The sequence below is a fragment of the Chelonia mydas genome, chromosome 9, assembly GCF_015237465.2.
Source record: "Chelonia mydas isolate rCheMyd1 chromosome 9, rCheMyd1.pri.v2, whole genome shotgun sequence".
NCBI lineage: Eukaryota > Metazoa > Chordata > Testudines > Cheloniidae > Chelonia > Chelonia mydas.
Genome location: NC_057855.1, coordinates 63,252,453 through 63,539,853, shown reverse-complemented (window position 1 = coordinate 63,539,853; position 287,401 = coordinate 63,252,453). Strand labels below are relative to the sequence as shown.

General features: G+C 49.3%; 4 protein-coding genes and 2 long non-coding RNA genes across 9 annotated transcripts; 1 reads left to right on the top strand and 5 right to left on the bottom strand.

Annotated features, from left to right (window-relative positions):
• Window positions 1-17,216: 17,216 nt before the first annotated feature.
• On the bottom strand, window positions 17,217-23,110 carry LOC122461629. Its single transcript, XR_006283645.1, has 3 exons — window positions 23,065-23,110; window positions 18,583-18,709; window positions 17,217-17,567 (listed from the first exon to the last, which is right to left on the bottom strand). It is a non-coding gene; the product is annotated as an uncharacterized LOC122461629 (long non-coding RNA).
• Window positions 23,111-32,553: 9,443 nt separating this feature from the next.
• Window positions 32,554-38,531, bottom strand: TMSB15B (thymosin beta 15B). 2 transcript variants are annotated; one of them, XM_037908606.2, is made up of 3 exons: window positions 38,380-38,531; window positions 34,478-34,582; window positions 32,554-33,067 (listed from the first exon to the last, which is right to left on the bottom strand). In XM_037908606.2, the coding sequence occupies exons 1-3, from the start codon at window positions 38,525-38,527 to the stop codon at window positions 33,030-33,032; spliced, it is 291 nt and encodes a 96-aa protein (XP_037764534.1). In that variant the 5' UTR covers window positions 38,528-38,531; the 3' UTR covers window positions 32,554-33,029. The 2 variants fall into 2 exon arrangements, with proteins under 2 accessions (XP_037764534.1, XP_037764535.2); XM_037908607.2 differs by lacking the exon at window positions 38,380-38,531 and adding an exon at window positions 38,267-38,303.
• A 6,458-nt stretch (window positions 38,532-44,989) lies between these two features.
• Window positions 44,990-51,521, bottom strand: SLC25A53 (solute carrier family 25 member 53). 3 transcript variants are annotated; one of them, XM_043522204.1, is made up of 2 exons: window positions 51,336-51,521; window positions 44,990-47,315 (listed from the first exon to the last, which is right to left on the bottom strand). In XM_043522204.1, the coding sequence occupies exon 2, from the start codon at window positions 47,293-47,295 to the stop codon at window positions 46,384-46,386; it is 912 nt and encodes a 303-aa protein (XP_043378139.1). In that variant the 5' UTR covers window positions 47,296-47,315; window positions 51,336-51,521; the 3' UTR covers window positions 44,990-46,383. The 3 variants fall into 3 exon arrangements, with proteins under 3 accessions (XP_043378139.1, XP_007063991.2, XP_043378140.1); XM_007063929.3 differs by lacking the exon at window positions 51,336-51,521 and adding an exon at window positions 49,573-49,927; XM_043522205.1 differs by lacking the exon at window positions 51,336-51,521 and adding an exon at window positions 48,529-48,651.
• Window positions 51,522-59,166: 7,645 nt separating this feature from the next.
• PRPS1 (phosphoribosyl pyrophosphate synthetase 1) lies at window positions 59,167-76,956 on the bottom strand. Its single transcript, XM_007063930.4, has 8 exons — window positions 76,770-76,956; window positions 76,310-76,515; window positions 70,698-70,881; window positions 70,165-70,263; window positions 68,371-68,495; window positions 63,916-64,089; window positions 62,988-63,147; window positions 59,167-61,107 (listed from the first exon to the last, which is right to left on the bottom strand). The coding sequence occupies exons 2-8, from the start codon at window positions 76,429-76,431 to the stop codon at window positions 61,015-61,017; spliced, it is 957 nt and encodes a 318-aa protein (XP_007063992.1). The 5' UTR covers window positions 76,432-76,515; window positions 76,770-76,956; the 3' UTR covers window positions 59,167-61,014.
• Window positions 76,957-97,159: 20,203 nt separating this feature from the next.
• Window positions 97,160-243,247, bottom strand: FRMPD3 (FERM and PDZ domain containing 3). Its single transcript, XM_037909522.2, has 16 exons — window positions 242,921-243,247; window positions 176,285-176,374; window positions 145,250-145,404; window positions 143,763-143,865; window positions 142,509-142,554; window positions 138,085-138,189; window positions 135,618-135,725; window positions 134,530-134,661; window positions 132,736-132,855; window positions 132,059-132,195; window positions 129,934-130,060; window positions 128,997-129,086; window positions 126,790-126,969; window positions 109,146-109,293; window positions 104,513-105,334; window positions 97,160-102,007 (listed from the first exon to the last, which is right to left on the bottom strand). The coding sequence occupies exons 3-16, from the start codon at window positions 145,395-145,397 to the stop codon at window positions 99,171-99,173; spliced, it is 5,103 nt and encodes a 1,700-aa protein (XP_037765450.1). The 5' UTR covers window positions 145,398-145,404; window positions 176,285-176,374; window positions 242,921-243,247; the 3' UTR covers window positions 97,160-99,170.
• A 337-nt stretch (window positions 243,248-243,584) lies between these two features.
• LOC122461628 lies at window positions 243,585-248,475 on the top strand. The gene is made up of 3 exons (XR_006283644.1): window positions 243,585-243,899; window positions 245,198-245,306; window positions 247,103-248,475. It is a non-coding gene; the product is annotated as an uncharacterized LOC122461628 (long non-coding RNA).
• The last annotated feature ends 38,926 nt before the right edge of the window (window positions 248,476-287,401 follow it).

Below are 287,401 nucleotides of genomic sequence, written 5' to 3'. Positions count from 1 at the left end.
TAGGCCATCCAACAGCCATCAGATGCAAATGGCCACAGCATTATCCTGCGTGGTAGTGCTGATTGAAGTCAAGGGACATTTGGTGTAAAAATCTCTGATGGGATACGGCCCACGGGCGGCTTTGAAGCACTGACCTAGGGATGAACTGATCAATATCTCCTCACCAGTCCCCTGAGCCAGCTCGTGCCAATCCCCTTTGGCACTTTACCAGCTCTCACACATTTTGGTGCTAGTGAAAGTATAGCTCAGGAGCCAGAGCTCCCATCCAAAAACAGGGCTGGTTTTCAGAGCAAACATTAGCCAGGGCTCCCGCTGGCTGGGAGTCGCTATGTTCAAGGGTGCCATAATCCAACCCCTGTGTGTTTCACAGAGCTGGCTACGGGATTTCCAGGTGCCTCTGAGCCACTTCTGTGGAATCCGGCTAACGATCAACTGCAGAAGACCAGCCACGGCTGCCCTGGTGAGCTCTTCAGGGCGCAGAGACTGAGTTACTCATGATCCTGCTGGAAGTAGACAGTGAGTCAACACTGCCGCAAATGGCTTGAAACACACCCCGCTCTAAAGCAAACGCTGGCTGTCCGGACTGGCATAGTAACGGTGCAGCATGAGCAGGGGCAGCAGGGGCAGCTTGATCTGAGTGAAGCGGTGTGCTAAGCATTTCCTCCCATGGCTGCAGCTCTGTTTGCTAACAATAGTGGGAGCCCTCGCGTAGTTCAGCTGCCACAGCTGTACCCACAGGGCTGTTCTCAGTGTTCTTGGCAAGTGCTGAACATGGAGGGAGCTTTCAGAGAGACATAAACCTGTGACCGTGTGCCTGGCGAATGACGGCTGGCTTTGCAGGTGCTCTAGACTCAAGGAGGGGCAGCCATCATCTGGCTACAGGGTGCTGGGAAGCACATGGGAGGGATGTTGGCTAGCATGCCTGGCAGCATGGGAAGCTTCAGAGAGGGTGTTTCTGGGCAGGATGATTGTGGGGCTGTGACTCTAACACTCCCCCTCCCCACATGCCACCACTGCACCTCTGAAGTAATGGGCTTCCAATATTACGTTAAGACACCTGTGCATTCCCCATATTCTGAGGCTGTTCAGTGGCCTGCCTGGGCCCCAGAGTAAATCAGAGCAGCCACAGGGCAGCTCTAACTTATGCTCTGCCTCCGGTGGCCCCAGAGCTGCATAAGGGGGCCTCTGCATAACTGGGAATCAAGCCCTTTGTGTCTTACACAGGCATTGTGCCTTTAAGCTTTTCTGCTCAGGCACTGCACCTCCTCTCCCCTTCCCCTCCCCCCCTCCCCTGCTGCTTCTTTCTGTGAGGAAGCATAATTCAGCCCTGCATTCGTAGATAAAGGCTTGGAGACAGGGAAGTCATTTACAGGCACGAGTTTCCTTGTGCAAAAGTCTCCGCCTCTAATAGGAATTACTGTACAGGATCCAACCATTGGTCCATCTAGTCCAGTATCTTGCTCCCTACAGCAGCCAATAGGGAATGCTTTAGGGTTTTACCCACACCCAACTGTACCTGGGCTAAAAATTTCCTCCTGACCCCTGTAGGCTGCCCATGCCCTAAAGCCTGAGATCAGAGCGTCCTTATCATTTCTCCCCACTCCCTTGCCTCTTGTGTTTATGAACTGCCTGTGGATAGACAGGCACAGGATGTTCTAGCTAATCAGCTCTTTGAACGCTTCTTGCTCTGCTGCCCTTAGCTGCTAAAGTTCCTTTATGGGCCTTTTCTCCACATCCTCCTAGAGCTGGGCTCAGCATGCAAGTTCCCGTTTCATACTTCAGCACATCTTTATTTAAAGTACAAAGGACTGCAAGATCAGCCACTCAGGTGGGGATGCTGGAATCGGACAAGGCTCTGGCCACCCCCACCCCTTTATCCTAACACTTTTCCCCTCGCTTCCCTAGCACACACAAAGGGCCTTGTGGTTGGAGGCACAATGAGCCGAGAGGCAGGGACTGTTATTAGCATGACACATGACCAGCTGGGCACCATCCTGGGGCTCTAACATGTCATGAGCGTTGTTCCGTGCTCGGCACAGAGTACTGGAGAGACCTGGGGGAGGGGGCTGGGGGGAAAGGACAGTGAATCCAGCAGATGGCAGCCTCTCCCTCCCTACCTCCAGAGAGAAGGTCTGAGCAGATTTTCTGAAAACCGAAGCAGCGCAGGCAGGTCTATGCAGGACACAGGAAACGCCTTACCGCAGAGGAAAGAGGGGGGAGGTAAGTGAACAGGTGACAGTGAACCCAGCGAGCAGCCTTTCAGAGACGTAGTATAAACAAGCAGCTGGCTGTTCCCTCTCCTGTCCTTCACACACCCATTCCTGCAACAAGTTTGTTCTCTTGGGGACTCTTCTAGGGCCTGATCCTCAGCGGTGCTGCTGAGCACCCATCACTCTCACTGACTTCACAGATTCCCTGGGCCTGGTTCTCTTTGCCAGGCAGCCCCGCTGCAGCTACACCCACCTTCCCATCCCTTACCCTGGCAGAGCTGAGCAAAGGGGCCTGTGTGTAACTGAGAAGCAGGCCCAGCGTGTCTGGAGGGAGTACGTGGAGTTAGAGCAATGTCAAACCAATGCACGGGAGATCCCATTTGGGCCCCCTGAGGTCCCTGGAAGTCACAGGCTCAGCACCTCTCAGGATCACAGCCCTAGACAGGGACTGGCCCCCCACTTCCTGACCGCAGGGCGCAGCGTACGCTAGCTCTGCACCAAGAAATGGCTGGGGTCTAGGATTTGTATCAGGCAGTTTCAGTGTGTTGGGGCATTCACAGAATAACAGAAGAGCTGGGTCCTGCGTCTCCTCACGACAGTTTTACCCCACTGACCAGCTTATTAAAGCAAGGTCGGGTCAGGGGGGCTGCTGAATTTGTTTTACAAAACACTCTCACTTACACTGTAGCTACGTGGAACCTAACCAACCCTAATCCTAATCTGAATAACACTGACCCTAATTCATAGTAGCCATGGGCGGCGGGTATCATAGGCCAGGGAAGGCTAAACGTCTCTTAACCCAGGCTGTGGCCACACCCTAGCTCCCCCTCTCCCTCTAAACTGGCAGGGGCTCAGCTCGGGCCGGCAGCCTGGAGCTGGGGCTTGGCAGGGTGGCTCAGGGCTGGCCGGGGGTCAGGGCCAGAAGGCGGCCCGGGGGTCGGGGCTCCTCCGGCTGCAGTGGGCAGGGTGGGGGCTCAGGGCTCTGGCGGGTAAGGGGAGTAGAAGGGGCAGGGTAGGGGCGGGGCCAAGGAGCAGGGCCAGGGGGCTAGCCTTCCCGATGGGAGAGTTCACGCAATGCCCGTGATAGCAGCCATTCACTGCCATGGAGTTACTCTAGATTTACATGGGTGTAGCCGAGTGCAGGATTTGGCCCAACTCCACACTCTGCCACCCTGAGCTCCCTGGCCAATGCCCAGCCAGAGCCATCCCTGCATTCTCTATTGTGTGCAGCAGGTTTGGGGTTGTGTGTCTGCTTCTGCTTTTTATTGTGATGTGAACGAGGAACGGCGAGTATCTGCACAAATGGGGCGTGTGGAGGGCAGTGTAGATTCCAGGGGGTGCCCACCCCATTCTGAAGGAGAGTTTTTCTTTTGGTATGAAGTAGCATAGCCATTCCCAGGCCTCAGATCTGCGTCTGTCATACGTGCATCTGTCAGTCCCTCAAGGACACCTGTTTCCGGCTAGTTGTAGCCCAGTCCAGGGCTTTTTTGACCAGCAAGCCCCTCTCAGCACCATATGTGGCTACTTCATGTCTTTCTATGTCAGGCTGGTTCCTCGGTGTAAACTGAATTGTGACCAAATTTGTGAATGACTCCAAAACTGGAGGGGTAGTGGCCACAACCTGGACATAGAATCAAAGTGTAGAGTGACCTAGGGAAGGGCTGGGGCTGCAGACAGTAAGGCAGGGGTGGCCAGCCTGTGGCTCCGGAGCCACATGCGGCTCTTCAGAAGTTAATATGCGGCTCCTTGTAGAGGCACCGACTCCAGGGCTGGAGCTACAGGTGCCAACTTTCCAATGGGCCAGGGGGTGCTCACTGCTCAACCCCTGGCTCTGCCACAGGCCCTGCCCCCACTCCACCCCTGAGCCTGCCATGCCCTCGCTCCTCTTCCCTCCCCCCTGGAGCCTGCTGTATGCCACAAAACAGCTGATCAGGAGGTGCGGGGAGGGAGAGGGAGGTGCTGATCGGCGGGGCTGCCGGTGGGTGGGAGGTGCTAAGAGCTGCAGTGGGTGGTGCTGACATGTTACTGTGGCTCTTTGGCAATGTACATTGGTAAATTCTGGCTCCTTCTCAGGCTCAGGTTGGCCACCCCTACGGTAAGGGGAGGTTCAGTATTGTGATGACAGAAGTCAGCAGGTGGCACAGTTACACATAGCCTTCAAAGTGTCTTTTCTTAGCTTGTGAGCAAATGTTTAGTCTCAGGAAGACACGGCACCAAGCAGCTGCACTAGTTACAACATGCTGCTCTTTGTCAGTTTTTTTCTGCACCAATCCATGGCGAGAAGCTGTGGTGGGATGTAGAGAATTCACTCGCTGCTTTGTTCTCCATAGATGGAGATAATTCCTGGGACAGGGCTGCTCCCTGGGAACCAGGCATGGTGCATGGGCTGAGATGTCTGAGACAGTTTGCTTGCATGCTGTTAGTGCTGTCTCCGTTCCAGGACTGGTGTATGGAGTATAGATAAAGCAATTACACTGAGTACACACCTACATGCCACCTCACTGATTTCTCCTCCATGGGAAACTGACCTGCAAGGCCCAGGAATTCTGCTACTACTTGGCAGAGGGTCAACAATGGTGCCAAGATGGGGACCCTGGGCTCAGAAGAAGGGTCAACAACAGTATTAATGAATGTGAAGTTCTAGGCTGCACCCAGGGAGAGGAAATAAACAGCAGATTCTGTGCAGCTCAGGATCAGGGGCAGCATGTAACTTTTGTGCCCCAGGATTTTGGGGCTGGCTGGGTACCAGTCTAGTCCCAGGTAAAATCTGCAGTTGGCCTCTGGCCCCAACAGGTCATTCCAGCAGCTGGGAATAGCCAGAGTGCAGAAGCGCCCCAGCACTGACAACCAAGCAGGAGGTGGCATAAAAGCCACTACACCTGCTCTGTGCTAGATCAAGGTGAAACAGCTCAAACCCCTCTTGCCTAATGTTAACAATGGAGCCTGCCTGGATTCAGCCTCATCCCTAGAAGTTCTTAGGAAACACAAGTTGTTTCCCCCACTACAATAACTGCACTGTGTGTAAAGCACTTCAGTCTGGTGAGTTTCACATCCTTGCTCCCCACAGCCAGGGTCTTCCTATAACCCCCCCAGCCCTGATAACTATAGAGCTCACAGGTATCTTTGCTAATGCCTTAAAATAACCTTCAATCAAATAACCTTCTCCATGAAGTGCAGTTTGTATTGAACATTGGGAGCTCTAGGTGTTGGACAGATCCATACTTAGGGGTAACCAGCATTCTGATGATATCAGCAGTGCTGTGTGCCTCAGAGTTACTGCTTTTTTTTTTGCTTTTTTTTTTTTTTTTGGATTGGCCCACTGAGAATGGAGCACCAAATGCCTGCCTTCTCCAAGGGCTACACCAACTGGCCCCTGGCATTTCTCTGCTTGAGAATTTATTTTTATTCTTGCAACAGTCTTCATAAGAGGTTCTTAGAATTCACTCAACTCTGCTATGGGACCATCCCCTACTATGGGAGCGTCATGATAACTCCGCCTCTGAACTCTCAGAATCAGTGATACCCAAGGACTCATTTTAGGAGCGATGCATAATATGGTGCTGGTTAGTACTTGTATGTCACCACTGCTCGCCTTTGCATAGAAACAGAATTCTCTACTATGTGTCATATTCCTAATACTTCTACAGTAAAAGGAGATTCTCCTGGTGCTCACATGATAGGGGCCTGTGTTGTCAGAGCTCTAACCCTGTTGCTGCCATGGAACTCTGTGTGATTATAGCATGACTGTGAATTCCTACATGATCATAGAAGTTCTACAGCATTGTGACACCCCAAAAACCCATTTAGTCCAGGGGTGGGCAAACTTTTTGGCCCGAGGGCAACATCGGGGTGCAAAACTGTATGGAGGGCTGGGTAGGGAAGGCTGTGCCCCCAAACAGCCTGGCCCCCACCCCTGCCCCCTATTTACTCCCTTCCACTTCCAGTCCCGTAACTGCCCCCTCATGGAACCCCCTGTCCAACCTCCCCGCTCCCTGTACCCTGACTGCCCCGACCTATCCACACCCCCGCCCCCCCGACAGGCCCCCCGGGACTCCCACCCCCTATCCAACCCCTCCTGTTCCCCGACCTCTGACCGCCCCAGAACCTCCGCCCCATCCAACCACGCCCTGCTCCCTGTCCCCTGATGGCCCCCTGGGACCCCCTACTCAATCTCCCCACTGCCACGCGCACACCGTCGCCACCCCCTTACCATGCCACTCAGAGCGGCAGGAGCTTGCAGCCCCACTGCCCATGCAGCGGCGTGGCTGTGTGGGAGGGGGAGTAGTGGGGGAGGGGCTGGGGGCTAGCCTCCCCAGGCCAGGAGCGGCCGTAGTTTGCCCACCTCTGATTTAATCTGCTGGTTTTCTCCACCAATGACCGATGCCAGATGCTTTAGAAGAAGGCATAATACCCTGGGGAGAATTCCTGCCTGACCCCAGCTGCTGCTAAGTGTGACTGTTTGGATCACAGAAACCCTCTGGATGTTGCCAACTGATGTGCCAAGACTACTTCTGCTCCTGCTTTCCTGCCCTGTCAGCTTAGGATTTCAATGCCCTGCCTGGTTTGAGCCAGACCCGCTAGCCTGTTGCAAACCCAGGCCCAGGTCTGAACCACATCCCCTAACAGATGTAGGCTTAACTGAAAGCAATTTAAGAAGTGTTCCTGCCTTTAATACTCAGATGCCCAACTCCCAATGGGGTCCAAACCCTAAATAAATCCGTTTTACCCTGTATAAAGCTTATACAGGGTAAACTCATAAATTGTTTGCCCTCTATAACACTGATAGAGAGGTATGCACAGCTGCTGACCCCCCCCCCCCCAGGTATTAATATATACTCCGGGTTAATTAATAAGTAAAAAGTGATTTTATTAAATACAGAAAGTAGGATTTAAGTGGTTCCAAGTAGTAACAGACAGAACAAAAAGAAAAGGAGTACTTGTGGCACCTTAGAGACTAACAAATTTATTTGAGCATAAGCTTTCGTGAGCTACAGCTCACTTCATCGGATGCATGTGAGCTGTAGCTCATGAAAGCTTATGCTCAAATAAACTTGTTAGTCTCTAAGGTGCCACAAGTACTCCTTTTCTTTTTGCGAATACAGACTAACACGGCTGCTACTCTGAAACCAGACAGAACAAAGTGAATTAGCAAGCAAAATAAAATAGAACAAGCAAGTCTATGTCTAAGAAACTGAATACAGATAAAAACCTCACCAGTTCCAGTAAGCTTTCTTTTACAGACTAGTCTCCTTCTAGTCTGGGTCCAGCAATCACTCACACCCTCTGTAATTACTGTCTTTTGTTCCAGTTTCTTTCAGGTATCTTTCAGGGTGGAGAGGCTCTCTCTTTAGCCTTCTGAAGACAAAATGGAGGGGTCTCCCAAGGGTTTAAATACACTTTCTCTTTTGGATGGAGACCCCCTCCTCTCTCCTATGCAAAGTCCAGCTACAAAATGGAGTTTTGGCAGCACCTGGGCAAGTCACATGTCCATGCATAACTGAGTTCCTTACCAGCCAAGCCACATTCCTGGGAAAGCTCAGATGTGGATTGCCATCTCCAAGTTCATTGTTGGCTTAAGGGCTTCTTGATGGGGCACTTACTGAGGATATAGTCCTTTCTCAGGAAGCTGACCAAGTGCTTCTCTAAAACCTACTCAGAATCAAACAAGTATGCAGCCAATATTCATAACTTCTAATACAAAAATGATACATGCATACAAATAGGATTAATAGATTCAGTAGATCGTAACCTTTACAGAGATATGTTACATGGCATATGTAGCATAAAACACATTCTAGTTATGTCATATATACATTCATAAGTATATTTCCATAAAGCCTTATGCGGGGCACCGTCACACCCTCCTCCTAAACTTACTGCCTGAGACTTGGACGCTGTCCATGGCAGAGGCAGTACATGTAAAATCCCTGTTTGTCTTTGGTCACACTCCTTTTCAGTACCTTTAAACCATATGATGTCATTCATAAGTGTTCTAGCCAGTTTTGGGGTTCCTGGCCCCCGGATGCCTGAAAACAGGTTGGGGTGTAGTATTGCTTACAGAATGCAGACAGCAATATCTGTTAAAGTGTAGGTGTCTTGGCATTTAGCCACCAATGCCATGAGGCGGTGTGCCTCAGTTTCCCCTTCTACATAGCATCATGGGCCTGTTATGCTTTTGCTGCTGTGCCAAGCTTCCAGTCCATTTACAAGTATAGGCTGAAAAGTAACATGCTTGTGGGGCTGTCTTGTCACCATCCCTAGCATGTTCAACAATTTCTCAGGGCACCGTCACAATGAGTTTATGCCCTGAGATAGGATGATCGAGAGCCCTTCTACTCTTATCAGCCAGCATAAATACCTTCTACACTTTCCACAGTATGCATCCGATGAAGTGAGCTGTAGCTCACGAAAGCTTATGCTCAAATAAATTGGTTAGTCTCTAAGGTGCCACAAGTACTCCTTTTCTTTTTGTGAATACAGACTAACACGGCTGTTACTCTGAAATGTGTCATAAATACCATTGTTGTCCCTATTTCATATAAGCATCTGAGCTTTTTAACAAGTGTTATTAGGGTCTTTGCCTTGATAGTGTCCTGCAGCGGTGAGTTCTGTAGGTTTATGGTGCCCGTCTTGTCTTATTGCTTATAACTCTCACCTGCCTTTATCAAATCCTGGGTGTGCCACATCACAGCTGGTGGCTGTTGAGCAGCACAAGGCTACAGGTCAGGAGCAAAGAAACAAAAACTCTTTTCATACAAAATTCTCTTGTAATAAAGAAACGGGAAAGAAAGAGGATAAACACTGCTTGCACACAGGCCAGCTGCTTCTTAAAATAATTTGCTCCAAAGCATATCATGAGCCATCAGCTGCTCCTTTCCAAACACAAATCCCACCCTGCTCCTGGATATGAGAAATAAGGGGAGGGAGGGGAGAAGTAAAACTCTTGAGTAGCCCTGGGTGAGGAATGTGCTCCAGCATTTTATTGCAGGTTCACATTTGTCCAGGGTGCCCTCTGGAATCTTCAGAATGCAACTCTCCATTGCAGAAAAGAGCAGTTATTACTCAGTTTAGGTACACCAGCAGCTGCTGAATGGGCACAGTCTCTGCCACAGAATGGCAAACATTCTAGCATTCCCCAGAGGAATGAAACGGACATGCCCCCGACATTCTGGGCGGGGTATGAAACAGGCTGGAGGAAGCCTAGGCCTAAATAAGCATGAAGGTTGAATTCTCCTCTCACTGCAAGAAACCGTGATCCTTCTAGGACACTTAGGGCCCACAGCTAGAGGAATTTACCATGCTGGAGGGGAAAAGGCACCTAAAGGTCCAATTCAGCCTTGCACAAGTAGAAGCAACTCTTCTGAAGTTACTGGAATTGCACCTAGTACTTAACATCTTTCTTATCTATATCTGTCCATCTAGGCTTTTATATTGCATTCGTTACTGGGTTACGTTTTGCCCAGAGTTTCTATTAATATCTTAAGGATCTTCTTACCATCCATGGACATTCAGTAACACACATTTAAGGGCAGGATACCTTTTAATCTCTGCCCACCCCTGAAATCTAGGGGAGCCTTCTGCATTCAGGAGTAGAAAATAGAGACCAGCACCCCATTGCAATCCAGAGGAACCTCCTGCTTCCAAGAATGGAGATTCCCCTCCAGGTTCTGGCATCCCTCTGATTCTGGGAGGAGATATCTCACAATGAAGGGGATAGCAGAGACTGGAGGGGGAGGTGAGCTCCCACTGCAGTTTCTGCAGCTGGAGAAGGGGGAAAATTCAAGAGCCATTACTGCCTGTGTCAGCCTTAAAGAGACAGAACCAAGGCAGAGGCTGCATGTTTCCTGCAGCCAAGCATCTTGTTGTCGTTCATACCCTGAGGTTGCTTTAACACTCCTGCTGCCTCCGCTCCATGTTAGAATCCATATTCCCTAGAACGGCCTCCTTCTCTGGGACCATATACACAGGGGCTTGAGCTCAGGAAAGGAAGAGATTTCATTTTCTAAATGGATCAAATAAATCTCCCCATCTTGTGTGGCTTCCTCAGTGAGATCTATTCAGTAGCAGCATAAAGGGATGGGAGTGGTGAGGTCTGAAAGGGACAAAGCATACACGGCTGTCTCCACTCTCCATGACGCTTTCCCAAGAGCTAGGGAACAAACCCAAACAACAATGGAAACTAAAAGAAGTCACAGAAAATAACAGCCTGGAAGATTTGGGCAATTTTTCTGCAGAAGCAATACCAGCCCGCTATGGGAGCGGCAGCCACAGTATCCATGCTCTTGCATGATTCATACCTTGTTTAAAGATCCTTCAGATCCAAAGATCTTCCTTGTTTGAGGATCTAAAGATCCTTCGGTGTGTGTGGGGGGAGAAGAGATGAAATTTTACACTCGTGCAATTCATTTTGATTCCATTACAAGAACAGCGCCATGGGAAAAGTCCTATTGTATTCATCCTAACCACCTCTAAAGGACAGCGAGGTCACCAGCTCCCTTGGCAGCTTATTGTTATTAACTAACCTCCCTGGACAATGATCACCTTTTACCTGATATTCAGTTTACTATTTGCTCCCTCTCTTCCAGAGCCTCGCTTATTCCCCAGGAATCCACTGTTTTAGCCAGCTCCTTAAGAACTGCAGTGTGAATTGCATCAGGCCAATCTGTCTGAATTGATCTAAATCCTCTTTTAATCCCGCCAGCCCCTTATTGATTATCCCTCATGCTGCCATCGACCAAGCCACAGTCAGATCCGTTGTGCTCAGCTTCCCAGCCCTGCTTCTGTTATCCTTTAGGCTGAGCACTGAAGCAAGGTAGTGGGCAATGGTCAGTATTTCCACCTGTTTCATTCCCCTCTGTTATTTCCTTGATAAGTCCTCTCGAGTCCCTCTTACAACACAGCCGCAACACCTTTTCTCTTTGCAGTTACAGCTTTTGCTAACTTGGCTTTGTTTTGCTTTCTTGACCTCACCTCGCTGCGGCTTCATATCTGTGTCATATGATTTTTTCCTTTGGTCTTTATCAGATCTCTTAAAGCACCTGCTGTAAATAAAGAAAAACCTCACACACGCAAACACCCACTGTTCTTTTTAACTGTTTGCCTGAAACAACCCTCCCTGTTAGCAGGGATGGATCCTGCTGGGAAAGGGAAAAGAGGGGTCTGCTGACTCAGTGAAGCACGTACCACATTACCCCACCTGGAAATGAGGGAGGGCAGAGGGGCTGCCAGGAGAGAGAGGACCTAGGGGGCAGGTTGAGCAGTCTGGAGGGAGGAACTGTAGAAGCATGTTTGAACTTGACAAACCATGTGGACTATGCCTGGAGAGCAGGTTGGGAAGACACTTGCACACAGGCTTTTATTCGCCTCATTTTTCCAGACCAGGATGTGGAGATGTTTTGGGCTCTACCTCAGTTCTCAGTTCTTCCAGAAACTCCCCGCTCTCCTGTAATTCCTCATTTCGTCTCAGCCCATGAGAGCGTGACCTTTCTTTGGGCTGGCCATGGAAGGTAACCCCAGTGCAAGTGAGCACAGGCGGAGTGAGGTCTCCGTTTTTAGAAAGGAGAAGGTGGACAGAAGCAGCCTGGGGGAGTTGTTACGGACCAATCCTGTGAGGTGCTGAGTGTCTCCTGCAAGGTGCTAACTGCTCTCGATGCGCTGTGACTTCCCAGGAAGCTGCAGGCACCAATTGCTCAGCACCTTGCAGGATCAAGCTCTACAGACTCCCCCATTCTGCCACTGCTCTCCTTCTGCTTTCTAAAAACCGAGAGCTCTATCAGCTTGTGGTCCCTTGCACTGAGGTTATCCGCAGCTTCCAGGCTCTCCCTCATTTCCTGCCTGCTGTTCGGTTTCCAGACAAAGACACATTTGTTCAACTAGAGCGATGGTTGAGAATAAATATCCATTAACTCAAATATTCCTTTGCTGGAGTAAAACAATTGGACAGCGGGAATTTCTAGTTACGATTCTACAAATGACCTTAACTCTGCCCCATATCCTCTGTGACCAACCCCTCCCTAGAAATACACCTCAACTGCAGCTGTTACAACTCGAGATGTATTTTAGACTGACTGCAACGAAAAGGAGAATGCATTCTCCAGGCAGATGAACGCTCTTATCTCCACTATGAGGAATTAGTTGTCCCCCAGGCTGGTGTGATGAAAGGGGGACTGAGAGTTCTGCAACCCGTGTGTGTTGAGGGGATCAAGCAGAGATGGGCTTATGGTCTGCACATGCAGGATGGTGGTCTCTGACCTTCCTCAGGGGCATGAATTTGGAAGTTATAGCATGATTCTAGCCCCTGTGGGGAGCCTGGATGGGTTCTCTGGCTTGCATAGAACACATATGGAAAACCAGATACAACGCACCATACTAAGAAGCTCTCACAACACCCCCTGAGAGATGTCCACCACCATTTCACAGGTGAAACTCCCGTACCACCTAACTGAGCCACAAGAGAGCTGCCAAGGGTGTAGGGTGGCAGAGAACCGCCTAAAAACTGGATCAGACCCATTGCAAAGCCAGTCTGCAAGTTGGTGAGAGCACGCCCACAGCACAAGTCCTGGGAAACAGCTTCATACATCACCAAGGATGTGCATGGTGGGAGAGAGAGAGGCAGTGAAGCCCTGGTAAAGTAGGATCCTAGGTTTGCTGAGAGCAACCTGGCTACAGAGAACGTGTGCGGGCCAGGGAGGAAGGTGGTGCAGATTTTGTGGCCTCAGGGACACATCAGCTGCACAGGAGGTTTATCTGCAGGAGATGTTACAATCTGCAATTTATACAAACCCTACAAGTCCCCCCTCCGTGTGCACAAACCCTGGGGAACCACATTCCTCCTCCCGCTCTCCCTCTTGTTTCACCACAGCAGCTTCAGTCCCAACATGCCTTGAGGAATTTGAAGGAGTGCTATTCTGGTCATGTTGCTTTTCAGTCCACTCCAAAGTGCCTGCTTTCCACTAATGGGAGCTGGATTATGCACACCAGGACTGGTAACTGACCGTAACCGCTTAGTAGCATGACTGGTTTGTGTCCACACACAACATGGCTAATGTTGAGTTAATAGCTGTACAGTTAGTTGTGTGTCAGCCTGCCATCAGCCTACGCTGGCATTTGATTGGCATTTTGCAGCCAAGTCAGTACACTGATTTTTCCCCCCTACTCCATGTATCACTAGGTGAGCCAATCCATCTAGTCCCAGCTCTCAGTGGGGCAGGGCATCCTAGACTGCACTACACCACATTCTGCTAGCACCTCTGTGTACACACATCTTATCTCCCACTATGGGATAGCCACCCAGCTTTTCCCAGCATGCACTGAGAGACAGCATGGTAGGTACCGGTTCGCAAACAGGAATCAGCCACAGCTGTGAGGCAGAGAACTATGCTTTTTGTAACCAGTGTCACAAACTGGTAATTAAAGAACAATGGTATTTGTGTTGTGGACAACACCCATGCCTCTTAGGGGCGTGTGCAATGGCCATGGGCAGAGTGGGTGGAAGCACAGCTCAGCCTGCTCGAGTGGGACAATGAGGGGCAGTATTCCAAATATTCCTGCCCAGCACAGCAGAAAGCTGGAGCTGGATGTGTCTGCTGCAATCACAGATGGGAAAGTCTGCAAGTCTTAGACAGCGAGGGGAATCACGGGACCTTTTTCATATCCCGGAATAATGTGGAGGGCTTCCCTCAGTCAGCAGCGCCAGGGAGAAGACCATGATCTGATCTCTGTGCCCACCTGTACAGGGTCCAAGAAGGGGGAGACCAATCCGAAGCTAACAGACATGTCCCTTCTACAAAGGGCCTCCAAGCCAGCCCCACCCAGTAGAACCCCTAGCTCACTTACTGCTCTAGGGGAGGCAGGCCGATATCAGGTCAAAGAAGGAGCCACTTAACACAGCGCATAAGGTGCTTGAGCCAGACCTTACAATCAGAAAAACAGGCTCTGAGGCCCAAGTCAGGCTAGTGTCTTGGGGCCTGTATCAGCCAGCATAGCTCCCAACCAGCAGGGCTAAGTCCCTACTGAACTTCCTGTTCCTAGTTATATAGCCCAGTCCCAGGGCAGGGCAAGATTCCTTGATAGGCCCCAGGCTGGTTTGCCTGTAAGCACCAGACTGTCCCTTAAAGGGGTAGTACAGACCTTCACACCACCCATCCTGGGCTTTCGGACACAGCCTTTCTTTGCTTCTCTCCACACACGCCCAGACACACTCTGAGGCCAGGAGGCCTGCCAGGAATCAGGGGTGAGGTCAAGCTGGGGTCCAAAGTCAAGCTGTAGTAGGATGAGAGTTGAAGCCTAGGGAAGAGTGCTGCGGACTGTTGACTGGTGGGAATGTAGCTGCTCACCTGCAACACATACAGCCCTTGGGAGGCTGCAGCCCAGAACTGAAGTTCTGAGCCCAGCCTGGGTGGACTCTAGGCTCAGTCCCTGAGGAAAAATTACCAAAGTGCCTGGGCTTGCAGATACGAACAGCTCCTCTCTCCAGGATGACAATATCAGTTTCCACCCCACTTAGCCTCCTACCCCGCCTATTGCACACAGGCTGGGCCTTGCCTGTCTTCCGACAAAGGGAGTGCCCTGAAGACTTACGCCATACAGGGAATCAGGCGCGCAGCTCCCATTATCCTTCCCCGCAGCCCTTGAGCCTCCCCCCAGACTGTATCATCCCCCCACTGCCAGAGAACAACACTGGGAAATATAGACATAAGCTTGTCCCTTTGACAATGCCTTATGCCACAGAGACCCATTGGTGCCAATGGGCAAAGGGTTCGCTGTTCTTTACAAGCAACACCTGTCTCAGCCCTGACACACTCACTGTACCTAACACACCACTTTCATTTAGCCATGAAGGGTAGCATGTGAGGGTTGTGCTGAAAGCTTGTAACTTATCAATACTCAATCACTGCGAGATGTGTGTACGGCTGATATTTAAGGAATAATGTAACTATATGGAAAACTATATGGGATTGAAGTTAAAGTAAGTCACCAGGGAATTGTATGTCTCAGTGACGGCCAATTCAAGTGGGAGGGAGTTGTCACCCCTTCCTGGTCGGCGGATGATGTAAGGTTAGTTGTTGTTCAGTTGTCCAGCCTTTCCCAAGCCCAGAACAGTCAATGCAAACCATCAAAGACAACAGCAAACAATTGAAGCCACTTGGCTGTAAAAAGGACCAATCCAGCAGATCGCCCTGTCTATGAATAAAGACAAAAGACTGATTCAGTGTAGCACAGGGTGGAGAAGGCCTCTTGCATCCATTCACTGAGGAGACATCTGGCTGAGCGGAGGTGTTCCATGAAAGTTTGGATTCTTGTTCCTGGGAGGTCAGCCAGCTCTGCAACGGACTGAACTTTGGCAGGGTGTGGGGGAACCAACTTTATTAGGCAGGAAAGGGAACTGTTAATAGTGTGGGCCCTAGTTCGCGTTTTATGATTTTATTTTGTATTGTGACTGTTTCTTTTCCATTATTCTCTCTCTTGTTTACAAAGGAACCGCTGTTCCTTCTTAAATAAACCTTCCTTAGCTCTATTATGAGTGCTCCTCAGCGCTTTGCATTATACAGGAGGGTGATTTAAGGCAAAACTGGTAAACTGGGGTACACTGCTCCCTTACAGGTAGAGGAGCTGGATTTCTGTGAGTAGCCAGTGTCGGGGCTGGTTATCACAGGGGAAATGCTTCTAAATGACTGGAGGACTGGAGTGCACCTGTTGTTAACCTGCAAGGGAAGATGGGGCTGGCATAGCCTGGAGGAGGCTGGCTAACAGGCTGGTGGTGTTGGAGAACTGACACCCAGACTTCCTCTTGCTGGAGGCCAGGGGTAACAAGAAGATTCAGCCCTGGGTACCCCAAGAACCATCAGCCCCATTGTAACAAGCTGGGACAGGCCTTCAGACTCCACTTACACTTGCCTGTTGGCCTCCCAGCCATCTGTGCCTCTGTCCTTATTTAGAAAAGAAAAGAAGCCAAGGGCCTTCTCTTCATCTGAATAGCAACAGGCAGAGACCCTGGGCTGGAGGGAGTCAAATCCGGGTTCAGTCAGTGTCAGGATTCCCCACATGCTGCTCCCGGCTCTTCAAGGTGAATCTCCCATCCTGCTGGGAGAAGAGAATCCTTCCCTTCCCCAAAGACCCGCCCTCATGCGCTGCGGGAACCACCTACTAGAGCAGAGTCAGGGCTGGCAGTTCCCATGGCGGCTGGGTTGATGCACTGAGCAGGATAGACAAGAGCTGGTTGGAAGTTCTGAATGAAGAGTCTTTGTTCAAAGCAGGAAAGGCTGGTTTCCCCAGGGATGCTTCAGGAGGATTTTCATTTTGAATACACATTTTGACTTAAGAACATTTTGTGGCATTCGAAGTCGCATTAAAATGTCCCATGGGAAAACTGACCTTTTTTGTCACACTTGGCATTTTCCAGCTCCAAAATGTTGGTTTAGCTGGAACTGCCTTTTTCCTTGGGGGACTTTCCAGCTGGAAAACCTCGACCAGCTCTAGCCTTGAGCAGGCCTGAGGATGCTATTTGAATGCAGACCCAGTGCCTAAACTAGAGTGGGCGGGATTCAACCTTGCTGACAAATTGCACTTCCCTGGTCTACTGTACTGATTGGGAGAGAGGAATTTTCCCACTGGGCAACCCAAGGTTCTTTCTACTGCCTGCCTTTGGTGGCTTTCTGTTCAACCACGGGCTCCGTGCTAGCTCCACTGACACAGGCTGTTCTGGAGATGTACAGAAGAATAAGCAGCACCTCCCCCAGCTGCCCAAGCCATATGCTGTCCCCAGCCACCACTGCCCACTCCTGTGGCTGCCATGGTTGCTGCAGGTGTGTTCCTTCCACCCCACTCCACCCAAGTAAAAGATGCAGCTGCTTTCAACAGCTGCAACCTCCTCCACCCTAGCTGTCCCATGGTCACTAGGAGCCCGCCCCCAGAGTCTGCACCAGCAAAAGCTAGTGGCAGCTGTCTGCTGCTGGCTGCTTTCACTGTGACTGCAGGGGAGTTTTGCAGTGAGATCAGTGGGTCTGGACTCAAATAGCAGTTTCCTCGTAAACATGGGGCAGGTTTTCAAACTGCACTTCTCCATTCAGTTTGGCTTATGACTTTGCGGTGATTGTGCTTCCTCCTGAGTGCACAGAAGCAGCTCCCAGCATGTCTGGCCTGTAGGTATGTTCCTTCCATGGGCAGCTTCCACCCTGTCTGCACCTCAGAGATTTCAGGCAATGGAATGCTCGTGCTTGCACCTGCTTCCCCTTCCTTTCCTCCTGTTTTTATTCTGTCTTGGTTTCTCCATCCTTCCCACTCAGCGCAGGACAAATACGCGTCTTCTTCCCTTATTCAGCTCTGGTGCTGCCAAATCGCCTTTCCTCGAAACATGCCCTGAGAAGAAGAAGTGTGCACATTGGCTAGAGCCTAGGACTGGAGGTCAGGGCTCCTCCTGGGTTCTGCTTCTGGCACCAGCTTGCTGTGTCATGGTGAAAAGGTCATTACCCCCTCTGTGCCTCAGTTTCCCCATCTGTAAAATGGGTCTACCCACTTCTGGGGGGATGAGTTTCCCTAAAACATCCACAGTGAAGGGTGCTAATTAAGATTATTATTATCCTCCATTCTATACAGAAATATAGTGGACAATGGTCACTGCCGGTGTGATTCCCCTAAAGTCAAGGTCATTACACTGGAAGGGACAAGCTGCATTTGAACAGTTGCACACTTTCTGAATTCCCTTCCCCGTTGCTGTTCATCCCAGATATTTGCACATATATAGATGCTCTCTTTCTGCCTATGACTCAGCCTCCTCCTTCCCTCTGTCCTTCAGACACCTTATAGTCCAGCCAGAGTTCACCGCATTGGAGCTTCACTGGATGAATCGGCCAGAAAGTAACCTCTGGCAATTTCGGGGGGCTTTGGTCTCCTATATAACCAGTTGCTGTCTCATGGAGAAGGGAGCAATATAAACAAGCCACCATTCCAGGTCGAATGTGTAGTGTGTAAGAATCCTCTCTATATACACCTACCTGTGTGACATGGGCTAGGTCCAGTTCTATTGGTCAGGGATCACCATCCCAAAACCTCCTGTCCCAGTGCCTCATGCTGCCATTCTCAGCGGAGGAGCCAAAGCTTGAAAACCGAAGCACACGCTCAGGCAAGAGGAGGCCCCATGGGTCAGGGTGAAGCACACCGACAGGGTGGAGTGGGAGCATTGTACCCAGTCTCCACTGGGCTATCAATCCAGCACCTGGCACTGGCACTGAATTCACTCCAGAAATATTGTAAAATAAAATGAGTAGGACGGCTGCACAGGGAGCCCTGCTAAGGTGGCCTCCCCCTTCTCATCCTTTTCCCCCATCTCTGGCTCAGCCCAGCTCCCCTGTTTGCAGGAGATGCGCATCCTCACCATGACACAGTCTTGAAGCAGCTTCCTGTGAGACCGTCTTTACTGCTCCTTCTCCACCATGTCCCCTCTGGAGATCTAGCAGCTTCTCCTTCCTTTGGGGCCAGGCGTCACTCCCTCCTGAGAAGCACTGGAAGGAGATAAACTTCCTGCAGCAATGCTGATGATCCTGGCTGAACCTGTGCCCTGGGATAATTACCCCGGGACGGGCTTAGGCTGAGCCCCCCAGTTCAGCATGCCGAGCCCCCCCCAAAGCAGGCAGCCTCCTTTGGGAAAGGCAGGTGCTTCTCCAAAATGGAGGCAGTTGGCTGGAGGGTTAATGTGAGGAAAGTGGGGCTCTGTGAAAATCAGGTTTCTGGAAACACGTATGCTTCCCCAGGCTTTCATTCACTACAATCCAAGGACCTGCAAGTGGCTGGGGATGCTAGTGGAGAGCCTCCGTCTGGTCTAGGCGTCTGGGCTGCGCTCCGGCCTACTGTACAGCACAGACACAGCTTCCCATTCTGTGCTGCGGGGTCCAGGTGCCATTCTCTGCACTCCCCATCGGCTTATGACCACGGGAGAGTCATCCGCCTTCGCCCTCTTGCCAGAGTGAAAAGGGGAAGAAGGGCCAAGGCAGGTAGAATGCGTTGAAATAAACGGCTTTTTTGTAATGACTTTCCCGCATTTGGCCAATAAACCCTCTTCCAGAGCTAGGGACATTTCAGGGGCTGCATTGCAACATTGGTCTTTCTCTTTGTGCTCTGTTTCTCCGACACTCCTTTCTCTGCTTTTCTCACGCCTACTGCTTGCAGTCACTCTCCCTCTGCTCAGTAAAAGTCACAGCCAGTGCCTCAAGGAAGGGATTAGAATGCCATTCACTCCCTAAACAGGCTTAATAAACCTCTCGGGCAGACCTCTCTCCACAATCAGCCATACGATGCAAAGACCATGTGGCCCTACTCCCAAAAGTGCCTAAACCCATCCAGGGGGGTTGGATCAATAGTTGGGTCCAGGTGAAGGAGGGGAGCAGGGATCCAGGGTGAAGGAGGGGAGCAGATGGGTTTATCACTAACCCTGGGTGTTTCTATGACACGCAGGCCCTTTGGTGGCTCTCTCCTCTGTGTCAGCAGCTCTTGTCAGGCCTGACACACTCACTACACCTAACACACTGTTGGCATAATCAGTATCTAAAAGGTGTCATGTAAGGTATCATACACAAACTGGTAACACATTGGTCCCCAAAATCAGTGTGTGGTGTACATCCAGGGTGTGTGCTAAGAGTTATAAATGTGAGCTAGAATTATCTTCTGAACGTGACTTGGCAAGAGGTGCCCAAGCCTTGGCTGTCACAGATAAAGAACAGGGTTCCACTTGCTTGAATGTGTCTTCGATGTAATGAGGCAAGGGGGATGACCAAAGACAAAGCAAAACACATTTACATGCAAGGTAAACAAAGCCACCAGGAGAGCCAGACTTAACATGCTTGACGGAGGGAATGGAGATAGCACCCCCAGGGACACTTCCTGTCTCTTGGGGTAGGGTCAATGAACTTGGGAAGACAGCCTGGCGCCTACCTCTCTCCCCCAGCAGCTTGGGTCTGTACTTACTCTTCAAAAAATACATTGCAAAGGTTCACTGTGCCTGCACCTCAAATGATAAGCTATTGAATCAACTGATCGTATACCACATCACTGTATTATAAAAGAGCATGCATACAGTACAGTGTTTTATAAAAGTTGGTGACACCCTGGTGATTAATGTCCCTGTGAAATGGCTGCATTAACACTATGTGAGGAACTATGGATACTGCCTGATATTATGCTGTAAAGCCTGTGATCAAACACAGGGAGAAAGAGGGGAGGGAAAGTTGTTATCTACCTGTCTCCAATGTAAATTAAGCACTATGGAATCGAAACAATGGAAGCCCTATTTACATAGGAATCAGCAGGGGGATGGGAAGTCAACAGAAAGGGAAGAAGAGAGGGAAACCTTCCTGCCGCTTGTAACAGGGTCAATGAATGTTGGGAGATATAAGCAGAAACAGAAAACCATTTTGGTCTCCAACAGTGGGCAGATACGAGAGGCCAGAGCTCTTGCATATCTGAGAAAAGCAGATCCTTCAGCCCAGAGGGTTGAAGTCTCTGGGAACTGAATATTGGTGAGCAACCTGCCTCGGCAAGGAACGTGCTGAAGTTACGTTTTAGCTGCAGAAGCGTATTTTTACTTGTGTGTGTTTGTCCCCCGTCTCCCTTTACTCCTTGCACTTGGTATCACTTAAACCTCTGACGTTTTGTTTAATAAACTTGTTTTACATTCAATATAAACCACCGTGCTGTGATTACGTTAGTGTATTTGGTCACCCCAGTTAGCTTAATAAACGGCTGTTACTGGGTCTTTAAAGGAGCAGCAAATTTAGTAACGTCCGTGAGCGTTCCAGGAGAGAGCTGGATGCTGCAGGGAGGCACCTCTGGGGAAATTTGGGACTGGGAGGGTGTTGGTGGAAGGGCTGTGAGCCACGGCAGCCCAGCATTTAAGGCACCTCGAACTGCAGGGTAGGCAGAGACACACTCCCTTACTTGGGTGACCAGATGTCCTGATTTTATAGGGACAGTCCTGGTATTTGGTGCTTTGTCTTATATAGGTGCCAATTACCCCCCATCCCCTGTCCCAATTTTTCACCCTTGCTATCTGATCACACTAGCCCTTACTGCTCTGGATTGAACCCCAGAGTGTCACTGTTCCCCAACCCATGAATTAGCTATGGGGATTTGAGTGACAGGGCCCAAAGTCATAATGTATTGTGGGAAGAGCGCTCCTCAAACTATCTCTTAAGTGAGGGCTCCTACTTTTCTTAAATTCCCAGCTGCAGACGGGGCAGTGGGGGTGGCTGCTCTTCTTCAGATCTCCCAAGATCCATATCCTGACCCAGAGCTCTCTTCTCAGATCTCTGAGCAATAGGCAAGACTGGAATAGCAGGGCTGCACTCAGGACTTGATTAAATTTCCCCTCCCTGGTGCAGCTCCATCAGTGCTAGTGCTGATGGGACAGGCTGAGAAAGTCGAGCATAGGAGAGTCTCTAGGAATACATACCTCTTCCATGTAAGCCACGGAGACCACCCCCGCTACCCAGAGCTCAGACCTGAGTTTTGGGAGAACTGGGGCTGCTCTTCACTGCTCCCAGGAACTGCATCCAATGGACACCGAAGCCCAGATTTGCAGACATGTGTGAGGCCCTCCTCTGGAATGTGCAATGCCTATGCATACCTTGGCATCTAATGACCCATGGTCAGAGGTTAGGCAGCCTGAGGAAAACATGCCCCTTTGTCTGTGTAATTCTGCCTGCTGCCGGTAACTAGCTGGGCTCTCAAGAGAGCGAGGACAGCTCTAAGTTCGGGGAGATCGGGCTAGAAGCAGAGTGCTGTGCTCTACGTTCGATTCTGAGAATTGTCTTTTTCTGGCCAGTTGGCTTCACCCGGTCGTGACCTTCGTCTCTAAGGACTGGGCCAGGCCAGGCAATGCTGCTGCCGCGTGTTTCCATACGCAGTCCCTGCTGCTGGAGAGATCTTCTAAAAAAAAAATGCTTTGAAGAGGAGAATAATTGTAGCAGTCTGCTTCTATTTTGGGTTCCTGGTGGGGAGGGCTCATTCATGGGCCCCAGCCGGGGGCATCAGTGCGGGTCACTAGCGGATGAGGCAAAATACTCTGGGCAGTCAGAGGCGAGGATGTGCCCAGCTGGGCTGAGAGGGGCACATCTCCACTGTAGAGAGAACCCAGCTTCCCCAGGACTGGCCAAGGCACACATGGAATTATGACTCCCTGGTTACTGGCCAGAGGGGTCTGCAAACTGGCAGCTGAACCCAGGTTCCTTGGATACTGTCCAGGGAGCTGGTTCACTCAAGGTCCCCTATGTTTGCTGTCTGTGCTCTTTAGCAGGTAGGCATCTGTCAAAGTTCCTTCCCCACTCTGAACTCTAGGGTACAGATGTGCGGACCTGCATGAAAACCTCCTCAGCTTATTTTTACCAGCTTAGGTTAAAACTTCCCCAAGGTACAAACTATTTTACCTTTTGCCCTTGGACTTATCGCTGCCACCACCAAACGTCTAACTGGTATTATTAAGAAAGAGTCCATTTGGAAACATCTTTCCCCTCAAAATCCTCCCAAACGTTACACCCCCCCTTTCCTGGGAAAGGCTTGATAAAAATCCTCACCAATTTGCATAGGTGACCACAGACCCAAACCCTGGGATCTTAATGAAAAAGCATTCAGTTTCTTAAAAGAAGAATTTTAATGGAAGAAAAAGTAAAAAGAATCACCCCTGTAAAATCAGGATGGTAAATACCTTACAGGGTAATTAGATTCAAAACATAGAGAATCCCTCTAGGCAAAACCGTAAGTTACAAAAAGACACAAAAACAGGAATACCCATTCCATTCAGCACAGCTTATTTCCTCAGCCATTTAAAGAAATCAGAATCTAACGCATATCTAGCTAGATTACTTACTAAATTCTAAGACTCCATTCCTGTTCTGTCCCCGGCAAAAGCATCACACAAACAGAGAGAGAGGCTTTGTTTCTCCCTCCCCCCAGCTTTTGAAAGTATCTTGTCTCCTCATTGGTCATTGTGGTCAGGTGCCAGCGAGGTTATCCTAGCTTCTTAACCCTTTACAGGTGAAAGGGTTTTTCCTCTGGCCAGGAGGGATTTTAAAGGTGTTTACCCTTCCCTTTATATTTATGACAGCATCCAGCCAAAACACCCTTTTTGCGATGGTCTGGGGCTCTGGCCAGTGACCCAAGGGCCCTGAGTTGTTGTGGGGAGTGTTCTGTCACATGGGGATTGATCTGAGGCCTAGTTGGGACAGATTAAACCTTGGATATTGTCAAGGGAGCTCTACCGCCTGGGCCTGGAACGTGGGTCCCCTGGCTACTGTCTGGGGGCTTTAGCAACCCCTGTCTTGATGAAGGCAGAAGGACTCTGGATAACAGCTGTAGGTGTCTGCGTTCTTTGTGCTTTTCTTCTCCCACCTTCCGGTGCAATTCTGTTTACTGTCAATGTAGCTCCATGGTGCTGGGCAGTGCAGCCCGACTCTACGGTCTGTATGAAAGCTTGCACAGTCACGCCCAGCACAGCAGCCACGTTCCCGCCCAGGTTACATGAGGGGTCCGAAAAAGAGCCTACAAACACCTTTATAGCTGCAGGGGATGGAGTGACTAATTATTATGTGTTAAAGAGACCAACAGGGGGGGTTGTCCAAAAAGGGCTGGGCTTGGCGGAGGGGCAGGGTTGCTTTGTTTTTCCACTGGAAATTCATGTCTTCTCTACCTCGGAAGACAGTAGGGTAGCTAGAGAATTAGTGAATGATGGTCTCAAGAGAGTGAAAGCTGAGCAGCTCAGAGGGAAAGAAATGTGGATTTGATAGCTTCTGTTTAACTCCCACACTCAGCGACCGCTTGGTCAGACGGGCCTCTCGTTTCAAAAGTAGCGCCCCCTGCAGCCAAGTGTGTGAAAGCTGACGGTGTACAGCTGAGAACAAGACTGCCAAGAAAAGCAGAGGAGTCCAGAAATGACACTCCTGATACTTCCACAGTAAAAAGCACGCAGCAGAAAAAAACAGCTTAAAAGAAAAAACAAATCAGGCCTTGTTCATGCATCACAGAGAAGGAGGAGATGCCCTAGCCTCCATTTTAAAGAACCCTCCTTTTCTTGTCACCTCGAACGTGGCCGAGATGTGTGGGAAGGAATTGGATTGAAGTGGGAAGCATTTGGTGGCAGGCAGGACTCAGCTTTATATGTATTAAATGGACAGCAAGAAAAGGGGAGGGGACTAGTGAGGACTGTGAAACATTACGTCCCCCTACAGCCATTCCAAAAGCACATCCCAGGAAGGAAAGCAAAAGCGCTCTCCTTCCTGCTAGAAGCCAGTGTCTAAGCCCCTCAAGAGGGTTAGGAAACTCTCTGTAGAGACTGGCAGTGTGAGGCTGCACTAGTACACTGGAGTGTGTGGATCTCACTGGATGCAGTGGCTGGCAGTGTGGATCCTGGCACTAGCGTAATGATGGAGCACGTGGATCTCACTGGATGCAGTGGCTGGCAGTGTGGAGCCTGGCACTAGTGTAATATTGGAGTGTGTGGGTTTCACTGGAAGCAGAGGCTGGCAATGTGAATCCTGGCACCAGCATAATGATGGAGGATGTGGATCTCATTGGATGCAGTGGTTGGCAGTGTGGATTCTAGCACTAGTGCAATGATGGAGCGTGTAGGGCACACTGGACACAGTGTGGAGCTTCGCAGTAACGTGAGGGTTCTCCTGCATTCAGAAGAGGAATTACCAAAGAGGAAATTTTCCCACGTGGAGCTGTCACAGGAACTTGCTGGTGGTGGATGCAACTGTGCCTGCCTGCCCCCTGCCCTTCCTCCTTGGGGCTGTTGACAGGGTGAATGAAGCACTTGCCCAGCCGATTACGGAATGACATCACCTTGCTTTATTGTTGCAGACAGATGGGGCCCTCCCCCTTGGCGGGGTTGGGAGCTGCCTCTCAGCCCTAGAAATATGGCTGTGGCCAGGAATCGAGAAGGCCCGGCTGCCTGTGATCTCCACCTGGCCTGCTCCCTGGAGAAGCTGCCAACAGTGCCCACGCTGGTGGGCAGCACTCCACCACCTGCCTCTCTGTTCAGGCATGTCTCCCAGCTGCATTTACCTCCCCAGCACTAGCTCTGCAATCCCTCCTGCCTCAGCACCACCTGGAGCTGCCCCACACCCCTGGCCCTGTCTGAGCCCACCAGGATGGCTGCTCAGCCCTCTGACCCTGTGGTGCAGCCGGCATGTCCCAGTCACCCTGAGCAGCAATGAGACACAAGGAGCTCTGGGGGAGCAGACTCTCCAAGGCCCTTCTATTCCCATCCCCCACTCTGTGCGCCCACACCTGTGCTGGGAGGGGCATCGCCCCGGTTCCCAGCACTGCTTGGCAGTGGCATACGGTGCTGCAGGTATGCACTGCAGGCAGGGCTGTGAGGCCGATTCTGCCATGTCACAGGGCTGGCTGTGGGGGAGGGGCTGCACGAAATTCATCACTCTCGGCCTGTGCCACAGCACAGGGGCTGCAATCCCTGGCTGCGAGGGTCGGGAAAGGTTCTGTCCCTGTATCAGAGCCAGGAGGCTAGCTCTGCAGGCAGGGTCTTCACGCCTGGGCGGTCAAGTTCATCGTTCTTCCTCTGTGCTTCAGGGCTGGTTTCTCTCCCTGTGACCCAGCTCTGGAGCTGGCTCTGGGTGTGATCAAGCTCTGCAGAGCCTGGCTGGAAGGCTGATTATTCTCTGTGCTGCAGGGCTCTGTGCGGGAGCCTAACCTAGGTCATGCAAGTAGAGATGGGTTTAGACATGCCTGCATTCACTCAGCCTTCTGGGAGGTTGCACAGTGAGCTTTGGAAAAGAGAGGCCAGAGGGGAGAGACGAAAGGCAGGGCCAGGTGTGGTGTGTAAGAAGTCAGCCCCATCAGCTGTTGCTCTGGAGTCAGATCCTATTCTTGCTTATAAGGATCTCAGATCGGCCTGGAACGCAGCATGGAGCAGGCTTCGGTAGCATTTCAAAGTGATGGGATCACGCATCTATTGTATTGGCTGTGCAGTCGGTGAGCAGGGGATGCTGATGCTGGGAAGTGAGCTGGCTCTCAGCACCCAGCTGCTCCCACACAGAACCGCACGCTCTCCTGAGAACCTGGGAACTCAGCTCTGTAGAAAAGCTAGCCCCAATGGGGATGCCGAGTCCCTGAAATCTGGACTGTCCTCTGTGTCTAACGGCCCAGTGCAGATAGAGCATTCTTTCCCCACACTGCAGGTGTAGCACGGGCAGTGCAAGACCCCTCCTAACACACCTCAACATGGCTTATACGTCATCTATAGGGGTGGGGGGCACCCAGTCACCAGCCAGCCAGGGGCGTCTCTGCTTAGCCTGTGAGATCCATTAGTGCCTGTTGTGGGGGTGGGGTTTGCCGACACCCGCTTCGGAGGTGTGGGACTGAGACCACCTGCTCATTTCACCACAGAGCTCCAGGCAGGAAGGAGTCACTGAGTGACTGTCAGCCACTAACGGCCTGGCCAGAGCTGAACATGTGACCTCAAAGGCAAAGGCTTCCTGTCCCATCACGCACCCTCTGCCTCAGCCTATCACCCGGTGAACGAGTTTATCATTAACGAGTGTAGGCTGAATGGAGCTCGCGCCATAACCAGAGACACATGGCTGTTTCAGGCCCCATCGGCACTGCAGTTCTAACTGAGGCAGGGGACTTGCTTACCACACAGTTGTCCCCCGACCCAGCTGGAGCACAGCTACAGATGTTGTTAGTTGAATCCCAGTGATCAGGACAACCCAAGGTTATGGAGATGCAGTTAGTAATCCGTGTTATCACTGGGTCCTCTGACTTGGTGACAAAAGCAGCATAGATGGGGCCTTCGTCATAAATGCAGCCCCCTCGTCCTATGGCTGAGGCTGTCTCTGATGCAAGATAAGTGCAGATGTGTGATGTGCAGTAAGATATGGTGCCTCCAGCCCGATCCCAATTCCCCTAACAGAGCTCCATCACCAGGACTGGAGGCCCTGGGATAACCCCTGTGCTTAGGAACTAGTGACCATGGCCTGACTTTGATATGGAATGGACAACCTGCTTCGTTGCTCTGCCTTCAAGAGGATGTGGGTCTCTATGTAAGAGCGGAGAATCAACCTGGAAAATATGCCCCTTGCCCAGCCACGTGGGTGTCCTCCCCTTCTCCCAAGTTGCATTTCACTTTGAGTTGATAGAAAAGAACCAGCAATCTGGCCTCCCCAGAAAGGTAAAGCACAACTCTGACTCACTTGTGCAATGAAGGGTGAGGGGGAAGTTTTATTAAGAGCAGCGGTTACTGGGTCTCATGCTTCCTTTGCTCACTTTGCTCACTTCCTCTTTTGCGAGGTCTTCCAAGCATGTGCAAAACCTTCGGTGTCTCCAGAGCCCTGGTCAGCAGAGGAGGTTCGCACGCTAGCAACAGCAAATCCAGAGAGGGTGCAGGTTCCCCTCCTGCATTATATTGGAGCCATTCCACATAGGGGAATTGCTGCGGGAGGAAAGATGGCCTCGTGGTTAGGAAGGTCAGGAGCTCTGCCAGCCTCCCTGTGACCTTGAGCAAGCTCCTTGAAGTTCTCTGCCCAGCCTTAGAATGGGGATGACACTATTTACAGATCTCACAAAGGTCAGGCTAAAGTCATGGGCCCAGACCTTTGTCTGATATAAACTGGAATAGCTCCATTGACTTCAACAGGGCTATGCTGATTGAATGCAGCTGAGGATCTGACTCTAGCATGTAAAGGGCTTTGTAATCCTGGGCAGTAAAAAAACACAGTATCATTGCTCTGTTGAGGCATCCACAGGAAGAAGGGTTATGTGCACTCCCCTGTGCACTCAGAGATCTGCCTCCCCCTGCCTGGGGGCAGTACCAGGGGTCACAGTGAAACAATATGGAAGCTCCTGGTGACTCACAGAGACTTAGGGTCAAATTCAGACCATGGTCAAACAGGTGCAGCTTTACTGGAGGCTGCGATCTCTTAACTCAGGTCTGAATTTGGTCCTTACCATTCGAGTACCCCAGTGTGGCACGACTAACAGCATCTACTCAGGAGTGGTTCAGGCCTGGAATAGCCAGTCAGGCTTAAGGGGCATCTCCAGAGCTGTATGTGGAGGCCAGAGCACAAATAACAAGGGGGGCTGCAGGTCAGGATTGAGGGGCACTGGCGAGCGGTCTGGAAACTGGTAACAAAGTCTTGCTTTCTCTTTAGAATTAGGGAACGTGTTTTTGATAAATATGTATTAACGAGTCAGACAGATGGGGTAGGGGTGCTTTCTGCAAAGCCTCCCTTTGTAGATTTAAGTTCTGAACCAGTAACAATGTTTCTGACCTTTAAGACATAAGAACGGCCAAACTGGGTCAGACCAATGGTCTATCTAGCCCAGTATCCTGTCTCCAACAATGGCCAGTACTAGAGTTTAGTGGAGTTAAAGCTGGGTCTATGATTCTCTTTTCTGATCAGGCTGCACAGCATAGTTCTGTCTGCTTAATGCTTCCTATTTTTGCGAAATCACAGAGCATCTAAATGTGCAGGAGAAAAGCTACACAGTAGAAATGAAGTGAATTGATGCTAATATGGTAGCCGACAACAATGGAGGTTTACTCTATTTTAAAGCTATGTCTGCAAAAAGGCGAGGGAGTCTGATTTTAAAGCAAGTGTATCTCTTCCTACAGGATCTGGTAACACAGATATATGACATCCACACCTGGTTAGTAGCGATCAAAGTCACAGAGAGATCCAGCATCACCAAAAGGAACCCAAACTAATGCCAACGGGAGAGTATTCATGACCCCAGCCAGAATGGTCACAGCTACAAAGGAAGATTCCAGCCCAGGTTCAGGCCTTTCTTTGGTGGTCTTCTACTGCAGACGCACCTGGACATCAATGAGGAGCAGAAAAGCCACCACCTTCCTGCTCACCTTCCTAGAAAGGGAAGGTTAAAGTGAATGGTGATTGGCATGCACTTTGGCGTCAAAAGGGGACGACTGGCTTTAAGCAGCCAGGCCACATAGGTACAGAAACCTAGGACCCTCCCTACTGCCCCAAAAGCACACAGAATTAATACAAGAGAGGCAGTCTGTGGCATCAACAGCAGCTCATAGCTCTCTGCAGTCTCCATGGCCAGGACTGTGTAAAGCTGAGCCTCAATGTACCTGATTTCTACATGGCTGCAATGTGGAGTCGCCACACACTGCACTGTCCGTGGCTTTGCAAACTGTGCAGGAGTAGACTCAACTCCCAGCCGGCACTGGGCTTCTCTTTGCCCATGGTATCCAAGTGAAATCAAAATGAAGATCATGACCAGCCAAACCTTGCCTGATTGGTGTCTCAGTGTTCAAAAGCAGCCAATCACAGTACTTGATATCACCTACTCTGACTAAAATAACGAGGAGTCCTTGTGGCACCTTAGAGACTAACAAATTTATTTGGGCATAAGCTTTCGTGGGTTAGAACCCACTTCATCAGATGCATGGAGTGAAAATACAGGAGCAGGTATAAATACATGAAAGGATGGGGGATTGCTTTACTAAGTGTGACTACACGCTGTCCTTGATGATACATAGGCAACACCTCCCCCCACTAAGCACATCCTGTCAATGAAATAGCAAATCAAACCTGCAATGGCTATGCATCTCACCCCTAATTGTGACTAATGGCCCAGGAGATGCACATTCACTGCATCCGTGACATTGCAATCTTTAACCCTCACTTATTTTAATTCTCTGAAACATGAAAGTAAATAGATTCCAGCAGGGGAGCAAGAACAGATGCAAACATGCAGTTTTTGTGTATATAAGGATCCCCCCCTTCTAAATAAAGTTGCTAAGGAACTACATTGTAGAGGCCTAAGGAAGGGATGGGAAACCCCATTGAATATTTACCTATTTGTGTTTACATTGTTGTGTTTCCAGAGATGTTTTTTCAACCCTATCCCCCTGAAATGCTGGCTAACAGAGTTTTTGAGATTTGTGCATCCTGGCTGGAGCATTTGGAGCATTGCCATTAGGCACATCCCAAGACCTGTTTTACACGTCCATCTTGGCAGTGTTTCCAGGACTCGATTTTGTGGTTATTTCTGGTTGGAGTGACTCTAGGGTCACCAAGATCTTTCTGCTGTGGAAGCTCCAGTGTCTGTTCGCTGTGCCTGGGATATACACCTGCACTTTTCAGAGGTACAAGCACTTGTGTGAAATGGACGTAAGTGGTCTGATTAGCAAGACTAAGTTTCCTGCTAATTAACACCCTTTTGTTGACTTAGAAGCTCGCAGCACCACCAGTTTCTGAACCAGGGCTTATTTCCTGAGCTTGAAAGTTATTTGCCTCTGAGGCCATAGTGGATCATGGACTGTGGGAGTTACTGAGACTGGGGGTAGATCGGGCAAATGATACACTGAAAGGTGCTTGAAGAAGAACCACGCCAGCTCAAGAATCTCTGTGAACCCCTTCCACTCACTCACCTTCAGGTCTTTCAACACTGCTTCTACAGGGTAAGTTTAAAAGCAGCTATGCTGCATCTTTCCTATTTAGGAACGTGCTTCATTAGAGTGGGAGTCAGCAACAGGCCAGCGTAGGTAGCAAGTTACTGAACTAGATGGACAAATTGTCCAAGGGCAGCATGGTAACTGCATTCCCATACAGCTGACTAGGCTTTCTTACAGCCTTAGCCATGATCTGTGGTTGGCAATTAAAAGCGTCCTAGAATCTTCTGGTCAGAAGATTCCTACGTGGTGAATGGAGGTGCCTCTTTTCACCCACCCCTTGTGTGCACTAGCTTTTCTTTTTCTCCTTAAGTTCACCTATGGGTGGTAGCAACCAGCGGCACAGCTGGTAGCATGGACAGGAACACCAGCATACACTTGTAGGGTGACCAATAGTGACTGAGTTGTCTTTAAGCACCATAAGAAACCTCAGAATATGGTAGACCTGCTCTGTACTCTCCACCAGGCGACAGTGGCAAAACACCAACCTCCACTCTATGTTATAGCCACAATTGCTGCTGCTGGTTGAGCTGCACCCATGGGAGGTTTGTAAATGCCAGCAGATGCACAGCAATTAAACAGTCCTACACATGGTCTGGGAAGAGTCAAACCACCAGCTGACAGGTGATACCAGAGCCCTGCTAGTGCTTGAGCTTGAGCTTCCCCACCATCTGGGGACTTAAAACAAATGTTTTATAAGGGCCTCAGAGTAGCTGCTGAAAGTCTCAGCAAGTGGCACCCCCTTTCCCCCAGGCAAGCATTAGGGAAGACATTCTAAGACTAAAAGGAGGACTTGTGGCACCTTAGAGACTAACCAATTTATTTGAACATAAGCTTTTGTGAGCTATAGCTCACATCACTGGAGCTTATGCTCAAATAAATTGGTTAGTCTCTAAGGTGCCACAAGTCCTCCTTTTCTTTTTGCAAATACAGACTAACACAGCTGTTACTCTGAAACCATTCTAAGACTATTGAATCAGACAGCAAAAGCAGATCAGAAGTTGTCCAGTGCTTATGTCTTACATTTATGCTGGATGGAAGTGTTCTCTTTTGAGGGAGGCAGTACATTGTTTCTTAGACCCTTATTCCATCAGTTTATAGGTATTAAGATGGGCAGAGAAAGCTCTTACTGAAAGAGTTCCCTACAGCCCTTTCTCTTCTCCCAGCTCACAGGAAAAGGAGAAGGGCAATTTGCTACACATTCACCCACACCCCCACCAATGGGCAGCTACTGTCTATTCTAGTGTTCTAGTCCAGTGTCAGCATGAATGAGGGATATTTTACTAGTGTTTTAACCCTGCATCTGCACTAGGACACCTGGAGTTGGTAGAGCCAGTACTGCTGTGTAAAGGCTCACATGTGCAGGCCACTGGAGATGGGCCCAAATCTTCCTATTGATTAGTGGTTTCATGCAGAAAACACCTGTAAGGTCCCATGCTAGGGAACAATTCTAAATGGGATCCACTGCACTGGTGCAGCTCTGAAGAGCCAGCTGTTATGAAAGTCTTTAGAGTACAGATGTCAGATACCCAGTCTGTGAGCACCAACCAACTCACTTCATCAGCTTGGCCTACTCTAGCTTTGTTAAACACCTATGCTAACATCAGCATCATATCCTGTGATCAGAAGTATTATGTAGCCTTATGTTCATCTCAGCCCATGAAAAGGGAGCTCAGCCCTACCCAGAAGGTGACCAATAGTGACAGTTGTCTTAAGCACCATAAGAAACCCTCAGAATTTGGCTGTAGGCTAGCTTTACAAGTCAAGATCAAGACCAGGGATGGGAACACCAGCATGGAAGGAGAGAGCAGACTTCTTTACTACATCTCCTGTCCAAGCTAGGTTGCAGCACCAACACCTCCTGACAGGTCAACAGCAAAACAAGCTGAAGGGCCAGGAAAGAAGCCTGGAGTTCTTAAGTAGGTCATTATATTTTTTTATTTTTATAATAAACTTTTCACTTTATTTCAAGGAAGACAAAAAATTGTGAGTGAGGCTGCAGAAACACCATTTGTGAACAAATATGCCAGACAGACCCAGGTCAGTAGGCCAAATCAGAAGAATTTCCACACACCATACCCTACCCATAGCAGAAGGGGGTCTCTGTACCCAGGAGCTCCCATAGCCCTCTGCTCCTCCCTCATTGCATTAGAGCAAGATCAGTGCTGTAAACAGGAGCTGGCCAAGCAGAAAAGGTGGGGTTGGGTCAGGCTACTGATGGATTCTGGAAGGACCACGTTTCATCCCTCCACCTGCCAAAGCAGCTGGCTCAATGGGACAGAGTTAGAAGTTGCAGCATTTCTCTATACAGGTACATGTAATTAAAAAAAAAAACAGATGATTTAATTCAAAGCAAAAAAATTAAGTGGTGGCTCTTCCTGCCAGGCCATCTCCCTCTATGAAGACTTCACGGATTCCTTCTCCTGCTCGATGACTGAAAGAGAAGAGAGTTCCATTAGCCTCTCTGCCTTAATGTATCCCCTTCCTCAAGGGTTGGGGTAATACAGCATAGCTGCTCTACCTGCAGAGACAGCCCATATTTGGATACCATCTCTACAGTTGCCAAGCCTGGACAGTGGGGTCACTACACTAGCACCTTACAGGTCAGGCTGAGGAGCATCCAAATCCTGGGCAAGCTTTGAGAGGTGTTGCGTCAGTTGGTATGTACTAGGTTTTATGTTTTGCCTAGTTTTAGAGATTTGAGTGGTCTTTCCCCCCCCCCCCCCCCCCCCCCGATACCTCTTTCCCTTCTCTCACCTCACCCCCCCCCCAAAGTCAGTGCTACAACAGACCATGTTTGCAAGAGAACATGAAGGGGACTATTCCTACTGAGAAAACTTTAAGACCCAGTTTTCATGGAGCGTCCACGACAAAGGACTGTTGCTGCTGCCCAGGTCAAGTTGGAAAGGAGTCAGTCCTGAGAACTCACTGCTTTTCAGCTAATTCTCAACACCTAGTGAGATGGACTAGTGCCATTCCATTCTGCAGACAGGAAGGGGAAGGTGAAGTGGACTTGTCTAGACCATTCAGCCACTTCGACTTAGAGCACCAGCTCTTTGCACATAGTAGTTAGGCAGCTGCCTACCTCACTATTGTATTTGTCATTTCAAAAGACCCCCGTACAGCACAGTAGAGTTACCTCAGCAAACATGCCTGAAAGACCTGAACAGGTAAGCTTAAACAGCAGAGGGCACTAAGAGCTAAAAACCCTCTTACTACTTAGTACTAAAAATGCATTTTAAAGGTACTGACAACTTCCCCCAGCCAGATGCCTTTGTATCATTCTAGCTCTTGCTGAGGCTCAGATCCTATCTGCAGTTTAAAACAAAAAACAGTATTTTCGACTGGAAGAAAAACCAGACCAAAATGCCTCAGTCTGCCAGATTCCTCAGTGATAAGATCAGCACAAGCACATCCGCTCCCACTTGACACTCCTACACAGCCAGAATTGGAAGTCTGTGTCACAACAAAATGCTATTAGGAGAACCATGTTTTGGAGTGCCAGAGCAGGCTTTGGGCAGTTCTGCCAGTCCCCTTGCTTCAGAATGATTTCTTCTTCCCTTCTATCTGGATACCAGACCATTTAGACAGAGGCTCAGTCACAAAAACTGAACTTCAATTCAGCTTCTTCTGCAAGCCAGAAGTATGGCCTGGCAAGTACAAGACCTTCATGAAGCACTGCCCTAGGCCCCAACTTACACCTAAGACTTAAAGCCTTCAGGAGAAGACCGGGAATTCATCACATGTTGCTGTAAGGAGTGGCATGGTCATCCATGCATACAAAGATTTAGGAACCACTTAACTGCTCAGCTAGCCCTACAGAAAGCAGGAACTGGATACTTACTCTCCTTTGAAGGGAGTGTGTTCTTCTCCTCCGTGGCGGTCTTTTTCAGCTTCTTCTTGTCAAATTTCTCAACTTCAGAGAGGTCTGGTCTGTCACACATTTTAGCTAAGTGAGTAAGATAAGCAAGTTACAACCCACCCCTGCAAGGGAAATCCCAGGCAGCATGTGCAAGTAACATGGCCAGAACCCTTTGGGGAGAGTGATCAGATATAAGAGGATGACCTGCCTGGCTGATCGCTAACATACAAGAAACAACAGGTTTCAGAGTAGCAGCCGTGTTAGTCTGTATTTGCAAAAAGGAAAAAAAAGTTTACTTGTGGCACCTTTGAGACTAACAAATTTGAGCATAGGCTTTTGTGAGCTACAGCAAGGATGCATCCAATGACACAGGGAAGAAAGAGCAGCAGAATACAGACCCTGAACTTCAGAAAAGCAGACTGACTCCCTCAGGGAGCTGATGGGCAGGATCCCCTGGGAGAAAAACATGAGGGGGAAAGGAGTCCAGGAGAGCTGGCTGTATTTTAAAGAATCCTTATTGAAGTTACAGGGACAAACCATCCGGACATGTAGAAAGAATAGTAAACATGACAGGTGACCAGCTTGGCTTAACACAAAAAAGCTTACAAGAAGTGGGAGACTGGACAAAATGACCAGGGAAGAGTATAAAGATATTGCTCGGGAATGCGGGAGTGAAATCAGGAAGGCCAAATCACACCTGGAGTTGCAGCTAGCAAGAAATGTTAAGAGTAACAAGAAGAAGAGTTTCTTCAGGTATGTTAGCAACAAGAAGAAAGTCAAGGAAAGTGTGGGCCCCTTACTGAATGAGGGAGGCAACCTAGTGACAGAGGATGTGGAAAAAGCTAATGTACTCAATGCTTTTTTTGCCTGTCTTCACGAAGAAGGTCAGCTCCCAGACTGCTGCACTGGGCAGCACAGCATGGGGAGAAGGTGACCAGCCCTCTGTGGAGAAAGAAGTGGTTCAGGACTATTTAGAAAAGCTGGATGAGCACGAGTCCATGGGGCCGGATGCGCTGTATCTGAGAATGCTAAAGGAGTTGGCGGATGTGATTGCAGAGCCATTGGCCATTATCTTTGAAAACTCAGGGCGATCAGGGGAAGTCCCGGACAACTGGAAAAAGGCTAATGTAGTGCCCATCTTTAAAAAAGGGAAGGAGGATCCTGGGAACTACAGGCCAGTCAGCCTCACCTCAGTCCCTGGAAAAATCATGGAGTCAATTCTGAAGCACTTAGAGGAGAGGAAAGTGATCAGGAACAGTCAGCATGGATTCACCAGGGGCAAGTCATGCCTGACTAATCTAATTGCCTTCTATGAAGAGATAACTGGCTCTGTGGATGAAGGGAAAGCAGTGGATGTATTGTTTCTTGACTTTAGCAAAGCTTTTGACACAGTCTCTCACAGTATTCTTGCCAGCAAGTTAAAGTAGTATGGGCTGGATGAATGGACTATAAGGTGGATAGAAAGTTGGCTAGATTGTTGGGCTCAACGGGTAGTGATCAATGGCTCCATGTCTAGTTGGCAGCCAGTATCAAGTGGAGTGCCCCAAGGGTCGGTCCTCGGGCCGGTTTTGTTCAATATCTTCATAAATGATCTGGAGGATGGTGTGGATTGCACCCTCAGCAAGTTTGCAGATGACACTAAACTGGGAGGAGAGGTAGATACGCTGGAGGGTAGGGATAGGATACAGAGGGACCTAGACAAATTGGAGGATTGGGCCAAAAGAAATCTGATGAGGTTCAACAAGGACAAGTGCAGAGTCCTGCACTTAGGATGGAAGAATCCCATGCACCGCTACAGACTAGGGACCGAATGGCTAGGCAGCAGTTCTGCAGAAAAGGACCTAGGGGTGACAGTGGACGAGAAGCTGGATATGAGTCAGTGTGCCCTTGTTGCCAAGGCCAATGGCATTTTGTGATGTATAAGTAGGGGCATTGTCAGCAGATCGAGGGATGTGATCATTCCCCTCTATTCGACATTGGTGAGGCCTCATCTGGAGTACTGTGTCCAGTTTTGGGCCCCACACTACAAAGATGTGGAAAAATTGGAAAGCATCCAGCAGAGGGCAACAAAAATGATTAGGGGACTGGAACACATGACTTATGAGGAGAGGCTGAGGGAACTGGGATTGTTTAGTCTGTGGAAGAGAAGAATGAGGGGGGATTTGATAGCTGCTTTCAACTACCTGAAAGGGGGTTCCAAAGAGGATGGATCTAGACTATTCTCGGTGGTAGCAGATGACAGAACAAGGAGTAATGGTCTCAAGTTGCAGTGGGGGATGTTTATGTTGGATATTAGGAAACACTTTTTCACTAGGAGGATGGTGAAACAGTGGAATGCATTACCTAGGGAGGTGGTGGAATCTCCTTCCTTTGATGTTTAAGGTCAGGCTTGACAAAGCCCTGGCTGGGATGATTTAGTTGGGGACTGGTCCTGCTTTGAGCAGGGGGTTGGACTAGATGACCTCCTGAGGTCCCTTCCAACCCTGATATTCTATGATTCTAAGTGAGCTGTAGCTCACCAAAGCTTATGCTCAAATAAACTGGTTCATCTCTAAGGTGCCACAAGTACTCTTTTTCTTTATAGGAGAAATAAAGCACTCAGAATTCAGCTCAGACGTCAAGCAGTGATAAGGGATGGGCCTTTGAGGCAGCACAGCTAGCAAGGCCATGTGCGTTAGAACAGGGGTGGAGGAAAAGCCCACTAGGAAGTTTTATTTTAAAAAGCCTGATCAGTACTAGACACACCCCAATTGATTTGGGTTGGGCACCAGAGCCCTGTCTCCTAGGCTTGAAGTGATAGGAGATCTCCTTTGTATTGAAGAACAATGTAGTTCTTCACTATTAGGCTGAGAAAGGAGCAGAGCCAGACCAGCATTATCCTTCCTTTCATCAACACCTGCCTCTTCCCCAGCCCACATGGTAAAGAAGCAGATCCTTCCATCACCCACCACTCCCTCCAGTTGCACAGGGAGAGAAAGCCAGCCAGGTGTCCCATGCTCTCCATGTGCCTGAGCAATGCCGGCTCGCTCCCCCAGCCCAGTTTAGCGTCCCTCTCTGCCGAGCCCAGACCGGCCAACACCCAACATGCACACCCATTGTAAGGAGTAAGTGTCTCCATCAACGAACAAAAACCCCACTGCCCAGCTTCCCTCCCATTAGCCACGGCTGCAGCCGCCCAGCGAGGGACCCCAGAGACTCCGCGGTGCTCCACCGGGGCGGAGCGCACCGCCCCCAGCGCAGGGAGCAGTGCTGTGGGGAGAGGGGCTTTAAACCCCCCCGCCCCGCCGGACACCCCCCCGATCCCCGACGCAGGGCGTGCGGTAAAGCCCCTCCCCAGACTGCAGAGCCGGAGGACAATGGGGAGACCAGGGCAGCGCGCTGGGAGGAGCCGAGACCCGCACAGGACGGAGGCTAGAGCCTCACCCCGTCCCGAGGCCCTCCACCCGGCACCCCCGGGCGGGCGACTCCCCACCCCGTTCACGGGAGAGACGGTCCCGCAGCCCGCGCACCTGGGCGGCGGCTCCCGGCCCCTCCCAGCCCTGGGCGCTTTGCCCACGGCAGGGTTGGGCGGTTCCCCGCCCAGTCATATGGAGACAGCTCCGCTGGGCTTCCCGCAGGCAACAGCTCCCCGCTTCCCCCCACCCCCAAGAGCCGGCTACACCCAGCAGCGCAACTGCCCCCATCTCCCAAAAACGGGGCGGCTCCACCAGAACCCCAGTCCATGCAACGGGAGCAGCCCCAGCAGCGGAGCATCTCCGCCAGCGCACGCACCAGGCAGAAACAGCAGCTGCCGCCAACGCCCCCCGGCCCGTGCAAGGGGGCACCTCCAGCAGCAGCCCGGGTGCATACAATGGGGGCTGCGCGCGGGCTGGCACGCCCCGTACCTGCTGTGCTGGCTGTAGTGCTCCCCAGGAATCTGCTGCAATCGCCCAGGTATCTGCAGCTCTCCCGCGTGGGGTGGCTCCTTATATACCCCGGCTGCCGCCCGCCCCTGCCCCCCATTGGCTGGCCGCCCTTCCCGCCGCTCGGCATGCTGGAAAGTGTAGTTGGGTCTCAAGGCCCTCCGTTAGCCGCGCCGCGCCAGAGAACTACACCTCGCACGGTGCACCGGGGCGGGGGTAAAGCGCCCCTTCCCCCACTGTAGCTGAAGGCGTGGGGTGGCGGGCGCTGCGGAGGGAGAGCGGGGGTGGGTGCCAGGGGTGGCGCTGCAGCATGCATCTGAGGGTCTCCCTCCATCGGCTACACAATGGCTGGCTCTCCCCACGTGTGAGCGGGCCAGGGGGAGCCCCTAAAAGCAGCTCCATAGGGATGTCTGCTCTCGCTGCAGGGAGAGAATCGGAGGCAGAGAGGCGGGCACACCACTAGAGACAGGTGGACATTCGGACAGACACGCGGAGAGGCTCACAGGCAGGGAGACAGACACGGAGGCACGCAGATACACATCGCCCCCGAGAGACAGATTCGGGCAAACGCAGACTGCAGCTCCCCTAGGATATTTTTGCTCCCATCGGCAGAGCTGAAATAGGGAGAAACAATAGCAAAAATATGCTGGTGGGGCCATATGTCCATGCAGACAGGCGCTCAGATGCGCAAAGGCATGCAGACAGGCAGGGCTACAGACGACACATGGGCAGACAGACGGTCCTATGCACGTACACAGACACACACACAAAGCAGCACTTCTGTATATAGGGCCTCTTTCCCAACCCTCCGAAAAGCGAGTCCTTTCTCGGCCTGAGACAAAGCATGAGAAAATCCAGCCCTAAAGAAAATGCATGGAAGAGACTGAGGCTAGTGATCTTGAATGGAATTGGCTGTGGGAGCCCTGCAGCGCCGCCCTCTCCAACAGAACAAATATACTGTACCTATCTTAGCTCAGACATGGTCCACTTTAGACTCTGCACCAGCCTGTTTGTGGCCTGGATTTGAAGCCCTCCCGTGTGAGGACGCTAGGCCACAGCTAAGTGTAGGATGAGCTCATGGCCTTTTGCAGTGCCATGAAAGAGGCTCTCCAACCAGAGCTAAATTACAGCATCTCCATCTCCTCACCAGTAAACCTTGGAAGCGCAGCCCCTGCAGCAAAGGGGTTAGATAAGCAGGCAGGAGAGCTGGGCTTTTCTGGTGAAACGTGCCCAATTTGGGAGAAAAAGAGCTCTGTGTTACATTAGGATTCAGTCATTCACTATGCTGGAGTGTGGGTAACAAGCACGTTTTTGCAAGACAGAGGGAGTTTTGAGCATGGGAGCAAGAACGCCTCTGAGGAGGACCAAGAAAAGGGCGTGTCTCGCTGCAAGACGACAAAGACTGTTCTTATTCTTTTCCCAGCAGCACCATCTAGTGACTGAAGCTCAAGTGTAATGACACAAAGAAATGGGGCTAAATTCAGTATAAATGGACACAAATCAGATATCAAGAATTATAACATTCATAAACCACTCGGAGAACACTTCAATCTCTCTGGTCACGCGATTACAGACATGAAAGTTGCGATATTACAACAGAAAAACTTCAAAACCAGACTCCAGCGAGAGACTGTTGAATTGGAATTCATTTGCAAATTGGATACAATTAATTTAGGCTTGAATAGAGACTGGGAGTGGCTAAGTCATTATGCAAGGTAACCTATTTCCCCTTGTTTTTTCCTACCCCCCCCCCCCCCCCGGCCTTCTTGTTAAACCCTGGATTTGTGCTGGAAATGGCCCACCTTTTTGATTATCATACACATTGTAAGGAGAGTGATCACTTTAGATAAGCTATTACCAGCAGGAGAGTGGGGTGGGGGGAGAGAAAACCTTTTGTAGTGGTAAACACACATTTTTTCATGGTTTGTATGTATAAGAATATCTTCTGTATTTTCCACAGTATGCATCCGATGAAGTGAGCTGTAGCTCACGAAAGCTTATGCTCAGATAAATTGGTTAGTCTCTAAGGTGCCACAAGTACTCCTTTTCTTTTTGCGAATACAGACTAACACGGCTGTTACTCTGAAACCTGTCATTCAGCCGTAGGGTAACCCAAATGAAATCAGTTGAGTTGCACCAGGGAGGAATTTGGTCCATGCTTGGAAGGGGAACTGCAAAAGACATCTCTGTTTTTTAAGGGATTATCAACAACCATTATCCAAGAAGGTTGTTTGCACAGAATGTCTGTCTAGGTCTGATTTCATCTCTGCCATTTGTTTTTGGTGAAAAAGAGGATGGCCGATATATTTTAGAGGCTGTGCTTGATCTAGAGGTAGATCTTGCTGCTTTTTCACCACGCTATAGTTCTGAGGTGCCTCAACTCCCTGAGTGGATATGAATCACTTCCTTTGTGGGTGTCTGTTTCACTGCCTTGTTATTCCTATAGCCAAGCCTAGCCATTTCCTTCCTTAGCTTCAGGCTCTTACTCCTCGTCAACTGTCTTCTGACAACATGAATGATCCACTCCTATTGTGTATACAGTAGTTACAGAGAAGGTATTTATAGACTGCGCTCATCCCTCTCCTGAGAATTCCCTTTTCTAGACTCTATAAACATTCCTCCTTTCTCAGCCTTCAGTCCATGTACTGTAATTATTGTCCTTCCTTTTATATTTTGATAGGTACTGTATAAACTGGGGGGGTCCACACTTCCATGCTATAAATTAAGGCAATTAAGGATGGGACCACTGCCTCCCTAACTCTGTCCAGCATGGGCAGCTTAATCATTGCATTGGCTCTTCTGAGATGCTGCTTAGCAGCATCATTTGGAAGGTTAGGCTTTTGAGCTGTAGATGTGGCCTGGGCAGTCAGCCAAGTCCCTTATGCACACTCTTCTGAATTCTGGGAAGAGATCTGAATAATTAAGAAACCATTTTGCATGGAATCGTCATGCTTCTTAGACATACAGCAACTATAATTTTCACACACTGACCTAAAGACCCTTTAAATCTGGGTGGACAGACTACGGCCCCTGGGCCAGATCCAGCCCGTGAGCCGTTTTAAGCTGGCCCGCGAGCTCTTGCTGGGAAGTGGGGTCCAGGGCTGCACCACATGGCTCGGCCCCACTCCGGCACTCTGGCTGGGACGCTGGGTTGCGGGCTGCACCACGCAGCTCCCACAAGCTGCAACTCTGACTCCTATGTGCTCCAAAGGCCTGCTCCGGTGCTCCAATGGGAGCTGCAAGGGGGTGCCTGCGGATGGGGCAACCTGCAGAGCCGCCTGGCCACACCTCCGCGTAGGAGCTGGAGAAGGGACATGCCACTGCTTCCGGGAGCTGCTTGATGTAAGCGCTGCTCGGAGCCTGCACCCCTGAGCCTCTCCCCACACCCCAACCCCCTGCCCCAGCTCTGATCCTCCTCTCACGCTCCAAACCCCTCAATCCCAGCCTGGAGCACCCCAAACCTCTCATCCCCAGACCCACCCCAAAGCCCGCAACCCCGCTGGAACCTGCCCCCCTTCCCCAGCCCTGATCCCCCTCCTGCTCCCCGAGCCCTTCGGTCCCAGCACCCTGCTACACCACAGACTAATCCCCAGCCCCACTCCAGAGCCCGCCCCCCAACCCGAGCTCTGACCCCCTCTGCCTCCCGCCCCCAACCCCAATTTTGTGAGCATTCATGGCCTGCCATACAATTTCAATTCATCGGTGTTGCCCTCGGGCCAAAAAGTTTGCCCACCCCTGCTTTAAATAGTGTGTGTAACAATGGCAGACAATTGCCCAGCATCTTGCCACAGGGATGTTCAGGGTAACAACAAATCAGACCACTGAAGTCCTTGTGTGCTTAACTCAGCCCTTCATTCTTCCAAGGTAAATTAAATTCCATGCTCTTTACCTGATCTTCAGGATGAGGGGATCTTCAGGATGAGATTTTAAGAAGAGAGAGAGTCTGCCGTGGATTGGCACTAAAGAACAGGACTGCCCGGGACCAAAATTTCCCTCCTCCCAGCTGCTGTGTCATATGTGGTATGCTGACTGTCATGCTCCACCTCAGAAGGGGCTGCATTTAAGTAGTGCTGTATGCACAGTTTGTGAACCATGTTGGGATCCTCAGGGAGGGAAGGCCCTTTAAAAATGACAGTATTCTTCTTCTTCTAATTGAATAGCTCATCTCTTTATTCTGCAACCCATTAAATCTTGATCTGGAAGCATCAAAAAGGCACTTCCCCAACTGACACCAAAAAGAAATCCCTCCCAGCATTTTATTATGCTATCACAAAGAAATGGCAGAGGAGAGAAGCTGGGCAGTGAGTGACACCAACACCTGATGCTTCTCGGAGACTCTGCTGTTACCTAGATTTGTTTCCTGGCGCATTACCAATTTAAAGGGAGGCTGTTTGAGAAAAAAAGGCCTATGTGAAAAACTAGTACCAGATTTGTGCATCAGTGGGAGGGTATCGGGTGTTGTGAGGGATGCTTCATCCTCCTGCCTGGCTGTGGATAGATTTGATTTTACAGGAGTGTTACTGCCACTGCTTTTCTGGGATTGATTTGGTCCTAAAAAGAAACACTCCCTCTGAAAGAGCAGGTAAATAGAGAGGGCTGATTACAACTCTCTGGCTTAAGCTGAAGAGAGAGAAGGACACAAGATTTTCAAGTGGACAGTATAACAAAACTGTGAAAAGGACATATTGTCCTGAGCACATGGGCCATATAAGAACCGTTAGGGGAAAGCATGCAAGGCAGGTTGTCAAATGTCTGAATGCAAGGCAGGTTGTCAAATTCATATGGAAGTGAACTCTGGATTCCACATTTAAATGGGGCCATGGTATAAATTCAGGACATCATGTTGCCCTCAATCTACAGGGGATTGTCCCCTGATGTCACCAGGAGATCTGCACAGAGATCAAGAGGAGGGTCTGGCCTGTATGTAGTCATTAAACGGTTCGATATTGTTTATCCAGTTCCTTGCTGCATTCAGTATCACTTAGTGAGAGATTCTGTGCTCTGGTAGGCCACTATTACTTCTTCCCTTTGTTTCTCTTCCCCTTTCCCTCTCTTGTCTGTTCTTCCCTCTGCATTCCCTTCCTTGCAGAAGCTGCCACTCCCTACATGTGGAGGGTGCCACTCCCACCCCTTTTTCCAATGCCATCCCCTAAAACAACCAGCAATGGAAAGTTATGGTTAATGCTGAAGTGGTGACGACAGGCTGGAGAGCTGACTCCTCAACAAGGATGAGAGGGGGCAGAGAGGTGCATCCCTCTGAGGCATTGTTTTAGGATGTCTTCAGACTCAGGCAGATAACCGGCCACTGCTTTACCCTAAGGTCACATTTGGAAAGTTCTCTCTGTAGCCAGGAGAACTATTAACTTACTTTATTTTTTGCAATGAACCCTTAGAATCTCCACAACCTGAGTATGCCATGCAGGCCACATAAATATAACATGGGGAACATCAGATCCAGCTCACAAAGGGCTGGCTGCAGGACTAAACTCCCTAGTTCATTAGATTATAAACCCTCTCGTCCCAAACAATAGGCAACCATAGCTATAAATCAGTAGTCCTCCGCTGTGGGGTACTAGCACTTGTCTGGAGACAAGAATCACAACCCCGCTTTTCATTTGGTATTCCTTTGCCAAAGTCAGTTTGTTCAGTCACTTGTGATGGCTCCTCCTGCAATAACCCAGAATGCTCCAGAAAGGAGGGCACTAGGAATTTCGTTAGAAGTCTTGTTTAGAAGAACCAAGTGCAATAATACAGAAGCAGTGTTATGTCATTTCAGGTGAGGAATGAAACATCCACTAAACCCATGAAGCACAGGGACTAGGGAACAGTGTCATCTTGTGGACTATGCAGGAATCTAAACAGGAAATCGGATAGAGATAGACAGAGGTTACAGCCTGAGTCAGTTACTGAATTGTGTCTCATCATCAGAGTGTTGATGTAATTGCTGAGTAAAAGTATCTCACCAACACCTGAGACTCTGGTGCAGATGTAAGTAGGTACCTACATCTCACTGGGAATTGGGTGCTTAAATACCTTTGAGGATCTGGGCCACCCTGCTTTCTGGAGAACAAAGATCATAATGATAGGCCAATTATATACATTTGCCACTGACTTCATTAGAGTTGCAGCTGCTTGCATCTGAGCAGAATCTGATCTAAAGGGTCTTGTTTTTAATCAGGCAAATAAAAAAAAAAATTTGACATTGAATTACATTGCTGAGCAGAACAAGTTCTCATGCATCATCTGTCACATCTTCAGGGCATGCTCTGCCCTCCTGCGGGGTCATCTCCCCATTCCAGTGCTGCAGCAGGGCACAGCCTCATGCCATCTCCCAGCCGACATGCACACAAGTTAAACAGGAGTTATGTCAGGATGGACACTGGCATGTAAGAAGTCTCAGAGAGGCAGAAAAAAGAACAAGGAGTCCTTGGGGCACCTTAGAGACTAACACATTTATTTAGGCATAAGCTTTCTTGGGCGAAAACCCACTTCATTAGATGCATGGAGTGGAAAATACACTCCATGCATTTGATGATTTTCCACTCCATGCATCTAATGAAGTGGGTTTTCGCCCACGAAAGCTTATGCCCAAATAAAATGTGTTAGTCTCTAAGGTGCCACAAGTACTTCTTGTTCTTTTTGCTCATACAGACTAACACGGCTACCACTCTGAAAAGAGGCGGAGAAATAACTCAGTGACACCCATCTGGAATCTCTGAGAGAGGAAGGAGTGGAACTGCGACAGGCCCACCACACCCACTCAGCAAGGGAGTCACCAATGTTGTCTGATCAGTACTAGCAAAGGCTGTGACAGATCTAACAGCACCTTGAGCACACTTTGGCAGTTAGCAGAGGCAGATCACCCTCCACATATAGCAGTAGTGGTTCTGTCCCAAACCCAGTTTTGAACTCTGGAAGGATGCTTGCAGGATCATGAAAGCTTGCAGAACCCAGCTGTGACCATAACCTTCACCCCAACCTTCTCTGTAACTACATGAACTGAGAATGAAAACACACATGGCCTGAAATCCTGACCCCCAAATTCTCAATCTCATGGACTACAGTGGAACCAGGAATTCACTCAGGAGTCTAAATTGCCACTTCACAGAGATAAGCCAGAGAGTCCCAATTTTCTGCTTTGTGCTTCAGGTCAATCCAGTTGAAGTAGCCTGCCTTCTAGCAGCTCCACCAGCTTCTTCCTTTTATGAATAGCCAAACCTAAACTGCATGGCCTAGCTTCACCACCTCAGCCCACATTCCCCTGTTCTCTGTATCCTCAGTGTTGAACTAACCCGAGGCACAAGTGCAAATGCAAGGACAGAATTTGGCTTCTAGGATTTAGCTCAGTTGGGTGCTTAATGAGTCATGAACATGCAGTAGTAGAGGGAAATTCTCTTATAGGAGGGACAGTGCACGTTTAATCTACAGATTGCAATAATATGGGAACACATTGCAATTCTGTAGCACTTTCCACCCACGCTCTCAAAGCACTTTTAACAGGAAAATACTATGATCCCCATTTTTCAAGATGAGGCACAAGATATTAGATGTCTTTACGAGGTCACAGTGGCACAGCTCGGAACAGAACCCTGCTCACCTGACTCTCCATCCTGTGCTTAGACTACGAGAGCACAGGCACCACCATAAATGTATCAGATCAGCCTTTTGCAGGCAGGGTTTGGCTCACTCCATGTAGCCACAGAAGCTGACACTCCAGATTCTTACAAGGCTGTTTAAGAAACCAACCAAGCAACTTTCTGATTGGTTAAGTCGCCTCCCTCCCAAAGTTGCTTCTTTGTCTTGAAAGTATGGCCTCCGAGCATGACTTTTGACCTGTAGGTTGGAGGTTTAGCTTGCGTGTTAAAGTTTTATTGACTGTGAGCTTCAGGGCCTCTTTGTAAACAAGCGAAATCCCACTCAAAGTCCTCAGGGCTTTAAGACATGACACTAGAAATGTCAGGGCCAGTGGTTCTCTGGCCTCTCCCCTCACTCCACCCGGGACTTCTGCCCTGTGTTCTCTTTTAGGAAGTCATGGATGGCAGTGGTGAGACCCCATGTCAGGCAGGACCTGAGGACAAGGAGGGAGCCGCCCCGGTAAAGAAGAGTCAGCTTCCTCCCATGCGACTCCCAGACAGACCAAACAGACTGCCGGAGGCCGAGGAGATCCCTCCCCACAACCTGTGACTGCATGTTGGCAATGAGGACACTCAGAGGGTACAACGCCAGGCAAGTCACCGTTCCATTAACACTGCCAGACACCAGGGCAGGGAGCCAGCTAGGCAAGCCCCTTGCGGCCAGGCTGTCACGGAGGGGATCCTTAAAAGAGAAGTACAGTGCGCTGCCCAGGCTGTTCCGCAGCAGGACGGGGCTGAGGCCACGGTAGTAGCCTACAACCAGCCTTTCCTTCAGACCATACGAGTTGAATTCCTGCAGGATGCTGCGGGTGTTTGGGAACCTGACATCTTTCCGTCCATCTTGCAGGACATTCTGGACCCGCTCAAAGGGGTTCAGGACTAAGGCCTCCACTGAGCCAGACAGGAATCCTGCTGTCCACCGCTCCCACAGTGTGCAAGGCTTAGAAGGGTTGCTGGTAAGGAGAAGGAGCAAGCTGTCATGGGTGCCAAACAACAGGGTTCCCTGGAGCGTCTTGGACAAGAGTGGTGGGAAGAGGCCCCGGTAGAAGCGGCGCATGCCCTCCTGGTGCAGTTGCTGTATGGCCTCCTGTATGGAAAAGGCATGGATCTGTTGGCGGAAGATGGTCTTGTAGATGGGGAAGGTCACAAGGGTGGAGAGGAAGCTGGAGACGGCCCCTACATTGTAACTCCTGGAGCTCCACCTTCTCTCTTCCTCCTCCCTCCTCTCAGAGTCTCCATGCTGCATCCTGGCCTTGTCCCCCATTCTGAGACCTCCTTTAGCCACTAGGATCAGGTAGAAAAAACCCATAAGAGTTTGTAAGAAGGTTATGGGGCAAGTGAGTCGGAGTCATTCGTCAGCTGGAAAGGTGCATTATTGTCTGGCCGACTAGTTTGCTCCTACCTATAACTAACTCACAAGAAATGACCCTGCCTTCAAACACTGACCCCAGGCCGCTTTGGAAGACTGACTGCCCTGTCCCTTGGTCAGTGGGAGGATTGATTTTTCTGTCTTTCCTCCACCATCCACCCTGTCTTACCCCAGCTCTCTGCTAACATGAGAGCTGCATTTTATCCCTCCTCTCCTATGGGATGAGCCCTAACATTTCCTTATATACTTGTTTCCTCATGTTGGGGGCAAAGCTTTTGTATGTTTTTCCAGCAGAGCTGCCTCATGGCAGCAGCCTGCAGTCCCATAATGTACCTTTTGTTGCTTTCCCTTGTGTTTTTATGAGCAGCTGGAGCCTATCATCCCCAAGAGGGACACATCAATCCAATGGTCCTTTCTGTGGAGGTCTGGTATCTTATGTAGCTTGATAAGATTTTGCAGTGTGTCTATCCCAGATTACCACTGCTCCTGTACCAACTACGTGTGGCTGCCTAGAATCACCTCCATCAAAACAGAGAGATTGAGCCTGGCAGTTTGTCCTGACAGAGCACCTGGTCTGGCTGAAGTCTGTGCCAGTGCAGGAAACGAGAGACCTGGGTCTCCATGGAGCTGGGTACTGTACAGTCACTTCCCAGGGCACAATCTCTGTGCCGGGGAAGCTAAACATTCCTTCCCACTGAAGCTAATCCAGGCATCTAGGGCCTCATCCAAAGCCCACCGAAGCCTAGGTGAACTTTTCCTTGGACTTCAATAGGATTTGGATCAGGCCTATAATTCCCAGCCTTTAGGATAGTGTTGCTCACTAGTTTGTGGGGAACATATGAGCAAATCCAGCAGAGTGGCAGTGGAGGGCCACATGGCAGAACCACTGTGGTTCCATGGTGCAGGGTAGGGGAACAGGCATTGGGTGTGGGGGCTCCTTCCACAGCAGCACTGGGCGACCTCCTCCTGAGCAGTCCAGTGGCAGGGCACAGGCATTGGCAGGGCAAACACCAGCCCATCCCTTCAGCACGGGGGCAACGCTGCATTGCTGCCTCTCACATGGTAAGTGGAATGGGGTTTTACCCCATGCTGCCCACTGCAGTCCCACTGTTTCCTTGTACTCCCTACCTGTCTTTCTCCACCCAATGTCTCGTCTTATACTTGGATTGGAAGCTCTTTGGGGCAGGGACTGTTTGTCCAGTGCCTAGCACAATGAGGGCCTGGTTCATGCCTTAGGGTTCCAGGCGCTACTGCAATACAAATAATGATATGAAGAAAGTGGGATCTTATTTAAAGGCATTAAAAAAAACCAAAACCACATCATGCAGCAACAGCCACAGATTTCCGATCTAAGATGACATGTAAATACAATGAGCTCAGCATCATGGGCCCAACTCATCCCTGCTGCAGCTCTATAGACGTCAATGGAGGTTACTCCAGGATGGAATGTGGCTCAATGCAAACTTTCCTTCTGGCTGTGATGAAGCCCTGAGCAGCCTAAGAAAAAGGTTTTGGTGGTAATCGCTTCCTCTAATCTTCTGAGAGCTGACCTAGAAGCTTCCTGCAGTGATGGGGAGAGTCTTATTCCACAGGGTACCTGTGTGCACTGAGCTGGGAAGCTGTTCCCAGCAGCCTTTTAGATCAATCGTGCTGAAACAGAGCTCCCCTGCTGCACAAATAACTCTTCAAACCATGACTCCCCCAACCCCATCTCTTTCTATTTCCTTTCCACCTTGCCCAAGTTTTCAGAGATGACAACCCATCTCCAAGGTATCTCTGCTTTGAAGAGTCCCTGCCAAAATGTCAACTTCTGACTCAACAGCTCTGCTTCGTAGGAGTGGTCTGAGCCCCCTCTGCTCCCATTAGTGATAAAAACAAAACCTGACTGGTTGCCACTCTAGCAGTATGTAACTACATGAGTTCAACACCATGGGTCAAACTCTGCTGAAGTCAATGTAGGTCACCCCAGGGAGGAAGTTGGCTGAGTGCAAGCTCTCCAGCAAGGGCAGGGGGGAGATGCATTCCACACCTCTCCAGGATTATTCACCCATCCTGTTTTGGGGACCCAATTGTGCCATGACCCGTGTGGTACTCAGATACCACAGTGACACACTTAGGCCCTGTTCCTGCAAAGACAGCTACACAACTTCACACACATGCAAACAGACTCACTGAAGTTGGGTGAAGTCTTTGCAGGATGGGAGCCCTCGGCAGAATCCCAGGGTGACAATGGGAGCAAACAGCTGTCACAGAGGGTACGCTTCCAATTGTACATTCAGGGCAGGGACTGTTGCTCTTCCCATCCACTCTCACTTGTCAGCCTGCATCTCAGCTATCTCCTGGGTGGAAACATAGCACAACCAAAGCCAAACTCCTGATCCTCCCTCTCAATCCATCTCCAATGCCTCTCCTCTGTTACTGATATCACTGCCACCATCCTCCCTGCGCCTGGATCCTCCTCCATTTCCCTACACTAGTTGGTCAAACCCAAATCCTGCTGCTTTCTCCTCCTCAGCATCTGTCTCACCTACCATATTACTTTTACACACAGACATGTGTGCACGCGCCTCCCTTCAGTTCATACAAAATGCAGCTGAACTCCTTTGATTATCTCTCCTCCAAATCCCTCCACTGGACCGTCCCCCATCTGCTTTTGCATCAAAGTTATACAAGCTGGAGGAGCTGACAAGAAGTTTAACTCTGCTCCCCCCTACTTATACGACTATGTCGGACTTCATGTTGCCCCCACGCCTTGCTCACCTGTTTGTCAGTTTCTTGCACATGAAGCCAATGTCATTGCACGCTGGGGAGCGGCTGTACTTTCTTTTCTCTAGGAATTTTAGTGGGTATTCTAGCCCTACTGCTTCTTTAGGCTCCTAAATCCCTTTGAGTCTGGGCTTCTGGGTCTTCTCCCTCAAGGGCACCTAGGCATGGGGCAACCAAGTTTCTTGTCCATAAGGCCCATACCCTGTCCTTATCGAAGTCCCTCTTCAAAATCCCACTTGTGCAGTACAGCCTATGGGGAATCTTGGTAACCTATATATGAAGTCCATCTTTTTGTTCTCCCTCCTCTGTTGGTCTCACTCTGTCTTTAGACCATGAGTTCCTTAGGCCAGGGATAGTCCCTTCTTCAGCGTCTAGAAAACACTAGCACATCACAGGCTGTATCACAAACAAATAGCAAATAAAAATGTGTGTTGACACTGCCCCAAATAATATCAGCTGAGGCTGCAGTCTTATCACCTGTGATGATGCAAAGAGCAAGTAGATTTTGTGACTGGGGTAGTAAGTTGACGCAGATCCCAGACTCAGTTGGTTGGACTGCCAAATTGGGGGAAAAGAACCACACTATTTATAAACTGAGCAAATTTGATCCAGACTCAATGCCACACAATGAATACAGACCCCACACAATGCCATCCTAATCCCAGCCTTTTCAGAGGGTCACAGAACCAGTGTGGGGAGAAATTGGGGGAAGAGAAGGGGAAGTCAGATCCAGCAATCTTGGTGATCCCTTACAGTCTGATACCACTTTCAGAAGTGCCTTGATAAGAAAGTTAATCTACATTGGACAAAAAAAAAATATTCACATGAAGTAAATATCAAAGGCTGGGGAGGGGCTGTGCCTTCCTTTTCTCTGGGAATTTCAGATTGGGTATTCTAGTCCGACAGCTCTGCAAAAGGTTTGATTTGGGGGCAGGAAAGCATAAACACCCTTATAATTGTATGCACTAAATCGCTAAGAGAAGAATGCGTTGATCAAAAAACCAAGGACTGATGAGGTTCACATAGAACCATCCCTAGGAGGTTTGTTTAAAAAGGGTCAGAGGGGACTTCAGTTCCTTAAGCAATTAAAAAGGAAAACAATAGTACATCACTAAGCCAAGGGGAGGAGGCAGAAACCCCCTTTTAGAAATACTGTACCGATATTTTACCTTGTGTTTATCCTCCAGCTGCTCCTGCTTTCCACACACACCCACACATTCTCTCCCCCTCCTGGCTTGCTCTCAATTCATTCTCCTTTGCAGATGGTGAATAAGCTTTATTTTACATTATGTCATTTGCAGCCCCTGAGAAATAGAGGACTAGGTTACCATATCCTCTTTCCACACAGAGACACCGCCCTGCCACAATCTCATTGGCTGCCCTCACTGCTATCTTCAGCATTAGCCAGGGACAGGCACGTTACAGCTCATCTACTTGGGTGCTTTAGGGACTGAGGCATCAGCAAGAATAGCCGCAAGATGTCAGTGAGTTAAGGATACTGGAGCACAAATGGCCAATGGCTGCTCAGCGGTGCGATCAGGGAGCAGTATGGAAACCATTATCTTACCTTGATTGTAGTGCATTAGTTCAGTCTCAGGGTCGCACAGATCTAGCACCACACTCTTCTTGTGTCAATTGTAGGCTGTGTTAGAGCTTGTGAGCCCCCCTTTCCAGCAAAGCAAGAGTTTTGACAGTAATAAATGTGATTGCAACTTGTTGGTTCTGTGGAGCGTTAGCTGCTGAGGTCTGACCATCCAAAATCAGCCACTAATATAGAAAACTTTAAAACTAGCCCTTGAATTTGTTTTACTGTCCAAGCTTTTCCTGGGGGTGGGGTTTTATCAATTTCACAAGCCACTATTTTTGTGTCTGGACAAATACAGGGTAATTTTGCTTTAAATGACAGCATTTCTGATTTCTTTAGCAGGAAGAACCACCTATGCTCTCAGCTTCATGGTTCATTTCTGATGTTAATTTATAGCAATGGAAGCAAGATACCAACAGACAAGAAAAAATGGAAGCAATCTACATCTGAAATGAGAGCAAAGAACGACTGCGAATCATGTCAATAAATTAGATTCAAGTCTCAACGGTTTGTCAGGGCTCAGACACATCCCACTAATGGGCAATTTCCAGGAACATCCAGTGAACAGGATTTCTTACCATGTGATCAGACATGGGATTGTGCTTTCTCCAGCCCTCTGCGCATAGACCAGCAAACTTTTTTAAATGAAAGGAGGGATTAACTATGGGGAGCACAAACCAACCACTTCAAATATTTCACTTTCTCCACATGCTGGGCACTGGAGAACTTATGTCAAACTTGCAACTTGATGTAACAGTAGAGCACAAAAGTATGGAGGGAAAATCTTCCATCAGTAGGGACTGAACTCATTACCCCTGAGAGGCGGCTTTTACAGCAGGTCAAACTTTCACATGTATTACAGTTTGGCATGAGCTCAATTCTCATTTAATTTGTTTGACTTGCTCCATGTGCTAGCTGAAAACGGTTAGGCTTTTGTTGATCCTGCACAATATTTTCCCTTTGCTGTAGGCTGAAGTCATCCTGTTAAATTTCAATAAACCACACTGGAGTCCGGAAAAATCAGCTGGTGTTCAAACAGATCTGCTCTCCTACCAAAACGGAAGTAAGTAAGTAGCAAATTACATTGCTCTTGTGTAGACAGCTTTAGGTTTGCCTCATTCTGCAAAAATCAAACAGCAGGGATGCAAGAGTTCAGCCATTAGTGAGGTCACATTCTGGTTCAGACAGGGTTGTGAAAATAGGTATGTTTTCAGAGATGTGTTTTGTGTTGACTGTGCCTTTCACTCAGTTGTGCAGTTCATCTTTAGCACTTCCTAATTATAAAAATCTCTTAACTGCAGCTGAGTGCATCATTACTCCTGGGTACAGGTAGTAATAGGCAGTGAAGAATTACAAGTTTCTGGCATTGCATGCTTAGCCCTGGTCTACACTAGGAGCTGAGGTCGAATTTAGCAGCGTTAAATCGATTTAACCCTGCACCCGTCCACATGACGAAGCCCTTTTTTTAGACTTAAAGGCCTCTTAAAAATCGATTTCCTTACTCCACCCCCGACAAGCACTTAAATCGGCCTTGCCGGGTCGAATTTGAGGTACTGTGGACGCAATTAGACGGTATTGGCCTCCAGGAGCTATCCCAGAGTGCTCTATTGTGACCGCTCTGGACAGCGCTCTCAACTCAGATGCACTGGCCAGGTAGACAGAAAAAGGCCCGCAAACTTTTGAATTTCAATTTCCTGTTTTCATGGTCACGTGCAGCTTGCCACGCTGGCCAGAGGTCATCAGCAGAGGTGACCATGATGGAGTCCCAGAATTGCAAAAGAGCTCCAGCATGGACCGAATGGGAGGTACGGGATCTGATCACTGTATGGGGAGAGGAATCCGTGCTATCAGAACTCCGTTCCAGTTTTCAAAATGCCAAAACATTTGTCAAACTCTCCCAGGGGATGAAGGACAGAGGCCATAACAGGGACCCGAAGCAGTGCCGCGTGAAACTTAAGGAGCTGAGGCAAGCCTACCAGAAAACCAGAGAGGCAAACAGTGGCTCTGGGTCAGAGCCCCAAACATGCCGCTTCTATGATGAGCTGCATGCCATTTTAGGGGGTTCAGCCACCACTACCCCAGCCGTGTTGTTTGACTCCTTCAATGGAGATGGAGGCAACACGGAAGCAGGTTTTGGGGACGAGGAAGAGGATGATGATGAGGCGGAGGTTGTAGATAGCTCACAGCAAGCAAGCAGAGAAACCGGTTTTCCCAACAGCCAGGAACTGTTTCTCACCCTGGACCAGTAGCCAATACCCCCCAAACCCACCCAAGTCTGCCTCCTGGACCCACCAGGCGGAGAAGGGACCTCTGGTGAGTGTACCTTTTAAAATACTATACATGGTTTAAAAGCAAGCATGTTTAATGATTAATTTGCCCTGGCATTCGCAGCTCTCCTGGATGCACTCCCAAAGCCTTTGCAAAAGGTTTCTGGGGAGAGCAGCCTTATTCCGTCCACCATGGTAGGACACTTTACCACTCCAGGCCAGTAGCACGTACTAAGGAATCATTGTAGAACAAAGCATTGCAGTGTATGTTTGCTGGCATTCAAACAACATCCATTCTTTATCTCTCTGTGTTATCCTCAGGAGAGTGATATCATTCATGGTCACCTGGTTGAAATAGGGTGCTTTTCTTAAGGGGACATTCAGAGGTGCCAGTTCCTGCTGGGCTGTTTGCCTATGGCTGAACAGAAACGTTCCCCGCTGTTAGCCACGGGGAAGGGTGAGGGGCTAGCCACGTGGTGGGGGGAGGCAAAATGCGACCTTGGAACAAAAGCACATGTGCTGTGTATGTAATGTTAACACAGTGAAAGAGTGTAGCCACTGTTCTAGAAAAACTTTTTAAATACCGTCTTTTTTTTTTTTTTCTCTCCACCAGCTGCATGTGTTTCAAGGATCACAGGATCTTCTCCTTCCCAGAGGCTAGTGAAGATTAGAAGGCGAAAAAAAACGCACTCGCGATGAAATGTTCTGAGCTCATGCTGTCCTCCCACACTGACAGAGCACAGACGAATGCATGGAGGCAGACAATGTCAGAGTGCAGGAAAGCACAAAATGACCGGGAGGAGAGGTGGCAGGCTGAAGAGAGGGCTGAAGCTGAAAGGTGGCTGCAGTGTGATAAGAGGAGGCAGGATTCAATGCTGAGGCTGCTGGAGGATCAAACCAATATGCTCCAGCGTATGGTTGAGCTGCAGGAAAGGCAGCAGGAGCACAGACCGCCCCTACAGCCCCTGTGTAATCAACCGCCCTCCTCCAAGTTCCATAGCCGCCTCACCCATAGCCGCCACCCAGCCACTCCACCCCAGAGGATTGCCCAAGCAACAGAAGGCTGGCATTCAATAAGTTTTAAAGTGCTGTGTGGCCTTGTCCTTCCCTCCTCCACCACCCCTCCCGGTGCTTCTCTCCTCCACCACCCCTCCTGGGCTACCTTGGTAATTATCCCCCTATTTGTGTGATGAATTAATAAAGAATGCATGAATGTGAAGCAACAATGACTTTATTGCCTCTGCAAGTGGTGATTGAAGGGACGAGGGGAGGGTGGTTAGCTTACAGGGAAGTAGAGTGAAGCAAGGGTTTCATCAAGGAGAAACAAACAGAACTTTCACACCGTAGCCTGGCCAGTCATGAAACTGGTCTTCAAAGCTTCTCTGATGCGCACCGCGCCCTCCTGTGCTCTTCTAATCGCCCTGGTGTCGGGCTGTGCGTAACCAGCGGCCAGGCGATTTGCCTCAACCTCCCACCCCGCCATAAACATCTCCCCCTTACTCTCACAGATATTGTGGAGCACACAGCAAGCAGTAATAACAGTGGGAATACTGGTTTCGCTGAGGTCTAACCGAGTCAGTAGGACAACTATAGGCATTTCAACATCCCCAACGGTTATTTTCTGGTCTGGGAATAAAGTCCCTTCCTGCAGCTTTTGAAGCAGACCAGAATTCCTGAAGATGCGAGCGTCATGTACCTTTCCTGGCCATCCCATGTTGATGTTGGTGAAACGTCCCTTGTGATCCACCAGTGCTTGCAGCACTATTGAAAAGTACCCCTTGGGGTTTGTGTACTCGCCGGCTTGGTGCTCCGGTGCCAAGATAGGGATATGGGTTCCGTCTATGGCCCCACCACAGTTAGGGAATCCCATTGCAGCAAAGCCATCCACTAGGACCCGCACATTTCCCAGGGTCACTACCCTTGATATCAGCAAATCTTTGATTGCGTGGCTACTTGCATCACAGCAGCCCCCACAGTAGATTTGCCTACTCCAAATTGATTCCCAACTGACCAGTAGCTGTCTGGCGTTGCAAGCTTCCACAGAGCTATTGTCACTCGCTTCTCAACTGTGAGGGCTGCTCTCATCTTGGTATTCTTGCACCTCAGGGCAGGGGAAAGCAAGTCACAAAGTTCCATGAAAGTGCCCTTACGCATGCGAAAGTTTCGCAACCACTGGGAATCGTCCCAGACCTGCAACGCTATGCGGTCCCACCAGTCTGTGCTTGTTTCCTGAGCCCAGAATCGGCGTTCCACCGCATGAATCTGCCCTATTAGCACCATGATGCCCACATTGCCAGGGCCCCTGCTTTGAGAGAAGTCTGTGTCCACGTCCTCATCACTCACATCACCACGCTGACGTCGCCTACTCGCCCGGTATCGCTTTGCCAGGTTCTGGTGCTGAATATACTGCTGGATAATGCGTGTGGTGTTTAATGTGCTCCTAACTGCCAAAGTGATCTGAGTGGGCTCCATGCTTGATGTGGTATGGCGTCTGCACAGAAAAAAGGCGCGGAACGATTGTCTGCCGTTGCCCTGATGGAGGGAGGGGCGACTGACGACATGGCTTCAGGGAATTAAAATCAACAAAGGGGGTGGCTTTGCAAGAAACTGAATGGCCCCCTCAAGGATAGAACTCAAAACCTCAAGGATAGAACTCAAAACTGTGTTTAGCAGGCCGTTGATTTCACAGAGGGAGGGAGGAGAAAAAGAATACAAAACAAATCTGGTCTATTTCTTGTTTTGAGCCACTTCATTTACCTTTATAGATCTTGCTGGCAGCAGACTGTGCAGTACGACCGCTAGCCATAGTCAACACCTGGGTGCTCGGCAGAAGACGGTGCAGTATGACTGCTAGCCATCATCTTCTGCTAGCTGCAGGTTAAAAGACAATGCACTGCCGGTAGGACTCAATTGCCATGAGACGAAACAAGGGAAATGACCTGGCTGAGTCACTCCCATGTTTGCCCAGGCGCCCGGTTAAAAGAGCACCCAGGACTACGTTGATAACGGCTACCAGTCATACTGCACTGTCTGCTGCCAAAAGGCAATAAACTGCTGCTGTGTAGCAATGCAGTACCATGTCTGCCAGCACCCAGGAGACGGACAGTGACGGTTAGCTGAGCGGGCTCCATGCTTGCCATGGTATGGCGTCTGCACAGGTAACTCAAGAAAAAAGGCGCAAAACAATTGTGTGCCCGTGCGTTCACAGAGGGAGGGAGGGAATGGGGGCCTGATGATATGTACCCAGAACCACCCGCAACAATGTTTTAGCCCCATCAGGCACTGGGATTTCTACCCAGAATTCAAATGGGCGGCAGAGACTGCGGGAACTGTGGGATAGCTACCCACAGTGCAACACTCGGGAAGTCAACGGTTGCCTCGGTACTGTGGACACACTCTGCCGACTACATGCACTTAGAGCATCTGTGTGGGGACGGACACACACACAATCAACTGTATAAAAATGCTTTCTACAAAACCGACTTCTATAAATTCAACCTAATTTCGTAGTGTAGACATACCCTTATACTACAGGCTCCCCTTCTGTATAATATCACCTTCCAAAAGGCATCATTCTGCAACAAGATGTTCCCAGGAACCGTGTGGTAAAGACACGGAAGGCTGATGATGTTCAGTAAAGAACAGCATGTATGCACGTGGCACGTAGCTCACTTAGAGAACTGTCTGCTAAATCTGAAATATGCACCTTTCACATTCATTTAAGGGCTCAGACCACTACAGAGCCAATTAGGAACCAAGTGCAGGAAAAAGGGATTTAGTTTAGGCACAGAGCTCAATGTGCATTGAGCAGCGCTACTGCACTCAAACTAATGCAAGAGGGATTGGGAGAAGAGGTATTTAATTTCACTATAAGAATCATGGACATGCAAATCTATATCGAGACATCTACACCTCTTAAATGCATCATCTGAATTTAGTCACCCAGAAGCAGCTGTTTCCCTTAAAGGTGTGATAACAAGAATGTCCTTCTAGAATAGGAATATATTATCTTTTGCTTTTGAACAAGGAAACCCCAGGAAGCAATTGGGAATCTTGTCAATTACATCTAATTGCTCTCACTATAGGTCTCTGATGTATGGGAATCTTTTATCCAGTGGAGGCACACACCCATCCAAGCAATATCACCCACTATAGTTTTAACTAGGGCTGTCAATTAATCAGTTAACACCTGTGATTAACTGAAAACAAAATCAATTTTTTAACATAGCATACCCCTGGGCGGGGAGGGAGGCAGGAGCCCCATGTCCAGAGAGGGGCTGAAGCCCAGAGCCTCCAGCCTTTATTTGAAAATACAGAAAACATCCAAAAGTATTTAAATAAATGGTATTCTATTATTGCTTAACAGTGAAACACTTTAAAACTGATTAATTGCAATTAATATTTTTAATCGCTTGACAGCCCTATTTTTAATCAATATCTCCCTGTCAAATGGTGCTCTTCAGTGCTGCTAAATCACTAAGTTCTACTATGCACAAAGCATTCTACTATGTCCAAAGCAGAATTGGTGTGCCTGTTAGCAATGGAGGGGGCAGGCAGTACATTTCAAGTAGCTTTTGGATTCTCCCAACTCCCCCCATAACATTTTTCATGTGAATCAGTGCCTTGTGCACTAAAGAAAGGTTCTTAATGTAACTACTATGACAGTCATGCAACTTACCTGTACCCTCATCTCTTTCCAAAGAAACCTGTGAAGCACACCATCTTAAAAAGGGGCTAGTGAACCATTTCAAATTCACTGTTATTTTAATCCAATTAATATCATCACATATCTGAGCGGTATTTAGACAGAACAAGTACTCAAGATACCATGATGGTATCATACTGCATGAATAGAACAGAAACTGCATTTAGCACCCAGAACTCAACTAGCTGAGCTACCATGTTTACTGAATTGCCTAAGATCAGATGTATCTGATATGAAACTAATGCATCCTCTAGCAAAGGTACCTGGGCTCTAAAGTTTCTTCCACACGAGTGGTATATTGCTAGTACAAAGGAACTGAAAGTTCTTCTGTCCTCCACCAACCTATGGATGCTCAAGCTCTCAGTAACAGCACATACAGAGGCTCAATAGATCCATACTTGCTTTAAAAGCATTTACAAATTACAAAAAAAAAGTCTATGTAATTTTTTTTTTTTTTAAACAAAAGTTTAATTCCTTCATTGAGGTTTTAGTTTAACACAAATGCTGCTGAAAATCCTCACACTGCTTTGATGTCCTTGCTCTTGACTTTTGATCACAATGTATTGGCAGTGAACCAGCAGGAGCTTCGAAGTAGGAGGCAGAAGTCCTGGACAGACCCTCAGTCGAGCTCAATGCAGGATGCAAAGCAAAGAAGCAAACATACACACTTTCCAGACAAACACCAACTTCTTATACAAAAAACAAAACAAAACAACCACTTCTTACACTGTAGGGTTTTAAGTTGCTGCAAGACAAAAATTCTAGGGCAGAGAGGGGGAAGTCTTACTTAAAAAAGGCACAATACCTAACTACTAAAAGAACCACTCCAAATCTAGACAGCCAGCTTTTTCCAGGTAGCTACACTTATCCCCCATCCATTAAATCCCTCACCTGACACTGGCTGTAGATACAAGTGACTCCAAATAACTTCCTTCCCTATCTCCAAAGTTAGACAAGACTGTTTATAAAAGCAAATGCATACAAGAACCAGCTTGGTCTGCTACCCCGTAAGAGTCCAGGAAAGACCGGTTTAACCGCTTGTTGTGGGATGGTGCAACTACCATGCATTCAAGTTTTGGATGATGCCTATTCTACAGGCAGGAGCACTGGAGACAGCTCTAGGCTTGATTGTTTCTTCTCTTCCTACTTTAGGAAAGTTACTGCCTGGGGTTAAGTGTGACATTGAGAAAATGTCAATAAAACCTGCAGAGGGAACAAGTCTCACCTGACCTACTATCATTGAGCACCTTATATGAAGAACAGCTGGCTGACTCAGCCATTCATAGCACTTCCTAAGGCCTCCAAAGTCCTGCAGCCTACCTCTTCCTCCATTAACATTCCCAAGATTCCTTGAGTGGGGGGGAAGAGGATTTTGCAGAGATGGCCGATTCTGGTATCGGCCATGGCAAAGAGTAAAGGTGGGGTGCAAATGCTGCAACCAGAACAAAATACATCAGAAACTTCATGAGAAAAGGGGCTAAAATGTATGGAAATAAAACGTCTAATAGGAAGTAACATATCAGCCCATGTTAATCTACTCCGCAGATATATGTTCAAGGAACATCCAGGCCAGTAAAAGGTCAGGAAGGCTAGACTCACTAATGAACTGACAAAGGAGGGGAAAATTAGAGGGCAACAAGTTTCTTCAGTAGAACAATCTGAATTCAGGGTTTTAACACGCTGCACTCCAGGCTACAGGTCACAGATCCCTGATCTCCTTCCGGGAGAGGAAACTGCTGTCCCACCCCGTAGCGCCTCACTTCTTGTCAGAAACCTGGTCAACATACAAGATTTCCTTATACCATCTCATTAAGGGCTTCTGTCAGGTACAGAATAAGTGATGTGGGTCAGCAATCCCTTGAACTCTTGCTGTAGTTCCAGGCCAGCATGTCCTTGGGAGTTCTACTTCCCATACAAAAAAATCCAGGTGTGCATGCAAAGTAGTCTAGCCTCCTCATAGACAAAATTTCCCCTCCAAAAATAGGTTGTGGTAATTGGCCATGTCAGTTCTGCTTTCCAGAGATCTGCAGTGCTGACTCAATACTACTGGAAGCTTAAACTATTGAGGAGACCAGAGTGGGATGCTACTGGCAGGAGCCTGAGCATTACAGATATGTGCCCCCTGCCCCACCCCCTCCCAGAACTGGGTTCAGACTCAGTGAGCCTGATGTGTGCAGAGGAGGAGCTATGGGGAGCTGCACTGGAACAAGCAGAGTCTTCTAATAAACTTTATAATTAGCTGAACAACTTTTGGTTTTAAAAAAAGCCACACAAGCAGCAGCCAGCATCTGTTATAAAGGGACATGGCTGAATAGGTAGGAGACAGATTCCCCATTATGAGTCCTCCTGATGGCCTCTGCAAGGATCATTGAGATGTCAATCACCTGTAGGGGGGAAAAAGTATCAGTCACCTGGTGGAAGACTATGCAAGGACTTAGAGTGGCTGGGAAGCCATAAGGAATCTTCAAGGCACAAGCCCCACCATTACAAAGATAACCATAAGCAGATCTGTAGCAGACTGTCAGATACAGGGAAAACAACAAAATCGCTAAACAAGCAGGCCTGACAGGACACCACATTTCATATCACTCTGAAAGTCCTGGTGCAAACTGCTCCATTCTGCCTTTTCTAAGAGTGGGACAGGAATTGCTAGATAGAATCAGACTTGAGGTCCATTTAGACTAGCATACTATCTGACAGTGGCAGTGCCAGATGCTTCAGAGTAAGCTCTAAGAACCCTGCCGTAGGAAGATGTGGGGTAATCTGCCCTCTCACTAGGTCTCATCCTACTGTCCAACGGTTAAAGAGATGGTCTTAAACCCTGAAGCATGAGGCTTAAAAATATGTTAGAATTTATTATGACAACTCTGGATACTCTTGAATTTTATATTCTTGACCTCAACTTCATGTGGCAATGAATTCCACAGTTTAGGGCTAGTTCACACTTGGAAATTTATCAAAATAGTTACTCCAGAATAACTGTGCATGTGGATGCTCTTATTCCAGATTAAGTGTCTACATGGGGGTTTATACTGAAACAACTATCCTGGCATAACTATTCTGGACAGCTATTTTGGTAAATGTTCAACCGTAGGCACACCTAGAAGATGTTGAGTTAAGCAACTGAAAGTTCAGACTGTCCCACTGACAGGGATTTGCAAATGAGACAGGAGCTAAATAGATTTTAAAAATTCTAAGGAGCTTTTGAAAATGCCTTAAACTTTCTTGTCAATATAATCACAGTGCAATGGTGTTTACTAGTGTTCACAGCAGGACAAAGAGTTAGAAGTACTGACCTCTGCCACCAACTTGTCACATAAGCTTGGGGCAAACAAACAATGCCTCAATTCCTCGTCAAAGAAAAGGGGTTAATACCAATCACACAGGGGCATTGGATTAATTGGTTGGTGTCTGTAAATTGCTTTGAGATCATCACATGGAAATGATAAAGATGGGCAAACTATTGTAAACACCTGCATTCTCCAGAACCTTTTACTATTTGTGTAATACACAAAGCACTTCAGCTTTGCTTCATGGGCCTGTTGTGGGTCACCATGACTAATCCTAGTGGCTAACAGTAAGACATGCTGCAGGGTACACAATACAATACATTTGCCAGCATTCTATTCCATCTGTTTTAATTAATGTTTGTAAAATGCTTTGAACATTAAATTCTGTAAATGCTAGGAAACAATAAAAGGGACCCTAGAGGAGAAAAAAAATGGGTGTGCACCCTTCTCCATCTGAAAGGCTTTTCAAGACTTTTTCCCTTTTCAAGTATCAGGAACAGAAAGTCCCAACCTCCCTGTTTTGCCAGGGGTCTCCTTTGGAGGATGCACGTGAGTGGATCAGGCATTCTGAGCTTAAAGGAAGGGTCAAAGCAGGGTGTTAGAATTTTAAGATCCTCTCTTCCAACTGGTTGATGGCCTACCAAAAAATTAGATTCCCCTCAATCCGGTTTCACTTGCTTTGTATCTCATGCCACAAACCTAGTAACTTCTCTGTTTTCAGGAGAAACAGGTTAGGCAAGACCTGTTTCTAAAACAGAATGCAGAAAAGCTTTTAAAATGACTTTTCAGGCTTTTTCATGTTCTAGAGAAGGGAAAAAATGAGTTTGGCCCTTCGACATTGCAGGTCACTTTTAAGAGGACTGAAGATATGCACCAACCCCAATACCCCTTCCCAAAAAGGAAAGCAAGCGGAAAACCTAAGCTACCATCCACTCCCCAACCCCCTCAAGCTCAAAAGCTAAGTAGCTCTTCACCTGGATTTTGGAGCAGTGCTTCATCTTGTCCTCCTGCGGTATTGTGTTTGTGACTACAACTGCCTCGAAGCAGGCATTGTTGATCCGGGAAATGGCTGGCCCGGAAAAGATCCCATGAGTTAGGATGGCATAAACTTTGGTGGCTCCAGCTGATACAAGCCTATAAGGGAACAAATATGACAGGGTCAAAAGGCAAGTTTTGCAAGATGAGGGGTGGAAGAAGAGGGGGGGTTGGGTCCCCACAATACATGGGAAGGGCCTACACTTGATGTTTCCCATTATGTTAACGGCTTGGTTGGAAGGTGCAGTATCAGATCAAGGGAGATGCCAAGCCGTAGCATTAGGTGACCCACGTAGGTTGAAGCAGTTTTACGAATCTAGTATATCCCAGGGTGCTCCTATCTGAAGAACTTGGTCTTCAGCCTTGGGCTTTAAGACCAGATCTCCAGCCTTGGTAAGAAGTACTCCTACATGCAGTATTTAGACTGCCAGTGGCAAACACAAAGCTATCCGTGCAAAATATGAGGCTCTTGTACAGATCTGCTTCCTTTACAACCTATAAAATTAATTTGGAAGGTTTAAGATTTTTGCCAGGTCTTTTACATCAGAAATTCAGGGTCTAGAGTGACTGCAGAACTAGTGAAATGACAGAAGACAGAAGCCTTTTTTTTTTTTTTTAAACACACATTTGTGCCATTAAAGGTGCATTTTTAAAACCAGTACAAATCTGTATGTGGCCCTGAAAAATGGGCTACTGAGGAGAGAGTTGTACTCACTGTTTACTAACACTTATTTGACTCACAGTCCAAGACCCCGAACACATCATCGTCAGACATAACTCCATTACAAGTTAGTTATTTGCAATGTAGCAATTTAGGCTAGAACAAGTTTATATCATGCGCAGTTTACACCCAACCTCCTCACTCACTTGTCTGCTGCATGGCAGATGGTGCCACATGTGTCTGCCATGTCATCTACCAGAATGGCCACTCTGTCCTTCACGTCACCCACCAGCACCATCCGATCCACCTCATTAGCCTTCTTTCGCTCCTTGTGAATGAGGGCAAAGTCCACATTCAGCCGATCTGCAATGGATGTCACTCTGTGGAGAGAGCACGTGAGGTTTCCAGATTGTGCTTACACTCCTCATGGAGGAAACTTTGGCAGAAGGGAAAAACTGCTCCAAGACTACATAAATTGAGACTGAATGGACAGCAAATCGTCACAGCTTCCATTATATTGCTGTCCTTGACGAATTCAGAGAAGATGTGCTCTCTGCCTATTTTGAATATACCCTTGCCTTCAAAGCTGTGTGAAGGTGGGGCTACTTTCAAGATCAATTACCCTGAGGCCTCTGATCTGCTGTCCCCCAACTGCAGGAGCTATATTAAGGTGATGGAGCCTTCATGAATGCATTTTTTTGGGTCTGTCAAGAGCTTTAAATAGTGTGTTTTGCTGATAAGCCTCTAAAGTTTCAGCACCCAAGGGGAAATCACTTTAAATAACTGAAAGAAAGTGAACCTATTTGATGACCATACTGGCCCTGTCCCAGTCTGTTTTTTTTTTTTCTAATTTTTTTTTCTAAAAATTTCCAGTTGCTAACAGGCATAATTTCACTAGTCATAGCAAAAGTGGGAAATTAAAAGGAAAAAGATAGCATAGAGATACCCAGAATGTAGCTAATTTGCTGCCCTGCAGAGAATAAACAAAACCAAGACCAACTGAGGATGGTATAACAGAGAAGACATGCAATCTCTCCTCAATACTTGGTACTTATTAACAAGGATTTCAATGTCATCTCACTGCAATTCCCCCTCCGACTGTTTGCATATCACACATTCGTGAAGTGGTTAATTCTGCATGGCATAAGGTTACCTGGAGTTCTGCACAGGTACATGACCAAGCACATAGTTACTAGGACATATATTCTTGAAGTCACAGACCTGAAATGTCACTATTTCTCTCCGAATACCAAGAGCTACCACTTCAGGTTATGAATCCACAAATAAAAAGCAGGCCAAAGTCTAATTAACGAGAAAGCATGCTAGCAGCTACAACATCCCTCCACACACTAAACTCATAATTGCTCCAGTCTATTGGGGGAGGAGCTTAAAAAAAAGACAACTGGAAAGACAGAAGAGAAGAATGAAAGGAGAACACCAGGTAACTTTAGGTCAGAAAGTTACAGCTGATTGTTTGATAGCCTGAATTACATTTAGAAATGTAGAACTGTCTTGGAAAGGCATTTTCTTCACTGTAAAAGGATTTACAACAAAACACAATATTTATCTTGCTGTAGAATCCTATGGGAAAACAAGGCAATTATAGTGATTAACATGAGACAGCCAACCAAGATCAGCACTACACACTACTCCCCCACCATGCCTGTGACTGACCTCGCTTGGTTTACCTGGCAGTAAAACTGAACTGCCTTGTTTCCACTATGTTTTTATAACCAGATAGCTGACCTCTATCCCACTGTAAAAACACCCCTTGCCGGTGAAGACAGTCTGAGTGTTAGTTTTATGTTAAATATAGGCAGTTCTCTGGACACTGCCATTGGACGCCAGCCATTACTCAGTGTTATGTAACACTAGTGCACTTAAGGCAGATTAATGAAATTAACTCTGATTAGGCCCAAGATAACTCAATTATGTAATTTAGTTCTAGCCATCAAGGCATTTCTAATGTGCCTATCACTATGCTATCTAGGCATCTCAATGTAAAAGCTTTACACTTTAAGTAAACCAATTTCTAACTCAAGCAAATGTTTACAGAAGGAGCTATGGGACACCTGGAGCCCAGGACTTCTACATCTGCCCAATTAATCAGTTTCACTCCCCTTTCCTCCAGAAGGTCAAGTTGCAGACCCCCTAGTCCCCCAAGCGTAGGTTCCCTGCTGAGAACTTTAGTTACCCAAACTATCCTCTGGTTACTACTGATCCTGCAGCATGAAACATTGTGACTAGGTTCTAACAGGGACTTAATGCTCAGATAAATGTGCCTGGGATACATAAGGATTGGTGCTAAGTGTTTCTGCACTTGAAAAATTCCTAGAGAACTGGAGGCCGCTCATTATATGGGGAGTTATGACCACCCTCCCTTTATGGCTAGATGGGAGGGGGACCAAAAGCTTTGTAACATGGGATCATAGTATGGAAAAGATTGAGACCCACTGATTTATATTCTAGAAGAATGACCGATGCCACAGCTAGTGTGTAACTAAACAGAATTATATTTATCTTGTACATAGATTAGGTGTCTGAAATCTGTTATGGCCAATTGGCCTTTAGTGTCAATTAGTCAGATCAAACTGGTATGTCACACCCCTCATGGACACAGCAGGGTTTTAAACAGTTTAAATTAATTTTCTAATTTAAGTTTAGGGCTTCCGTCTTCTTCAAACTGGAGTCTGGTTTGCAACCATTTCTGTATCTGCTGAAGATCAACCCCTCACATCGATATACTAAGCAGACCTTGCCTGCATGTGGAATTGCACTAGTTTAACTAAAGGCATGATCTTAAACTGATTTAGTTAAATCTGTGCAACCCCGACTCTTAGGTCATGTCTACACTAGCAAGCTTACAGTGGCACAGCTGCACTGATCTAAGATAGCTTGCATGTCTGCTCTATGCTGATGGGAGACAGCTCTCCGGTCAACATAATAAAACCACCTAAAAGAGTGGTGGTAGCTATGTTGGTGAGAGCATCTCCCACTGACATAACGCTGTGCACATGAGCACTTATGCCAGCAAAATGTATGTTGCTGGGGGTTGGAGGTGTCCTTTTCACACCCCTGAGCAACCTAAGTTTTGCTGACAATAGTGGAAGCATATACATGACCTTAGTTTAAGAGGCTTGTATGTCAGTTACACTAAATAGAATCCTAATGGACTTCGATCAGTGTTTGTCAATCAGGAGATCACAGCATGTGTTTGGGGAGGGGGGAAGGTGGCAAGTGCAGGGCTGCCATTAAGATGTGGCAAGCAGAACAATTGCATGGGGCCCCGTGAAGCTAAATTACATGCATTGGCATACTTGCTGAAGCATGTAACTTAGGAATTGCCCTGTTTGCCAGCCCGTAATGCCCAGCACCGAGTATTATTTATAATTTATTTAATGGTATTTAAGGTAGGGGGAGTGTTGCATTTTTTAAGTTCAAAGGGGGTTGCCAGCACAAAAAGGTTGAGAAACACTGACTTAGATAAAATCAAAGTAAGCCTAGTTTAAACTGAGTCTGTGCCCACACAGTGGTTCTCATGGGTTTAACTAAATCTGTTAGCTAGACTTGTGCAATTTTTTATGTTTATATAAGGCGTCCAAGAGAAATTACCTTAGTCTATTCAGTTGGGGTATGGTGCTGATAGCTCATAACCTCCAGATTGTCTGACTCCGTGCAACCTCTGGCAAGCCACTTTACCTTTAGCCTGTGGGCGCATGCCACCCCATCTGCCAAATGGGGATACTTTCTTGCCTACTTCAAAGACATTGAAGAATGATCAGGGAAGAGGAAAACCTTGGCCACAAGACTTCAGAATGCAATGTGATTTATCTGGAAATCTTGTGCAAAGATTACAGCTAGTTGGTTTGGCATTCCAGATGCTGGCACTAACAAGCCACATCAGTAGTTTTACATGTAAGAGGTTAGTATATTTTGTGAATTCTAATGATAGCTAATGGTAAGATGAAGTGGATGTTCAAAACATCTGGCTGCACTGCAGCAATGCACTGCTGGGTTTGTAATTACTCTCTAACAAAGTGTTTGCAAAATGGGATGTTGGCAGTAAGCACTGAGGTTTGGGTATGATTTAGGGAAATATTCCAGAATTAGTTTAAGGACATATCTTTGTTCTATCATTTGTAGTTGCTATGGAAAACATTACAAAGCAAAGAGATCACATTTTCAAAGAGTTGCACTAACGAGCACAGTATCTCAATCTGCTACTACATTATAATGTATAAGATATTTTGAAGTTCCTGCCTGAAAACAAAGCTGCACTTACTTTTCCAATCCCTCCTTTCTAAACAATCATTCATGGGAAATTCCACTTTTACATGGAATATGCAACAACTTTACAGTTTGAGGAACAAGCATGGACTATGAAGTGTCTAAGCACTTATGTCTTAGACAAGTGTCTAATTCAGGAACCTATTTCAAGATTAGCCTTCTGTAAATTCTCTAGAACATATCAGGCTACTTCAAGCCAACCGCCAAAAGGGGAATGTTGACTGTGGTTTTCGGGAAGCAGGTCTGAGTAGCAAACGCTTCCAGATCTCAGAAGTTTTACACTGTTACCAAAAAAACACAGATTACTAATTAAAATGGATGTGAAGATATACTACTGTCAACTAGTCTCAGTTCTGGTGCTTCTAATATCTCACCTCTTTGCTCCACCAGCATCTGGTGAAACAATAGTACAGTTCTTCCACTCTGCAATGTTCTCCTTGATCCACTTCAGTACGGCAGGCTCTGCATACAAGTTATCCACAGGGATATCAAAAAAACCCTGTGGTAAGACAAACAGGAGTAGGTATACTCTGCATAACTGACGGTCAAATTCCAGAGATGGACCTGGCAGAGAGCAATAGAAGCCCTGAAAATAATCAGGCTTCCAGCCATGGCCTTTTCATAGCACTATTATTCAAACTCTCCTTTCAACTTGCATTAATAGAAGGGCAGTAATTTTCAGGATACACAGAATACTAATGCAAGAGACCATTGTCCTCCTCTATGGAGAGTTAGAGAGTCTAGTGGGTTAATGCTCACCGAAAACATGACACCTCTTAAATTCTGTTATGCACTTCTGCTGATCAACATGAAACCAATCCCATGCTGGCAACGACTTGATGTGGACATTAACAGCATCTATTAGCATAGCAGCTAGTTGTTTGGTTATAATATGGGCTTTAACGTCGTTACTTACAACTGAGCAAACAAGGAAGCAGTGCAAAGATTTTTGCACTGTTTTTTGTTAGTTTGTTTTTTTAAATTGAGGGCTGGCCTCATGCTCAGGATGCAGCCAACTTCATGCTATCTCAGCAGAAGCTTCCAGGGAAACTTCACAGGTTGCCCAAATGCCAAAAGATAGTCAATCCTGGACTATCAGTGGGTGATGATTACATAGATGAATACTTGGAAAAATAGGCATCTCCTACATGTAAGAAACACAAACCCTACCTGCTCACCCCCTTTTTGGGCTCATGTTAAGACTCAATACTTGCATAGAGCAAGCTGAAACAGGGAAATATGAGCCACCTGCCCAGGTCTTCAAAGGCAATAGCTGCAAGGTGGAATATATTAAACTAGTGGGTCACACGTCACAGCTTCTGGAGACTAAGCTCACTGCACATACTGGGGGGAGGACGCACCTTGCATCTCTGTATTCTCCTCACGAGTTTCTGGTGTGCCACCTTTCCATCCCATTGTATTTCAGGGACTCCCTGCATGCCAGAAGCCCTGTGCACCACCTATTCCTGCTCTGCCGCTACTAAGGACTCTGTTTCTCCTGTACTCCTCCCCATGCCGTTGCCCCCCACCCCGCCTGTACCAGGTGGTCCATGTGCTTTTCCAATCACCCCATGTCAGGGGTTATGTGCACCTCCATCTCCACCTTCCCCCACCACTAACTCTCTTTTCTGTCCGGGAAAGCTGCCTTTAAGGGTATCAACATTTTAAAGTCTACTGGGCAGAGCTTTAAGTAGGTATTGTTAGGACAGAACATGTAATGGCACCATCAACCAGTTCTTTGATCAGACAACAGACCTGGCTGAAGCTGCTGGCTCTGCTAACTCAGATGCCAGGGGCTCTGTGTGTTCCCCATTTGCCCCCTCCGGTTTTCCAATTTTCACCTAAATCAACAGAATTCTGCCCATCGGTGCCTAAAACGTTCCCTGAAATGTTTGCATTTATCAGATGTGGCATTCAAAAGTTATTACATTATAACCAACCATCCAGACATAGAAATACCTTCAAGTTGAGCGTAGGGCCTTGATTTGCTTGGTTAATCAAGAACAGCAGCAATCTTATTTACAAGTGATCATGTGTCATACGACATAAACACTGCCTGCCATTGTCCTACTGGCCTACACCATTCCACAGGTGAGATCTGTGAGGCAGAAGTATCATCTGCTTGTCTACATCTGAAAAGTGTCATCTTCCCAAGTTTCAGTTCATACCTGAATCTGAGAAGCATGTAGGTCCATGGTGATGATGTGATCTGCACCTGCCACAGACAGCATGTTTGCGACCAACTTGGCAGAAATTGGGGCTCGACTCTAGTACAAGAAAAAGCCACGTTAATTTGGATGACAGCAAACTCACTTGTGGGTTTAAAAGAAATAATACATTTCAGCCTCCTTCCCTGAAAGCCTGAAAATATACTTCAATTTTTACTTAAAACTGCCAAATTCTCACAAACACCCACACTTCATCCAGGGAGGAAAATAGTTTGGTAAGTTTCCAAAAGGAACAGACATTTATACGAATCAAGACAGCATGTGCAATTCCACTGATTAGGATAAAGGCTGGCAAATGTAAAGATCAAAAAGTGATAAGCTATGTTAAAATAATTTCCCCCTGCCCTTCTCTGACACACTGCAGGTCTGCACAAATAGGTGAACCAAAGAGTTGCACACCCTCCTCTGAAGCACAGGCAGATGGCTAGAAACTAGATGGGCATATTCCTTTATGGAACTCCTGTTTGCACTACCTTGTCCTTTTTGTCCTGGCGAGCATAAGGAAAGCATGGGATGACTGCAGTGACGCGGCTAGCTGATGCGATCTTGCAGGCATTTATCATGATGAGAAGCTCCATCAGGTTGTCATTGATTTCACCACAGCCACTCTGCACAATGTAGACATCCTCCCCACGCACGCTCTCACCTATTTCCACACTAGGTGCAGGTGGAGATAAAAAACAAGTGAAATTAAAAGCACAAACCAAATACAATTTGGTAACAGCAAGCAGCCTGCATCAGCAATTTCCATGCAACTTAGTACCCTATCAACAAGACCTAACAGAAAGGCAGTTGCTTATTTGCGGTACAGTACATTTTGTTTATAGCAACCCAGATATAGTGTTAATAACTTCCAGTTAATAGCAACATTTTGCTGGGAGCAAATCCCATCCCTTAATATTAATGGGATAATATTATAATCTGATAATAATCAGATACCGGCAACAGCATGCCACTAAAGCTCCACCTGATGGCAGGTTTGCAAGGCTGCCGCCAGGGAAGGAAGTGCTGGGACGTACCTTCCCTAGCTGCAGAGCCCCACAAACCTGCACTTCTTTCTGGGGCTGCATCCCCACAAACCAGCACAGGAGGTAAGTGGCTTAGGGCTGGGAGGGGAGGCTGCAAGCAGGGCAGTAGTAGGGAGGGGAGCTGCATGGTACCTCTCCAAGAGCTCTCCAGGCTGTGACATACCAAAGGGCAGCACCCAGGGAAGGAAGTGCTGGGAGGTCCTGAGCCCCGACCCCTGGAGAGTCCAGGGAGAGGTACAGTGCAGCCCCATGGGCCTCCAGCTCCCCGTAGAAAGTCCCAGTATCCAGGCTGCATTTCCCCTCCCCACAGGCAGGTTTGCAGGGCTGCAACCAGAGAAAGCCATCCCAGCACTCCCTTCCTGGCTGCAAACCTGCCTTCTGCTTATTAGCAACAGCTTGCCAGCAAAACATTGCCGTTGTCCATCAAAGGTCTGTTAATAGGCAGAATCTACTGTATTTTACATTGCTCATTTTGATTAAATATACCACTTCAGCCGGTAGAGCAAAAACCATCCGGCCTCTATTTTAGATCTCTATATAATGTACTCACACCCCCCGAAGAGTGCTTAAGTTCCTCCAAGTCAAACAGGAGAACCATTGAACACAATTTCACTCATACAAGGCTTCTTTTAAAAAAGGAAAAAGTGATGGCACATCAGCAAAACAAGCCCTGAGCCAAATTTTTAGAAGAGCCCACAGGGCAGGAAAACAACATTATAAGTCTAACATTTAAGAGCAATTTACTGGCACGAACAGAGAACCCTTCAACATCCTGTTCTTAGACAGCATTCAGGGTTAATTTCTTCATGGATATAATTCACAGTAATCCCTGCTGAAGGGATTCTGAATATACGCCAGAGGTCCTAGTGCCAGCAGCAAATGGCCAGACAGCTTTAGAAACATGTACAGAGAGGCCTGCCCCTGGAACAGAGGGGGAGATGAGGCAGTGGATTCTATATCAAACCTGAAGTCTGAAGAAGTGCTGTGTAAGGCCTTATGTAGCAACAGATTGCTCCAAAATGTTTCAACTGAGAGGACAATCCAGCAACACTGGAACTAGCTAGAAAGCCCACAATCCATGGAGGAAGAAATGGGGCAATTTCCCCCTCACCTGTACTACATACATCAACATTCTGGAGGCAGCTTCACTTTGGACTATAGCCAATGACATTGGTTGTTACTAACAAGCAAGTGGTTGCAAGAGATTATGCGACTCATGCTGAGGTCAGTTTCATTTTACATGCAGTCTTGTTGTATACCCAGATTTTCATAAAAGGAATTAACCCGCCCATTTTCTTCCCTCACACATTTCTCAACTTCTTGTCTCCTCTTATATTTGTTGCTGTGAGCTATAAAATCAGGATCAGCTTCTCTTTTGTTAAAGCCCAAGAAGCACAGATTAGGCAGCCAATGTCACCTCTCCAGGTAAACACCCTAGTGACTGATGGGGAGGAAACAGCATCTGCTATTCCTATGCAGTCAGCATTATTTGCTAACATTAAGAACTTGACCAGCCAGCTGGAAGGATAAGAGCGCTTGTGAAGTCAGTGTAATGATATGAGCTGTAGTTCAGTAAACAAACCCCCTCTGCCAAGTTTTATCTAAGCCTCCTACCTGTTGGGTTCTCACTTACAGCCCGTATTCATGCAATGAAAACATATGTACTGTTTTTCCCGATGTGTCTGTGTACTCTATTCTCATATACAGTCTGGAAAATATTTACAAGTCTTCTACTTCTGAAGCCCTTACAACAGGATCCTCGCAGGTAAACCTTTACTCTGGTTCGAGTATGTAGTAGGTGAGCACATAGTTATTTTGTGTTCTGTGAATATACATGATCCATTTTCTGTGAAGACACATGCCCATTTTATATTGTTCAGAAGCAATGCACTTTTATAACTGCATGTTAGATCCATGGCTCCCTGAACTTACATGTGCTGTTTTCGAAAGAGATTAAGAATGATAAAGAATACAGCATGAAGGGCAACAGTAGATTTTAGAGATTTGGAAAAAGTTAGATTTATAGTACTTAGGAATTCACAGACTATTTTAAGTATCTACACAGAAACTAAACTCAAAAGTTCTTTAGAGAGACCAGGTGGGTGAGGTAATATCTTATCAGACCAACTTCTGTTGGTGAAAGAGACAAGCTTTTGAGTTTACAGTAACCCGAAGAAGAGCTCTGTTTAAGCTTGACAGCTTGTCTCTTTCAACAACATAAGTTGGTCCAAAAACAGCTATTACCTCACCCTCCTTGTCTTTCTAATATCCTAGAACAACACAGCAAACAAAAGTTCACTATCTTGTCTGCAATCAGGGAAGCAGTTCACAGTTTGCTTCCTGAACTCTCAAGGTCTGCAGAGAGACTAAAGCAATAGCACAAGAGAGATGAAAGCCTCAAGTTACCTTCATGGGCTGCTAAGTGATCATAATAAGGCTTTAAATATCAACATTGACACTTTATGTGGTAATTGTATCAAGCTTTCAAAAAGAAAAGGAGTACTTGTGGCACCTTAGAGACTAACCAATTTATTCGAGCAAGTGAGCTGTAGCTCACGAAAGCTTATGCTCAAATAAATTGGTTAGTCTCTAAGGTGCCACAAGTACTCCTTTTCTTTTTGCAAATACAGACTAACACGGCAGTTACTCTGAAAGCTTTCAAAAGATGCTCTTCAGTGTGATTGGATGCACCAGCCACACCCTAATGGTCCTTTCATTTGGAAAATCATTCTCTAGTCTAAGTTTCAAGTTTTGAATGTCAATAGTCTAGTCTTTGATAAGAAGGATCTTTACTGTACTTAGAAGTAAAAGCAACATTTATTTAATGCTACTTAGCTAGTGTCTTGGGGCTCCTACGGTGCTGCTTACAGTTTTTCTAGATGCTTGGCAGAGAAATAGTTATGAGGCAGGACACCATTAAAAAATAAAAACTACTGAACAAATATCTAGTATTCAGATTAATGCATGGCAAAACAACCTCCAGATACAGTATCAAGATGCCCTATGGGAGAGATAAGGTGGGTAAGGTAATATCTTTTATTGAACCAACTTCTGCTGGTGTGACCAGCTTTCAAGCTACACAGAGCTCTTCCACAGTTTAGCCAGGCCAAGTGGGTACCAGGTTTCAGGTGGGTTTGTACATGGCACAGCTAAGACAAACCATTGCTGCCACAACCCATGCTTCCGCAGCTACACACACTGCTATTCGTAGTCACGCTAGCTCAAGTACGTGTACACAAGCAGGAGAATCACATAAGAATGGCCATACAGGGTCAGACCAAAGGTCCATCTAGGCCAGTATCCTGTCTTCCAACAGTGGCCAATGCGAGGTGCTCCAGAGGGAATGAACAGAACAGGTAATCATCAAGTGATCCATCCCCTGTCGCCCATTCCCAGCTTCTGGCAAACAGAGGCTAGGAACACCATCCCTGCCCATCCTGGCTAATAGCCATTGATGGTCCTATCCTCCATGAACTTATCGAGTTCTTTTTTGTACCTTGTTATAGTCTTGGCCTTCACAACATCCTCTGACAAGGAGTTCTACAGGTTGACTGTGCATTGTGTGAAAAAATACTTCCTTTTCTTTTAAACCTGCTGCCTATTAATTTCATTTGGTGACCCCTAGTTCTTGTGTTATGAGTAAATAATACTTCCTTATTTACTTTCTCCACAACAATCATGATTTTATAGATCTCTATCATATCTCCCCTTAGTCATCTCTTTTCTAAGATGAAGTCCCAGTCTTATTAATCTCTCCTCATATGGAAGCTGTTCCATACACTAATCACCATTATTTACCTCTCCATTCTGACCATTTATTCCTACCCTTTTGTTCCTATCTTTTAACCAGCTACCAATCCAAGAAAGGACCTTCCCTCTTATCCCATGACAGCTTACTTTGCTTAAGAGCCTTTGGTGAGGGACCCGGTCAAAGGCTTTCTGAAAATCTAAATACGCTCTCTCTATATAGCTATCCCACCCCTCGCTGTAAAAATAAGTGTAAGTGTATGTAGTCTATTATAAAATATGCTCCTATAGTATAATATGGCATCAGCCACTCTGGCTTTTCAGTGGAAGCCACAGGAGGGGCAAGAACAGCTGTGAAAAGTGTGGGTCCATTGTTTAACACCTGCACCTCCATCCAAGAGCTCTCAAATTATACAAGATGCTCCACTGTTGTCAAACTTTATCTTCCACAAATTAAGCCTATTCTTCTGTGGCTTCCTTAGTTAAGACTCAAGAGCGTCCACACACCAAAGTCCTTTGAAAGAGCAACTTGTCAGCATGTCCACTCTGCGTTCACTTCCCCCTGGGAACTGCTTAGTCCAGTGGTTCTCAAACTTTTTGTACTGGGGACCCCTTTCACATAGCAAGCCCCCCCCCCACATAAATTAAAACATGTTAAAATATATTTAACACCATTATAAATGCTGGAGAGTTTGGGGTGGAGGCTGACAGCTCGTGACCCCCCTCACGTAATAACGGCGTGACCCCGTGAGGGAGTACAGCCCCCAGTTTGAGAACCCCTGCTTTAGTCCCCAGTGCTTGCTCGGGGCTTCCCCAAGCAGCAGAACGTTGACCTGAGCTTTGCACTGCAGGAGCCGAGGCACTGGAGAGGTGTCTGCAGACTCGGGCGGAGTGAGCTACAACACTCCCCAAGAAAGCCAGACACTTTGTTTTGAAGCAGACCATGCAGATAGCCACGGCGGAGTCTCCTACTCTCATCCAGCAGAGCAAACGTCCCAAGGCTACAGACCCTCCCCGCCCCACGTCACACGGACGTCCCCTCCTCCCACAAGCCACTGGGACTCCCACCCAGCAACTTCCGAAGGTCGCTGGGCCCTCGCCCAGCCCCCTACTCCCAGCAGTAGGAGCAAGTCTTGGGGATGGAGCGCCCCGCCCCCGCGCCAGGCCGGACTCCATTTGCCGAGGCCGCGAGTCCCCGCAAAGCACTACAACTCCCAACAGACCCCGCGCAGCGACCGCCCGCGCAGCCCTCAGAAGCGGTGCGCAGCGTGGCATGCCGGGAGTCGTAGTCTTCCCCGGCCCCCTCTCACCATGTCTCCTGGTTGCTGAACTTCTTGGTCACCACCTTGCCGAGCTCCAGGCCCAGGCGGTCGGCGATTTTCTGGGACAGATCTTGGTGCGAGCTGCCGCTGAAGATCTTGATGTTGGGCATCGCGGCGGCGGCGGCCTCCTCCCTCCGCCTCACACCGGGGCCGGGTTGGGATCCGGGCTCCAGTCGCCGCTCCCCACGGGGGTGCTGACGGGGACAGCACAAGAGACCAACGTGTGTCTACTTCGCCATCTTCCCCTTCCCGCCAGCCGCACCTCCCTTTATAACTTCCCCAGCGACCACCAGCCCCCCCCACCCGGCTCTTATTGGTCGGCAGGCGCGAAGGGGCGTAGTTAAAACGACCTTCCAGCGGGCAAAATAAGCAGAAAAAAGTAGGTGGGGCTAGAGCACGCGCCAGGGCCTGGCGGGTGCTGGTCTGCGCGCGGCCTCCCGCCCCCTACCTTTCTGACGCTAAACAACAGCCAAGGCGATGCTGCCGGTTGATAACGGAGTGGCGGCGGGGCGGGGTCGCGCGCTGTCTTCAAGCAGCGCGTGTCAGCTGAAGGGGAAGGGGCGGGGTTCGAGGCGAGCCAGCACCGCCGGCTGCGTAGCTTTGCGGCTTGCAGCGTGTCAGCTCCCTCTGGATCGAGTGCGAGGGTGGATGGGGATTGGTTGTGGTAAAGCTTGCCTCGCCTGCTATTGGGCAGTGAGGTGGCAGTGGGAGGAGCTTCTCCCCATAGTTCCAGGCCGCCGGGGTACGCGCTGGCTAACCAATTCCCCTATGTGGGGTAGGTGGGCGAGCGTGCGGCCAGTCGGCCACGCTGCCCTCCTCGGCCAGTCCAGGGCGTGTGATAGCCTGCTCGCATCGACCCGCATTCGGGGGCCGGGAAAAGACTAGAGGCTCGCGTGATAGAGGGCGAGAGGCTGATAAATGCTAAGTAATACACATTGGAGAGCCTAACCCTGGCTACAAAGACACTGGTGGAGTCTGGGTTAGCTGTAGCCTGTCACCACTCAGGGATCTTGGCGCCATCCTGGCTAGTTCTCTGAAAATATCGTCTCATTGTGCAGTGCCGGTCAAAAAAGCAAACAGAGCGTTAGGAACCATTAGGAAAGGGATAGATAAGACCAAAAATATCATAATGTTGCTGTATAACTGGATGATGGTACAACCACACCTTTATCTGGTGGCAGAGCTGGTCACCCCATCTCAAAAAAGATACCTTAGAATTGAAAAAAGCCCAAAGGCAGGCAACAAAAATGGTTAGGGGTATGGAACAGCTTCCAAATGAGGAGAGAAAGTGAATGGGACTGCTGAGCTTGGAAAAGAGACAGTTAAGGGGGGTTATGAGAGTGATCTATAAAATGACTGGTGTGGAGAAAGTGAACAAGGAAGTGGTTATTTACCCCTTCATGTAACACATGAACCAGGGATCAGCTAATAAAATTAACAGGCCGTAGGTTTAAACCAAACATAAGGAAGTATTTCTTCGCCCAACATACAGTCAACCTGTGGCACTTGTTGCCAAGGGATGCTGTGAATGCCAAAAGTATAACTGGGTTAAAAAATGAATTAAATAAGTTCATGGAGGATAGGTCCATCAATAGCTATTAGCCAAGATGGTCAGGGACACAACCCCATGCTCTGGGTGTCCATAGGCCTCTGACTGCCAGAAGTTGTGACAGGATGACAGTGGATGGATCACTTGATAATTGCTCTGTTCATTCCCTCTGGAGCACCTGGCATTGGCCACTGTAAGAAGGCAGGCTACTACATTAGATAGACCATTGATCTGATTCAGTATGCTATCTTTATGTTCTTATGGGCTGATGAGCCAAGTGGGAGACAAGTAGGGGTAGGAGGCCCAGGCAATAGAGGGTGAAAGGCCTGGGACACTGGTCATGGCAGGCAGGAGGGCAGTGGGGTAGGAGGCCTGGACGACAGATGACAGGGACACTGGCTATGGCAGACGGGAGGACAGTAGGGTAGGAAGCCTGAACGATAGAGGGTGAGAGGGCTGGGATGATGGGCCATGGCAGGCGGGAGGGGCAGGGAGGAAGCCTGGGTGATGGTGACTGAGAGGGCAAGAGCCCTATGAAGTGACAGAGGTGGGCTCTCCAGCAGTCTCTCCATCAAGAGGTGGTCCATACTGTGAGAGCGTTTGGTATAACAGGGCATTAGTTTTTGGCTTGGCTGGTTCACGAGATGATCAGGCTTTACAGCAGTTGCTCTGACCACTTTTTGACACAGCACAGCCCTCGAACCATATCTGGAAGTAAAGAGTGTCATTCCCATTAGTGCAGGGTGAAGCCCCCTGCCATCACCCAAGCTAGGCTCCAGGCCAGAAATCAGGTAGGCTGGGGTTAGTGAAAGCTTTACCACAACTGGCTGATGGAACTTATCTAGGGCATGGCTGTTTCAGGAAAATTACATCTCCCTACCTTATCACCATGGTGGAATTTGTCAGAGACTGTGATTCAATGCCAGGCCCAGTGGAATGTAGCAGATCCCACAAATTTAGGGTTTCTTGGTGATTTGTTGTGCTTTCCACAGCAACTTGTTTTTTATTTAAAAAAAAAAAAGTTGCTAACCTTTGTAATGCAGATGGATGCCCATACACCCCCACAGAATGCTGTGCATGGCCTAGCAATGGCTGAAGGAAAGATGGGAGCTCTACTGTCCTGTCACTCTTTCTCAGTATTTATGTATTATTGTCAATATTTGAGACCAGCTACCCAATCCCCTGTGCACTTCAATGTGTTAACTTGAAAGGCTCATTGGGACTAAATGCTGACAGTATCAAGTTCTGGACAATTTTTGCAACATTCTTAAGGCTATAAGAAAGTTGTGCTTTTTTTTGGTTCAAAAGTTGCAGCCACAGTTTGTTGAAGTTGCAGTTTTGGTGTGATCAGTTCTAGTACCATAAAAAAACAAACACACAAAAAATAGAAACGGGTGTCAGACATCATGGCACGAGGCAGACACGCTTCTGGAGCCCGGGGTTTTTGTCTCAGGCTTCCCCCATTCTTTTTCCTGAAGAATGAGGAGCTTCTTTTACCCCCACAAAGGGCATCAGCTTGAGAGCACACCCATACATAAGTGCCAGCACTTTCTTCAAAGTCATGCAGCCTACCTGCTAAAGCGGGGCAGCAGCACAGAAGAGATGGTGCATCCTCTCTCAAAGGCAAACATGATGGAGGGGCAACTGGGCCAAATTTGAATGAGTGGTGTTGCAACCTGATGCATGGGGTCACAGTGTAACACATGTGCCCAATAGGGAGATATCTCTTTAAGAGACCCATTGCAGGGAGGTAGGAGTGAGTTGTGTCTGGGTCATTGTTCCTATTGGGATACAGGAAGTGCCCACTGCTAAAGGATCCCCCCCAGCCTAAGAGGGGGGTCCACAGGACCTGGAAACCAAATAAGTATGGGGGACAACTAATGAAATAACAGGGACAGGAGTGCAGTCAAAGGGTCAAACGAAGGGAACCAGATGGGGACACCAAGCAGAGAACCCTGGACAGCGCCCACTGCTCCTTGAAGGCGTCAAGGGAGTCAGTGGATGCTGCTCAAAGGAACTCTGCCTGGATACATTAACAGACGGAGGATTGGAAATAGGCCCCGCAATCACAGGCATAGGCGGCGAGTTATATGGGCTCGTGGAGCCCTGGCACCAGGAATATTCAGAGCCAGGGGCCCTGCTCCACCAACATTTGGAGCTGGGTCTCTCCCCTGGCCCTGCCTGGAGTGGGCCCTAGCCCCCACCTGCTGGCCCCCCTCCCATGTGACTACCCCACAGCCCCGGAGCGCCTCGCGCTGCTCCCCGGAGCATCCCTGCCTGTGTGCACAGCTGCCAGCTGCTGTTGCCTCTGGTAACAGGAGACCCAGCAGCAGTTTGAGGCAGGCAGCTGATTGCTGCACCAGGGAGGGGGAGGAGGCACCCATGTGCTTGGCAGCCCTCTCCCCCCCAACCAGGAGGGGACCTCACTCACCTGAGCAGCTCCTGGGGCTTCGGTGAGTATTTGATCCTGTGATCTGCCCCTCTCCCCCGCAGGCACCACTCCTGCCCCACACTGGGCAAGGGGCAGCCCCATCCCCCACCCCCAGTGAGGCTACGGTGAAGGGCAGCAGGCTGCAGCAGGGGAGGAAGGAAGCCACATGTGATGGCAGTTCCCTCCCCCCTCCAGCACCTGCCGCAGGGGAGATGGGGTGGGGGGGATTCCTGAACCTGAGCAGCTGGGGCTTGGGTGAATTTTGTGACACCCTGGTCTCCTCCCGCCCCGCCCCGCAGCCACCACTCCTGGCCCACACTGGGCAAGGGGCAGCCCCATCCCACACGCCCAGTGAGGCTATGGTCAGGGGCAGGGGTGAAAGTGAGCCAGCAGGGGCCGGTACTGCGTACCAGTAAGAACCCGCACCAGCCCATACCCAGCCCACAGTAAAGTGTTGCCGCGGCAGCACTTTAATGTCCCTGCCCCTTTTGCCTCCCCTGTCTGCGGCCCTGCCGGTAGGGTCCGTCCCAGCAGGGCCACCGACAGGGGAGGCAAAAGGGGCAGGGACATTAAAGCGCAGCCGCAGCAGCGCTTTAAGGATGGTCCTTTGCCACCGCAGTGCTTTAATGTTGCTGCGCCCCCACGTCAGCGGGGCCGCGGCAAAGGACCCTGCAGCGCTGTAAGGTTCCTGCCCCTTTTGGCCCCCCCGGCTGCCGATGGGCGGGGGGGGGAGGGGGCAAAGGGAGCAGCTGCCCTGGGGCCGGCGATTTAAAAGGGCCTGGGGCTCCGGATGCCGCTGCCGCTACAGCAGCAGCGGCGGCTGGAGCCCCGGGCCCTTTAAATCAACATGGGGGCCCTGGGGTTGCGCGGGCCAGCCGGACTGGAAGGGCTGGCGGGGGGTGCTGACCCCCAAGCCCCGCCCCTTCCACCTGAGGCCCTGCCCCTTCCAGGGGCTGGAGCCGCCCCGCCCCATACTGGTAAGTTGCCTCAGTTACTCTCATCCCTGGTCAGGGGCAGCAGTATGGGAGGCCACACACAATGGCAGCCACCCCCCCCCTTCAGTACCCACCATAGGGGAGGTGAGGGGGCTTCCTGGACCTGAGTGGGGCCCTAGGAGCATGTGCAGAGTGAGTGTGCTGGGGGTGGAAGAGGAGGGGTCCCTCACCCAGAGCTCGCTGCTGCCGGGGGTGGGGAAGAGTCCTCTCTGACCCTAGCCCTGGGGCAGCCTGTCTGCACCCTAAGCTCCTTGTCCCTAGCCCTGCCCCACCCCAGAGCCTGTGCCCCCAGCACCCCAACCCTGAGTCCCAGTCCTGAGCCCCCTGCTCAGTGCGAACCCCTCACCCCCAGCCCCACCCCAGAGCCCTCACCTGAGGGGAAAAACACGCAACTTAAAAATTTGGCAGTCAGTTTGGGGTATGATCGTGTTTAGCACAATACTTGATTATTTTACACCTTTTAAAGTATATAATTGGTTGTATACAGGTGTTATGAAGTGGGAATGTTCTTAATGTTTTCTCTGGTTTCAGAGTAGCAGCTGTGTTAGTCTGTATTCGCAAAAAGAAAAGGAGGACTTGTGGCACCTTAGAGACTAACAAATTTATTTGAGCATAAGCTTTCGTGAGCTACAGCTCACTTCATCGGATGAAGTGAGCTGTAGCTCATGAAAGCTTATGCTCAAATAAATTTGATAATGTTTTCTCTGAATACTGTGTGGGTGCCTCAGTTTCCTCTATGCACTTGTTAAGGATCTAGGTGGTGGGATAAGGGTGTGTGATTGTTGTAGAGCCCTAGAGGGCCAGTGTGATGCTGTCTACATCTATACGCTTTACTGGGTGTTTGGTTAATGAGTGTTTGGTTAATGAGTTAGCCAACTGACTAGCAGTGATTTCAGCAGAGGAAGAGTCTGCATGGATTCCAGCGGAAGAGTCCTCCAAGCAGGTGGAGGAAAAATGTTGTTTTAGACTCAGCAGACTGTATAGATTTGGTGATCAAAGACTCTAACTGAGACGTAGGTGAACAAAACCTAAATTTTTAGGAACTTTCAGTTTCTTCTTGTATTTTTGTGGGGACTGAACTGTTCAGATTTTAATTTGTTTTCTTTATTTATGTTTATGGATAACTGTGAAGGTAATGTCTGTGGATTATAAAATAGCCATGTCATGCTGTAAACATTAGATTATTATTTGTTTCTTTATCATAAGATTTTATAAAGTTATTGAATTAAATTCTTTTCTTTAGTTCCTCTGGGGACTTGAATGTGGGGAGGTTGACCCTCTGCAATCCTTGCTGAAAATCCTTAGAGACTGAACTCTGGGTCTCCAGCTACTTTCTGTGGGAGTTGGGTTGTTTTTTTTAAGGCACTGGAGACAGAAAATGAAGTGAACTCTAGCCCACCCAAAGGTTACAGCAGTACCACTCAGGTTTCCGGCAATTATAAAAAGTTGCAGTTTCACAACAAAATCCTGGCCTGCAATTTTTTTTCATTATGCTGTTCACACGTTTCACTGCAGGAAATGCCCTTTGCTCTCTGTTCTTCCACATCTTTCCTGCCTAGGTTGTTAGTGCTTGGATCTCTTTGCCCTTTATTTCCATGGTGTTTTCTGTTGTTTCTCTCAGGCTTAGTCAGGTCTGGTCTACACTAAAAAGTTTTGTGGACAAGTCAACATGGTTTTCCATGTGTTCCCCCCCCTGCAGTGTAGCTGCAACTGCAGAGTGATTCTATCAGCACCTTTGGGGAGGTGTGGCTATGCCAGCAGAAAATCCTTCTGATTGCTTATGCTCTATCTGCTGCCATAGCTATACCGGCAAAGTGTGGGTAGCGCAGACAAGTCCTTAGTCTTTTCTTCGTATGAATCATGAGTCTGTCAACTTTTGAAAAGAATAGAAGCATTCACAGAATTCCAAGGCATAGTCAATGTGATGGACCCTACTGTAAAATGTATATTATGTAGTTAAGAAAAATTATCCCCATAAATAAAATTCCTTCCACTTTCCCTGAAAATTTCATTAACACTTTTGGCTATTTATTTTCCAGTAGGTTGCCCTTGGCCATATCCTGAGACTTATTTATACAAAATCAGGTTTGTTGCTGGTGCCCCCTCCAAACCTGCGGTATTGTCTTTAACTTCTTGATCCATGTAAAAAACCATGTGGGTCTAATGCTAATAGGCTGTTTAATTTAATTTCTGTTTTTGTTATCTGGGTTATCACTTTTCTTCCTACACATTAGTATAATTATCTTCTTGTGAGTTTTTCAATCTCTGTGTTATTAAACCATGCAGATTTAAGGTACGTTTGTGGTAAAAGTATCACCAAGTATTTAACAGTATATATACATACAAGAAATAAAAACCAATCCAAAGGGAATCATTTTCAAACTGTGGGCCCAATCTTGTAATCCTTACTCATCCCAGTTATCTATTTGTAAATAACAAAGTGCTGCAATTAACTAGGGGTTGATGATGCTTTTCTCTGGAGGTTGAAAATTTAGCCAGAAAAGTTCCCTGTATTTCTTTATAGGACGGCCACTTTCCTTCCAACTATTCTGGCCAAATGTCTATTGCTGTCCCATTAGGAACGCAGTGTTGCCAATTCTCATGATTTTGTCATGAGTCATTGTTTTCCTTAAAGCCCCAGCTCCTGGAGTCAAGGGGGGGATATCTGATCATTTCAGCCTTCATTCTTACAGAAAAAATGAGCGTCTAGCCCTCGTGGCACTAGAGAAAGCTTCAGAATGTGACTCCAATGCACTCGAGGTTCAAAAAGAAGAAGACAAAGAAAAAGAACACCAAATCTATTATTTTTACATAATCTCATGATTTTAAAGACAGTCTCATGATTTTTGAACATTTGGAATTGGCAATATTGGGAACAGGAAATCCCATTTTGTGAGGGCCTCTAGCTGTGTTTCATTAAACCTATGTTCCATCAAGGATCAAAAAGATATTATTTCCTCCACTTCCAAGATAGGCTGGAAATGGAAAGTGGGGCAGCATACTGATCACGGTGTCTAGTAATCGTATGTTACTGCAGCAATTTACAGCATGCCTATGGTATACACAAAAGCGAGTGGATTAGATGGATCGGGGAACTGGTAAAGAGGAATAAAGCTCTTTAGTTTACTTGTTCTAATTTTGCCCAGGTTAGTGATAAAGACCATGGCTGTTTGGTGGCCCAAGTGAAATGAGTTAGGGTCTTCCAACTCTCTGGCAGACTTGTGTCCAAATCACAAAAAACACCCCAATAATTGTCTTGAATTGGTCTCCTTGTTAGTCTCAGCAGAGAGGGAAAAATTGAATGGGCCGTTGAGTCTCTGAACTCCTCTTGCTCCCGTAAAGATAATCCGTCCAGATCAGGGTTGAGACACATTGGTAATACGCTGCAGGGAAGCTTACGCTACTGACCTCAATACTCTACTTGCTCTGTGGACAAACAGCCTCCAATAGCCAGTGCTGTCACTCTAGCAACTTTCAGAAGTGCTAACTCCACCTAGAAAGATGTACCTGACACTGCAAAACCAGTTACGTTATTGCCTTTTCTGTCAGCCTTTGTTAGAAATACATTTCTTAAAAAAACCTCTCTGCTGTTATTCTTCTGATTTGGGCCTTTTACAGAGTATTCTACAATTTTTAAATAGTTTTTTAAACTGCCAGTTTGACTGTAATAGTTGGAAGCTTAGGTTAACTGGCTGGCTGGGTGTTCATATACGGGGCTTAACTTCCCCTTCCCCCCGCCCCTCATTTATCACAAGATCCGTCACCCACGTGTATCTTAACTGCCATGATGCCTAGAACTGTGCTGAACTGGCTGAGATAAATTGGTTGAGATGCCAGAAGCCAGTCTACCCTGTGCTTTAACTATAGCTATCTCTGGTGGCGCTTTATGGGATAACAATGGAGCAAATTTTAAGGAGAAAAAGCCTAGACAATCCCCCCAGTATGTGTCAGGCTGCAACAAAATCTCAGTTACTTCCAAAGTAGTTGCTCATGAGCTTCCCCTGAGGTAGCCTGGCAATTGGCAACATGGGCAGGAGCAGGAGCCTGGACTCAGAGGAATGAGATCCTTCTGAAGCTTATTGGTTTTTCGCTACTTTTGGATTAAGGCAGAGACAGGCCTAGACCCTAAATACTGCTGAGGACTTGGGCCACAGTGCCTCTGAAATCCACTGGGCTACTTATTCAGTTGTGTTTGGTACTGGGAAGAAAGAAATAGTGCCTGGATTAGGCTGTAGTTATTAACCATTGGAGGTTAAGGATTAAATTACTGCCCACCGACGGATGATCTGAAAATACATATACTGTAAACCTCCTATTTTATTAAACCTGATTACATGGAGGTCCACGTAATCTGACATGTCTTTGTCTCATGGCCTGAAATTGAATTATTTAGGGAAGCCACAGGTAGCACAGTTAGTGTTTTCACTCACCTCGTGATGTCAAGCAAGGCACTTAGCCCTTTGCTCTCATGGCACATTCCTGAGTACAACTGCCACTCAAGCCACTGTAATGCCATAGCGTAGATGCTGCCTATATTGATGGAAGGAGGTTGCCTGTCAATGTAGTTAATCCATCTCTCCGAGAGGTGATAGGTGGGTAGATGGAAGAATTCTAACTATGGTGGTCAGGGTGCAAAGTTTTTCACAGCCCTGAGCAATGTAGCTTTGTGAAACTAATTTTTAAGTAAAAAGAAAAGGAGGACTTGTGGCACGTTAGAGACTAACAAATTTATTTGTTAATAAATTTGTTAGTCTCTAAGGTGCCACAAGTACTCCTTTTCTTTTTGCGAATACAGACTAACACGGCTGCTACTCTGAAACCTAATTTTTAAGTGTAAATCAGCCCTCAGTTACCAACAGTCGCCTAATCAAGGATGTATTTTCATGCTGAATGTGTGTTGCTGAATACTGTTTTTTCTGTTGTCTCTGAGCAGGCGCAATAGCCTGTAACAGACCATCTCTTATTGTAACTGAATTTTAACAACTCAGTTATATTTACTTTAAATACATGAATTCATTGTGCTGAATGTTGTCTATGAGGCTTATTGTCCATTTCCTTAATGTTGTGAACTTCTGATTTTTAACTAGGTTTCTGGTACCTCGGGAAACCTTCCTAAAACTGGGGTTCTTCAGGGTAGCCAGTTTTGGGAGTGAGCTGCCCATAAATTTTAAAGAGAATTTTAGTGCCCAGTCGTTCTCTCCCAGCATTACTGACTCCAATTTATTCATAGGGATTTTTTTTTAGGGTAGCTCCTCTCTCCCCCACTATGACAGCCACTAGGGTTAAGTCAGAAGTTTCATGCTTTCAACCCTGTGCTGAGTGCATTCAACCACAATGCCCCTTCCTTTATAAAGAAAATCAGTGAATCAAATCTAACCTGATCAAATTTGGCTCCAGAGGAGCTACAGTAGGAATTAATTTGACGCACATTCTGCTCTCGGTTACAGCGGTGTGAATCTGAACTCCATGAAGTTATGCTGGATTTGCACTGGTGTATATTAGAATATAGATAGTCAGGTCTGCCTGTAAAGGCCTATACTTTAAGAATTTAGGTGTATTTTTATCACTTAACTAGTTATAGAGGTATAAAAACAAAGAATCAAAATAACAGTCTGCCTGTGTATGGGCCTTCTTTTACTAGGATAGTCTGAGGCCTTGTTCTTAGGCTGCTAAGGCCTTTGGTGAAGCAGCAGGAGCAGCCATAAACTGGGAAGTGTATGGTCACATCCTCACATTCCAAACCAGTTACATTGAAATAAGGTGGTATTGGGCTGTTAGGAAGATGATCCTTTCCTGATAGTGCCCATCACCACCAGATAAAGAAACAGATCTTAAGATGTTTAAAGAAAACTTAGCTTGATAGCTGAAACCCTCATTTCTGTACTGTTTTATTTTTATGGCCCCCACTTTTTTATTGTTAATTTGTCTGGTTCTTTAATTGTTTCTGTCTGTTGTATAATTAATTTTGCCAGGTGTAAGTTAATTAGGACAGTGGGATATAATCCATTAAAAAATTATGTTACAATATGTTAAGATTGGTTATTTAAATTTTAGTAAGATGATTGGTTAAGATATACCTGAGAATATTGCTGTATAAACTGGGGTAAAACAGGAAGTTGGGGGAAGGGAAATGGGAAAAGGGAATGAGGAACAGGGACACAGGGTACACGCTCTGCTGAGTCAGAGCTGGGAAGGGGGACACGGGATTGTCATAAATATACAGCTACGGGTAGCATAAAATCCCTCCTTACCTGTAAAGGGTTAAGAAACTCAGATAACCTGGTTGGCACCTGACCAGAAGGACCAATGGGGAAAGAAGATACTTTCAAATCGGGGCGGGGGGGGAGGCTTTGTTTGGTGCTCTGTGTGTGTTCTCCCCAGAGACAAAGGGAGAGACCAAGCAAGTAATCCAGCTCCCACTGAAATGATACATCTAATATTACAGAAATAGTAAGTAATAGCAAGGAAATGCATTAGAATATCTTTTGTTTTAACTTGTGAATTGTCCCTGTGCTAAGAGGGAGGTTTATCCCTGTTTTTGTAACTTTAAAGTTTTGCCTGGAGGGGAAATCCTCTGTGTTTTGAATCTTTTTGTTACCCTGTAAAGTTATCTTCCATCCTGATTTTACAGAGGTGATTCTTTTATCTTTTTTAAAATAAATTCTTCTTTTAAGAATCGGATTGATTTTTCATTGTTCTTAAGATCCAAAGGTGGGTCTGTGTTCACCTGTACCAACTGGTGAGGATATTATTCTCAAGCCTTCCCCAGGAAAGGGGGTGTAAGGCTTGGGGGAATATTTTGGGGGAATAGGACTCCAAGTGGTCCTTTCCCTGGTTCTTTGTCTAAATCGCTTGGTGGTGGCAGCACACTGTTCAAGGACAAGGTGGAATTTGTGCCTTGGGAAAGTTTTTAACCTAAGCTGGTAAAAATAAGCTTAGGGGGTCTTGCATGCGGGTCCCCACATCTATACCCCAGAGTGGGGAAGGAACCTTGACAGGGGTAAACACTCTGCGGTGTCAGAGCTGGGAAGGGGGACACGGGGTAAACACTCTGAGGCGTCAGAGCTGGAAACAGAACACTGGGGACCAATCGGCATATAGAAATAAGACTGACTGGTGTGAAGGGCTTCGGAATATGCTTGCTTGGAAACTAACCCCAATAAACATCGCATTGTCTGCAATTCGGACTTTTGGTCTTCTGCTTTCTGTCTACGTGACAAGAACCAGGGGAGAGGGTGAAAGGAAACCCCTTTAACATCTTGGTGCCGTGACTCGGATGCATCACGTCGGACAGATGAGTGGCAGCCCGGTAAGTCCCCCTCCCCAGCAATCCACACAGCTGCTTGGAGGGGGTATGGCAGGCTCTCATGATGGTAGTCGTGGGTTCTGGCAAGTCGGTGTAATGGATTTTTTATGGAAGAATCAAGGCCCATTTCAGGTGCGGGGGTCAACCTGGGATGAGATTAAAAAGGAAATGGGGGCTGTCATAAATATAAAGGGAAGGGTAACCACCTTTCTGTATACAGTGCTATAAAATCCCTCCTGGCCAGAGGCAAAATCCTTTCACCTGTAAAGGGTTAAGAAGCTACGGTAACCTCACTGGCACCTGATCCAAAATGACCAATGAGGGGACAAGATACTTTCAAATCTGGAGGGGGGGGGAAAAAGGCTTTGCTCTGTCTGTGTGATACCTTTGCTAGGAACAGATCAAGGATGCAAGCCCTCTAACCCCTGTAAAGTTAGTAAGTAATCTAGCTAGAAAATGCGTTAGGTTTTCTTTGTTTTGGCTTATAAATTCGCTGTGCTGGAGGGAATGTGTATTCCTGTTTTTGTGCCTTTTTGTAACTTAAGGTTTTGCCTAGAGGGATTCTCTATGTTTTGAATCTGACTGCCTGTGAGATTATCTTCCATTCTAATCTTACAGAGTGTTTCTTTTATCTTTGTTTTGTTCTTCTAATAAAGTTCTGTTTTTTAAGAATCTAATTGGGTTCTTAGGGTCCTAAGAAACCCAAGCTGATCTGTGCTCAACTTGTTTATTCTCAAGCCTCCCCAGGAAAGGGGGTGTAAGGGCTTGGGGGGATTGCTGGGGGAAGAGGAACTCCAAGTGGTCCTTTTCCCTGGTTCTTTGTTAAAGCGCTTGGTGGTGGCAGCATACTGTTCAAGGACAAGGCAAAGTTTGTGCCTTGGGAAAGTTTTTAACCTAAGCTTGTAAGAGTAAGCTTAGGGGATCCCCACATCTCTACCCCAGAGTTCAGAGTGGGGAAAGAACCCTGACAGGGGCAGCGTTAGGGGACCCAGAGGGATGGCGGCTTGCGGAGGAGCCCACCCTTGGTAAATGGGTAGCGGAAGGAGGTCCATGCCCATGGGGACAGGATGCCTTCCAGGGAAGGGAGGCACTTAAGTCCATTTGTAAGAGGTTTGAAGTAAAGGCAGCATTATGGGAAGCTGCCAGTAATCTTTCAAGTTTGGTGCTACTCCAGTGAAGGCTCCTGGAGGATTGTAAATTAGAGTTTAGGGGTGGTTAAAGATGATTTGGCACAAAAGAGTTTGGAGTCAAAAGCAAAGTTAACAGACCATCTTAAGAGACAGGAGCAGGGACTTGGTCCTAGGGAACTGGAGGGAAAAAAAAGTTTCAAAGTGAAAAATGGCAGGGTTTGCAGGAGCGGGTAACAATCCCCACTCTTCTCCCAGAGCCAGGATAAAAACCTGGGGGTAAGGGTTCCCAACTGTTTAAACTTAGGTAGCCCTACCCTTTGCTCAAAGCTAACTATATCCTTTTCTTCTTTTTCTTCTCCTCCACCTCAGTTTGCTTAATTTGCTGCTGTTAGCCTGTACTTTAAAATAACTTCTCAGGGTTCATTGGTTGCTTTCCACCACCCCCCCTCACACTTTTGGTTTTTCTGAAGTTTTAATGGAGGGTACTTTATATATTCATGTAAAATGTTTGTTTGGAAAAAGCATGCTGGAGTCCATTGAAATTTTTAGAGTAAAAGACGACCAAGGAGATAAAAGTTTTTTGCTGCCTTTTTGAACAATCCTGAGGTGAAGACAGCACAGGGTAAATGCTAGTTTGCAGAAATGAATACTACAGAGTTTGGGGGGAAGTAAACAATTAAGAGTTGTGGAAATGTTAAAAGGTAACGGTTGTGAAGATGTTAAAGAGTAACAATTTGAAAGAGTTTTTGGTTTGATAATAAAACCCAGTTATGTAAATGTAATTATTTGTGCAACTCGATACAGTCACATTGGGTGGAACCCTGGTAGTTAAATAAATTATACAAAGGGGTCAGGTGGCTACTACCACTGCTATGTTTTTGTCCCCAGGAGCCTTTATAGCTATTCTGAGGGAAAATGGGCCCTTTCCCACAAAAATGGTCTGCAAAGGACTGCTGCAGGCAGCAGCAGCCAGATACTCTAATCTATATTATTTGACTATTGGACGAGTTAATCAAAATCACTAAAGGAATGTAATGGGTTTCTATTAACCTGACTGCCTCCGATTGTACAAGATGGAAGTGTAATCGGGGTACAGTTATGTAAAAAGTAATAATAGCAGTGCAAGGAATGTTAAATAGAATATGTATGCATCTCTCTGTATGTGTAAATATATATTGTGTAAATATGTGAGGTTTTAAGGACCTAAATCAACACTCCTGGTTTGTAAAACTCTTCTTTTGTAGGTTTAAAATAAATTGGTTTTATTTTGGTTTTAAATAATACCACTAAAAATCCATTCAAATCTTTCACTCACAGTTGCAAAACTGACACTTTTTGCCAGACACAGGTAACCAGTGTTGTTTGGCTTTGGTATTTCGCATTTAACCCTGAAGGGTACCTCAGTTCTTTTTATAAAGTTTAATATGTTTTTAAATAAAGACCAAAGTCATGGTTGTGGTGGGAGACGGCCGGGGCCAGGGGATGGGGGGAGACATTCTGGATCTTTTTGTGTGTGTGCACAGGAAAAAAGAGAAGGAAAAGGGGAACAATGTTGGGAGTACTGAGCCTTGGGGTGGCTCTGGGTGATAGGACTGTCGCTGTGATGCGGGTGCATGAGAACTCTGTGAGCACGGGGAGGCAATAACACCTTGTGTGAAAGTTGATGTGGCTAATATAATGTTGTAGAGTTGAACTATGGAGGGGGTGTGCATTTTCCCAGAACGTGCAGTTTATATTGTAGAAGGGATAAAAGAAATGCAAAGAAAACTGCTACTTAATTTAAATCCTATTAGGGCTCCATAAGGAGCCACAATAGGTTGTGTTTTCTTTTTCAAATGGCTGTGTGTTTTGGAAGCAGGAGTTGAAAGTGGAAAGAAATCAAAACTCTGGTGGAAGTTAATTTTGTCCCTTTTAAGACAAAGTCTCTGAGCTGCTAATGGCTTTGGATCCAAAAGCAAGTCAGAAACCCTCTGTGGATGCAAATTACCTAGCTGATAGGAGGAGAGAACTGCAATAAATGGCAGCACAAAGGAGCTGCAAATAATAAGTATGCCTGGTCAGCAAATAAGCTACTTGTAAGCAAGAAGACTCAAATTATGACCTTCCAGAGGAAGGTGAAAAAAGAAGCCAACCCTAAGAATAGGAGAGGGAATTGTTAACCCTAAGTAGAAAAAAATATACTTTTTGTGTGTGTATGCAGTGCTGAAATCTGACGACAGGTACAAAAGAAGTCTGCTTACATGCACGACATCTCTACATTGTAATTCACCAAAACCCCAAGCATATAATTAAATTAAAGCCTATGCAAAGATTTCAAGACAGTAATGAACACACTGGCCTCAAAGACAAATTGTTCAAATAAAACGGATGGTATAACAAGATACTGAAAAACACCCACTGGTAATAGATTTGATGCTAATGTTAGTTTATATAGCAATAATGTTTCTCACCTATTACATGTGAATAAACTTAAAGCTAGGCAGAGCAGAGAACCATTATAAACGTGGCCTGCTGTACAAGAGGGGAAACTGAGGTACACCACCTCATGAATTTCATAAATGAACAGTGGGATAATTCACTCGACTAATATAGAACAAAACAAGGACAGTGTGGAGGCAATCCTTCTGTTTTCCTGCAATTAGCAAGGAGATTTGTAAAAGGCAATAATCTGTCCCCACCAGGGGGCTGGGAAATGTTTCTTTTGTTTTTCAGACACTCTACAAGCAAGCTGGTGCCAGTGGAAGAATAAGCCAGAGCACTGTGGGTCTACTGTCACAACGAAGATTGTATTGTACGTTTGTGTTTTGTTGTTACTGTTATTTTGGTGGATACTGTACAAGGAGGGTTAACACATATAGCAGCAAAGGTCAACGCATTGTATGACCTGCCTGGGAAGCATGGTCTACCCAAGTTGGGAAATCAAGTGCAAATAAAAAGGCACAAAAAAAGGGAAGGTTAAGAAGGAGGACGTATAAATTGTTACATGCATATTACAGGTGAACCTACAAAGGGGAACCCAAGGATTCCCTGGCCAGGAATGGAACAATCGTTGTTGCTAATCACAATTGTAAACCCTGCCCAGATCCCGCGACATGAAGTGGCAAAAGGAGGGAACGCGTGGACTGCGACATCCCCAAGTTGTGGTAATAAGGCAGATAAAGACCTTAAGGATCTACCCGTAGAAAACTGTACCACTGATCCCCCCGCATGGGAATCTGGCAGTGCTGGTATGTGGTGTACGGATTGGAAGGGAAGGGATCCTAATCCGCTGGAGAATATCAAATTTATCAGGAAATATTGCATGGTATTCCTTAGGATATGTCATGATCAATGACAGTGGAAAAAACAGTCATCTGGACATGTGGTTTGTTACAGAGGGCCCAAAAAACATATAACCCTCTGGTCTCCTGGGGTGTTTGGATTATGGCGTCCCACAATTAGGGTGTGATGTTACCATGTGTAATCATAATGGTCCCTGCATGGAGGAAAATCCCTGGACGTGCAGTTATGTACACATCACACTGGGCATACAGTCTCCCCTGGGACACTGGGTATAACAATTTAACCGCTTTGCAGAATGTAACCCTACAGGTAATATGGATGCCAAGGTGGAAGAATCCTGATCTAAACTGGCCGCAGCCTGGAGCTGGAAATACTTCCGGATGGGTGAATGCGTGGGAGCCACTGTGGGAGCGGGTGCAACCAGTGCTTTTCAACGTGGCTTTCCAGTCCATAACATGGGTGGTTCACCCCAGAGAATGGTGGGAGGACTGGGTACTCCCCAACTGCAGTACATACATAGAAGAGTTGAGGCGACAATTTAATTGGTGGGTGAGGGGAACATACATGAAATAGTTGCTGAAAAAAGGATTTGTGGGCAGCAGGAAACACAGTGTTGGGAGTATAAAATCTGGGGGTCTGTTGGATTAACTAAGTAACTAATAAGCCAGAATGTAAGACTGCAGCAGCAAATCAATGAGCTACTGGCACAGCAACTGTCTGCAGTCGCACTGGGATGAAAAAGGGCAGCAAAAGTGAACGTGCAGCTAACTCAGTGGACAGGAAACCTCGTGACATGGGTGGAGGATGGCTTCAAAAGGCTAACTTGGGAGGGGGAGGTGTGTATGGGGATACAAAATGCTCAACTCTGGGGCTAGCATCTGTGTAACCGTTACAGTGGTACATTGGAATCGGACAGCTACGAAGATGGTCCCCATGAGCCCTATGGGAACAATGAGAAAGGGAGGAGTTCGCTGGAAACCACTGGGAAATAGATGGAAAGGATGAAATGATGTAAAATGAATAATAATTCAGTTAAGTAATTGTCCAGAGAAAATATTTGAATGTGTCCCTCCTCAATGGCCATGGAGGGGCAGAATTAATGGCCTGTTGCAAATGCAGGCCATTATGGGTAATATATATATAGGGTGTTTGCTTGGCATGTACACACCACTTGGGAACACAATTGCACCAGCATCTGGCAAAGTTACACACATCTACACACTGCCAGCGGGACTATGGTGCATAAATTAATCTGTGGAACTCATTGCTGTGCACAATCAAACCAGTGCATACTAGCCAATTCCATAGCAAGTGGTCGAGCTGGTTTAAACAATACCCCATTTTTTGATAAATGTCCAGTGAACTCATGATATGGACAAAAGCATGCAAAACCTGCAACTGCCAACAACTGGACGCATTTAAAATATACACTTCAGGATGGCATTACAGGGTTTTAACCCTGTCAAAGGAAGAGAAGCAGTGTTTTTGGTGGTAGCCAGGATGTTGGACTATACTACAGTGGTCAGGACTCTTGGTGTTGCTGTAGATTATCATAGCAGCTGGTGTATTGTTAAGTATATTTGTGTTACGTTGTATATGGAAACAATCAAGAGGGGCACAACCCTCTAAAGAACAGCCACTAATTATAACCTATAAGTAATGTAGTAACCCCTCCCCCACCACTGTACTAGGCAACCCAGACCCAACCTTCTCGGGCCCACTATAACAGGAAGTGTGGAACACTAATTGAAGTAGGTGTAGTATGCCCATACGAGAGAAGGTGCAGGGCACAGTACTACACGAGGGGCGGTGGGACAGATGGAGCTTCGACACATTCCACCTTAATGCCTGGTCCTATCAGGAAATGTGTCGCCATATGTCCTGCGCTTTTCCAGGGATACCTGGGCAGGAGGATCCCAAAAGAAAAAGAAAGGGGTGGAGTGTTAGAATGTAGATATTCAGGCCTCTCTAGAGGCCTATACTTTAAGAACTTATTACTTCTCTAGTTATAGAGGTATAAAAACAAAGAATCAAAATCCTGTGTATGGGCCTTCTCTTACTAGGATAGTCTGAGGCCTTGTTCTTAGGCTGCTAAGGCCTTTGGCGAAGCAGCAGGGGCAGCCATAAGCTGGGAAGTGTATGGTCACATCCCCACATTTCAAACCAGTTACACTGAAATAAGGTGATATTGGGCTGTTAGGAAGACAATCCTGTCCTGATAGTGCCCATCACCACCAGGTAAAGAAACTGATCTTTAAGATGGTTAAAGAAAACTTAGCTTGATAGCATCCTGTCTGGCAAGAAATCACTTATCAATGGTTGTGAAACCCTCATTTCTGTATTGTTTTATCCTTATGGCTCCCACTTTGTTATCGTTAATCTGCCTGGTACTCTAATTGTTTCTTTCTGCTATATAATTAATTTTGCTAGATCTAAGTTAATTAGGGTAGTGGTTAATTGGTTAAAAATTATGTTACAATATGTTAGGATTGGTTAAATTTCAGTAAAATGATTGGTTAAGGTATAGCTGAGAATATTACTATATAAACTGGGGTCAAACAGGAAGTAGGGGGAAGGCAAACTGGAATCATGTTTGCTAAGGGGAGGGAACGGGAACAAGGAATGGGGAACAGGGACACGGGTAAGGCTCTGCGGCATCAGTTGGGAAGGGGACATGGGGTAAATGCTCTACAGCGTCAGAGCTGGAAATGTAACACTGGGGAACGATTGGCATATACAGATAAGCCCGACTGATGTGAAGGGCTTCAGAATATGCTTGATTGGAAGCTAACCCCAATAAACACTGCATTGTCTGCATTTCGGACTTCTGGTTGTCTGCTTTCTGTCTACGTGACAAGAACCGGGGGAAAGGGTGAAAGGAAACCCCTATAACAGTGTAACTCAGAGCAAAGTTTATCCACCATTAGTCACAGAAAAGGCATACTAGTGGGAAATAAATGCTATTTTCAAGCTTCCATTAAAAACACTGGGAGGTTAAAAGCCAACAATTAAAAAGTGCTTTGAGGAAGCACTTGATGGAGTGCCTTTGACTGTGCCCCTAATTATGTTTTCTAGTGTAACTGTTATGCTTAGCTACAATAATAATAATAAGAAAACAGCTGGAGAAGCACTGACCTTTCTCTGCAGTGTTCACTTAAGCCAGATCTTCTGCAGGTTTCAGAGTAACAGCCGTGTTAGTCTGTATTCACAAAAAGAAAAGGAGTACTTGTGGCACCTTAGAGACTAACCAATTTATTTGAGCATAAGCTTTCATGAGCTACAGCTCACTTCATCGGATGAAGTGAGCTGTAGCTCACGAAAGCTTATGCTCAAATAAATTGGTTAGTCTCTAAGGTGCCACAAGTACTCCTTTTCTTTTTGCAGATCTTCTGCAGTTAGTACTAATGCCTTTTCCAATAGCCAGTTAAAACAATTCAATAGAGGGTGCTCTTCCCTCTGAGTCAGAACTGATGCAGGTTTCAGAGTAGCAGCCGTGTTAGTCTGTATCTGCAAAAAGAAAAGGAGGACCTGTGGCACCTTAGAGACTAACAAATGTATTTGAGCATAAGCTTTCGTGAGCTACAGCTCACTTCATCGGATGCATTCAGTAGAGAAAAAAAAATGCATTCATTTTCCACTGAATGCATCCGATGAAGTGAGCTGTAGCTCACGAAAGCTTATGCTCAAATACATTTGTTAGTCTCTAAGGTGCCACAAGTCCTCCTTTTTTAGAACTGATGCAGTCACCTATCAGAGTATTAGAGGAAGCTGTGTTGTTGGACAGGTGGCGTCTTTCAGATGAGACATAAAAACAAGGTCCTGACCATTGGTGGCTATTAAAGAGCCCTTGGTACCTTTCACAATGGTGTTAATTCCAGTGACCTGATTACATTCCAATTTGGGTATGTCATTACTATCACCCTCCCCTTTCACTTGCTTGGTTTCCTTCATTTTCTGACCCTAAAACCAGTGTGTAGTGTGGTGTTCTGTGTTGTAAACACTTACTGCTTTCCCTCCAGACGTGGCTGCCTTTCGGTGGTGCGGATGTGGGCTTTGATGTTTGCGAACAGCACGGTGTGTAAATAATAATAATACATATTTCACAATCCTACAGACAGACACAAAGTGCGAGTTTGGATATTAAGATTAATATATTTAATCTTTCTTGTTTGTAAAACAAGACATAAATTTGTATATATATAATTTATATCTATATATATTTATATTTATTTATATATACTATATACAGACAATAAAAAAGTCTCCTCTCTGTTAGGCTGAGAGATTTATGGAGGAATGATATAGGCATGATGGGGAGCTCAAGGAAATTCTCCATTTCTTAGTAGATAATGGATGGGGACAGCTCCGTTGGCCTTCAGGACTGTAACAGGCATTGCCTGCCATGGACTGAACTCTGCTTTGGCTATTCCACAGTATATTTTGCTACATGGTTCTTGAAAGCCGGAGGTGAGAGGTTGCTCTGTCCATATAGCGAGATCCTCCCTTCTTTGCTGATGACAATGGCCAAAGGCTGGTTGAAGCTGTGGGCCAGGGAATGTTATTGCACTAGGTAAAGGACACGTGTTAAAAGCACATTGTGCATTTCCATAACTCGTATGAAAAACAAGAGATTTCAAATGTGTGTGTCTCATATAAAAAAAAAAGAGATAAGAGGTGATCCATTGGATTGAGATCCCTAATCATCTCTACACTCTACAAGTGAGTGTGCATCTCCCTTCCGACACCTGCCCTCACTAGCCAATCAAATTTCTTTGTCTGAGACTTGGCTGCATATGCTCTAAAACACAGAAGCACAGTGATCCCACCATGGCCTGTTCTCCTCATGTGCGCATGAGGCAGAGTTGCAGGGTGGTTAGGGTGGATGCAGAAGCTTGGGGTTTCCCCTCACCTCCGTTTTGGAGGAGAGGGAGGTGCACTGACACACCAGTTAAGGCGCTCCGATTTGTTAACAACAGACGCTAGGTTTGGGGGGTGTCGGGGATGACGGAAAGCAAGTAGGCACCATTTCACCACATGTCTGGAAGAAAAAAATCCAAAATGCTAAAAACGACTTGGCAATCGATCCAGTGGCATAGTAAGAGAGAGTTCCCAGGATCTCCTCACCTTGAGCAGCAGGCAGGTGGGAACTCGTGTCTCACTTCCAGAACAGCTCTTGAATTCCAACCACATGCTATAGGTGAAAGCCAGTTGGGTTTATTCTCTGCTGCTCACTCCCTAATGGACATTACCACACCGTCCCACAGGGCTGGGGAGAGAGGGCGAGGACTGAGCCTTCACAGCACCTGGAGAGGTGGGTGAAGGAGGTCTATGCATAGCTGCTAGCCCAGCCTGTGGCTTGTTATAACTATGGAAACAGGCTGGGTTCCCCAGGTGTTCTTTAACTCAGCTATATCCATCCAGCTGAGGAAGAAGGAAAAGACACCCTACTTGGGTGCATTAAGTTGTAACCCTGGGATGCTACCTTCCACTAGTGACCAGTGACCAGAGCAAGTGCGTGCACACCTGGGCTGGCATTCTGAAATCTGCTAGGGCAACCCAACTCCCTGCATCAGGTCTATAGGATTCCCCCCACCTTGAGACTACTTCACTCTCTCTAACGTGGCCTTGGGGACTTTTATATTTAAGATCCCTTCTGCTGCTGAGGGCAGCACTTGTAGTCTGAGGGTCTCTGGAGGCGTAAGAGCTGTTTTCGTGGCAAGATGCTGGCTTGGATCCAAGCGGACTCGGACCCAAGTGCAGCTGGAAGGTCTCAGCTCAGTTCCTACTTACAGACTGGCCCAGTGAACCATGATAAAGTAAAAAGTGTCAGCTGTCTGCACAGGGGAGACCCAGACCCAAATTAGCAGGGGGCGTGAATTGCTACACCTCCCAGGTAAGGTCATCGACAAGAAGGCATGGGAGAGCATGCAGAGTGGCCGCCTGGAGCCCACCTACAGGCTGGCAGACAGCTAACTATAGACTTAAGTTTCCCCTTCAAAGTCCACCAATGCAGCTAACACTCCACAGAGAAGTAAAGAATGTCTTTGCCCCTGCAGCCCCCGTTACAAACAGGCCTTCCCTGCGGGGACACACTCACTACAAGAACCACTGACACACAGCTTGGAATACACTGGTTCCTTTGGTTCTGTAGCCAGCTTATTTATTGATCAGCGTCTTTAAGGAGCGCGTGAATGTGCTCATAACAGTCGCAACTGTGGCCGACTGGCGGGACTGCTGCTCTGCCGCCTGGTGGTGACTCAGCGTTCTGGCCGTCGACTCCTCCGCCGCCCTCAGCAAGAAGGTGTAATTCCGCACCACCTCCTCCACCTTGGTCAGCAGCTCTTGGCGCTGGGACTCTGAACGCACGATGTACACTAGCTTAACGAACGTCTCGATGAGGCTGCTCAGCACCTGGAAGCTGCTTGTGATTGCTGAGAGCATGTGCGTCGGGCTCTTGTCCACAGCTGCCACCCTGCGGCAGGATGCCCTGAATTCTTTGAACTTCAGGGCAAGCTCTTGCTTGTATTCGGCCAGCTGGGAGATGTAGGGTTTGCAATCCCGAACTTCAGGGCTCACCACACACTGCCTTAGGATGGTCAGGAGCTCATTAGTGTCCATCTGCACTGCCAGAAACCCGTCTGGCAATGCGTAGGCATGGCTTCGAAGGGCATGGACCTTAGCCAGGCTCCCCTCAAAGGTGGAGGTCCTTAAGTCTATCTCCTGGGTCTGGCTGTCTTCAGGGCTGCTGCAGGCAGTGGCATCCAGGACCTGAAGGGTCCTGCTCATTACCGGGACCATCTGATTGTCCAGCTTCATGCCTGGCAGGATCTGCATGGGGATGGAATAAGAGAGCTCATCCTTCTCACTCCCGTCGTCTGCCACGTCACACTTCCGATAGTAGAAGCAATACCGGATGGAGCAGCACTTCTTGTCCTCCATATCTTCCTCCGGCAGCTCGGCATGACTAGGGTACATCTCCTCCTGGATGGAGAAAGCTGCCGAGCCCTTCTGGCTCTTCTTCTCTTGTGCTATTTGAACGTAAGATGGGTCACCGGGTCTTGGGGATTCCTGGATCTTGCTCTTATGCGCGGAGCTGTGGGCCCCGGGGTCACCCTCACTCTGCGAGCCTTTCTGCTTGGCTGGATAGGTGTCCTGGTAGATGTCAGAGGAGAGAGATGTTCGGTCAGTCTGGTCTATTTCGCTGACACTGTAGCGGCGCATCAGCTTCTTGTAGTGCGGTGCCCCCATGCACTCTCCCCGGGAGGTGCACGTTGTCAAGCATGACATGCTATTCTCTGGATCTGACCGGTAGTCTCTGGACTCTAAGCTTGTGGATCGAATCCGCCTGCCCTTAGAAGGGCTGCTCATGCTTGTAAGCCTACCTGCTTCTGCCTGCTTCTGGTTCTCAGGGGTCTTCTCCCTCCCTCGCCTCTCCAGCTCCGGTGCGGCTATCTGGTTGGGGTGCGGTCTCACCCCTCTGCAGATCCGCTTGCAGTCGCAGCTGCGCCTCTGCTCCCTGGACATCCCTGGGACTTTCTGCACAGGGCTGCTCTTCAGCTGACAGCTGCAGCGCCCAGGCACAGAAGGGTGCAGGTATTCCGGTGGTGGGAGGTCACCTTTGGTCTTTGGCTTGAGCAGCTCTTCCAGGAATTCCAGCTCGTACTGTTTCACCTTCTGTAGCTGGGCCTGCCGCTCGTCCGTCTCCTTCTTCAGCCGTGTCGGGAAGGTCGCAGAAAACAGCTTCCTCAACCTGAAGTGGGCTTTCGGGGCTTTGGGTTTAGCTGGAACATCAGAGTCCTGCTGGGTCGCCTCCAAATTCTTTTCCGCTTTCTTGCAAGGCACAGTGCTAATCTGCAAGCCCTCAGATCTGGACACCAGCTGGATCTGCCCTTTGGGATCCTCGCTGGTGCTCCTGGTGGACGGAGGGTGCAGACTGCTATCCTCTGCTTTTAAGCTTTTGGCACAACTTTCATGCTGCATTTTCTCCCCTTGGCTCGCAGGACCAATGTGTCTCTGGTAGGCGGGGTTTGCAGCATCACCTTTTGCTTTCTGACCTGGCTCCCCACTTGCTGGCTTCCCTCCAGGGTCTCCGCTCACTTTCTGCGAGTAGCTCTTTGAAGGAAAAGTCTTGGGGTGCAGCCTTTCGCCACCCACAGGGGAGGGATGGAAAGCGTTGCCCCTACTGCCATGAGGCTCTTTCGGGCTCAGAGAGGCTTCAGCTTGTGGCTGCAGCTGGCAGTCACACAAGGTCTCCACAGCTGGCTGACTCCCTTTAAATTTTAAATGCTTGCTACTGGAAGGCACACAGCTGCTGCACCCACTGGCCTGCTTGTCTGCTTGAGGACTAGCCACCACGGCTGCCACTTGGGCAGGCGAGCCTTTGGTGCTCACCACTTGCTGCAGAGCAGCTGAAATGGTCACTCCGCCCTCAGGATCCAGGGTTAGTTTAGGGCTCAGCCGGACCTCTTTGGGCATCTTCTCCCGTAGATCCTGCACCTGGTCCCTGCTCAAGGCAGCCGCAGCGTGCAGCGACACCTCAAAGGCTGCTTTCGAGTGGCTGGGGCCTTTGCATTCGGAGCCCGGCATTGTCACGCCCCTGTTCTTCTGCTCATTCAGCTGCGGTGAGTGCACTGGCTGGACAGCCAAGGTGTAACTCTGCTCTCCGGGCTGCTGCTCCTGCTTACTCCTGCTGCAAGCGAGGCTGGGGGTCTGGTTAGAGAAAGCTGGCTTTAGGGAAGGGCCTGGCTCCTGGCGCCCCAGAAGGTATGGCGAGGTGAGGACGGCTTGGGCAGCACAGCTCTGGATTCGAAAGGGAAGGTCCTTCCTGGTGAGCAGGTTTTCTTTGTTGATGTGCTGGGCCAGGAAGTAGGCGGCATTCTGGTGCTGCTTCATGACCGAGACCATCTCCGAGACATCGGTTAGCTCTGAGGAGTTCGTTTCGTGGCCAGAGTCCAAGGAGGACTCGGGCGTGATGGCAGCCAGAACAATCAGACCTGAGAAAACACAAGAGGAACATGGGGACGTTATGCTCAGGTCTCACCGCTGCTTGGAGGAGACAGCAATGCAGAGGGGCAGGACAGTCCCAAAGACGGCAGCATTTGCTGGAGGAAAGAGAATTTCAGCAGAGGAACCTCAGCTCCCTCCTCCGACCACCTCCAGAAGAAGCACAGCTGGGAGCTTGGAGAGGTCTTGACTGGCTCACCAGCTCTGGGCAATGCCTCTGTGAGCAAATGGGAATTAGTCCAGGAAAGTCTAACTGAGACTGATTGCCAGCTTCACTCTGGCTTGCTGTCTTAATTCAACAAGAGCATTTAACCTGGAAAGAGGCCCGGGGAAGGGTTCCAGCACAAGGAACAGTAGAGCCATAGGGAGTCGTCTGGTGCAATGAGGGAAACCTGGCAGTAACAACGCTGCTGGAGTGTGGAGGGGGATCTGTGAGAATTGGGGGAGGCCAGTGTTGCTGCCCATGCCCAGCAGGCCTCAGTGCGATCACCCTTTACTGAGCCTGAAGGAATCCAACTGACAACACATTTGCACTTAAAAGGGCAACCTGGCCAAGGTGGCTTACAGCTGCAGAATCTACCAGGGCAGGATAACCCGGTGAACGCCCAGGGCCAAATGTCTGACTTCAGCGGGGTTATGCCAGGGGTGAGTTTGTCCCACAGCGTTGATCTGGTGGCTCATCACTATCATTACTAACCTGCACACATCAGTCACATAGAGAGGCATGCTTTAGCTCTGCTTCGCCCAAAGGCAAAAGAGCTGCCTCGGGAGAGGCTGACTGAATGGTTTGTGCTTGGGGAAGGAGTGGGCCACTGATTTCCAAAGCAGCTGCACTCTCATGTCCCATGCACGAGGGGCACGGGTTATAACAAAGCTTCCCAGAAACAGGCCCCGACTTTCCCAAATGCCGGGGGGTGCTCGACCCCGGCTCTGTCCCAGGCCCTGCCCCCACTCCACCCCTTTCCCCAAGGCCCTGCCCCGCCTCTTCCCACCCAGTTCCGCCCCCTCCCCCGAGCATGCCGTGTCCTTGCTCCTCCCCCCTCCCTCCCAGGATCCCGCCCCCCGCGATCAGCTGTTTTGCAGTGTGCTTGAGGCTGGGAGGGAGGGAGAGGCACCGATTCGCGGGGCCCACTGGCAGGTAGGAGGCGCTGGGGGTTGAGGGGGAGCTGACAGGGGTTCTGCTGAGCATCCACCATTTTTTCCCCATGGGAGCGCCCACGGAGTCGGTGCCTATGGGTGCAGGATAACCAGGATATTACTGCATACTGCCAGCTGGGATTTCCTTCCCTTCCTCATTATGAACAGTGAAGATGCTGCAGTGTACTGGAGACTGATGGCGTCATCTCTACAGGATACCCTGTCCCTGACATCAGCCTTGGGTGCGAGGGAAGTGGGTGTGGGTGTCTCAGGGAACTGATACGGGGTTATGGGGTCTTTCATTTCTAGGTGGCTGGTTCAAATTCACTGGTGACTGAAAGTCATCTGACAGCTGTTTGCTGGCTTGTGTGAAATCAGCGTGGTCCCAGTCCAGTTCACAGCGGACAGGTGTCCCCATCACAACTGACACTGACTGCTGCTCTGAGGGAGGGCGTGTGCTGCAGAGACTGAACTCTCCTTCCAGCCGGAGAGCACGTCTGGGAAGGGGCTCTCTGGACTCACGCTGGGCCTGCTTTGTGCACAGGCAGAGCTCTCAACCCAGCCCCTTTCTCAATTCCCTGGGGGAAGGGAGGGCAGCAGCGCTGCGCCAGCTGCCACACCGTGCGGCCAGCAGCAGATCCCGCAGCTTCTTCCAGCGGAACATCACGCTGAGCTTCTTTGAGGGGCTGTCAAAGCATGTTGGAGTATTGGCCATTTGGGCAGCACCCACGAGCTGTGCTGTTGTTGGTGACAGAGGTCATAGATCAGAGAGTCACTGAGACCGCCACCAACCCTGCTCTGTCTGGAGCAAATTCCTCAAGTTTGCTTGTAATCTTTCCAGCAGTGTGTTGAAGAACCTACAGCTCTTACCCCACTTCCCCCTCCTCCAGGGCTGTCTCAGCAGCACCATGGAGGGTATAGCACAGAGAGCGGGGAGCCAGGATTGGGGGACCCCTCACAGCTCAGGGCACACCCTGCATGTCGGAACTCTGCTCTGCAGGGCTTCCTTGCGGTCCAGCCCGCATGGCTTTTGGGGTGCAGGTGGCTGGGTGGATCCCAGCTGCAGGGAGGAAGCACGCCAGCCACGGGGACTGCTGTTGCTCTCCAGTTCAGACAGGAGGATTCCATCCTCCAGCACCCCAAAAGCTTCCCAGCACCTGCCTGGCTACTCCCCCTCTGCACTAGTTCCAGGACGGGGCTCTCACTAAGGCCTGTGCTTCCAGAATCCCCTCCAAATATGAATCAAAACTTAGACAAAAGGAGGAGAGAGAGGCAAGGATGAGAGGAGAGAGAAAGGGAGGGGGAGACTCACCCCCAGATGGTACATGGAAGCACAAAAGCTCTGCCTACTCCACTACCTGCTGTCTGTTGCGGCTGGGGGTGTGGACAATCCTCCGAAGCAGCCAGAGCTTCTAGAGCCTGCAGGGTGGACACCAGGGCATCGTCTAGCTCCTGGGCGTGGTCTCGGACTGTCCGTGTTTGCACGCTGTCTATCAGCGTCACGGGGATCTCGTCGTACAGGATACCGCAGAGGTGCCGGCCCTGCTCCTGGCTCTGCGCGGCTGCCCTGCGCTTGGGGTCGTCCTCATCAGAGCTATTATCTCGAAAGCCCGGAGGCGGGGCAGCAATAGCAGGGAGCAGGGCAGTGGTCTCGTCTTCTTCCTCATCGCTCCCCGGAGGTGGGAGGGACATCAAGTCCACTATGTTGTCGTGGGAGCTGCCAGGCTTGCCACCTTTCTGAGAGGCTAGCCGGCTCTTGAGTTTGGCTTTGCAGGAGTTACAGTAGAAGCGCATGGCGTCGTTCCTCATGTGGTTGTCCATGGTGTTGGCCCTTGCCCTACTTGCCTGGCGGTCCCGGTCAAGGCCATCCGGATTGTACTCATTGGCAACACCGTCATAGCCTTGGCCGGAGCTTTTGGAAGTGGGGTCGGATTTGGTCCTGGGCCTGGTTTCCTCAAAGAAGATCAGGTTTTCATTGATGTCTGTCCTGTTTTCTCGCTGCTTCCTCTGCTCCCGCATGTGCAGGTAACAAAAGCTGACGAGCTCCGAGTCCGACCCCTTGGGAACTCGAGGGCTGGATTCCCTAGGGCTGGAGGCAGCGCCACCCAAGAACCCGCTCTCTTTCTTTCCCGAGGGCCCCACTGCAGCCGGCCGGTGGATGTTGTGCGGGTTGATGTATTCTAAACCAAAATAACAATTATCATGTTAGAGCAGTGCCCATGAAAAGGAAGGGACAGTCAGGAAATCCATCATGCACCGTAGGGAGCCACCAACACTCACCTGCCTCCTGCTAGTCTACCTATTGCCTTAAAATCCTTGGGACACCACAGTGGGCATGAAACATGCAGGAGCACAAAGGGCACAATCTAGGTGGACACAGCTACTTGTTCTCCTTCAACACACCCACTTCCCAGCCCAGCTAAGCCAAGCCTAGCCCTCCCTCGCAGTGTGCCAAGAGCTTTTCCCAGCTCGGCTGATATGCTCTCCAGCAACACACCTGGTGCATTCCCCAGTCCAGCTACCGCAGTCTCCTGCCAGCTCTGTGGCACATTCACCAGCATTCAGTCGGGTAAGAGAATTTATATACAACGTCCAGTACATGCATAAAAGTATCATTTCTGTGCCGGGTAACAGCAACAGAAACAGGTGGGCAGCGACCCAGCAGAAAGGACTCTTTGACAAACTGCACAGTGATGTGTGCCGTGCTCATATGCTCTGTGGCTCACAGCAAGAACACCAGGTGCCTTAAGCAGAGTGGCAGATGTCTTCTACTTGAATGAACCAGCTGGGACATTCAGTAGAACGGGAGTTTCCCACCTAGATGCAGCAGCTAAAATTGCCAGCTTCATTCTAATGGTTTGTAGGTTTTAGGGCCAGAAAGACCATTGTGATCATCTAGTCCAGGCCAGAGAACCCCACCCAGCAGTTCCTACATCCAGCCCAACAGCGTGTGGTGGAACTAATTATCTGTTGGGAAGACATCTACTTTTTAATGTAAAGACTCCAAGTGATGGGGAATCTGCCACTTGGGATTCTACTCCACTGGTTAATTACCCTCACGGCTAAAGATTTGTGCCTTACATTCACCTTGAATTTGTCTAGCTCTGGCTTCCAGCCATTGGATCTTGCTGATCACAGAAATGTAGGGCTGGAAAGATCTCGAGCGGTCATCTAATCCAGCCCCCAGTGCTGAGGCAGGACCAAGGATACCAAGACCATCTAGACCAACTACAGCCCTCTAGCATCAGTAGTAAACATTACGTATGGAGTGTCCTCCACTCTTTTCCGACTGCATTCGCAGCTGACCTGCACAGCTCTGCTGAGAACTAGTGCCAGGGACACAAGCTCCTTGTTACAAAGTATAAACAAAATCAAATAAATCCTAACTGAATTCATTAGCTCAGCAACTTGGGCAATTTGTCTCCAATCTGCACATTTGTATTAAACTGTTCATCACCTGCAGTATAAAAACCGCAACAAGAAAATATAATATAAATATATATATATATATATATATATTTAAATGGAGACATCAGCGGCTAGGGGCTAAATTTATATAGCTAAACAGCAACTCCTCCATCATGAACCCCTCTTTTCTTAGGAATTGCACGTCTCTGGGGACTCGGATGGGCGATGGAACTTTCACTTCCAGGTCACCAGTTCAAAGCCAGCTCCCTCGTCGGAAGGCTCGAGAGAGACTGAGGACCAAACAGGACATGGAGATTAAACTATTCCCTCCCTTCTAGAAGCGGGCAACCTCCAGGTCTAGGTTGAAGTGAACAGATGGGGTGAAAAGCTGAAGTGACAAACTTGTCTGTGTGGGAGTGTGACCCATTGTACGGGAGAGACGAGCCCCCTGCTTTATCCCCTCCTCCACATCCCTACATCACAGCCACCTAACTTCTGCCTACATGGTAGTGAAGGGACCACACTGCAGAGTAGCGCAAGGCACTCCCTCTTCCCCCACCTCCTAGTCTCAGGCTGAGCACATTGTTGCACCTGCAGACCCCTCAGCAAGGGGCAAGCAGGAGGCTGGCTTCAGGAACTGAGCTCAGGGTACTTGCCTGGTACTACAGGGCACTAGTCACCTGCCCATGGCACAGAGCCAGAGCCCATTTGCTTCAAGGGAAAGCTGGGGGCAAGGAGGGGACCTTTGCTGCATATCTGAATCCCTTCTGTGGGCCAGCTGTGTATGTTTCTGGGCTGTGGGGTAAGGAGGAGCTGGCAAACAACTGAGCTATCAGCTGTCACCGCTAGTGTTAACACCAACTTTGAGAGGATTTTCACGGGGGAAGCACATGACCTGACTGCACAATTCTGCAGCAAAGTGTACTGGCTCCTGTCAAGGACAGCTGATCTGCGGGACGTCATCAAAGGGAGATGGATTTAACTGATAGTACCAGCACATGATACCCTAAAAACAGCTAAGGTTCCCCAGGACACTTCAGTGGTCCCCAGGGAAGACAGATGTGCTCCTCTCCCAGGCAAAGAGTGGGAACCAGGGCTTGATTTTACAGTTCAGATTTTGGCACAGGCTGACTGCAGTCTGGAAATTCAGAGCCCAGGTAATATGACTCACTCCGTGGGGGCTCTCTGACCCCTCCTGCAGAAACACGTTCTCCTGAGGGAGTCTCACCTGTCTTTGTGGGCTAAATCCAACCCTTCTGTACCAAACCTGGGCAGCTGGGCTGGTGCATCAGGTTCCAGTGGGGCTGAAGGGGGAAAGAATTTCACCCTGCAGGCCACAGGCGCTCCTGTGTCACCATGCTACAGGGATAAATTGGCTGTTGGATCCAAACAGCCACCAATGCGTTGCCTCCCTCCACTTCTTTTCCTGTCCTACCCCCCAAATCCAGCTGCATGAAGACACAGAGAGAGCTCCCCAACCCTGCCCCCAGGCAGTGTGGCACTGGGTCCTTTATGGCTGCAGAGGAAGAGGCCGGATCTACCCTGACACATTTGTTTCAGTTACAGAATGGGATCCTGTGATGGGTATTGGCCCTTTAAGGTAGTGTCAACTGGCCCCATCTCAAATGGAGACATGAAACCCCATGTGCATCTTAGCGAAGAAGAATCTCCTTGCCTAGCTAATGCTTCTGCTTCTACACTCTGTATTGCCCCCTGCACAGGCCAAAATTTCCAAAAGTGACTGGTGATTCTGGGTGCCCAACATGAGTCCCCTTTAAAGGTGGCGTGATTTCCAGATGTGCTAAGCACACACCCCTGAAACCCAGGCCCCTCTAAGGTTCTCAGGTTGGACACCTCAAAATTAAGGCACCCAAAATCATGAGTCACTTTTGGGAATCTGGGCCATACACCTTCGGTTCTAATGCACAACAGCTGCAGTGCCAGAAGCCCTCAGCGCAGCTCCTCCAACACTCCCTGGAGGATGTCGGTGTGTCTGAATCTACATCTCTGCAGATCAGTAAAGGCAGCAGAAAAACATTCCCAAGTACGGTCCCTTTGTTCTGCACAGATGCTCAGGACTGCCTCCTCAGCGAAGAACCCTGCAAACTCATGCCAACTGTAGGATCGTGAGTCACAGTGTCTGCACATCATCTCTGCAGGGACATTGCAAGCTGGCTGTGGGGATCCAGTGCTGATATTTGCTGGTGGCACTAAGTCTTTATAAATGACAGGAATGTGTTGAGCCAGCTTAGATCTTCCATGTGGATTGGATATTATGATACTAAATGCTGCTTTGCGTGTGACCAGAGGTGGGGGTATAATTACTGATACCCTTTCACAGACAGAGGAACCAAGAGGTTAAGAGATTTACCACGGGCACTCAGTGAGCCAGTGGCATACCCAGAGCTAGCACCTGTCTTCTGAAACCCAGCTTTCTCCTGCTAGCCAATGCTGCCTGCTGTGTAGAAAGGGCCCCTGTTGGTTTTGCTTCCATCCCAATGAAGAGGAGATTTCAGAAGGAATCCATCCTAACTGTGCTAAATAGTGGGGTAGGGGGCACAAAAACCAGAGGCTGAAACGTACCTGCCTTGGAAATCTGAGGAGGCGGCGGCGGCTGGCTGGACGGCCTAGAAAAGATCATCTTCTTCGTGTCCACCAGGAGGTGGCAGTAGCCTGCTATCAGGCAGGCAAAATTGGTGGCTTCGGGCCACTCCATCAGCAGCACCAGCGGCTGGAAAGGAAAAAAGGAAAAGCAAATAAAGGCAATGGGTTTCAGCTGATACACAAATGAAGCCAAGCGCGCCGAAGGGGACTGTGTTTGTGGGTCCTACACTGGATTGTGTTCTTTCTAGGTGGGAGGGGAATGCTCCCCACTTCCCCCGTCAGCCATGGCTCTGCCACACAACCAGATCCACAGAGAAGAAACCAGCGACCCAAGAAACATGACTCGGCTGTATCATGGGGTGAACAAACACCGCTTCCTCTTCCTTATCCCCAAACAGAAAAACAAGGTACGAGATTTCACATAGCTCTAACTCTACCAACGCCACCCGGTGTTAAAACGAAGCCACCGGGACCTACAGGGGTCTGAAGAAATGTGAGCTCCCAGCAATGAAACTTCAGGAAGGGTGAATTATTAACTCCTCACCTGTGGCAGAGATTTACTGCTAACCATCTGGAAAATTAAATCTGTGCCTTAGGAGCAAGCGGTGTCATTTTGTTTAGGAGAAACATTTATTCTAATGCTATGAAAGGATTTTAATCCCTGCTTTAAGGGCTAAGCTCAGACACAATCTCAGCTATTCTGTGTATAGAATATAGCCCCTGCAACTCTGATATGGTAAAATTGTCGCAATCACCATCCCACCCCCTGCACCACCATCATCCTGTTTTAGCCACACTAGGAAGAGGCTGTTGTTAAGAGTGGACTTTATTTCCACCTGCAAAGATAAGGTTTTGGATACACTGGGGATTTGCCCCAGTTCCTGCCATCAGTGGCCAGGCACGGCAAAGCTGAACCAGTTTAAACCCTTGGGGTAGACAGGCAAAATGGCTATTTGCACTGGCGCAGTTCAAGCAGCTCTGCTGATGCGATAGCGTGTGCCTGTATGTATTAGGGGTTTGCACAGGTGCAGCTGCAGTGTGGCTGGCCTTTGATGGCTGGACTCAGGGCAGACCCCCAGTACAGACAAAGCCTATGACTGCCCAGTCCATAGAAGTCAAATTCTCTAGAAGGGAGTGGTTCAAGGTGGTTAAACGTAAACAAACTGAGGCCAGTGCAAATGAGAGCCACACATCACTGTAAAAAGAAAAGGAGGACTTGTGGCACCTTAAAGACTAACAAATGTATTTGAGCATAAGCTTTTGTGAGCTACAGCTCACTTCATCGGATGCATTCAGTGGAAAATACAGTGGGGAGATTTATATACACAGAGAACATGAAACAATGGGTGTTACCACACACACTGTAACGAGAGTGATCAGGTAAGGTGAGCTATTACCAGCAAGGGGGGGGGAGAAGGCGGGAACCTTTTGTAGTGATAATCAAGGTGGGCCAGTTCCAGCAGTTGACAAGAAGTCTGAGGAACAGTGCGGGGGTTGGGGGAGAATAAACATGGGGAAATAGTTTTATTTTGTGTAATGACACATCCACTCCCAGTCTTTATTCAAGCCTAAGTTAATTGTATCCAGTTTGCAAATTAATTCCAATTCAGCAGTCTCTCGTTGGAGTCTGTTTTTGAAGTTTTTTTGTTGAAGAATTGCCACTTTTTGGTCTGTAATCGAGTAACCAAAGAGACTGAAGTGTTCTCCGACTGGTTTTTGAACACTATAATTCTTGACGTCTGATTTGTGTCCATTTATTCTTTTACGTAGAGACTGTACAGTTTGGCCAATGTACATGGCAAGCAATGCCCCTCTGCCAGATTTCTGCTGGAGGCTAGTCCCTTTTCTCCATGCTGAAGACTTCCCAGGTGTTTGAAGCTGTCTGTCGAAGGAGGGAGCACTTGGTTTTTCCAGTCGGCAGCAAGAGTAATCTGAGAGCTAACAACAAGAAATGAAGTGATAAGACCTGACCGAGGCCGCAGAAGCAACTGTCAGCATCTGATGGTGCTAAGGGAGGGGATAAAATTCAATTCAAAGGCCAGATTCTGGGTTGTGTGCCGGTGGTGCAAAGGGCAGATTCTGGTCGGAGTGTCACAGAGTTTAAGGGCAGAAGGGACCCCCAGATCATCCAATCTGACCTCCTGTATCTCACAGGCCATCACCACCACCTGCACACTAAACCCAACAGCCGAAATTAGATCACAGTATTACAGCCCACAGGAGACATGACTTTTATGTGCCACAGGCAGAAAATTGGAAGGACCAAGGTACACAGTGCCCAAGGCCCCTGCAATGGCAGGGAAACAATGAAGTGAGATATACCTAGATAATCCTGGCATGTGACTGGCACCCCACATGCTGCAGAGGAAGGTGACAAACCCCCAAGGGCACTGCCAACCTGACCTGAGGGGAAATTCCTTCCTGACCCTCACATATGGCGATCAGTTAGACCCTGACCACGTGAGCAAGAACCAGCCAGCCAAGCAACGGTCATAAATGGCCACTGGAGTAGTCCCCTTGTGGAAGAGAACTCCCTACTGGCAAAAATCTGATGGAGCCGGCTTCTGCACCAGCTGCCTGCCCACCCTTGCACAGCGGGAGTGGCAGAGCTCTAAGAGATGCCAGGGCTGGGTAACCAGCTCCCTGATGCCGCCTCACTCCTTTGCGGCAGTGAGAACCTAGCCTCAAGGATTTTTTCTACTAAAATCACAATATTTTGATTTTTGGACAATTCCACCATATGAATCAGACAGCCAGATTGTCCATGCTCTTTCCAATGCGAATCATTGTCAGAGAAATCCGATGTGAATATTCTATCAGGAACGAAACAGGACTGGGTTCTGAGTGACTCTGCAATCAATGCAACTTGGCACTTTCTGCAGATATCTGAAAGCCAAAGGGCTGAACGTATGAGGATTACCAATGCTGAGTGTCCCTTGCCATGTCTCCAAGTGAGCACAGCTACTCAGTTTTTGTTTGGTAATTAGTAAGATGCGCATCCCAGCTGACTATAGCATTACTATTCTGCAAGCAAGAAGTCTTAATTCCAATTAGCATTACTAGCTTAGCATTACTGCTTTGTTATTCGGCAAAACACATTGCTTGATTAAACGATAATGACATTTAGGCAAATGACGGATGCTAGTTTTGTTATACAGTTGGTCAAGTGTGAAGGTTTTATTAGTGAAAATTAAATGACATTGTTAATTGTACCACATCACACTTGATCCAGTTGCTTACCCCCTAACTGGGCTGGTAAAAGAAAAGAGAAGGTATTATGAATGAGAGACAAAGGAGGGGGTAAACCGAGATACTTTAAAATCCTATCAATCTAGGTCCATATGTTCCAAGCATGCAAGGAGAATGAGTTGTTAAAAAGATACTTGGTTATATTATATATTCCAAGCATGCAAGGAAAATGGGTTGTTAAAAAGATACTTTGTTAAATCAGATTTGGGAATAAATGGGAAAAATTTCCATTCTGAATAGTCAGTTGTTCAATTTACAATCAATGTTGCTGGGGAATTTACTAGCTTTGAACGGCTTTCAGTTGAGCTGCTGAGTAATAATAATAAAGGAACTGAGCTGTGTTTTATGGCTTTGATTGTTTTCTCTTTGTGGATAACATGGATTTACCACAATGGGTTTAGAATCCCACTGTTTGGCAAAGACCTGTAAGGAACAGTGAGGGCTATTGTCAAAGACTGTTATTTCCCCCCAGGTATTCTATGTCTGGAAAATCAACTCTTCCGGATTATTGCAGAACTTCCGGTATCCTAACTACTACTGTAATAATCAACAACACTTATACAGCCTGTGTTGTTCCACATAAACAAATCAGTGCCAGTGGTCTGCTGTAGTCCTCATGGCAGATCATGTGGTATTACTGATCCTTTTATATAGGCATGCTCTTTTAGGTTTCAGTTCAGCAAAGCTTCAAGCACTTGCTTAAATCTTTCCCCAATCAGCAAAACACTTAAGTACATGCTTAATTTTAAGTGGTTTTTTTTTATTTTAAGTCTCATTGAAGTCACTGGAATGGAAGTACGTGTGTAAGTGCTTTGCTGAACAGGCTTAGATGCTTAATTGAGGCATACGGGATGTCTTGAGACAAGTTGGTCAGTTTCTAATATGCATCATGTTGTGTGACATTCCCTTCTGGTGTTATCCAGACCGATGATCTGCTAGGTCACTCCAGTCCTTGACTCTGGGAGCCAGCCTTACCCTGCTCTGCTGTGAGAACCCCCACTCCTGGGCTGTTCACGCACAGATTCTGGCATGTAAGCTGCTCCCAGCTACTTGCAAGCAAATGACACTAGCCAATATCTCCGGTCCCAGACACAACCCTAGGAACCTCCGTATTGCAGTGTCCGGTTGTATCCACTGGACGCTGCAAGCTTCTATGAGTTTGTCAATTTAAAAAAGAAATTGATATGTACCTGGCTTGTTATCCCAAGGGAAGCCTCTGACATGCTTCAAACCAAACGCACTGCTTCAGGTAGAATAAACAAACAGATTTATTAACTATAAAGATAGATATTAAGCGATTATAAGTCAAAGCATAACAAGTCACAGTGGTTACCAAAAGGAAATAAAATAAAAGCACGCAGTCTAAACTCTCAACCCTATTAGACTGTGCAACATCTAGATTAAGCAGTTTTTCTCACCCCACTGGATACTGCAGTCCTTAATATACAGATTTGTTCCTTAAACCTGGGCCAATCTTCTGTGTTGGAGTCCTGTCTTCTTCTCAGTGTCTTGGTTGCTTGCAGCATAGGTGGGGGTAGGAGAAGGGTCCAGGATGTGTCCACTCTGCCTATTTTATACCCTCAGTCCACGTGCTTGTAGAACACAAGTCCAGGCATGCCTGGGTGCATTGCTGAGTCCCTCCAAGCAAGGTTGAGCAATTCCCCTGGTGGGGCCTCATGCAGGTGAGTCATTGCATTGTTCCCTTGCTGGACAATGGCTGTTGATGGGTTGTTTGACACCCCCCCAGGCATTGGTTACTTTCCTTGCTGTTGCCTCTGGGGAACTAATATCAGGCTGATTCCCCAATTTACAGCATGTTTTAGTGACCACCATACAACACAATTCTCATAACTTCATATTCATTAATGATACACATCTATGGACAGAGAAATAACTTTCAGCAGATCATAACCTTTCCCCTGATAAGGCATGCTTTATAGGTAAGATCCCGATTATATGAAAATGAAGAATATGGGGGTTACAGTATGCTCCCCCAAGGTTTAGAATGTCACAGTATGTCATGGGCATTTGTTTTCTGTTCTCCATGGCACAAGCTCCATGTGTCTTCATACTGGTGTATCTTGTCTCCATGCACATGAAATCCTCTCTCACCCTTAAACACTACTGCAAGATTGAGTGCTCATCTCCCTGGCTCCAATGCGAGGCTATTTCCTTCTAATGCCTGACCATTTCATTTTCACATGTTGACCTTTCATGATGACTTGTTTCATATCTGCCATTTTCTGATCACTAACTGGCATGTTCTGGGTGCCCATTCTTTCACTGGGATCATTACTGTATCACGGCTGGAATCTCTTGACCACATATCACCAACAGATCTACCCTTCCCTGGACGATGCTCTCTGTGGATGATTCAGAGTAGCAGCCGTATTAGTCTGTATCTGCATAAAGAAAAGGAGGACTTGTGGCACCTCAGAGACTAACAAATGTATTTGAGCATAAGCTTTCGCGAGCTACAGCTCACTTCACTGGATGCATGCAATGGAAAATACAGTGGGGAGATTTTATATACATAGAGACCATGAAACAATGGGTGTTACCATACACACTGTAACGAGAGTGATCAGGTAAAGTGAGCTATTACCAGCAGGAGAGAAAAAAAACCTTTTGTAGTGATAATCAAGGTGGGCCATTTCCAGCAGTTGACAAGAACGTCTGAGGAACAGTGGGGGGTGGGGGGGAAACATGGGGAAATAGTTTTACTTTGTGTAATGACCCATCCATTCCCAGTCTTTATTCAAGCCTAAGTTAATTGTATCCAGTTTGCCAATTAATTCCAATTCAGCAGTCTCTTGTTGGAGTCAGTTTTTGAAGTTTTTTTGTTGAAGAATTGCCACTTTTAGGTCTGTAATCGAGTGACCAGAGAGATTGAAGTGTTCTCCGACTGGTTTTTGAATGTTATGGTTTTTGAATGTCAGCTTACCGGATCACTCTCATTACAGTTTCTTTCTGTGGATGTTGTTACTGAATTATTCATCTGATTTCTGCCGTGCAGTGGCACCTTTTGGATGAATGTTGGCTCAAGAGAAACGAGGACACATTTAAAGGACCAATCCTATTCCTTTGAAAATTTCAAACTTTGTCTCAGCTGGATTTACACATTGCACCAGTTTAGTCCATTCAAGATTTCAACATCCTTCCAGACCCCAGACTACAAGTACACTATCGAGGCAAGGATGTCTGATGCTTGAGAGCTCTTTACACTCACAGATAAAAGCACAATAAAATCCAGAGGGGCTGGAAACAGAATTGGCTGAATTTTTCCACATTTTGATTTTTCAATTAATTTTTTATGTTGAAATTTCAAATTTTAATGAAGAAAAAAAGAGAACAAAATTTTTAAAGAAAATGTCCATTAACATTTTCCTATTTTTCAACCAGCACCATCAGGACATTAACATTAGACAAATTCACACAGGAAATACGGGGCAGCTTTTTAGAACAGCTTCCCTAGGGATGTGGTGCATTCTTCATCACTCCATGTCTTTAAATCAAGATTAGATGTCTTGCTAAAGGTTATGCTGTAGCTCAATCAGAAGTGATAGGGCTTGATGGGGGAATCACTGGGAGAAATTCTCTGCCTGCCTTATGTCGGAGGTCTGGTTAGATGATCAAGATGGTCCCTTCTGACTTTAAATCCATGAATCTATGAACAGGCATAACCACAATATGAATTTCAAGCTTAGGTATCTTATTTTTGTATCTGTTTCAGTGTACTTTACACTGTCCACTCATAGCCAGAGAGATGCCCATTCATGTGCTGCAACAGAACTTGAGGTCTGAATATACATAATTTACATTCTCTGGTTTACTTGACTTCTAGTGTCAAGTTCGTAGCTAATAATCTGAGCATCTGGGCCTAACGAGACTGTCAGTTCTTCACTGGTGCCTGACCTTTTTTCCCCTTAAGCATTATTAGCTCTGACTCTATCAACTCAAAGCTCACTGTGATCAGGAACATTATTTCTCTGTCATTTGTTGATCAAGAAAATTCCTAGCTTTGTTTGTATACAATCTGAAGGCCTTTGTAAAGTCATTCTGTTTATTCCAGTTTGATCAGCAACACTTTTTGCAAGGCAAATTTGGTCATCTGCTTAATTTCTGGCAGCTTCTGTCCAATTTCAGAGCCTTTGGTTTAGTACCCTGATGGGTATATAACTTTGAGTATCGCTCTCCACCCTGATTCCAGTGGCTGCTGATTTTAGCTGGGCTCCTGTTAGCTCATTAGCTCTAGCTATCTCCATAGCTTTTTCTAGGGAAAGCACGGCTCCTCCACAGGGAAGTTCCTTTCTTCTTTACACCAACAACGATACCGTCTCTCACCGTCTCATAGAGTGATATCATCTCTATGATATCACTGTAATCTTACATTTTCTTACAGACTAGTCAAATGTTTCTCTGACTCCTTGCGCTTTGCTGTGGAGTTCTGAACTATCAAAAACTGGGTTTGTTTTCGGCATAGCATATGCTTTATATTTATCAAAGCAAGTTCTCAGTGCTTTCCAATCTTCTGCACCGATGGAGCGGACCGCATGCTGAAAGTGCCTCTGCTTTTGCCCCTGTCCACAGTCTTGGATAGCCGCATTTGTTTCTTATTCAGATTGGGCTTCGTATGGTCCAGAAAATATCAGTTCCACAGGCTGTTTGGACCTTTGTCCTGTTTCTGGATTGCTGCCCAATTCCAGTTCATTTTGAGTGCAGGAAAGCCAGCAATATCCACGGTGTTCTAGATGGCAGAGGAGTGTCTCTACTTCTGACACCACATACTGCTGGGTGCCTTGTTTTAATTAACTAGCAAGAGTCTGGTTAGCAGCATTTCCATCTGCTCCTCCCAACTAGAAGCCTAAGAAAAAAAAGTCTCAATCTTCCTCTCACTCTCTCCAGAAGGAAGGGTTTCAGCATGGTTCAGTGCAAATAAAACTAATGGATTCATGCAGTTTAGAGTAGCAGATCCTGTTACTTATACACATATACCCTCCCCCCATCACCATTAGAAAGGCCTGTGCATTGCATAACAGGAAGGTCTGCTTGATATCCGATTGCCTCCCTCCCAGTCTTTATAATTGTACCAGTAGCTCCTATAAAACAGATGTTGATGGCAATGTTTGTGAATAAACTCAGTCCACCTCTGCCCCAGAATGTTTTAAAGATCAATGCTAGTACTGTCATGCAGGGGCATGGGTGTACATGCACCAATGCCATCTACTGGCTAGAATCAGAACTGCTTCACTGTATGTCATAGGTGCGATACTGCTCGTGGAGAGTTTCCTTTAGGGCAGCTGTTTTGAACCCGTGATTTGGGAGAAGCAGGGTCTGAGTTCCATCCCTGCTGCCACCGCAAAGCTCTGAGTGGCCACGGTGAGCAGCACCATGACAATGGGGAAGGCCCAGATCTTGCACTACACCGCAGGAAGGCCTGGCTCCTCCACGTAGCAATGAGGATGGGTGAATCTTCAGCGGCTGCCAACCCAGCATCATTCTATTGATTTTTCTCCAGGATCTGGCCCAGCATTATTCTACCCACCAGGGAAGATTCCTCAATGTGCACTGCAGTTATTCACCTGCTTTGTCACTTACATGAGGGAAGTGGCCCTGGGGAAGCAGGAGGGGAAGTGTCAGCCCAGTCAATGCAAGGATTAGAAAGCTACAGATTGTACTTGTAGAAAGGCCTTTTATTTCCATTACACACTGGAAGCAGCCCAAAGGCCCCTGCAAGACACTGAAATCAATAGCCAGATTCCAGGCACAGTAGCAGCCAGAGATCTTTCTGAATTAATTTTTTTGTTGTTTTCCTTTGTAAAGTCTTGATCTCTGCTAAGTGCTGGCTGGCAGCAGGCCCTGCTGGGAGACATGAAATCGATTACCCTGATGCTTTTGATTGAACTGTGCTTGGCTAATCACCAGCTCCCACGCCACTTCTGCACCTCATCTTAGCGTCTCACTCAGATGTGAGCCTAAGCTGGGTATGACATGCAGTCCAGGTGGCAATTTCCACGGGGAAAAGATGGACCCTTTGAATCCACAGATGCCATTGTGAGGTTAGCCAGTTCCCAGGTGGCATCCCGGTTGCGTGCACAAATCTGACACCAGTGGTGCTGGAACAATTTTCATAGTGGGGGTGCTGAAGGCAGAAGCACGTATTTGGGTTTATTACTACTTCAAGCTACTGCACCCCCAACACCCCTAGTTCCAGGACCAATGTAATTTTTAGAGGGGCACAGGAGGATGTCTCCACAAATATCAATAATAATAATAAAAAGCAACTAACTACAAAGTGGCTGTGTCACAAAAATAAATACAGCTGTAATGAGTCAAAACCCAATGCAATGATTGCTTCAATAGAAAGGGATGGATTAATCACATCATGAGTGCAGTGAGAAAGGAAACAAATGTCAGATCTGAACTCAAAGAACAAGCCTTGGATCTAATCAACTGTCTGTCTGCTTGATGCTCTTATTTTTAGGGCAACTACCACCCTTCCATGGAAAACCTAGGCTCAGAGTTCCTTGGGATTAAACTAACCAGCCTCGCTACATCCTTTGCATTGGAAATTGGGCCTGGAATAAATCCTGCTGGGACTGTTATATGGATTTTTAAATGCTGCAACGAGATGGCACTAGTCTCATCTCTGTCTGGACCCCGATGACACTGTGTCCCCTCTTGACACTTGTATGTAGAAGAGATCTTGTATTCCTCAGCAAAAATAAAGAAAAAAACAACCACCAGGGAACTGTGCTAAACAGCCCCTGAGCTGCCTTTAACGGGACACTGTCACTTTAAAAGTCATGGCCCAGCCCCTGAGTGGCAGATGAGGAAGCAGCATTCAGTGCTGCTGAGAAAGGTGGCTGGTGAAAGTGGATTTAGGCCACTTTTTTATCCTGCTGATCCGCGGCCACCTGCACACTGGTGTGCCCACGACTCCAACAGGCCATTCTGGCATCTGGAGATTGCTGGGACCCAGGGATATCTTCATTAATGATCTGGAGGATGGTATGGATTGCACCCTCAGCAAGTTTGCAGATGACACTAAACTGGGAGGAGAGGTAGGTACGCTGGAGGGTAGGGATAGGATACAGAGGGACCCAGACAAATTAGAGGATTGGGCCAAAAGAAATCTGATGAGGTTCAACAAGGGCAAGTGCAGAGTCCTGCACGTAGCATGGAAGAATCCCATGCACTGCTACAGACTAGGGACCAGGTGGCTAGGCAGCAGTTCTGCAGAAAAGGGCCTAGGGGTTACAGTGGAGGAGAAAATGGATATGAGTCAACAGTGTGTCCTTGTTGCCAAGAAGGCTAACGGCATTTTGTGCTGTATTAGTAGGAGCATTGCCAGCAGAGCGAGGGAAGTGATTATTCCCCTCTATTCGGCACTGGTGAGGCCACACCTGGAGCACTGTGTCCAGTTTTGGTCCCCCAACTACACAAGGGATGTGGACAAATTGGAGAGAGTCCAGCGGAGGGCAAAAAAATGATTAGGGGGCTGGGGCACATGACTTATAAGGAGAGGCTGAGGGAACTGGGATCATTTAGTCTGCAGAAGAGAAGAATGAGGGGGGATTTGATAGCTGATTTCAACTACCTGAAGGGGGGTTCCAAAGAGGATGGAGCTAGGCTGTTCTCAGTGGTAGCTGACGACAGAACAAGAAGTAATGGTCTCAAGTTGCAGTGGGGGAAGTTTAGTTGGATATTAGCAAAACTTTTTCACTAGGAGGGTGGTGAAGCACTGGGATGAGTTACCTAGGGAGATGGTGGAATCTCCTTCCTTAGAGGTTTTTAAGGTCAAGCTTAACAAATGTGGCTGGGATGATTTAGTTGGGGATTGGTCCTGCTTTGAGCAGGGGGTTGGACTAGATGACCTCCTGAGGTCCCTTCCAACCCTGACATTCTATGATGCTCCAGTCACCCCCCTTTTCCACAGCCATGCACCCTATACTTTGGCTGGCAGATGAGGTTGTTTGAGAGCCACTATGGCCGTACCTCCAGCTGAGGATGGTCCAGTGCAGGGGTCATTCACAGTGGCCATGCAAGTTGTGTGTTGCATCCTTAGGGTCTGATCCAATGCTCACTGAAGTCAATGGAGGGGAAACCCTGGCCCCACTGAAGACAGTAAGAGTTTTGCCACTGGCTACAGTAGGGTCAGGATGTCACCTTTGTTGACTTCAATGGGCACTGGCTTAGGCACTGTGTACACTTGAGAATCTGGCCCCTTATGTGCTTGGGCACTTGCAAAATCCTGACCTTTATCACACCACCATGCTATTTACTTTCCCCTGTGGTGTTTGCAGTACTAGGGGGAACATCACCAACACTGCAGGAACATCAGCAAACACCTACAGTAACAGGCATGATTGCAATGGTGCCTGCTGCTGCACGCTGGTTTACTTTTTGTTCTCTCCACTAGTCGGTTGAATTTCAGGTTCCCGTGCAGGGCACACTGCTGCAATGTGTGGACTGCAGAACCTGCATGCGAAGTTTGACATCTAAGCCAACCACTCCCCCCACATCCCCAGCTTTCACTAACGTTTACAAAAATAAACCATGGACACATTTTGATTTGGAAAACCTTAACACACCTAGCTAGACTGTGCTGTCTTTAACTCAGAAAGAGAGCCTGGGATATCAGAGAAGCTCGAGAGCAAAGCAATTATTTCATAGTGAATAATTTATTAGACAACATAGCTGCTACTTCTACTCATGAACGATCTGTGAGTGGTTTCTGATATTCTCAAGCGTAACTGTAATCTGAAATTATTCACTGACATATTTCTGCAACTAACCCTTGGTTTGTAGTTGTGCATGAGCAGTTGTTATTACAAGTCTCAGAAACATTGGTTAGTTTTGCTTGGTCACATAAATCGCATGGTATGTGCCTGTTTCCTGACTGGATGAACTTTAACCCTTAGGATCAGGTTTGTAGGGCACCTGAGATTGACGTTTCAGAATTATACATGGCCTTTCTACAGGGACCCTTTAACGGTCACTTTAAAAGTTGCTGTTTCCACAGTCACCTCAGTGGCTCAAATATCTGCCGAAAGTAATCGCAAAAGGGCCATGGACATAAACAAAGCAGATTCAGTTGTTTATTCAAGTGACTGTCCAGAGACTATTTTTTTAAGGTATTTACCCAGTGCTAGTAGATGCCTGTAGCTAATTAGGGGAATTCCTAGAGGAGAGAGCATCACAACCCGCCTATGCCTAAAATGAATATCTTTCACATGCCTTCCCTGCTGTTGTTATTCTGCAAAGCGCCTGCGGGTTTAGAAACGTGATGTGGATTCAACTCCAAGTCTCTAGGGGAAAAGGGCATTCTTAGAACACAGCCCCCTAATGGTTTAAAATCACAGAGGAAATGGATTTATTTGCATCCCGCTGTTTAGTCAGAACAGGGGAAGCTATAGGACAATAGAATAATTACAGAAAGCAGATTAGCACTTCAAGGTAATGATCTTTCCCCCTTTCCTTTTAGCCTGTCTCATCCATTGCAGTTCTGTCTAAAATTACCATATACCTCGTTCTGGGCCAGACACTCTGGCTTTGAATCCCTGTCTCTGCATGTGGATATAATTATGATAGGTGGCAACAGCCTCTCCTAGCACATTCCAGCCTTTAGATACAGGTGGACCCTGCTTGCCTGTACCAGTGGGATATCTTTCCCCTTTCCTCCTCTGAGGAATGGATGGGGGCATTTTTGGTGGCTTTGGGCAGCCATCTTGAATTTCACAAGAAGTCACAATTTGTGTATGAATTCACTGGGTGGGTGGAATTTCTACATGAGAACTGTTTTCACAGCAGGTGTGTGCGCTACAAGGTAGAAACAAGGAATGGGTCTGCTTCTGTAGTGGAGAAAGACTTGGGACCTTATTCATAAAGTTATTTAAAGCTGAGGAGACTGTCTGGCTCAGAGGACTGGCAATGCCACACAGAGCATTTCCTGTCCAAGTAGCCAGTTCAAATTTGGGGGGTCAGCGAGTTACCAGGTGAGAGCTATTTGGGGGTCTCATTCTGGTTCACAGCAGAATAAATCAACATCACAAACTGCCATCGTATTTGTCATTCTTGTGGCCAGTCTCAGCTGAGCGGCTGAGGACTGAATGCGCCATAGACAAAGAACTACTCTCTCACCCCAACGGTAGCTGTTCCCTGCCTGGGTTGAAGCACACTGACAGGGGTGAACTGCGCGCTCTATCACTGAATGTTCAGTGTTTGTCTGTGGAGAGACAGAGGGCTTCGGTTTCAGGGCTGTTAATCTGACATCTTTAAGGAGTACTGAATGCACACACACAAAACGAGGCTGTTTTGAATTCATCTGGCAGCTGGGAACACACTTCATGCCAGTGTATTACTGTCTTTCAAAAGTTAATAGCTAGTCAAAGACAAAAAGTCAATCAAAGGATGTTTATCATTCTATTATTGATATATTAATGCCTTAATCTGCCCACAAATGCAAGGGGCATGCATGCAAGGAAGAACCAGAAGGGTTATTCATGATGGAGATTAGGTATTTTTTTACATAGCAGGCATCACAGAAACCTAGTGGGATGATGCTCAGAAGTAGAATGGCCTGGGGTGCAATCCACAAAGACGAGGTAGGAGGATATGGATATACCACAACCTCTTCACCAGTATTTGCAACCGTGGCAAGACATAACTAGACAATGGAGAGTGTGGTGGTGGCATTATTTTGGTAAGAATCCAGAGGATGGAAGATCAAGGAGGTGGCATGACAGGTGGCATCTGCTACAGACTACCAGGACTGGACAAGAGCAAGAACCAACCTGTGGGGGACTCCAAACCACAGAATGCTGTATTTACCGGGGATTTTAACTGCTCAGACACCTGCTGAACAACAACTACAGCCAAACAGGCTTCATCAAAGAGGCACCTGGGTTATATATATATAGGTGGATGCTAAAGTAGAAACTCCAAGGAAAGGGGAAGTCATCATGGATCAGCTACTTCCTAAGAAACAGGAGCAGAGAGAATGAAAAGGAAGCTTGGAACCAGTCACCATGTACTACCTGAATTCAGCAGAGTAAGCAATGCGATCACCCAGGGCAGCAGCACAAGGGTGTCTAACTTCAGGAGGGCAGATTGTCAAGAATTACCAAGGCTGTGGGAGGAGATATTAAAATCCACCAGCAGAGAAGGCAGTTGGGGAATCCCAAACAAACCCATCATAATTCCAGCTCCACAGACTAGACTGGCTCTACATATACAAGATGCAAGGAAAGGGCTGCTGGGAGATCTGAGGTTAGAAGAACCTGACCCAGAGGTGGGGAGGAAACCACAGAAAGACACACAGAGTTCAGTTACTGTTCACAGAGGAAGGATCAACACATCAATAAAACTGGTGACTCAATGCGAAAGGGGCAAAGGGCTCAGAGGAGCTTTTATAAATATCAAGGGGAAAATAAACTCTGTTATTATTTATTTTTTGCATTACTGGGTAATGCCCAGCCTCCCTAACTGAAATCAGAGCTCCATTGTACTAGGTGGTGTTCAAAGGCATTGCAAGAGACAGTCCTGGCCCAAAGAGCTTAGAGGCTGACTAGACAAGGCAGAGAAAGGGTGGGAATGGGAACAGAGACACAGAGAAATTAAGTAGCTTGGGATATACATTGGCTCACTGCCTCTCAAACAGACTCATTCATAACTGAGAGGGGGAATGAAATTAAGCAGGGCTCAAAAATAGCTGAGAACCTGAACTGCTTTGGTTGGACGTTTTCCTTAAGAAGAAAAATAAAGAAAAGGAGATGGAAAAACATGGAAACCAGGAGTCCTTGTTAAAACAACGATTACCGATAAAGACCAGATGAGGGAACACTTGGAAAATCTGTCCTGATGTCAATTGGCTAATCTGGATGACACGAATGCTAGGGTATCCAATGTCCATGGAAGTCAACGGGAGCATCTCCACAAAGGTAAATGAGTACTGGATCAGGCCTTAAAGGAATCAGCACACAAACCATCTCACCGACAATGAATTTTGAAAAGTTGTGGGAAAACCTAGGAAGTATCAGAAGACTGGCAAAAAGCAAACCTAATACTGAATTTCCGGAAAGGAAAAGAGAATGATCCGAGAGATTACGAGCCTGTAAAGCTATTCATATGTAAATGAATAGAACAAATAAGCAACCTGATACTACAGTGGAACCACGCGCAATAAACTGCACAGGTCTGTAAAGAACAAGAGCACACTGGGCCAGATACACTTGATTGCTTTTGTGATATAGTTACAGAATTAGTAGAGGACAGGAAAGCAGACGATGGGAACTACTTGTAGTTTAGGCAACATTTGATACAGTGCCCTATAAAATCTCACTCCTCAGTTAATTCAGACTACTTGGATTACGGACACTGGTGTGTGGGCTGCAATCTGGTTGAAGGACCAGAAAGACGAGATTATGGTAAAGAGCAAAGCATTGAGTATCCAGGGGGCAAGTTTTGAGCTGAGTGACCCAGGGATTGGTGTTACATTTGGTCTATATTTAATATGTTGATCTAGAAGAGGGAATAAGCAGCACATTGACGGATTTGGGAGATGATTCCAAATAGTGCATTTGTGAACACCTTTGTGGAGAGAGCATTCATACAAAGACACCTGGAGGTTTAGAAACAAGGACAAAAAAATAACAGCATGAGATTCAGTTTGAAAAACCTCAAGCTAATGCATCTAGTGGGGACAGAATGATGTGAACCAGAGATACGCTTGCTTCCCTTTCACGGAGGCATTGGCAGGAATTTAGAGGTATCTGTGGACAGCAAGTGAGACGTGAACTTGCAATGTAATTCAGCAGCAAGCAATGCCAATGCAGATTCAGGCTGCATACACAGAGGTCTCTCATCCCACAGCAGGGAGGTAACAATCCTACTCTCTCTATGGCTGTAGGGCTGGAATATTGCTTCAGTTCTGGGTCCCCTGTTACCAGAAGGATTGTGACAATTTAGAGGCAGATAAGAGGGCTGCTAGAGGAATGATCGGGGACAGTGGCAGACGGATGGAGAGAGATTAAAAGAGCTGCAGCCTGGCTGAGTGGCAACTGAAGAGGGATGACATGCTCACAGTCCATAGATCTCAGCAGGGTTTTCACACCAAGGAGACAGACCATCTGCTTTGAACAGTACATGGGGGCAGGGAATAGAGACTCAGTCATGGGCTGATATTAAGAAAGGGAACCTTTGGCTGAGTATCAAGAACACTTCCTTACAGTGAGTTCCTGGGGAAGCGTCTTCCAGGGGATGATGAAGATCCCAGCACTTGTGACTCTGCACCATGATGGGACACACCCCTAGTAAATGGAAACAGTCATCATGCACTGGCAGAGAAATGGGTCTCTTCTGCGTCCAGCCCCTAGGATTCTGTGGAGATCACCTGTGTTTGCAGTTGCCAGGCACTGCTGGAGAAGCTGGCAAAGCCAACAGAGGCCGGTAGGCCTGGGAGGTGATGTTCTCAAAACCGTTCCTTCCTACAGCCTTTCTCAGAGAGCATGGCTGCTTGCAGAGGTGAGGGGCTGACAGCCGGGGTTCAGTGTGGGCTAAAGCAGTTCCAGCTCCTGCCAGTTCGCCTCAGTCTCGATTGCAGCACCCCTGCTGCTCCCACTGGGTCCTCAAACAGCACTGTCAATGCTCTCCAGTCCTGACTGACACTTCTTCAGTTCAATTCGATGGGGCTGCATTGACATGCCAAGCTATTCCAGTGTTGCTGATGTGTAAGGAAGAGACAGACCCCTCAGGTACCTGCCAGAGGGGGTATGACCCACCCAGGACGCGTCCATTTGTCATCCCTGTCTGTCCCTGATCTGGTGGCAGGACAGAATTCCCTGCTACTCATGTCCTGAATCTCCACCCAGTTCACTAAATGTATCTCAGTCCCAACCTGCAACCCCTCATCTGGTCAAAGCATACAGTATCACAGTAGCACTTAGGAACCCCGACCAAGACCAGAGCTCCATTGCTCCAGACGCTGTACAAACGCATAGCGAGCCACTCCCTACCCAAGGCAGCTTATACGCTAAGTGGACAAGACAGACGCAGGGGAAACAATGACTAGCCCAAGGTCACCCAGCAGGCCAAAGGCAGAGATAGGACTAGAACCCAGGTCTCCTGACTCCCAGTCCAGTGCACTCTCTACTTGACCACCCCACTTCTCCAGTGGACAAGTGTCCAGGAGACATTAATGATGAGACCAACCAACACATCTGCACACGTGCCCTAAATGCCATCTGAAGACAAGTCCTCAGAGGAACCCTGACCCACAGCCTCTGAGCCTCCTCGTGAACCTCCCTGCTAGCCCGTCTCCCAGCTGAAGATCACAACTCCTTCTGCACCTGCCATGGGAGGAACTTGTGCCTACCTTGGCATCCAGGATGCTGGTCTCCACTCGTGCCACACCCTGGTTTTCCCTGAACAGCTGGATCTTGCTGACCTTGCTGAACTCTGACAACACCGTGGTGAGGTTGGTCTTCAGGTCGATGACATGGCTGATACCATGGCGGGGGCCCACCAGGAGCATGGTGGCCGGCTGTTTCTCGTCCTGAGAGGGCGGCCACCCCAGCCGAATTGAAAGAGAGAGACAGACGTGTTAAAAAATGCCATGCGGCTGTATGTGAAAAGGCTGCCTGCCCAACCCCAGCTGAGCCCTGTTCCTTACACCGAGCCAAGCCTGTAGCCAAGACGTTATTTACTCGACTGGCTGAAGTCCACCCTGGATCTGGGCTGGGGGGAGGGGTCACAGCACCAGAGACACTTAATGCAGAGCAGGTGGGGGCAGCCAATGCTGAGAACACACCTGGAGCTTGCCAACAGTTTAATCCCTTTTCCGCAGTGTTGGGAACGGCACCTTGGAACACCATGCAGGTTGCCAAGACTACTTAAAAATAAATAGCAGAATTGATTGTCTGCATGAAATATTCAGGCCTGTTGTCGAGCTACAGAAAAGTAAAAGCATGTTACAAAGACGACTGGTTTTAAATCACCTCTGAGGAGGAGGAAGAGGAGGCCGGTGGAAGGGGAGGAGGGCGAGAGGGGTTGGGGAGGAATTTTATGGAACAATAAAGGAAAATAAGAAGCTGATCTCTGATTAACAATGGCAATCAGTATTGAGATGGCCCTTCCGGCCATGACACAGGGTGCTAAACTGGAATGTGAAGGGAAAGCTACGGGTTGGACAAACACACACAGGAAAATAAAGATAAAGATTATATTATTATTGCCCTAATGCATATATTGCACCTCCATTGAGCCTTTCATCTGAGCATGTCAAAGTGCTTTATGAGCATTAACTCTCTGGGCCCCTCCTGGACATGCTAGGTCAGTATCCCTACCTTCATTTTACATTTGAGGAAACTGAGGCTCGGAGAGATGTAACTTGCCCAAGGATACGCAGCAAGTCAGTGTGAGAACCCAGGAATGGGATGCAGGAGACCTGACTCCCACTCCCCTGCTCTAATCCCTCAACCACACTGTGCTTAATATAGTCTGGATCTTTTTTTATGGAATGCTTGGAGCTGTTGGGATAGGCACTTTTGGAGTTTTTACATAATTATGAAGCAGCAAGTAAAAAACATGCTGCAGGAGACCAAACCAATGGGGAAGGAAGCAAGGTAAGAGGACGTTGTGAAAGCGGGGACAGTCTGTGTGGCAGGAAGGAACGACAGCAGATGGATGAAACTTACAACAGAATGGAGAGCCATGGATGGAAGGTGGCACAAGGGCCACTAGAGATGGAGATGAGCCAGGTCCTATGAGCACATGGCCCATGTGCTCATGGCAGGTCCTATGTGCTCATGGTTTGGCTGCATGGCCTTCATCCTGCAGTGGATAAAAATGAGTCTGTGCTGATGAGGATGATTTTAATGGGGATGACGAGTAGAGTAAGGAGTGTACTCTGCCCAGGGAGATTATATCAGTGCAACAGCTTCTGAGCAGCTAATCACAGAAATTTCAAGGCTGTATGATCTATGCATCACAAAGACAGAACAGGGAACGTCTCCTGGGACTCAGTCCTCCATCAAGGATCCCTTCACATGCTTCCAGGCCTCACAGACACTCATGGAGGGGGAGGGAAAGATGAGATGTCCACGGGCCAACGACAGGACAGCCATTAAACTTTTACAGCTGCAAACAGGATTTCTATAGTGGAGCTGGGATTTAAGAGCACGGCTGAGGCCCTTTAAAATTAATTGGGTAGAAGATCATCTAATTAAACAACTACAGACACAAAGGGCCCGATCCTCATCTGGTATAAACTGGCACTGATTCACTGACTTCAACAATTCATACCAGCTGAAGATCTGGCCTGTAGTCAGTGGAGACTCTGAAGGTTTTATGGGCAGACTAGTATTGTGACCTCATACCGGGGGAGTTCATTAGAATCTGAGAGACCTTGGGAAATGTCCTGTCATTTATTTGGAGATCATGGACACTTGTGCACATTTGTGCATGTGTGTGCGTGTGCATGCCAAAGGCCAACTGCCAATTATGCGGCACCCTCAGAACCCATGAAGACCCACCCAAAATTATGAGGATGGTCTACTCTGTATCGTGCTGGAATTACCATACCAGTCCCACTGTGTTGAAGAGGACTCCTGCAAAGGTCGGAAGCTCATTCAAGATCCGCAGATACTGGAGCTTTGCCTGGGTTGTTGAAACCTGAGGAAATACATCAGTGTAACAAGGCAAAGACTCAAGAGACTGAAAAAGCTAAGGAGGATCCCGAAGGAGGAGTCAAGGAAGGTCCTCTCCAGAAGCTTGGGGAGTGCTTGGTGCACAGTTTTTGGCAGTTTAGAATTTGCCATTGTGCCTCAAATGATTCAAGACATGGAGACATCCCCAGGTGATGTGGAGATGGCAGCTGTGCTCCCTTAGCAACTGAAGGCAAGTAGCTCCTGTTGTTGGAAACAGATATTTTATTTTGCAGCGGGGCAGGCAAACGTCTAAAAGTTTATTGGCCCAGAGAAGGAGACTGTCCATTCAGACATGCAGGTACTTCTGTAAACCCTTAGAGGAAGATGTGTCCCTCTGGGATCTGAAGCTCCCGTGAGAAATGGCCTCCCTCACAGGAACTCCAGCAGTGGCAGGGGCTGGATGGGCAGACAGGCCCCTCTCCCGCCACACATCTGACTCTTGATGCCCTGAAGCACAAAATCGGAAAATAATCCTAAAGCCAAGTTTACTAAACTGGTGACTTTTTGGCCAAGTTTCAGGTTGGTTCTTAGTTTATCTGAACTGACTGTGCTCCACCACAATTTACTGCTGTGAAATCCAGATCACCCTGGCAAATGGATTCATGACAGAGAGCAGGCTAGTGGGCTGTCACCCCCAGGGATTTACAACACACTGTAATGGACTTAAACATCAATTGCATACAATAACACAAATCCCTGGCTAGCCGTGCACACTAATAGCAAGTGAAAACATAAAAGCTCCTGCTGGCACATACCAGCTGCAGCACTCCCCACCCAGAACCCATGGTGGGGCTACGCTGGCTTCTGCTTACCTTGGTGCCACTGGGCGGCTGGTTCTGATGGGCCTTCAGCTGCTGAGAGAGAGATTTCCGAAGGCTCTTCTCTTTGATGAGCTGCAGAAGTGAAGGAGGCAGAAACGGCTCCAGCCCCCATTCCTTCCTGCAAGCAGAAATGACTTAAGAGAGAAGAGAGAGAGCGGCAGGAGCTCAGAAGGGAGAGGAGAAGGTGACAGAGAATGGAGGGGAAGAAGGAGAACAATACACATGGCGAGAACCTGAGGGCATGTGTGTGTGGGTGGGGAGCAGCTCTGAGACAGCAGTGGGCTTCCTCTAAGTCCTCTGGCTATCTTAGCAGGAAGTGGTCAGATGCAGATCCTACCGCTGGGGAGTTCTGGTGTAGGGGATGGGGATGGGAAGCAAGGCAGAGTTTCACTGCAAGATACAAATATGGGGCCAAATTCAGCCCTGGTGTCAGTGGGTGTAACTGTTCTGAAGTCAACGGAGTCTCACCCAGTGACATCAGGTCTGAATTTGGACCCCAGTTTCTAATGCTACTGCTGGTTTATAAAGACCCAGCCACATTTATAACCAAGTAAGCGTTGGTCCCTCACTTCACTACATCATTTTTGCTTTCAAACCAGTAAGTACCTCAAGTCCACTCCAGAGAGGCAAACAAATCCAGAGCTTATCCTTACTCCAAGTGACTGGAGAGACAGGAGGAGTTCTCTCCCTTCCACCATTATTACAATTGTGTTTTATTTCTTATCTGTTAGGTGCTTTACAAACAAGGTCTCTGCCCCACATGGCTCCCAATCAGGGCCCCTCTCCCGGTGTGATGTTAGCACAGACTTTGGTAGCTCATACGCTTCACTCCAGGCTGCATCAGGTGGGCTGGAGTTTTGGGCTCAGGAGGAATGGGTTCTTACTGCTGAGATGAGAAACCTCAGTCTGCCAAGGATTGGCTGCCTAGTGCATGTCCAGGATGATGGCTGGATTATTCCTCCCCTGCTCATATGGGATGGCACACATTCTGCCCTGCAATCTACCGCACAGGAGGAAGGGGAACATTTTGCAGGTTGACTATTGACCCCAGACCATGGCAAAGATGATTCCGAACTGCTGAGTACACAGCTTACGCTCTCCTCCCATCCACGCAATCTGCAGGCATTGCCAGTTGTGCTGCAGCTCCATCCTTCTGGCCATATTTGGCGGGATCTCAGGGAGCTGACTGGCAGGGTGCAAAGGATGGGAGTGGAGAGGCAGACGGGAGCTGGAAACAGTTGCTGGGACACTGAAGCACCGTCTTGCCAACAGAGGGAGCCAAAGCCATTGCTAAGCATCTACAAGGCACCACAAGCAGTGGAGAAGGCTGAACCTTGGCCGTTTTGGTCTGCTAGGGCTAAGAGAACGGTCTCTTTGGTCTCCCTTCAAGGAGTGCTGCATCCTTGGGGGTTGAACCAAACTCTCAGAACTCTCAGAACCACTCAGATTCAGCTAGCAAGAAAGGATTCTCTAGTGGTTAGAGCTGGGAACCAGGACTCAGGAGATCTTTGGTCTACTTCTGGCTCTGACACTGACTCACTTTATGGCCTTGTCCAGGTCTCTTAACCCCTGTATGCCTCAATTTCTCCATATGTGAAAAGGGGATAATACCTACCTACCTCATAGGATGGGCAGGGCAGGACTGTGAAGGTTAATTCATTATTGATTGAAACATAATCTGGGAGCCTCAGATGGCCCAGGATAAGGAAATGCAAAGCATCGCTACAATTGTATGCTGGAATTATACAGCCCCATCAGGTTTGCCTGCTTTGGACACCAAGCTGTAAATCAGGAAATGGCCCCAGGTTCACATCAAACTTCCCCACCAGCCTTTGCTGGGTCTGGCGTTTGTAATGAAAGCAGACCCTTGATGGTTTCAGGCATCTCTTTGCAAATGTTCTGTGTGTCCCATTAACAGTGTTGTGCTGGGCCTGCTGCCAAACTCTTCCCATCAGCTGATTCTGACCTGCGTTCCAGCTTCACCCTACATCTCCTCACCCTGAAACATTCACCTGCAGAGTCCCAGTGACAAGGGGGGAGCCCTGGCCAGGTAATGACACGTGGCTGGGGAATCGGGGCAGGGCTGGGAAGGGAGGATTAGGAGAGCAGGACTCACTCCACAGTTTTGAGGGACACCTTCTGGGCAGGCCGGGTGGCAGAGACGGTGATGTAGATGTGGAGGGCAGCCAAACCCAGCAGCGTCTCTGGCTTGGGGTCCATCCCAAAGCGCTCCCTGATCACATCGTTGCGGCTCTGGGATAAGAGAGGAGACTGCTCAGAATCAAACTGGGGCTTGCCGCTCGGCCGCTTCATAAACACAACACCTGAGCATCCCAGTCCTGCTGCCAGACAGTTCTGCCTTGCGAAGGCAGCGCACCGAGCTGCCAGGCACAGGCCGGCTGCTCTGCAGACAGCAACGGACTGGTTGGCTTCTCCTTCTACCATCTGCCACCTCAGCTGATCTGCCAGCCTTCATAGTATCTGACATCTCCATCAAACACAGGGGAGGAATACAACATTAAAGCCACCCGGAAACGGATTTACTGCTGGCAGGGCACTCCTGGCAGGAAGCTCACAGTGCCAGTGTTCTGAGTGGCACTGGCAGGACACAGCTGGCAGGAAGCTCACAGGCGCTGCCAGCAGGAAGCTCACACTGCCGGAGTTCTGAGTGGCACCGGCAGGGCAATGCGAAGCATGTTGGGTAATGCTGGGCCTGAAGTGACCCTGAGAACAGCAATGAGGCTGTATGTCTATCGGCCACGGGTCTGACCTTCTGTCTGTCCTTCCCCCTACCTGGATGTACAGGTACTCAAACGCTGCTGGGTCTCGATGTAGCAGCTCCACCGGATCTTTGGGGAAGAAGCTCACACGAAAGAGGCATCGCATCCCCTGATAATGTGTCCTCTGCACCACCTGTCCCAGGGGGCGAACAAGAACAGGTGAGGCAGGAAGCAAGAGTTGCTGTCGTAAGGCAGCAGAGGGGGGAGCAGTCCTTTATCTAGCTCTGCAACCCATGCATTTCACAGCCCCCTTTCCCTGCCCGCTTTACCCACCCTGAAAATCGAGATCAGCCCAAACTGATACACTGGGGCACAATGCACCAAACTCTAGGGGAATTCAGAGCTGGACTGGAACTTCACAGCTCAGCCCATCTCTGCCAGGGTGGTCAGGCAGCCTCACTGAGAGGAGCTGACAGGATTCAGGGCCATTCCCGCAAGAAGCCATGGGGCTCTAGCAGAGTTATAGAGGCGTTACAAGCCCAGTTTTTCAGGCACTTATAGACCAAGGTCATATCAACACCATAGATCAGGTGCAGATGCAGGTACTAACATTCAGACCTCCTGCTACCTGACTGCACCCACAAACCAGGCAGTTAGAGGTCTACAATCGAGGATTTGTGCATGCAAAATTGGAGCTAAAATGGAAAGCCCTTTGGAAATGTGGCCTGCCATCTCTTAATCCTCTCCCGTGTGGGGGTGTCCCAGAGGGACACTGAGGATTCCCGGTTACACGAAGCCAGTGTTCGTACAGCAGCCCGAATTATTATTACTCTTACTAAAGCTGTCCTTGAAGCCCCTGCCTTTTGCCAAGGAGAAATGGGTCGGGCTCTCCTTGCAAGCCATCAGAACTGCCCCTCAGTTGGCCAGAGGGGGCGCTGCAGAACAACGTGAGGCATACCCTCCCTATCATGGGGCTAAGGACACTGCTTCCTTCCACACCTTTCCCAACCTCATCCAGTCCAGGTATCAAGCTTGAGTCTCCCATGCAACTGGGCAGACCCACAGGCCACTCAGTCAGCCCCTTTCCCCGTCTTACTGGTTCCAGTGCCTGCTGAAGTGCCAGTGGGAGCCTGATAGCTAAGGAGCTGCCAGTGGAAACCTTTCTTTGCCCCACGTGGCACTAAAAGAGTCTCCATTGCATCAGCTAACCAGAAAGTACAACTGCGAGTCTGAATGCTCTTCACCCCAGGGCCAGTGAGCCCCCAGGACAGGGGTGAAACCCACTGGGGAGGTGCGGGGAAAAGCCCGGGGACCCCAGGCTGGATGCTCCTGCAGACTGGATTCCCCTCTCGCCCCAGCAGAAGCTCATCCCTCCGGGGCAGAATTAAAGCACAACACTCGTTCAGGTCTAACACTGTAAGGAACCATGCATGGCAGTTATAACCAGCAGTCCTGGATTCATCTCCTGGCCACATGTGAAGGCAGCTGCCTAGCTCTCCTATCCTCTGCCAGGGATGTTAGTTAACACTGGCCTCCCAACCCTCCCAGTCTTGGGGGCAAAAAGAATCTCCACATTGCCATGGGAGAGTATATAACAGATAGATCACCGATTGTTCCTCTCCCTGGGCAGCTCCAACAGGGCCTCCCCAGAGCACTGACTCCCCCAAGCAGAACTGATCCTCTGGGACCCTTTCCTGCAACTGATGGCACCAAACTGATTCCATCTTACACCTTCAGCCTAGGCCTGAGCTCCTTCCTCCTAGGTGGAAACCTCCCCACCCCCCGCCCTTATGGAGCCAGATCTGCTGCTGCAAATACAATGCTCAGCCTGGTGGCAGGTGTCCAGCCATGCAGCTCAGAAGCTTACGTGGGCCAGGGGCTGCTTGTCCTGGAGAAGGAGGAACTTGTGGCTCTGCTCTGGGCTGGAATACTCCAGGACCAGGGCAAAATGCTCGATGTATCTCAGGGAGAGGCGATCCTGTAGCGTCACCATCACGTCCTGGCAATGTAACCCAGAGAGAGACACAGGCAGGGTTACAGGGGCTCATCTGGTAACGTCTGTATGCATGTTTGTAGGAGGTGCAAGAGCTGCTGTTCTGGGTATAACAGGGCGCTGTTATTATGCAGCCCAGCTCTGTGTTACTTTCCATAGGTTACACCCTGGGAGAGTGTATCTGAGAGCTACTAGCTACACAGACCATGGCCTGTTCAATAGCAATGTATTACTCTGCACCTAGCTCAAAGGGAGACTAAGGGAACCTCCCTTACGGCAACACTAAAGGAGCAATCCCTCATTGCGTTAGGGGACATCTCTTTGTAAAAGAGACCTCGGGGTAGTCGACTACCCGTGGGAGGAGGGAACGCAGAGTATTAGATGAGCAGATGTAAATCACTGGCTGGTCAGTACTGTTACAACAGAAGGGATGTGTCTTTCCAATCAGGCTGCGCTAGGAATTAGGAGAACAGCCTGTTATTGTTAATGGGCTTTACAGGCTTAATAATAATCCACATTCCATGCTGCAAATGTACCCCCACCCCAGGCCAGCTGTGTACAAGGCATGTCAGACCCGGCTCTGAAGAGCTATAGCTAGTGCCAGAGCAGGGACCATGAGGGTAGCACAACAGGGTGTGTAGCACAGTGCATGCCGATGGCCTGATTCAACAGCAAATCTTCTGTTGACCGGAACAGGTTCACCACTGGGCCCCAAAACAAAGGTGGAGGCTGGTGAAATGGGGGAGGGAGAGAAGAAGGAGTCACAGAAGAAGAGCAGAATTGTACCATGGAAAATACAGCACCCAGGGAGGGAAACATGCTGTTTATTATCTGGAGCCAGTGCATGGACAGCAAAGTGCTTTGTGCAAGGCCACAGGAGACTGGGAAACAGAACGAGCAAATGTGATAAGGGAAACCCAGAAGCCAAGGAAAGGCCCGTGGGATCAGAGGAGGGCTTGCACCTTGACGGTTGTTCGGCCATCAAACGTGAATGACTTGATCTGCCCGTTCTCCAGGAAAACCTTCAATACATTGGGGATGAGGAGGAGAGCTTCCTTCTTCAACATCTCCTGGCAAACAGGGCCAGGGGAGGGGCGGATCCCCAATGGGTGAGAAACAGGGAAGGGATGCAGCAAAGAAAGGGGGCATTGAAATGAAGAGTACGGGAACAGGAGATGGGGGAAAGAGAGGGAGTGAACAGGGAGGCCCATGAAATGAAAGAGAGAGAGAGAGAATGTCAGTGATACATTGGTTACTGGAGCCTCTGCTCCTTCAGAATTATGCACTAAGAAAAGGCAAATTTCCCTTGAAAATACAGCATCTGCGTCGAGCTCTTAGAAAGCACAAAGGTTGAGAATTTCAGAGCTGTCTGATGGATTCACATACCTGAATCTCCCTTGATCCATCTCAGCCCCCAGCCCATCTCAAGCCGTACAGGAACCCATCTGTTGAAATGCGCACTCCATGCGGGCAGTGCAGCAAAGGATGATTTTATTTAGCGAGCAACGTTTGAATTAGACAATTACTTCACTGATTTGGCTTAAAAATAGAATTTGCTAGAAGCGCTTTAAGATTTATTTTTACTAGTGCTGCTTAACAAAATCTTTCTGCAATTAAGAGACGTCACTGGGATAAAACATTATCGAGGCATTACAGTCTCTCATGGCTACCCAGAAATACCCAGGCAAAATGGCCCCATTCACAGGCACAGTCTCAAAGCCCTTTGCACTGTGGTTTAAACCACACAACTCTTCATTAAAGTCAACTGGCAACCCCCACATAATGTTCTGAAAAACACCCTCCTGGTCGAAGCAAGAGACACTGATCTCACAGAAACCTTCTCTGCCAAGGATTCAGTTTCTCTGACACCAAATGCCTGATCTGGGTTACATCGTTTCCATGAGCATTCCGCCACGAAAATATCCTAACAGATCTGCTGCTGTCTGACTGGCTCAGAGGACAGACGTTCTGGGTGCTTCAGCTGATCAGAGCTAGACTTCTCTGTGCAAGCACAGCACACTTTTCAAGTGACCTGTCTTGATAGGACTAAACGGGCCCGCGACCAACTTAAATTTTTAGGATGTAAAAGGGAAAGAAATCTGGGCTTGTGCCCTTTTTCGATTCCTTATGAAGGAGGCTTGCGAGGTTAAAAAAGTTTCACGCTCTTTACATTAGAAATCAGATCTTTTCTGTCCGTTTTTTTGATCCCTGGGAGATTCTATGGATGACTGGAGAACTGGCAGATACTCAAGAAGTGAAACCTGACTATGGGGATATGGATTGTTTAAATCTCGTTGTTTTTTGCTAACACCTGTTTAACTCAAATGCCTGATGAACACCTAGAAAGAAAGATCTGGTAAATCTCAAACACCTGCTGTTCTGCCACATAAGGGCAGAGACCTCCAAGGAGTTCTCCAGACAAGGTCAGGCTTAACACTAATGATATTTCTAATATATAAACAAGCAGGAAAAAAACAAAACATGCTCTTACCCACCACTAAACAAATATTAACCCATTACAAACATTAGGCCATGTCTGTATAACGCTGTCACCAATCATTACTACAACTAAAGAAGGAAGAGAAGCTCAGCTAACCCTGCCTGGTAGGCCTCCTCATGAATGATGGTGTCTGTGCTTGCTCTCTTTGGGCTGTCTGGTCCTTAGGGTGCTAAACAGGCTGTTGGTGTATCTAAATAATAATCCATGTACTCAGTGCTTCTCTCTGAGCGATAGTCAGGTGCTCTGGGATCCTGTCAGAGGGCAGCATGCCGTAATCTGCACTGCACACACATGAATACAACCTGACATTCATCAAATGGGAGAGTCACTATCTGCTTCCCAGCGTGGCACATCTGCAAGTGAAACCAGTAAATCTATGCATGTGTGCAGGGGATGGGAATCAGTGGAGTGAGCCACAGCCTTGCACTCACTGCCCTGAGCCACCTCCCAGCCTGCTTTGCTCTGCCAAAGGGCAGTTCCAAGGCCACACTCTGGCATGGACCAAAGCTACCCTGAGAGACAGACACCCTGCCCCTTCACTTGTGACCTAATCAATCAGGGATACATATGAGATGTACATATTGGTCTATCCTTCCCGTTCATGGAGATCTACAAAGCAGCTGCATGTCCTTCACAAAAGCTTATCTGGGACACAGGTGGACCTTACAACTAGATCAGATTCCTGCAGAGCACTGTGGATCACATGCCAGCCCTATTACCTGTACTCACAGATCCCTCTGTCACGACACACATCACAACCCTTTGTCCACTATATGTGAAGTTAGACGGACCACAGTCCATTGCTTACAAGCTGATTAGCCGAGGTCTCTCAGGCATCACCCCAGAAAGAGCCATCTTTCAGAGGAGCAGACTGACACCAGAAATACCCACATCAGTGCAACAGCGGACAAAGGAGGAGCAGCACTTACTGGATCTGTCTCACCAACCGTGACCTGTTCTGAAAATCGGACCTTCACTGGATTGGACCTCAGTTTCGCTTTCTTGGCTGCACTGATGAAAGCAGATTTAGGGGACTGCAAAGAGAACACAGGATGTTAAACATCTGTCCTTGCAGCTGGAGCTTGGGGAGGGGGAGAGAGAGACTCTCCTTGGAGGTGGTGCAAGAGAGAGGCAGAAGAGAGGCATTGATAACATTAGGTAACAGAACACATTGAGAAATTCTTGATGTTTTCACATGCCCTGCTGGAGAGACAGGCCCCTTAGGGAGTGCCACCACTCCAGTCCCATGGGAGAGTAGGCCTGGTGCTGGGGCAGGGATGGGCACAATCCACAGGGAGGGAAACAGCCATAAACTTCATCCTCAGTTTCCTGAGCATGTGGGGGAGTGGGGACAAGGACCTGCTAATGGCTGCCTAAATCAAAGCTCAGCTAGCATGCCTTGGGCTGCTCCACCTGACACAAACCTCACCTCTGTGTGACATGTCTATGGCACTGGTGGTAGCAAGGTGAGGCACACAGCACAGTGAATGAGAGCACTGGTACATATTAGCAGTCATGGATCCATGCCTGTAGTGCACTCCCACTACCAGCTGGAGGCACTAACAACATGATGGGTGTCTATATCCCATCCACCTCCTCAAGCTGGGGTCACCATCACAACCCACTGAGTTTCCACTTGCCCGATGATCAAGAACCCTCAGGAACCTGTGTGGAGAGGGGAGGGGAGATGCAAAGGCGCACTGGCAGAAGCAATGTATAAGTCTGCAAGCACCGGGTGGCAGCAGAGAAGACTGACTGAGGAAGAGAGTTGGAGCTTTTGGATCAGAGTATCAGAGAAGTTCTGTTGAAGCCAGTGAGACTGCACTGATTGACACCAGCTGCGGATGTGGCTCTCCACCTCTAATTCACTGGTTCCTGAATACAGTCCAGGCTGCTAGTGAGTGAATCGCATTGCCCAGTGATGGCCACGTGAAATGGCCCGGTGGTCTCATTCCAGTGCCTAGTGGTCAGGTGGCCTTCTCACAAGCATCACCGTGGCACTAAAACCTCACAGGCTTAGCACACAGGTCACAGACCAGAGCTCAGCAATATTGTTTGCCAAAACCTTTTCCTGTAAAAAGTGCAGATTTTGGTTGACTGAAACATTTCGCAAAATTGTGGTGATTTTGCCAAATTGTTTCGTTGGGGGGGGGGGGGGGGGGAGCCCTAAAAAATCCAGAAAAAACTGCAATGTTTCGTTTTTTTTATTCTAACCACTTTTCATTTAGAAACAAACTTCAATGTTGTAAAAAAACCCCAAATGTTTAAAAATAGCTAAAAAATGAAATCAAATGCTTAGTTTAGACCCAAACGGATATTTTTTCAACTTTTCAGTTTGTCGAAAATTTCAAAAAAAAAAAAAAAAAAAAACCACCCCAAAAAACAAACATTTTGGGTTGATCCCAAATTTTTTTCCCCCCTGATTTTTTGGAACAGTCAGTGAAGCAAAAAAATAAAATAAAAATCAGTTATTGGCACAGCTCTCAGGCTGGACTAAGCCCTGGAGTGCTACTGATCCGTGTGGCCTTTACTGGTGGTCTCTCCTGGTCTGGAGTCACACTGTCAGTGATAGGGGACAGAAGTTTGCATTGCAACAGCCTGCGCAGGTTGGACTGATGTAAATCAAGGTGATTTAGATCACCACATAGAAAGCCTCAATTTAAATAATCTATTTTAATCAATTTTTCCATTTGCACGTCAGTTATTTCCAAAGAAATGTACATTCTCATTCGTTGATATAATCATTAAACATGTTGATTTACAACTAAATAGAGCCTTTACACTAGATTTGGTACATCTTTTTGCTACCTACGAGGATACACTATAACTATACACATTTATTTAAGCAATTATCTAGCTTAATATTTTCAGATTCTTATTATACATTTTTAGCCTGATAGAGTAAATAAGCAATATACCATATTCTATTTTTTCTCATGATTCAAGCTATATTAGAATGGTAACTAGAATTTAATTAAACACACAACAGTATATAAAATTTATTTTTATTAAACAAACCAAGCCCTTAATATGCTGCTGTTGTGCCATATTTATAAAGCTTGATCTCAAAAGTTAGATGTTCCCCCCTGATTCTTTCTTTATATAGAAAAACAGCCTTCAACTCAACATTTTCAATAGAGGCTCATGGATTCAGCATATTCATTTTTATTTAAATATTTTAAGAGATTATAATATATTTAGGCTTTTAATATAATTTGTGTTAAATTCAGATTTCATTTTAAACAGGTTTATTTTTAAAAAGAAAAAGTGATAATGTAAATGGCAAAATAAAAAAAATCTGATTTAAATTAAAAAATCCATTTTTAAATTAAAAAAAAAAATCATCAATTTTTATCCACCCTGGACCTATGCTGCCCTGGGTCCTTAGAGAGAGGACTTGTGTCTCTGGAGCTCTGAGCCTGGCATATGTCACCAGCACTTCTCTCAAGGCGTGCTGCAGGATGCGAGCCGTTCTTGTAGGTGTCTGAGGTTTCGGACTGAAGGCGGCTGGTCCGGGGCTAACGCACTGTCTCGCCCAGCTGCTTTCCAGAGGAAGGAGAAAAGCTGCGTCAGAGGCCAGCGTTCGCTCCATTCTTTAGGAAGCAGCGTTGGGCAGCAGCACTGTCCTTTCAAGAGAGCAAGAAAGCAGGAGAGAATGGAGGGGGCTCTCACAAGTCTCTCTCTCTCCGAGACCGAAAGGTTCGGGAAAGCAGAAATGACATCCTGCCTTCATTGCTGGTGGAATGACAGTTCAGTCTGTACCACTGCCATGGGCTCTTCGCACTCCACTGCGACTTCACCACTCGGTGCCAGCACCTGCCACTGCTGGGCAGAGTCTCCAGCAGCATGGCATGCAAATGAGGCGAGAGGAATTGGGGAGCTCAGTGGCTGTTTCTCCAGGGGATTCCCACCAAGTGTCATCACGCCAAGTCCACCAAGGGGTCCTGGGCCTGACCACAAACATGCCAGACGTGCATTTATGGCTGAACCCCAGGAAGGGGCCCAGCACCGCTGCACCACTTTTCCCACAGGCTTCCACTGAAGGTGACTCTTCTCCTCCCACCCCAGTCAGGCTTCCTGTGCTATCCCCTTACAGTGACTCCTGTTGGTGGAGGCTGGTCCTGCAGTAGCTATGTGCTCCCCAATGCTCAACGCTCCTGAACGCCATTCAAGGCAGCTGTATCCTGGCCGTAGGATGGGTCCATCCTTTCTAACTGCAATGAGTTTTGGCTTCAGATACAGTGCTGGAATATGTAAGTGCCTCCTGTGCTCTTGCAAGCTACTCAGGGCAGATAGAGACCAGCCACTTGAAGAATGCTTTAAAAAGAAGGGCCCTTTCCCCTGCTCTCCTCAGGGACCACTAGGGCACAGGGAAGGTCCAGACAAGACACAGGAAAATACAGCACTGTCACCCTGCAAAGGAACCACCAGGTTGGGATTTGCTGTTAGAGCCCACCAGAGGTTAAGAGTAAAATATCTTCCCTCTGGTATCACCGGTGGCTCCATAAAACACACCAGGTAGCCTGGGGACTGCCATCGTCCCAGGAACTTTTTTATTTTTATTATTCCTTCCCATGGAGAGAGCGTTTCACAGCCTTACTAGCCAAAGGAGATGGGAGAGGGAGAGACAGCCAAGAGATCCTTACCCTCAGATGGACTGTTGGAGCCTGGAGAATATTCCTGGATTATTTTCTCCAACTGTAATAAATTCCAGTGAGTATGGAAGACGTAATAGTGCTGAAAGCCGGGAATGGTGAGGGTGAGCAGGGTTGGATAAGCTTCCCCAGAGGGTTGTGCAATGCCCCTCAATCCTGACCTGCATTACCCACCCCCACTGTGCCAGTCCTGGGCTCCTACAGCCCAGCCAATGCCCCTCAATCCTGACCTGCAGAGCCCACCCTCGCTGTGCCAGTTCTGGGCTCCCCACGCTCAGCCAATTCATTCTGGCTGGCAGTACCCCTTGGTATCCTCTCCTGGGTCTCTATCGTGCACATCCTGCTGCTCTGACCAGACTGGATGATGAACTTCTTGGATTTAGACAAACGTTTGTTGAGAACAAGGCTGAGCGTGTTCATCTGGGGCCATCACAGAACACGGAATAAAGTCTCCAAACGAGAAACGCTAATGCTCTTACCCTGTGTGCTCACTGTATCCCCACAAACAGCGCTTCTCTCTCAGAAGCCTCGGCGTGACCTAGACAGAGCAGCTGTGTGTTGTCTAGGTCACCTCCTAGTTCAACGGGCATCTGGATAGGCCTGGATTTCAGACCTCCCTGGCCCTGAAGCATTCTGTGTCTTCCCTGTCAGAGCTGGAGGCCCCTATGTTGTAAGAGCATGGGGCTCCCGGATCTCACCTGGTGAGTCTGCAGCACAGTCAGGATGATGAAGTCCTTGGAACTCCTACAAGAGAAAGGACAGGAGGGAAGGTTAATGGACAGGTTTGCTCTCAGCCCCAGGACATAGGATGCATACGGAAACGATGAGATGAAAACACCACTTGGAAGAGCCTGGCTGAGAGTTCAGACAGCAAACTCTCTCCCCAGCCAGCAGCTCAGATTGTCTCGGTCTCCTAGAGCAGCTTTATGCGTCACGTAATAAGTGTGCTGGCAGTGCCTCATACAGCTGCTGCAAACGTCTCTGCCAGCTGGGGATGTTTGGATCTCTGTAGTTTCTTACTCTGCTATAGAGATATTATTGAATAGACTGTGTTAACTAGAGAATCACAGCTATTCCAGAGCCCAGCATGACTTGCTCTAATCAATCACACACAGCCCAGGTGGATAATTGTCTGAGGCGTGGCTCCGGGGTTTGGGCAGGGCTCAAATGAGTGAGAATTACTGGGGATCCCCCAAACCAGAGAGGGAGTGCTGAAATAAAGAGCCTCCTCTTAGCACCTGTGTCCTTTCCCAGCTGTGACACCAGAGCCGAGAGGACAGGCAAGCTGGTGGGGAAATGGGATAGGGTGAAGGGGCCAAGTTCCCCTCCCTCACCCCAGCCTGAATCACATCTCTCCTTCAGCTCTCTGCCTTTCATATTCCAGTCTTGGTCTTCTCCACAGAGCATGCAGGGACCCATTCCAGGTCTCAGGCCACTCCTGAGAGGGGTCCCTGGGTGAGCTTCATGCACAGCGGGGACTGAGTCTCACTTGTGTTCTGATCTATATAAAACTCCTGTGGCTCCGTAGCCCTCAGAGCTGGACGGGTGCCAGAAAGGGTTATGACTCAGGTGGACGAGCGTGTGGTGTGGATGAAGGTTAATCAAAGAAACTTCCTGTCAGTGCCAGCCTTTAGCGGGGTGAGCTTCCCCACAGCATTGCCCTGCCCATGCTAACTCAGACTCTGGCAGGGTGAGCTTCCTCACAGCAGTGCAGAGCCAGGGCTGACTCCAGCAGGGCCAATTTGATCACTGCAGTACCTGAACGTGGCTCCCGAGGCCGCAGCCATGCATATTCCATTGCAGCGGTGCCCAAATACTGCCAGTTATCAGGTCTCTTGGCTAGCGGTTCTGGGATCACCCCCTCCAGCCCTTTGAGAGACATAAGTGCTAATATCCCTTTCTGCCCGCCCTTTCCCCGGCACCCAGTATGAGGTAGGGGAGAAGTCTGTTACCTGACCAGGTCAATGAATCTCTCTCTGGAGGCTTCACTCACATCCTCATCATTTATGGCCACAATCTGGTCTCCTGCCAAGAGTTTATCCTCAGAGGGGCCTCCTGCCATGGAGAGGAGAGTAGGTGTTAGAGCCCCTGCCTGCAGCACGCAGCATTCCCTGTTTCAGCCTGTGGGAGGGGTGTGGGGGTGGGAAGTGAGCAGGTGAATGGGGCTCTGTGCTGCCCGGAATGAAAGGAGCAGGCCTCAGGCCCCGCCATTCTCAGAGCCCAGTGAAGGGGCTCTGTTCCCAGCTCAGCTGGCCCACACACAGCTCCCACTGGGATGAATGGCAGTGGCTCACCTAATAACCCTTCTATGCGGCCTGCTCCTGCTGTTCAATGAGAAACCAGTGCCACATAGAGGGGCCAGTTCCAGCTTCTCAAAGAACTGGGTTGGGAAGGCCAGAGGCCCGGTCACAGGCTGGGCTGAAACCCAGCCAGAGGAACTGGCTACTTGTCTACTGGTGCCCCAGAAAGACGGGATCTGTCTTCCCCAGTTACTTCTTCCTCCCTTCCTCCACCAACCCACTCGGTGTAGCCCATCCAGTGTTCCTGCTTGCAGCTCTACTGTAGCCACTTTCCTTCACCAGCCTACCCCAGAACCCTTCGCAATGGCAGCAACCCTGCTGCACACCATGGCAGTCTGCCCAGACGCTTCTGTAGGGCATGGCAGGGGACTTTGCAACTCCTGACTCAGCAGCAGCAGCAGAGACTCTTTTGGAAGGGGCCCTGGAGGAGAAAATGCCCCTGGGTCTGGACAAGGGGCAGGTAATCATGGTGCTGCTGGTGCCCATTTACAAGTGGCATGTTGTGTGCCCCCCATGTCCCCGGCTGCTCTCTGCCTTCCTCTTGTGCTCCCCTCCTAGGTTCTGCTCTTTCCCCTCAGTGGATGCTCTCCGTTACTCCTCCTCACTCAGCTCAAAGCCTCTCGATCGCCCTGTTAGCCAGCATGGGCTGTGGCTGGCTTGCACAGGTCCTGGCTACCGTGGACCCTGTGGCTGCTGACAGGCAGCATGAGGCCCCCTTCCTCCCACTGCCCCCTCTCCACCATGGGCAAGGCACAGTGGGGCGCAGGACATGGAGTGGACGTGGCTGCTGTACTTCCAAGATCTCTCAGACACAATCCTGTCCGTCGCAGACTGTGTCTCTGAAGGCCCCTGCCTTCAACAGTCAATTCCCCCCAGCCTCTACCCCATTGTCAGCAACAGGCAAGAAGACAACAACACTCACACCCATCCCACCCAGCACTCCAGTGTCTGCCTCAGGGTGCGAGCTCCCAGCTCCCAGCCTGCAGCGCCCATACCCCAGGCAGCATGGCAGTATCATGCCAGCCAAGCAGCTCCCACTCCTTTGCCCGTTCCTTGCTTCCCACTTGTCTGAGCTGCTCCACTCTGGACAGTCCCTTTCCCTCAGGTGGCTGTGAGCCAAGCACATAGCCTGTGCCTACCTGCTGTTACCGAGCGCACCACCACTGGCCTCTCGCTGCCGGCCACGAAACCAAAGCCGTAGAGGGGGTCACGCTGGATTTTCACCTGTCGGAGAGCGTCTGAAGGCAGCTGACCACATTCCATATCATCACAGCTCTCCTCCTGCATCACATGACTGGAGAGGGAAACAGGGCATGTAACAGAGCTGTATCCCAAACACAAACACAGGGCAGGGGGCTGGGAGCCAAAAGGCCACAGGGCACCAAGTCGTTATACTGACCTCCCTCAACCAGGCTTATTCTCCACCAGCCTCATTCCACTAGGCAGAGGAGCCATGCTGCTTGCAGGAGTGCAGCTCTGACGTAGTTCAACCCCACGGGGGCCGAGCCTTCCCTCCTGAGGGAGTGTGCTTCACGTCTTAGGTGCCCCCAGCCAGGAAACAAGGGGGATCAAGGTTGGGATTTGAACCTGGGAAGGCCTGCTGGAAGTGCAGTGCCTCCTTTCTTCTTGGTGTCCCGCTCAGCTTTGCTGAGTTTATGCATCCAAACGTTTTGTTTTCCGCCCCCCAAACTGCAATCGCCGCCAACCCTCCCTGGGATCTGAACAGCCAGCTCTGTTCTGCCTGCCTCCTACATCACCATCAGAAATTAGGATTCTGCTGCTGGAATTTAGCTGACAATTTGGTTGATGATACCTGAGGCATCCAGCCCCAACTTTCAGAGCTGTACAGGCTCTGCAGCGCTCCTGGGAGCCAGTGCTTGTCCTTGTCTGCACAGTCAGCAACAAGGACTCAGAGATGCACAAGGAATGGATCTGTGATGTAAGTGGGTGCCAGGGTTCCCTCCCCACTCTGAACTCTGGCGTACAGATGTGGGGACCCGCATGAAAGACCCCCTAAGTTTATTTCTACCAGCTTAGGTTAAAAACTTCCTCAAGGCACAAATCCTTCCCTTGTCCTTGGATGGTACTGCTGCCACCACCAAGTGCTTTGGATAAAGGTTCAGGAAAAGGATCGCTTGGAGTTCCCACTTCCCCAAAATATCCCCCCAAGTCCCTTCACCCCCTTTCCTGGGGAGGCTTGAGAATAATATACCAACCAATTGCCTTTAATAAAAGTACAGACCAGACCCTTTATGTTGAGGACACTAAAATCAATCAGGTTCTTAAAAGAAGAACTTTATGATAAAGAAAAAAGTAAAAGAAGCACCTCTGTAAAATCAAGATGGAAGGTATTTTACAGGGTAAGAAAAAGATTTAAAAACACAGAGGATTCCCCTCTAGGCTCAACTTCAAAGTTACAAAAACATGAATAAACCTCCCTCTCAGCATAGGGAAAATTCACAAGCTAAAACAAAAGATAACCTAACACATTTCCTTGCTATTACTTACAATTTTTGTAAGTTTAGATGTATCATTTCAGTAGGAGCTGGGTTACCTGCTTAGTCTCTCTCTTTGTCCTGAGAGAGAACAAAACAAAGAGCACAAACAAAACCTTCCCCGCCGCAACCCAGATTTGAAAGTATCTTCTTTCCCCGTTGGTCCTTCTGGTCAGGTGCCAACTAGGTTAATTGAACTGATTAACCCCTTACAGGTAAGTGATTCTGTACCTCTGGCCAGGAGGGATTTGATGTTACTGCATACAAAAAGGTTGTTACCCTTCCCTTTATATTTATGACAGGGGGTCTGATAGTCACATCACCCTCCTTCCACCTTAACCCCACTGGAGTCAGACCTTTGCACACCATGTGACCTGGGGCACTGATTTCTGCATCATCTGTCCCATTCTGTGTCATGACCTAATCCCCTATGGTTTGCACCTTCTGCCATACTTTCAATGCCCTGCCCCCTGAAGCGAATGCCACAATACAAAACAAATACGTGATGACACCTATATTCTTCCCAGACCACTAATGCAAAGGATAACAATCTCATTGGTGTCTTGATTGCTAGAGTGTCTTGCTATGAAAAGGTGACTTCAGTGCACAATTGTACTGGAGACAGAGGATGGTCCAAGGCCAGAAGGGACCACTGTGACCATCTAGTCTGACCTCCTGTATAACACAGGCCAGAGAACAACCCCACAATAATTCCCAGAGCAGATCTAGAAAAACATCCAGTCTTGATTTAATAATTGTCAGTGATGGAGAATCCACCACAACCCTTGGTAAATAGTTTCCAAGTGTCTGAAGGTGAGTGTTGCTTCTGTGCTGTTGATTGAGTGTTACCGTCCAGACTATTTAATCTGCTAGATTCTTCCTGGCCTTTCGGCTACAAGTCAATTGTTCTCTCTCAGAAGTTTAGCATGTGTTCCGTTCTCTATCGACTCCAATCCATCTGCATTTCCAATGGCCTCCAGCACTGTGATATTTCAACACCAGATACAAAATTAAGGGTGACAGCACAGCATGGCTGAAACCAGAACTGAGCTCTTCGTTTGACACTGCCTCCTCAGATGGGATTCATCACAGTAGTTCTCTTCCATGCGCAATGCTGCTGAGCTACACTGCGTCTCCGTGATTAAGTTAGGATCCCCTGAATGAGACAATGACTCAACTCCGGCTCATTCTGATCTTCAGTAGTAGCATGTTGACCAGCTGGCTGCCCTTTGCTGAGAAAGCTCTGACCCCCAGCCCTTTGGCCAGAAGCCTCTGTCCTGATGGGAGCTAGTAGGTCTTTTAGATCCCCAACACCTACAGCCCATATCTGTGGATACCTCGGTATATAGCAAACCCAAGTGTACACCAATTAGCTGCTATATGTTATGTCTATGATACTATGTTAATAGCAATCATGCTGCATAGGTGCTGCAATTGCAATTTGTTGCTATTGTCCACATCAGTGATTTTCAACCTTTTCCACTGATTGATTTCAAACCATTCCAGGGCTCACTGCCCCTTCAGTCCCACCTCTTATGCTCAAATAAATGTGTTAGTCTCTAAGGTGCCACAAGGACTCCTGTTCTTTTTGCGGTTACACTAACACGGCTGCTGCTCTGAAACCTGGTAGGACACAGTGACACACATGATAAAAATAAGAACATATAAAGAAAACTGTTGAGCAGAGGATGGGTCATGGCCTTCCCTGCAAATGGAGCCGTCGTGCATATGTGCGGGTGAGCTCTCTGTGACATGCTCAGCACTCTCCTAGGCAGAGCATCCGGGAGGAGGGAGAGAGAAGGGAGGGTGTTCTGCAACTTTGCTATCAGTTCTCCTGCCTTCCCGGTGGAGTTCTGAAGCCTTAGAAAGAGGGAAAGAAAGAAAAAATGAAAAAAGGCCGGGGCTTGGGAGCGGGGAGAGCGCCATTCCTCACCCTAGAGCACTGATTGGACTAAATAGGCCAAATTCACTGGAGCTGTAACTACTCTGAAGTCGTTAGGCTTGAATACGGCTCCCATATAAAATAGTCTCCATACCTAACAGCTGCTTGAAGAAGCACACCCCGATTTTATTGGGAAAAGCCCAGAAGCCAGCATACCCATTGTTCGTGTGCAGCTATTCCAAAGAGGGCGGGCTATATAGGAGCTGAATATATGGCTAGAGCTGCAGGGTCGTTGGCATGAGCCAGCTGTCACTCCACAAACCGGGTCTGCCATACTTTCATGCTCCTAGCAGCTGAGCTGGTTTGCAGCAATATGGAACATGCCAGGCAGGGGGAAAGGGGTGGGCATGGCTGGGCTGGGCATGGTATTATTGCTTCAAATCATTAGCTTTTCATCCCTCAGGTGAACGATAATGATACAGCAGGTCAGGCCTGAGGGGCGTTGACAGAGCTGTGGAGTTCAAGGACTGGAATAACAGTGGGTTGCAGGTCCGACCTGAGGGGCACTGACAGAGCTGTGGGAGGGCTCAGGTGTGGGACAGAGTAGCAGAAGGGGCTGCAGGTCAGATTTGCAGTACAGTGACAGAGCTGTGGAGGGAACTCTTGCACAGCCGCTTGCTCTATGGTAGCTCTGTGCCTGCCTCTACAGTAGCTTGTTATCAGCTTTGCTACTCTCATGAGCATTTAAAGCAGAATCAAGCAATTTTAAAAGCAAGACAATTCGAAAGCAAAACATGGGAAGGTGAAATGCTCACTGAAAGCATCACAGCAGCTCCCGCTCAGCCTGACTCAACAGAAACTCCTGCTGTCGGGCGGTGTGTGTGTGTGTGGCCGGGGCAGGGGGAGGACTGTATTTACCAGCCTAGCCAGCATGTCTGAAAGCTTCTGTAGCCTGAGCCCTCCTCCCCCCCCCCCCCCCCCCGGACAACTCTACACTCCACCATATGAATCCCACTCTAGCTCTCTGCCATCTGAGACTGACAGACACAGTGCTCAGCTGGGCGGCAATATACAACCCCCAAGATACCAAAGCCCTTAAGGAGCATGGCTGAGTTTAGCCTGTTAGGTCCCCATTTTGCAGATAACAAAACCGTGGCACAGAGAGACCGAGCGCCTAGCTCACACAGCAAGTCAATGGCAGAGCCAGCAACAGGACCCAGGAGTCCTTGCTGCCAGTACTGTGCTTTGAGCACAGGACCATCCCCTTGTGCATTATCCCCGTGCGCTGCTCCTCGCAGGCTGCTGTTTGACGTAACTGCAGGGAAAGGCACGGGGGCACCTTTACTTTCTCTAAGCTGGTGGAATATAATGAGAAAACTCCTCTTTCTGTTTTGCTTTGGCAGTCGAGCTGGGATTTGCACAGCTGTGGTGCTGATAAAATACACCTCAGTCCCTGCCACAAACATGAGAAATGAACGTTGGGATCCCCCCGCTCTGCTAGAACCACATGTCTCCTTTATCAGCAGATGTGAGCTGCAGTAAAATCCATTAAGATGCTAATCCCCGGTGCTATAAATCCAAGACTGCTAATCGCCTGGATGGGGCGCCCAGTCCAGCGCCAGCCTCAGCCCTGGAGGTTCACAGGGGACAGGGACTGGCTGGCATCACCTGAGTGGAAGGACTGGCTCAGCAGCTTCTCAGCATTTTACCACCACTGGGGGGCGACAGCCAGTCCAATAGCTGGCCCCCTATGACAGTCTGGATCCCTCTCCTGGGTGTTCCCCTAGCTTCCTCCATGATCCAATACCCGCTGGCCTCTGGGCCTGCTGGAATTCAGCACCCCTGCACCAGGCCACTGGGCAGGGAAAGCTTGTCCTGTAACACAACTATCCGTAAGCAGGGAATGATTCCAGGTTGCAGCATGGCCTAGATAAGGATTGTTCCTGTACCTCCTTGCCATTCCAGAAAGAGCGTGTTCTCATGGCTCTCCGACCAGGAGGGAGGCCACCTGGGGACTCTGCCTGGCTTTGCACGGACATCCTGCGGGATCTCAGATCGCTCACTGAGCTTCCGGTTCCCCAGCTGTACAATGGGAATAAATGTGACCTCCCGCACCGGCATGCTGCGAGGGTTAATCTCTCCATGTCCGTAATGCACTTGAAGAGCCCTGAACGAAGGGCCTTAGAGACGGGCAGACCCCTATTAATCATCATTCTTATTATGAGCCATCTTCAGAGCCTCCTTCCTGCTGAGAATGGTGCCGCAGTTCCCCGAGAGCCCTGGGCTCACCCCTTTCATTCAGAGCTCCCACCGCAGACCAAATACCACTATCCCTGGTCCAGAGGTGAGCTCTGGACTGGGGCCTCGGGCTGTATGGTGCCCAGATGGGCTGGTCTTAGACTAGAGCTGGTCTTAGACTGCCTTCAATTCTCAGGCAGCAAACCATCAGCTCAACAAGTTAGCAGTACTCAGATTAAAGAACCCAATTTTGTTTAAAAAAAGGCCTAATTTCAGCTGTAATGCAGTCAGTCAGCCACCATGAAATGGAAGAAGGGAATAAAATGCATGCAACGCTGGATATTAACAATCATACGCCTTTCCCAGCGTCTTAAGCTGCCTCTCCTCTGATAAGACTTTGATGCAGCAGAAGAACAACAAGTGTAATTAATAATAAAGGACCAGCATGACTGAATCCAGTAGTTCTGCAGAAGCAGTAACATCTCACCAGCAAGGAAACAGGGTCTGCCCGAACCTCCATGCCAAACTGACCCCTTGCTAACAATCCTTCAACAATAATGTAGGAGAAGACAGTAGGGACAGGCACTGCCAGACTGGATAGGACCAATAGGCCACCTAGTCCAGTATCCTGCCTCCAAGAGGGGAGAGCCCAGACCTACCCCAGGAAGAATGTTTTACTGACCCCCAACAGAGGCTGGCTTATGCCCTGAAACAAGAGGGTTTATATCCCTTCTAAAATTCAAGTTTATTTGTTTAAATACTTCCTATATTAACTCTAGATAGTTTTGTTCTCTCTCTAAACGCCCAGTTGTTTTTCTGAGAGCTGCTAGGCTACTGGGCAAAATGATATATTGTAGCAGTGAGTTCCACAGGCTAATTATGTGGAAACAGTAGTTCCCTTTTCAGTTATTGGTCACCTTTCAGTTGCATTGCCTGTCCCCTTTGTTCTAGGAGATGGGGGAAGAGAAGTCCTCAATCTCCCTCCTCTTTACCATTCATCAGTTGATATACTTTTATTATGTCCCCTCTTATCTGAGTCCTCTGTAAGGTAAACAGGCACAGTATGACAGTATTCCATTGCTTTGGGATGAGAGACAGCAGTAGTGCAAAACCATCCTGGCTAATCGGTTTTAACCTCAGCACAGCATCACAAAGGGCAGCAGGAACATCCTACTCCAGGACACAGGCCTGAATGAAACAAGGAGAAACCAGCAGTTTCCCCACCTCTATCCCATAGGAACACAGAGGATTTGCTCTACTAAATCAGTTCATTGTTCCACCAAACCCAGGCAGAGGGCAGAGTGAGTGGTTAATGACTGGCTGGCTGCATCTGCACTTCTCTGGGGTCCCCCTTCAGCATCTGCCAAATTTAAGCTTACATTTAAAACCGAAAATATCTTCTGCCCCTTATGGTTGTTCAGGAAAGCGGAGCGTAACTCACTGCACTGCTGTCAGAGTCTGCAGGCAAGCAACCTGTAACAGCAGCTTGAAATGTCCCTATTCAGTGCAATGTGGTGTTTATTCTGAAGCCTACTGATGACATTTTAGACAACAGCATTATTAACTATTTTAGTGATTATCAATTAGCAGAAATATCCAACTGCTCTGCTATTGCAGGGAGAGTTGTGCACAGAACCAGCGCCCAGCATGACCCTTGCCCTCAGTATCCTGCCCCCAGTTGGGGCTAATATCTGATATTCAGAGGAATAATCTCTTCTAATCTGGTTCTTCTTCGGTATCAATAACCGTGGTGTCTGAACACCTCAGGGAACTCTATGAAATGCTACCATAATGTACGTAGCTAATGGAGCTATGGCATTTGAAGAAAATTCCTTCCTGACCCCTGCAAGTGTTGGATCATATTAAAGAAGTTCTGTATTAAAATCACAAATGAGTTTGATTCCCCATAGTTTAAATTCCTGGGTATTACTAATTAAGAGGTCTCTTGGTTTTTGGTACTGTTTCTCTCCCTCTATGTGTGAAGCTTGCAAGCTGCTAATTGCGTTAGTACATTCTAAGACAGAGTCTGTTCTCAAAGCAATTCACACAGAGAGAGACTCAAAGCAATACTCTGTAACAACAGAAACAGCACCCAGAAACTCCCCGCCCTTTTGTTGTATTAACAATTGTGATTAAAATAGAGATAGAGGATGTATGTGGATGGATGCTTGGTGTGGATAATAACTGAATGATCAGGGAGGTGCCAGCCTAAGAATCCAGTGTCCAACGGCGTCAAGTGGAAATAACCAGAGGACCCCTGGAGGGCAGACTGGAATCCACCCAACAGCCTCAAGTATGGGAGAACCAAAGAACAAGATAACACCTAGCAGCACGGAGCCGTCAGGAACGTGCCATCTGCTGATTGATTCAGCAATAGCATGATGAAGCAATTCCCATAGACTGGCATAGGAAGAAATTCCTAAAAAAATTGACCCTAGAAAGTGAGAACTTTGGGGTCTGATTCTGCAAACCAACTTCCAGGAGCATCAGATGAGCATCTGACAAGGCCCTGCTCCCTCCTCATGTCCAGGCCACCTGGCCAGTGGCTTGGCATGAGCAAGTCAAAGGCTGGTAACTATGATAACAACCTTGCAGAACCTCTGTGTGTGTGTGTGTGTATGAATGAATGTGTGAATAAATATGAGATTGAATGGAATGTTATAACTATAACTAACTGCTTACTATGGTTCTTTCTGTATTCACAATAAATGTGGTATTTTGCCTTTTCCTCTTTAATAAGATCCTGCTGGTTTTTATTTTATTAGTATAACACAAGTAATCAGCTGATGTTCTGAAGCATGAGGTTTGGTAATCCTCTTTATTGGTGATTAAAGCAGATCCAAGGAGGAAGGGGAGCTCAGCAGTACTGGTGGCTGCCATACTGGGTTTCATCATCACACAGTGGTGTATGAATGAGGACAAACGAAGAACTGTGTCTGGAAGGACACACATCCCTGAGCCACCACATAGTCAGCCAAGCAAAACTATACTCCTGCCCAGCTGCACACACTGATATCACTGGTCTTCCCCAGCCCCATTCGTACTGACTCGACAAGACTGGGAGTCTGGTTCTCCATTGCCCTGCACCTTGTGCAGTCTTTTGCAGCAGTGCAAACTGCGTGTGAATGATCACCATTTAGAGCATTTTACCAGAGCTGGGTAGGAAACATTTTTCACATCCTGTGAAAATTGTCAGGATTTCCGAAATTTTTCCTGACCCAAATTGGGATGAAGAGTTAAAAACTTCGAAAATGTTCATGAACCAAAAATCCCCACCTGCCCAAAATGTGGTCCAGGTCAGTCACAACGTTTTTTGAAACTTTTTGGTTAGATATTGAATTTTTTCCCCTCACATTTTTAATGCTATCATTAGCTTAAATTTTGAAACAAAAAGGCAGTTCAAATCGGAAAACTGAAATTTTTCATTTAAAAAAAAGTTGCAATAAGATGTTTCAACAATTTAGAAACTTCAGAAATGTTTCAAGGTGAGAAATGCGTCAAAGCCAACCCTTTCCCACAAAAGTGTTTCGGTTAGGATGAATTGGCATTTTTCAACAACAACAACAACAAAAGTTTGGTCAAAATATTCCCAACCAGCTCTGCACTAATGGAAATGTCTGTCCAAGGAGTTGGGCAGCAGTGAATCTGGCACTGGTGTAAAAACAGCTGTTAAGGAATGAAAGCCCCAGCATGGGTTACCCCTGTAAAATCCAGAAATATCCAGTGTGACTTCCTCCCATCTTTGACGATGTTAAAACATTTCAGAGGACAGATTTTATGCCAAATAAAAAAGCAGAGCCACCACACAGCTCATTGTGACTTGCCATTGACAGGTTATGTTTCATTAAAAAAAAATAAATAAGCATGCTACAAACTCAAGAAAACCACTGGACCCCAAATTTACACACACACTTCCCATCAGAACACAGAAAAGCATGCCAAATATCAGCACTGTGGATATAAATTCAAAGCAGGCTAATGCATCCCTGATATAATAATAACTAGCTCTTATATAGCCTGTTTCATCAATGGATCTCAAAGTGCTTTACTTTTTTTTTTTTTTTTTTTTTTATTACAGATAAGGAAACTGAGGCACAGAGAGGCAACATGACCTTGTGCAAGGTCACCCAGCAGGCCAGAGCTAGGAACAGAACTCAGGTCTTCTAGATCCCAGTCCAGCACTCCATCCATGCTTCCTCCCCAATCCATGCTTCCATATGGAACCCAGAAATATATGTGAGAGTCCTTGTCCCCCATCCAAACCCAGGTCTCCCAAAACCTCTCCTCCTACTCAGTCATGGCCACAGCTTCTAAATGAAACCCACCAGATTTTCTACGCAGCAATAAAGTACCATCACCACCTTTCCAGGTCTCTCAAGTCTGCTGTGCTTCCTTTTTGTTTCATTTCAGGCTGGATCAGACCCAAGGTCCATCTAGTTCAGTATCATGTCTCCACTAGTGGCCAGCACCAGCTCTTTTAGAGGAAGATGCACGAAACCCCTTGGTGGACAACTGTGGAACAACCTTCCAACAGAAGTTTCTTCCTGACCCCAGGAGCTAGTGATTGGGTCATTCCCTGACCATGAACATTTATAGCCCTTATACCTTTTGATCCTCTATGTAACTCTGGGTTCTCCCCGCAAGCCAGGAAGAGGAGAGGAAGCTATGCTCCCTTCACTTTGACTCCTGCTTGTTCCCGTAGCTTGCACAGCTCCCATGTTTAGCATTCATGGAACAAGCCAGCCCTTTTAAAAATCCAGACAAAGGACAGCTGGCGGGATTTCTCCATCACGTCGTCTGCCAAGTGGGTAGCTTACCTCAGGTCCCAGCAAACAAACAGCAGTTTTTCAGGGAAAGGCAGCTTCTGCCTCCTCTGACTGAGCTGAATTCTCCTCTGTGCTGCCCACTTAGGTAAGAAGAGAAATAGTCTTTCTCCTTGTGGAGGAGCCCTCAGTCTGTACTAGCTACTTTCAGGTGGCACCTGCACTCCCTACCCCAGCCAGTAATGAGCTAAGTTCATCTTCTGCACGTATAGAACTCAGAGGGAACCTAGGACATCTCCTCAGATAGAGGGAAACCTCCTGATGGGACAAGATTTAATGCCCAGACAATACATCGCTTAGCAAATGCAACTGGGTCCCCTGCCTGTGTCACTGGGGAGAAGATGCATATCATGGGTCTGCCCCTGCTATGCCTTCCTCATGTGAGTAACCCTTACACAAGCATTTACATCATGTTCAATGGGGCTACTCACCTGAGTAAGATTCTCTCATGTGAATGAACCTTGCAAGGCCAGACTTCCTGTGCAAGCACACCAGCTTGTGGAGCTGCTGCACTTTCCTCCCCAGAGTCAGAATGGCCTGTGTCAGTTTGGTGCCAGAAATGGGCTCGGATGTCACACGCATGGGGTCCCGCAACCTTTCCCTCCACTTATTGGATCATGATGGGACACTCAGCCCACTGCATCCACCTGGTATTTCCTCCTTGCTGACCTGATCTCAAATTGGGAAAATGCTGTAGGAGCTGCCACGCTATATCACACGATTGTCCATCTGGCCCAGCGTCCTGCCTTTGGGAGCTGTGCTATGTGCTCACGAGCAACCATGTGCTGTTTTTAGCTCTTCCTCTCAGGGGGGCAACAGCCATCTGGAGAGGGGCCTACGTCCTGCACCACCCAGGTGTCCCCAGATTCTGTCTGGCCTAGTAATTCCTGTGCCAAGCAATCTTGCCGGAAGTTTCTATTCTGCAAGTCATGGAAGCAACCTAACAGCCTGTTTAGGAGCTAATAAAGCACAGAGCCCTGCAGCAAGGAAGGGTCTGCCTCAGACTATACAGAAGGGTCCTATACCCAGGATTTCCCCGGGGAAGGCTCAGCTTTGCCTGCTGTCCTGTTTCCCATAGTATCTGCAGGGGCAATGCAATGTTGGGATGTTTCATTGTGACATGGTGCTGCTGCCCTGCCATGGTGACTGTTGCACAGATGTGTTACAGGACACAATTACATTCCCTGACACCTTGACTCCCAATGAAATCTGCCTCTGCACAGCGCTCTGAGCAGGTGAGTGCTTCATGCTCCGGGCATGCTAAGGATTTCTTTATTTTCCCGCTGGTGCGATGTGCTTACCACCAGCCTCTTGGAAGCTGTAACCAAACAAACCCCCAAACACCTCTCCAACCCTGTCAGAAAAGCACTGGGGTAAGCAGACAGGCCCTGTAACGTGCCCTGAAGATCAACAGGCTCAGGGCTTCGCTTGTCCACAGGCGGAATGAGTTCCAGAGGCAAGGGCCCTTCCCCAAACACTCTGACAGGAAATCCAGGGCCTGTCAGCAAAAGTGTCCCAGTTGATCGCAGCAGCAGGGCAAGGGCAGAGAGAGGCAAAGACCAGGTCCCAGCTTGACACTGCCATAAACCCAGCAGAATCTGTCTTGGCAGATACCCTGGTGTAAGGAGCCCCCTGGGCTGGGAAGAACCGGGCCCAGGGCTCCACACTGCCTACCCTATAGCACATGGCATAGAGGCATGCTGAGTGAGGGGGTGTGACTGGGCACTGCTGTGCTCTGGTGATTCAGGGATGTGGGATGGGTCTTAGTAGACTGCTTTGGCCCAACGTAAACAAGGGCAGGTCCGAGGCTTCTTTAATATACACCAGGGGCCAGGAAGGCCACCCTGCAAAGCCAAGAATGTGGGAGGCACAAAGGTGGCTTCAAGCCATCTTCCCCCATCCAGTTCTTGTGCTCAGCACAGCTCCGGATGATGGGAGAATGTGACCCATGGGACACAGAGCCCAAAACACACTGACCCCTACAAGGTGGGTGGCTGCTGACCCTTTCCAAGAACAACCCAACCCTAACCACTCCTAGTGTCAGGGTTATAATTACTGTCCTGCAGGGTATGGCTTGGAAGGTGCCAACCCTACTTACACCTGACCCTTCAGAGGAAGGAGAGACCTATAGGTACCTGGACACTCATATCACTGCACACAGCATGAAAAAAATCCTTCCTGTCCCTTGCTGGTGACCACTTTGTGCCCTGTAGCATGACAGCTGATCACCCCCTTGGCTTACCTCACTGAGCTGTGAGGCACTGATGGTTGTTACACTGTCCAGCCCCCTTCACATCCATCTGCAGCACTTACCGGTGGCCAAGCTGTTGCCGCATGTGACGAAGGATCCCCTTGTGGTTATTAAAGGAGCCACAGAGGCTTGTGACCTTTCCCGTCTAGCTGGGAGCTCTTCATTCACCGACCTCTCCTTATTTAGCACCACAGATGGGGGAGCCGTCTCTGATGCAGTAAGCAGCAGGGAAGATGGGGCCTGAATAACCGTTTGCCACAATCATATTTTGAAGACGTCTGCCTTCCCCACCTAGCTCTTCTTCCCAGGCATTATTCACCTGCCTCCAGCACTAGATCCTCTCAAGAGGACAGTGTCACGCAGGAAAAGCAAGCTCCAGAGAGATTTATCACCTTGAATTTTAAAAATATCCTTCAAGTCTCAGAGCATAACTCAGGCCTGTGCATCCCACGTGTCAGAAGCCAGATGCTGCCCCTTCAGTTCTGTGGAGTGCACGATGGCTGGTGAAGGAACTTTGGGAGACAGGTCTGCGTTATGGGAAAGGGACAGTTACTAAAGCAGCGTTTCTCAAACTGGGGGTCCCGACCCAAAAGGGGGTTGCAAGGCTATTGTAGGGGGGATTGTGAGATAGGCAGAGAGCGGCAGTTGCTGGCTGACTGCCCAACTCTGAAGGCAGCGCCGCCACCAGCAGCAGCACAGAAGTAAGGGTGGCATAATACAATATTGCTGTAAACCCCCGCCCAACTCTCCCATCCCCTCAGCAGCGTCCTCTCCTTGGGAACTTGAAATACGGTAAGCCTACTTTACGCTTTTTGAAAGGCTTCAACGCCTTTGACTGGGATGCAGGGATGACTACGTGCTTAATTTAGTGCTATAAGTATGTACAATAATTTGCTATGACTGGGGGGGGGGGAGGGCAGTGTCATCACAGCCTGAAATATTTTCAAAGGGGGGCACAGCAAAAAGAGTTTGAAACTCCCTGTGCTAAAGGGAGACAGATACAGTTCCCCCTACTGCTCCACCATGGGACATTAACCCCGACATGGAAGCACTCCTCCCGTGGGAGGGGAGAATGAGCTGCCATGACCATTCAGTACTGGACTCTTCTAAACCTCTCTCCCAATGGATCCTAACTCTGTCGTGAAGACCACACCCTCTCTTGGGTAATGTAGCTTCCATATTAGTATCTGAGCGCCTAGGATGATGAGTGTGGTGTAAATTCCAGATAAGATCAGACAGACATTACTTTAGTCTGGTCTTCCCCACACATTGCTTTACTTCACCCATGGGTAGGGCCCGACCAAATTCATGGTCCATTTTGGTCAATTTCATGGTCATAGGATTTTAAACAGAATAAATTTCATGATTTCAGTTATTTAAATCTAAAATATCATGGTGTTGTAATTGTAGGGATCCAGACCCAAAAAGGAGTTGTCCAGTGGTTGCAAGGCTACTGTAGGGGAGGTTGTGGTACTGCTACCCTTACTTCTGCGCCTTCAGAGCTGGGCAGCTGGAGAGCGGCGGCTGCTGGCCGGGAGCCCAGCTCTGAAGGCAGAGCCGTCGCCAGCAGCAGCACTGAAGTAAGGATGGCCTGGTGTGCTATTGCCACCCTTACTTCTGCATGGCTGCCTGCAGAGCTGGGCCCTCAGTCAGCAGCCGCCACTCTCCGGCCACCCAGCTCTGAAGGCAGCAGCGCAGACATAAGGATGGGACGGGACGGTATTGCCACCCTTCTGTGGTGCTGCTGGAGGGGCGCTGCCTTCAGAGCCAGGCGCCCGGCCAACAGCCGCTGCTCTCCTGCCACCCAGCTCTGAAGGCAGCGCAGAAGTCAGGTTGGCAATACTGCAACCTGCCTCCACACCAAAGAACCTTGCGACCCCACCCCGCAACTCCCTTTTGGGTCAGGACCCCCAATTTGAGAAACACTGGTCTCCCCTGTGAAATCTGTATAGTATAGAGTAAAAGCACACAGGAGATTTCACGGGAAGAGACCAGATTTCACGGTCCATGATGCGTTTTTCATGGCTGTGAATTTGGTAGGGCCCAACCCATGGGAATACCTCTCCTTCTCCTAAGCACAAGATGCACAGCAAAAATCTACAAATCAAAAATCTAAAAATCTTCTAAATCTATAGTAAAGGATTGAAATTCAGAGCTATTCCCCCCCGCCCCCCATAGTGCACACAGTGGTACAGTTACACCACTTACAATGATGAGGTACATTCTGCAGTTTCCTTACTGCGATGAGCCTACAGTCCTGGTAAGGTTCATTTTATCTAGTTATTTTTCGTGCTGAGCCATTGTCTTTACTGGAAGAATAGCTGCAGGAACAGCAAACTATTACATAATATTTGAGAAAACAAAATTTTTAACTCTCAGGTCAATGTGGGCAAGTTGCACCAGTTTAACTTAAAATGGTTTTTAAGCCATCCAGTTACAACTGGTACAAACCCATGTGGAAACTCTTATTTCAGTCAAAGAAGGGCAACATTGATAAATACAAAGCAACGCACATTGGAAAACATAATCCCAACTATACATATAAAATGATGGGGTCTAAATTAGCTGTTACCACTCAAGAAAGAGATCTTGGGAGTCATTGTGGATAGTTCTCTGAAAACATCCACTCAATGTGCAGCGGCAGTCAGAAATCATTAAGGAATCATTAAGAAAGAAATAGATAATAAGACAGAAAATATCGTATTGCCTTTATATAAATCCATGGTACACCCACATCTTGAATACTGCATGGAGATGTGGTCGCCCCATGTCAAAAAAGATATATTGGACTTGGAAAAGGTTCTGAAAAGGGCAACAAAAATGATTAAGGGTATGGAACAGCTTCCGTATGAGTAAAGATTAATAAGACTGGGACTTTTCATCTTGGAGAAGAGACGACTAAGGAGGGATATAATAGAAGTCTATAAAATCATGACTGGTGTGCAGAAAGTAAATAAGGAAGTGTTATTTTCTCCTTCTCATAACACAAGAACTAGGGGTCACCAAATGAAATTAATGGGCAACAGGTTTAAAACAAACAAAAGGAAGTATTTCTTCACATCGCACAGTCAACCTGTGGAACTCTTTGCCAGAGGATGTTGTGAAGGCCAAAAAACTGTAACAGGGTTCAGAAAAGAACTAGATAAATTCATGGAAGATAGGTCCATCAATGGCTATTAGACAGGATGGGCAGGGATGGCGTCCCTAGCCTCTTTGCCGGAAGCTGAGAATGGGTGACAGGAAATGGATCACTTGATGATTACCTGTTCTGTTCATTCCCTGTGGGGCACCTGGCATTGTCCACTGTTGGAAGACAGGATACTGGGCTAGACAGACCATTGGTCTGACCCTGTATGGTCGTTCTTATGTTCTTATTTTGGTTTGGTGTAAACTGTTCCCAGTCAACTGAAGCTAAACTGGAAAAACCCCTCTTCAATCAGCGTCCACACAGGGGTTTGAACAGGTTTAAGTAAATTGGTTTACACCGTAGGTGCCACTTTCCCACGTAGCCAAGCCTTCCACTGTGAGTATTTGAACCAAAAACCTGGCTCTAAGAGTAACAGTCAGCCAACTGGGGAGCAGAAGCATCCCATGTAGCCAATCCAAACTAACCAGCACTTCGCACAGTTTGAATATGTGCACTGAACAGCTTGGGAAGAATAATTCCCTGAAAATATTCCACAAATTTCCATTAACATTAGTCAGTTACAAGCTGTTCAGGGACATTTTGCAAACAGAAAAGAGGCAAAGTTCACTTTAGAGCAGCCTTTCTTCCAAGTTACACACCCAGTTCTGGTTCTTTTTTTGTTGCAATAAAGAACAAACACAGAGTGTGCACTGGGCACTCATTGATTATTCATTTCTTTCACCCCATCATCACGTTGTCAATTGTCACCAGATTCAGACTCTGCCTTTGCCTCTTCCTACAGCTTCTAGACTCTCCCCTGCCAGGCTATTTCCCTCCAGGCTTTCCCTGCTCAGTTGCTTTGTCATGTGGGATAGGAGAACCATGTGCCTGTTCTGCATTGACCCTTCTTGGGTTGTTTGCTGTCTGGGCAGCAAGGCCCTGATCTAGCCAAGCACTCATGCATGTGAATGCTCCCATTGGCTTCAGTGGGAGCGGGCATGGGTTTAAAGCTAAGCACATGCTTAAGTGTGTTGCTGGATCAAGGCCACTCCACTTGACCAGGAGAACTGGTGAGGTCTGCCAGTGGAATCTGTCCTGCTCTCCGGGGATTACCCGGAACTGGAGGGCTAAGAGAAGTGGCTCCATGAACATTATTCCGGAGAAGCCACCATTAAGGGTTATATTATCGTTATGAACTGGCGAGTTTGTATCAGTGCAACACTGCCCTCTGTGGGATGGAACCAGAACTGCTCAGCTGTGCATGTCTCAGGCCCTTTACCACCAGCAGCTAAGGGAGATTCCTCCGACTCTAGTCCACGTGGAAAGGGCTGCTGCTCTCGGAGATGGAGGCCAGAGCCTCAGAGTTACTTAGGTGCCTAACTCCCACTGAAATCAAGAGAACCTGGGCCTGATTTCAAGTCCCACTGCAGCTGGTACCAAGGGTTTGCTACAATCAACCATGAAAAAGGGATCAAGAAGGGAGGTTACAGTGTCAGGGTAGAGGGCAGGCGTGCTAAGCAGTTGCAATGGCAGCTCATGCCCTTCTAGCTGTGCTTAGGGCGGGTGCCTATTTCTGCTGTGCATTTACCTGTCCTTGTTCAGTCTCATCCTGGGAGACCCAGTCTCATCAGGGATGCTTCAAAATTCCCCTCAACTCCTTGCTTAATCTCTCTGATAAGAGACAAACAACGTGAGGTATTCTATTTACTGGCCATCTACATTATCATTGCAGTAGAATGGCACGAGGCAACCGCCCTGACTTTGGGCAGGGTTTGGGACACTCCGGATGGGAAGAAAACAAAAACCTCCACCCACAGCTTCCATTCACAGACAATGGTCCAAATGCAGCCCCGGCCAAAGCAGGCACGGCTCCCGCTGACATCAAAAGGAGATGCATCCCCTGGTGTCCTGCATGAATCTGATCCACTCAGGATTGGTGCCTGAGAAGCCAGCGATGCTTTCCACACATGAGCTCGCTAGTATAGTCTCAGGTTGCACCAGTGCCTCCCCTTTCACACTCTCCTAGCTCCTGCTGGCTGGTAAAAACACATCTGTCTGTGCCACATTCTCCAGTACCTAGGACACATCTGTGGCCTCATGCTCTCTCTTGACTTAAAATCCTCTAGTCATCTAGCCTGCATGGGCACTCAGGAGACAGTGTCCCAGGACAGGCTCAATGAGGAGGGCAGTACATGCCCTACAGTGGCTCTACTGATCATCACGTCTGCAGTGCCTCAGCAGCCACACCGCACTGGCTATGTTCCCAAATCCTGCCCCAGAACTCCAAGCCCTGCTCAGGCATACAGTGGGGATGCTCCCAGGGTGTTAAACAGCTCACAGTACAGCTGTCCTTACCAGAGGGAGGCTGGAAGCCGTCCATATCTCTAGGCCACAGAGGGAGCCTGAAAATGGCTTTCAGCACTGAAGGCACCGATTACAGAGCTAAGGCCCACAGTTACTCCTTGCCCTCTACTAGCACCTTCCATCCCAGCAGCTCAGTGCACACTACAAACCTTAATAATCTGGCATCACGGTGAGGCAAGTCAGCACTATTGCCAGGTTACACATAGGGAAACTGAGGCACGGAATGGTTTGGTGACTTGCCCAAAGACAGTGACACACCTGAGTCTAGAACCCAGGAGTCCAGACTCCCAGTGTCCTGTTCTAGCTGCTAGGGCACACTCCTTCCCCATAACTGTTGGGAACATTTACCTCATGATGACCACGCAGCATAAAGCACACTGCTACCAACACCCAGGCACCACGAGATGCAGCAATGGGATGGAATCAAATTCCCCTCAGATTTGTGCGGGGTGGAGATGACACATCAGGAGCATGTCTCCCTCCATCCAGGAATCTGCTCCACCCAACAGGCACAGGGGGACCAACTGAGACCCACAGTAGTGTAAGCAGGTACCACTCCATGGACTCCATTAGAGTTGTGCCTGCTTACACCATGTCTGAATTTGTCCCACGCACATTGCAGCGGCGTGTCATGCTGCAGAGGAAAACACGTAAGGAGTGAGAGGACTGGTGAGCTTGGATCTCATAGGCCCCTGGGTGATAACGCCGTCGGTGCTGTGTCAGGGCTGAGGGCATGGTGCAGGGAGGGTCCTTCTCTCTGCTAGCGAGCTGTGAGATACCCATGGGCCTGCTAGGAAACTGTGTCACACAGAGAATGGCGCAGCAATAACCTTCCTCCCAGATGTTCAGCAGGGAGGGGAGAAGTGGACAGACAGCAGGGAAGGAGAGAGGAGGAGATGGAGAGGCACAGACAGAGTGATGGGGGAGAACAAGACACATAGGACACAGAGCAGGGCTGGATTCAGGTGATCCTGTGCCCTGGGCACACTATGGCTCATGGTTGCACCCTCCAAACCCATGCTATGGCCCCATCCAGCACTTGCAATGGCAAGAAGTCTGTCCCCTCCCATACAGCCAGAGACATCAGCATTGAGCCTCTTGCTTCTCCAAGGCGTGGCAGCAAAAGGGGTCCCCCACAAAAGGAGACGGAGTAGTGGCAAAGAGCCTCCCAGCTCTGACCCCTGATGCTGGGCTGTATCTGCTGGGGTGGGTAAGCCAGGCCTGCTGCACACTACTCTTCCAGCCACACTCAGACCCCTCCAGTGGGGTGGCCCCCCAACTCTTCCAGGTGTAGCTACCATCCCATTGGAGATGCATGGGGCAGCTGCACCCTAGAGCGATCATATCAGGCTCTCTGCAGACTCAGGTAGAAAAAACTTTATTATTTTTTAGTGCAAATTAAGATTCTGATCACATCACATGAGTCCAGGAGCTGGGGTTCCTGGCACAGCCTATAGTGCCTTTGCCTTAATCTGGACTTGGCAGAAAGTAAGAAAGGGAGCGTGAGGCACACAGAGAGGGGAAGAGAAACCAGTGTAGAGTGTGGGTGCATCTGGACACTGGGCAGAGGCTGCAGACGCCTGAGAAACCCTCAGCATCACAAGCCTTGGGAGCAGAGAGCCCAGTTTTACTGACTGCTAGTCGCAGACACACAAGACCATGCCAGGCCCTGATTTCTGTCCCTGACGCTGAACACTGGAAAATAAATCTTCCGTGCTGTGGGAAATTATGACATTTCAAAATTTGTTTTGTTCCAAATCGGACCAAAACATCGACATTTTTCAGGGAATGAAAATGCCAAAAATGTTTGATTTGGAAACATTGAATCATTTTGTTTCGCTATGGTAAAAACAGTTTGTTTAGATAATGTCAAAACAAATACATTTCTTAATATGTCAGATACTATTAAAATGCTATTACAATTAATCATATCAACACTGAAACAAAAGGAAATGAACTGATAAAACGGAAATGAAACAATAACGTGAAAACCATTTGTTCTCAATTCAATCCTTTCCTGTCAAAAACGTTCCTGAAATCGACTTGTTCTCACATGATGTTTCGAGTTCAACAAAACTGCATTTGCCAGTGGAAAACTGCTCCCGTTGGAAACTGTACACCCAGCTCTACTGAAAACCTACTAGCTGCCTTCCCTCCTCAGCCTGGAGCTGAGACAGACTGAGCAGATGCATGTTGCTCTGCGTGGGAGCTCTGGGTCTGCCATACTCAACCAAGCATCTCGCTCACCCTGCTCAGAGCCACCCAAGCACATGGGCTTGAGCTTGTGGTAAGGGTCCTGGCCCCAAGCCACCGAGGGAGAGGAGGGTGGGAAAGGGACTCCACTGGCAGCTCAGCTGGTGAAATCCTCTCCCCTCTGCTCTTCACAGCCCTCAGCCAGCCAGCCTGGTGAGGATTCTTACTATGAAAAATTACCTGGGGAAGTGCTAGAGCTGGCTCCTTCAGTTGGTCCCTGATAGCCTACCCGTCTCTGACCCCATCCATCAAGCAGAGGCGGCAACTGCATGGCCTGGCCCCAGGCGCCAGCCTGATGGATGGGGGCTCTAACCTCAAGCTAATTTAGAAAGCAGAAAAAAAAACCCAGCATGTTCATCGAGGCTGGGTCTTTTTTCATCACGTTGGCACCCCTGGAAATGTTCTCAGAGCCAAGACAGGAGGAAGAGCCAGGGCAGAGAGACCTGCTGACATCCCGGCTGCCCCTTCTAGGGAGCCCAACTGCTGCTAACAACATAGCAGCCTCTTCTTCATTACAGGCCCCTCTTGCTGCCTGGGGGTAGTGGTGCTGCTCCCTGGCATGAGGAGAAATGGACTGTGGAGCCCTGGGGCTAAGGAGCAGGACAGAAGAAGAGTCTCCATAACAAGGCATGGTCTCTGCATGGCAGCCTGGAGACCCTCGAGGGAAACCCCTGCCTCCTAATGCGGGTGGCAGGCAGGCAGGGACCCAGAAGCAGTCCAGGGATTCTCAGGATCGAGCCCTGCTCTCCAGCCCTCCTGTCAGCAGTATACAGGGAGCATCAGGAGAGGGCCCTTTCTGAACCACAGCTGATGGAGATGTGCGGCAGGCTCCCCAGCAGTCAATAGGGCTTTGCCAGATCACAACAGCTGAGGGTCAGGCCCGTGGAGTCCCTCAGGGGAGACTCCAGCTCCAAAAAACATGTGCTGGCAGCATGGGGCTAAGGAGAGAGCCTCTCTCCTGGAGCCAAGTATGGTAGCACAGAGCTGCCTGACAGAGACTCTCAAGCCTGGACACCAGGGGTACTGGCACCTTTGGGTGAGACCCTGAATACTGAACATGGGTGGAGGTGTCACGCGGGCCCAGGGGAGAGACTCCAGATCCTGATCACAGAAGCTGGTGGTGCAGGGACCCACCGGGAAGATCCCCAGGCCTGAACAGAGCTCCTCAAGAAGGAGCCCCATTCCTAAACTCAGGTGTCAGCTACACAGGGGCACTTCGGGGAGACACCCAAACATAGGGGTCAATGGCCAGGCTTCGTCTCTGCCAGGCAACTCAGAATTTCTATTTTCTAGGGGATCCACCAGGCAGGCTCTCCATCAGGCTTCCTATTAACCTGAGGCAGGAGTGCTTGGGCTCCTCCTGCTGTGCCCGGGTATGAATACGCTGCAACCGGGAGGTGGAACAAAAATCTGGCTTGAGTACTAGCATCAGTGTAGCCATGGCAGCACAGGGGGCGTCAGCCCGCGTATGAATGTATGGCGCTAAGCAGGGCTGTATAGCTCGTGCTGCAGCAACTTCCCTATTGTTGTTACTTGAGCTAATTTCAGTCAGCATGCAGTGTGCAGGGCCTAAGGATATGTCTGCCTCCTGTGGGGAAGGCTTGGGGGCTGCTGCCGAATAGGAAGCAGGCTGCAAATATGCCACACATCCCCGGCTTCAGAGGGGTATGGCAGGGCTGCCAATGGTTCCACACAACCTTGCCCAGGCCCCACTCTCTAAACCTCATTCTGAGCTGGAAAGGGTCCCTCCTCCAGCATGCCCGCTCCTGGCTGGACTCCGCTTCCGGCCCCTCCATGGGAGGGGAAGAGCAGGACTGAGCACAGCAGGGCTGCATTTTCGTCTGTCTCGTTGCCTCCAGTGAACTCCCCAGTAACCGGATCAGCTATTTTCAGTGAAAAGTGTCTATTTCTTGGCAATCTCCCTGGAAGATGAAAGACTCTAAGAAGCTCAGGAGAGGATGTTCAGGAAAGGGAAAAAGGGAATCATCAGAAGGAGCAGGAGCCCGTGGATTGATATTTAAAAGGTGTTATCTCTTTTCTAATGGGCCCAATCCATGCACAGAACTCTCACGGACCTCCATGAGCATTTTGCATGTACAGATCTTGCAGGATTGGGGCCAAAGTTACTGATCCTGCCCCCCCCCAACCCTTCTTTTCTGCCCCAAACACCCCAAAGGTAAACAGAGCAGCTGAAATCCTGGCTCTCCTGCAGAACACAGTATGGCTCCCCCATCTGCCAGACTGCACTCGGCGTTCTCCTTGCAATGCATGTGGGATCCAGAGCACGTGCGGCAGGAGAGCTGGGAAATAGCCAAGAACAATTTTTATAGAGAACACATGGCAGCACCAGCCTCCCGTCCTGGTCTCCATCTTGGATGGGAGCCCACAGGGGCCCTGTTATTTAGGCTCTAGAGGACTGATAGCTGGGGTGAGGCTAATTCCACAGAACAATGCTGCCCTGACGCTGGCTGTGGTGAGGCAGGATAGGTGCCCTCATCAGAATATGGAATCCAGCCTCTTCCTCCTCACCTGCTGCCAAGAGAAATGGCAGCAGAACACCCCGCCCAATGGAGCCGGATCACTCTGGAAGTTGCTCCCACAGACTCAACGAGTCAGAAGGAGCTTACCCGCTCTGCCTGTAGGGCTGTACAATGTGTAAGATGCTCACAGTCTGGTCTGGGTGCAAAGAATGATCTATTCCCAGGCCAGTGGGGAGCTGGACTGTTGCAGACGTCAGTGTTCCACGGAACAGCAATGGCTGCCCTTGCTGCTGGTGGGGGATCCAGGTACACCAGTTAACAGCTGGAGCAAGAGGAGGAGTCTAGAGCTGGGTTCTCAGCTGATGTGTCAGGGCGTGGGACCACCCAAGTCCTTCCCAGATTGCTCAACGGGAGGAGGGGGTTCCAAGAGGGCCCCAGGATGGAGAACACAGAGACCCACTGCTCTAACATGACGTGAATACACAGCACATCTTCGCAGCGCCTTCTGCACATTATGTAATCACCCTCTGCAGTGCCCCCAGCTAAGAACTAGTGTCCCCACTTCACAGGTAGGCGATTGGCACCCCAGAGAAGCACCTTGTCCCAGTGCCAGGGTTAGAACCTGGGAGAAGGCCTGTCTCCCCAACCTCCTCACGTCACCAGCCCACACTGTCTTCCTGCAACAAAGCGGAAGGAGGAGGGTAAAAACAGGAGGCCTCTTGAGTCTTTAAACAGAAAGCCAGATTGATCTGCATGTAATGCTGCGTTCCAGGTTCCTACCTCGACTTGAGCTGCATATGGAAGCCTCAGCAGGGGCAGTCCCCATGCAAAGGGCTGGGAAGGGGTCAGACGGTGGGGCTGGAACGGGTAGGTCCCAGAGAGCTGTAACCTGCATGCAACTAAAATGGCCATGACGCCAGGGGGAAGAGGGCTGGCTGCTGAGGCTTTCATTAGCACCAGCATCCGCTGCACTCCAGTCAGGATTTATTAGGAGCATTAGGAAGAAAAATATAATCAATAAAGGAAAGCACTTCAGGATGGTCAGTTATCACAGAGGCACTCCGCTCTCAGCTTCACGCTCCACATCACAGCCCGCATTCAGGTCTCGCCTTCGGATTTCTCCTCCCTGAACCGGCACTCCCAGCTGCTCATCCCTCCTCACCCCCACCACGGCTACTCAGCTCACTGAGAGCTACGTGCCCCCCACCCCAAGGGAGCACTCAGTGAGCCAGGAGCCTCCAGCTGGGAATGAAGCCACCAATTTTGTCCACCCTTTTCGTCGTCTCTGCCTAGGCCTGTGGGAAAGGGCAGCACTGAATCCAGGGATCCCCCACGCTCTGTGACTCTCACTGTCCTCCCCAGTTAGTCTTGGCCCCCAGCCATTTGGTCAGTTTCTTATTCCCACCATGGGTGCCAGCCATATCCAAACACTCCATCGTGTGGCTACAGCAGCTCCAGGAGGGCACGCTGGGAAGCTGCCACTCAACCCCCTGACTGTAATTTTACCCCCTTGTGCCTGTACTGCTATCAGAGCCCCCACCCTGCCTCATCAGAACAGCGCCCCTGCAGCCCATCAGCCTGAGGGCATATCTACCTGCTGCTGGTGGCACGCACTTTGACCAGCAGCACACGAAGGGTCAAGCTGAGCTCCCTGCTGGAGTCAGCTACACTGCTGGCATCACTGCATGCCAGGTCAGGCACCAGATGGCAGCCATGAAAAGGCAGAAGTGTTCCAGGCTTTTAGTGCTGGAGCTCGCAGAAGGCAAGCAATGTTCCCCAGAACAGCCAGAAGTCAGAGGTAGAGAAGTTAGCAAGGCAGCCAAACGCAGCTGTAAATAATGAAGCGGAAGAGGCAGCCTGGCTCCCGGCAATGAATTCGGCGCCTGCCGCTCAGCCTGCAGTTTTTAAAATGAAATTGATATCTCAGCTAATGATGTGAGCAAGAAGGTGGTTAGAGGGTGCAGTTTGCTCAGGACAGGTATGACTGCATCACTGCAGCTCTCAGAAGGAGCCATGCATGAGTCCAGGCTGCGACAGCCCATGGTAGGCCAGGCCGTCATTTCCCAGAGGTCAGGTTTCTTCCACCACACTCTGCCATCCCTTAACAATCTGCGAGGCACTTAACACCTGCCACATCACCGATCCAATTGGGCTGGCTCCTCCACCTCATAAGTGCACAGAGCTGTATGTATGAGTAAAACCCACAAGTGCTGAGCCAGACTGGGAGCTTGATCCTGCACTGATGAGAGCACTGCTAGGCCCCTCCAGTTACTCCTGCCTCAGAGCAGAAGCAGAGGGGAAGTGAGGTCCGGTGGCTTTGACACTAGCATGGGAGGCATGAGACCTGGGTTCTATGCCTGTCTGTGTTACTGATCGGCCACAGAACCCTGGGCAAGGCACCTTCTCTCTCTCCGTACCTCCGCTGCACCCTCCCTCCATTTAGATCAGAAGCGCTTTGTAGCAGGGACTGTCTCTCCCTAAGTGCACAATGGGACTTCTAGGGGCTACTACAACACAAAGAGTGGCCACAGAGAGGAGTCTGGGGCCTCAGCATGGTGGAGGTCGGATTTAGGTCAAACTTCCCTCAGATGTGTCCTTGCTCCTCCCTTTCATTACCCTGCAATAAGGGCAAGGGAGTGGCTGTGGCTCAGAGTGGGGTTACAGCTACTCCTGAACCCTGCACTCACAGGCAGCCCCTGCTCATGCTCGCACTGGGCACAACCCCCCTTGTGCACCACGCAAGGACGGGGTGGGTCAAGCCCACTTGCTCTAAGAGCGTGTGTAGGGGTGGAGCCTGTATTGCTTAGAGCACCAAGAGACTGGGATCAGTTCTCAGCTCCTCAGCTAGCTCAGAAGACGTTACCTAACCTGGCTGAGCCTTAGCTTCCATCTGCAGTGAGGGTCTTGTGGCTAAAGCACTGGGCTAGTCCCCAGCTCAGCCGCTGACTCAGTGTGTGACCATGAGGCGGTCACAGCTCCTCTCTGCCTCCGGCAAACTGGGAATAAGGCCACACTGGGTGCTGGAGGCAAGGCTGACCTTTCTAGGTCACTGAGGTCCTTGGCTGAGAGATGCTCCAGGAGTGCATAGGGCTATCGCCAGGAGAGCACATGTTGTCAGAACAGGATAGACAGAGGTCCTGCGAGGGAGGGGATACCATAAATCAGCTGATCTGGAGGGACCCACTCCTGTCTCTGGAAGACTGGTCCCTATTCCTCCACAATCTGCCCCTGACTGTATGCAACAGAACTGGTTGCATTTAAATGGAGCTGCAGCATGGCAGGAATAGAGGCTACTCAGCTAACTGCATGCAAGAGGCACCCACCACTCTGAGCTTGGGCAGCACCCTACTGCCCCTCCCCTGCCCCCCAGACCTTTGTCCCTACGGGGCTTGTCCTGAGGCTGTCCCCACGACACCTCCCGGATTTGCACTGAGTCACCGTTTGCTGGGCCACAAGACGCAGCAGCCTTCAAGCACCGGGCGACACAAGTCAGCTGCATAAACATACCCAGGCAAACTGGCCCCCAGAGGACCTGTCGGACAGACTGACATTGATGCTCTGCCCTTCACACCATCTACTTTATTTAACCCCTTCCTGCACAGGCTGGAATTTGGCTCCTGGATCCCCCGGTAGCTCTGAGCCCCAGTATCTTGCCCTACCACCCCTTCTGCTTTCTCCCCTTCTCTCGCCCTCTACCCCCTCATGGTTGGCACCATTTCCCCCAACAGCACCTCCTTCTGGGAGGAGACTGGCACAGCCACACTGTCTCATCCCTCCTGCTAAGCGCCTTCCGGTAACCAAGCAGCTACAGTGACGTGAAGTTGGTCTAAGAGCACTCACCTGATGCCAACAGGGTAGCGCGTGCGTATGTGCTGGGGGAATGGTAGGCAGTATTTATCCTGCTGACAGGCAGCCTGGGCAGTGGTGGCATTATGGACATGGCTGGGTAGCTTTCCTTAGAACTGGTCAGGGAAGGGCACTGTTTCCATTGCTCTGAGCTCCCCAGACAAGCTCTAGCTAGATTGCTCAGCGCACAAAAGCCTGACGTGTGTCCAGACACCCCACTTTGCTGCCTCCTCTTCCACCTGTTTTGCTCCCTCTCCAGGCCAAATTCAGTAAGTGAAACTCCATTTTGTACAGCCACGACTGACTCCCAAGTCCTCTTTTTAGCTCCCTTGTCCTATATCCTCCCCCATCGTCCCTCCCCAAATATACGCACTGAGGAGAAAAAAAGATGGATTCTAAAGCACCAGCCTCAAGTACCGGCCTGACAGACAGCTATCTGGCAGGGCAGATTTTCAGGGGACCTCCACTGCCATCTAGGCACCTGAACAAGTAGCCAGAGTCTCAAGCGCTGTGCGTGCTGGGGACTGGGTTCTTTGGGAACTCTAGCTCCTGGGGCCATCCACACAGTGAGGAGAAGCCAGCCCCCCTTCTAAAGTGCTGCATGCATTCCCGGAGGAACAGAGCTTTAACCAAGAGCAAGTACACTAAACTGGGAGGAGTGGTAGATATGCTGGAGGGTAGGGATAGGACACAGAGGGACCTAGACAAATTAGAGGATTGGGCCAAAAGAAATCTGATGCGGTTCAACAAGGACAAGTGCAGAGTCCTGCACTTAGGATGGAAGAATCCCATGCACCGCTACAGACTAGGGACCGAATGGCTAGGCAGCAGTTCTGCAGAAAAGGACCTAGGGGTTACAGTGGACGAGAAGCTGGATATGAGTCAACAGTGTGCCCTTGTTGCCAAGAAGGCCAATGGCATTTTGGGATGTATAAGTAGGGGCACTGCCAGCAGATCGAGGGACGTGATCGTTCCCCTCTATTCGACATTGGTGAGGCCTCATCTGGAGTACTGTGTCCAGTTTTGGGCCCCACACTACAAGAAGGACGTGGAAAAATTGGAAAACGTCCAGCGGAGGGCAACAAAAATGATTAGGGGACTGGAACACATGACTTATGAGGAAGGGCTGAGGGAACTGGGATTGTTTAGTCTGCGGAAGAGAAAAATGAGGGGGGATTTGATAGCTGCTTTCAACTACCTGAAAGGGGGTTCCAAAGAGGATGGATCTAGACTGTTCTCTGTGGTAGCAGATGACAGAACAAGGAGTAATGGTCTCAAGTTGCAGTGGGGGAGGTTTATGTTGGATATTAGGAAAAACTTTTTCACTAGGAGGGTGGTGAAGCACTGGAATGCGTTACCTAGGGGGGTGGTGGAATCTCCTTCCTTGGAGGTTTTTAAGGTCAGTCTTGACAAAGCCCTGGCTGGGATGATTTAGTTGGGGATTGGTCCTGCTTTGAGCAGGGGGCTGGACTGGATGACCTCCTGAGGTCCCTTCCAACCCTGATATTCTATGATTCTACAGCAGGAACATAATGAATGAAGTAACAGGCACAAAAATAACCTCTCATTTTGATAAACAACCCAGCCCCCAGATTTATTCACCAGGAGAAGGGGCCGCGGCCTCTCAGGTAGGCACCCACAGTAGTAAATACTTGACAAACTAAACCACAGTGTGAAATGCCCTCTAGTGGCAGTTTAATTATAACATCACTTAGGACTGGAAATTGCCTTATGGCTCCGGGGTAGTGGTGTCTATTAAGGAGACATGGGAGGGGCTGTGTTTTTGGAGAGTAGGCTGGTGGATTGAATGCTGCCCAGCCACAAGCTCTGTGATTCTTTGCTCCGGCGCGTGTAGCAGTCACCACAGGAATGCTCATCTCATGGAATGGTAGGTTCCCTTCTTTGGCGACTCTAGCACTGGTAAAGGCAATACCTGCCAGCAGCCATGGTTTGGCCACACGTTGGAACCCATCCGAGCAACATGCTGTCCATCCCTGCTGATGGGCCAGGACTGTGTGGCAGGCAACAGCTACAGGCGGCTGGCTCCCAGCTCTCTAACCACCTCTGCCCTGCTGTAGAAAGCACAGCTCTGGTGGCTGGTGCAGCGGGAGCCAGCTGCCTGCAGCAGAGAGGTAGCCAGCAGGGAGCGACTGCTGCTCTTTTTAATCTCCTGCCCAGCTGCAGCCGCAGGACAAGCATTCCCCCCACGGGCATGCCAATGTGCCCCCTTGACGGCTGAGAGGGGAACTCAGTCTCCAGGGCCCACTCAGTCACTGGCCAGTCAGTGCCCACTGTACTGAGGGTGTTAGTGACGAGGCCAGGTGTCTTCCTGGGGACTTAACTGAGATCCACCAAACTTATCACACATAAAGCACCAAATGGACAGCAAATGGGAATGACCTTCAGTCACTGCTTCCTGGCCTGCATTCATCTCAGTAAGCCCATCCCCATGTCAGTTTGCCAAGCTAGTCAGAGCCTAGTTCTCGCCCCTTCCTAACACTTGCTTTACTACTTCCCTTTGCCAGCCAGCATCTCACCCTCCTCTAGGACAGTATAACACTAACGAACCTGCTTCAACCGGAGCAGCAGGTCCACGGAGAGGAAGCGATGGCCAGAGAGAGTGAGCAGCATCTTAATAACCCTGTGAGCAGCATCACATCTCATTGAAACATCATCTCCTGCTTGGGGCCAACATCACGGGCAAGTCTGTAATGCTCACAGCTCGGGGTGGCTGTGCTGGGGATCACATGCCCATGCATGGGTATGTCTGCCCCAGGGGACTGCACACCTGACTGCATTACTACTACTGGGATTATAGGAGCACCAAGAGACCCTCACCCTCACCTCAACACCCCACTGGGCCAGACACTACGTATTTGCACATAGGAAGAGACAGCTCTTGCCCTGAAGAGTCTGCACTCCAAACGGAGACAGAGAAAAGGTGGGAGGGGAAACTGAGGCACAGAGAGGGGCGGGGACTTGCCTAAGGTCACCCAGCAGCTCAGTGGCAGAACTGAGAATAGACTCAGGTCTCCAGAGTCCCAGCCCAGTGCTCTGTCCCCTGAACAGATGTTTGTATCTGTGTGTGTTAGACCAGCCTGCCCATTGGCGCGTGTGTGTTATAGCACATGGGTTGTATGTTCACATGCTACAGAACTGTCTGTGTGGGGCAGGGACACTCTCGTGCATGCATGTATCCAAGGACCCTGGGCATGACTGTATTCTAGGGACCAGTATCTCTATGCAGAAGCATATCAAAGACTCCATGCAGGGTGCTCATGTGCATGGATATATTTGTAAGAGCCCTGGGCATATGTGTGCGAGGGGTGGGGGTATGGACTTAACACCATGTGTGTGCGCGGGTACAGGGGCTCTGTCTGTATCCAATGAAACCCGTCTGAATGCCTCTCGGAGAAGGGGGCTTGCCCGATTTGCAGATCCTTCCAATCAATGTTTTCCTATCAATGCTGGAGGCTCCCTGCATTTCTTCTCAGATTTGGAGAGGTTTCAGGTTTTTCGTTCTCCATAGTTAGATGTACAGAAGCACCGGATGAGAGTGAAACCCTTAGAGCTGCCGTTATGCCTAAAAGGCTTACCCTTCCGTTCCGTACACAAACAGAAAGCAGGGGGATGGATTACTATGGAGCTAGCTGGGGAACCCTAGGACTGAACGGTCCCTGAGCCCAAATTCCTCTCACCCTTGCAGAGCGAGAAAGGCCTAAAGGGGACACTTTGACAGCCTGAATTCCCCCTGCCTCTGGAACAGAATGAGGTCTCCTGATGGAGCCATGAAGGGAAGCCCAGGACTGACTGGGTATGGGGAATGAAATTCCATCCTTGATTCAAACAGGGAGGTCTCGAGTGGGGCAAAGCTAGGTGCCTTGCGGGAGCAGGTACGGACAATACCAAGCCTCAGAAAGACAAACAGCTCACTCCCTCCTCCCAGCACCCTTCTTGCAATGAGCAGGAGGCAAAATCGGCATTTGATTCCCTCTGCTCCTTTTCCCCCTTCAGCATTTTGGAGTCTCTGTATTGCTGACAGGTTAAGTGGCCGACAGCCTGCCTGGCAGACCATTTCATTAAGGACTTGATTTAGTTTCTCCCTCTCTCTCTCCCCCTCTCTGTGACTCCAATAAATCTGACTCTAATGAACAGGGACTAGTAGTGCTTTAAAAGAGATCGAGAGCTGCCACCGATCTGCCTGCACGACAAACACACACACAGCGGAGAAGGGACACACGGCATCTCACTGCAACATTCTAGCCATCACTGCTGCCAGGTCTCCCCCAGCCCCAGCCCCAGCCCCTCCCCTGGGCTCAGCGGAGATGGAAATATTTCCAAAACAAAGCCAAATATAATAAAAGCTAAGAGAGTCTTGTCTACTTACGAGCTGCTTCGTGGTGCATGATACTCACTGTCTGCTCCCTACGGCCGAGGCGGCTGGCGGGATACTTGACCTCTTCCTCTGTCCCCTCTCTTTGCCCAGCACGGACGGACCACGGCGTCTGTGTAGAAAGAGAAAGATCACCCCAGCCTTAGAAAATCAGCACCTGCTGTGACCAGAATCTTAAAGAAGCCGGCTGGCTCAGCCCCAGAACCACGGCAGGGAGCGAGCTGGTAAACACAGCAGCCTCTCGCTCGCTCTCAGATCAGGAAGCCGACACCGGGAGCTAGTACATTATACCCACCAAGGAGCAGTGACCTGCAGCTCACCAGTTTCTAGGTGGGGCCGGCAGCTAGACCCCAGGACTCACACTGTAGGCTGGTGGAGCAGGTGTCCCCTTCAAATTGTTTCTGCTGCTTTGTTTCCCCAATGGGGGGTGGGTTTGGGCTTGTTCTAACAAGAGGTGCATTAAAAGCCGGGGCTGGAATGGCTCAATCAGAGACTTTGCCCTCTGGGCTGAAGGTTTGAATTCAGCCTGGGGGGGCAGGGACCAAAAGCCATGGCTGTTCGACGGCAATGTGAACTGAGTTGGTAGGTCTCAGCGCAGCCCCACGTGGGCAGGGGGCAGCAGCACAAAGGCCAATGAGCGAAAGGGTCGTGGAGACTGACCTGCCCTGGCACCCCCTATGGCAGAGGTGGGCAAACTAAAGCCCGCGTGCCACGTCCGTCCCGCGGGACCGTCCTGCCCGGCCCCTGAGGTTCCGGACAGGGAGGCTAGCCCCCAGCTCTTTCCCTGCTGCCCCCTCTCCCTTGCAGCAATGCCGCCAGGCGGGCAGCGCTTCGGCCCGCCACTCCTGTCAGGCAGCACGGCAGTGTGGCTGGCTCCAGCATGGTAAGGGGGCGGGGAGCGGGGGGGGGGGTTGGATAAGGGGCAGGGGGTCCCAAAGGGCAGTCAGGGGACAGGGAGCAAGGGGCGGTTGGATGGGGCAGAGGTTCTGGGAGGGGCAGTCAAGGGGCGGGGAGCAGGGGGAATTGGATAGGGGGTGGGGTCCCAGGGGGCAGTTAGGGTCAGGGGTGTGGATAGGAGTCGTGGCAGTCTGGGGACAAGGAGTGGGGAGGAGGGGGGGTTGGATGGGGTGGGGTCCCAGGGGCCGGAGGGTCTGGGAGGGGGCGGTCAGGGGTCAAGGAGCAGGGGGGGTTGGATGGGTCGGGGGTTCTGAGCGGAGCAGGAAGTGGGAGTAGGTGGATAGGGGGCAGGGGCCAGGCTGTTTGGGGGGAGACAGCCTTCCCTACCAGGCCATCCATACAGTTGCGCAACCCTGATGTGATCCTCGGGCCAAAAAGTTTGCCCACCCCTGCCCTATAGGGTCCCTCCAGGCCAAGGCAGGGAGAGACTTGCAGTGCTGCTGCCTGCACTGTATCCGTCCTGGGACACACCACCCTGGAGCAGGTGCTGGCAGCAGCATTCCACTCAGGAGATCTTTACGCAGTGGGAGGTGAGGAAGGCCCTTCCTCCGTGGGGCTACGGGACCGCACTGCCCATGAAGACATGAGCAGAGGCTTATGGGGGGAGGCACTGCGCTGCTTAAAGCAACATCTCCCATTACAAGAGTGGAAAAGGAGTGGCTGGAAGGAGCAGAGGCCACTGCTGCGGGGAAGGTCACACTGCATGACAGGCACTGCTATAACTGTGAGGCAGCTCACAATGCTCCGACAGGGCACTGCCTAGCCGGCTTCAGTGGGGCACTGCCACAGGGAAGCTCACACCGCCAGGGGCCCCTAGCCGGCTTCAGTGGGGCACTGCCACAGGGAAGCTCACACCGCCAGGGGCCCCTAGCTGGCTTCAGTGGGGCACTGCCATGGGGAAGCTCACACCGCCAGAGGCCCCTAGCTGGCTTCAGTGGGGCACTGCCACAGGGAAGCTCACACTGCCACGGGCCCCTAGCTGGCTTCAGTGGGGCACTGCCATGGGGAAGCTCACACCGCCAGGGGCCCCTAGCTGGCTTCAGTGGGGCACTGCCATGGGGAAGCTCACACCGCCAGGGGCCCCTAGCTGGCTTCAGTGGGGCACTGCCATGGGGAAGCTCACACTGCCAGGGGCCCCTAGCCAGCTCTGTCAGGGCTCTGCCGCAGGGAAGCTCACACCGCCAGGGGCCACTAGCTGGCTTCAGTGGGGCACTGCCATGGGGAAGCTCACACTGCCAGGGGCCCCTAGCCAGCTCTGTCAGGGCTCTGCCGCAGGGAAGTTCATACCGCTGGGGGCCCCCTAGCTAGCTCTGCCAGGGCACTGCCATGGGGAAGCTCACACTGCTAAGAGCCCCTAGCTGGCTTCAGTGGGGCACTGACACAAGGTAAGTATTTGTAACTGGCTTGATGTTGTGCTCTACAACAAGCACTTTTCTCTCTGGCAGGGGGAGGGGGAGAGATTTAGGGCAGGCCATCGCCTCCTCACACATTATCCCAGACTCCAGAGCCCAGACCTAATGGTGGAAGAGCCAGGAAGAAATACCGCAGGATTGGTGTGGCTGGGTACCTCAGATGCATCGAGCTTTGTCCAGTGTGTACGAATCACTGCTCCAAACCCTCAGGCTGCAGTCCTTGGCCATGTGAAATATAACTGAAAAAACCCACCATCCCTGCTCATGAATGCAAGTCAGTAGTGACCCTACCACCACGCCAGCTTCACAGAGGTCAGCATGGCAAAGAGCTGCTGCTCTGGGTCTGGGACAGCTGAAGGTCGTAGAGACTAGCTGGAGTGCTCTAAGCACTCCAGACCCACATCCTGCTTGTAACCCTGGGGCCCGCAGCATTGGGAAGGGAGCCGCTGTGATGGCTGCAGTTTTGCTCTTGCACTAACCAGGGCAGCCCAGGATCTGAAGCTCTGTGCAGAGAACAGCTGGAGCAACTGCAGCTCTGATCCCTGCAGCAGCCAGAAGATGCCAGAAGCTCCAGTGCTCAGGGTGGGACAGCAGAGCATGCAAAGTTTTGAGCCTGAAGGCACTGGGGAATGCAGCCCTGGGCATGGCTGGGAAAGCTGGAAACATTGGCAGTTCCTGCCCAGTAACCACCAGATGTGCCCCAAACCTCTTCTATCAGGAGAATATAAACCCCATGAGTTAAAAATGTAATTAAACATAGGGTTTGGGGTTTTTTTTATAATAAACCTCTTTAAAATTAAATTTAAAAATATGGCAACCTCTGTTAAAGCCTAAATTTATTATAATCTATTAAAATAATTTAAATTAATTACAAAAAATACTATTAACCACTACATGCTTGCTGCTAAGTTTTAAAGAAAGCCAGACCACTGGACTGGGGGAAGTCACTGGGTATGTCCCTGGAATCAGTTTTTTGAAGTGCTAAACCAGCTTTTGAGAAAATAGCCTCTTCTGCAGAGAGAACAGTTTCTTAATTTCAGCTTATTCAACTAGTTCAGATGAATGATTAGTTCTTTTAAACCAACTATGAATTGAAAAAGGAGGAAAGCTTGTTGTCCTCCTCCATTCTACAAACAACTAGCTGTGAGAGGAAGAGATCTACTAGTTCTAAAATCCTGAAGGACAGGGTCACCAGAAACAATCTGTTCAATTCATTCACTACAGATAGTACTTCCTTTGTTTAAAAAATCAGTTAGTTTTAAATGGAAAACAAAAACATGTTTTGATAATTTTTTTCCCCTCTTATGTATCCAGCACTTAATAGTTTTAATTGAATAAAACTACCTTAAGATGTTATTTTTGGTGTATTTTTAATTGACTTTGAATTTCCACCCAAACAGAGCTTGACACAAATCCCAAGTAAAAACTGAATCATCTAGTAAATGAGAAATGCATCAGTCACCATTTTCTAACATAAAAAAATTCAAAAATTCAGAATCTAAATGAAGGTAAGGTATATAATTGCTACAGTGTCTCCTCCTGGCTAGCCAAAAAGAAGCACCATATTTAGGGTAAAGGACTATTTTTAGTTGCAAACAACATGTTTTAATGGTCACCAGCTAGTCAAAATCAACCATTCTTTAGGAAAATAATTAAGTACAAATGCAAAACATGATTAAAATAAATTATTTAAATCAAGGCTTCCTGCTCGCTGATTTAAATCATGGTTTAAACTTGTGATTTATATTGCTTTGATTTAAAAAAACAACCCATCCATACCTGGCAGAGCATTAAAGGATCTTACAATTAACACATCTGGTGTGTACAAGCAAGCTCTGTAGCCAGTCCATAGCTGGTACAGGACCATGAGGGAGAGTGCAAGGCTATATACTGAATGCCAAGCAAGAAACAACCGCCTTGCCTCATGCCATCCGTGATTCTGAACATTACCAGATCCATCACACGGGCTCAAATGGAGAAGGACTTGGCATTTCTGGGCCTGCTGCCATAGACAGTGCCTAGAACGTGCCTTAGCTGTATTTTACACGTCCTAAAAATCAACAAAGCTGATGGCAAAAGGCAGAATCCACATGTCCCTTCCCCAGCAGGGTGCTGCGAAAGGAAAAGTGCTCTATAATTGCAAGACTCTTCCTCATTGCCAGATCTGCGATAAAACTTCACAGCCTTCTAGCACCTTCCATCCTGGAGGATCCAAAAGTGCTTCCCAGCTAGCACACTACCCGTGCCTTGGACCACAGAATCCCCAAGCTCTTTACAGATGCTAATGAATTATGCTCCCCTCCCTCCTGGGCCAGGTGGGGAAGCTGATAATCCCCTTTCACTGAAGCACAGACGAGTGACTTGTCCAAACTCACACAGTGGCTCAGAGGTAAAGCCAGGAGCTAGAGTCTCATCTCAGCTACACCAGTGTAAATCCACGACAGCTCCATTCCAGGCAACAGAATTACCCTGCTGTAAGAGAAATCGGCCCCCAGCCCCAGCAATCCTTGCCGCAGGCACCTCAAAGACAGGAAGGTTACAGCCAGGCAGACAACATGCCGACACCACCTGACACAGCAGTGGGGTGAGGAGGTGGCCAGGGACAAGGGACCAAATCCCTCCTCTCACAAGAAGCATTTGAAATCATAATCACGGCTGCAGAGTGGATCGGGATGGAGGTCTCAGCCCAGAGACATGCACACAGTAAAGTGCACCACACTCAGTGGCCTGCCTTGGCTGGCACAGAGCCAAGTCGACCCCAGGTGTGTGGAGATTTCAAAGCGGATATGCTGGGCAGGGCCACCACTTTGAGCTCTCCACTTGCTCGCCACCCCCAAAGAGTCACCACTCCAACAGGAGGTCACCACCATGACAGTCAGTGGAGACCTGAGAAACACAATTCCTTATCTGAGTGCATGAGACATACAGGGGCCTTTCATATCCCCCTCCAACACATTACCAAGCCCCCCATTCAAACACTCAGCTGTATTTCCTGCTCAGTCAGAGGGCAGCACAGCTGAGGACAGACACTTCCCAGTTATGGAGATGGAGATCAGTGAACTTCCCCCCTGAAAACCAGAGCCAACCCTGGCAACTTCCCTGCCTCCCCCGGATGGCAAACCACCCATAACAGCCAGTCTATGCTGGAGAGGAGTGGGGGTCTGGTCCTTTCATTCAGGGTGCTAGGAGAAGGGGGAGGAACTGCTGCTCCTGCTGGAATCGGTTGTGGGAGGGAGATGTTAAGTAGCTTATTGAAATACACGCCTGGCAAAACTATCCAAAAAAAACCCAGCTGTAACAGTAGGGACAGGGGAAAAGTCACAGAAGCTGAATCACAAACCAGGCAACTTTAGGGGCTGGACAAGTCTTTCTGCATTCTGCAAAACTGCAAATTCCAAGCTTTAATTACACATCTGTTCTGCAGCCATCCGTGCAAACAGATGTGCTGCTGCCCTGTTAGAGCAGCCTAGCAGAAAACTATCCCTAGGCCAATAGCAGCAGTAAAGGGGAACCCAACACTCCACACCCCATCCACTGAATTAGGTGTGAATTTCAGAGATGATTTGAAATGAGCCAGTTATTAAGCATGGGCAATTCCCCCCACCCCCCTTTAAAACATATGAAGTTAAATGCAAAGAACTCCATGACTCTAATATTTAATAAAAAACACACACACACAAAGGCAAGAAAGGAGGTAAATTAACACAGCCAAGCTGCTCATGTGGAGCACTCTCTACTCCAATTTTCTTGGTTAAATGGGTAGCTCATTACAGGCTCAACTGTGGCTTTACCCTGAGTCCAGACTTAGGAGTAACCCAAGCAGCAGACTGACTCCAGGAGTCAGTCTCCTTCCTGGTTTCCCCACTACTCTGCTGGGGGAAAAACCGGGCCAGGTTTATATCTGGTGCAGTCTCCATCACCTAACACATCACCACCCGCTCCTTACCCCCACCCCGTTCATTTGCATGGTGGGTGGACTCAGGGCATGGCTACACTTGCAGATGTAGAGCGCTTTGAGTTAAACCCGCCTTCGGAGAGCACAGTAGTGAAGGCACTGCAGCCTGTTCACACTGACAGCTGCAAGAGCACTGGCGTGGCCACATTTGCAGAACTTCCAGCGGCATTGGGAGCGGTGCATTGTGGGCAGCTATCCCATAGAGCACCTCTTCCCATTCTGGCCCTGTGGCTTGTGGGAAGGGGGAAGGGGTGTGGGGAATTCTGGGTCCTGTCCCAATGCCCCATGATGCAACAGTTCACATCCCAGCATTCCCTGTGCTTCCGTTCACATTTGGCGCCATCTTTCAACATTTTTTGTTCTACGCGCTCTGTTTTCCCTTTCGGTCTGTGGGAATGGAGCCCGAACTGCTGAGGAATATGCTGACGAGCCTCGCCAGCATCTCACGTTTGGCAGTCGAGTTACTCCTTATGATCCAAAGTGACAGTGAGGGCTCCAACGATATCGACTCGAGTAACACATATGACACGAGTTTGCTTGTGGCATTCACGGACACGCTCACCACCATGGAACACCACTTTTGGGCTCGGGAAACAAGCACCCAGTTGTGGAATCACATCGTCATGCAAGTCTGGGATGACGAGTAGTGGCTGCAGAACTTTCAGATGAGAAAAGCCACTTTGATGGGACTGTGTGAGGAGCTCGTCCCCACCCTGCGGCGCAAGGACACAAGATTGAGAGCTGCCCTGACGGTGGAGAAGTGGGTGGCTATTGCAATCTGGAAGCTGGCAACTCCAGACAGCTACTGATCGGTCGCTAACCAGTTTGGAGTGGGGAAGTCGACCACTGGAATCGTGTTGATGCAAGTTTGCAGGGCCATTAATCGCATCCTGCTCAGAAGAACCGTGACTCTGGGTAACATGCATGACACTGGGGAGGCTTTGCACAAATGGGTTTCCCTAACTGCGGAGGGGCAAGAGATGACACACACATTCCAATTCTGGCACCAGCCCACCTAGCCTCTGAGTACATTAATCAGAAGGGGTATTTCTCTATGGTTCTCCAAGCTCTTGTGGATCACCGTGGGCCTTTCAGAAACATTAACGCAGGCTGGCCTGGAAAGGTGCATGACGCACGCATCTTTTGAAACACTGGCCTGTTCAGGAAGCTGCAAGCCGGGACTTTTTTCCTAGACCAGAAGATCACCGTAGGGGAAGTCGAAATGCCCACTGTGATCCTTGGAGACCCGCTTACCCTTTAATGCCGTGGCTCATGAAACCCTACACAGGGAGCCTTGACAGCAGCAAGGAGAGGTTCAACAGGCTAAGCTGGTGCAGAATGACACTGGAGTGTGCTTTTGGACATTTAAAGGGCTGCTGACGCTCTCTGTATGGGAAGCTGGACCTGGCCGATGACAGCATCCCCACGGTTATATCCGCGTGCTGTATCCGCCATAACATTTGTGAAGGGAAGGGTGAAAGATTCACTCAGGCACGGAACTCAGAGGTTCAACACCTGGAGGCTGACTTTGAACAGCCAGAGAGCAGGGCTAGTAGAGGGACCCAGCGCTTGGCTGCAAGGATTAGGGATGCCTTGAGGGAGCAATTTGAGGCTGAAAGCCACCAGTAATGTCTGGTTCCCTGCACGGGAGTGAAGTGCAGTGGTTCCAATGTTAGCAGGAATCTGTGTTTCCTGTGCTGACTTGCAGTGCCTGTTTCTTTCCTGGGCTAAGGTATCTTTTACTTTATGCGATAATAAAGAATGTTTTCAAAGCCAAAAAATCCATTTATTGAAAAGAAACACAACTGCTTGGGAAACAAAGGGCAAGGGGGTGGGGTGGGGAATGGTACAATCACAGATTTTCATATGTCCTGTTATCATACTCAGCCTTCCTGTCTGGAGTGCTGTGCAATGAGTGCTGCACTTCAGGATGGCTATACTGCATGGAGATGGGGGTTGAGTGCAGAGGGTAAGGCTCATAGTTTTCAGGGCTGGGTGGTGAAGCTACAGGTGTTGGAGGCAGCTGGTGGCAGTAAAAACCCAGATGTTGGGGAAAGTGGGTTGGAGGTGACATGGGGGCACAAGGGAAAGAGTTTTGGGACAAGGGCTGCAGTGGGGGGTGGGGGGGGCAGTAGTGCTCTGCCTGCATGGCTATGAGCGCCTGGATAGAGTCTGCTTGGCCTTCCATTATGCTTATCAGCCAATCCGTGCTTTGGTGCCAGAACACCGCGCTTTGGTGCCGGCGCTCCTCATTCTGCTGGTGGATCCTCCTTTCACTGTCCTGACACTCCTGCACTTTTTGATTTTCATTACTTGAATGCTGCATGACTTCATGCAACATGTCTTCCTCGCTTCTACGTGGCCTCTTTCTGATTCTTTGGAGTCTTTTGGCTGGTGATAACACGAACGGCTGAGATCTCAAGGTTGCATCTATAAAGGTAAAATGCAACACTTAACAGAAGCAGCATTGTTCACACCAGACAGGGCAATGATTCCCCCATACTTAAGGGCAAGCACAGTCTACACAATAGCATAATTTGCCCATCCCAAGGCGAGCACACATAACCCACGGGAGCCCCAAAATGGTGAGTAAGCACAGGCTCAAGCGTGACTGATTGTTTCACGGCTGTACTGTCCTCTGGGTTTCTGTGCCTTGGGGAGAGTCAATCTCGGCAGCGGGCCCCTATATTGAACACTGTCTCCACATTTTCCACAGGAGTTCGTCCTGGAAGATATCTCGCTGCTGAGGGTGACCAGGGAAGCAAGGGAGGGTCTTCTACTGCAATGTGGCTTCCACCCTGGCCCATATGCAGCTTGCCTGTGTGCAGCAATGGTCCCCCCGCCCCTCACGGCACAGTGGCGCAGACATGTTAGCCTGACTGGGACAAGGACCACAGTAGAACTCCAGAGAAACCTGAGCAAGCCATTGCCCAAGTTCTGGCTGAGACCTTTGAAGAGATCACTGAGGCCGATTACCGCGATGTGAGAGAGCACATCAACGCCCTATTCTGCATCTAGGCCTAACCCTCCTAGCCCCAAGAGCCCACACTGAATAACTTCCTTCCCAAAATAAAAGCCGCTTACCGGGAACCTCCTCTGGTGTTTGTCCTTCCGCAGGCACCAGCTGCCGCAACTGGCTACCTTCCTCCTGGCTTGAGAACAGCTCCTGGCTGCATGCATCTAGGGATTCCGGGGTGTCTTCCTCCGCCTCAGCACCCTCACTCCCGCTTTGCTCCTCCTCCTCCTCCTCCCTTGTTGAACTGGGCTCTGAAGTGTCCATGGTGGTACTCGGAGTGGAGGTGGGGTCGGCCCCAAGTATCGCGTCCAGCTCTTTGTAGAAACGGCAGGTCACAGGGGCAGCACCAGAGCGGCTGTTTGTCTCACGGGCTTTGCGATAGGCATTCCGCAGCTCTTTCACTTTAACCCTGCACTGCTGTGCATCCCAGTCATGGCCCCTTTCCAGCATGGCCCTTGATATCTGCCTGAAGGTATCTTAATTCCTACGGCTGGAGCGCAGCTGGGACTGGACAGCTTTCTCCCCCCAAACACTGAAGAGATCCAGCACCTCGCCATTGTTCCATACTGGGGATCACCTGGCGTGTGGAGGCAATGTCACCTGGAAAGATTCGCTCAGAGCACTCCACGCCTGGCTGAGCAAACAGGAAGGGGATTTTCAAAATTCCCAGAGAATTTAAAGGGCGGGTCTGACGGTTAGTCACCTGAGGGCAGGGCAGTAGAGTTCAAATGATGACCAGAGTGGCTACAGCAGGCATTGTGGGACACTTCCGGAGGCCGATCAGAACACACTAACAGACCAGGGGTCCACACTGGTGCTGTGGCACTCCAGCGGGGGTGCACAAAACGTTATTCCATTCGCCGAGGTGGAGTACCAGGAGCGGACCAGCCGCCGAGTCAGAGCGCTCTATGTGCCTTGCCAGTGTGGACGGGTAGTGAGCTAGTGTGCCCGGGGCTCCTTTAATGTGCTCTAACTCACAAGTGTAGCCAAGCCCTCCATGGCTCTGTGGAGCCTGTATCCCAGCCCCTCCACATATACAATGGCGCTAGGGGCAGACTCTGTGAGGGGCGGGCCTAGATCTGGCGCTCTTTTGCTGTTCCTGTTTCAGGACAAATACCATAAATATGGTCTACTAGAGCTGGGAATTTTCGGCAGGGCCTGACAAGGGCTCACTCAAACACTTCGGTGTGGGATTTTTAGGCACTGTTTTAAAGGCACTTTCTCCACCACCCCACAACTGCCACAAACTTCCTCTGTGACCTTGGGCAAGTGACTTTGGTGCCTACATCCCTTTGTGGATCTCTCTCTAACTGCTGCTTTAGGTGCCTACCTCCAAAATTCTGATCCTCAGAACCCCCCGTTCAGCTGCCACCTAACCTTCTAGGCACCCAGGTTTCTGCCAATAGTGTCCCCATGGCATACCAAAAAAATAAAAAAATTAAAAAAAAAATCTGCCAGCAAGCATGTGCACAGCCTCAGTGCCTGTGCCCAATGGAAACTCTCCAAGGCCACCTCCCCACACACCAGGCCCTGCACAGACACAGCCGGAGGAGCCGCCCCACCCCAACCTTTAGCTCAGTGGGTAGAGCACTCACCCAGACAAGCGATGAGGGTTCAACCTCACCCTCCGTCTGTCTGATTCGGAGCAGGGATTTGAACCCTCGGCATGACCCTCTAGCCCAGTGGTTAGGGTGTGGGAGGCCCCTGTCCCAGTGATTTAGTCATTTGTACAGAATGGAACGACTTCAGCAGGAGACGTTCAGAGACAGTGGTTAGGGCCCTCTCCTGACTTAACACCTCCCCACCCCCGCAGCATGTCCTATTGGCTAGTGTAGGCAGCCCCCCATTCCAAGTTTGGCTTCTGTGGATCCCATTTTGAGACCTCTCCCCTGCCCCCACGTACAGTGGGGCCCAGCTCGAGGCTCTGGATTCCATGAGGTTGTAGGGCACCTAAAGCTGGCCTCAAGGTTGCGGTGCCTAGATCCCCTTTGTGAATCTCGCACTTTGCCTTTCACTGTCTCAGTGACCTGCCTGTAAGAGCGGAAATACAGCACTGCCCTACCTTGCACAGGCCCACAGCCTCTCAGGTACACAAGTGCCTAACACCCTTGGCAGTTAGAGCCCTATATACTTTTGAGATCCAGGCTTCAGATATTACCGTAATGGGGGGCTGAATCAGTACCTTCAAAAGACAACACACTGGATAAAAGAGAAGCAATACATAAGAGGATTATCAGAGATAAGAAGCAATACAATTTTGCACCACTTTGCATCCACTTTCCTTGCTTATTCGTTTGACATTTTAGCTGCATAGTGTGTGCTTTGCGTGTAATGTATTCCATAAAATGTACCGGCCTTGTGCTGTCGTTCAGTTAAGGTTGCTGCTGAACCTCTCAGCTTTGGCATTTCCTGACTTCTGTGATTTTTAACCTGTGCAACCTTCGTGTTGCATCGACGTGTCTTTTTGGCTTTATGTGAAATAAACACTGCATGCCACATCCTCGGCTAATTAGGGTTAGCACCATTGACTTCAGAGCTGTGCTGGCCCGATATTAGGTTCGCCTTACACTTGTCACTGCAGTTAAGGGAAACTTTAGCCTCTACCCTTGATTCATGCTACCATTCAGCAAATACATAGAAGGAATCAGTTACTTTGCTGTCTGGTCCAAACAAAGGGCTAATGAGATCATTTGTTTTTAGCCCTATCACCCCTGTGTAAGGGCTGGTGCGTATCTGGGTGGAATTGTATCTCAGAATCACAGTTCCTGAACCGCCTTTGCTCCTGGATGGTTGTAAACTGCTAGCAGCACTGACCAGTAACAGCTCATTACTCCATTATTCGTCGACTCAGCTACGCAGTCTGGTGCACTGGGGTGGAGTCAAGGCCCTTCCAGAGCCCTCCTCAGTCCCCACCCACTTGCATGGAGGATGGGTGGAAATTCTGGCCAAGCAGCTCTTGCTTTCTTCACCATGCTCTGCTGGTGATCCTGGAAGGTTGGGCAGGGATGGGGGTGACTCTGACTCCCTCTTGAACTCCTAGAGCAGTTGCAAAGGGCCAGATAATGATCAGCCCCGAAAACCATCTCATTGATTTCCATGGGGTCAGGATCTGGCAGCATTAAGCTAATGTGGATGGTCTCAGGAAGGAAGCCCTTGTCACAGACAGGTCTGTCCCTAGGGAGGGGTTGGACAGTCCCAAAGGCATTATTATTATAATAATATTATTGCCCTTGGAAAGGGTGTTGGGCCAGGTAACAGATAACTATATCTGGAAATGTGAGTCACATGGATCTGAGACACCATGTGACAGCTACAAACTCTTCACCAGAAAACGAGTTAGACCCCCATTTTGTATTTATCGTGGTTTGGGAAGGAATAGCCTATGAGCTGCTAGCAAGAGATCCCGTTCCAGAGTTTCTGTGCCACTGATGATATCCAAGGGGACGTAGATTGCTGATTATGGCTGTTGGGTGCTGGATGAAAGGAGTCACATGGAGCTGGTGTGGGATGACGACAGACTGGGCGCCTGAGTGAGCGCCCGCTACTGGAGATACAAAGGCTGAGGCTGCTGGGAGAACAGGATTTTCCTATAAAGCCCTGGAGCTGGGAGTGGCTTGACCTGGCAGCACGAAGGACAGCTGGGGTAGGGAGTGTTAGGCAGACGCTGCTTCTGAGCAGAAGGACCCTCCTATCTTTCTTGCCACGCTAAAGCCAGGACCTCCATACTAGCCTCACTCACACATACTGCCGCTCTGGCAGTACTTTGAGCCATGCTAGTCTGAGGCACATGTGGGCTCAGCCAGGGCTCTCCCTCGCTATGCTCGAGCCAGCCTGGCTTGGGATGGGGGGCGAGCCTGCCAGAAGCACTGGGCAAGATAAACCCTGACCTACAGCAAGGAGGGCTCAGGAAAGAGGCAAAGCACAAAGCACTTGGTCGCCATGAGGGAACTCACGGGATCCTGGCTAACAATGCCCCAGGACCAGCAGCTGCAATTGGGGGGCACATACAGTCAGAGGACATGAGGGAGCTAGGCCTGGTCTCACCACGCTTCAGGAACCAACAGTGCACAAAGTAGGGGAGAGAGCTGGGTTTAATCTCCCTAGGACTGCCACCATATCACCTACCCTACCTAGGTCCAGACCAGCTGCTGCCTCACTCGGGTTGAATCTCCCAGGCTGGTTCAGTTACTGCAGTACCTCAGACCTCCAGCTAACTCACTAAAAGAAGAGCCCACTCTTTCTAGGGTATGCAAGTCTAAGACACAGGAGTCTCCTGGCTCGGCACAGCCACTCCTTCTCGAGGTCAGCGTGCTCTACAGATTCCCAACTTCCAACTTATATATATAATCTTACTATATGTTCCATTCTATGCATCCGATGAAGTGAGCTATAGCCCACGAAAGCTTATGCTCTAATAAATTTGTTAGTCTCTAAGGTACCACAAGTACTCCCTGTTCTTTTTGCGGATACAGACTAACACGGCTGCTACTCTGAAACCAGACAACCTTCAGCTCACCCTCTAAGCTCTGCTCAGTCACTGCCTGCTCTCCATCATATAGCAACTCCCAGGGCTTCCTTCTTGCACAATGCCTTAAACTCTACAGGCCTCTGTTTTATGTCCACCCCAGTGCCTGACTTAGCCACATGACCTACCTATCATGTGACTTTGCTCATTTCTTCCACCTGGGTAGGTGAGCTAAGAGTCTCAGGTGAGGCCAGAACCATGTACTCTTAAAGGGCCAGCCATACTGCCACAGGGACTCTGGTCAGCGGCCTCATATCAAATGTCACCGTGATGGAGATTCACTGTCCACATCAGTGAAGGGGCTTCCAAAAACGGAGGGCATGATTTTGACAAGGATGAGCCAGCTCAGGCAGCATTGCCGGGGACAACAACTGAGGTGGCGAGCGCAGACACACCCAGCCTGTGTGGAGAAAGAGGGGGGCTGAGAGGTTTTTGTAGCTAGTGATAGCTCAACAGAGCAGACACAAATAAGTACAATACATGCCTGAGGACACTAGGGGGAGCTTGATGCCAGACTCAGCACCTAGGGAGGACCATTCATTGCTTAAAGAAAGAATCATCATTAAACTCCCTGGTGGTTTTCTTGCTTCAGCCAAAATACAAGAGAGGGGCACAACATGGCTTCATGCTGGGCCGGATGAGGGCACTGCAGGCTAGCTGGGGCGTGCAGTGACCCAGCACGGCATGCTGGATTAGCTGTCAAAATGTCATTTTCTTATCACTAAGAACCACACCCTCAATGCCTTTGCAAAACACCAGACCCAGGCGCTCCCTTCACTTCTACTGAAAACTTGAACCCCCCGGCACAATACAGACATCGCCCCTGCAGCCCTCCTTACACTGTCTCTGGGGAGTGTCTGGGTACAGACAGGACTAATATACTATGTTTATACAGCACCTTTCACCCCAAAGGACGGTTTTACGAAGCCAGAACTGGAATTGCTAGCACCCCTCCTATTACAGAGAGCACCCGTGGATTTAGAAGCATGTCTACACTACAGCCTAAACCCGGGCTCAGACTAAGACTCAAGGCTAGTGGGCAGAATCTTGGTTTGACATCTTAACCGAAAAGCAATGCCGTGTCCCCTGATGCTAGCTTTAGTATCAGCTGTGCTATGGCTCCTATTGAGGCTTAACAACTACAGGATATTTTATTTAAACATTACAATAAGGACGGCCTGATGTAAACATCAGAGAGGAATAAATTTGTCTACTCATGGAGGGGAAGGACGGCTGGGTCTCAAGAGACTCAGGTTCAACTCCCTGCTCCAGCTGTGCAAGCATGTCACTTGGGAAACTGAGGCACAGAGAGGCTATCTGTAAAATGGGATTTTGCACCTCCCTCGCAGGGCTGCTGTGAGGATAAATACAGTGCAAAGATTGTGAGGTGCTCAGATACCATGGCGTTGTGGGCTCTATAAACTACAGTCTGTTCTGTCCCCTGCAGTCCAGAGACCTGCTTCCAAAATGGAACACGAACTTTGGTCTCTGCAACCAGATCCCTCACCCAGCAATGACAGCACCATGCACCAACTTAAACAGAAGAGCACTATTGACTGATCTGCCTGCTGGGAACTGGGGGGAGATGTCCCAGGCTGCCTTTAAAGCAAGGCGGGCTCCTGACAACCCAGGAATAATTAGTGACCCCAGCTGGCAGTTTTAGGGAGGTTTAATTATAATAAGTGACCCAAGCTGTAGGAAGCAGCAGTAGTTGGGGAATGTTGCTGGAGAGCTAGGGCTGTGCTCCTTTGAGAAGTGGTCTAATAGCCTTTGAGAAATTACCTGACAGCTTAGAAACTGCAGTTCGAGTTACGAGGGCCTGGGAAGGCCATGACATGAAGGGCAAAGAGCTAGAGAAGTAGCCAGTGAGGCTGAAGCTTCATGTTTAGCTGTGGATAACTGAAGAGAGACCATAGGGAGGAAGAACTGTGATGGTCTGCTGGGAGGCTGTGAAGAGAAAAGCAGGGGTCGAAATGGCAAAGCACTTAGACCCTGGCTAGCTACAGCAGGTTCAGTGGCACAGCTGTGATGCTGCAGGAGTGCCAGTGTAGAGTAGATCCTTCCTCCATCCATGGAAGAGGTTTTTCTGTCAATGGAGGTAATTCTGCTCTCGGAGAGGCAGTGTTAGGCTCCCGACAAGGACCGTCAGGACCAAGGGTCAGAGCAGGTCAAACCTGAGGCTGAGAGGAGCAGAGGAGCTCAGTCAGGTTCCCGGCCAGGGCTAATGCCAAGGGTCAGAGTCTGAGTCAGGTTTCTGGGTCCAGATCAGGAGTCAAAATCCAAATCAAGGCAAGGTCACAGCCAGGAGCTCAAGAGCAGTAATAGCCCTGGCAACTACAGATCCATGCTGTTGCCTAGAATGCCCTTTGGGTTTACATAGGGCTGGGAGCCAACCAAGAGCCATGAGGCTGCTGCCTGTCAGACCTCTTCAGGCAGGACTTCCCATGGGCTGTGTCAGTGGGTCATGGGCAGTGGAGTGCAAGCTCCCTACAGCTACTGGGGGTAGCAGTATGGGGATGTCTGCTGATGAGCGGCACTGCTAACCTGGTTTCTAGACCGCCTGAGCCTTGCAGCATTCCCCATGGATGAAGAATCTACTTTACTTGCCATGGTGGGGGAAGATGGGACTCATGGGTCTAATTCTCTCCTGGCTATGCGCACATAGGCAACTCCCCTTAACGTGGAGCGGAGTTCACATGTGTGTGAGTTGAAAGAGGAGTGCAGAGACGGTAAGGATAGAGGAACTACCCACACAGCTCAGGCAGCGGGTCCCAGGCATTAAAAAGCCGAGCAGTGGCATTAGGAATGGTCTTTTCTGCCTGATGCATTCACTTTTTGTGCAATTGACTCAGTAACTTCAGTTGTAGAAGCCTCTGAGCTGGGAGGCCGGCCCCTGCGCAGGCTGCCTCAGAAGGGCGGAGAGGAGCGGGCAGTGTGACCTGTGAAGGGGGAAGCCTTTGACGAGAGCTGGACAAACAAGATTGGTGGTGGGGTGGGGGTTTTGTCAGCTTCTGTGTAGCTCCAAGGGCAAGAGCACATGGGAAGAGTCTATAGCTCAGGTTTTCCCTGCACAGAGGCTGCTTTATGCTATGCCATCAATGGGGCATGGCCCTAAACTGGGTGCCTGGGGGAATTCTCTGGTGCACAATGCCAGCGTCGCCACTCCCTTCCCAGTGTGTGATGTAGGAGGGCGGTTGGGATTTCCATGCACCCTGGCTGCCACAACAGTCCACTGGGGCCATTGACAGCAGCTTCCTTCAGGCCAGGGCCAACTGGCGCGCGCTGGATAAACAGCATATCTGCCAAGTTTTGTGCTGCTCCACGTGTGACATCCTATGCAAACTTCTGCATGATCTTATTTGCACAGAATTTTCACCAGGCCATAAACACAGTCTGTCCTGAGCAGTGGCAGAATTAGTACATGGAGCGTCACAAAACTAGGCAGTTGTGGCTTGGGTAGTTGAGTGCTTGAAGGTGGAGCTGGGGCTCTGAGCTGGAAACCGGGGAGAGGTGGGTGGGTCGGTGCTGGGGGCTCATGAGGTGTACTGAGACTGCTGAGAGGCAGGGTACTCCTATGGTAGGTGGCGCTGGGGCTCCTGGTGGGCAGCGGGCTCCTGGTTCTCTCAGATGTAACCAAAGACGGGCATAAATACCTGTGAAACGCATGCCACTGCCTGTGTAATGCTAGCTGCCTCACCTGCTTTCTGCCCACTGATCCACACCCCGCACCATTTGCCCAAACGTTCCAAACCCAAGAGCAGCTTCCAGGCTTCCTGTGGGAGAAAGTTTTCCTCCTTTCAGGACCAGCGATATTCAGTCCTGCACTAGGTATTCAGACCTTAATCACCTGAAGGACCCAGGAGGGATCAATGAAGTTTAGTTAAGGTCCTGAAAGCAGGGGTGGCTCTACAGTTTTGGCCGCCCCAAGCAGTGGAAAAAAAAACGGACGCCAAAAGGAAGAAGCTGCTGCCGATTTGCCGCCGTGACTGGAGGAACTGCTGCCCCAAGCACCTGCTTGGAACGCTGGGGCCTGGAGCCGGCCCTGCCTGAAAGATTCCCACCTCAGCTGCCTGGACCTCAGCGAACCTAGCTCAGAAAGAAGAGGGGTTGGACGGAACTTGTGATTCTCAGCTGGGATTCCAACTCTTCCCAGCCTGATGCATAGGGCACTAACCTGTCCCCGCTGCCTGTCTGGTGTCTACAGCTGTGTGGGGATGATCTAGAAGGGCAGAGACACATGAGCCTCACTTTTCAGCACCGACAGAAACAGCAGTGATGGTTCTGCAGCAGGGGAAAGGTTATTAAAGACTAACTCTGGCAATGGAAAAAGCTGCCAATGGAGGCTGAGGGATGCCTTTTATTGGCTATACCCCAGGCTAGAATAACCTTACATGACATGAGGCAGCGTGGCACAGGAATGGTGCAAAACACCACCATTGACACCACCACCACCATGGTTTGGGACTAGCAGGAAGGGTGATTGAGGACACTTATCAGGATTGCACAGACCTACAGCTAATGAGAGAGCCCACTGTTATGTTAGTTAGGACTGAAGAAAAAGCCCAACCCCAGAGAGCTAGAAACCCTCCTACTTCAGAACACAAATCAACCTCTAACTATTGGGAGGTAGGAAGCAACCTCCCCCATGAGCAGCTTATTTTGTAAGGCCTGAATTCAGCAAAGCACGTAAGCATGTGCTCATCCCATTGAAGTCAAATGGTACTTAAGCACAGGCTTGAGTGCTTTGCTGAATCAGGGCCCTAGTCACTCACATGGCATTTCTTTAACCCTCCTTTGAAGTAGCTGGTACTGGCCACTGTCAGAGATGGGATGTTATCAGTCAGATGGCATAGCAATGCCTATCGCTGAATGGGTCCTGCCACAATGCCGGGGGATGGATGTGGAGCCACGCTAGATAGCTGGAGGATCTCTTTCAGACCCAACAGTTCTGATTTTGATTGGCTTTCCTTTGAAGAGACAAATTATTCATCCATTATTGTTGCCTGACTTGTGTTCAGCTCATCGCGGGGAACAGACCGAGTGGGAAGATTCTTGGTCCTCAAGGATATTACTGAATCCAGACTTTTTCAGGCAGGAAAAATACTGAGCTACTTTTGGGCCATCCTCCAGCCTCCTCTTCCCTCCCCTCTCCTCCCCTGCTCAGAAAAATTATAGGGAGGGAGTCAACTGGGAAGTGAACACCAAGGGGGATGCTTAACTACCTGACGGGCTCAGACTGATTTGCACAGCAGGAATTTATTACGGCATATAAAGTTCAGAGAGTAGTTAAATAAGGGGAGTCAGAGTTACAGATCGTTTATATTCTATTATTGTGAGGGTGCAGTCTGTCTGAATTCCTTCACAAATGGCAGGCTGGTCTCTCTCGCCTGGTGCGGCAAAGCCTTTTATAACAGCTTTAAAATTCAATCAAACTTTCTCTTTGGGTTTTTCCAAATCTTGGCTGTTTTATTCCAGATTTATGAGTAGCTATTTGCTAGGCTGACGGTCTTTTATCGGTTTTAAACCTATAAAGGATCAAAGTGATCATCTAATCTGACACCTTGCACAACACAGGCCACAGAAATTCCTCCAGGGATTGCTGCCTCCAGACAACGTGTGGTTGGCTGAGCTACACAGATACTTTAGACATATCCGGTCTGAATTATCTATTCCAAATAATGGCGAATTTCCCACCTCCCTTGGGAATATGGCCCAGTGGCTAGTTACTTACCCCTCACTGTTAAAACCTGGTATCTTATTTCCAGTTTGAACTTTGGTGACTCCACCTTCCAGCCACTTGATCTTGCTCTGTCTTTGGCTGATAAATTAAAAAGCCCTCTAGTATCAGATGCCTTCTCCCAGTGTAGGTATTTACAGATCACCATTCAATCTCCTCTACTGGGGAGGGCTGTAGGCTCAGGAAGTAGCCTAGCCCCTACAGCTGACTCCTCCTTGGGACAATGGGAGGGAATGCCAGACTCAGCCTCAGGCGTGGACCCTTCCTCTTGGTCCCTGCCTGGCCTCCAGCTCACTTGCAGGTCCAGCCTGGATGCAGAAAGGGCCATTGACATCAATGGGCTTTGAGTTGGGCCCAAAACAAACAGCATGAATACAGTGGTATCACATGGCGGTGACCTTGTCCCCATTATTCCCCAAGGGTACTGTGTCACCACCTACTGGCAGCGAACATTTGCCAGAGAGAGGGATTTTGTCAGCATCATGCAGGAAGTGGTGTGGAGCAGGGGTACAATGGTAGGGGAGAGGAGTACACATGGATGTATGGAACACTCCCTAACACGTGCCTAGCTACTGCAGTGATGAACACTAGCTATATAGATCAACACACCTAGGGCCTGCTTTGCAGAGATGCCAAACCCCCACAAGGCCTCTTTTAGTCCATTGGAGCTGCAGGTGCTCTGCACCTCACAAAAATCAGGCCACACGTTTTTATTCTTGGTGCCTCAAGCCCACTCACCTGCTGGTGTAACTGCTGGCCACGGAGCAAAAAGTGTTTAATTTTACCATGCACCTGGAGGAGGTGGTCTATTTTTGCAAAAGACTAGCTGTCCTTCTGAAACCTTTCAGGTTTAGCCACTATCCCAGAGATGGTCAACATCAGCTGGGACATAGCTACAATGAACCCTCGCTGTTCTGGATGGGACCCTCCCCTTGACAGGACTGAGGGGAGGTGATAAAAATAACATTAGATCCTGTGTTTCAATCTTGTGGTTTATGGCACCTAATTTGAGTCTTCGAGACTTTGTAAAGTTCTTGAGCTGACTTCAGATAAAGCTGTTTTTTTAAAGGATATGGCGTCTTCTGCCTGGCAATGATAGCGCTTCAAGCAGTTTTCTTAAAATCTCCTTTTAATCTGAACCCTTCCTGTGCTGTCAGAAGTTCCTTAGGCCAACGGGGCTGTGATAGGTTGAACCCCCCTCCTGGGTGCCACCTGATGTGCTGGGGTCTCACTGAGCCCGCCCTTTCCACCAGCCTGGGTTTCCTCACCCTGTTCTTGCTGTGCTAGGTTCTCAAGCCTTCTCCAGCACACACACAGGTAAGGCCACACCCAGCTGCAGAGACAGACTGAAATCAGCTGTGTGGGAGGACTTAGCTAGGGGAATGGCCAGCACTCACATGCACACCTCCTTTGGGGTACAGAGCCAAAATAATATTGTCTTGCACTATATAGAGAACTGCACAACGCAAGCTCATAAAAATCACCCCCTCCCTCAATGTGGAGGGAGATATGCACAGCTTTTTTGCGCCCCCGCCCCGCGATATGAACGGCACAAAGTGGGTTTTGGAATAAGCCAGAAATAAAAGTTTATCAACTACAAAAGGTAATTATAAGGGATAGTAAACAAAACAAAGCAGATTACCAAGCAAATACAACAAGACACGCACCTAAGCTTCATTCACTGAAGAAACAGGTTACAACATGCAATTTCTCACCCTAAATGTTGTTTTAGGCAGGTTGCAGAGTTTCTGCAGCTTAGAATTCCAGTTATTTTTCTTTACAGACTAGACCCCTGTCTCAGCATGGACTCAGCCTTGGCCTTTCCCCAGCTTAGTTCCTTTGTCTCTTCAAGTGCTTTCAACAGTCTTCCTTCTTGGGCAGGGAGGCAATGGAAAAGAGTCCTGATTGACTTACTTCCCAGCCTTAAACAGAATTTACATAAGGCGGAAATCTTGTTTCCCAGTCTGACCCCACCCTCTCTTAATGGAAAAACACTGAAAGCCCCAGATGGGTGTCTAGTACCAGGTGACTCGACCACTTGACCCTGTAGTGTCAAGGCAGCAACACTAGGAGCTTCTCAGGAAGGCAGGAGATTAGTATCTTCCAAGTCTTATTGTTCTTCCTAATGGCCCATTGAGGCTGATTTAGGCATTCCTCCAAGCACACACACAGTTGTAATTGTTACATAGTCAATATTCCTAATCTCAGATACAGAAATGATACATGCATACAAATTGGATAAACACATTCAGTAGATCATAACCTTTCCAGTGATGCCTCATGACTGATCTTGCATAAAACATATCTTAGTTATGCCATATTCATATCATGACAATATTTCTGTGAAGAATGCGGGGTCCAGTGTCACATGGGCAAAATAGATAATTGTTTATTAAATATATTACGATAGTGCCTGGGGATCCCAGTCAAGATTAGAGTGTAACATGCTTGGTGCTGTGCAATCAAAGAACAAGAGATAATCCCAGCTCCAGGAAAGAGCTTACAAGTGAACTAGGCAAGACAAAGAAATAGACAAGAAATATATACTAGGCAAGCAGTGATAGGTAAGGCTACATTTTAGTCACAGATATTTTTAGTAAAAGTCACGGATAGGTCACAGGCAGTAAACAAAAATTCCCTGTCTGTGACCTGTCCATGACTTTTACTATATACCCCAACTAAAATTTGAGCTGGGAGGTCGTGGGTGCTCAGGGGGAGGGTGGGGGTGGTGGTCCAGGGGTGCCACGGGTGCTGGGGGATATGGACCAGGACCCTGCTGGTGCTGGGGGTGGGGAGTATGCCAGGACCCCTACTGGTTCTGGGGGGTAGTGGGTAGTGGTGTGTGGCCCAGGCCGTGGCCCCTGCTGGTGCTTGGGGGGCCAGGACCCCTGCTGGTGCTGGGGGGCGGGGGAGGGTTGGCGGGGCTGGCAGGGGCTCCCTACCCAGCTCCAAGTGTCCCTGCAGCTCTTAGGCAGCAGAAGGGCCAGGGGGCTCTGCGTGATGCTCTCACCACAAGCCCCGGCTGCGCAGCTCCCATTGGCCAGAAACTGCAGCCAATGGGAGCTGCAGGGGCGGGGCTGTGGGCACAGGCAGCGTGTGGAGCCCCCGGCCCCTCCTTTGCCTACGAGCTGCGGGGCCATGCCAGTGCGAGCTGGGGAGCCCCTCACCCTGAGGTAAGCGCCCCCCGGCACCCTCCAACCCCCTGCCCCCTCCCACACACCCAAACAGATGCTGCTGGCCCAGGGGCTGCCCATTCACAGAATCTGTGATCTCCATGACAGACTCGCAGTCTTAGAGATAGGCAACACCTCACAAGCTAATTATATGCTCCCTCCAGGAGAACCCAGTAATGAAGCTTTCATTGCTCACGTGGTATATCTATTTAATGCACAATGGGGGATCCAGTAGAAAAGTTTAACCAGCCTGAGGGCAGCATAGTTGTATGACGAGAGGTAAGGCCATAGGATCAGCCCAAAGGAACGCCAAGAATAAAACCTTTATGACACCCAGTAGTTTATTCTGGATGTGGAACGTATTTAACAGGAAAGCTATACGAGAGAGTTTTCTCATCAGTTTATTGGTGGTATTATTCATACCTCTGCACCTGTGAAGCCAAACTCTCTTCACGCCAGGAGTGTGGCTGCATACGCCTTAGAGAGAGAAAAGTTATAACAAATATGTTTTAGAACCTCTTTAAAATGGCATAAAATAGATCTCCGCACATCAGGACATATCAACAGCTGGTGTAAATGGGCACAGCTCTGTCTCTTTTAATTGGTACGAGCTGGGGAACCGTCCCAGCATCTCACCACATTAAGGTCTGCTATTGTGGGACTTATCAAGGCTAGAAGCAAGGAAATCTCTGAGATGCTTACCTACTGCAGAACTGAATATCGCCGGTCCTGAAAGGAGGAAAATTTCTTCCCACAGGAAGTCTGGAAGCTGCTCATGCGTTTGGAATGTTCGGGGAAATGGGGGGATTAGTGAGCAGAAAGCAGGTGAGGCAGCTAGCATTACACAATCAATGGCATGCATTTCACAGGTATATATGTCTATCTTTAGTTACACCCATACACCTACGTTTTATACACACATTTATAAATTTAGTGCTGTATTGACAACCCTGAAGACAGCAGCTCTCTATTTATACACAGAACAAGGTCTGCATGTCTAGCTCAGGGGTGGACAAACTACGGACCGGTGGCCACATCCAGCCCTCCAGACGTTTTAATTCCACCCTCGAGCTCCTGCCACGAAGTGGGGTCCGGGGCTTGCCCCGCTCTGGCGCTCCAGCCTGGGAGCAGGGTCGGGGTCTTGCCCCACTCTGCACCGCTCCCAGAAGCGGCATGCCCCCCTACAGCTCCTATGCATAGGGGCAGCCAGGGGGCTCCGCACACTACCCTCGCCCCAAGCGCCGCCCCTGCAGCTCCCATTGGCCCAGAACCACAGCCAATGGGAGCTGCAGGGGCGGCACCTGCTGACAGGGCAGAGCGCAGAGCCGCCTGGCTGCACCTTCAGGTAGGAGCCGGAGGGGGGACATGCCGCTGTTTCTGGCAGCTGCTTGAAGTAAGCGCCACCCAGAGCCTTCATCCCTAATCCCCTCCCAAGTCCCAACCCCCTGTCCCAACCCCGATCCCCCTCCTGCCCTCTGAACCCCTCAGTCCCAGCCTGAAGCACCCTCCTGAACCCCAAACCCCTCATCCCCAGCCCCACCCCAGAGCCCGCACCCCCAGCCAGAGCCGTCCTGCCCTCCCGCAACCCAACCCCCAATTTCATGAGCATTCATGGCCCGCCATACAATTTCCATACCCATATGTGGCCCTCGGACCAAAAAGTTTGCCCACCCCTGGTCTAGCTGTATGCAGCCATATGTATTATACACACACAAATGCAGTACTGGTGAAAGGCGTGGGATTGACAATCCTGGAGGCAGAATCCAGCCCAGGAATCAGCAATGGATGCTTCCCCTCCTAAACCTCTCTGGTAAGCTGCCAGCTGAAATGGTGCTGGAACACGTGTCCCACTGGGAACTGAACAGAGCCCATGGATCGAGCTGAGCAAATAAATGAGTTTTTAGCTTAGTGGCCGAACTGGGGGGGGAAAAGTCAGTTCACTTTGAACCAAAACTGAATTTTTTCGCTTTTCTTGCCAGAACAAAAAAAATGGGGGAAAAAAGTGTTTGGGTCAAAACAAAATGCTTCAAATGTTAATTCCAATCAACATTTTCGAAACAAAGTGTTGAATCAAAATGACATTTGACATTTTTTTGTTTCAAAAATGTCATATTTGCCAAACAGTACATTTTTATTTTTTCAAAACAAAACGTTTGACGTTTCTGAATTGATTATTTGGGCCAAAATTAGTCACAGAATTTGTTTGTGAATAGTTTTGGGTCTCTGAAAAATGCATTTTTTGACAAATTTACTATTTGCTAAAAATTCTTTTCCCGGATCTACCTATGAATTCATTTCACACCGGACACCAGACAGCTATCAGCTGCAACGATTTCTGGTCTCTGGTGACTCCGGCTGGAGTCATATGTGCCATAGAATACCCCATTACCAGTGCCCTGGGTGAGCAATCCAGACCTCAGCTGCTCTCTATTCACTACCTGGACTAACTCTACCCCCCCCCCCCCCACAAAGCATGCGTGGCTTTCATTGGATCGCTCATATCCTAGGGCCAACTAACCCCATCTGCATTAACCGTTTTGACAGCATTAATAATGCACAGAGACACAAAGATACTTTTAATAACAGACTAAATACTTAATAAATTATCAGTGGAGAAGGTTTGGCCTCTCATCAGATGATGAAGAGCAAAATGCCGGAATGTTGTTAGCATGCTAGAAATGCTCGTCTCAACAGCTCCACCATGCTGAGACCATCCCATGTGCAGCTCTAGTTCTGCTGACAGCACCGCCAGGCCCATGGGCCTGCATCTCTTTCCAACAGAATGCTGCCCCATTTGCTACAGAACCCATAAAGGATTTTTCAAACAAGGAACTGCAAATTGGCATCCTACTGGATGATTAATAATGCTCGCAGTAATTTACGCATCAAGTCTCATAGCAACAGATCTTAGCATTCCTGTTGCATAAGAATTTGATGATTTTCTGAGTTCATGCAGACACTGTAGTAATTAGCTTGATCAGCCTATGCAAATCAGTATCTATTTGAATCCATCATTATTTAATCCGATATGCTCTGTATTTGCCTCATGAAGTTTTCAAACAGATCAGTCTTCCGGGTTTCAGGTATTAAAGACAACTGGAAAGCGGAATGGCTTCATTTGCATATGCAAATTATGTACCTTTGCATAAATCAGCATGAGATACTGACAGCTAATGGGCAATTTATAGAGTTCATTTCTCATATGCCAGTTGGTTTGGTTGCAGGGGAAAAAAGGAGTCCAGATCTAGAAAATGTCTCCTTTGGCAAATTGGCCTGGATTATATAATCAGATCATTCCTGTCATTTAGTGGTATTTATACCTCTGAATTTATACCACTTGCTTTTAGTGTCATTACGTTCAAAGGGACAGCACCTGTCAGCCTATTTTGCATATGCAAATCAGTCTCATATGAGACTATTAGTTTTGTGAAGTCCAAACTGTAAAGGCAATGCCAATTTTCATACATTCCTGGGGAACATTTTATTTAATAGCTTATTAATTTGCCCCCAATGTCACTAGTTATGCTACTAATTGTCCTTTAGACCCCTGTAAAACAGCACAACCACCTTTCCCGGTGATCAAATGTGGGGTTCTCAGGAAACAAAGTTGGGATTTAACATCAAATCCTCTAGCTCCCCCTGGGAGCCTGCTCTGTCTGTATTGTAGATAACGAGTGCTTGGGGGCAGGGATTTTGTCCTGACATCGGTGTCCTGTAGAAGGCTCAGCACATTATCAGCATTTAATAAAGCACAGTAACCAGCACTGACAATAGGATATCTCTGCAGGCACTGAACAGGGATCACCTGCATTTCAGTTCCTCTTATCACCAGAGGTGGTAGTTGAACAGCTGGAAACATTTGCATTTCTGTCCCTGGGAAGATGTGACGTGGAGGCCGACTGGTGGTTCACTACTCGACAGGCCTGACACACTCTTGTCATGATATAGACCCAAAAGGTGGCAGGTGAGATATCACTGCAAAACTCATAACTCACTGACCACCAATATTCTTGCGTGGTGTATGCACGGGATGTATACAAAGAGTTATGGATATGTGCAAGAATGTAATTCTTAAAATGTGTCTGGCAAGCAATGCATAAGCCCAGTCTGCCCTAATCAAAGGAATGAATATTTGCTTGTCTGACCAGCCCGATCATCTTGCAGAGATAATGAAGGTATATTTACATAAAAGGTAAACAAAGCCATCAACCTAGCAAGTGAGGGAGATAGCCTCTTAGCTACAATCTCAAACGATAAGCAACTGAATCATTGATCGTATACAGCGTCACTATATTATAATAGGGTATTGAGTAAGGTCTTTTACGAACGGTGATTAATATCATTGTGAAATGGCTGCGATAACACTGTGACGAATTATGGATGCTCCCCAAGATTAGGCTTTGAAGTCTGTGACCAAACACAAGGAGAAACAGGTTCTCCCCCACATAGGCACCAACACCGTGGGTATTCCAGGGCTGGAGCACCCATGGGGAAAATTGGTGGGTGCTCTGCACCCACCAGCAGCCAAGCTCCCCACCCCGCCCCACCTCACCTCTTCCCCCTCCCCTGAGTGTGCTGCGTCCCCACTTCTCTTCCCAGCACTTGTCGCCGCAAAACAGCTGTTTTGCGGTGTAATAAGCTCCAGGAGGGAAGGGGGAGGAGAGGGGATGCAGCGTGCTCAGGGCAGGAGGAGCGGCTGAGGATTTGGGGAAGGGGTTGGAATGGGGGCAGGGCAGGGGCAGAGTTGAGGCGGGGCCGGGGCAGATGGGGGTCGAGCACCCACCGGCGCCAGCAGAAGTTGGTGCCTATGCTCCCCCAACCAGGAGGGAAGGCAGCTATCCACCTGTCTCCTGTGTAAATTAAGCTTTATGGAATCAAAACAAGGGAAGCTCCATTTACATACGAAGCAGCAGAGGGATGGGAAGTCAACAGGAAGGGAGGAACAGCAGGAAGCTTTCTTGTTTCTTCTAACATGGTCAATGAGCTTTGGGAAGACAGCCTGGTGTCTACACCCCAGCAGGGGAGAGCAGCTTAGTCTGGGTGTGCTTTTCAAATACACGTCAGAGATTTACTGGGCTATGAAAAGAAAGGGGAGAGAACCCCATAGTTATCCATCACTTGGGGGCAGAAAAGATGAGTGGGGAGGCATGCAAGGTCATGTGCCCCCCCAGATTTGCTGTTTGACTTGTACAGAGCGTGCTGAAGCTGGCTGCCCTCATTAAGCCCCAGACACACACACTATCAGGGGAACACGGTCACCTCTGCTTGGGGGGCTTCAGGTGCCAGAGCTCATGAAATTACAGGCTGTTGGGTCCTTCAGCCTACGGGGTTGAAGTCTCTGGGAACTGGGTTTAGGTGAGAAACACGCTGAGGCAAGGATTGGAACATGCTGAAAATAAGTATTAGTCTGAGAAGCCTATTTTCACGTGTGTGCGTGGCCCCCTTTCTATCTTTACTCCTTGTACTTGGTATCATTTAACCCTCTGATTTTTTGTTTAATAAACTTGTTTTGCTATAAACCAGGTCAGTGCTGTGATCAAAATACGTGTTTGTCAAACCCCAGTTAAATAAATAAGCTGCTGTTAAAAGAAAAGGAGGACTTGTGGCACCTTAGTGATTAACGCATTTACTTGAGCATCAGCTTTCAGGAGCTACAGCCCACTTCATCGGATGCATGCAATGCTTATGCTCAAATAAATTTGTTAGTCTCTAAGGTGCCACAAGTACTCCTTTTCTTTTTGCGGGTACAGACTAACACGGCTGTTACTCTGTAAGCTGCTGTTAGTGTCTCTTTTCAGGAGCAGCAAACTTAATTTGTGAGAGTGTTCCAGGAGGGGACTGGATGCTGCTGGGAGACATCTCTGGGGTTCACTGTTTGTAACCTGCTGAGCAAGGTTTGGAGGGCAGAGTCCTGAAGAGTTGGCTGGCAAAGCAGACAAGTGGGCAGGTCAGGGAGTTGCCATGCAGCTTAGCTGTAGCAAAATTCACTTGCTGGGGCTCAGAGGATAACACAGTAACTCCTGGTTCTGGGAACCCCAGCGGATTGTCACAGTGGCAGATAGTTTGGGGGAAATTCAGGACTGGGAGGGCATTGGAATCACCCTGCAAAGAGTAACGGGGCGGTAGAAGCCAGGGTGAGACCTGTAAGCTTCTATGGCTGGCTGGTGGTGGCAGGGCTGTCAGCCAGAGTAGCATAGCATTTAAAGCACCCTGCATTCCAGGGCAGATGGTGATAACCCCTTACTGGTCTGGTTGGAACCTCACAGCACCACAGAGGTCCTGGAATAATAACAATGCTCATCAGTTAGGGCCCGATCCAAAGCCCAGTGAAAGCAGTGGCAAGACAGCCACTGAAATCAGTGGCCTTTGGATCAAGCCCTTATATAGTATTCTGAAGCTGAAAAGGGCTATGGCTTCACATCTGTATACATGGGCCAGCTGGAAACACCTGTATTTCCACTCCTTGCCCCCCACCCCCCTCCGCCCCCACAGGGGGTCCAAGAACCATAGCTCTGGGCAGACTACAGAAGAAGTCTACATTCATCGCACACAGCCCTCACTGTTTTCTTTGCCTTTGTGTGTTCAGCTCCCTCCCACTTTATTATGTTGGGCAGCGCTATTAAAAGGAGCCTGGCCTACCCGGCTAACTTGTAAGCACTTGTTCCATCACTCTCAGGGCTGGAGTCAATATTTCAGCTGGAGCAGGGAAGGTGAAGCCATGAAACAACCCATTTCCTTGCAGCTGCCAATTTCCCAGTGTTTAGAAGGCCAGGCTGGGGATAGATAGTCTGTCTAGTCTGCTGAAGCTACATGTGAAAAATGAGCTTTCTTAATGGAAAAAGCTGTCAGGAGGATGGCAACATGCTCTCACCAGCTCCTCACAGCCATAACGAGGAGGTGGTGGGAGAAAGGGAAGCAAGAGAAAAGGAGACAGATCCCAAAGTCCTCAGAGGTGGACAGAGCGTGACCACTCCAGACGAACGCCAGCTCCTTCCCGTTTTTGAGGAACTCCAGCTCATCTGAGACTGAGACTACACACAAGCGAATTTTTTGACACATTCAATGAGGCTCCTACAGACTGAAAACAGGAGCCAAGTTTCAACCAAAACCATTTCAAAACCAGATTGAAGCAAAGAGAATGTAGGAAATGACTAATGGAAAATAAAATCCACCATTAAAAGGGAGCTGGGGCAGAGATTCATAAAGCCCTCTCCCCTCCCTCCTTATCCCTTCACTCCTCCATCCCCATGTCTTTGACTTCTCCATCCAACCCTTCACTCCTCGTCCAGCCATGCCCATCTATGATCCACCTCTCCCCCTACTCACTCAGTGCCCTAAATGGGTAACCTCCTACGAGCCAGCCTGTCTCTCCAGCCTACGCGCTGCCCTGTCCCAGAATGGAACTGACACCCCAGCCCTCACTGCATCATCCCCCCTCTAGTATCTGCATCTACTAACTGCACCCTTGACCCCACTGCTGTCTCCCTCCCAACTCAGTCCATGGTCAGATCTCCCCCTTAACATGCACGTCTTGGCTCCTAGTGGAGCTGTCCAGGGTGACCATTGCCAGCTGATGTCCCAGCCCTCACACATCATTGAAGGACAGTGAGAATCACAGGAGTCAGAGAGGAAAAAGCCCTGTCAGGTCATCGACGCTACTCTTCATCCACTGGGCGCTACTCCACATCAGCTCACTGTTGTGGGCCCCTGGATAAGCCACTCAAGCTTTTCTGTGCCCCAGCTTCCCTGTCGGTATCATGAGGATAATGATTCCTTCCCTTAAGGGATCAATGTTCATTTGCTGATAATGGTACAGGGCTTGGAGAGAAGTCACTAGAAAAGAGCAAGGGCTACTGACAGGCCCCACCCCTCAAACCAGGAGAGACAATGTAACATTATTTCCTACCGAATGTTCCCCACTCGTTTGCCCACTCCTGTCTTAGAAGAGGGTGGCTTCCCTAGGGAGACTGTCCCACAGATCTCACCACGAGGACATTTCACCCTAAGATTCGGCCTCTCTTGCCTTTGTCTTAACTTCACCCCAGTCATGGACTCCATCCCTCAGCCCTAAGCAGACCATTACTCTCTCGTTATGGCCTGCTTGTCACCTTGTCCCACTCAGCTCAATGGACCCGACTCTCCATTGCCCTTCAGATTCCTTCACTGGCTCCCGCTGCTCTGGGTTTCAAATCCCAGCTCTTTATCCTTGTCACGCCACCGAGCCCCAGCTTGTATCTCCCGCCTTGACTCCCTCCACATTCCCCTCCCCAGCTTCAGTCCACCAACAGCAGCTGCCACGCCCACCTCCATGGCACTCCACCACTCCCCTGCCTGGGTCTGCCTCCCTGGCGACACCCTCAGTGCATGGACCCCGCGCCTCAGACCTATCGGCGAGCCAACTCACTCCACCCTCTTATCAGGGCTCACTTCTGCTGGGTCCTCTGGGAGTAGGGAGTTCTGAGTCCCTGAGTCACTGCCTGCTTTCATCATGGTCACCCACGACCCCCCAGCTCCTCCTCTCCTGCCTGTATATGACCCTCACTGGTTGAGTTAGGTCTGAATTTAAATCACATAAGATCTTCAAGGCAGGGCCTAATTTCTGTTCAGTACTATCATGCAGGGCCCAGTACTAAACCACACTTGGATAGATAATTTCAGCATAGAGCATAGCTTACTTCTGATCACTTAAACAACAGATAAAAAATACTTCACTGAAATATGTGTAGATTGCTCCCTTGCTGCCTTCAATGCCATTTGGCCAAGCTAGGCTATTTCACTTCCTCTTTGCCCCTCCAGTGAGGGACTGGACCCTTCCAGGACCAGCAGCTGTTTATCTGAATCCTCCACCCGCCCCCTCATGCTGGTGAGACCCTGATCCCTATTTGACCACATGCACTCAAGGGGCTGGCACACGTGTCCCTGGTCATCTCCACTGCAGTGCCGCGCTCCTGACAGATGCCGCCTGCCAAGGGGAACAGAGACAAAAGGAGGGGAGTTAAAAGCTTGTTGAGATGGGATGTTAGCAGCTGACATGAGGCCGCTGCTGCTGTTTCTCCCCAACCTCATCAAAGCAGCTGTCAGCGCCTGTCTCGTTCCAGCTCCATGCCCCTCCAGACAGGATGGTAATTCATGGGCCTCGCTGTTTGTGTTCCTGGTTTGCTTTTTTCCAATATTCAAAACGTTTGTTAGCTGGCAGCCTCGCGGCTCTCGGAGCGGAAAACAGCACCAGAACAAACTCAGGCCCTACCTAACTGGAGAGAGAGGCGCATCGTGACTGAACACAGCCAAGTCCCCTTGTTGATCTGCCTGGGGCATGCTCAAGTCAAAGCTGCCGCTGGCTTGGGCATCAGGGGGTGGTGGCAGCGGGCTGCCCAGGTTTGCAAAACTGTGCAGATCCACTCACCTACTGACATAAAAAATGGACCTGTCCCTATTCCTTTTCCCCCTCTGCTGCTGGGACTGGAACAAGAACCGGGGCCAGCCCCTTCATGGTGAATGCAAAAGCATGTTGTGTTGAGAAGTCACTTGGTGGGTGCCCACTCATTGCCGACTGTGGGTGATGGGGACCCAGCTGGTGTGACTGAGACTGGGAAGCAGCCAAGACAAAGGCCCCTGGAGTGGAGATTTCTGTCCCCATGAGGATCATTACTGGGCATGAAACTGGTGGAACAGTTCCAGGTTTCTCCTGCTCTAGCGGGCTTCAAGGATGTGACTATATCCTGGGCCAAATTCCTTCCTGGGGTAACTCCACTGAAGTCACAGCTGGGATCAGAACTCAGGAACTGAGCTGGCTGCAAACTTTTTGACAAAAGAGTTTCATCGGAAAATGCCAATTTGTGGAACCCAAAATGATTTGCGAAAATGCTTTTGGTTCAATGCATTTTCATCAAATCACAGTGAAACTGATATGAATCATATCACTTTCACACAGCAACTACCTGAGGAGCAGATTTGGTTTTGGAAGTGCTGTTTCAGAATCCATGGGTTGCAGAAATTTTTTTTTAAAACTCTGGCTTCAGTCCAAATCGGACATAATCCAAATTTTAAAAACGTTGAAATTTCCCAGGAACTATAAATTCTGAATTTCTGCTCGCTCCACTCGAGAGCATCTGGCTCTCTGTCACTTGCTAAGAAAACCAGCATTTCTAACCCCAAACTATGCCTATTTTGCTTTTTTCATCATCAGACCTCTGCTGTGTGGGATATAATATATGAATCGGGAGTGCTGGATCTAAATTAGAGATTCCATTGTGGGCCTAGGGGGAGCGAGTGTGGGGCGAGTCTATCCAAACCAGAGATGGACCCGAGAAACAAAATTTAAATCCAGATCCAGACTTGCTTAAAGTTTGGGTCTGTTCAGACTCAGGTGTTTGGTTCAGGCCCATCTCTAATCCAGCCCAATGTGGTTCTAATGTGGCTAAGATCTGTTCTGTTCAAACTGGTTACTGCTGAGGTCTGCCCCACAGCATCATCCCATGAACAGCGTGCCTGCCAGCTGTTGATCAGCCACTGGGGAGGAGGTAACCCATTAACAGATTCACATGCACATGCCGGAGGCCATAAATGCTGCATGTGCATTGCATTTGCTCTGGCAGCTAAGACTCAGTCTGGTGGTCTGTGAGTAGCATCTCCACCATGTAAGCCAGCCCTGCCTGAGCCAGCACAAGCTGTACTGGGTATGTCCCTTTGAGAAGCCAGTCTCTGAAACTCTCAGAGGATGGCAAAGCCTCAGCCCCACACAGACCTGGAGCTTGCAGCAACATCCCAGTGAAGCCGACCCAGCAGGATCAGTCTCCAGGGCTCTCTTAGGGTTTGTTTTTAATGTCACCCCTAACTCTGAACTGATACGTGATCTCCCCACCTCCCCTTCCAAGCCCCTCATAGAGAACGTGTTCTAAGCAGTGATTAATGGGGACATAGGGACAGAATATCCCCAAGAGAAAATGCAAATGACACCATGGTCGTGCTTGCTCCTTAAACACTAGGGAAGGAATTACCCACTCTGTCTGTTTACAATAAATGCTATAGTGAAGAAGCAAAAACCTGACAGCTCTGAAGAGGGAATGTCAGCGAGGGTTGTCCCAGGAGAACCTGTCAAACTGTCACCAGGCATTATCCTCAGCATATTACAGCATGGCACACTGAAACCTCCTGCACTAAGACGTGACGGCATCACCTCTGCTCTATCAAAGCACAATGCCTAGCAGCCCCTGGCACAGACACAGAACTGCAGCCCCTCTGCTAGATCACAGCACAGCAGCACCCAGGAATCTCCTACGCCAAGACCTAGTGCACCACATACTCCTTTCAGCATCCAGCCCCAATGGGTGTCTCTCTCTCTCTCCCTGCCCATTTGCTTGGATTTCTCACAGGGCTGTGCTGTCCACGGCATGTCAATTGCATCAAAGTGAAACACAGGTGGTTTAGGGCTTATCTCACTACTGCTTGCTCCTCTTGTTGTTGTGTTCCACGCCTGCTTGATCCCCACGCTTTCCCAGCACAGGTTGGCATTTGCCATGGGGCAGGGAAATGTCATTTGGGTTCCGTTTCCAGGTGGTACTGGTGCTCAGTAAAAAGCGATGCTTTAACTTTATGAACCCGCCTTCCCCCTCCTCAGCATTGCAAGAGCAACAGGAAAGTTCAGATTCTGGCAAGCAAGGGGAAGAGTCCAACTCCTGCAGCCCTTCTCTGGACAGGCCCCACTGAACTGGATGAGAAGTGGAGAGGCTCTCCGGGAGGCGCTACGACAACAGGCACTGCAGTCCCTGCTCCAAGAGGCTGCCTGGTGCGCTTGCAGCACGCAGTAGCAAAATGCCCTGGCATTCGCTCATCAATCTCGCAAATTCATTTAACTTTGGCTGGTATCTGTCAAGGAGTTGATTAAAAGCTGCACAAGCAGGGTTTGGCTCAGAGCTGCTATCGAGGGGTTTGGGACATAAGCTGCTCAACGCTCGTCTCACACATACAATTCAAGTGATCACTCACCAGCTCCTGCTTCTCTGGGCTTATCCAGATGGGTATATTCCTACGGTATATGACTGTCCCATCCCCAGGAACCCTCTGCCCCGCACTGGGAGGGGCTGGCTCTGTCTCCTCACCCACCCACCCACCCAGCCCCTTCTGCCCATACTGGTACAGATCTGTCATTTAAGAAGAAAGAAACATGTCCTGTCTCCTTCGCTGGATTAGAATAATAGAGTCATAGCAATGTAGGGCTGGAAGGGACATCGGAAAGTCATCGAGTCCAGCCCCTGCACTGAGACAGGACCAAGGAAACTTGTTTAACATTCCTGCCTGGCATTTCCCATAGCCACTGGGTGAAATTCTTTAAGTGGCACACTGGTCTTGGGCAGGCCCTCTGCACAGGGGAGTTTACCCATGGTGCAGTTCCTGTGTTCACCTGGCACCGAGGGGCTGGCTTACTCATAGGTTTGGTAACAGCCTTCCACTTCTACATCATGGGCTCAAACCTGTGCAGGCCAAGAGGGGCTGGAAGTCACTATTGCTTCTTGGCAACTTACTGGAGATCTTGTAGGTCTTAGTCCAACTCCCAGTGGGCATCACAAAAACCATCACCAACTGGCACTCTTTGGATGGCTCAGGAGAGATACACCCAGGTCAGAAAGAAAAGGAGGACTTGTGGCACCTTAGAGACTAACAAATTTATTTGAGCATAAGCTTTTGAGAGCTACAGCTCACTTCATCAGATGCATTCAGTGGAATATACAGTGGGGAGATTTATATACACACAGAACATGAAACAATGGGTGTTAGGGTACCCGCATGGCCCCACAGTATGCCAACATTTTTATGGCTGACTTAGAACAACACTTACCCAGCTCTCGTCCCCTAATGTCTCTACTCTACTTGCGCTACACTGATGACATCTTCATCATCTGGACCCTTGGAAAAGAAGCCCTTGAGGAATTCCACCATGATTTCAACAATTTCCATCCCACCATCAACCTCAGCCTGGACCAGTCCACACAAGAGATCCACTTTCTGGACACTACGGTGCTAATAAGCGATCGTCACATAAACACCACCCTATACCAGAAACCTACTGACCACCATGCCTACCTACATGCCTCTAGCTTTCATCCAGACCACACCACACGATCCACTGTCTACAGCCAAGCTCTACAATACAACCGCATTTGCTCCAACCCCTCAGACAGAGACAAACACCTACAAGATCTCTATTAAGTGTTCTTACAACTACAATACCCACCTGCGGAAGTGAAGAAACAGACTGACAGAGCCAGAAGAGTTCCCAGAAGTTACCTACTACAGGACAGGCCCAACAAAGAAAATAACACAACACCACTAGCCATCACCTTCAGCCCCCAACTAAAACCTCTCCAGCGCATCATCAAGGATCTACAACCTATCCTGAAGGATGACCCATCACTCTCACAGATCTTGGGAGACAGGCCAGTCCTTGCTTACAGACAGCCCCCCAATCTGAAGCAAATACTCACCAGCAACCACACAGCACACAACAGAACCACTAACCCAGGAACCTATCCTTGCAACAAAGCCCGTTGCCAACTGTGTCCACATATCCATTCAGGGGACACCATCATAGGGCCTAATCACATCAGCCACACTATCAGAGGCTCGTTCACCTGCACATCTACCAATGTGATCTATGCCATCATGTGCCAGCAATGCCCCTCTGCCATGTACATTGGTCAAACTGAACAGTCTCTACATAAAAGAATAAATGGACACAAATCAGACGTCAAGAATTATAACGTTCAAAAACCAGTCGGAGAACACTTCAATCTCTTTGGTCACTCGATTACAGACCTAAAAGTGGCAATTCTTCAACAAAAAACTTCAAAAACAGACTCCAACGAGAGACTGCTGAATTGGAATTAATTGGCAAACTGGATACAATTAACTTAGGCTTGAATAAAGACTGGGAGTGGATAGGTCATTACACAAAGTAAAACTATTTCCCCATGTTTATTCCCTCCCCCCCACCCACACTGTTCCTCCGACGTTCTTGTCAACTGCTGGAAATGGCCCACCTTGATTATCACTACAAAAGGTTTTTCTCCCCCACTCTCCTGATGGTAATAGCTCACCTTACCTGATCACTCTCGTTACAGTGTGTACGGTAACACCCATTGTGTCATGTTCTCTGTGTATATAAATCTCCCCACTGTATTTTCCACTGAATGCATCCGAGGAAGTGAGCTGTAGCTCACGAAAGCTTATGCTCTAATAAATTTGTTAGTCTCGAAGGTGCCACAAGTCCTCCTTTTCTTTTTGCGGATGCAGACTAACACGGCTGCTACTCTGAAACCCAGGTCAGAGTGAGCCATGGAGGCTGAACTGCTTTCTCAGCCCTTGAGGCAGTCCCCCCAGATAGAAGCACATTAGATGGAGTTTACAGTGTTATGGCCTATACTGTTCTCGATCTATGAGCAAACAGAGGGCTTCCAACTCCACAGCTGTTAATCTGGCAGTTTTTGTGCCCACTCATTTCACTCAGTCACTCTCTCTCTCTCCCATGCACACGTACACTTTGTACATCCCAGATCACACAGAGGTGGATGAGAGGAAGGCTGGTTTTGGGATTAAGAGACTGGACTGGCACTCAGAAAATCTGGTCCAATTTCTACTCTGCCACAGACTGCCTCCATGATCTTGGGCCAGTCACTTAATCTCTGTGCCCCTGTCTGATCTGTAACACGGAAATAACATTCCCTTTGTCTGTCTGTCATAAACTCTTTGGGATAGGGACTGTCTTTTAGGGTATGTCTACACTGGAGTCAGAGGTGAGACTGCAGCACGTGTAGACATACCCAGTCTAGCTCTGATCTAGTTATAATGTCCAGTTTTAACTACAACAGGCCCCCAGGCACCTACGGTGTTACAAATAGCCAGACTGACACAGACTGCATTTCAGCCAGACCCAGGAATTGCTACGGGATTATCTCATCTTGGCACCTGTTCTAGTTTGGCCAGGAATTTCAGGATCAGTCTCAGGGGCCCTATCCAGAGCTGATTGAATAGAGCCACTCCTGTCCACTTCAGATGGTCAATCCCATTCCCAGTTCAGTGCTCAAATGCATGGAGGGAGAGCTCTGCTTACCAGAACTGCTCCTCCCACTTTTCAGATCACAATCCCCGTCTCCAACCCACAATACACCGAAAATCCTGAGCTGAGCCAGATGCATTCTTAGCATCTTCTGCTGCCCATTTCACCAGGAAACAGGAGTTATAAATCCCCCCAGCAGAGCAGCTACTGTCTAGACCGCAGTCACGAATGAGCCCTGAAGAGCCACTGGGCGTCTGAACACGGAAGGAAGCAGCCTCTTGCTCTATGAAAATTCAGCCCCTTTTCCTGGGCTACAAACACAAAGAGATGACAACTGCTTGCCATGAAAGGCAGGCTGGGTTTCAAGCCACACCATCACCACATCTGGGGAGTGCAGCGTGATGAATGTCACTGGAGGTGGGTGAGGCTCGGGGGGGACCCAGTTCAGCACGGCACCAGGGGCTCAGCCAGGGAAGCTGGGCCCAGGCTGCTGGCAGGTAACTGGCCACTCTGCATGCTCAGTACAGATCTCGCCCCTACAGCTCTGCCTCTCCACTCCATCACTTGCAGCTAATGAAACTGGGAGGGCGGAGGTCAACCCTCTAGGGGACTGCTGGGTCAGGGAATTGATCATGCCATACAAAGATCTGCTACAGCCATAAATAGGTCACAGGTTCCTGGCTAGCCATGGCTGGTCACGAACGAGGTCATGACCACTCACTGTGAGGTGAGCGGATGGTTCCCATTCCTGCTCCAACACCCTGAGTGGCACCAGTCAGGCATGCCAGCAGAGGGCCCCAGGACGGTGTAGGCCATAGCGACTGAACAATCTTCTCACACACAGGAGACGTTACTCTGGGTCAGGGCTGAAGCATGTTGGCAGGGCAGCGATGGAGGAAGTTGCACCATCAATGGCCAGCTGAATCTGTTCTGCCAAGGGCAGCTTTTGGTCTCCAGGGTTGCCAAAGCAGCACTAAATTCACTAAAAAACCCAGCCCCTCCCTTCCCCCTTCTGGTGGCTGGCACATGGGTGTCCTTCCCTTTCATCTCACTCATTTCAAGTGCTCCGCAGGGGACAGTCACTGTTAATTAGTAATGATAGTGGGATCCCTCAAGCATGAGCAGGGGTGACTCAGCCCAGAAAAAGGAGGAGTTTTATTACAACGTACTCTGACAATGCAGTAGCTGGGCCAGTAGGCAGCCTCTCCGAACCAAGATGAAGAGCGAGTTCCCTGTCTATGGACCTGTGTCCATTCCTGATACAGTGGAATGTTTCCCGTCACCTCATGGCTGCTTGACTTGCTGGCTCATTGCAGAGTGGAGTTTATGGAGTGGCAGAAAATAAGCTACAGACATGCTAATTTTTTTGCCATGGGAGGAATGGGGAGAGATTGTAACTTAGGTCAAGTAAAGCTCCTAGAGGGGAACTGTGTTGGGGGGTAGGGGTGCTTTTGAGTCACTGGTGTTCTGTGTTCACTCCTACCAGGAAACTAATTGTCCCCAGCGTGATTACAAAGGAGGAAGAAGAAACCTCTGACCCAATGTATCTGCTTTTTCTGGAACAGACTCCCACAGCGGCAGGAGCAGATTTACCCTTTGGAACCCACATCCTTATGGCTCCATGCCTGTCCATATGAAGAGGCCTATTCATTACGGATTGTGCTTGAATGGTTTCTGCCGCTAGTCTGACATGCCATAATGATGGAAAGGGTAGCGTATTTAATGGATTGAGCACAAGACGCTCCTTAGTTCTAATCCCACTAGCACTGAATTGTATGGCCCTGCAAATACTGATGCTTAACTATCTACAGGGTTAGTTAACTTTTATACAGCATCATGACTACAGAAAGCATTGTATAAGAACCAAATAGTATTAGAAGCTTCAAGAGATAACTTGTGCTCAGAAGCCGTGGAGGAGATCTTCAAAAGTGCCTCAGGAACTTAAAAACACGAGTCCCATTGACACTGATCAGGACTTGTGCTCCTAAATCTCTTTGGTGCTTTTGACTCCCCCTTTGCTATTATGAGCAGAGGGTAACTGGGAGTCTCTTACGCCTATGGTTCTCAACCAGGGGTCCGAGGCTTCAGTGGGTCCACCAAGCAGGACTGGCATTAGACTTGATGGGGCCAAGCGCAAAAAGCTGAAGCCCCACTGCATGGGGCTGAAGCCCAGGGCTCCAAGCCCCACCAAGGGCTGAAGCCGCAACCTGAGCAACTCATTTGGTGGTGCGGGTCCCTGTGCAACTGCCCTGCTTGCCACCCCCTAATGCTGGCCCTCACTTTCATATGCAGAAAAACAGTTGTTGTCGCACAGGTGGGCCGTGGAGTTTTTTTTGCAGTGATTCTCAACCTGCGGCCCAATCAGCACAGTGCTGCGGCCCATGTGACATCCTCAGGGCCATACAGGTAGTATTGGATGCGGCTCACAATGGTAAATAGGTTGAGAACCACTGTTATAGCATGTTGGGGGATGGGGGGGGGGCCTCAGAAAGACAAAGGTTGAGAACCCCTGTATTAGAGTCTACAGGGTTACCCCAGACTCAGATGAGACCAGACCAGACCAAAGGACTGAACAGGAAAGTGCGATGATGACTTGCATCATTCAGTGGCTGCATGACACAGGCCAAAAGATGTGGCCTGGCAGAAGAGACACCAAACGCATGAATTTTCTGTAGTATCTGGCTGGTGAATCTTGCCCATATGCTCAGGGTTTAGCTGATCGCCATATTTGGGGTCGGGAAGGAATTTTCCTCCAGGGCAGATTGGAAGAGGCCCTGGAGGTTTTTCGCCTTCCTCTGTAGCATGGGGCACAGGTCACTTGCTGGAGGATTCTCTGCTCCTTGAAGTCTTTAAACCATGATTTGAGGACTTCAATAGCTCAGACATAGGTGAGAGGTTTTTCGCAGGAGTGGATGGGTGAAATTCTGTGGCCTGCGTTGTGCAGGAGGTCAGACTAGATGATCATAATGGTCCCTTCTGACCTTAGTATCTATGAATCTATGATGCTATGGACTCATTATTAAGAAGTGTGTACAGTGATAACTAGATCCGGGTGAGTGGTTTGAGATGAATAATTTATCTGATGAATTCTGCCTCCTTGCAAACTATCCACCAGCAGGTTGGGATTTTAGCAAACATGCTATTTGGAATCACTCACCAAGTTTAACAAATATTCCTCCACCTAGAGTTTGTTTACAAGAAGTTAAATTGTGAGGATTTAAGTCACCTGACACTTCTGTTCCCTGATCAGATTCTTAGAATCAGATTTCCTACAATACTCACAAATTCAAGAGTTGCCTCCTTTGTATGTTTTTCAAAATTCACTTAAAATTCTTTGTCCCCCCCCCATCTCTCCCGCAACATTCCTGCCAGTGATCTCATTTGATAGCAGGGGTGTGAACATAGCTAAAAGTTATTTGTATTATGGTAGCATTTAGGGTACGTCTACACGGCACACTAAGTGTGGGCTGTGATTCAGGTTTGGGCTCTGATTCAGGTTTGGGCTCAAGCCCCCATTCCGTCCACACACAGATCAGTCTGACTCAGGTCAGCAAGCACTCAAGACCTGGGTTCTACGGTCCTGGAAGGCGGGTGGGTCACAGCCTGAGTGCCGCTGAGACTCAGGTCCAAGCCCTGTCATTTTGCAGTGTGGATGCAGGTCATGACACACCAGAGCCAGGAGGTCTGTGTAGCGCAGTATGGATGTGTTAGCATGGCTGTGAGACCCCGGTCTAGCAACTGTAAACCCAGGTGTACAACTCTGTGTGGAAACACCAAGTCCAGTAACCTGGGTCCCACAGACCTGGGCTTAGTGTGTGGTGCAAACATACTCAAGACCCCAGCTGCCTTTGGGATCCCACCCTGCTGGATCCTGCACAAACACACATTGAGAGAAAGCGCCTGCCCCAAAGAGATTTGTCTCAGATCCTCAAAGAATTAAGGATACTTAACTTCCACTAACATCAGTAGGGGCCTTAGTCTGACAATTCCTACATTGTTGCAGTCACACAAAGCTCCAAGTGGCCAGCATGCTGAAAACATGCAGTTGTGTTCCAGTGTTATCAGTATGTAAGGTATATACACAGAATCTATACAGACAGAATTACATGTAAATCCTAAAGGAGCTGCAAAGATTCTGTAGAAAGAAAGATACCAGACCATGTAAGGAGAACGATGACAAGATGCAGGCAGTGAGTAACTGTTAGCAGTGCAGCCTCCAAACGGGAAAAAGCATTAAGTGGTTCCCACAGGCATCAGCTTTGGGATCTTAGCTCCTCAACATAATTCATTAGGGATCTGAATGTAAACTTCACCTGGATTAAATCTGAAGAGCATATCGAACGAACGGCGAGAGAGAGAGAAGGGAAGCCATGCCACAGGAGGGATCGCAGATTGAGTTGCCAAAATTTTGGGAGATAAACGAGATGAGATTTAATACAGATAGAATGTGAGCTAATATAGCTGGGGAGACGTAATCAACACAGAGACAGGAGTGGAGTCTGCAAACTGGTATGTGGTAATGCAGAAGCAAGACCTGGGGGTGAGAGCAGATAATAAATTGGATATAAATTTGCAATGCAAAGTCATCTAGCAAAAGAGTAAAATGCCACTGTAGGGTGTGTATATGGAGGGAGCTCTTACAAACAAAAGGAGGTGTAATGAAGTGGGAAGGCCACTCAGAGTGCTGTGGGCAAATTCACAGTCCCTCGTTTGTCACAAGAGCCAGCTAGCACAACCAAAGCTGACTACAACTCTAGATGGCGCTGCTAAGAGGGAATTTTGGTTTTCTATACCAATTATACTGTGTGCGGATTGTTATCCCATACACCTAAGTCACACATCCCAAGGCTGGGTTGCACTTTGTTTCTTTCACGACAGGTTATGAACCCCTGAGGAGCTCTTGTTACACTGAACCTGACAGTTTGTCTGGGCCAGGCAATAGTGAGAAACTGGAATGATTTAAAACCAAAACAGACTCAGCATCCCCCAAGTTAACTAGCATCAAACCCACGAGAAGCTCACAGAGCAGCAGAGACGGAGCTGCTCATCCTTGTCCCTTTGTCTCTGCTCACAGGCAGCACGCTGACAATTTGAGCTGAGCGACAAATTGATTTTTCATTTCATTGGCTGAGCTGATAAATCCAGAAAAACAAAAATTGGACATTTGGAGCTAAATGGATTTTTTTCCCTCCCCCTCACTAAAACAAAAAATTTCATTCGGGTCAAACCATTCTGACATTTCTGAAATATTTTCTCCCCCCCCCCTTTTGTTATGGCTGAAACTATTCACGGAATTCGACCCAGATTTGCAATTAGTTTTAGTGCCCAGAAAAATCGATTTTTTGACAAATTTACTCTTTGCCAAAAAAATTTTTTAAAAAATCACCCAGTTCTATTGATGGTCCACAACAAATAGCCTCTCCTCAGCGCTTCATCAGTGAAAACATTCCCGTGGCTCATCTATCCATGTGTGCGTATTTCGCCAGATCTCTGCGGTGCATCTGAATAGCCAGAAACCAGCTGTTGCAAACACGAAGATGTCAGTCTCTGCTGTAGCAACATGAAGCCTGCACACCAAGTGAGTCCAGATGCTGGATGGAAGGCAGCTGGCAAAATGCAGTCATAGTGAGACAGCTCTGCCCTGAAGAGCTTGCATTCTAAACAAACAAAAGTTGGGGAAGGGAAACGGAGGCACAGAGAAGGGACGTGATTTGCCCAAGGTCACCCAGCTGGTCACTAGCAGAACTGGGATTAGAACCCAGATCTCTCGATTCCCAGTCCCATGCCCTATCCATTAGGGCAATCTGGAAAAATCTCAGAACTGCTTGCTTTGGTGCTCTTTCAGACTGCATGAATAACGTTAAGTGCATATTCATATGAACGAAAGTGTCAAGTGCTGACATAGCGCAAATAGCTCCCCAGAGCTCATTTCTAGTGAACGCCATTAGGAAGGATGAGGAAACCTGCCAGCAGCAGAGCTGTGGTTCAGAGCGGGATTAGATTATGCCTCCTTTGGACATCCCCTCCTATTCTTACCCCTGCACCAAAGACAGCATGAGCCATCGGAATACTGTGTGCTAATGTGTACTTTTTCAGTACTGGAACAATTACCACAAAATACATATTATGCAAATACCTTGGTTACCAAAACGATGCTGCCTGCATGAAGAATAGCACAGATAAGAGCAGTTTGGAAAAAAAAAAAAAATCAATTTAGCCAAATGCTACATTACATTTCTTCCACACACTAAGAGACAGATAGTCCCATCTTGGCCTTAAAGCGAATAAAAAACAAGCATCTAAAATAACAGAGGAGATGGAGGACAATGCTTTGCATTTATTCAGCACTTTTCATCAGAGGATCTCAGAGCCCTGTGAGGATAAGGGACATTCCTATTTTCGGGCTGGGGAATGGAGGCACAGAAAGACGAGTGACTGGCCCAAGGTCACCCAGCAATACGTTGGCAGAAATGAGGTTAGAATAGCACTCCCTGGCATAGGCGGCTAGCCCCCAGCCCCTTCCCTTCTGCCCAAGGCCCTGCCCCTCTTCCTCCCCTTCTGTTCCCCCCTCCCTGCTGGAGCCCAGAGCACCCCCACTGCGGCTGCTGGGCCCCCCGCCCCAGCCTTGGGCTGCCTGAGCATCCCCAGCCCCAGAGCACTGGGCGGGCCCAGCCCAACCCCGGTCCCAGAGAGCCAGCAGACAGCCCAGCCACAGTGCCCCCAGTCCCAAGCCTTGCAAGCACCGGTTCCAGCCGCCCCGAATCCCAGTCGCAGGCCGGCCCGCCCCAGACTGGGCCATGGAAGAGCAGGAACTGGAAGGAGGCAGGAGAGGGCCTGGAGGCGGAGCATGGGCGGGGCCATGATGGGCTGTTTGGGGAGGCTCAGCCTCCCCTAGCCTATGATACCTGCCGCCCATACTCCCTGGACTCCTAGGTCTGCGCTGTAACCATAAGGTCATGCCACCTCCCCATTCACAAATAGAACCTAAATGTGTGGGACTGGGGGTGATCTGAAACCACTTGTCAGGTTAATAGGGAAGAGAAGGCCCTTTTGTTATCTTTTGAGAGAGGCAAAACAAAGAGTAATGGATCACAACAAAAAATACAGACTAAACACATTTCCTAACAGTGATACATTTAGGACAGCAATGGACTATGCTGCCTAGTGGAGATAGTTGAGTTAGCAGCACTCAAAAATAGGTTAGATAAAAATCACAGGGGGATTAGCATATTGGAGAATGATGCTCTGTTGCAGTCAACGGTAGTGGATAGCTCTGACGGTCTTTTCCAGCCCTGCCACCTCCCATTCCATTGTGTGTATCTTCCTGTGCTGTTTTTCACATATCTACTGTGATTTCATTGACACGGCAGCAGCTACTAGATTACTAGAAGTTCAATCATACCCCAAACCAAACCTCCTAGCCTCTCCCTCACTCCCAGTGCCTCCCCAGCTTTCTCCAAGTGCCATCAAAACCCATTTCAGTCCAATTCAAAGATCATTTTTCACGACAAGCTATACAGGTGGTGTCAGAATATACGGAAAAGTCAAGAGGTGGGTAGGACACCCTCTCCCAGAACAGGGTTACAGTCTTTTGGATTTGACCCTCTTTGTCCATTTGCCGTCCAGAAGCAAGCTGCGACCTGGCGCAATGCCTTTTCTGCCAGGGTCAGGCATGATTTTGAAGACTTGTGGAACCAAATACAGCATTGTGTGTAATAGCAATGTAGTAAACAGACTGTCTCAGATACTACAGTGATGAGTGTGGTATAAGAACCTGAACAGAGTAGTGTAGGCCTGACCTGACATTAGTAACTTACTTCATTTCTTAGTGGGCATGATTGGGAAATTGCTATCACAGCAGTATTCTAGAGTCAGGATGGCTAGCTAAGACCAGCAGGAACATCCTGGTATTAATAAACAAGCCTAAATATAAGAGATGGCAGAGGTCAGATTATCTATGGCCAAAGCATGCAGGGATTGGTTCCTAACACGTAATCAAGCCAATCATGAAGCGTGTGATGTAATGTACAGCCACGCAATCTGATGAGTAAATGTATACAAAGGAAGAGGTTTTCTGTATAATTTGGCATCTATGATGTATCCTGCATCCATTTCCTGCGCGTGAGTCTGATCAACTCAGCCTAGCTTTGCTGTGTGCCAGACACAGGGACCTGAGCGATGAGACTGGAGTCGAACTGAGTTTTTGGGGAACCGCATGGGAGAGGTTTCGGGGAAATAGATTAGAGAAGGTGAATGCTCTCCAAAGGGAGAGCACGCCAGAGCTGCCTTGAAATGCTGCCATGATGGGAATGAGCCTGGGCTCAGATAGAGTGTGTATCCTAAAACGGGCTGTTAGAGGAGGGGACTCTGATGAATTGTTCTGGCCTGGCCTGATCACCAGAGCCTCCTAATGCACAAGGGAAGCCTGGACTGAGAGAGGCCCTTCAGTGATATCCGTTAAGCGTTGGCTCCACAGAGCCGTGAGCACTGTAATTTAACGTAGAGACCTTGGGTGTGAACAGCAATCCCCTCATTAAGTTAGTGCAGCCAGGCTGCGGAAAGCCAGGTAATTTTAAACTCTAAGCCCCAAGAGGGTTGGTCCCTAGCTCCGTGATACCTTACCCGCGTTGTCACCATTGCTCACCCAGACACAAACATCCCTCTTGTGACATTTATCCTCCCTGGCGAGGGGAGATGGGATCACTCATGCCGCAGTAAATGTCAGCAGACTTCGGCCACTGTCTGCTATTTCCTCTCCCAGAGAAATGAAGGTGCAGTAAATAAATCAGCATGCTCTTCATATTATCCAGACGTTACCCACCATACTAACATCTATCCACATAAGCTAGAACAGTACCACAGGCCTTGTCATACCAAAGCTGGACTAAATGGCTCTGCTGGGCCAGTGTCCGGCTGCTAGCAGCAGCCATCAGCAGAGGTGTCAGGGGAAGGTGCAAAGCCTCCAAAATTAACTATTTTACACTCCAGTGAGACAGATGGGCATCACCCCCATTTTATAGATGGAGAAATTGAATCACACAGAGGTCAAGCGCCTTACCCAAGACTTCATAGGAAATCAGTGGCAGAGCCAGGTACAGAACCCAGCTGCTCTGACTTCCATTCACACCGGTTAAACCACACGATGGGCCGTCCCACTCCACATCTGGGAATCAGTCCTCCTCCTCTGTCTCATCGGACACGCCCCTCAAGCCTCTTTCCAGCACAGTCTGTTTACAAACAAACACTCGTGTGGCCGATAAGCAGGATTCTGGCATCACACGTGTACGCAGACATGCACCATTCCAGTTCATGCTCACAGGCTCGCAGCCGCTTTAGAAAAATGTTAACACAAATCAAATCAAATGGAGATCATCATTCAAGAAGAAATTGAAAATTTAGTGGAGCCTTTTCCAAATGATAGCCCTGCTGCAGAAAATGAAAGTGGAAAGTGCCTAGCAGAAGAGCAAATAACTACAAATTTGCCTGCTCAACCCGTGGCAGCAGCTGCCTTCACAAAACCCCAGCTTGTACGCATCCTAATGTTATTTCCAAAATAAAATTATCACCTAAATTACAAGACAGCTCTGCTGCTACAGAATCATCTCAGTGCTCAATCCCCAATGGGTTAGACAAGGGAGTTGCTTTCACTTGTTACTGCTTGCAGCTTTCCCCAGCCCTGACCACTTAAACAAGAGGATTGTCAGGTGACGCTGTCTAAGAAGAAAACAAAAGAGCACTAGCAAAACATAATAGGAATATGTGTGTGTTTGTGCATGTCTATAGATATATAGAGAGAGAGAGATCTATAGACACACACATACACACTCCACCAATGCTGCCTGCTTTGAATGCCCACTTCTTCCTTTCTCTCGCAAGCATATCTGGGCTTTACCCCAGGTCACTGCTTACACACGGAGAAAAGCAACCAGTCAAAACTCCATAAAGCCACCTCTTACCCTCCTTCAAAAAAACCTCACCTCTGCCATAACACATACAGAAAACTGCCATTCCATACCAACCGGGCAGTTGGTAACTTGTGATTATTGCCTAAGAATTGTGTCCATCTGATTATTTGTATTACTTCCCCTCGTCCACTCCTCACCTTGTCTGTATGTTTGTTTCCTCCACCGATTATGCTTTGTCTTTTAGTCTGCAAGCTCCCAAGGGCAGGGACGGCCATTTGCTATATGTTTGTACAGCATCTAGCACAATGGGGCCCAGACTGGTTTGGCCTCTTGGCACCACTGTAATATAACTGTTCAACACCCCCACCTGTAATATCTGCATTTGTTCAACTGAAACCCGGTGGTGAAGCCCAGACCTTGGGCTAATGCAGGAGAAGTAGAAAGTGAAATTCAAAGATAAAGAGGAAGTGGAAATGACTGGACCTCTTCCATCTTCCAAGCTGAACAAGTTGCATTAAGTCACCAGAAAGTCTCAACAGGGACTGTTCCTTTGGCTTTGTAGAGCCCTTTCACTGCTAACGGCTGTTATTAACACCAGTTCAGGTCTTGTTTAACTGCCCTATGTGTTTGCTGCTCAGAGCGCCTTTGTAAAAGTCTCATTGAGAGATGCTGCAGTATGCAGTAATATCCTTCCTCACCACTGAGAGTTTTAAAATGGCCTTAAAATTAATTCAAAACGAGCCAGTCTTAGAGTCCAAAGGAGCATTGGGGCTTTGCTCACACAACCCCTCCAAGCTTTGTGAGCTCTGTAATCAGCGGGGCTCTGAACAGGAAGGAGCACGTACCCATAGCCCTGCAAGGCACATGGCAAACTCTGGGCCAGATAATCCTCTGGTGTAAGTGGGTGCAACTCCACTGACTTCCATAGATACCTGCTTACAACAGAGTTGCATTTAGCCCCAACTTGGTGTTTTGAGTCTCCTGGCTGTTAATGGATCTCTGGATGTGCTCAGGTCAGAGCTGCAGAGGTGCTGAGTACCCACAGCTTCTAGGACTTTCAACTGGAATTTGGGTGTTCGTCATAGCTGAAAATCAGCTCCTTGAGCTCCAAGATCACGCCCCCCCCCCCGGGTGCCAGCTCACAGCGAGGGCCCCAAGCACACGTCTGGATGCAGAAGTCTCACTTGTTACCAGGTTGCCCTGGTCAGTGAGCCATATGGCTCTCTCTCTCTCAGGAATTCCTCCAGATCACTCACATGGTGCTGACATGGTACACCATCACCGCTGTGCCGACAGCATGGCCAGATGTAGCACTGAGCCTCCTGTTTGGGGAGGGAAGGAGACAGATTTTCCATGCGCTTCCCAGGAATTCTGTTTCAGCTAATTCCTTTGGTTTATGAAGGATGGCGGGGAAAGGTGCTTATTATTGGCTATTTGGATCCCAGAGCCTCTCTTCCCCTAGGTGGCATGTCCGAGTAAGATCACGTCTGTCCCATGGAAAGCTAGATGAGGCTCCCTCCACCTCACTGATTGTCAGAACATTTAAAGCAGACTGACAGACACTCACAGCCTCAGGGGTGCAAGAGGCCAGACCCAGGGAATTACACCCAGACCTACACTCACCACAGGGACGAGTTCATTGAATACCATGACAGATCCCACCCTCCCCCGTGTTCCTGGCCAAGACTCCGGCACAGCCGAAGCACAATCAGCCCCCAGCAGGATCCATTCCAGGCTGGTGTGACAGGAGACCTGCTGCCTGTTGGAACAGGGCACAGGGAACTGTTAGTTAAAGTGCTAGGGAGCTGCCCATGCAGCTGAGAAGTGTTCAGACAGCCAATGGCTCTTTACATTAATGCTGAGCCCTAGTCTTCAGTTATGCTCTTGGCTCTCCAAGGCAGTTATGCTGATTGATCTGTGGGGTGGGAAGTGTTTACATGAGGAGCAGGGACACTGTACACCACGTACAGCACATCACAGCCTTGTGAGCTCACATGCTGCAAGTGGATCACAACTGTTGTGGGGAGTGACGATGATCTACCCCCCCAGGGCCTAACATGCCTTCTGCGAGGTGCCACCAAGGGCACTCAGCTCCTGACAGGATTTGCTCCCTAGATATGAAGCACTGTCTAGTGGTTAAAGCATCCACCTAGGAGCTGGCAAAGCTGGGGTCTATTCCTGGCTCTCTGGCCTTAGGTAAGTCTGTCTCACTCTCCCTTCTGCCAATGGGGAAAACTCTGCCCCCTCCCTTTGGCAGCAGCTTGGAGATCAACAGATTTCATAGTGCTCTACAGTATTGCACTTCCCCTCCACTATTCACACTCACCAAGATGCTCCTGTTTGTGAATGAGAACTGGGTATTGCCTCTCTGTACTGTGCTATCTTCACAACCTGCATCCTCTCCGGGGCACGTACGGGTTTGTCACCCTAAAGAAGCTCCTCATCCCTCAAACCTCCCCCCGCAATAACCACCCAGTAAACATGCTGCAGCCCATACTTTCTGCTGCCCTAAGCACTAGCCAGCTCTCACAATATGGTGCAATCAGCCCTGCCTCTGTGGTGCCTAATTTGGACAGTGAGATGGCCCTAGGATTTTTGCTGCCTTTACGCAAATGGTAAAGTCCTCTCCATGCACAGCCCCCAGTCACTCATACACCAGATAACCACTAAACATTCTACTGCCCTGGCTCAGGAGAGCACAGGGCCAGCCTTGCTGAGAAATGGATTTTCCACTTGCATACGGTAGCATGAGTGTGACTGGAGAATGGCCAAGCTGAAAGGGGGACGAATCAGATTGTGTGTCTCCCATCTGCCATCTTCCCCAGCAAGAGCTGGCCCTGACACTATCTGCCCATAAGTTTCATACAACGATATGGCTTAACAGACTGAACATGGGCCTGAGAGCCAGGGATGCCGGAGTTCTAATCTGGCCACTTCTGCTGATTTGCTGTACAAACTTGGGTCACTCTCATTCAACCTCCCTGGGCCTCAGTTTCCCTATCTGTAAAATGGAGATAATGGTACCTCCCCCCACTTGCCCAGGGAGGGAGCTTTGTAAAGTTAATGAGTGGTGGCTGGGCAGTGACAGTACCTTAACGGGTAGTCTCCTGCATTTTAAGGCTGAAAGGAATGCCTTCTCCCTGAACGCCAGGCTGATAAAGACTGTGTCACGGACTCTGCCAGGCTATTTAATCAGAATATAGTTCTTCAGTGCACTTCACAGTGTGGCCTCCGCATCTCTATTTCCCCTTCACCCAGGCCTCTCCAAGAACTCCCTCAGTCTCCACTGACCTTCCAGAACAATCCTTTAACCAGCCCTCCACGCCTTCTACTCCAGCTGGCAACAGAGTTGATCAAAACACAGAACTCAACAGTCCCAAACCCACACAGAGTTTTTCAGCTCATTGCCCCTCCTCTAACTCTTGCTCGCAGCTTTTACCTTGGTAGGGCTTTGCAGGAGCCAAACTTGCTTCTTCCCCCAGTCACAGCTCCATACACTCTCCTCCTGCCTCTCACCCACCCCCTTCTCCAGAGCCTTGTCATACTGGAGTTACCAGATTCCCCCCGGGTGGGGCTCATCGTGCAATCAGGGCTGGCTTAGGCCAGGCTCTCCAGGCCATGGGCAAGCCAGCCAGTTACACACAGGGACAGCTGTCAATGCTGATGTGCTATCCCCTACTGCAGAGGCCCCCATTGTCTCCCATCTGTCCCACTTCCCCACAGTCACACTTCCCCTACCGGCCCCTGCAGAGCTCCACTCCTCCATGTTGCCCGACAGAGCCAGCTGCAATTGTCTCGTGCTGCACCAGACAGCAGCACCAGGAACTGAGGGTGCTGCTCTAAAGGGAGGCAGGACACTGAAGAGGAGAAAAGAGGATGAGGGAGTCCATCTCTGAGCCCCCTTTCCCTTAATGCTCCTTGGTGCTTCCCTTAATGCTAATTCACCCTTCCAGGAATCCCAGTCTGATGGACCTGGAACCTCTCTACAAAGCACAGGGAATTGGCTAAAGGAAGAAGCTGGAGAGCAGGGCTCATAACCACACTGTTGCGGCACTTCAGCTGCAAGCCTAGTGCCCTCCCATCACAACAAAGGGGGGTGGAGAGGAGGAGAGTTGAAACACAAGCTGTCAGACACACGGAACTTGCAGCTTTGCTACAGAGGCAGCTGCTTCCTGTGGAAGGATGGATATTCCAGAAGAGCTGGGCATTTCCCTGCTCTGGCAATGATCAATTCGGTTATGGTGAAAAAGGGCAATCCCCGGGTTGGGATTTGAATGGACTATCGCAGGTGTCCCCCAACCTGATACCATGTGTGTGAAAAGTTGGTAGGTCGTGAAGACCTCAAGGGAGGCAAAAAACCATAAGATTGTAAAGGTCAAACTCAAGCACTCCCTCTGCAAATGTTAGTAAAGATATTCTGAAAAAACTTATGAAAAATTCAATCAGCCTCTGATGATTTATTGGGCCACATTTGGAGACTGAATTCAATCATTAAAATATAAGATTTTAGTTGTGCTTTACACGCATTTCTCAATGCAGCCTTCACTGTGCAGTCATTTACAGACACATCCATAATGCTTTATGAATAAAAAGGTATTTCTTCCAATTTATGGCTTACTGTAAAATGCTTCTGCAATTTGGGAGGCATGGATGACAAAAGCATGTCCTGTTGTAGGAACAGCTCTGTAAGTGTATTTAGCCCTTTGCTGGGATTTCTCAGTACACTTTGTTATATATTGTGACAAAGTTCCTCCTCTGCCTTGGTGGGTCCTGTGCTTTTTGGCAGATTTGCTCACCTCAGAGGTTCATGGCAGCCCTCAGTTTGGCCGCTTCTGCTAGAGGCTCAAACCCACCATTCACTCAGCTAACCTCATCGCTGGCCAGCATAGGGGAAATGGAGAACAATCTCTGCAGTCTCTGTTGTCCCACCTAGTGGGTCGGGGACAGGCCAGATCCCTTTCCAAATTAGACCTTCCCTTCTGGTGTTGCTCACAGACCAGGTCAACTCCTCCTATGTCCAATCAGGAATTGGGGGAATGGGGAGAACCCAGGCCCACCCTCTACACCGGGTTCCAGCCCAGGGCCCTGTAGATAGCAGCTGTCTACACCTCCTGTATCAGCTGTGTGACAGCTACAGCTACAACTCCCTGGGCTACTTCCCCATGGCCTCCCCCCAGCACCTTCTTTATCCTCACCGCAGGATCTTCCTCCTGAAGCCTGATCACGCTTGTACACCTCAGCCCTCCAGCAGCACACCTTCTCACTTCTTGCACACACACCCCTAACCGATGGGAGGTCCTTTTTAAACCAGGTGTCCTGATTAGTCTGCCTGCCATAATTGATTCTGGTATGTTCTTAATTGGCTCCAAGTGTTTTAATTAGCTTGCCTGTCTTAATTGGTTCTAGCAGGTTCCTGATTGCTCTAGTGCAGCCCCTGCTCTGGTCAGTCAGGGCACAGAAACCTGTTCATCCAGTGGCCAGTATATTTGCCTCTACCAGACTCCTGTACCCCACTGGTCTGGGTCTGTCACTATATACACATATGTATGTGTGGCTGGAGGGCACAAGTCACTCCACAGGTCAAAACACAAAGTTTGTAAAACCAAACAGCATTGTATATCTGCTTCCAGCCTAGCACTGCATCTGTCCGATTATCGGCTGGCTCATTCCCATTTCATCTACATGAGCCCACCCATCACAAGCACTTCTTTTGCGATGTTCCTGGATCCTGCAGTCATACTTGACTCCTATACAACATCCTTGGTGCTATAGAAGAGTGGCTCTCAACCTTTCCGGACTACTGTACCCTTTCCAGGAGTCTGATTTGTCTTGCATGTCCTGGGATGTCCGGAGAAAGATAACACGGTGCTCTGCCCCTGGAAGGGCCAGGGGGGCTGGAGCCAGCCGGCCCTGTATAATTATCAGACCCAACTAAGAAGGGGACAGGCGATCCCTGTAAAGGACTGAGAGAGCTCGTTCCAAGTTTCACGTCACTTAAAAACTACTTGCTTACAAAATCACACATAAAAATACAAAAGTGTCACAGCACACTAGTACTGAAAAATTGCTCACTTTCTCATTTTTACCATAGAATTATACATCGGTTGGAATATAAATACCATACTTACATTTCAGTGTATAGCGTATAGAATAGTACAAACACGTAATTGTCTGTATGAAATTTTAGTTTGTAATGACTTTGCTAGTGCTTTTCATGTAGCCGGTTGTAAAACTAGGCAAATATCTAGATGAGCTGATGTACCCCCGGAAGACCACTGCGTACCCCCAGGGGTACGTGTGCCCCTGGCTGAGAACCACTGCCATAAAATACACAAAATAAAGAAAGAAGGCATCTGCCCCAAATCTCTTCTCTGTTTATCTATCCATCCATCATATTCCTAAGGCCCTGTGCAATGTCACTGCCCTGAGATGCAATGCCTCGACACAATGTTGTTGAGACGGCATTCCTCCTGTTTGATCATATAGAATAGTAGCAAATGGCATAAATGCCAGCCAGGCTGGCTGGGTTGCGTATGTGACACAGTCCTCCCGAAGCTGTCCTTAGCAAAATGCTACAGTGTAGGAATCAAGCAGAGAAATAGACCCTGTCCACACAGTCAATGTTAAACTTGCACAGCTCTCTGAGAGTCAGAGCTCCTAATACAGAGACTCTCATGGACAGGGTAGAAGAGCAGCTGACGCAGTCAGGAAGGGAAACAGAAGAGTAGGACAAATTGATCAATTGGTTCCACACAGTTGTGATCAAGGTGAATAAAGGTAATAGCTCTCGGAGTGCATATGTTTGAACAGCAAGTTAACATGCAGAACCTGCCCTAAAACGGGAACAGCTTGGCTACTAGGAAACAGATACCCACACAGCTTGGCTTGGGTGGAACATGTATTCACAGAGGGCTACAATGGAATGCCACCATCATGGGGATGGGATGTCAGGAGAAAGATAACACGGTGCTCTGCTCCCGGAAGGCCCTTTACAATTATCAGACCCAACTGAGAAGGGGTCAGGCGATCCCTATAAAGGACTGAGAGAGCTCGTTCCAGCTGTGGGCACTGAAGCGAGGGACTACAGGGAAGGGTGCATCATCCTGGAGCTGGAAGGTGGGATTCCCAGCTTGAGGAGACAGACCCAAGCTAGTTCGGACTGAACTAGCGTGCTAAAAACAGAGTGTAACCGCCATGGCACTACCGGCGGGAGGGGCTCAGCCGCCCCAAGCACGACCCTGTCAGAGGTATGTACTTGGGCTGCTAGCGCCTCCGACCACTGTGCCTACACTGCTAATTCTAGCAATCAGAGCTAGCACAGGTGCGCCTCCTCCAGCTGGAAATCTCCTCCAGCTCTAGTGTACCTGTACCTGGATGGGGACGGGGAGGAGCTTCTCTGAGCTCTGGGCAGTGGAACTGCTGGGCTCTGCCGCTTTGCCTATGTTTCGTGTTTGAGCTACTAACTCGTGCCCTGACGGAAGGGCCTAAAAGAGTCTAAGCATGTGGCTACACTGAAGCTGGGACTCCCAGCTGGAGGGGACATACACACGCTAGCTCTGATCCAGTTAGCAAGCTAAAAATAGAAGTGTAACCACGGCAGGAGGAGAGGTGGGAGAGGCTAGGCACCCCCAGTATGATCCCATCCAAGACCACAGGTGCATGCTCAGGGCTACTAGTCCCTCCCGCCCCAGGCACAGCCGTGGCCCCACTTGTTTTTAGTGTGCTTACTCCATCAGAGCAGCGTGGATCTGTCTCCTCAAGCTGGAAATTAGACCTCCAGCTCTTGTGTAGACAAACCCTAAGGTGTGATATTAGTCCTCCCTCCGTCCTGACGTACCCAGGGAATCACCAATGCCTATGGAGCCTGGTGGCCTCAGACAGTGCTAGGCAAGAATAACTAAGTGCAGATCAAAGTATCTAGCTCAAATCAAGTCAAGGAAACCTCCCCTGGGGAACTTACATTTGCCAGGTACCGAGCTAAGAGGATAACATTACTGCCAATCAACAGGGTCTGTTAGAATGGGAAATGATGGATCTTTGCTCCTCCCAGCAAACAAAGTTAAACAGTCAGACAAAAATGCTCCTAGTGCTTGGATGCAAAGCCAGCAGACAATCGTCTAGAGAAAGATCGGAGAGGGCCAAATGGAATATTTAATTCAGGAATCCTGAAACAAAGGATTCTGAACAGAGCAGGATGTGCCAATGCTGGTAGAATGAAACTTACATTATCCTCCCTAATGTTTCTCTGCTACAGAATATTTTTTTCATGTAGTTGAATTAGAAATCTGACTGATATGAATACGTAACAACACTTGCTTTATTAATAGCATCTGCATTACCAGTTAGCTCCCTGCTATTGGCAGGGGATCTGGGACAACGTGTGGCTTGAACACTAGAGAGAAATGAATCCATAAAAACAGTAGCAGTGGGTTCATTTAATTTCTTTTCCTGGCGCCCTGGCCGGGATAACAGAAATACAGAGATCACTCATAGATTGCAACAGTACTTTCTGTCCATCTGCAGCAGGCTTTAGAACTGCCTCAACATTTGAATAGTCCAAGCATGCCACATAACCATCTGGAAACAGATTCACAGCAAGTCTCATAAAGGGAATGTGGGACAAGCCTCTCATTGAGGAAGAGCTTTTTATATAGGTTTAACCTCCACAAATTGAAGCCCTGAGAGATTATAACATTAGGCACATCTTGGTGACATGGGATATAAACTCCCTTTTGTGTTTTGTTTTCTTCATTCCTCCTCCCTCCTGCCACCCTGGCCTTAAACGAAGATGAGATGACAAAGGAGATTGGACTGGACACGTTTCTTGTGTGCTATTTTAGCTAGCTTCATAAAAATACAACACTATTTTGTTAACATCAAGTGGGTAAGGGTGGACTGGACGATCACTACTTCTGGAAGTTACTGTCTGGAGTAACATCTAGAGACCCTGTCCAAGCCAGGCATAGAATCCAGGTCCCCTGAGACCCTGTCCAGTGTCCTATCCACGAGGCAACACTGCCTCACCAAAGCCTCTCTTCTGATTGTCTAGCTCCCCTAACTGGACAAAGGTCAGCTATCCGGGCTGATTTCATTAGCTTTATCAGCAGCCTTGGGTACCACTGATCACACAGTGATGCTGATCCATTTGTGAGACCATGCAGGCAAGGGAGGAGACTGTTCTTGGGAAGACTTTGCGGGGGGGGGGCGGTGATTGTGGTTACCTGCTAAGCCATCCCAGGGGCCCACTCATGCTGGTGTTGCAGGGCTCTCCATTCTGCCACCCTTCCTGTTCAACATGTAGGTGAAGCCCTGGATGAAACAGAGACCTTTGGGCTGCAACACATTCAGTATGTGGACACCACCTCCATGCTATGTCTCCTTTTCCAGGGGGTGCAGTCTCTTTGCTTTCCCAGCACCTGACCGGGCAGTTAGGTGGAGGACAGCAAGCTGCTCAAACTCAGCACGAAAAAGACAAGAGGGGATGTGAGTTGCGAAGAGGAAACCATTTGATGAACAGAGAAAGATCCTGAGAACTCCAAGTATAGATGCAAGTTCCCCTTGCAAAGATGGACACAAAGGAAGGGCACATCGGAAGCCCTGCCCACTCTTGGATTCCCAGGTAGCAACAGTCGCTCAGGGCTTTTTAACCCATCTGTGGCTTGCTAAAAGGTTTCCTTGAGAATGCAGCCCTCACCACAATCAACTGCACTTTTGTCACTTCCAGGCTGGCCTGCTGCAGCAATGCCGTTATGGGCTGGGCGAAACTTTGTTCTGGGTTGAGTTAAAATGTCACTGGAAGTGGGTGTGAATGTACCTACCAATTAACATAACTGCCAGGATGAGCTAATGAGAAGTCCCCCTATTGAAGACAAGAAGGGGTTGTGAACCCCCCCAGGAGTTTGGACAGACTGGGAGAGAGGCTTTGCTGAATAGTTAGAGAGAGAGAGGGAGAGAGGGAGAGAGGGAGAAGGAAGGTGTTGCACATTGAAACTGAGAACAGACAGAACAGAGAGAGAGGCAGAAAGCCCAGCAATAGCCTGTGATCAAAGTGCGAGCCTGGGATAAGCTAGAGAGAGAGCTTTAGGCTCTAGGTGGCTAAAAAGGCTTAGGGCTGGAAACAAAGAAATTGCTCCTTTTGTTCTTGGCTCCTCCTGTGTTTGGAGAAGCAGGACTTGGTACATTCCTCTAAATAACCAAGACTGAATTAAAAAAATACCAGCCTATCAATTTCTACCTCCAACTGGAACATCCCCAGGGCTCCAAACTTTGACTAGCTTCTTAGGTAAAAAAAGGGGAAACAATATACCTGGGGCTACTTGTGAAGACCAAAGCGTCCCACCGGCTTCAATGTGCTATAGCTACTGGATTGGTAGGAGAATGCTAAATTACCCAGCACAATTCCAGGTGCTGATGCTCATTTATGAAGCCCGACTTGGTTTGGGAGCTGGCTGCCTTCAGCACTGCCTCTCTCCCTATGCATCATTACATTAGCCTCAAAGTGGCTAAAGCACTTTTGCTGACAATCCCTAGATGGGGGCTGGGGAGACAGTATTTTTAGTGGAGGGTCTCTAGCTCCAGAACCCAGGTTTATTGACTTTCTGAGTGCAAGAAACACCTCCTTCATCAGACACTGGCTTGTCTATAGACTGTCACAGGTGTACGTATGAGTGATTGAGCCAGAACTGTCAGACTATCCAGAGTAAGGGATTATCTCCATTTGATGTTCCATATAATCTGGGTAATGTGCCTAGACGCTACTGAGATGGGAACATTACAAACACACTCAGACAAATCACATTGTTAGCTAAGAAGAGTAAACTGGCGCCTGAATTGCATGCATGACTCCACCTCTACCGTGAGGCAGGACTCGCTGGAGGCTGCTGCTGCAATTGCGGGCATTGCACTGCTCCTGGGGGTTGAAGAAAGTCACTGGAGCAGAACATGCCTTAAAGATTGGGGTCTTCCGTCTATGTTAACTGGCCTGTACCATGAAATCTCAAGGCAGGACATGCAACTAACTCGCACTCCGGACCTCTGTTATTCATGGAGAATTCATTATTCAAGGACAGACCTGCTGCGCTAGCTATCAGATGTGCCATTTCAGGGAGCAGGGACTTGCAATTTCAGGCAAGTCATACTGCAGGGACTTAAAGGGACAACAGAGCAAAACTGAATTCAAGTGAAGCCCCCCACATTTCCCCCCAAAACTGCCCATGCCTCTGCACTGGACAGGATGCCACAGGTTCATCTCCCCCTACTTTTAAAGTCTCATTCAGACCCCAGCCGACCCCTTTGTTTCCTATACCCAGCGGCAGGACGTGTTGTGCGGCAGGATACAGTTCTGAAGCGCACACCACAGTAAAAGGTAGTGCCTTTCAGTGCCATGCAGGGTGAGGGCAGTCCGGGGCCAGGCAGGGCAATGCAGTGTGATTATAGCGTAACGAGGCACAGTAGAGCACACACCAGCGTCGGAGACTGCAGCACAGCTCGGGAGAGAACAGTTCTAGTGTCAGACAGTGCAGTATACAATGAGGTGCAGTAGAGGATGCAGACCAGTACATTGCACAACCGTTGCTGTGCAGCAAGAGCGAATTAGAATGCAGGGCAGCGCGAGGCAAGTTGTGCTGCAGAGACAGGTATTACCATGCGCTGGGGATGGAACACAGTACAGCACGGTGCAGTACACACGACACAGTCAGAGTGAAAAGTTTGGTAAAGCAGAACCTTGGCTTGGTTTTTAATCCTACCTTGAGCACCACCCTACTGTGACTGGGCTCCACTGACCCAGAGCCTTTCCCGATAAAGAGGTTTCAAGCTCAGCCCTGCTTCAGATCAGGCCTGGTGGCACTGCCTAAGGATATGGGGATAGCTCAGCCTCCAGCGCTATCCACGTTCTTGGCCTCTCTGCCAATACTGCACCAGCTGTCATAATGGTTTGAGATGCAGACCCCATCCCATGGGAACTGGACTGAGGTGACCAAACTCCTTTCATGGAGGCCACTGAACTGCCTGTTAGGAAATGTGAGCTGGCAGGTTGCAACCCCACAAAGATTTACATGGTGGTGACCTCAAAAACTCCGTTTACAGAGGAGCAGGAACTGAGATACCTGTTATCTGAGAAAACGCACCCAACAGAGAGCCCCTCACACCAATACCTCCACAACGCCTTCCCTCTCTGGGACCTCCCCTCAAGTGGTATCACCCAAACAACTGCCCCGCTGGAGCAGGTATCCCTAAAAATGCCCCGGAATCACTGCAGGCAATTGGCCTCTTCTGGCAGTGCAACAGACGGACTGGTAGCCCTACTTCCAAGAGTAGGTGGGGAAGGGCAGTGGGGAGCTGGGTACTGCTGGAACAGTCTGACAGTTCCCAGAGTTAGTGCAGTATTAGTATTTGTTACCAAAATACCCTGTGCACAGCCCCCCGAGCCTTTGAAAAACCACCCCATTCCTCTCTGGAGTAGTTTTAGTACCAAGAAACCCACCCTGAACGTATCAGTATCCTCGGCCAGCACAGACATGTGCAAGGCATATGTAGCTATGAAATGGAGGCCTTTTGTTTATATGCATTCAATTATTTCAGTTTCTAAGCACTCCCCGTGTGCAAAGACAGTTGCCATTTTGTTCACAGAGTTGGTGCACCTTCTTAGAACACACACACACACACAGCTGTCTCTCATGGGGACTTTAACTTGGTTTTTTCTTGATGTTTTCCTTAATCTACAAGAAGAGCCATTTCAGACCACAGCGACGCCTTGCTCTTTTCATGGAGAAATACCACCATGAGCACCCTTCACAGTAACATCAGCTCAGTCTCCCTTGCTTACAGCCTGGCAAAGCCTCACATTTCTCCCTGTCTCTTTGGCTGATGGACATCATGGCCACCCCGTTGGAATATATGGACCGTGAGGAGGGCACCGCAGGGCTCCTTTGATGGGTCTACCACTAGCCTGCTCAGAAAGATCAAAGCAACGGCTAATAAAGGTTCCTTCGTCTCACTCGAGGTGCCCATCCCACATGTTAACATACTCCCAGCCTTGCTGTCAACTTTCCAGATGAAGGCTCCATGCCAGGCCAGCTGCTCCTCTAGGGGGCACTGACGGCAGCAGCAGGATCTGCGGTAGGACACCTACAATTCATTAACCAGCCCAGCCAGCACTGTGGACAAGCACTTCCACAGTGAGCTAAGAAGGTGCTCTGCCTATATCGCTGTCCCACTTCCTGCTAGCATGGTGAGCTTCTCCAAAGGCAGAGGTGAGCATGGGGGTACAAGAGAGGCTAACACAGCAGGCGGCTCCCGTATAAGCAGCAAATCTGAACGCTGACAGTCAGGCAGTAACCAGGCCCTGTTAAGGTGTCGCCCTGTAGAAAGCCCAGTGGACAAGGAAGGAAAGGCCAACTTTGGCCATGGTGCCACACAAAGAGACCACTGCTCTCACTCAAATAGGGAGTGCTGGCTCTGCCAGGCTGATGCCCCCTGGGCACCAGATGTGGCTCCCCAGCTGTGGGGGTAGGTCAGACACAAAACGTTCTGTGCCTTTAATAGCACAGGGCTCACCAGCTTGTCTGCATGCGTACATATCTATCAATATGAAACCAGGCTTCCCATGCAATCAATAATGCTGTTTAAGTGATAAATCTCACTATCGACTGGCTGCGGAAGCCAGCTTTTGATTAATTTTAAAGAGCGAGCAAGAACACCAAAGAGCTCGGAGTGTTTTTAACATCATTGGGCATTAATCCACCCTGCTCGAGACATGCTGTGAAGACCGGATGTGGACGGACAGGAGCTTCTGTTTCCAAAGCTGGTCAGAACAGCTGGTGGAGTTGGCTCCACGCAAAGCCCTGCAAGACTCCAATGTCCAGAGCGTCCCATTCCCCAGCCTACCAAGGCACCCGAAGTCCTGCCCTGCCCTGGTGCACACCCTGGGAACTCCTCCCATCAGGAGCCAGGATGAAGGACAAAGAGAGAGGAAGGAAACAGGGCAAGGACAGAGCAGATGGGGAAGTAGAAATGCAGCCATGCTGGTGTGTGCAACAGAGCCACCACTGATGTAAATAAGCCTTGACCCAGCAGAGCGACACCAATCTACGCCAATTGAGGATCTGGCCCTGTGTGTGTGTGAAATCCCTGAAGAAGTCTTATTTGCTTAGACTTGAACCTTCACACTGCAGCTTGAATTGATGCTCAAGAGCATGCCAAGCCCCCAAATCTTTTTGGTTTCCACTGTAATTTAGGGCTGGCGAAAGCAGCTGGCTAATTGACATGCTGTGGAGACTGAATTCCCCTGTCCTCAGAACAGCTTCCCCCCCACTGCTCTATCACGTGCTGTGACCCTGGCCTAGAGGAGCCACTTCTGGGATGTGGGGGGGGGGCAGCAGTCCCCTTTAGCTCTCACTTGCTCTACTGAGGCTGCCAACGAGGGTGCCATTCGTGCTGTTTGGTCTTGTGATGGGGACACCCGTCTACTAAGAACCTGACTAATGCCGCCACCACCACTTTGCATGCATGTTGCCAATGAGCTGATGGTAACACCTTTTCACCACTCCTGCACTGAACTGGATTTGATTGGGTGGCCTAGAGGTGTGAAGGACCACGGTAGGTCAGCTCCCCTTCTCTGCCTCCCATCTTCCAAACTCCCCAGCATTTGTTAAATGGAACTGGGGCAGGAGCAACTGGAAAAGTTAGAGGACTGTCTCCCCTACAGGTGGTAAAGAGGGAGCAGGCGACTGTGCACAGTACAGCCAGACTATAGCTCCAATGAGTAACTGGACTACAAATGTGAAGAGCCTTCCCATAACTCCCAGACCTCTGGAGAGGCAACAGTACAATACCCAGTGATGAGGAGCTCCCAGACTTGAGTGCTAGTCTCAGTTCTGTCATGACCAGCGGTGTCACCTTCTAGCTATAGGTTCTTTTCTGGCCCCCAGGGCTACAGTACCAAATACCGCACAATCTGTACTGTACTGATCCTCATGGGAAGGCAGGGCAGTGTAATACCCCTATTTTACAGATGGGGAAACTGAGGCACAGGAAGATCTTGAGTCTTGTTCAGGGTCACACACAGCCCATGGCAGAACAAAGAATTGAATCCAGGTCTCCCGAGTCCCAAGCAAGGGTTCTGACTACCCCGTCATCCCTTTGAATCCCTCCTTAAGCCTCATCTCTTCAAGTGACCCCAACTCCCTTCTCTTCCTCAATAATCCGCACCCCAGCCTCACCAAGTCTGCTGCTCTGTGCCTTGTCTCATTCAGCCTGTCGGTTCCTCGGGGCAGAGAACAAGTCTCATGTATTTCTGGGAGAACCATGTATATTTATGGCATTGTATGAATGCTTTATAACAGCTGCGTAATCTTGCTGTGAGAAAGCTGGCTTTAACTACAGCTAACTCCCAGGGGGTGGTTGTGAGGCAAGATTAACTAATGTTTCCACTGAAAGCCAGGAGAGTTTGCCATTGATTTCAACAGAAGCAGCAGCAGGACTGGTGTTTGCAAAGCTCCATATAAGCAGTAGGAGATCTCTATTCCTCAACAGCCAGGGGTGAACAAAAAGCAAATGGGGAAAGCATTCCCTTGATCTTGATGCTCCTTTGATTTGCAACTGATTCTGGTGTCAATCTCTCAGGAATTTGGCAGCTAACCCTCTGAGCATGCTCCATGCACCTATCATACCCAGAAGGGCTCCTGAGATTGATCCAGGCGTGGCCTGCCATGGGTACCGGATAAGACAAGGCACCACTAGTATCTGCCTTATCTTTAAATTCCATCCTGCTCTGAGATTTCTCACAGAAGTGGATTTGACCCTTTGCTTCTATGCATTATTCTAAAGGCCTGGCCTGGAACCAGCCCAGCTCACACATGAAGAAGTTTATCAGCGCCACAGATTTCTGAGTTTGTACAAAATGTTATCAACAGAGACAGAAAAGCCTCTTTCTCACCTGAGCCCAGCTCGGCCTCTTCCAATGCTAATTTAGAAGGTGGCACTTTTCTTTCCCAGCCATTTACCTCTGTCAAGAATCTGCCACCTGCTGGAGCCAGAGATAATCACTAAGCCCTGCACTTCTGCTCTGAAACGCAGCAGGTCGCAGCCTGGCTTAGGCCAGACGCAGGCTCTAGGCCTTCATCACTTCCCTTCTCACTCTTCCTTTTCTCCTGTTCAGGATGCACAGGAAGTCGGGCTGAATCCGAGAGCTCCTTGCTGGAAACTGGAACTGATGGAGAAGAGGCCTAATTTTCTAATCAGCTGTGAGAGCCCGTTACTTTGCCCTCACCTTAGCACTGCCCATTCCTTCGTGAGTGGAAGTGCCCCTGGTGTTTGTGTCTGCTCTGCATGTCCACGTTGCACAGCTCCCTTTCAATTCACTGTACTTTCTGAACACTTAGACAAACAACATTCACAATCTGTTCTTGAAAAGGCTGAGTTGGTATCAGCTCCCTGACTAGGGGGCGCTGTCTGCCGGTTACTCAGGTTCCCAATCTTGGGGGCTCTGCTGGGTCGCCAAGTGCACTGGTCACAGAGCACTATCATTCACACTCAACTGGGACATTTTCTTTTTGATGTGACATCCGAATGTCCCGTTGGATTATTCCCAAGATCGCTACAGGGGGCTACACCTTGAGACCATGCCAGAGGTTCTGCCGGCTTAGAACACGGCAGCATCTGCACCTGATGTCCAAAAGCCCTGAGCATCCAACACTTCATATTCAGGTCGATAGGAGATGCTGAGTGCTCAACACTTTTGCAAATCAGGCCACTAATTTAGCTCCAAAACACTGGACTCAGAAGCACAACTTCAGACACCCAGTTTTGAATATTTTGGCTCTAATGTGGATAAGGCTTCAGTGAGCAAAACCCTCTTTTATCACCATGTCTCAGCATGTTTAGCTAGCCTGGTGGTGAAAACGGGTCAAAGTGATACAGCCTAATCGACACCAGGGGTCCCAACATTAGCAACACAAAGATTGCATCAATGGGGGAACAGAGGTAACCCGCTGCCAAGATTATTAAAACCGTAACTACAAAGGAGAAGTAATGCAAGGCCAGCCACTGATCTCCTAATTCCTGTGATTTACACAATCTTTGGTTTTATTCATTAGATCCATTGCCTTTTCAAAAAAGAATTATTCCTCTAACCCAAGCTTGGGAGACCAGTGAGGGAGCCCAGGGCTGAACAAACAGAGAATGAATTTCCACTCACCCTGGAGAAGGGGACGTTGTCAAATGGGCAGTCTGCAGAAAGCAACAGGAAACCAACTCCTCTCCCAGCACTGGCGAATCAAACTCGAGACATGCAGCAATGACAGTGTGCAAAATCCCAAGTGATCCAAATGCAATGCAATAAGGATAGCGCTTATGCAAGGATCTTGCCCCCCAGAGAAACTAAGCTGCAGTCTCTGCAGTGCAATAAACAACTTCCCAATCAAAGATCCTACTCCCTGAGCATCAAACAGTCCTCTCTCATGCGCATCAATCCCCCTGAGAATCAAACATTGGTCTTTCCAGTGCTAAAGGAGCTGCCAAGGAGAGTTACAGTTCCCTGGGAATATACACTCTGAAGAAGGCTTTAAACCATCCCCATAGAAACTGAGCTACCATGGTTGCAGTGCAGTAGGTTTCACAAGATGGTCTCTTGATTATAAATTGCTCACCCCCAGTGCACAATGCTGGCACAGCAGAAGCCAAGGGCCACTGACCAAAGCATTAAATGCATCAGCACTTTACCTTTGCTGTATAGATGCTCCCACACCCACACATTTCAGTTCAAAAGTGGGGAACACTTGCAAACACAAGCACTGGCCCCTAATGAGCAAGTCTGCAGACCTCACCCTTGGTGCGGCAGAGGAGCAGCAGCTGCAGAAGTTAAAAGTGACACCTGTTTTCCTAGAGAGGGATAAAATTCAGAGACCATCTGTGCGCATGCACACGTGGGGTCTCGGCATGCAGGCACAGGAATGCACACACATTTTTGAGGGGGTGTGTGTGCACGTCCCAGCATGAGATGCAATTCGGAGCTGTTGGCATGCATGCATAGGGATGTACATACATTTATGGAGTGTGCATTTGATACATTTCTAAGTTGCTATGGTGGGGCCCTAGCCTATGTGCTTGCACACCTCTCTAGGAGCACACTTCAATTTCCAGGACAGTGGTTTTGGGGGAGTCATTGTGTGTACGAGTGCACAGCCACTTCAGGGTGTGGCTTTGGAACACATAGGACTCTTTGCACATTTCACCCTCTCTGTTCCAGCCAAGGGGCTAATACGCAGTGCACTCCAGGCACAAAGCAACACACATGGTGCCCCAGGCAGGGCACGCAGACATGTGTGTGTATTCTGGGGCCAGGAGTGCATAGGACTGGGCTGGGCTTTGAGTGTATGTACAGAGCTGTGTATATGCACAGAGGACTTTGTGAACTTGTAGGGATGCGAGTGTGCAAGTTGGACAGAGGGTGCTGTGGGCGGGGGGGGTTGTGTGGCGAGGGCTGTGTGTGCATACAGAGGGGTGCGTGTGTGTGTGTATGTGGATTGAGGGTATAGGGATATACTATTTCTGTGTGTGCTTGGGTGTGTTCCTGGAAGGGAGTTGTGTAGTCTACCCCCCCATGGCTGTTTGATCATCACAAACCAGGCAAGTCTGCACACCATGGCCATTACTCCTCACAGGTCACCAAGCAAAGACCTCTCCCGCTGCGCGCCCACCCGACAGCCCTGTCATGAAAGCCGGGCAAACGCGCCGAGGGAAGCGCTCTGAACACAGCCGGCAAAGCCAGCAGCCCTGGGGCTGGCTCCTGCTGCAGAACTAGCCTCGGACTCCAAGCGAGGGGCTGGGGTGAGCCGGGCACGGCTGCTGGTCGCCCCCAATTCCTCCCCGCCCTCGGCCCTCCCCAGACCCGCCGCAGAGCTGCCCCCGGGAGCCGCGCGCCTTACCTTGGCTGGCGGCTGCCCCTCCCGTCCTTCCGCTCGGTGTTTTCTACTCCTCCCGCCTTGCCCACCAGCAGCGCGGCCGGCCAGGGCTCGGCGCCGGGCAGCAGCAGGGCTGGGGAGGGAGCGGGCTGCCCCGGGAAGTTTCTGCCGGAGGTGCAGGCGGCTGGGAGCGACGCACGCAGGCTCCTGCCGTCTCCATCTCCGCGCTCCGCTCAGCCCCCCGGCTGCGGCGTGTCCATGCTGCGGCGCAGGGCCAGGCGGCCGGGCAGCGCGGAGGGAGGGGCGCGGGGCGCCGCTCTCGGGGCAGAGACAAAGCGGGGAAAGCCAGCGGGCCCCGCCGCCCGCGAGGGGGTTAGACACGGACCGCGGCGGCTGCCCCCTCAGCCCCGAGCCACAGCGGCTCCCCAGCGAGCACCCCGCCGGCCCCCGACTCGCGCCCCGTGGCTGGAGCCCGGCACATAGCGCCTGGCCGGGACACCCGGCGGGCCCCCGACGGGAATGACAGCGGCAGCAGCGTGAGCGGGGGCGGGGCTGCGCCTCTCCTGAGACCCGCGGCTCGGCGCCGTGACCTTGGCTGGAGGCGCTGCGCCTGGGGAGCCCTCCTGCGCCGTGCGCCCTCCCCCGAGCGCCGCGGAGCCGGCCCCAGGGGGGAGCCGGGGGCAGCAGGGAGAGCGCGGGGAGCCGGGTGGGAGAGGGGAAGGGGGCCGCACAGCCAGCGGTGCCCGGGGGTCGACGCAGATGAGGGGCGCAGAGCGGCTACTAAAGAGCTGCAGGGCCAAGCAACGCTCCAGCCTCCAGCAGCAGCCGGCCAGCTGCGCAGCCCAAATCGGGGGCCACCCTTTCCGCCACCACACCTCCGCCCTGCGGAGAAAGAGAGGGCGGGAGCTCTCCCAACCGCATGGGGCTCAGCCCAGGAGCTGCTGGACAGAAGGCAGGTGACCCTCCGGAGAGGACCCACCTGATGGGGGACTGCATGGCTGAGGTTGGTGCTGCTTGGAGCAGGGCGTTGGACTAGATGACCTCCTGAAGTGTCTTCCAATCCTAATCTTCTATGGTTCTGTGCACACCTAACTGCACCACATGTGTCCAACAGGCCCTCTCTGATTGCTGGGGTGTCCTGCCCCAGGGGCCACTCACAGCCCCGGGTTTCCTGCACTCCAGGGCTTGGGTCTTTGCGGCCCCCACCGTGGGGCTTTGCATTAGGACATTTCACCACCTGTCATGCTCACTCTGGTCCTGGTTCCAAGACTCAGGAGCGGGGTGCTCACTGAAGGATGGCAGGTGCTCTTTGAAGGCCATGGCAGGAAAACCCTGTCAGTGCAGCTCCACTCCACACCGAAGGAGCAAATTCTTATTCTGTTCATCACAAGTAATCCCCATGGATGAACTAATGCAAGTCCCTTTCAGCCAGATCCCAAGACCAGGGCCGTCCCTAGCCATTTTGGTGCCCTACGTAGCCCCCCCGCGGGGGGGGAGGGGTGGCCCCAGGCCTCCACTTGTGGGGGGGAGGAGCAGGCTTGGGGGCAGGGGGGAAACCGCCCTGCAGGGAGAATGATAAAACAGTTAATTAATGAGAGAGCCTAATGCAACCCTGAGCAGAAAAAAGGGAAAACGGAGACCAGAGGTGTCCACCTAGCAGTCTGCCTCTCATATCCCCCAACACTGGGGCCGAGAAAGGCAACGTCGGCACAGTGCTCTGGGCCACCTCCCCTGGCAATGTGGCCATGAAATACATGGAGAGGGGAGTTAAGAACCATGATGCTAACCAGGCGGTTGCTGTATGAAATACAGAGAACTGCAATGCCAGGATAGGAATCGCTGTGTGATGGGCCCTGGAAATGATGTCATGAAACACATGGGCACGGGGAAACCACTCTGACGTGGCAGTCTCCGTACAAGACCTGACGCACACGCATAAGATGTGCTATGCCAACATGACATGCAGTGTTCCCTGGCTATGCTGCCATGGAGCAAGCATGTGTGTGTGCAGTGGGGCACAGTGCACTGACTAACCCTTTCTGTTCTCCCGAGGTGAGAAAAGAAATGTTGACCATTTGCCCATCTGCCTAACTGCAAGCAGTAAAATGGTCACCCTACAGGCTTCTTGGGGAGCTGGCACCGAAAAAGGCAAACAAGCCAAACCTGCAGGGTGAGAGGAGCAGAGGGGGGAACCTGGAAGCAGTCCCCTTGCACAGAGCACCCTCAGGGAGCCGAGGGAGCGAGAGACCGTGTGGAGAATGTGAGGTAACGTGCTCTGCTAATGTTATTTTATGTGTGCAGCTGTGGGATGAGAAGCCCGTGCTGGACATGAGATGTGGTGTCACATCTGAGGACTCCGCAAAGGCCCTTTCGGTTACCGGGAGGCACCATAGGGTGTTCGTTCAGTCAGGTGAGGATGGCTGGAAGAGGAAGTCTTGGGGCTGGCGGGAAGGAGTTAGAAGGTCTCAGGCAGGGCCATCCTTACCCGTACGCAAAGTACACAGCTGCGTAGGGCACCAGGAAATTTGGGGCACCTGCTCCACCCCTCTTCCCCATAGCCCTGCCCCTGCTCCGCCCCACCTCTTCCCACCCCTGCTCTGCCCCAGCCCCACCCCCACTCCACCCCCCTTCCCTTGAGGATGGCAGCAGGGGTCGGGTCCGCCCTGCACACACTGGGCGGCGATAAGTGGAGGAACCTGGCCCCAGCCCACTCTGCTCCTCCGGCTCCCAGCCGCGCCGCTGGTGAGTGCTGGGGGCCGGTTCCCCCCCTGCCCCCAAGTCCCAAGGCTGGGAGCCAGGAGAGCAGAGCGGAGTGGGCTGGGGCTGGGGCCAGGGCACTCCACTTCCCACTGCCCTCCACTTATCGCCACCCAGTGAGTGCAGATGCAGCAGCCAGAGCACTTGTCTGCAAGATAGGATTGGGACTGGCAGAAGAACAGGCTCTCTGAGATCACCCATCAGGTCAGAAACACCACATGACACTGTGAGTTCTACAGGTGCTGGGCATGCCAGCCCCTGACAATCCAATCCTTCCTTCAGCTTGCTTCCCAGTTACCCACATGCCCAAGGAGTCCAGATAATTGGGATCCTACCAGCTCATGATGCTGGTCCCATCTCCTACAGCCCTTCCCCTCATCGTCCCCTGTTGCATGGCCTGTCCTAGCTTCCATTCCGAGCAGGAGCCAAGAAGTGAAGAGATGCAGGGACTTTTTTTTTAAGTTAACCAAATTCTTTCAGCCTTTCGGGAGGATTCAGCCTGAGCCAGCTCTTTAATTTTAGCCAGTCAGATAGCCCCCCGCACCTCCACCCCCAGACACACCCAAACTGAAGAGTGTTTGCTAACAAAATCCACACCGGCCCTTGGTTTGTTGGTGAGCAGTGTCACCAGATATCACTGGGAGGCCTCCGCCAGCCCTACTGGGCCCTCACACAGCTCTGCTGATGCACCTCTGTCCTACCTGCCTTAGCACCCCTCATTGGGCTATCAGTGTACAGAATTAAAGTCCACAAAGCCCAGAAGAAAACAGTGGGTTTAGTATTCCTTATTTCTGTTCCAGCAGTACCTGCGACAGGATCCCACTATCCAAACCTTCCTGCCCAGGTTGCGTACCCTTTAGAATGCAGACAGGACATAATCGGGGACAACAGAGGGAAAGGACAGGGAGAGCGGGGAAACAATGAGTTTTGTTACTCTTATTTTGCCCAGGAAGAAGACTGCAACTGGGGGTGTGTCTGTGTAGGATTGTTTTCTCTTTTAAAAGAGCATAGTCAATTCTGATTCGCAGCATCCTCCTGCTACTCCATTCCTGCCCCCTGCTGAGACTTCATGATCTCAACTTGCAGATCCTCTAGTATTCCAGTCCTACCCTCCACTCCCCTCTCTCCTGACCCACAGCTGTTCCTATCTTGGGCCCGCATAGCCCTGCTACTGCATCACAGTCCTGGCCCTGCAGCCAGGGTCCAGTCATGTATCTTTCCCAAGCAGGCAGAAAACGAGGCAGCATTCTGTAGTGATTCTGCACAGAAACAAACGTTCAGGACTAAGATGGAGGACGAGCAAAGTCCTTCACTGCTGCCACAGGCAGGCTGTCACTCCCGAGGTGACAGGCTTATGCAGTAGCCCCGAGCTTGCACTTTTTGTAAGTTTTGCTACAGGAATGTCCTGGACAGGCATGACTAAGCCCCTTTGAATTTGATTGTCTGCAGACACCGCAGATAGATTCGCCATTCAGAAAAAGAGAGATCCAGAGAGGCCTTGGAGGGACTGGTGTAAAACACTCTGAAAAAGGAGAAAGAGGAAGACAAATGGTGGGGACCGGTAGTGGGCCAAGCAGGGGGTTGGGCTTTGCCAGGCTAAACCCCAAATGTCAGGAATGGGCAGGTTCTGTATTCTGGGCAGTATTCTGTGTTCTCATAGCTTATCTGTGATTTCCCCCTCAAAATGTAACATGCCAAAGCCACTACCCGTGCACTTTCCCACCTACATCACCGACTGGAATGGTGCCCAAGACAGAAGTGGGCAGAAGCCCTTACTAGTTGATGTGTAATGAGCATGGTGGTTCTCAGGCCAGGTCCTCTTGGTCTGGGAATCAGAGAACTGGCTCTAATTGCAATCCCAGCAGAGGGGCCAAAGGGGGTGTGGACCTGATCACCCCTAGAAGCGGTCCCTAAAGCGCCGCTCCACAAAGCAGCATGGCGGGAGCATGCTCTGTGGCCCACGCTGTGCCTGCTCTGTGGAGAGGGAGGACTTTGGATCACCTTTCACATGCACTAAACTCACTGAATAGAGAGAGATTTCTGTTAAAAAGCAGCTCAGTAGGTCACTGGATTTCGCTCAGCCGACAGCGGCGAGTGGGATCTAAGCCGGCACGTGGAGGAGCCTCACCTTTGCCATGCTGGCTTGGCAGGGGAGCCGAACTCCATTCTGCAGGGCCGCATGGGCTCCAGCCCCCTTGCAGCGGCATGCGGGGCAAGGCTATAATAATCATTCCATTAAGCAAAGAAAAATACAATCAGCCCACGCTACCCAGTGGGATGGGAGAACTAAACAGCTCTGTCAAGGACTGGGAAAGCAGCTGATGTAACTGCCGGCCTGGCTGGCTGAGAAAGGAGAAAGCAAGCACAAAAGGCAGAATGGAAATGGAAGGGGGACAGTGTCATCTTCCAAAGGATCTGTCCTCTCCCCCGCAGTTATGCTAAGAGGGCATTTTGAGATGCCCTGTTGCATGGGCTCTTAGAGGGGAGCAGGCAGCACATCAGGTATTTGTAGTCACCAAACTGCCTGGCTCGTGAGTCCTGGGAGTTTCCAAACCTGCCTCCACATCGGCTCCTCGCACTCCCCCAGAGATCACAGGCAGGAGCCAAGGGCAGAAGCGGGACAAGCTCCGTGCAACGTTTTCGATCCACAAAAAAAGCGATAACTGGGGGGGTTTCGAGGACGTGCTGGGTAGCGTGTCAGCAGGGGAAGTGAGTGAAAATTTTCAGCTGAAACTTTTTTCAGTGAAAAATGCAGGTTTGACAAACCAGAAAAATGTACCAAATTCATGTCAGTTTCACGGAATTGTGTTCGTCGAAAATCAGTCCCCTCCCCCCCCCCGAAATAAATCTGAAAAAAATCTAAATGTTTCGAATCAACATTTTGAAATGTCCTTTAATTTTCTTAAAACGAAATCAAAAACGTTTACAAACGGTCCGAAATTACAAAACACTTTGATTCTCTTGAACCAGAACTTTTCCACTGACCCAAAATGAATTTTTACTTTTTGTTTCTCTAAAAATTACCAAAAAAAACCTGTCTTCTGGTCAACCTAAAACAATTTTTTTTCAATGTTTCAGACTTCCAGCGTACAGAAAAACCCAGATCTTTATGCCCAGCTTTAGTCCATGTCCTTTCCATGACTTCCAAATCTGGCCCAGGACTTAGGGCACTGTTTCCCAAATTGCGGGAAGGGTGTAGTTGTGGGAAAGAAGTAGGCCCAGAGGCATTTCCCCCTGCACCCACCATGGTGCTGCTTCCCCTGGGCAGCAGGCAGTGGTGTGGGGTGGAGATCTTGGCGGCAGCAGTGCAGGGGAAGCAGCTGAAGTCAGCGAGCACACAGTCAGCAGCCTGGTAGTGACCCCGGCAGCAGAGAGGGGTCTGCTGACCCTGCAGGAGGTGGCCAGGCTGGGAGAGCCAAGCATGGAGCTTGGGCTGAGAAGGGGAAGGGAGAGGAGGTGTAGGGGGCTGGAGGGCTGGGAAGGGGAGGGGGTAGTAGGAGGTTGGAGGGTTGGAAGGGGAGGGGATGGGGCAGGGGTAGTCTGCCTTAGTAAAAAGTTTGGGTACCACTGCCTTAGGGAGCCTTGGTATGGGTATAGATCCATTGACTTGACTGGTGATACTGGGCAGCACAGGTAAGTTGTGCCTAATCAGTGTGGGAGCTAATGGAGCCAGGGAAAAAACAGGGTCGGACTGTGTTCAGCAGATAAAGCGTCAGATAAAGAATCTCTTTCCCATTCATTATAACAGCATTCTCCTCGCCACCCCTGAGGCACATCAGGGAGCAGTACTCCAATATTCAAAGGCACATTCCCGCTTCCTTTCCCCCCCCGCCCCGCCACCTCCCAAAAAATGAGGCATTGTAATGGCTGATATTCTCATTGAGACTTTCATCCCAAAGGGCTCTGCAGCACCTCTCAAATCACACAGATACAAATCACTCCACCCATCACTGCAGTGCCCACTACTCCTGGAGTGGAAACCAGCCACTGTTGAACAGCATATGGCAACGCTACACCCTAGACCAGTGGTTCTCAAAGCCGGTCCGCCGCTTGTTCAGGGAAAGCCCCTGGTGGGCCGGACCGATTTGTTTACCTGCCGCGTCCGCAGGTTCGGCCGATCGCGGCCCCCACTGGCCGTGGTTCGCCGCTCCAGGCCAATGGGGGCTGCAGGAAGCGGCGTGGGCCAAGGGACATGCTGGCTGCCCTTCCCGCAGTCCCCATTGGCCTAGAGTGGCGAACCACAGCCAGTGGGAGCCGCGATCGGCCGAACCTGCGGACGCGGCAGGTAAACAAACCGGTCCGGCCCACCAGGGGCTTTCCCTGAACAAGCGGCGGACCGGCTTTGAGAACCACTGCCCTAGACAACAGCAAAGGCCAGGAATAAAGAGGAATACTGTCCCCCTGACTGACAAGGGCTTCCTGCACTTAGCATCTATTTATGCAGGCCTTTTTCAGAGGGGGTGCGTGAAGAGATGAGTGTGACACTGATACCAGCTCTTGCCAAGGCTTTAGGCCTCAGCTGAACACTGACAAATTCATTGCTGGAAGCCAGTCCAGCTGACCTGTGTGTTAGTATGGTAAGATGGGTATTGGATTTATAACAATGTGTGTAAGCTTTATGAAATGCTTGTTAGTTGTTACATGCATTAATCTCAGTTATAATATCTTTAGCACATACTATAAGGTAATATTTAAGTTTTTGATTTATGACTGTAAAAAATGTTTGCTCTGAACCTGTGAATTCAGTCAGGAGGGAAGTCTCCTAGCCATCAAGAAGGATAAATGGGCCATTGTGGGACATCACAGTACAAAGACTTTGGTAATTGCCCCAGACACCTATGAAGAGGCTACATGCAAAAGGGCTCATCTCATCAGCGTGCATTCTGGAAGAAGGAAATAAAGATAGGGGACGTACTTAGATCTACTTACCGCGGTGTCTTCACTGTGGTAAGTCGACTGCTGACACTCCCCCGTCGACTCCGCCTGTGCCTCTTGCTCTGGTGAAGTACCAGAGTTGACAGGAGAATGCTCAGCAGTCAATTTATTGTGTCTTCACTAGATGCGATAAATCGACACCTGCTGGGTTGATCGCTCCAGAGGTAAGTGTAGACATGCCCTGTCAGGACTCTCACAGGGCCAGAGCTATGAAACAAAAGCAGTGATTCACAGAGTCAAACTTGGGCTTGCCCTAAAAGACATTCAGAGCTGACAGATTGCTACAACTCTGTCACCTTTTGGAATCATAGACTGTAACTCATTTGTGTATATATGTTGCCTGCTTTAACCTTTAAATTTCTCTCATTTCTTTTCCCCAGTTAATAAATCCTTAGTTAGTTTACTATAGGATTGGCTATTGTCTTTGGTGTGAGATCTGAGGTACAAATTGACCTGGGGTGAGTGACTGGTCTCTTGGGACCGGAAGCAACCTAAATCTTGTGTGATCTTTGGAGTATTTCAGGCATGTCTACACTGGCAGAGATACAGCGCCGCTCAGAGAGCGCTGAAGGGAAACCGCTGCTGTGTGTTCACACTGTCAGCTGCCTGCGCAATAGCGTGTTCACACTTGTGGCACTTGCAGTGGTATTCAGAGCGGTGCACTCTGGGGAGCTATCCCACAGAGCATCTCTTCCTCTTCTGCCGCTAAGTGTTGTAGGAAGATGGAGGTGTTGTGGGGCATCCTGGGTCCCGTCCCAATGCCCCGTGATGCATTGCTTTGCATCCCAGCAATCCCTGTGCTTCCGTCTGCATTTGGTGCCGTCTTTCAACAGTTTGTGTCCTGCACACCCTGCCCTGCCTCTTCAGGCTGCAGGAACGGATCCTGAGCTGTTGACCAGTGTGCTGCTCTCTCTGACCTACATCTCACGAAGTGGCAGTGGAGTTATTTCTTAAACTACAAAGACCAGAGGAGTGCGACATTGATCTCGCCACACATACTAGCTTGTGGCATTCACGCAGGTGCTGACCACAGTGGAACGCTGCTGTTGGGCTCGGGAAACAAGCTCTCAGTGGTGGGATTACATCATCATGAACATCTGGGATGACGAGCAGTGGCTGCAGAACTTTCGGATGAGGAAAGCCACATTCATGTAACTGTGTGATGAGCTCGCACCAGCCCTGCGGCGCAAGGACACAAGAATGAGAGCTGCCCTGTCATTGGGGAAGTGTGTGGCAATTGCACTGTGGAAGCTGGCTTCTCCAGACTGATACCAATCGGTCGCTAACCAGTTCGGAGTGGGAAAGTCGACCATTGGACTCATGTTGACGGAAGTGTGCAGGGCCATTAATCGCATCCTGCTCTGAAAGACCATGACTCTGGGCAACGTGTGTGACATTGTGGATGGCTTTGCACAATTGGGCTTCCCTAACTGCAGAGGGGCAATCGATGGCACGTATATTCCAATTCTGGCACCAGACCACCTAGCCACCAAGTACATAAATCGCAAGGGGTATTTCTCAATGGTTCTCCAGGCGCTTGTGGATCACCGTTGGCGTTTCACAGACATTAACGCAGGCTGGTCCGGAAAGGTGCATGAGCTCACACATCTTTCGGAACACTGGCCTGTTCAGGAAGCTGCAAGCAGGGACTTTCTTCCCGGACCAGAAGATCACCATAGGGGAAGTCGAAATGCCCATTATGATCCTGGGAGACTCCGCCTACCCCTTAATGCCGTGGCTTATGAAGCCATATATGGGGCAACTTGACAGCAGCAAGGAGCAGTTCAACAACAGGCTGAGCAAGTGCAGAATGACTGTTGAGTGTGCTTTTGGCTGTTTAAAGGCCTGCTGGTGCTGCCTCTATGGGAAGCTGGACCTGGCCAATGACAATATTCCTGTGCTTATAGCTGCATGCTGTACGCGCCATAATATTTGTGAAGGAAAGGGTGAAAGCTTCACTCAGGGCAGGACCGCTGAGGCTCAGTGCCTGGAGGCTGAGTTTGAACAGCCAGAGATCAGGGCTATTAGAGGGGCGCAGCATGGGGCCATAAGGATCAGGGATGCCTTCAGTCAGCAATTTGAAGCTGAAAGCCACTAATATCTGTTGCTATGCTCAGAAGTTCTTTGCTTGTAATGCTAGGAGATGATTGTGATTGGTGCAGACGGTGCAATTTGAAGGTTTAACATAATTGTCTGCTGCTTTGCAGGGCTTTGTTTGCTTTCAATTAATAGAATAAAATTTGCTTTCAAACCAACACAATTCTTTTATTAAAAAAAAAAAAAAAACAACCAGAGGAGAGAGTCAAACAAAAACAAAAAAAACATCTGCAGCGAGGGGGATGGGGGAAGAGAAGGGGTCCCACGATGGTTACAGATTTGTGTATGTCCAGGGATCATATCCAACCTTCTCGTTTGGAGTACAATGCAGCAGGTACTGTACTTCCACAGGGCCTTCTGTAGAGGGATGGGTGTTGAGTGCAGTGGGTTGTGGGAGTCTGCAGTACTGGACTGTGATGGGGGAGGAGTGGAATGCCGTGGATATAGACTGGAGCCAGGAGGTTGATAAGAGTGTGCTGGCTTTGTCTGGGGGGAGCCTGGGAAAGAGTTTTGAGACAGCGGCTGCAGGGGAGGGCAGGTGCAGAGCTGCTTGGTTTGCCTTGCTAATATTGCCTGGAGCATGTCTGCTTGGCGCTCCATAACATTTAAGAGCTGCTCCGTGGCTTCATTCTGGTGCACCATGTTCTCCTTTTGGTCCCTCTTCTCACTGTCCCACCACTCCTTCAATTCCTGTTTCTCAGCGGCAGAGTGCATCATAACATCACGCAGAAAGTCCTCCTTAGTTCTTCGTGGCCGCTTTCTAATTCTGCGCAGCCTTTCAGCTGCCAGTTACAAAGAGAGAGGCTGGGCTCCCAAGGTCATCTCTGTGAAGTTTAAATGCAACATTTTACAGAAGCAGTATTGTTTGCAACATACAGAACACTGATTCAGTGATTTAAAACACAGCCAGGACTCACACACCTGTCACTAACTGGCTGACCCCAGGCAAGCACACATGAGCCACAAGACCCCCAAAATGGTGAATAGCCACAGGGGCAGAGACTCTTCCTGGACCCTGCTGTACACTGGGCATGTAGCTCTGGGGTGGAGCCAGCACTGTAGGGGGGAGGGAGGGCTGATAATCATTTCTGTCCCCACATTTTCCACCGGTTGTGATCATTATGGAAGATATCTTGCTGCTGAGGGTGAGCAGGGAATTGAGGGAGGGTCTTCTCTAAGACTGCAGCTTCCACCCTGGCTCTTATGCAGCTCACCTGTGTGCAACAATGGTCTCCCGCACCTCCCTCCATGATGGCACAGTGGTGTGTGAAAGTTTCTGTTAATGGGGCAAGAAACAAAGCAGCTCTGCCAAAGAGCCTGCTGCAGCGGATTGCCCGGTATCTCCATGAGAGTTCCCTGGAGATCTCTGAGGCAGATTCCTGTGAAGTGAGGGAGTCAATCAACAGCCTGTTCCGCTGCTCAGACTAGGCATGCGGTGGGAGACAAGCCTGCTTTCTGCAACCCTCCTGGCCCCAACAACTCGCTTCAGCGATTCCCAAAATCAGATCCACTTACCAGGGGCCTCCTCTCCTGTTTGCACTTCGCCAACATCTGACAGCTGCGACTGGCCAGCCTTCTCCGGGGTAAAGAAGAGCTCCCGGCTGCATGCATCTCTGACCTCCTAGTCATCCTCTGCCTCTGGGTCTCCCTCCACATCCTTGTCCAAGATATCCTCCTCCTGGCTCGGTCCACTCTCGACTGGCACATGAGCCACTGGAGTATCCACGGTGGTCTTCTCAGTGGAGGTGGGGTTGCCACCGAGTATTGCGTCCAGCTCTTTGTAGAACTGGCAGCTTGTGGATGCAGCCCCGGAGCGGCGGTTTGCCTCCCACTCCTTGTGGTAGGCGTTCTGCAACTCCTTCATAGAATCATAGAATCATAGAATATCAGGGTTGGAAGGGACCCCAGAAGGTCATCTAGTCCAACCCCCTGCTCAAAGCAGGACCAAGTCCCAGTTAAATCATCCCAGCCAGGGCTTTGTCAAGCCTGACCTTAAAAACCTGTAAGGAAGGAGATTCTACCACCTCCCTAGGTAACGCATTCCAGTGTTTCACCACCCTCTTAGTGAAAAAGTTTTTCCTAATATCCAATCTAAACTTCCCCCATTGCAACTTGAGACCATTACTCCTCGTTCTGTCATCTGCTACCATTGAGAACAGTCTAGAGCCATCCTCTTTGGAACCCCCTTTCAGGTAGTTGAAAGCAGCTATCAAATCCCCCCTCATTCTTCTCTTCTGCAGACTAAACAATCCCAGCTCCCTCAGCCTCTCCTCATAAGTCATGTGCTCTAGACCCCTAATCATTTTTGTTGCCCTTCGCTGGACTCTTTCCAATTTATCCACATCCTTCTTGTAGTGTGGGGCCCAAAACTGGACACAGTACTCCAGATGAGGCCTCACCAGTGTCGAATAGAGGGGAACGATCACGTCCCTCGATCTGCTCGCTATGCCCCTACTTATACATCCCAAAATGCCATTGGCCTTCTTGGCAACAAGGGCACACTACTGACTCATATCCAGCTTCTCGTCTACTGTCACCCCTAGGTCCTTTTCCGCAGAACTGCTGCCTAGCCATTCGGTCCCTAGTCTGTAGCGGTGCATTGGATTCTTCCATCCTAAGTGCAGGACCCTGCACTTATCCTTATTGAACCTCATCAGATTTCTTTTGGCCCAATCCTCCAATTTGTCTAGGTCCTTCTGTATCCTATCCCTCCCCTCCAGCGTATCTACCACTCCTCCCAGTTTAGTATCATCCGCAAATTTGCTGAGAGTGCAATCCACACCATCCTCCAGATCATTTATGAAGATATTGAACAAAACGGGCCCCAGGACCGACCCCTGGGGCACTCCACTTGACACCGGCTGCCAACTAGACATGGAGCCATTGATCACTACCCGTTGAGCCCGACAATCTAGCCAGCTTTCTACCCACCTTATAGTGCATTCATCCAGCCCATACTTCCTTAACTTGCTGACAAGAATGCTGTGGGAGACCGTGTCAAAAGCTTTGCTAAAGTCAAGAAACAATACATCCACTGCTTTCCCTTCATCCACAGAACCAGTAATCTCATCATAAAAGGCGATTAGATTAGTCAGGCATGACCTTCCCTTGGTGAATCCATGCTGACTGTTCCTGATCACTTTCCTCTCCTCTAAGTGCTTCAGGATTGATTCTTTGAGGACCTGCTCCATGATTTTTCCAGGGACTGAGGTGAGGCTGACTGGCCTGTAGTTCCCAGGATCCTCCTTCTTCCCTTTTTTAAAGATGGGCACTACATTAGCCTTTTTCCAGTCATCCGGGACTTCCCCCGTTCGCCACGAGTTTTCAAAGATAATGGCCAAGGGCTCTGCAATCACAGCCGCCAATTCCTTCAGCACTCTCGGATGCAATTCGTCCGGCCCCATGGACTTGTGCACGTCCAGCTTTTCTAAATAGTCCCTAACCACCTCTATCTCTACAGAGGGCTGGCCATCTCTTCCCCATTTTGTGATGCCCAGCACAGCAGTCTGGGAGCTGACCTTGTTAGTGAAAACAGAGGCAAAAAAAGCATTGAGTACATTAGCTTTTTCCACATCCTCTGTCACTAGGTTGCCTCCCTCATTCAGTAAGGGACTCATTCACTTTGACCCTGCACTGCAGTGTGTCCCAGTCATGGCCCCTTTCTGTCACGCATCATGAAATCTGTCCGTAGGTATCATAATTCCTACGGCTGGAGTGCAGCTGGGACTGGACAGCCTCCTCTCCCCAAATGCTGATGAAGTCCAGCAGCTCGGCATTGCTTCAAGCGGGGGATCGCCTGGTGCATGGAGCAGGCATGGCTACCTGGAAAGATGTGCTGAGACTACTGCACGTATCGCCAAACAAACAGGAAGGGGACTTTCAAAATGCCAAAGGAATTTACAGGGTGGGGATGACGGTTGGTCACCTGAGGGCAGGGCAGTAGAATTCAAACCGATGGCCAGAGAGGTGAGAACAGGCATTGTGGGACACCTCCCTGTTGGAGGCCAATCGCAGCACTGTAATCGCCACGGTGTCTACACGGGCACTGCAGCAGTTTACCCCCGGTGCAGAAAGCTGAATGTCTCTTGTTGGGGTGGTTTTTTATAGCACTGCAACTGCGGAGTTTCTGCACACTGAATGGCTTGGCAGTGCGTACACCTCGGGAGTTACAACACAGAAAGCTGCTTTACTGCTCAGAAACTTGCCAGTGTAGATAGGGCCTTAGTCCAGCTTGCTTGGGTGGCAAGATAGTCCCCTTGAGCATTTCAGTCTGTCTGTGACTCCATGGTAAAGCTGTTATAGTGCTTTAGGAGCTCACACTTTTTCCTGGGTTGGTGAAATCTAATTATAGAACATACAACCAGTTTGGGGTCTCTGCCCTGCATTGTGACAGTCTGCCCTGAGGTTGGCACTCACGGTCGTAAGCCACTCCAGACAGTGTGGCAGTGAGGATTTGAAATAGGTTGGATGAGGGGGTTTAGAAGGGGTTGGGAGGTTCAGCCATGGTAGGTGTTTGGTGGGGGTGGGGAGGGCAGGTTTCCATGATGTAAATGTGATCACTGTACGTTTAATATACATACAACTGACCCATCTTTAAAATTCCTTCTGATTTCAGATACTGTAAAGATTTCAAAGATATTCCCTATTCTGAACATGGGGACTTCTGCTAGAACCTATGATCCCTCTAAAGTCAGAAGGAACTTTAAAATTGCACCCCCTGTCTAGGTGCTTAGAGATTTGTTCATGGCAAGCCCAGTGCAATTCAAAGAATATGGAAACAAGCAAATATTAGCTGGGTATTTTTGATAAAATGATCAGCAGTGAAATAGTTAACCAAAATCAACATTAGGGTTCAGAGTCAACACCCAGTTATTATGAATGGAGACAGTAGTTGGCAACTCTCAGAGCTGTTTAAGATCTGTCAGTCTGTCCCAAGAAGGCTGCACTATGATGAGTGACTGGAGATTTTCTTCACAACTGGAAGAGCTAGAAACACCATTTAAAATCAATTAAATCTTAATTTCTGCAGAAAACAACAAGGCTTCCAGAGAAGGGACCCTGGATCCCTGAATGTCATGGCTAAGGTGTTTCATAGTCACGTCTGCACCAGATGGCAGCTTTGGCATTGTCTAGAGTAAGGTAAAAGGTTCTTTTCCCCAAGCGAGTTAAACTAGCTGGATTGAGCTTGAAAACCCTTCTTAACTCTGTTCTATACGTTTAATACCATCAGCTTGATTTTAGCATCTGAAGTTAAAACCTAAGCTCCCTGCTAGACTTTAACCTGCCCAGCCAAGCATGGGCTACAGATTGCTTTCTCTGGACTAGAGTTTCAGGCGTTAGATCAAGTTAGATAGCACACTCCATATTGAAACCACGGGCTAGACAAAGCTACAGACATGGTGCATATCTTTCCATTCACTGTCCAGGTGAGACAGAACTACATAGCCCTCTCTTGTTCTCACCTGAACCACTCACCTGACCAACACCAGCAGTGAAAGACTTGCTAAGCTGCAGGTATTGCTCTATGCACTAAGAGACATGGCCACATGTTCGCAATCACACAGCCATCCTCCACCTCCCTCTTCCCAGCCCCAGTGGGATCCCCAGCTCCCAGATTCATTTCAGCTGCCTCGTGCTTGATTTTAAATGGGATGACTGCTCTGACCATTGAGATGACCCCTGTAGGCAGAGACTCCCCAATTGTACCTGTACCTCATTTCCCTCCCCTCGTCCTGTTACCTTGCCCCCCACCCCCATCCGTCTGTTTAACCACCTGTCACAATTCCAGACTCAGCTCTCCAGTGCAGGTTTTTGCTTTGCTTGTTTGTACAGCACCGAGCACAATGGGGCCCTGATCCCTGACTAGGCATCTAGGCACTACTGTAGTTTGACAATAACAACCAGCACCTAAACTGGCCCCACTGTTCTGGAGGGTCTGATCACTCACAGATTTTCAGGCCAGAAGGGACCATTCTGATCTTCTGGGCTGACCTACTGCCTAGCACTGGCCATAAAATATCACCCAGGAATTCCTCCCCCAAGACTGTAACTCCCTTCTCTCAGAGAGAGGATGGGGTGACTTGAGGTGACATGGGGGGGTTCAAGGACCCTGCCCAGCCCACACAGCGAGACAGGCGGTGACATGCCGTGTGACAGTTATACAATGCATAGATCTGTGTGGGCTGCGGGGGACCAGTTGCTGTGGGTTTTCTGTCCCACCTTAGAGAGAGCTTAATCTAGCTCTGAATAGATTCCTTGATATACTTTGCAGCTTAGGGCCACTCCTCTCAGCACAGCAGACTGCATCAGCAGGGAGCACAAACCGACAGCCTTCCCAAGGCTGCTATGGGCAATGTAGGGAGGGCACAGCTGGGGAATTACCAGCTGGCTAGTCAGGAGGAACTGGTTCTCAGAAAGGCACTGGAGGGCTTGTAATGGCGTCTCATGGAAGCATGTACCCCACAGGTTTCAGAGTAACAGCCGTGTTAGTCTGTATTCGCAAAAAGAAAAGGAGGACTTGTGACACCTTAGAGACTAACCAATTTATTTGAGCATAAGCTTTCGTGAGCTACAGCTCACTTCTCACAACTCACAGCTGTAGCTCATGAAAGCTTATGCTCAAATAAATTGGTTAGTCTCTAAGGTGCCACATGTACCCCACAGTTACCTGGATCACATGCACAAGATGCTCATCACAGCCTTGCTTCAAGGACAGAAGTGTTTCTGTCATACACAGTAACCCCAGGGCTCCCGGCCAGAATCCAGCTCAACATTTTCCTACCTATTTTCAAGACCCACATGAACTTGCCTCCCCCACCTCCTCACCCTCACCCCCCTGATCCTCCCAGCCTCACCTTGCCCCTGCCCCCGCCTCCCCCAGTTAGCAACAGTCAGTTAGGAACCGGTTCAAACTAAACCAATATAAGCCATTCAAACAGAACATCCACACAGCAGATTACATCAGTTTAACCAACCCGGCGCAAGTGTGTGTGTCGACCAGACCTAATTTGCCGTAGAGCCCTGAGCATTTTGGTAAGGGAGGGGTTGGGGGTGGGATGATTTATATGTAAAAGCGACTGTTCTATTACCTGGAATGATCTTTTGCTCCACTGAACAGATCTCTGTTAGCTCGCCGGACCATGGACTGTTTGTGTCCTGGGTTTGTAGCACACAGAGGCAGCATACTGCAATGCAAATCATACAAGGCCTTATCTACACACAAAAGTTGTACTGCCTTTGATGCAGTGGTCCAGTTAGAGTAGCACAAACCCTCTAGTGAGGATGCAATTATATCGGTGTAAAAGTGCTCAAGCCATGTCTAGATGATAAACTTTTGCCAGCATCGCTGTGTCAGTCAGGGGTGTGATGAGGAGTGGCCAGTGTGACCGCCATAGCTGTGCCAGCAAAAGCCCCTAGTGCAGATACAGCTTATCCTGGCAAAGCTGTGCTCTGATCAGTATAGTTTAGGCAGCGCAAGAATCACCTCTATAGCTAGAGCCTTCCTAGTGCAGACGTGGGCATATACTGGCATAGCTGCTCCTGCACAGGAAATTATACCGAGATAAGGCATCTTTACATAGGAAAACTGGTATAACTGTATCTGTTAAAAAATTCGACTCGCTAATTGACAGTACGTAGCCAACACCTAAGCCATATAGTATCTATCAACACACAGATACATTAGACTTCAAAGCAAAATAACCTGTCCCCCACTGCCTGGGGAGGGGACATTCCCCATGCTCCTTCCTAGCCCCTTGCTACTCCTTTTGAATCGGCAGCTGCCCGCGGCAATCTCTCTGAGCCCCAGACTCACAGCGTCACAGGCATGGCATTTCCACCATGGCTACCTGGCTACCACAGCAAGGGCTGTGCTGGGTGAAGAGGAGGAGGCATGTAATGGTCCTTTGTTCCCAGCTGCAGCAGCAATTAAAGAGTGAAGGAACCTGACAAACGGCCCCTTGGAGACATCAGACTTCCCAGCTAGTGAACCAAGCAACTCTTTACCGGAGTAAATTAGCCCATTTATGCAAAGTTGTTCCCCCCTCAAAATTAACTGCAAGGGGGAGAGTCACTCAAAAGGTAAATGCCTGACTAACTGGACCCGTTGCCATGGTTATAATTCATTTCCCCTCCAGGCTACAATAAAGCAAAGGTCTGACTTCTCTGCAGGCTGGAGCCCTGTCACACCCTCCCAGGCCTGGGCTACACACACAAGTTGGCCTGCTTGAGCTACAGCAGTAGATTTAAAAAGTGGACACTTATACCAGTGTAAATGTGTGGATACCTATATGGTTTATTCCCATATAGCTAGATCAGTATACAGCACCTTTATACCAGTATACCTGCATCCATGCTGGGGATATACCAGTGTAATGGTACTGGTGGTAAAAGAAAGTCACCCACCTAACCAACAGTTACACCAAACAAAATCTCTGTAGACTGGGCCTTAGAGACTCCTTTCGTGTGAGAGCTGAAGAACTGTCTGTCCACTCATCAAGGGAGAGTTGAAATGACAGCTCTTGAGCCCTGTCTAATGACCCCCAATCGATACTTGTAAATCTGAGCCTGGCCTCTTGGCATCACTCATTACAGAGATTCCCCGGAGGCAGTCTACTGGGATGGGCTCTCGCCTCTTCTTCTGTTCCACCTTTCATCTCCTGTTTCCCCTCCTCTTTCTGTTCTGTCCTTTCCCCTATTTGTCCCACACTCCCACTTCTCCCCATTGCCGTTTGATTAGTAGGAAAACAAAAACTGTTGGCTCTTGAGGGGAAAATGAGTTGCATTGATTCTGCCATTGAAGAGAGATGGAGATATTTGTTAAAGAGCCTTTGACAGTTCCAGGAAACTCCAAAAAGCTGGTTGTATGGGAACAAAGCTATTTGTAGCTTGCATTTCCTGTCTCTCTTTCACATTCATTAAGAGTAAAGGACACTGTACCTGGAAACAAGACTTATGACTTACTAAGAAACCTGCTACTCCAACTAACCTGCATCTGAACCTAGTCCTCGGTCTGTAACATCAAAATAGTTCCCCACCCATGGAGCAGGTTGTAATAACACAGAGGTGATACAGACACAGTTTAGTGTAGATGTTCTGACTGAAGAGTAAAGCAGAATCAGCAGCTCAGAGATGCCACTGCATCCTCTCTGCTAGATCACAGCACAGCCCCCAGGAACCACTAGCTCAGAGATGCCACTGCATCCTCTCTGCTGTATCACAGCACTGCACCCAGTGACACCCGGCACTGAGATACCACTGCAACCCCTCTGCTGTATCACAGCACAGCCCCCGGGAACCCCCGGCACTGAGATACCACTGCAACCCCTCTGCTGTATCACAGCACAGCCCCCGGGAACCCCCAGCACTGAGATACCACTGAATCCCCTCTGCTGTATCGCAGCACAGCCCCCGGGAACCCCCAGCACTGAGATACCACTGCATCCCCTCTGCTGTATCACAGCACAGCCCCCGGGAACCCCCAGCACTGAGATACCACTGCATCCCCTCTGCTGTATCACAGCACAACACCCGGTGACACCCGGCACTGAGATACCACTGCATCCCCTCTGCTGTATCACAGCACTGCACCCAGTGACACCCAGCACTGAGATACCACTGCAACCCCTCTGCTGTATCACAGCACAACCCCCAGGAACCCCCAGCACTGAGATACCACTGCATCCCCTCTGCTGTATCACAGCACAGCCCCCGGGAACCCCCAGCACTGAGATACCACTGCATCCCCTCTGCTGTATCACAGCACAGCCCCCGGGAACCCACAGCACTGAGATACCACTGCAACCCCTCTGCTGTATCACAGCACAACACCCAGTGACACCCAGCACTGAGATACCACTGCATCCCCTCTGCTGTATCACAGCACAACACCTGGTGACACCCAGCACTGAGATACCACTGCATCCCCTCTGCTGTATCACAGCACTGCATCCAGGAACCCCCAGCACTGAGATACCACTGCAACCCCTCTGCTGTATCACAGCACAACCCCCAGGAACCCCCAGCACTGAGATACCACTGCATCCCCTCTGCTGTATCACAGCACAGCCCCCGGGAACCCCCAGCACTGAGATACCACTGCATCCCCTCTGCTGTATCACAGCACAGCCCCCGGGAACCCCCAGCACTGAGATACCACTGCATCCCCTCTGCTGTATCACAGCACAGCCCCCGGGAACCCCCAGCACTGAGATACCACTGCAACCCCTCTGCTGTATCACAGCACAACACCCAGTGACACCCAGCACTGAGATACCACTGCATCCCCTCTGCTGTATCACAGCACAACACCTGGTGACACCCAGCACTGAGATACCACTGCATCCCCTCTGCTGTATCACAGCACAACACCTGGTGACACCCAGCACTGAGATACCACTGCATCCCCTCTGCTGTATCACAGCACTGCACCCAGTGACACTCGGCACTGAGATACCACTGCATCCCCTCTGCTGTATCACAGCACAACCCCCAGGAACCCCCAGCACTGAGATACCACTGCATCCCCTCTGCTGTATCACAGCACTGCACCCAGTGACACCCGGCACTGAGATACCACTGCATCCCCTCTGCTGTATCACAGCACAGCCCCCGGGGAACCCCCAGCACTGAGATACCACTGCATCCCCTCTGCTGTATCACAGCACAGCCCCCGGGAACCCCCAGCACTTAGATACCACTGCATCCCCTCTGCTGTATCACAGCACAGCCCCCGGGAACCCCCAGCACTGAGATACCACTGCAACTCCTCTGCTGTATCACAGCACTGCACCCAGTGACACTCGGCACTGAGATACCACTGCATCCCCTCTGCTGTATCACAGCACAACCCCCAGGAACCCCCAGCACTGAGATACCACTGCATCCCCTCTGCTGTATCACAGCACAGCCCCCGGGGAACCCCCAGCACTGAGATACCACTGCATCCCCTCTGCTGTATCACAGCACAACACCTGGTGACACCGAGGACTGAGATACCACTGCAACTCCTCTGCTGTATCACAGCACAACACCCGGTGACACCCAGCACTGAGATACCACTGCAACCCCTCTGCTGTATCACAGCACAACACCCGGTGACACCCAGCACTGAGATACCACTGCATCCCCTCTGCTGTATCACAGCACTGCACCCAGTGACACCTGGCACTGAGATACCACTTCCTCCCTTCTGCTGTATCACAGCACAACCCGCAGGAACCCCCAGTACTGAGATACCACTGCAACCCCTCTGCTGTATCACAGCACAGCCCCCGGGAACCCCCAGCACTGAGATACCACTGCAACCCCTCTGCTGTATCACAGCACTGCACCCAGTGACACCCAGCACTGAGATACCACTGCATCCCCCTGCTGTATCACAGCACAGCCCCTGGGAACCCCCAGCACTGAGATACCACTGCATCCCCTCTGCTGTATCACAGCACAACACCCAGTGACACCCAGCACTGAGATACCACTGCATCCCCTCTGCTGTATCACAGCACAGCCCCCGGGAACCCCCAGCACTGAGATACCACTGCAACCCCTCTGCTGTATCACAGCACAACACCCGGTGACACCCGGCACTGAGATACCACTGCATCCCCTCTGCTGTATCACAGCACTGCACCCAGTGACACTCGGCACTGAGATACCACTGCATCCCCTCTGCTGTATCACAGCACAACCCCCAGGAACCCCCAGCACTGAGATACCACTGCATCCCCTCTGCTGTATCACAGCACTGCACCCAGTGACACCCGGCACTGAGATACCACTGCATCCCCTCTGCTGTATCACAGCACAGCCCCCGGGGAACCCCCAGCACTGAGATACCACTGCATCCCCTCTGCTGTATCACAGCACAGCCCCCGGGAACCCCCAGCACTTAGATACCACTGCATCCCCTCTGCTGTATCACAGCACAGCCCCCGGGAACCCCCAGCACTGAGATACCACTGCAACTCCTCTGCTGTATCACAGCACAACACCCGGTGACACCCAGCACTGAGATACCACTGCAACCCCTCTGCTGTATCACAGCACAACACCCGGTGACACCCAGCACTGAGATATCACTGCATCCCCTCTGCTGTATCACAGCACTGCACCCAGTGACACCCAGCACTGAGATACCACTGCAACCCCCCTGCTGTATCACAGCACAGCCCCTGGGAACCCCCAGCACTGAGATACCACTGCATCCCCTCTGCTGTATCACAGCACAACACCCGGTGACACCCAGCACTGAGATACCACTGCATCCCCTCTGCTGTATCACAGCACAGCCCCCAGGAACCCCCAGCACTGAGATACCACTGCAACCCCTCTGCTGTATCACAGCACTGCAACCAGTGACACCTGGCACTGAGATACCACTGCATCCCCTCTGCTGTATCACAGCACAGCCCCCGGGAACCCCCAGCACTGAGATACCACTGCAACTCCTCTGCTGTATCACAGCACAACACCCGGTGACACCCAGCACTGAGATACCACTGCAACCCCTCTGCTGTATCACAGCACAACACCCGGTGACACCCAGCACTGAGATACCACTGCAACCCCTCTGCTGTATCACAGCACAGCCCCCAGGAACCCCCAGCACTGAGATACCACTGCAACCCCTCTGCTGTATCACAGCACTGCAACCAGTGACACCTGGCACTGAGATACCACTGCATCCCCTCTGCTGTATCACAGCACAGCCCCCGGGAACCCCCAGCACTGAGATACCACTGCATCCCCTCTGCTAGATCACAGCACAGCCCCCAGTGACACGCAGCACTAAGGTCTTGTCTCCATGACCAGTTAGTTCACCTCAAGCTGGCATGTGATTGTACCCTGCACTAGTCTGCCGTGGACTAACTGTCCATGTCGATGCCCACTAACAAGTTCGATAATGCGCAGGGAGCTAGTCCTATTTCACAGAGAACTAGCTCAAAGCACATTAACAAACTGTTACTGTGCATCAGCGGGGTCCCCATGGACAGTTAATCCATGGCAGGCTAGTAAGGGGTAGATTCTCGCACCAGCGTGGCGTGAACTAATTGTTTGGGTACAGGAGCCCTAAGACTGCATCGCCTCCCATGCGCTATGGCGTGGCACCCAGGAGATATTTCTATTCCGGTCCCCAGAGCTGGGGTTCTTCTCCAGTGCTCGCCATCACTGTGTTGTCTGAGCACCCCCAGCACGTGGGGACCTCCACCACCAACACGCCCGTGCATCACCTGCACTGAGTTATAGGACAGCACCTGGGAACCCCCTGTTCTAACGCGCCTTTGCCACAGCTACGCGCTGTGCTGTGTAGCCTCTCGGACACTGACGGCTGCAAGAGCCGCCCGGCAAGCAGTGGCAAGTGCATTCCCGAGTCTGGTGCTGAATTAGCATGAAAAGCACGTTCCTCCCTCAGTCACCGGCAATCAATTACCTTCCCTCGGCCAGGCTCTTGATTCATTACCGTTTCCCTGCACCCTGCCATTGGATGAGCTAGCAGTGAAGTTACACCTTCCTCCCCACGCCCCCGCATTCCCTCGCTGTCTCCTCGTCCAAACACAGCCGGCGGTCGCTATTTTAAGCTCCCAGGGAGGTGGGTCTTTTTTCTTAATGGAACACGCGTGGGATGAAACGCGTTCAGGCTGGTCACTGCAACCATCCTTCCGTACACGGAGCTGCCGGGTGGCTGCAGTTTTAAACGCAGATTTAATGTGAACTTGGCGCAGGAGTGACAGGAGCAGACACCGACACGCTCTGTCACAGAACGGGTAGCGCATGGCTAGTGACCGTGCAAGCTTCTGGTACATTAGCCCCCCCCTCCTTCCCCCCCCGCGAGGGGGTCTTTCCAGCCAATCTGGGGCGGTCAACAGGTGAGAGGAAAGTCTCCGCAGCCTGGTCCTTCCCCGGCTGCGCCAAGGAGATTGCAGCCCGGGCGCCAATTCGCGCCGGGTGTGATGGCGCGCGCTGACCTCAGCAGCGCCCGTGCCCTGGGAACCGGACTCCTTCCACAGAGGCCACCAGACAGATGTCAGATCCCGGCTCTTACTCCCTGCCTGCCCGGGCGCGACTTGAACCTGTGGCTTTATTGACAGCCCCGATTAACAGCCGCTGTAACGCCCGGGGAAGGGACGGAGGAGGATTTACCGTTCTCCTTCCTCCTGCACACCCGTTACCTCTCTGCCTGCGGCTCAGCCGCTCTCCACTTCCCAGATCGCAGCGCACAAGGCTGGCTGGGGAGCCGGGTGAGGAGGGGAAGGATGGGGCATGACTGACGAGCCTGCCTTGCCGAGAAGAGGAGTGAAGAACAGTCAAGTGACAGCTTGGTTCTTGCCTCCTTGTGAACAGCAGCACTTCTAGGAAGGACCATGAGAGCCACTGGTCTGAGAACATCATGGCTGGGCTCCTGCCCTGCCTGCTGGTGGCACAAACTGTGGACCCAACTGCAAAAGGACTCCCCAGGCCTAGGGAAATCTCTGGGTGGTGTAGACTAGAGCTGCTCCTATACCATGCCCCTATGGGTCAGCAGTGCAAGGGGTCGGGGGGCAGTGGCTGGGTAAAGGGGGGGTGGCCAGGCATCCCTTGCACCATAGTGATCCCACACTGATGGAATGGCCCCTGGCTGGGATGCATTGTTCGCTGGGAGCTTCTGGGTGCCCAGCATGTCTGAAAAATCAGGCCATTTATTTTGGTGCCTAAACATGGATCTAGGAGCCATTGGGCTTGTCTACATAACAAGGCACTGTGCAGCAAGCTGGGATGGGAACCCGCAGCACACCAGCTTGCTGCCCGGTAACGTCCTGGGTGGACACGGCTGCGGCGCAGGAGCGGCACCCTGGGTAGCGTGGTGAGTTAGTGCACAGCAAGCTGGTGCACTGTAGATTCACACCCTGGTTCACCACACAGTCACTCACCGGGCAGACAAGCCCTAGTTTTAGGCCCCTGGTTCTGGGCCTTCCTACACATGAGCTAAGCATCCCCCACGTCTCTGCCAGGCAGCTGTGTTACGATTCCATTCCCCGGGTGGGATGGGAGCCTAGCTGGGTTAAGCAACTTGCCCCACGAGGACCCAATTTACATTGTGAAGGTAGGGGCACATAAGCAGGGGCAGGCAGCATGGGGGAAGCTTGCCTGGCTGCTGCTTTGCTGTACCCATTGGGTGGGCAGACAGTGGACTTTGGGCCAGTTTTTTGTCAATCTGGCAGCACTGCATGCGCTCAAACATTGATCCTTAAAGGAAAAGAAAGTAATCCCAAGCCCCGTGTTTCCACTTTATGGCCTGTGTCACCGACGAATGCAGCTGCTGATATTCAGCGGGGGCAGCTCAGAGAGCCTTGGGTTCTATTCCTTGCTTTGCCAGGGGCAGTCCAGCAATGTACGCCAAAAGCAATGATCCAGATGCCATGCAGGGCTGGCAGCCAGAGCGCCTCCACTGCCAGAAGGTCAGAGCCACAGCTGGGATCTATGGGAGGGAGCATGGCCCAGGGGCCTGGGCAGCGGGCTGGAGATCTACATTCAGCCGTGGACTCCCTGTATGACCTGGAGCCAATCACTTCACCTCCCTGTGCCTTCATTTCCCTGTCTATAAAATGGATATGATGATCCTTGTCCAGCTCAGTGAAGTGTGTGTGTGTATGTGGAGGGGGAGCTCTGGTTGCATAATAGCTGGGGATTATTACTGGTTTGTGGAATAAGCCCTGGGGCAGATTCATGCCTGTGCCATTGCAGGAACAGAGGGAGGTCTCTTGTGCCTCATCCTCTTCAGAGCTGCAGCATCAGTACAGCCTAGGGAGAAGGCTACTTGCACCTCAAGCAGCCCAGACCACATCCTCCTCCACCAGCCCACTCCCACTCTGCCCATGGCCTGGCCTGTCACACCTCCTGCCCTCTATGGAGGCAGCATGGACTCAACCGGGTGTAAGAGATGCCTACGGGGCATTCCCTGGGCTGGATAGGCCTTTTGCACCAGCCTCGTTAGCCCCACGTGGCCATAATGGTGAATCAGGCTCATAGTTCGAGAGCTGGGCAAAGAGATGACGTGTTTACATCAACATGCCCCCCTGCCTCTCCCCTTGCAAAGCTGCCCTAACTTCACAGCACAAGAGCGGTGCAACTTCAGTATGTCGAGCGCAATCATAGAGCAGTGCGGTGCCCATCTCAAAATGGCAATTTCTCACTGAACAGATCTGCTTCCTGTGGCTCCTCTCCTTCCATCTGCTGACTTGACTGGCACAAACACACTTTTGCTCTTGGTAGCCCTGCTGAGCTTGGGAAGAGAGAGCTGAATTCTCCTCGGCCTCATGCACCGACCGGCGGATCTCGGCCTGAGGTTGATGAGGAAGCCAGACAAAACACAGCTGGGTTTGCAAGATCCCAGCTTGACTTGTTGAGCTGCCAACGCTGCAATGTCAGGCTCTCTCTTAACACAGAGCCACAATAAATACAACACTTTGCCCCTTAGAGGATCTCAGCAGCTTCATTAACACTAATGAATTAAGCCTCCCAACAGCCAGGTGAGGCAGGAAAGCATAATTACTCCCACAGAGGCAAAAAGACTGAAGAGACTTGCTCAAGGTCATGCAGGAAGTTAAAGGCAGAGCTAAGAACAGGCCTGTGCTTAAAGCCACATCAGTTGTCCCTTTTGATGCTGAAATGAGAGAGAGACTAAATCCCATGGAGACCCTTCATCAAGGTGCCCAGAACCACACTTGAAGTTTAATGCTGTTTCATTCATCCTGTTTCTATGGAGTTTCGCACCATCAATTTTTTACGACATGAAACTAAGCCCATTTTGTATAGGTCACCCCGCTGATCGGAGTCCGAGGGAAAACTCACTGCCCTCCTTCAGTCACACCTCCTGACAATGGGCTTTTGCAATCGCATTGCCTTGGAGGCTGCAGACTGGAGGAGACACTCAGGAATGGCTTGCTGGCCCAGCGGAAAGATAAATAAAGAATGAAGTGTTGCCCTGGCAGATTGCAGCTCTTTAATCACTCCTCGGAGGGTGCCTTCTTTGCAGCTTTGCTGGGCCCATTGGTCTCATTCAAGATTTTTCAATCATCACAATAGAGTGAAATGTTATTTACTGCCCTCATCTTGGGTTCATAAAACCATCACTAGCACAGAGCAGGCCTCTTCCCTTCCCCTTCCCCCTCCTTTGCTAAAAGGAGCAGTTTGACTGCTTCCGCCACAGCATAAATAAAGAATAAAGACTTGCTTTGGGAGAAAGGGTTTAATTAAGGTGGGTGTGTGTGTGGGGGGGGGGGGGGCCCGAGGTCGAGCCCCTGATCTCCAAAAGGGCAGAGCAGAAAGAGGAGCATTTCAGAGGAGGATGATTACAGAGGGATGAAAAGGCTTCCAGAAGAGGAGAGACTGGAGAAGTGACGACTGCTTGGTGTAGAGGGATGGTGAATAAGGCAGAGGTAAACAAAATAATGAACAGAGGAGACTGGGGGGAATCCTCCAAATTACCCTCTCTCTCATAACACTAGAGAAACAAGCCAGCTGGTGAAACTGACAGGATGTGAAATAGGAGCTGGTCCAAGAGGTGAATATAGCTGAACTGTTCAGTGATAGCGACCCTAATATAATTTACTCCTGACGGAATTCTGCGCTGATGCCGGGCGCAGAATTCATATGGCCCATGTATTTCTGTGCCCCTGTGCACAAAAACGCAAAAGAAATCTGCCGGGGGACACGCGTCTCTTCCCTGGCAGACCAGGCAGCGCGTCTGTTCCAGAGGGTCTGGAGCAGCTTCAGAGACGCAAATCGCTGTGCGGGGAAGGGGGCTCGGCATGCGTGCCTGCGGGGGAGATGTTCATCACCATCGGGGAGGGGGCTGGCCAACAGGCCAGAGAGACTCTGTCCCTCTTTCTTGATACCGCAGCTCCAGGGGCAGGAAGAAGGGTAGGTCTTTTTGTTATGCAGGAGGAAGGCTCTGTCCCCGAAGCAGAAGTGCAGCACCCTGCCTGCCTAGTAAAATGTGATTTCTTGAGAACTGAAAAAACACAATTAAATATTAGTATCATGTTACTGAAAATTGTTTTGAAGTTAAAGAAAATAGCTTTTGTAAGAACAAACAAACACCCACACTTTGTTAATGTTGCTGTTGATGGTTACTTGATCTCATTCTCTGAGGCAGAAATGTAGCAACCTGTCTGCATAGTAACATTGTTAATTATTCTAGTGTTAGTTAATTCTTCCCAATCTAAGTCAATTTCCCCCAGAAACATAAAAACCTGTAGAAGTTTTAAGGCCCCTACATTGCCAGAGTGAAGTAAAGCCTTATAAATGACAGTAAGGGAATCAGCTAGGAAGATCTAGGCGCAGTCTCACTTTTTTCCTGTGCCAAAGTGGCAAAATGGGGTTGATTTTTACTTACCCATTAAAACAATAAAAAGACTTTTGAGGGCAAATAAAACATTTACCAAGCAGTCAATAAAACATCAGGACAATCAGAACCAAGCACTTCCCAAAGTACCCAGCTAGGTCCAGGACAATGATCAGCAAAACTGTTTGACTTTCATGTGTGAAAGTCTGAGCAATTTAAAATGACATTCTCCTTTTTTCCCCTGTTTGGTGATCTGTAACGTAATTTAAAGGAAAGTCCAGGATTATAACTGGAATGCAGGGTATTAGTTACCAAGTATTTGTAACTTAACTTTCATGTGTTTAGGAAATGCTGAATAGTTATTGTGACTTTTATCTGTATTGTAGTTTAAATAACTGACCAAACAATTGAAACTGATGTGATAATATTGCATTATTTTGACAAATAAAATTTGCAGAAATTTTAATTTTTTGGAGCAGAATCCCCCAGGAGTAATAATTAAATTTAATATCCATCTAGGGGGGGAAAATACCAAAGAAGCCCACCAGAGTCACATTTCACTTCAAAAAGGGGAACTACACAAAAATGAGGAAGCTGGTTAAATGGAAATTAAAAAGAACACTCAGAAGAGTAAAATGCCTGCAAGCTGCATAGAAACTTTTTGAAAATGCCATAATAGAGGCTCAAATTAAACATATGTCCCCAAATAAATAAATAATAAAACCCCCAATAACAGGACCAAAAAAATGACACTATGGCTAAACAACAAATTAAAATAGGCAGTTCAAGACAAAAAGACACCCTTTAAAAATTGGAAGTCAAATCCTACTGAGGAAAATAGAAAGAAGCATAAACTCGGGCAAAGCAAGTGTAAAAGTATAATTAGGAAGGCCAATAAAGCATGTGACAAGTGTAATGGGGTTCACCCACCACTGTGGCACCTCCTGCTGGCTGTCCTGGGGATTAGTTCTGTTCGCCAGTATGCCCTCCTCTGGTGGTGCCTCGCTGCCGTCACTCCTGCTCTAGGACCCTCGTCTCTCCAAGGCCTGCAGCATCCTCTTCAGCGACACAGACCTCCAGCCGTGCCACACACTGTGCTGAGTCCGCTGTTCAGCCACTTCCCTTAGTGGCTCCTGCAGTGATTTGTCTGGCCACTTCCTCATGGCCCCAGCATCCTCTTTGCCCTTGCCTCAGGGCCTTAGCATGGAAACCCCAGCCAGCCAGCCAGCCAGCCAGGAGCTGACTCTCGCTCTCCCTGTTCTGTCCAGTTGTTGGCAGTTCTCTCAGCCCTCCAGAGACACAGTCTGTCCTCCCTGGGCTCCCAACAGAGAACTGCCCTCCTCTGCCCTGCAGCTCCCTTTTAAGATGGGCCTGCTTGGCCCTGATTGGCTGCGCCCTTCAGCCTTTCTCTATTGGCTACCTCCTGCACAGCCTCCCTAGGGCTCTATTATCCCCTTAGAGCCCAGTGTGGGGCAGGTGCCCCCCTCACAACGAGCAACTAGCCAAAGACACAAAACTGAATGGCAAATTTTTTTCTGAATACACCAGAAGCAGGAAGTTTGCCAAACAATCTGTGGGACCACTGGATGATAGAGGTGCTAAAGGAGCACTCAAGGGACACAAGGCTGCATAGGTGCTGGAACTAGGGGTGCTGGGGGTGCTACCGCACCCCCAGCTTGAAGTATTAAGAACAACCCAAATACATGGATTCTGGTTTCAACAGCCCTACTATGAAAATTGTTCCAGACCACTGCAAGGCTGGTGTGGAGAAGCTAAATGAAGTCTTTGCATCAGTCTTCTCTGTGGAGGATGTGAGGGAGATTCCCATGCCTGAGCCATTGTTCTTAGGTGACAAATCTGAGGAACTATTCCAGATTGAGGTGTCAGTAGAAGAGGTTTTGAAATAAATTGATAAATTGAACAGTAATAAGTCACCAGGACAAGATGTTATTCACCCAAGAGTTCTGAAGGAACTCAAATATGAAATTGCAGAGCTACTAACTGTAGTATGTAACCTATCACTTAAAACAGTCTCTGTACCAGATGACTGGAGGATAGCTAATGTATCATCAAGTTTTTAAAAGGCTCCAGAGGAAATCCTGGCAATTACAGGCCAGTAAGCCTGACTTCAGTACCAGCACATTGGTTGAAACTATAGTAAAGAACAAAATTATCAAACATATAGATGAACACAATTTGTTGGGGAAGAGTCAACACAGCTTTTGTAAAAGGAAATGATGCCCCACCAATCCATTAGAAACCTTTGTCTGGGCAACAAAAATGTGGATAAGGGTGACCCAGTGGATATAGTGTACTTAAAGGTCCTTCACCAAAGGCTCTTAAGCAAAGTAAGCAGTCATGGGATAAGAGCGAAGGTCCTCTCATGGATCAGTAAGTGGTTAAAGACAGGAAACCGAGGGTAGGAATCAATGGTCATTTTTCAGAATGGAGAGAGGTAAATCATGGGGTCCCCCAAGGATCTGTACTCAGGCCAGAGCTGTTCAACATATCCATAAATGATCTGGAAAAGAGGATAAACAGTGAGGTGGCAAAGTTTGCAGATGAGACACAATTACTCAAGATAGTTAAGTCCAAAGCAGACTGTGAAGAGTTACAAAGGGATCTCACTAAACTGGGTGACTAGGCAATAAAGTGGCAGATGAAGTTCAATGTTGGTAAATGCAAAATAATGCACATTGGAAAACATAATCCCAACTATATACACAAAATGAGAGGTCTAAATTAGCTGTTACCACTGAAAAAAAAAGATCTTGGAGTCATTGTGGATAGATCTCTGAAAACATCCACTCAATGTGCAGCAGCAGTCAAAAAAGCGAACAGAATGCTGGGAATCATTAGGAAAGGGATAGATGATAAAACAGAAACTAACATAATGCCATTATATAAATCCATGGTACGTCCACACCTTGAATACTGTGTGTAGAAGTGGTTGCCCCATCTCAAAAAAAGGTATATTAGAATTGGAAAAGGTACAGAGAAGGGCAACGAAATGATTAGGCGAATGGAACAACTTCCATGAAGAGAAATTAAGAAGACTGGAACTGTTCAGCTTGGAAGAGAGATGACTAAGGGGGGATATGATAAAGGTCTATAAAATCATGACTGGTGTGGAGAAAACGAATAAGGAAACATTATTTATCCCTTCACACAATACAAGGACCAGGGATCACCCTATGAATTTAACAGGCAGAAGGTTTAAAACATAAAAAAGGAAATACTTCACACAACGCACAGTCAACCTGTTGAACTCATTGCCAAGGGATGTTCTGAAGGCCAAACACGCAACTGGGTTCAAAAAAGTACTAGATACATTCATGGAGGATAGGCCCATCAATGGCTATTCACCAAGATGGTCAGGGATGCAACTCCATGCTCTGTGTGTCCCTAAGCCTCTGATGATCACAAGCTGGGACTGGACGACAGCGGATGGATCAGTCGGTAATTGCCCTGTTCTGTTCATTCATTTGGAGGCATCCGCCATCAGCCACTGTCAGAAGACAGGATACTGGGCTAGATGGACCATTGGTCTGACCCTGTATGGCCATTCTCATGTTCTTACAAAAGTGCAAATTTTGAACTGATCAGAGGAAATATTTTTCCACACAATGTATGATTAGCCTGGGGAGCTTGCTGACACAGGATTTGATTTAGGGCTTAAAGAAGGATTAGACATTTTCACAGATAACATCACTGGCAGCTGAATAGCTAGGTGAAATATTTTTGAGTGATGTACCATCATGCTTCAGGTCATAAGCTAAGCACTAGCTGCTTATGGGTCAGGAAGAAAGTCCACCTTCCCTTATAGGCATGTTATTGCATAATTGTTCATTACCGTGGAATTTGCATCTGTTGGAAACTGTGCACAAGAAAAGACAGAACTTTGGTCTAATCTTCCCTGGCAGTTCTTATGTTCCTAATGTGTGTAAAACCACTTGCTCTCCAAAGGCGTCACATGAACACAGCAAGTAACAGTCATGCAGCTGGTACTCGTCAGCTGTGTTCATCTGCAGGAAAGGGGAGACCCTCTCTGGATTTTACGTCAGGCCAAGGCCACTGGATGAGGTCAATCACTATTCAGCCACACTCCTGCCTCCTCTGTTACTACAAGCTGCATGCCGCACTTCATGGAAAGCACCCTGCAGTAGTGGACTCTGCTTATGCAGCTGCCCCCTTCCTTCCAATCTCAGCAGATCCCTCTCTGCAGCTTAGTCCATCTCTGCTCTCCTCCTCTCTTCAGCCCTGACCATGGAGGAAATCTTAGCCTCTCGAAGTGCAATAATGCACTTTAAAGAAGCCCCAAGTCAGGCCATTCCTTGCCATGGGACACTCCCAGCTAGCTAACACCAGAGTGGTAGGCCATGTCTACCACTTATGTCAGCAAAATTTATGTCACCCAGGGGCACTGCCCTGAGTGATGTAAATTTCACCAGCATAAATGGTAGTGTGCACAGTGCTTTGTTGGCAGAAGAGCTGTTACCGCTGCTCCTTTTGGTGGTTTAATTATGTCAATGGGAGAGCCCTCTCCCATTAGCATAGAGCAGCTAAGCAAGAGATCTTACAGAGGCACAGCTGCATCGGTACTGCTGTAAGCTTTCGAGTGTAGACATGGCCTTAGTGAAGTATCTTGAATCTTGGTAACCACATAAGCCCCTGGCTCCGCTCCCTGGATTGGTCAGGTGCTGGCTGCTAACTTGACTTAGTGCCCAAGACTCCACCTGCCCCTAGCAACCTGGGAGTCTGTGGGAAGCAGATTGGGTCTTACTATCATTTCCACATTTCTGAAATTGTTATTTCCCCCTTTTTCTTCAGTGAGTTTAATTTTGCCCTAACTGAGCTAATCTGTGGCTTGGAGATGGATTTGGCAGCTGACGGTTGCTGCAAAAAACACAGCTGCTTTCCCAGAAGTGACCTCAGATCTGCTGCTGGTCATTCACTCTGTGGAAAGCTCAGGCTAGAACACCACACTGTGGCAGATTCAGTCCTGCAGGGAGGGGTTCTGCAGGCTTCCCTGAAGAAAGCCTTGCCTATAAGCACTAAGCCTTTTATAAGGCGTGCTGGCTTAGTGATCTAGCTCCACCCGTAACTCTGGTGGGGCATAGAGACACTTCAGGGCAGCTGTAGAGGCAGGTCTGGTTAGCTGTATAGCCTTGAAGCTGGGGCAGGGTTAACTAGAGGTGTTGGGAGCAGGGCTATTCGCATAAGCAGAGCTAAGTATTACCACGGTGCAGTGGTGAGGCCACTGCATAAGGATTCTGGAAACCTGCGGCCTCCTTCCCAGCACTGCTGCTCTTTGACCTTTGGCAAATTGCTTTCTTTGTTCCCTTCCTAGCCTTTGCCGATTTAGAACCTATGCTCTTCAGGGTGGGGGATGTCTCTGACTAAACTTAGAGCTACAGTTAGGGTTCCTATGGGTAGGGCTCCCTGCCCTAAGGTTTGGGTTGCAATGGGTAGGGGACTTAGAGCTATGTTTTGGGTTGCTATGGGTAGGGTTGGTGAAGTTAGAGTTAGGCTTGCCATGGGTAGGGCTCCCCACCCTAGAGTTAGGCTTGACATGGGTAGGTTTCTTGGAGCTAGGGTTAGGTTAGGGTTGCTATGGGTAGGGCTCTGCACCCTAGTGTTATGGTTGCTACGTGTAGGATACTTGGAGATAGTATATGGGTTGCTATGGGTAGGGCTCTCCACCCTGGGGTTAGGGTTGCAATGGGTAGGGTGCTTGGAGCAAGGGTTAGGGTTGCTATGGGTAGGGCTCCCCATCCTAGGGTTTGGGTTGCTACGGGTAGGGTTGCCCACCCTAGAGTTAGGGTTGGAATGGGTAGGTTCCTTGGAGCTAGGGTTAGGGTTCCTATGGGTAGGGCTTCACACCCAGGTGTTATGGTTGTTATGTGTAGGGTACTTGGAGCTAGGGTTAGGGTTGCTATGAGTAGGGTACTTGGTGCTAGAGTTAGGATTGCTATGGGTAGGGCTCCCTGCCCTAGGATTAGGGTTGCTATGGGTAGGGGACTTGGAGCTAGGGTTACGGTTGCTATGGGTAGGGGACTTGGAGCTAGGGTAGAGTTTCTGTAGGTAGGGCTCCTCACCCTAGTGTTATGGCGGTTATGTGTTGGGTAGTTGGAGCTGGGTTAGGGCTGCTATGTATATGGATTCCCACCCTAGGGTTAGGGTTGCTATGGGTAGGGTTCCCCATCTTAGACTTTGGGTTGCTATGGGTCGGGCTGTTGGAGCTAGTATTAGGGTTGCTGTGGGTAAGGTACTTGGAGCTCAAGTTAGGGTTGCTATGGGTAGAGGACTTGGAGCTAGGGTTAGAACTGCTATGGGTAGGGTTGCCTGCCCTAGGGTTAGGGTTGCTAGGGACTGGTCACTTGGAGCTAGGGTTAGGGTTGCTATGGGCAGGGCTTCCCATCCTAGTGTTTGGGTTGCTATGGGTAGAGCTCCCCATCCTAGGGTTAGGGTTGGAATGGGTAGGTTTCTTGGAGCTCAGGTTAGGGTTCCTGTGGGTAGGGCTCCACACCCTAGTGTTATGGCTGCTATGTGTAGGGTACTTGGAGCTATGGTTGGGGTTGCTATGGGTAGGGTTGTTGGAGCTAGGGTTGGGGTTGCTATGGGTATGGCACTTGGAGGTAGGGTCAGGATTACCATGGGTAGGGCTCCCCATCTAGGGTTAGGGTTGCTATGTGTATGGTACTGGGAGCTAGAGGCAGGGTTGCTATGGATAGGGCTCCCCCTAGGGTTAGCTTTTCTTTGGGTAGGGTCCTTGGAGGTAGGGTTAGAGTTGCTATGGGTAGTTGTATGACACTTTGCACAGCGGAGTCCTGATTATAGCTGGTTAGAGATTTGTAACATTCTTCTCAGTCTACATGAGGATGAAAGCGAGACCTTTCTGTATTCTTCAAGTGTGACCCAGCTCTGAATAGGCACACCTCTGGGACGCAGGTGTCAGGCTGTCTAGAGTGGCTCATGAGCATGAGTACTAGCCTCAAGGCAGACTGTGAAGAATCGAGGCAGAAACCCGAACTGGTTGTGAGTTCTATACTGAGATTTCACCTACCGTGTATCAAGTGTGAATTCCTCGAGCACCAGAACAGCCTTAAAATGGAGTCCGAGACAGCCCACCTGGGTGCTCCGATCTATTTTGCCACCCAGGCAAGTCTGCCTTTGTGATAGATGGTCCCTTATGCCAAAAATCACAATAATATTCAGGTTACTCCCAGTCCCAAAGGACCAGTCACTCACTCCAGATCTCACACCAAAGGCAATGCCCGTACCCAATCCTATAATAAACTAACTAAAGGTTTAATAACCAGGAAAAAGAAATAAATGAGTTATTCACAGCGTTAAAGCAGGTATGCAGACACACACATGAATTACAGTCTTAGGTTCCAAAAGGTAACAAGCTGCTGTAATATGCAAGCTCTACAAGTCCGTTAGGGCTAACCCAAACTGCTGGGGATCCCTTGCTTATGCTTAGAAATCTTCACCCTGAAGAGTTCAAGCAGCACAGGGATAGCCATGTCTTCTTCACAAGGATTTGTATTCCCTCTTTAACATCTCTTAATAATACTGACATAGAGGCGAGCCAGAATGCTTTCCAGCTATGCATCTGTCAGTGTGCAGTGAGGGCAGGTCTACACTTAAAACGCTGCAGCTGCATTGGGGCAGCCGCACCACTGTAGCATTTCAGTGAAGACACTACTCTGCCAATAGGAGAGCTTCTCCTGTCGCCATAGTTAATCCATCTCCACAAGAGGCGGTAGCTATATCGACCAGAGAAGCCCTCTCCTCCACTGTGCTGTCTTCACCGGTGGTTAGGTTGGTACAACTGCATCAGTTGGTTGGGGGAGGGAGGATATTTTACAACCCTGAGCACTGTAGTTATACTGATGTAAGTTTGTAGTGTAGACCTGGCCTGAGGCCTAGGGACTTTGGTGTGAGCTAGCACTGCTCTGCCAGCGTCCCAGTGATAAACCCAGGTTTAAGTCCTGGCTCTGCATTGGTTGGAACAGGGAGCTGAATCTAGGTCTCCCACCTCCAGGGGACCTGTCCCAACCACCATGGTCTGAGCTATTCTGGAATCTCTCTCATTTTGATCAGAAAGTCCCTCCTGGACCTGAGAAACCTTCCCTACCAATCAGCATTTTCTGATGAAAAACCGTTTCATCAAATATTCCCAGTTCTAGCCTGGATCTTGGTCAGGTTCTCTGGACACCATAAGTCCCAACAAGAGCTGGGGACCAGGGATCTCTGCTATCTCAGCTGAAGACACCTTGCAACCACCTAGGGCCCCATCTGTATCACAATTACAACAGGGTCAGGAGACCCACTATAGTGTGGGTAAAAGCTCTGATTCACACTGGATCAACCGCATCTCGGTCACCAGAATAACACCCTGATTTGTGCAGGTAGTTTAGCTGTTTACATTATGTCTACATGGCAATAGTGTTGTACCTGGGTCCAGTGACTCAGTTGTAGCTGGAGTGTGTAAGGGGTCTAGGAGGCTAATGGAGACACTTGCTTCTCGGTGACATTGATTTGTGATTGTGCCCAACTGCAGGTCTGGTTATTGTTTACCACCCTGTCATGTGTAAGGTCCCATACAGGTGAAGACAGCATGGCCTGAACACTCATGGCCTCAAAAGGAGCCCAGATCAGGCCAGACCCTGCCACCATATTGATAACGTCGCTCCTTCCAAAGGCAGCATCCTTGTTCCAAGACAGTCCCTGGTGGTCAGGCTGCTTGTGCCCTGACTGACCAGGGCAGGGTGGGATTGCGCCTTGGGCAGACAGAGATCTGGCAGGCCCAGGAGGCAGCGCAAAGTAAAAGTGAAATATATGCTGTGGGGGAAATATTGAACAGGAGGCAACGAAGCAGAGCAAAAGCAACGTAACCTCAATTTCCCTTCCCCATGCTCTGCGCTCAGTCACTGGGCCAGAGCAGAGTAGCGCGCTGTGGAGATTGATGGGCTGGAGATGGGATGTCAGAGAAGTAATAACAGGTGTTAGTTGAGATGGCAGGAGTGGGAGGGGGAGGGAAGAGAGAGGGAGGAAGGTGTTAAATTCAGCATCCATCACTCTATGCTGGAAAGAAGTTGCCCAGCGAGGGTATAGAAGTAAGCAGCCAGAGCAGACAGGAGCAGAGCTAGCAGAAGCCAGATCACCTAGCCAGCAGCCAGTGTTGCAGCCTTGAGACAGGCTCAGCATCTCCCTCTCTCTTCGCACTCACACACAGAGGTACTGTGTGGTACCACACTCCTGCTTCCAGCCCCCAAATCTGCAAGGCCAGGCATTGCCCGGGGGGAGGGCACATGGGGATCAGATTGCCATGAAGAAGGGGGGAGGATTTCACTGCCCCAGTGACTACCATGAATCACATTCACTTTGATTCCTTCCCCTTTCATATGAACTTAGTGGTCCAGCTTAGCACCCTGGAGTGTGGAGTCTTCTGTCCCCAGAAGGGGCACTAGCTGTGCTAGCTTTCTCCGTGCTGGCTCACCTCTGACCTCCAGGCATCCCCGCCTTAGCTTGAGAGTCACTGCCCTTCAGATCTCAATGCCACGTAACTGCAATGCCCACATCTGTTCACAAGGAAGTGGCTGGAGACCACAAACGCATTCCAGGTAAGCCATGGGAGGGAGGATGCTAGTCCACTGCTGACCAGAGCTGGATCAGAGCTGACAACTTGGAGAGAAGAAGCATCACAGCCTGTGGTCGACCTGAACTGCCCCCTCCCACCCCCCGCTGTTCATTTCACGGTGGCTGGAACGTTCAGTCCATTTCACACAGTTTTTTAGTTGCTAGTCTGGGTTTGCTGCTCAGTGTGGCAGAGCTGAGCGCTTGAGCCGAGGGACTCTGTGATGCAAACAGGACGGAGAGCCCACATGTGGCTATTTACCCTGGACTCATGGGGAATAGAACTGAGCAACGCTTTTCACTGAAACTTTTCTTTCGATGCAAAATGGCTTGTTGTCCAAAATGGAAATTTTCACTGTGGTCAAGATTTTCCCATTTTTCATCAAAACACCAGAAACAAAATATTTTTGGTAAAAATTTTCTGGTTTCAGTTTTAAAAAAAACAAAAGTATGTACCACAAACCAAACCTTTCCCCACTCCAGTTTTCACTGAAAAAAATAATAAAAATTTCCTGTGAAAAACGCTTGGCATTTTTCAATGACCCGAATGTTAAACCCCAAAGGCTGTGTGACTCCCCGAGGGGGAGGAGTGAGGTCTGAGCTCCTCCTCCTCACATAGCTACTACCACAACAGACCCGCTCTGTGGCCTAGTGGTTGTGCACTGGACTGGGGTACAGGACAGCTGAGTTCTATTCTTAGCTCCACAATAGGTCTGCAGGGTGACTATGGCCAAGTCACTTCCCTGCCTGTGTCTCAGTTTCCCCTGGAATGACATGAGGATAAGGATCCTGACTGCAACTGTAAAGTGCTTCGAGATCTACTGATAAGAAGTCCGGATTAGTATAATTCAGACTGCTCAGAGCCATGGCTTGGCTACCCTGTGTGCTCTTGCGACCCCGAGGGAGAGGGAGGGCTCAGAGAGCATTAGGTCTGAATTCTATCCTGGCTAATGTCACAATGACTGTGAGGGTCATTTACCTTCAAATCATATGACTGGAGTCAGGCAATAAAGTCTGCCAGACCCTTATTCCATGCTGCACCCCAGTAGGTGGGAACACAGGGAGGTGTTAGCTTGACAGTCAGCATCTTTCCTGGGTCTTCTCCATAGACAGCACTGGACTGGGGATCAGATTGTGTCAGGTAGCTACAGGCAGCCATTTGTACGGAAGGAGATACCCAAGGAACATCTGTCTCTAGAGAGTGACGCGTGGGGATCCTAGGGAAATGCAGAGGGACGATCTACTCCAGTCTTACAGAGCATCTGGGATGGGATCGCCCCTATAGCTGCTATGGAGGATGAGTACCTGGATACAGTAGTAAGCCAAGTGACCAGCAGTGTAGTGAGATCAAGATATTTCATGGGACCTGTCCATGTATCCCAGAGAAAAGGGAAAGAGTCTTTTCATGGGACCTTCCTAAAGGGCAAGGTGATGCTGGAACCCTAGCCCATGCTGCAGTAAAGCAGCCAGCTCTGCCTCCTCAATAGACGCACTGAACGCAGTGCATGGAAAAGCTCTCTTGTCCCAGACATACAACCTCCTAGTACTGGAAGCCAGACAGCTACAGATCCTTGCTGGCTGCTGGAAGGGACCCTAGATCCAAGCCCTGGGAGGTGAAAATCCTGAACTGGATTTCTGTGCGCAGCTAGAATGGAGCCTTAGTGCAGCCCATTGAACAACTCAAGGACTGATCAGGTCTCAAGAGATCCACTACAGCTGAACTCTGTCTATGGCCACAATAGGGATGAATCCCTACAGGCAAATATGACCCACAGCCCTTCCACCTCTAGACTGGCGACCAGCCTCAGTCACCGCCCTGCACCAGTGCAAAGAGCAGCTTGACCTGCCCGTGCCGGGAAATGCACCAATGAGGGATGGAGTGGGCAGGACGGTAGCAATCCCAGACTACCTCGGTACAAACCAAGATCCTATCCATCACTCTTTCTAGTTCTGGCACAAAATCAAAGCCTTTTCCGGCAGTTCCTGCCACCTTATTATCTCATCTGGCTGCTCTGATGTCCCGCAATGCCTTCCCTTAGGCACGCAGGGCAACAAGGAAAAGAAATCCATCAGTGAAGCTGAGACAGCGGATGAGTGAGGGAGCGAGAGCAGTCTTCGAGCTGCTCCGCTCCCTGATAAAATTCGTCTGCCAAGCATGATAAATACCCACTTGAGTGGGGGGCAGGGAGCAGGCATGGAAGGGTCCCGTAGGAACATGCCCTGTCCCAGAGAAGTCAGGTGAGAAACTAAGAGAGGAAAAGAGAGGAGCACAGTCGAGAGGGCTCTCCCATCTGCACATGTCCTGGAGGGAGAGGCTCCCTTCCAGCATGATAAAAAGGGGACTGATTCCTGGGCTTCCCACTCTGCTCCAGCTGTGAAGCACCGGTGCCGCCCTGGTGGGGATGTCAGGTCTCTGTGCTGAGTTTGTATTTTCAGGATGCTTGGACTGTGGAATGGGCTGTGTGAATGCTATGGTAAGGAGGGACTCCAAGAGCACCCAAGCTTCCAACCACTCCTAGCTGGGTCTGGTTTGGTTCACCTGCTACAGTGGCTACCTACAGACCAGAAGGCTTCCAGTTGGAGGCTTGGCTGCAGTAATATGCAGGAGGTGTGCACATAGCCGGTCTAGGTACCAGGCAGGGGGCTCTGTTCATTGGCTGTGTCCACTCTAGTGTCTGTCCCTGTGTTCATTTACCCCTGAGCCTCCTGCCAAACAGGCTGCTAACTAAAACGGAAGAGACACCACCAGAAAAAAATATATTTCCAAGGTTGAAATATTAACTGCTGGGGGGTGAGAGGGAAGTCCAGCCCTCCTCCTTGCTCTGGAGTCCTGGCACCACTGGGGCACTGCTTCAGGGAAGATCACTGACAGGGAGTGGCTTCACAAACCAGGTATCACACAATGAAATTAACAGGCAGCAGGTTTAAAATTAACATAAGGAAGTACTTCAGCCAACGCACAGTCAATCTGTGGAAGTCATTGCTGGGGGATTTTGTGAAGGCCTAAAGTATAACAGGGTTTAAAAAAGAATTAGCTAAGTTCATGGAGGATAGGACCATCTTTATTTCTATTATCTCAGCCCAAACCTTAAACAAGAGAAAGCTGGTATTCCAAGTGTCACTACACATTTAGCACAAACAACTCTTCTTTCTCATCATCTCATTCTTTTCGGTCACATGCTTTGGGCCTATCACTCAGGCTAACATCCAAGCTCAATATAAAGCCATAGATCACTCAGGTCCAATGCAAGCCTATGTTCCTACAGCCTCACTCTCCATACCCGCTGTGTGCAAGGGAATGCTGATCGGCCGCTACCTCCCTGCCCCCTTCCCCAGGGGAGCCAGTAATGGAACTGCTCCCTCCCTTGCTCCCACATCACCCCATTCTGGGAAACCCTCACTTTGTCTCTTGTTTTAGGGCAGGGGTTCTCAAACTGGGGGTTGGGACCGCTCAGGGGGTTGCGAGGTTATTACATTGGCGGGGGGGAGGGGTTGCGAGCTGTCAGCCTCAACCCCAAACCCCGCTTTGCTTCCAGCATTTATAATGGTGTTAAATATATTAAAAAAGTGTTTTTAATTTATGAGGGGGGTCGCACTCAGAGGTTTGCTATGTGAAAGGGGTCACCAGTACTAAGATTTGAGAACCACTGTTTTAGAGTCAGCTGAGTGATGTGTGACAGGTCAATGGCATATAAACCAGCTGCCCCTTCGTATTAAGCATACGGTGAAAAAAGTTCCTCCTCTACCTTGGTGGGTCTTGCGCTTATTGGCGGATTTGCTCACCTTGGAGCTTCACGGCAGCCCTCAGTTTGGTCATTTTCATGAACCCACAGTCCAGGTCAACTCCTCCTGTGTCTGACCAGGAGTTGGGAGGTTTGGGGGGAACCCGGGCCCACCCTCTACTCTGGGTTCCAGCCCAGGGGCCTGTGGAATGCAGCTATCTAGAGTGCCTCGGGGAACAGCTGTGCGACAGCTACAACTCCCTGGGCTACTTCCCCATGGCCTCCTCCCAACACCTTCTTTACCCTCAACATAGGACCTTCCTCCTGGTGTCTGATAATGTTTGTACTCCTCAGTCCTCCAACAGTCCACGTTCTCACTCTCAGCTCCTAGTGCCTCTTGCTCCCAGCTGCTTACACACGCACCACAAACTGAAGTGCGCTCCTTTTTAAACCCAGGTGCCCTGATTAGCCTGCCTTAATTGATTCTAGCAGCTTCTTGATTGGCTGCAGGTGTTCTAATCAGCCTGTCTGTCTTAACTGTCTCCAGAAGGTTCCTAATTGTTCTGGAACGTTCCCTGTTACCTTACCCAGGGAAAAGGGACCTACTTAACCTGGGGCTAATATATCTGCCTTCTATTACTCTCCTGTAGCCATCTGGCCTGACCCTGTCACAATACGGAGAGGTGGAAAAGAAACATGAGGGATTGCTTTGCTATCACCAAACAGCTAATGGCTTGTGGCACAGACAGGCCCTGCCCTCGGAAACAATTCCACTGACAGTGCCTGCATTTCGCTCTCTCATCATAGGGACACTAGCAGGAAAACAAGTGTTCAGAGTAGATGTAAAGGTGAAACCAGTAGCAGTGCATCAATCAACTCTTTTCAAACACCCAACTGCAGAGAGCTCTCTTGTAAAGAGGGCCCCATTCCTCTCAGCGTGCCTGCTACTGCCACTCATCCTCACCGCACACTGCAGTTCTGGGTTATACCAGTGAGAGACAGACCTGCTCTCTAACCAGCCAAAGGCCCTGGGGTTTGGAGCCAAGGTTTGGTTCAGCCCTTTGTAGAGACAAGGCCCAGCTGCAGGATTCAGGTTCTTGCCTCTTTTCCTCACCCCCCTAAGTTCAGGAGCGTTTAGGCCCAAGGGGTGTGTTGGACCCTTCTCTAATCATACCGGCAGAGGGATGTAGCTGTGGCTGAGGAGCAGCTGAACCCAGGAAACATAGGGTATGTCTCCGCTGCTGAATTAGCCTGGGGTCTTAGCCTTACCTGGCTCCCATCCACATACACAATCTGCTCAGCTGAGTTCAGCGGTGATTTCAACCCAGGCTAGCTGGCCCAGCAGGAGGTGTGGGTTAGAGCCTGGGTGTCTCTTTTACTTGGGCTGGAACCTGCCTACTTTGCAGGGAGGATGCAGGCTAAGTCACTCAAGTGCAGCTAGTCCTCCCAGACCTTCCCACAATTCCCTCCTTCCCCTCCTCAAGTGCGCAGGAGGACAGACCAATTTTCCCACAATTCACTGGGAAAGAATCTCAGAGCAGCTCAATGCACTGAAACCCAGAGACCCATGGACTACACCCCCAGAAGTGCTAGTGACGCACACAGGCAGGAACACACACCAATCAGGTTGCTGTAACTCAGCCACAGCTTTGCAGTGCGGCTGCTCACGCCCAGGCTAGGCCAAGCCAGGTCCCAGCCCTGGCTGCCGATCACCCAAGTTGAAGACGTACATGTGGATGGCATCTGTGTTTCTCTACTAGTGAAGAGGATGGGGATTCAACCAGCAACCACAATGACACGAAAGGGAAGCAGAACTGTTTCTAAAAAGCCTCAGCCAAATTTCTGCTAGATGGGGACAGCCCCTGCTCCCAGGAATTACCAAGAAAGAACAGGGCTTGTTGGCTATACATTTTCCATGAGATGTGAATGGGGTTTGAAAGTAATGGCAGTGACCAGGAATAAACTCATTAAAAACACAGCCCCCAGTCCCCAGCCCCGCGCTTGACATGTGGAGCTGATAAAATGCAGGAGTAGAGGGAGGTGATAAAATCAGCTAGTAAATTAACCAGGAGGCATTGCCAAGGGGAGAGTGCATGTTACCACTCAGAGCAAAGAGAGGAGCTAAACCAGCAACACCTGCTGCAAGGGTCTGGGAAGGAACAGAAGCCAGTAAACAATCCCTATCGCAGGCATCACAAGGTCCCAGGGAGCGGAAATGTTACTCCAGCCACTTGAAGTTATTCACGCACGAGGCGGTTTCCAGTGCCCATTGTCCCCGGTGGTTGGGCTCATGGAGATGCTAAGAAGTCTTCTCCCACAGGTGAAGGCACAGCTCTTTGAGATCAACAGGCACTGAAGGACGAGGGTCTCCAATGTGTGCGAGATGCTGTAGCGGTTTGTTACCAGCAGCCATCCCCCCACCTTGGGACGTTCCTCTCCCTGGCTCCAGCCAGGCATTTGCTCAGGCATTTGAGTTTTAAAATACAGGAAAGGTGAAGCTGCGGCACCCGCTCCTCAGTCCTGTGTCAAACCTTCCCCCAGTGCAATCATCAGAGTTTGCTAGAGGCAGGAGTGTTGGAGGCACACCAAGCTCAGGCTGAGGGGAAGAAGGGTCTTGTGGTGAAGGCATTGACCTGTGACTCAGGGGAGCTAGGTTCAGGTCTTGGCTCTGCCGCAGATTTCCTAGGTGCCCTTGGGCAAGTCACTTGATTTCTCTGTGCCTCAGATCCCTGCCAGTCAAATGGGTATATTTAGACTGTAAGCTCTTCAAGGCAAGGACAGACTGTCTCTTGCTATAGGTACGTACAGCTCCTGGCACTATGGATCCTCTCTGTACCGCCATCACATAAATAATAATAAAGGGCGGAGGGGGGGGAAGGTCTGTTGTGAGACAATGGCAAACGACTCCTCTCCCTACTCCTGTGAGAAATGGAAACCAGGAGCTGGCCAAGGCCATTGTGCCAATGAAACTCTGGGCTGCATGCTTACCTTATCAGTGCAATGAACCTGTTGCCCAGACCTAAAGGT

Excerpts from the sequence above, each read along its gene's own strand:
- TMSB15B (XM_037908606.2), bottom strand. The coding sequence starts at position 38,527 with ATGCCGAGCGGCGGGAAGGGCGGCCAGCCAATGGGGGGCAGGGGCGGG. Across the intron at positions 34,583-38,379 it reads CACTACAGCCAGCACAGCAG|CTAAAATGTGTGACAGACCA; the intron begins GTACGGGGCGTG and ends TTACTCACTTAG. Across the intron at positions 33,068-34,477 it reads CACACTCCCTTCAAAGGAGA|TCATCGAGCAGGAGAAGGAA; the intron begins GTAAGTATCCAG and ends CTTCTCTTTCAG.
- SLC25A53 (XM_007063929.3), bottom strand. The coding sequence starts at position 49,675 with ATGTACAATTGGAAGCGTACCCTCTGTGACAGCTGTTTGCTCCCATTG. Across the intron at positions 47,316-49,572 it reads AAAGACTTCACCCAACTTCA|TGGCTAAAGGAGGTCTCAGA; the intron begins GTGAGTCTGTTT and ends ACCTGATCCTAG.
- PRPS1 (XM_007063930.4), bottom strand. The coding sequence starts at position 76,431 with ATGCCCAACATCAAGATCTTCAGCGGCAGCTCGCACCAAGATCTGTCC. Across the intron at positions 70,882-76,309 it reads TTCAGCAACCAGGAGACATG|TGTGGAAATAGGTGAGAGCG; the intron begins GTGAGAGGGGGC and ends ACCTGCACCTAG. Across the intron at positions 68,496-70,164 it reads TACATGCTTCTCAGATTCAG|GGTTTTTTTGATATCCCTGT; the intron begins GTATGAACTGAA and ends GTCTTACCACAG.
- FRMPD3 (XM_037909522.2), bottom strand. The coding sequence starts at position 145,397 with ATGCAGGAGGAGAGCTGTGATGATATGGAATGTGGTCAGCTGCCTTCA. Across the intron at positions 132,856-134,529 it reads ACAAGCAGCCCCTGGCCCAC|GTGGTGCAGAGGACACATTA; the intron begins GTAAGCTTCTGA and ends CCCCTGGGACAG. Across the intron at positions 129,087-129,933 it reads AGCCGCCCAGTGGCACCAAG|GTTTCAACAACCCAGGCAAA; the intron begins GTAAGCAGAAGC and ends GTATTTCCTCAG.